This window comes from Cheilinus undulatus, linkage group 23 (genome assembly GCF_018320785.1).
Source record: "Cheilinus undulatus linkage group 23, ASM1832078v1, whole genome shotgun sequence".
In the NCBI taxonomy this organism is placed as follows: Eukaryota; Metazoa; Chordata; class Actinopteri; order Labriformes; family Labridae; genus Cheilinus; species Cheilinus undulatus.
Window position 1 is genome coordinate 23,543,899 of NC_054887.1, and position 264,678 is coordinate 23,808,576.

Below are 264,678 nucleotides of genomic sequence, written 5' to 3' on the forward strand. Positions count from 1 at the left end.
TCTACAGGAAAGGGTGGTGTGTTTATTCTCATCAAAGACAGTGTCTCAACTCTGTATTTGTCTCTTTGAGCTATCCTTACCAGAAAACGCCTGACTTTGGTACAGCGTAGTGATGGGAATTACAGTTTTTTTAGTGATCAGATCATTTCGCTCTTTCGGTTTCCAAACGGCTCTTCATTCAGGAACTAGTCTGGCTTCATCTGACCTGATAAATTGAGCAATGCTATGACAAATTATATGATATTTCTGTTGGTATTTAACTCCAACTATGCTAATTTTTTTTAAATTATATAAATATATTACTATTTTTAAAACTATACTGTCTCTGAAAAAACACCTTGCGGGTCAGATGAAATCTGCTCACTGGTTGGCCTGTAACACACCTGATATAAAACAATGTTATTCCATCAAGTATGAGTCCTTAATTCTTGGTGTGCCTGTCGAAAAGCAGAATGAAGAAAAGATCATCCCTGCTTATCAATCACATGAAACACAGACACACAAAAAAATACATAAAAATAATGAGAGTAAAAGTAATTATATAAAACGGCTTTCAAATGGGATCTGGCTCTTATTGTTGATGTAAAAGAGCCAGCTCTTTTAACTGGCCCGTTCATGAATGTGTGTGTGTGACAGAGGAGAGATTGTTGTTTTGTCCATGAGTGCAGGTCAGTCTGACAAGCATGAACGAACTTAGCTTAACATTAGCTTGTTGAATACGTGAGTGATAAATGTTTATAAGTTATCATAATATCAATAACTTTAAGAGGCTGAGGCTTACCTGAGGCTCCTCTGGGATAAAATAATTGCAAGAGGACGTAATAAAAGCAGAATCCCGCTAAAAGTCTTTCCTTCAAACCGTATCCCCAGGCTGTTGTCATTAGTATTTAAGTGTTTATGTATGTTTGAACGAAGGGAGGCAAAGTAAAAGCAAAAAAAATCATTTTAATTTAAAAAAAAAATGTTCTGAGTGTGTTTATGCTGTGGCATGTCCAAGTTATTTAATTTAACAGAACTAAAAAAATGTCATTTTCTTTTAGTTTTAAGAATATAGACATTTAAAGTAACATTATTTTGACAGCTATGGAATATCCATGTTCAAATTTTAGTTAAGGGACCCCAATGTTTTTTATTTGTAAAAGTTGTGGTAATGTTACTGTATATTATGTTAAAATTTCTGGGGTTCTCAGGGGACGGGTGGGGGGGCCTCCTTCACAGTTTCAAAAAATTCTTGAGGAAACCCTGGAAGGCCTTGCTATTTTAGCAAGACAATACTAAACCACATTCCACATCCATCACAACAGCATGGCTTCACAGTGGAAGAGTTTGGGTACTGCCTGCAGTCAAGACCTTTCACCAATTAAAAACACTTGGCACATCAGAAAACGAAGAACAAAAAAGGAGAACCAAAACTGTTGAGCAGCTAGAATCCAACACCAGAAAAGAATGGGACAACATTCCTCTCCTAAATCTCCAGCAAATGGTCTCCTCATATCCCAGATGTTCATAGGCTGTCGTTGAAAGAAGAGTGGATGCTACACAGTGGTAAATATGTTTTGATTTACATTTTACACAACGCCCCGAATTTTTGAGAATCGATGTAGTGAAATAATGCCCCAGGGTTCTCGTAATGCAATATGAGTATTGTTCAGTGTATGTTGTGTCAGATACTTTGGGACTAAAAATTCAACATTAACTCTATAGTTGCACTTCATTCACATTAGTAATCAGCTGCCTATTAATGAAGCATTGATACGAGCCTCCTTATCGTCTTGTCAGACCTCTTGAGAAACAGGCAGACGAGAAACCAGAGGAGAGGGAGGAAAAGATAGTGTGAGGATGAAACAGACAGAGAGAGAAAAGAATTCTGCTTAATGAATTCACTCTCACTCGTGCGGCACTTTAATGAAAATCAATAGTGTAATTTTCTACTTAGATAACCCAATCCCTCCAAACCGATTCTTTCATTTCCTCCCGGAGCATCATCGATTATTCAATCAGGGATCTGACCCCAGCAGCCCCGCGGTACGGAGATTATAGTTTTAAAGTCAGTCTGCTCCAACCCCTGGGGTCAATCTTCCACAGAGTTCACTGTGAAACGTTCAAATTCATGGCCTGTTTGTTGTTCTCTCCCTCTCATGAAGACATACTGCTTATTTATGACTTCATCAATGGAGGCCCTCAGACCTGCGGGGCCGATCGATATGATTACAGGGCTGTTAAAAATCTGTTAAGACTTGCCGGGTTCCAGTTCAATTGTGCTGATCGGGCAGCTGGAGAAGGCTGTCAGTCATCAAGCTTTCACTCTCTAAATGTTCAAGGATTTTGCAGGAAGCTAATCAGGGTGAACTTGTCGTGTTTGTGCAAGTTTAACCCCAATCGCTAAATTTATTGAGCCTGACTCCTCACTCCAAGTGTGCTTCTGTTTTCCCCCTGAGACATTTAAAGACCTTTAGCTCTTAGCAACGCTGGAGCTAAGGAGCACTCTGTGTGTTACATTCCTATTGTCACATTGTTAAAGTGTGTAGATTTAGGTGGGCCTGGTTGTTTGGGGGAGTTTTCATTGAGTTGGCATTTCAGCTCTCATTTCCTGCCAGGAAAGTGCTGATGCTGGTTGTAATGGAAGGTGCTGCAACAGTTTTAAATGAGTCTAGACATGTAAACCATAAAGATAAGCTGTGGAAAAAGAGTAAAATCTGACCTGATTCAGATTACCAAAGAGAACCAAAGAGCACACTTTGTCAATTTTTGTCCACAAGTAGAGGGCACCAAAAGGGTGAATTTTGTAATATTTTGTCCACATGTAGAGGGCACCTATGAGGGCACTTTGTCAAATTTTGTCCAAAAGGAAAGGGGAATCAAAGAGCGCACTTTGTCATTTTTTTGGTCCACATGCAGAGGGCCCAAAAAGGCTACTACTAATTTTGCCAGGTAAAAGGCAACGAAAGGGCAATTTGCCAAAACCTTTAAGAGGGCACCAAAAAGGGACCTTTATTTAATTTGTCAACAAAGACGGCACTTTGTAAAATTTTGTCCAAAAGGAGAGGGCATCAAAGAGGGCACTTTGTCATATTTTGTCCACACATAGAGGCCATCAAAGAAGGCACTTTGTCATATTTTGTCCAAAAGGAGAGGGCATCAAAGAGGGAACTCTGTCATATTTTGTCCACTCAAAGAGGGCACCAAAGATCACACTTTGTCATATTTTGTCCATTCAAAGAGGGCATCAAAGAGGGCACTTTGTCATATTTTGTCCACACATAGAGGGAACCAAAAAAGGTTCTTTGTCAATTTTGGTCACACATAGAGGGCGAGAAAGAGGGAACTTTGGCAATTTTGTTCACACATGGAGGGCCCAAAAGAGGGCAATTTGCCAAATATCGCCCTTAAAGCAGGCACCAAAAAGGGCACTTCATTTTATTTGTCCACATGGAGAACACAAAAAAGGCACAGTAAAATTTTGTCTGCATATAGGGCTCCAAAGAGGGCACTTTGTTATATTTTGCTTACTAAAATGGCATTCTATCAAATTTATTCATACTGATCTAGAAGGAACTTCATCACGTTTACTTTCAAAAGGGGGCGTCCAAGAGAGCATTTTGGCCTGGGTACCTGGTCCCCGCTGAGTCCACCACTGAATTCAAGCATGAAAAAGACAGATAATTAATAGATTTTAAAGGGTTTATTTTGGTTTTGAGGCCAACCCTGATGTGCATTTCACATTGTGTACCTGCCAGCATCTATAAATCTGCCTTTACCATGTGCTGGAACTTCATAAATCTCAAACGTACATGAAAGAGAGGCCTCTGCTGACGTTGTGCCAAAAGCGATTTGGATTCTCATGAGAAGGAATCGGCATCCAGATGCAGTAATCGGTGCTGCATCTCTGTTTTGTATTTAATCTACTCTGATCAGAGGGCTGAGGTAAGCGTGAGCTGATCGCCACCAACAGCTGGTATGTGCTTATTTCTATTGTCCGGGTCTTCTTTCAGTGCGGTATGAAAAGGTGGACATGTAGTGAAGGGAGTTTAAAACTGAGAATGTATGGAAAGAAATGAGAGAGAGGGCAAGTGTGAAACAAAAAGAGACAGGCCGGGCCTCACGGTACCTGATCAAACATCTTGACAGCGTGTCAACACGCATCTGGAGCAGATATACCGCCTCCTCCTCCTCCACCACCTTCTCTTCACACATAAAGATCCTATTAAAACAAGAAAACACATATGATATCAGCTCAGTCAGTCTTCATTACCATAAATACAGATCAAGAAGACAGAGTCAAACTAATTACATAAGACTTTTCCAGAGACTCCTCCAGTCTGCATACCACTCCTTCATTCTCTTGTTTGCTCTTGGCCACCTCCTTTTGTTTTTATGAACCGGCCCTTTAATTCTCTCTGACCACAATTGATGCAAACAACACAGGGCAATGGCGTGTACACGAGGCGATTGCACAAACATTTCCTAACATTTACAGTCGTGATAGAAATCAAGGCCTCGGAGAATCAGGATGGGAGTTATTTCCCAAGGGTAGACAGAGGGAATGAATGCAGAGTGACCATGTGTGATGGGAGGCATGTTCCAGGCATTATTGTTGGCGAGTGGACACATCACATCTGTTATTACTTCTGCACTGTGATAATAAACTTCTTCATCTCTTTGGAGAGGATGGATGGAGTGCTTTTTTCCCAAAATTACTCCAGATTCTGAAGCTTCTCTCTTGTTTGCAAAGGTATAATACGTAGCTTTTAGAGAAGAGAGATGGTGGGCTTTAGTATCAGTCTGCTGACCCTCAGCCCCCATCCTCTTTATCAATGTTTCATCAGAGTGCAGCCACTTTTTGGACTGATTTCCATTCAGGTTTGCAGCACAACAATGTCTCAGAAAAGTTGGGATGCTGGTTAAAATGTAAAAAAACAGATTGTAATGATTTGCGTATCTCACAAACCCATATTTTATTCACAACAGAACGTAAACAACAAATCAGATGTTGGTAGAGGACTGCTGTCCCATTCTTGTCTGATGTAGGATTCTTGCTCAACATTAGTGTCGAATAAACAAATCATGAAGTAATGAGCGCACTTCTGATAACTTTAGTAGTTGATAAAACCCTGGTTATGGAGTTCTTAAACTATGTATGATACATATATTACATGTGAACATAAAGATTTAAGCTGATCCAACATTTTCTGGGGGCTCAGCTTTAATAGTTGGTGTAACTACTTTAGCTTAGCTACTTGAAATATATATTTCTATTGAAAAAAATTCTGCCAACTTGACATTTTTAGCTATAAGTTTGTCATGCAGACTAAATAGCAACATCATGATAAAGTTGGGCCACTCAACTCAGAAAAGCTGGGAAACTTGCTACCTAACTATTTTGGACTCTCATTTTTGTTTTTACAGTGTAGAGCCTTTCCAAATGTGTAAGCTGCCCACGCCATAGGCACTAGTACAACCCCATACCATCAGAGATGCAGGCTTTTGAACTGATAAAAAACTGGATGGTCCCTCTCCTTTTTAGTCCACAAAACATAGCATCCATGGTTTCCAAAAAGAATTTCATATTGGCCACAGAACAGTTTTCCTTTTTGCCTCTGTCCATCTTCTCCATTTTTCTTTTTCTTAGCATGATACATCTTTAACTTGCATTTGTAGATGGCACGGCCAACTGTGTTGAAGGATGATCTCTGGTAGTGTTCCTGAGCTCATGCAGTGATTTCCAGTACAGACTATACTGTTTTTAATGCATCCAATATTGACCTTTGGACTTGTCTCTTGCATACAGAGATTTCTTCAGATGCTCTGAATCTTTTGATGATATTGTGTGCTGTAGATCAGTGGTACCCAACCTTTTTTCCCCAACCCCTATCTCAGGAAAGCTGAGCCCCCCAGGACCCCTTGGTAAAAATTAAACATCAGTTTGAATTGTTTTCATTTACAAAATCTCAACATAATAGGCCTGCATACACATTTTATTGCTAAAAGATCTACGTATAAACTATCCACTATTATGATGTATAAGGGCCACTCTAACAAATGAGGATCTGTTGTTTTGAGAGAAAAACTGTCAATAGATTTTTGAGTTGAAGAGGTCTTTAAAGAGATTATAGAATTAAAAATAGCCAACTGCATGGAAGAAAATAATCTCAAACCTTTTGAATGTCTTTGTCAAAAATTTAAGATTATAAGATTCTTTTTCTTTTGTATCTTCTAGGTGGCCCTAATACGCGGACATACATTATGTTTCTGATCATGGTATAAAAGAATATTTGTACATTGAATTTTGACATGGTCAGAGCATAAAGGGCCTCACACCGCCAGAGATATTTGGCGTATTTGATATTTGAGTGTATTAAATCACATATTAATCCTTATTTCATTATGCTTTATGCCACTTCCTGTCTTTGGTTCACAAGTTAGTCACTTTGCTTTCACACCTCAAACAAACCGCACCAGGATTTGTTTGGAATCAGACCAAGACTCCTTGTTTTCAAGCGGACTCTGGTCCACTTGATTGGTCCGCACCAGAGTTCGTGTGAGCTTTCACACCACTCCAAACAAACCAGACTATCCGGGAAAATGGACCAGAGTTCGTTTAAAGCAGACCAAACAGCTCTGGTGTGAATGCGCCCTTAGTCTTTTTTACTTTTCAACACTTCAGAGCATCGCCATCCTCCACTTTGTACCACTCCTGCTCATAAGTGCATTCTTCCTCCTCTCTGGACAGCATTATAGTCTGTTACCATCATTTTGTGGTCTTCAGGTCTAAAAAGGGGAATCAGGCTCTGTGTTTATTTGCATATGAAGCTAGAAGTTGGGGGATTGGTACATGTTGAATAAATTGTTAGTCACAAATGTTTGAAGGAGTAGGAAAAATAAATGATTGGAATGAGTCATGAAGAGGAAAATAAGTCATAGAGGATGAGTAAATATAGTTCGCACACATGGCGTGAAGATTCACAAAAACACACACAAACAAGCCTTCCACGGAGTCTATGACATAACCATGTGTGTGATCATTAAGTGACTGTGGCAGGTTGTTTTTGCCCGCGCTGCCCTCTTTGCATCTGTTCCCCATACGGCCTCATTAGGTGGGATTCCTCTGGGAGCTGATGTTCAGGTCAGGAAGAGGGTCCCAGACCTCAGCCGTCTGTGGATCTGACAGAGCTGATAACGCTGAGGTCTGGACGGGACAGGAAGAAAGAAGGAGGAGGGAAGTTGTGATCTGGGACCCCTGACCTGGCTGCCCCCATGATCTGATGAGACAGGGAAGCTGAGGATCCCAGCATGAAACTTCAGCTCTACACTGTGGTTTTTATGGCCACAGGATATTAGGCCACAGTTAATGTCAGATTTTTATGTGTCCTTGATTTTATGTACACACACCAAGACTCTCAGAAACGTGCGTACAAAAGAAAACTGAGTGTACTGTCACTTCCAGGCATAGGTCGGCATTTATCAATGTGGGCATGAGGCAGGACACTCTTAAATCCCACTCCAGGTGTCAGCTCATGTACACCAGTGATCTAAACCTTCCTGCTCTTTTGGGTGCAGCAGAACGCTCAGAGATGTAGATTTCAAACATGAGCCGATAAAACCAAAACTACATGGGTAATTTGTGTGAACTGGCCATATCACCTCTATTATCTCATATTTATCCTTTCCTCTGCTTCCTTACTTCCTCTTACCTCGCTGCTTATTTCAACAAATCATTCCTGTTGAATCGTATTCCTCTCTCTGCCTTGTTCTCTGTCAGCAGCTCACGATTCCTTGATAGCGTTTGTGTAATCATTGTGAGTCACAGATAAATATCAGTAAACAGTGAGTGACGTCTCCCAGCTGGTCTTGATTTTTCTGCTGTCTTAGCGGGTCAGTCAGTGTCTTACACCGGATCATGAAGCCAGAATGTGATACCTCGCAAATCCCAGCAGAGCACTGGGGTTTGACCACTGATGCCTCTGAATTATACACTTTTATGAGACACATACACATATATTGGCAGTGAAGCGCCTGAGGAACAATCGACGCTCTTTTCTGAGAGGCGGCGTCCGTGAACGAACCCACGAAAGTGTTACGAGACATGACAGGTGTCAGCACGTATTCTTCTCCATGTTAGAGGGATTTTCACCTTAAGTCAATACCTCTGTTTGAAGTCAATGGGAGTTACATTCTTCAGCTCTCCGGTCCGAGAGTGAGAGGAAGTTCACAAGCCATCGATGCAAATGAACAGCTTTCAGGAGTAATTTAACTCCAAGGCTGAGTGTGCGCCAGCTGAGTAGCACACAGGCTTCTGTGGGACTCGGAGTAACTTGGCAACAACATTAGTTTGACCCACTGGGAGCATGAAATAACTCCATAATAAGATAATTCCTGATAAATGTGACAGAGAATCAAGCCTTGTGTAAAACCTCACTCAGTCTGTTACATCATGTTGGAGAAACGTGATTTATTTTGTGAGGCTGATGAAAACTAGACTTTAAAATACAGATGTTTGTTCTCCACTGTCACAGACATTCCAATCCAGTCAGAACTTAGGTCAAATCTAATACATCCAGAGTACTGTTAAAGCCAAATAAATGCTCTCTGTACTGATACCTGCCACTTTTTTTCATAAAATAAAGGTAGAAAGAATCCAAAGTCAAAAGCCTATCATATAACAGAGAGTGGGCCTCAAAAAAAACAACAACAAAAAAAGAAAACAAACAAACAAAAACAAAACCCACTCACAATGTCATGACAGTAGATACTGTAGTGCAGTGCAGAGTAAGACGTGTTTAGTCTCTTTATTAAATGCCAACATCAAATCGACTAAATTCCCCGTGATCGACCAAATTCTTAATGACCAATTAATCGATCATCGATTAATTGTTCTCATCCCTATTTAGTATTGTGATAATGACAGAAGGAACAACAAATACATAGCTGGGCATACATCTGTTCTTCTCATAATTGTCTACTATCAGTGTTTGTTCAAGTATTTTTTCAGCGTGGTCGTTCACGAGAATAACATTTGTCAAAACTGTTACCCTCCTGGTTTCTGTTATTTGTTCCTCCATAATTAAATTGACTCGTCTCATGTTTGATTCTCATCATGGAGGGAACAGAAAGAAAGTCCGAGGATGTTGAAACTGCTCACCACCATGTGGTGCCACTATGCCACTGACTTGCATTGCAGGAGTTTTTTGTACTGGGTTTACCCAGAGTCCATTTCTCTACCTGAGAAAGAAACCATGCTCTCAGGATGGATCTCAGACAACCTGAGCAGAAGCATATGGCCTCCTGTACTTCAGAGACCTTATTGAAAAACCAGCCAAAATGCCCACCTCTGCCCTGGGCGCTTTTATTGTGAAATGCTGCTTGACCTACTTAAAGTTATGCACTTCTGGAGTTCTGCTGGAGTGAAAACAGTGATTTATCAAAAAAAAAAAAAAAAAAAGTCTTTCATTTGTATATTTCAATGCCGACTAATTCCAGAGTCTGCAAGGCTTTTTAACGGTCTCTTAGATCTCAAATCTAAGACAAATTAAGTCTATTGACACTTAAAAAAATCTGACGTTTTAGTTTTCTTCTTTTGTTCATACTAGTTAATGCTAACTGATTAACTGTTCTCAAAGTTAGTTCCTTTCTCAGAGGATTAACAGTTAATGAGGTAAAGCGTCTGATTAACTGTACCCACCTCTGTATGAAAAACAAATCCAAAGAGAGCATATCAACTGCAACTCATTGTTTTAAGTACTGTATATACTTATAATTGAAATCAATAATTGGCTGCAGATGCTACGTTTCTGGCTGCCATTGTCACAGACAGTTCATCTGAGATGCTGTTCATCTCAGAAAGGAAGTGCCGTCTGTTGCCAGTACAGCATATTTCCAGTTTTAGATTCTTTTCTTTTTCAAATTTAACATTGTTCATAAAAGCTTCTTACTACATAGGTTCATGTAGCTAAGTTAGCTTTATCGAATGAATCTAAGCAAATGTAGCTAAAGCTAACATAGCTACGGAGATAACTTCTTTGATACAGAGATAACTTATTAGCCTCTTAGCTTAGCTTTAGCTACATTTGTTGCGCATCTACATTATTTGCATTTGCTACAAAGCTCTGTTATCTACAACTAAGTTAGCTTTAGCAATTTGAGCTTTAGCAAACATAACTGAAGCTAATTTAGTTACTAAGATATCATAGATGCATAGCTTACATAGCTGCTTTGTGAGGTTAGCTTTAGCTATGTAACTTACACAGCTAACGGAACTACAAAAGCTACGTTAGCTTGATTAGAGTGTTTTTATGGAGGACAAGCTTTTTTTCCTGTAAGCAGACTGATTATTTGGCTTTATTTAACGTTTTGCGATCAGGTTTTGCAGGTCAGGTTTTTAACTTTGAACATTTGGTATCTTAACCGTTGCCCTAACCCTAAACGAAAGTTTAGTCTGAAAATTTGAGATATACGCCTTCTCAGATGAACGGTCTGCAGACAGAATGTTTTGCATGTTGTTGCTTTTGTCAGTGAGATTTATTCTCACAGCTTTTTGTTGAATTTTTCTGGTCATAATAACTAATTGCAGTAAAGTTATCAAAAGAAACTTTACCAAAGATTTAAATGACATTAATATTATTACGTAAACCCTAATTTATGTCTGTCCTATCTTCTATCTATCCATTATCTACACTGGGGTTGCAGGGAGCTGGGGCCAAACCCAGCTTACATTAGCTGAGAAGTAACGTACAAAATATTACCAGTTTTAGGTATTTTTTAAAATCAATTTTATTCATAAAGTCTGGCAGTTACACTCGTGAAATAACCACATGATGAAGATTATGGTCCCTTTTTATAAGAAGTGAGATGAACTACAGCTAACTAAAGCTAACTTAACTACATGGGTAATCTAGCTATGTGGCTGACATAGCTAAAGCTAAAGCAAGCATAGCATAGGCTAACATAGCTTTGTCAGCTTTAAATTTACCTATGTTAGCTAAGTTGCTACATTATCTTAGCAGCTCATTTAGCCATCAAAGCTTTGTCAGCCTTAGCCTTAGCTACGTTAGGGTTCTTTAACCTACCTTTTATGCTGCTCTGATTTATTTTGGGAGTTTTAGCATGTATTTCAGCACTAAGTAAAGGTCTGCACGAGAGGGCGTCTGATGGCTGTGGTCTACAGCCACACTGTCTTGGACATTAGAGGGAACCAAACTGACTATCACATCTGTGGGCAATTTAGCATCATCAGTCAGCCTAATAAGCATGTCTTTGTTTTGTGGGAGGAAGCTGGAGTACCTGGAGAGAAACCGATGCATACACAGAAAGACCCTGTCCAATCCGGATTTGAACCAGGAATCTTCTTGCTGTGGGGGAACAGTGCTAACCACGATGTAACCTTGTAGCCCTGACAAAAATGCCACTTTACTTGAAAACTGACAGAGCATTTTAAATGTGTTAAAGTTTAAAATTGAGCATGTCCATGTTAATTTATTTGTATTTAAGTTCCATTAATAGCACTTTTGTTTAGATTCCTGCTCAGGCCAAATATAACATTTTATGAGGAACTGTGATCCAAGCCTCAACTTACCTCTAACTTGGTTATGAATGGAGTGTTTCATATTTTAATGGTGAATACATTTCCCATTTTTGAGCCCATTTCTCTTCCAACTATTGATACAATGTGAAGCTAACAGTGTAATAGTCTGAAATTGGCCTTGACAAGTGCCAAGCTTCACCACGGACCTTACACTGCTTTTATTGTAGGTAAGCCCCGGTCTAGTCAAACATATATTCATACATTCACTGCCATATTTTGCTTGTGACATGTGTTGCTCTAGTTTGCTCCATTGCATCATTTACAGAGCGTAGTTAAGTATTGGCAGGTACTTGCAAAATCTTCTTGGATTTAATGAAATGTGACGGCTCATTTTAAACAGGCCCAACATATGAAACTGTGCTGCATCCGCCTAATCCCACAAGGTTACGAATATCCATATAAATATGCCACATTTGTCTAAATCCACACATTTGACAGCCTGCAGTATGAGCAATCGTTTAAGGCTGACAGACACCATAGTCTGCTGAAACAATAAATAAATACATAAAATAAAAAAGCAGCCTCGTTTTACAATTCCATCTTCCTTTCCATTTTTGTTATATTAAAATCTCCCAGCTTCCCTCTGCCTGAAGGGTTTCAGTAGGGTTTTCAGCTTCAGCTTAAAGGGGAATTGCATCCAGATGTGGCCTGAGCCGGGCTCTCGGTCAGTCAGGGCTGGAGGCAGAGGATAGGAGAAAGGAGACCAGGAGGGAGCACGTGTTTTTGGGCACACTCTGAAAATCACTGAACAAACAGGACCCCGCTGTGACCTCTGGCGTCGCCCTCAAGGGGGTCCTGCAGGTCCATTAAACCTGTTCAGATGCCTCTGCCCTATTTCAAACTCAATCAGTGTCCCAAAGGAGGCGCGGTATAGTGCTGCTAGCCCACGCCACGACAACAAAGGCCTCTGTTGCCGGAGCCTGTATACCTACAGGAAAGACTCTGGCCCCGCTGAAGCAAAACAATTCAAGCACAAAATTGAGTTTTGATTCTTTTTGCTAACAATATCCAGCTCACACACAATGAAGGGTCCCAAAGGAGAACACATACGCCATCTGAAAAGGTTGTTTCTCATCAATGCTTCACAGAGCCGTGTCTAAAATCAGCCTCTCCTCTCCGGTGATGGATTCCTGCGGCTGCTCTTGGCCGTCATGCTCAGGTTGGCTGGTTGCATCATGAAAATACTGCAAGCAATCAGACCAGTTTTCTCTGTCCGTCATTTGTAAAAGAAAACAGATACGTGGCGTCGACCACTGATCGTGAAATAGCCAATGAGTGTATTCGCTTATACCACCCATGGTTGGCTACACATGAGGGGAGATTTGATGACTAAGGCCACATTGCTCACAGATAAATCACCTCTTCTTGAGAAAGGAGGGTGGTCTGAAAAGATGGTGCCAATTTTGCACTTAAAAATAAGTCTTTATTAGCCAAAAGGAGAAGAAACCAGCATTACAGTCCTTTATCTGATATCCTGATACAAAGAAAAACATACCAACACAGTGCATTCAGAAAGTATTCAGACCCACCTTCACTAATCCAGTTTCATGTTGCAGCCTGATACTGCAACTGAAATATCACATGGACATAAATATTCAGACACTGACGGTTCCCAAGAGCATTGGCCTACATAATTCTCAAGACCTGGGTGCCCTTTCCAAACTGAGAAACCATTGGAGATGAGCCTTAGTAAGAGAGGTGACCAAGAACCTGATGGTCACTCTGACTGAGCTCCACAGATCCTGTGTGGAGATGGGACAAGGTCCCAGAAGGACTACCATCACTGCAGCCCTCCACTGATCTGGGTTTGAGTGGCTAGACAGAAGCCTTTCAGTGCAAAACATGTGAAAGCCCATGTGGAGTTTGAAAAAAAGCACCCGAAGGACTCTCAGACTGTGAGAAGCAAGAGTCTCTGATTCTGATGAAACCAAGATTGAACTTTTTAGCCACAATTTTGCCCAGTACTATCCCAACAGTGAAGCATGGTGATGGCAGCATCATGCCGTGGGGGTGCTTCTCAGCAGCAGGCCCTGGTAGACATGTCAGGGTTGAGGAAAAGCTGAATGGAGCAAAGTACAGAGATCTCCTCAATGAAAACCTGTTCTGTAGCACTCAGGACCTGAGACTGGGCTGAAGGTTCCCATTTGTACATGACTATGACCCAAAGCATACAGCCAAGACAACACAAATGGTTTAAGGACAAATCTGTGAATGTGCTACAGACTTAAACCCTATGAAACATTGCTAGAGAGACTTGAAAATGGCTTTCCACTGACAGTCCCCATCCAACCTGACTGAGCTTGAGAAGAATGGCTGAAAATTCCCCTATCCATGTGTGCAAGCTTGTTGCACCACATTAAAAGACTTGAGGCCATAACTTCTGCCAAGTAAGTATGGCGTAAAGGCTCTGAATACTTATGTCAAAGTAATATTTCAGTTTTTTCTTTTCCAGTAAATTTTCTAAACATTTCTAAAATTCTCTTTTCACTTTGTCATGATGGTGAACTGAGTGGATTAATGACAGAAAAAATGGATTTAAACAATTGCAAAATTTATAACATTGAAGGAGGTCTGAATGCTTTCTGAATGCACTGTGAATCCAAATCATTAAAAAGAAAGTGAAATTAACTGGAACAATGACTTTTCTTCCCTCACTAATGTGGAAGATTACAGTATTGTCACCTCAGCAGACCCTGCTCACTATTCCAATCTGTAACCTACTTTCATTTCACAGCTTGCAGTGACTCTGCAAGCGATATCAGCCCCTCTTAACACCAGCAATCACGGCACAAGAAGCAGCGCCTCAGGCTCTTATTTTCACGTGCTGTAGAGTAATTATGGAGCGTAATTTTCTATTCATGCATGGCATTCCTTGTAAAAGTGTATTGATTCCAGCTGTGAGGTGGGCTCCCCCTCTGATCGGTGCGATGAACCAGCAAAAGACAACAGCAGGTTTTTAGATTTGATTAACCACATTATCATTATCCATTTAACTCAGAAATATGAATTTGTGCTGCTCTGAGGGCTTATCTGAAATCATTTTCTGATGTATTATTGTATTAAACAAAAACAAGCTATTCTAAAGAAAAGTGCATCGGCTTTATTTTCTTTTGTGTATTTTAAGAAAACCAAAAAAAGAGGAAGTGTTACAAATTCAATTTTCTTTTTTTTTCTTTTAAATACTAAAGAAGAAGTGACAAACTGGCCATCTAGAGTTTGGGTAAATGCCATTATGGTCATCCAAGTATGGGTCATTTAGGTCCAACAGATTGGCTCTTTATTCCTCTTTGAAAAAATGTTCGTAACACTTACATGATGAGGACAAAAGTATTAGAGCAGAGGTGTCAACTCAAGGACCGGGGGCCAAATCCGGTCTGGGGTACAGTTTTACCCGGCCTTCAAGGTCAGATCATATTCTTATTATAACTGTCCTACTGGTACGAGGACTGCAGATTTATTCCAAAAATAAAAATGTAAATTTAGCCTTGATGATATAAAATATCATTGTTAAGTCATTAAAAAGGGTAAAAGTGAAGTGTAAAAACAATTAAATAAAATATCAGGAATGTGGGAGGATAAATAAATTTATGTTTTTATTTCATATTTTAAATTTTGCATCTCACAATTTCGACTTAAACTTAGGATTCTGACTTTTTAACTCACATTTTGACCTTTCAGATTTTGTGAATTCAATCTCATATTTTGACTTTTTAACTCAAATTTTGAAATTTTAAGTTTTAATATTTTAATATTTTCACTTTTTGAACTTGTGATTTTGACTATTGATCTCATTTTTGACATTTTACACTCACAATTAGGGAATTTAATTTCAAATTTTACCTTTTTAACTCAATTTGAAATTTTAAGTCATATTTTCACCTTTTGAACTCTTGATTTTGACTGTTGATCTCATATTTTGACTTTTTAACTCACATTTGGAAATTTTAAGTCATATTTTCATTTTTTAACCCATGATTTTGACTGTTGATCTCATATTTTGACATTTTAAGCTCACAATTTGAAATTTTAAGTCACATTTTGACATTTTTTTTTACTATTTTTTTATTTTAGCTCATGTTCTGACTCTTTCAGATCCTAACTTTGACTTTAAGTCTCTTATTTTTATCTTTTAGACTCATGATTTCAATTTTCTAGCTCATGTATTTGCCTTTTAAGCACTTTGTTTTGACTTTTAATTTTGTGTTTTGACTTTTTGAACTAATTAGTTTGACTTTTTATCCCTGATTTTGAGTCTTTAAACTTAGAATTTTGGCATTTTTACATCTCAATATCATTTATTAACAGTGCTAAGTTTTCCCCCTATATTTTATCACTGGTGAAAATGAGGTTGACAGTTTGTGATTAAATGTTGGCCTTGTTAGGCTCTCAGGTTAGACCTGATTCAGAATCTGGCCCCTGCTGTGACTGAGTCTGACACCCCTATATTAGAGCCATGACCTCAGCCCCATCAAGCACTTTTGGGATGAACTGGAAATGAGATAGCGAGCCAGGCCTTCTTGCTCAACATCAGTGCCTGACCTCATCAATGCTCTACAGAATTAATGGCTACAAATTCACACAGAAACACTCCAAGATCTTGTAGAAAAGCCTTTCAGGAAGACTGGAGGCTGTTAGCTGTAAAAGCTTTGATGATGCAAGCTCTTTTTTTCTTTTAAGCCAGCCGATAATTCATCAGTTTTAACAGCTGGATGAATAAAAACCTATTTTACTGTTCAGATACCGAAACAGCCTGACTGTATTAGACTTACTTTTGATCTTGAGTTAATGAATCACATTGCTGCTTTACGTCTGATTAAACACACTCTGAAAAGAAGAATCTGTTTAAAGGTTTTGCTTTTATAAGTTACTTTGTCTTAATAGAAAAGAGTGTTTACTTTTCCCATAGTCCATCACTGTCTGTGTTTGTTAAATCACACCAGGAGTTTGAAATCAACCGTCTTCTGCTTCAACATACCAGATTTTACAGAGCCGAGAAGTTATTCTGAGGCTGCCACAAGATTATTTGGATGCTTGTCAAGGCTTTAAATAAAAAACCACAAGAATCCAAAGTACTTAACCCAAACCTTCGACTGATCAGACTGGAGGCTTTAAGCAGGCTGAGTGGTTTTCTCACAGGTACACAATGAACCTCCCAGAGTGGGTTTGACTCATTCACAAGTAGAAAATCAAGTCATCAGCCAAGCAGTCACATGTTTCCCATACTGCTATCAATTAAGTCATTTTTCTTATTATGGATGTGTTGAAAGTTTAAGCTGACCACTCTGTTTGCTATGTTGAGAGTGTGATAAAAAGAAATGTCTGGAGTTTCAAGAGCAGCTCTGCCCACACATAAAAGCCCCCACAAAAATGTTATGAGGTGACACACTGGGATATCACAATAGTCCAGAAATAAATGTCTGACCATGAATAAGAACGTATTTTCATCTCTGGTGTTGCATCTAAACACGGTCCAAACAAGCAACGAACAGAAATGCTTTTAAAGAAAAGCAATGTGAGTGGAGTCCAGACCTGCAAGATCACAAAGACTCAATTATTGTAGATTTTAGGAAGGAAGCGTACAACACCAATTCCAATAAAGTTGGGGCACTGTGTAAAATTTAAATTAATACAGAATGCAAATTTCATAAACCCATATTTTATTCACAAAGGTATATGAACAACAAATCAGATATTGAAACTGAGACATCTCATCATTTCATTAAAATATAATGGCAGCAGCACATCTCCCTTGCTGGATTTTTCCTTTTATGATGCTCCAAATGTTTTCTAGTTGTGAAAGGTCTGGACTGTAGGCAGGCCAGCTCAACACCGAGACTCTTCTATTGTGAAGCCATGCTGTTGTGATGGATATGGAATGTAGTTTAGTATTGTCTTGCTGAAATGTGCAAGACCATCCCTGTAAGAGGTGTTGTCTGGATGGGAGGATATGTTAATCAAAACCTCTTGTATTTTTCAGCATTGATAGTTCCTTTCCAGATGTGTAAGCTGTCCACGCCATAGGCACTAATGCAACCCCATACCATCAGAGATGCAGGCTTCTGAACTGTGTGCTGGTAACAAGCTTCATGGTCCCTCTCCTCTTTAGTCCACAGAACATGGCATCTCCATTTCCAAAAAGAATTTCAGATTTTGATTCATCTGACCACAGAACAGTTTTCCATTTTGCCTCAGTCCATTTAAATAGAACTGTGGCCCAGAGGAGATGGCATTGTTTCTGGATTGTGTTCACATATGGCTTCTTCTTTGCAGGTTTAACTTGCATTTGTGCATGGCACAGTGAACTGTGTTGACTGACAAGTATGCCTGTTTAAAAAGCATGACAGCCGCAGACATTCACCAATCTGTAAAAAACTTTGTCTAAAAGTTGTGGAAAAATTTTTTTAAAAAGTCCCTCCGTGTAAAATTGCGAATACTTTGAATATTCCAGCATTTACAGTCGATAATATCAAAAGATTCGGAGAATCTGGAAACATCTCTGTGCATAACAGAAGGTCATGATCTTCAAACCTTAAGGCAGCACTGCTTTAAAACAGCCATGATTCCGTACTAGAAATCACTGCATTGGCTGAAGAAAACTTCCAGAAATCATTTGTTGTCACCACAGGTCACCATGACATCAACAAATGCAAAGAAGAAGCTTTGTCTGAACACAATGCAGAAACGCCTCCATCTCCTCTGGGTCGGAGCTCATTTAAAATGGATTGAGGCAAAATGGAAGACTGTTCTGTGGTCAGAAGAATCAAATTTTGAACATCTTTATGGAAACCACAGACTTCATGTTAAGCAGACTAAAGAGGATCTTCCTAGCTTGTTATCTGGGCACAGCATCTCTGATGGTATGATGTTGCATAAGAGCCAATGGCATGGACAGCTTACACATCTGTCCTGAAAAGTATACAGTGGTTTTAGAGCATCATATGCTCTCACCCACGTCTCTTTCATATTTCAGCAAGACAATGCTTAACCACAGCATACCTTTTAGCAATCATAAAATGAAAAATCAAGCAAGGATTACCCAAGACTGTTCAGCACCTACATGCCTATATAAGACAAGAATGGGACAACATTCCTCTCTTAAACTCCAACAAATGTTGTTAAAAGAAGAGAAGGTGCTACACAATGGTAAACATAACCTTGTCCCTACTTTTTTGAGATGTGTTGCTGCCACTAATTTCAAAATGAGCTAATATTTTCCTGAAATGTCTCTGTTTCAATCTGATATGTTGTTTATTTTCTATAGTGAATAAAACATGGATTTATGACATTTGTAAACCACTGCGCTCTTTTTTGTTTACACTTTACACAGTGCCCCAACTTTTTTGGAATTGTGGCTGTAAAAGTGGGGCCTCTGACAGGGTGATTGTTTGAGTTCTCTATCTGAACAGGGATCACTCTGGACCCTCCAGACACAGTGAGTCTCTGTATGGAGTATAATAAAAATAAGCTTAAATCACATTTGAAAGGAATCTTTATGTTACTCTAGTATATGCTGAAACATGAAGCACATAATTGTGCCCCGTTAACTAACACCGAGCCCCTGCCCCATCAGCCAAAGCCACTAATTGGACAACCACAGGCGCTCTTGCCAACCACGTCCAAACTAGCAATGATCTGAACCCTGGAGAGCAATTCTGCCAAACAAGGACAACAGCCAACAATGTGTAGCTGCTGTCAGAGGTCATTGAAATTATCTGTCTACAAATTACTTTGTGGGCTCATGGTAATGTGAGGCCTTGAGCTGATGGGGGATTGGGGAGCGACAAATTCAAGTCTCCTGGATAATGTAGTGTTGGTCCGAGCCCAGGAAAGCATCATCGGTGTTCAGATGATCTCCCCGCGATCCTAACCGCTGACATAGAGGAAAGACGCATCACTGCAGAACACCGGATACGTGGCGGCAGCTCTCATATCAGATTCTTCACATAGTTTGTGTTATTGAAACACGGCCAGATGGAAGTGATACAGCTGCTCTTTTGTCATGTTGTGATTTAGGACGGATTTACACAGAAGTTGTGATTTATTTTCAGGCGGTGAACATCCAGCCAGCACTGACGTTAGCATTTAATAGTCCTTCTTCTGACAGTATTTGCTCCTTCTGGGTTCATCAAACTGTCACAACTGTTCCAATCCAAAGGTTTATATAGAAATCTGCACAATGTGACGTGTTTCTTGACATGTCAGCACCTGTGTCATCAGCAAGTAAACAGGTGTTCCCCCCCTTCTTAGCAGTTTTTCTCCCAGCAAAGACAGCGACCTACAGTGAAAGTTCAGCCATCCTTCGCCCTCAAGGCCGTAAAGGTCGTTCAAGTAGGGCACAAGTGGCAAAGCAATCATTATAAAGTAAGAACAGAGTCGGGGGAAGAGCTGGTCCCTCCTTAGACAAACAGGGTCATTAGCACTTTCAGAAGGAGTCCCAGCAAGGGGAGAGCATCTGAAGCCGTGAAACGCGGGGGCAAGCCATAGGGAAGGGGCGCACAAATGGTAGAGCGATCACAGGGCGATGCTTTAAAAGGGGTCAGATGGCTTTTTCATCTCTTGGTGCACAAAGGACAGGCGCTGGGCTGATTGACAGGCACTAGAGGTTGGGGTTAATGCTATTCTGCAAGTCCTGTAAAGCCTAGACAAAAGGACAATGAAGCAGAAAGATCGAGAGGGAAAGTAGAGCAGTCGGGCAGGTCTCAAGGATGAGAAATTGGAGATATTAAGTGATGGATGCTAAGCTGTCAGTTCTAATAGGAGGGATTGCAGAGGCACTGTGCTGCTGCTTCAGGAATCCAGGAGAGAACAGTCCAATGATCAACACAAGGGAGCCAATTAAAAACCAGACTTTGGCAGACAACTACACCACCCCGACCCTCATGTGACGCTGGAAATGCATCAGAATCCACGGAGAGGCCCTTTTTTATATCCTGCAAAAACCAGCCGAGCCGCAGCGCTACGGGCTCTCATCGATCCGTGGTCCCTTGTTAAATCACTGCACTTTAATTATTTCTAACTGCAGGAGAATCTCTCTCACCTCCTTGTTATGGCAAAAAAAGGGACGAGTGCTGACATCATCCCCTCCTCTGATAAGACGGAGAGCCAAATGACAAGGTCACTGAGGTGGACGAGGTGAGGCCGCGCTCATTCTAAAGATAACAGCAGAGCTTTCTTTAAACCGGTGCCTGCCGAGATCAAACACAGAGGCTGCTTTTTTTTCATGAGTTGGGTTGTTTTTCTCGCGCTAATTGGAGAGAAGACTCACAGGCGGATGGAGGAGATAGCTGGAACTGTGGAAGGTCACTGATATGAAGTTCCTTTTCTTGGTTATAGTGCTTTGAAATGGCTTCAAAAGCCATGTGTTTAAAAATAAATCCCATGAGACAGCAAGGCGTTATCGGACTGGGGAGGAATCTGCCAGGTGACCATTCGTAAGCAGCAACCGTGTTGGCAAAAGAGCCGTATTCTAAATACAGCTTGAGTTATTTCTGTATGGGAACTTCGACACTGAAAGAGTAATTATGCTGGAAGCAGCTAATTACATGGCGAGCAATCAATCTGCAGCAAATCAAAGAAGCAACAGCAAACAAACAGCTTTTTAACTCTTCTGATGACTATTCTCCTTCACAGCAGAAGCAGTTAATGAGATTCCTGCACTTTTATTAATTTTTGAAAGGATGCCACACATGGAAAACACATCAGAGATAATCCAGAACACATGGATGAGCTTTGAACCCAGGCAGAAATGTTTATCCTGTATCCTCGCTCTGAATTAATTCAGAATCTAAAAATGATTCTTGAGTGTACCTGGGCCAGACTGTAACGTCTCTGCATCCTGGGAGAAACTTTAGCAGACTTGGTGACAGAGATAGTGAGTGCAGAGTGTCAGGGATGTTTGAGGGTTGTCCATTCGACCCCTGTGTCGTAACCGCCAGGGAGGGCGAGGTTGTCCGGAAATAGCGCTTCCCAACAAACCTTTGGTGTCTCCTCCGTTTACACCCTCATGAAGGATGGATCCATCTGACTTACAGTGTTAACACACTCTGTGAAAACAAAAGCTAAGGAGGTACTGAGCAGGGTCACGGGTTGGAGGTTTTGCAGTTTTCCTCCTTGCCTTCTTGCAGCTGATTCTGCCCACTTAAGCTCAGCAGTTTTGTCAAGCAGAAAGAAATCTTTTAACAGAATTTCCTCAATGTTTAAAACAAGTTACAGAACAGCGCCCCATATTTGCCCTCATAACTTCAAAAGGTGGATTCAGTCTGTGAGATAAAACTTTCTCTTTCATGCACGCTGCAGTTCTAGAGGAACAGATAGGAGCTTAATGTTTCTGCTTTCAACATGTGGGTTGTTGAAAAGGCCGTCTTCCATCAAGTACACTGTTTGCCTCTAGTTATCAGTGAGCTATCACCTCGCAGTAGTAATCCCATCATGCAAAATCTTTAGAAGTTTAGAAACTGACATAACAGAGGACATAGCAAGAAGTGGAGGGGTCTCCTCAGAAGACCATGCAACCACGTTTATTAAACAATACGGTATGATAAAATGCGATACAATATGATACAAAATGATGGCAGTATGTTTTACGGGACATACTGAATAAACACTTATTTTGTCGCCATAAATCAGGAAGTTGGTCCTCCATTTTACCAACTCCCCTTCCCTGTAACCATTCTTCACATGCTCAATGCTGGACTATTTTGTTAGATCTTGCATACCGCAAGAGAGAAATGCATACTGACGGCTTAAAACTTCCACATGATTTGTACTCAATGGTTGTGAAATGGTTGTTTTATATACAGTATATCACATAGAAAAAGCCAAGATACACTCGATATATGCTCGTCCCTAAATTAGCTGAACTTGGCCAGCTGTTAGCTACCAGCTGGATCCTTTGAGGTAGAAATTCTGGTCCAACTCTCCTTGTCAGTTTCATTGCGGTATATTTTACAGGACATATTGAATAAAACCTTGATTTGTCACCAAAAATCAAGAAGTTGGTCCCTCATTTCACCAACTCCCCTTCCCTTCTACCATTCTTTACACATTCAGTGCCAGGTCATAGATCTGTGATACCGTCAAATACCACTAAATACCACTAAAATGCAGAACTGGGTATTGCTAATGTGCTAGTCAGTGCCATGGACCATTACCAGAACCAGTTAGTACCCCAAAATCCACTAGTATAAGGTAAACGATTTTGATGGTCAACCAAGTCATGGCAAACAGGGTAGTCTAGCTTAAAGCTTCAAAAAATGTACAAATCATTGTTGTTATTAGCAATATTTGATTATTTTTGTAGCGCTAGTGTCATAGGGGTACTCAATCTAGGTCAACACTCAAGTGTCTGAATTGGTATTCACAGGGGATATTGGTATCAGAACATTGCTAATCTCAACCCAATGGACCTTCATACCGCTGCAGTAACATCTGCCGAACACTGTGCAAATATCTTTGAGAACAGTAGTGTGTCACATCTGCAGCACTCACGATAACTGTAAGTCAAGTGTTTGAAGATCAGAATATGAAACACATGCCTGTCATTCAACCCCTCGAGGTGAGTAACAACCTGCTGCTGAGGAGTCAGAGTCCTACTTTCTGTGACCAACACAAAAATATGGCCAAAAAAAAAGGGGGTCAGTGCTCCTAAGTGTAGTGATATGGGAGAAGGAGGTCAAGGTTTAAGAGGTGAACAGGGAACAGGCCACTGTCAATTGAGACATCTGCTAGGACATATTTTCTGTGCGTATGTCTTCATCTGGAGTTTGAGTTACGAGGGGTCTCTGGTACAGTGGAAATACAAACACAGCTCACATGAAGCTTGTTGGAATGCTGACAAAGATTTAACCGGTTGTCACACCATCAAAGGGGCTCTCAATCAGCGGTCATATAAAGATCAAATATTTGGAGAGCTTGTTGTTTGGGGAACATAAACAAATGTGTCCAGCAGACCTTCTTTTTTATTGCTGACCACACTGGACTGAAATGTCAGGCAAGTCTGAAATGAGTTCCAGTCCTGTTGAATCAAAACCTGTTATGTAACCTTCTGTTTGGTGACCTCGTAGCTTTTGGTCAAAATGCTCTAAATCATGGATTTGATTAAGTGTGGCCATTGCCTGTAGGTGGTGGGAAACTTCTCAACATGCACTATTTTGGGCTTGGTGTGAGACGGTGTGCAGACGGGCTCATCTTTCCAGTTGGGGGAATGTCAGGCCGCCCGGGTGAATTCCTTTCCCCTAGATTTGGGAGTGACCCCTCGGCCCCTGGCCCAACAAATCTTCAGGCGCACAGGTCCCTCGCTGTTGGGAGTCCAAGATGGCGGTCTGTAGAGGCATCATGGTCCATTTGAAGAGACATAAAGGGGAGTCTTGATTTTTTCAGTCACGTTCATGGGCGATTCTTTAAAAAGGAACCTGATGGACGGCTAGTTTGGCATCTGCTGGTCATGGTGCCACCTGCTGTTTGAGCCTCACAAATACAATGATTTTCAAGGCTTTACACCTTTCTACTGATGAAACATGGCCAATTTTAAAACCAGCAGCAAGACTGTTTGAAAAACTGACAGTTAAATTTGCAAATATGTCTTCCTGTACTTCCCCACAGGTCATTATGGATACCAGAGACATCAAACTAGGGTTAAAACCAGGGCCATCAGCTTTAATCTACTGAGACCATGCATTTACATAGGAAAACCTTACATTTTGACTTTCTGACAAGATAGTAATAATTTTTGCTATCAGAAAATTTGAGATAACTGTCCATTATGACCATCATAGTTCAATTAATCTGCAAGACATATTGGGATAAATTGCAATGAATTTTTCCTGGAAGTTTTAGAGCATTTGTGAGGCTATTTTTGGGAATTTGCTTGGGAATTTTGCAGGTATTTTCAATTAAAAATTGGGAATATTCTTGTGTATTTTGAAGAGTATGAAGAGTAATATTTTTTGGAAGGAAAATTTTTGTTGCTGTTGTTTTGGGTTTTTTGCCTGTCATGGCAATTTGAGGAATTTTTGAGGAAATTTCTTTTGACATTTTCTGGCATTCTGTAATTCTTGGGGATATGTTTTTATATTTTGGAGAGGCTTGCTTTGATTTTTTTGTTTTTCTTTGTTTTTTGCATTTTCATGGGATTCTGGGAAATGTTTAAGGTTTTGTTTGGGGAAATGTATTTTAAAATTCTTAGCCATTTTCAGGAAAATTTGGGAAATGTACATTTAATTTTAAGGATTTATATTTTAAATTTTTGGTGGAACATGCTTCAAAATTCATAGGAATTGTCATGCGAATTTGGAAAATGTTTGTTAATGTTTGTTTGTTAATGTTAAATGTTTATTAATTCGGGAAATTTGATTAGGAATTGCAGGGAATGTTGACCTTTAAAATTTCATTAATTTTCATGGAAGTTTCAGGGAATTTCTTTGGATGTTTGGGGAAATCTTCTCTCACTTATGACATTTTGGGGAACATATGTGTTTATTCTGGGGAATTTTAAAAGAAATTCTAGCGGGAATTTGCTTTGCAATTTTGGCAAATTTGTTTGAAATTTTTTGTGAATTTTCATGGAAATTTGAGTGAATTTATTTGGTTGTCTGGGAGAATTTTCCCCAATTTTTATGAATCTTGGGAAACAAATTTTTCAAACTGTGAGAATTTTGATTTGAAAAATTTAGGGGAATGCTTGACAATTTTCAGGAAATCACATCAAGTTTTCTGGGATTTTTTATGATAAAGTTTCACTGAAACGTTTTGGGAAAATTTGAAGAAACTTTGGGGTACTTTTAATGGAATACTTTAAGAATATGTTGAATAATTTTCACAGGAATTTTCTGTAAATTTCTATACAAAATAGGGAATTGGATTTTGGAAAGGAAATTTCCATGAAATTTAGTGTTAAGTCTTTTCTTCAGTAAAGAGTTAAATTTCATATTAATGCACTAAATTGGGAAAATGTCTACACCTATGTTACATGTACACTATATAGACAAAAGTATTCAGATACCTGGCTATGACACCAACAGGGGCTGTAATGACATTGCATTCAAATACTTTAATGTGAAATTGCCCCCAACCTCCTTTTGCAGCTGTAACAGCCTCCACTCTTCTTGGAAGACTTTCCACAAGTTTCCTGAGTGTTTCTGTGGGAATTTGTGCCTATTCATTCTGTCGAGCATTTACAATGTCAGGCACTGATGTTGGATGAGAAAGCCTGGCTCACAATCTTCATTCCAGTTCATCCCCAAAGTGCTTGATGGGGTTGAGATCATGGCTCTGTGCAAGCTCTTCCACACCAAACTCATCAAACCATGTCTTTATTGCCCTTGCTCTGTGCACTGGGGCACAGTCATGTTGGACTAGAAAAGTGCCAATAGCACGCAGAAGCACCTCGCTCTGTGATTTTTTTTCATTGTCTTCCGTGCTGTGGCTGAGTTGCTGTTGTTCCTAAATGCTTCCACTTTCTAATGATATCACTAACAGTTGACTGTGGGATATCCAGCAGGGATGATATTTTACAGATTGTCTTATTGTGAAGGTGGCATCCATCACATCGTCACACTTGAAGTCACTGAGCTCTCATGAACGACCAATTTTGTATCAGAAATGTCTGCAAATGGTCTCTGCATGGCAACTAGACATTATAGGAGTATTTTATCATAGAAACAAAATATTATTTACATTTACCAGAAGTTCTACAAGCTGTTTTTGTTTCCACAAAAATTCTTTAAACAAAGGAAATTGGTAACCTTTGTGCCAGATAGGTATCAGCAGGTCAGACCTGGAAATGTTTGAAATTAGAGCTAGAAGCAGTTACAAAGAATCAGCAAAAAAAAAGTACAATCTTATTTTTAACTGATGTAGCAAAGGCAAAAGAGGGGTCACTAAATCATACAAATAATAATAAGCAGTGCCAATGCAGGCTAAATCCATCACACTAAAGATTATTTTTGTCCATAAATGAACTCTGCCTTGCTTTGTTATCTGTGTCCTCCCTCACTAATGCAGACATGTACATTTATCAAACCTGGATGTTTTCCTTAAAGCCTCTACCTCTCACTCTCCCTCTCCTGCGTTCCCTCCCACTCACTCCCACTCATTCTACCACCGTGGCCCTTCTCTTTCTCTTTCTGTCCCTCACATGAAGCTGCAGTCAAGAGGATGAAATCACTCCATCAGCAGTGCCTCTGCTGTCACTGGAATCAGACAGCTCGGGAGAGGGCCATAATTAAACAACTCAAGCTCTGTTAATTACCCTACAGTGGCCCTAATTACCCCATTCCTGGGGTGATTACAGCCTACAGGGGGAGGGGACGGCTTCATAAAGCCTCCCTGCTCTCATGGGGGTAGGTAAGATGTTTGCAGGAAAAAATAAAGACCTCTGAATTGAAAGAAATGAGCAGTTAAATTGAGCTTAAGCTACAGATAAGTATAAAGGGTAGAAGAATAGAGCTGTTGGGACCATTTGTGGTGTTGAACAAAAACAACAACATGATGGAAAGCTTTTCACGCTCATGCATTCAACACCTTGAAACTTTGCCAAGAGGTTAGAGTGTATCGCGTCCATCATACAGTGTTCAGGAGTGTATCTGACACAGATCAGCGCATCTCCTTTCTGTCTCAGCATTTTTGGAACAAGAGGGCCTGTGCTGCTCTAAGCATATCGCTCTCTCCTCTTCCCCCCCGAGGACATGCTGACTGGGGGAAGGATCGATGCTCCGCTCCGACAGACACCAGTGTGTCGATTCAGCACCTGAGCTGCAGGAACAAGGCAGTAGGGAAAGAATGAAGCGACATTTGGAGTAACTCTGAAGAACTTGTAGCATCCTTCATGAAGGTGAGTCATTTTGGCACTCAAAGGGGCCCCGGGGGGACCACCGTACTCAGGCCATGTCCTCTGTTGGAACACTGCAGTGAGGTGAGCCGGGGGAGGATAATGTGCTGCACCACTGAGACAAATGAATAAAGTACTATACAGTTTTTGGAGTGTTTTTAAAATACTATAGACCTTCTTGTAGGAGCCCTTGGAATTCTGGCCCACTCTTTTTTGCAGTTGTTTTAATTCAGCCACATTGGAGGATTTTCAATTATAAACAGCTCATGCCACAGAATCTCAAGTCCGGACTCTGACTAGGCCACTCCAAAACCTTCCAGCTTGAGGGCACAAACTGATGGCAGGACATTTCCTCAGCTTTTTCTGGTAGAGAGCAGAATTCATGGTTCCATCAATTACAGCAAGTCGTCCAGGTCCTGAAGCAGCAAAACAGCCCAAGACCATCACACTACTACCACCATGTTTGGCTGCTGGTGAGATGACAGAAAGGGGCACCACCTTCCAAAAAGTTCAACTCTTGTCTTGTCAGTCCACAGAATATTTTCCCCAAAGTCCAGGGATCATCAAGATGGTTTTTGACTAATGTAAGACCTCTGTTTGCATTTTTTATAGTCCGCAGTGGTTTTGGCCTTGGAACTCTCCCATCTATGCCCAGTTTCTTTCTTATTGTTGAGTCATGAACTCTGACCTGAACTGAGTCAGTCGAGACCTGCAGGTCTTTGTATGTCGCTGTGCGTTTTTTTGTGACCTTCTGGATGAGTCGTCAGTGCGCTCTTTGACTAATTTTGGTAGAACACCACTCCTGGGAAGGTTCACCATTGTTTCAAGTTTTCTCCATTTGTAGATAATGGCTTTCACACACACCTACAATGCAAAAAAAAAACCAAAACAAAACAAAAAAAACATATTTTTTTAATGAAACTCTCCAAGATATACTAACATATCCCCAAAATGTTCTTGAAAATACTTGAAAAATGCAAACTAAATTTCCCATAATCTACAATATACAAGCTCCCTAAAATGTCCATGACAATTTTGGAAAACTTCATAGCAATTTATCACAATTTTTCAAGCAAATTACTGAAAGTTCAATGGACATTCTGGACCAAAAATCTAAAAGCAGAAAGTGTTACTATGTTGTTGAAAAGCCAAACTGTAATGTCCTCCTGTGTACATGCAGGGTCTCAGGAGGTTAAGGTGAGTGGGCAGGAAATCTAAATGTTGTAGAGGTGACAGATTTTTGTTCACAAGCACTGCAGGATGCACGCCCAACGCCCTGCAGCCATAATGGGAATTTGTTTTGTCAAAGCAACAGAACAACGTCATTAGCATACATTTGGCATTATTTATAAGTGTGCTTGAGGATCAGACTGGGACATCTGCTATGTGTTGAGAGAGTGAGGAGGGCCATTTGAGCGAGGGTGGCGAAGACCCTGATTGATGTCGCTCACAGCGCATAGTCCCGGCGGTCCCATTAGCGGCTACGCTCTGCATTACTGTCACGCCCGTCAGTCAGTGATGGAGGACTGCCCTGCCGCCACAGCCATCCTGAACCTGTCTATGAAACACGCAGGGACAAATGAATTGAACACAGGACTTTCCCAAATGTACACCAAAGGAAACCAGAGCCCTGGGCTCTTGTGAAAGCGCTCCCATTTCCATCAGGACGCATTTGGCATTCATCAAAAACATATCACCTTTCATGGTCGCCTCTGTGGCCGCTTCTCAGCCGTAACAACTCACTTGAGATAAATAAAAGAGGAACACTGTTGAAAATATTTACATGACAACACAATATGATATTATGTAGGAGCGGTTTTGTTTTGCTACAGTGGTCCAGATGCTAGGTTTTATTACTACCCTGTTCCACTGGGTGAGTAATGATATTGGCCTTATTTGCAGGTGCAACACAGATACGATATGAATCACCTCACAAGGTCACTCTTACATATATATCCCCTCCTTACAAGAGTCTGCTACCCCTGACAACGAAAAGTTCACGATACGTCAATGCATTCCAAATTGGCAATTCCCATGGCCTCTGGCTTGTATAAATTACCCACAAAGCCCTGTGGACCATGCCATATGTCATACTAGTACTTTTAAACTCCAATCAAATGTCCCCGACTGTTTAAGCGGCTCTGTTTTTGACTCCCTGAGACAACGCAGTCAAACAAAAGGCTTCTTGTACCCCTAAGTAGTTCGTCCCTTGCCCCCAAAACAATTAGCTTCAGACATGACAACAGCGCTCTGATGTGTTTGTAGAAAAATAATTTACCCTCTCCATCTAATTACTCTGATCCCTCTTGCCCCAACAGGCTTCTAACTCACAATGGAGCTGTTTGTAGAGAGCTGAGCAGGGATTTATGCTGACATAATTATGATGAATATGTAACTCAAGCAAGACAAACAAGTAGGGATATTTGGAATTCCACTGTAATTGAATTAAAACATGACAAGATGTATCTTGTTTTCTGGCAGATGCTGCAGTTATTGAGATTCAGCAACTGTGAGCACATATGTGTCGTCTGCATGTTGACATCTGCAGGCTATACACTACATGATATGTGATGCACTTGGTGCTTCTGCATTAACACTAATGTACATGCGTGCATGCATGCATGTGTTCATCATAGGCTCTCTCTGTGACACAGATGAATACATGAAATTCATTTAAAACAGAGTTTAATCAGTTGAACTCTGCTCTCCTACTTCAAAGAAGAGGCAGGAATGTTTGTTATAGAACGGCTGATGATAATCTGAACTCCACAGGACTTCACCATGGAAGCACAAAAGGCCACTGAAGTCGATCCATTCATGCTGCTCGCATGTTTTTGATGGAATTGCATGCCTTGTCGACAAGGAAAATAATTACTACTTTTATTAAAGCACCACATCATAAGTTTTTAGTAATGTTAACAGTGTGGATGGACACATTCATCTAAACTATGTGGAAAGTTACGTCAGATTTCAAAGCTAAGCCATAATGCGCACAAACATAAGGTTGGCAGAAAATAAAGTAGAAGAACCTTAGACAACTATAAGAAAAAATATGAAAGCTACAAAAAAGGGCAAAAGTTGGTTAAAATGGCAGAAACAGGCCGAAAAAGAGGTAAAAATGGGTTGAAAGTGTCTCTGAATGGATTAAAGATGTAAAAAGGGGAATAAATTGGTTAAAAAAAAAAAAAAAAGAGGCAAAAATGGCCAGGAAAAGCGGTTTAAAAGTAGCAAAAATTTGTTACAAGAGGCAAATATGTGCAGAAAAAGGTGGTGAAAAGGGGTTAAAAAGTAAGAAAAATGGGCGAAAATTTGCCAAATTTGGTTCAAATTGCCAAAAAAGGGATTAATAAAAAGGGAGAGAGGAAAAATGGCTTGGAGAAATGACGAAAATGGTTCACAGAGTGGCAAAAATGGTGTGAAAGTGGCAAATGTGGGTAGAAAAAGTTTTGAAATGGGGTGGAAAGGGGACAAAATGAGCTAAAAGTGCCCATACAGTGGCAGAAATGGCTGGTAAACTGGAAAACAAGGCTTAAAATGGTTCAAAATCAGTTAAAAAGTGATGAGAAGGGCTCAAAAAGTGGTTAAAAATGGTCAAAAGTGGCAAATATGGGCAGAAAATTTAGTGAAAAGGGTTTAAAAAATATTCAAAGGGGATTAAAAAAACTAGTAAAAAAAATGGGTTAAAAGAGGTTAAAAGGGTTAATTAAGGCAAAGATTAATTTAAAGCTCCAAAATTGATTTAAAGAGGCAAAAATAGGCTGAATATGCCCTGAAATTGGTCAAATTGGTGATAAATGGTAAAATGGGTAAAAAAAAAAAAAGAAATGAAAATCGGTCGAAAGAGGCAATATATGGGATAAAGACGTAAAAATGGGTGTAAATTGGTTAAAAAAAAACAGGGCTTAAGTAAGGCAAAGATTAATTTATACGGGCAAAATGGGTTTAAAGAGACAAAAATGGGCTAAAAGTGCCCTTAAGCTGGTAGAATTGGCCAGTAAAGTGTTAAAAAAATTAGTTTAAAAAGTAGTGAAAATGAGTTGAAAGTGGAAATATAATGGTTAAAAAGGGGGTAGAGAGGTAGAAGTGGGTGGAAACTGGTAAAAGTTGGTTAAAAGCTGCAAAAAAGGGGTTAAAAGTAGCAAATATGTTTAGAATTGGCAAAAACAGCTTGGAAAGGTGGGGAAAATGGGTTAAAAAGTGGCAGCAAATGGGTTAATAGTGTCAAATATGGGCAGAAAAAATTGTGAAAATCGTTAAAAATTGATGGAAAGGGGTCAAAAAGTGTCAAAAATTAGTCAAAAGTGCTAGAAATGGACTGAGAAAGTGGTGAAAGGGGTTAAAAAGTGATGACAAGGGACCAAAAAGTAAAGATAATTGGTTTAAGTGGCCATAAATTAGTTTGAAGAAGTCAAAGTGGGTGCAAATTGGTAAAAATAAATAAATAAAAGTTAAAATTGACCAAAAAAGGGCTAGGAAAAGTGGTGAAAAGGGGTAAAAAAGTGATCAAAATTGTTCAAAAGTGGCAAATATGGGCAGAAAAGTGGTGAAGAGGGGTCTAAGGGAGTCAACAAAGGGTCAAGAGGTCAAAAGGGGCTGAAAATAAGGCAGAAATGTATTTACATTTTCCAATGAAGTAGTTAAAAAGTGGTGGAACTGGGTTTAAATATAGCATGGATAAATATTTTCAACATTAGAAGTTGATAAAAGTTTGACACACTTTTCAACTCCAAAATGAGATAACTGTTAGAAAAGATGCAATCACTGCTACTGATTCAGCACTTACACTGAAATCATCAATAAATCCAGGCCCATTTACTGAGTTTTTCTAGGGGCCCAGTGAATTCTGTGGGCAGGTCTGGTTGTCCTTTATGACTGCTCCAGTTTTCCAGCACAGCTTTAATCTAACAGAAACAAAAGGTTTGCTGCTTTGACAACATAAATTATAAGTTTGTCCTGCTGTAAGCAAAGCAAATAGTTTCTTTTTCGAAAGCAAGCTCTTGCAAAAACAACGGCAAAGGTTCCACGCTTCATCTAAAGTTCAGCCAAAGGCCGCTGGTGAAAACATCACTTCCAAGACGAGGAACATGGCAACTTTAAGCCTCCCTTCAACACTATTACAAATCCACTCTGACAATGCTTTTGACAGCCTCCCTCTCTCTCTCTCTGCCGCTGGCGGCCTACATGGAGAAAGCGGCGGCAGCAGCATTGGCGGCGGTGTCAGTAATGAGAATGGATAGCAGCTTGGCTACACAGCCTCGGCCTCATTGATCACACGGCTGTGAAGAGTGATGGAGTTGGGTTTATGGAGAGAGCTGTGCATGTTCTAATACTCCTAGGATCCATTCTCATTTGGCCTCATATTGATAACTTCTCCCCTAGAAGCCTTTGTTGCGTTGTGTTGTGCATGTTGGAGGGCGGTATTCATCACTCTGTGGAGGGCGGACACAATGAGAGACATTCATGGATACCACTGTGACTGTTTAGTGTTCATGTGTGTATATTCAGCAGCAGTGATCGTTTCTAACTGAAGGCTACATCGATGTGTGTATTAATGGTTACTCTGGAAGCATAGCTGAGAACTGAATTCTTTGATTGAGTTACTTTAACACTCGGCTGGCCAGGAATTGGTCGCCATCGATCTCGATGACGATCACATGGAAATGAATGATACTGAAAAACACTATATGGACAAAAGTATTCAGACACTTGGCTATTTCGCCAGCAGGGACTGTAATGGCATGTATTTAAACATATTTACTTTAATATGGAGTTGGTCCCTCTATTGCAGCTATAACAGCTGCCACTCTTCTTGGAAGGCTTCTCATAAGATTCTGGCGTGTGTTTGGGAATTTCTCACAGTCTGAGAATCCTTCAGGAGCTTTTGTGCGAACTCTGAACTCCACCCAGCCACTCTGCCCAGATTGGTGGAGGCTGCAGTAATTTTTGTCCTTCTAGAAATTTGTCCCACCTTCACACAGGATGACTGGAGCTCAGAGTGGCTATCTACAATCAGTCTGGCCAGGCGACAAGCTCTTGGAAGAGACCTGGTTGCACCAAAATCCATCAGTTGTAGCATCAGGCTGCAACATGACAAAACTGCAAAAATTGAAGGGGGTTTGAATAGTTTTTGAATGCACTGTATGCAAATTGCATTTTGTTGGTGTAAATAAGTTAAAAGTGGCAAAAATTGGTTAAAATTAGGTAAAAATGACCAGGAAAAGTGAGGAAAAGGGGGTTCAAAATGGCAAAAAGGATTAAAAAGAGCGAAACAAGCATAAATGGCTAGAAAAAGTAGTGACAATGGGTTAAAATGTTTCCAAAATGGGTTTAAAAGTATATATAAAGGAAGAAAAGGTGGTGAGAAGGGGTGAGAGGGGTTAAAGTGATGTCAATGGGAGAAAGGGTTGTGAAAATGGGTTGAAATTGGCAATAAATGGGTTACATGAGGTAATAATGGAGTAAATAGAAAAAAATGGTTAAAGTAGAAAAAAATGAATAAAGAGACAAAAATGGCAAGTAAAAGTTGCAATGAATGGATTAAAAAAGGTAAAAATGGTTAAAAATTGGTCAAATTTGGTTAAAAATTGTGATGATGGGGTTCTAAAAAAAGAACAGAGAAAAATTGGCTAAAAATGTGGTTAAATTAGGTTAAAATGTGTTAAATAATGAAAAAAATGTATCTATAGTGGCAAAATGGGATAAAGAGGCAAAAAGGTGGCTAAAAGTGCAAAATTGGCCAGTAAAGTCATGACAAGGGGTTAAAAGTGGCAAAATATGGTTTTAGAGGTGATAATGGGTGTAAATTGGGAAAGAAAAACTGGTTAAAAGAGGCATCCACAACAGTGGGTTGAAGATAGTCAAAACTGCCAGGAAAAGTTGTGAAAATGGTTTCAAAAGTTTCAAAATGGGTTTAAAGATGCAAATATATGGCAAAAAGTGGTGAAAAGGGTCAAAATAGTTAAAAAATGAAGTGGCAGAAATTGGCTTAAGAAAGTGGTTAAAAGGGTTAAAAACTGGTATCTATGAGGCAAAAACAGGTGAAAAGGGGTGAAAATGACAATAAATTGGTTACAAGAGGTAATAATGGTTTAAATTGGAAAAAAGTTGGTTAAAAGCAGAAAAAGGGAAAAGAGAGAGGCAAAAATCGCAAGGAAAACAGGTTTAAAAAGTGGCAATTATTAGATTAAAAGTGGTGAATACAGGCAGATTAAGAGGTGAAAAGAGATGACAAAGTGTTGAAGGGTGGTCAAAATGGGGCAAAAGAGGTTAAAATTGGTTAAATAATGTAACATTTTTTATTTAAAGTGGCAAAATGGAATAAAGAGGCAAAAAGTGTCTAAAAGTGCCAAATTTGCCGATCAAGTGGTGAAAGGTGTTTAGGAGGTACTGAAAATGGGTTGAAAGTGGCAATAGATGGATTTTAGAGGTAAAAGTGGTTGTAAATTGATTTTTTTTTTTAAAAGAGTTAAAAGTGGCACGAAGGGGTTAAAGATAGGCACAATGGCCAGGAAAAGCAGTGGAATGAGGTAAAAAGTGGCAATAAATTGGTTAAAGAGGTAAAAAAAAAAAGGTTAAAATTTTGTTAAAGTTGGCAAAAAGGAGTCAAAAGAGGGAAAACTGCACAACTGAAGAATTAAGCACCTCTTATCTTTCACAAATCTATCTCCTGCTTGGTTGCCAGTCTGTTTAACCTGGCTCTTTTCATTTGTATTTATTGAATCGCTCCTTTAGGCAATGATGCCAGAACTGTCAGTCATCTCTGTCAGACCCAAAGGTCTGGAGCCAGAGAAGGTGACTTCATCTTGGCTGAAGACTCATTTTGAAGCATAGATGTGACCGTTTTCTCCATCCCATAAACACACTGTAGCGCCTACTTTCTCTCTGAAGTGGTAGCATGTGTCAGCGGAGGATTACATTTGATCCAAAACAATCACCCCTCACCATTTCCCCTTTTTCTGTCCTCTCCTCCAGTCCATGCCTCATAAATGTCATCCCAGTCTGTCTCAGCATTAATCTCCACGAGGCTGGGGCCCAGTGACTCTCCAAAACAAACCCGTCTTGTTGAACTGCTCCCCTGCTGAACAGCAGAAGCTTGGCAGAGCTGGAGGAAACAGGGAAGTATGGGTCGGGAGGGAGAGAAGGGGTGTCTCTGTCTATTTTTTTAATGGATGCTGCAGCAGCGGCAACAGCAACAGTGGGGTCTCCAGTGGGAAAAATATCAGCAGCATTATGGTGTGGGGTTGAGCCTGCCATCATTATCAATGAGAGGAAGAGGGCTGTCAGAGCACACAAAGGGGAGAAAGACACAATCCTAGACAAAGAGTAACGGTAGGGATGGAGGGAAGAAGAGAGATGTGAGGAGAGGACAAAGAGAGGGATTAAAAAGCATTCCAATTAGAAATGGAGGGAAAGAGCTAAAGAGAGCACTGATGAGACTTAGATAAACCACTGTGGCAAATTGAAAGAGATGGAGAGGAGATAGTGAGCAAGAGAGGGAAAGACAATGAGAGAAAGACAAAGAATGTGCAAGAGTGAGCAAAAAACAAAGAGAAATTAATTAATGACTTCACAGAGTAGGAATGCAAAGGAACTATTGGGAAAAACAGACAATATGAGACAAATTTAGATGAAAGGGAGAAAAGCGTCCCATCACAGTGGCACATCAGAGCCCGCATGTGGCACCACTTGATAAGACGTGTCTTTGCCACCTTCCATGCTGGCACCCGAGTCCACCCCTCCTCTCCCCAGCCGTCCCCAACCATCTGTGCCACACAAACACACCAAGCTGTCCATCAGCGCCTCGAGCTCACGACCGAGCCAGTTTGGTGACATCAGCCCGGAGTCCGGCTCCCCCATGACAGACCGGTGACGCCGTCGAGCCGCAAGTGAAAGGTGCCAAACATTTAAAGGGGGATTTGAGTCATGTGAGGTGAGGAGTCCGACCGCAGCGGCCTGACGAGAAGATTTTAGAGGAGCTGATTCACCTCACAAATCTCAAGTTCCGCTCTCCCTCCGTCTTTTCCATCTCATACAACTGCGAACAGCTGTGGGTATTCGAGTCGAGCTTACACACCGCCCAGCAGGGGGGCACCCGCTGGCTGGGAATGACTGACATATGACAAGGGAGGAGAAAGGCGTGGAACACAGCGTGGAAAAGTTCAGCACAAGGATGAATGACAAGAAGAAGTCTGCCCACTGGGAAAAGAAACATTGCCTCAAAGGAAATGTTTAAAGTTGTGGGAAAGCTCAGGGTTGTGTAGAAGTCATTCAAAATAAAGGAGTCACATACTTCATTCTGAAATCATCTATTTTTTTGGCCATAAAGAGGATGGAACTAGAAAATTTGGGGCTTTTGAAGTTGTTTATGCTTTGTTACCATAGAAATGCATGTGGTGAGTTTTATGTCTTTTCTTCAGTTCTTATCAGTAACTCACTACACAGTCAAATTGGTTATGGCTTTCACCGGTGTCCTGGTTTCTAAAAGTTTTCCTTTATCCCAACGTGCAGACTGACGACAGCTTCACACCTCTGCCCAAACACGGACACCCATAAAATGACAGAAAAAAAAAAAGATAATACAGAGAGGAGAATCCATGCATGCACTTCTTCTGATTTATTCATGATAATCATAACAAACACAAAATTTTAGGGGGTGGGGCCACTTTCATAAACCTCACCTTTATGATATCAAACTTAGTCAATCCAGTCCAATTTAGATAAAGACTGGACATGCTTAAATGGCTGGTAAATGGCCGACAAAGCAAATGGCCAGTCATTTTTTTCGCACATTAAAAAAGAAAATCGAGCTCATGTTGTTCTAATCATGTTTGCACACTGACACCAAAATTTTCATCTGTCATATTTTTTTCGGAATAGGTTTGATTTTATGCAAAATTTCGCATCAGTCCAAGTCATTTAAATGGTTGATTAATGAACCAAAACAGTGCCTGTTGCTTCCTCCTCACTTGCTCACCCCCAACCGACGCCCCCTCTCTCTCTCCCTCCCTCTCTCTCTCACCAAACCTCACTTTAAACACCAAATTTTACTCATAGTGTGGATATCAACCATGGAAATACAACAGATAGATGGGTGATGATGATTCAGATCAGTGCCTGTTGCTTTATTCTCTCTTGCTCACTCACCCCCGCCCAACCCCTCCCTCTCTCTCCCTCTCTCACACCGACACCTCACTGCAAACACCGTAGTTTGCTGGTGTATTATGTGGATATCAGATATGGAAATGTAACAGATAAAGGCAGAAGTTTGTAGCCTACTCACAGGTCATAACAGAGGCTGAATTAAAAAGTTGCTCTTCATCTCTTCAACTTGGCTCAGCGCTATGACGCATGAGCAAGTGTTGTATGAAGCCCTCTGCCAGGATAGATCCAGCAGGATTTTAAAGCAGTGACAGAGACACAGGCTACCAAACAATTTGCCACATTCTACAAATTTTCACAGTGGAGGCAAATAAAAATGCATCGGACCCAGTGTGCAAGGTTCGAGTGTGTGAAGTTTTTCAGATGATGGATCCGAAAATAACGGACCCAGTGTGTGAAGACCTTTAGGGTAGTAGCACTGCCTAGTGCTGAGACTAAATCATACACTAATCCAAATAAATCCATACCATCTACACAACTGATACATTGACAGACGAGTATTGTTTTTTGTTACCTTCCCAGACGAGCACAAGGTAACACAAATCTGTACTCATCTGTCGATAAGAAAACAGATAAAATATATAGTCAAGCATAAGCTTCATGTTCTAATGTTGTCCATTTTTCATTTATGTTGTAGAATTTGCTGTGGGCCAATTAAAATGATTCCTTAATAATTGCTTGAGATTTAAATAAAGGTTGAATGAATGAATATACTTTTCAGCATTGTTAGGGCCTTCCCACGTGTGTAAGCTGCCCACACCAATGCAACCCCATACCCTCAGAGATACAGGCTGTTGAACTGTGCACTGATAACAGGCCCGGGGTATTCAAGAAGAATTTAAAATTTTGATTCATGTGACCACAGAACAATTTTCCATTTTGCATTAGTCCATTTAAACTGAGCTTTGGCTCAGAGAAGACAACATTTCTGGATTGTGTTTACATATGGCTTCCTCTTTGCATGATTCAACTTTAATTTACATTTGTGGATGGCACGGTGAACTGTGTTGACAGAGAATTATTTCTGGAAGGTTTTTTGAGCCGATGCAGTGATTTCCAGCACAGAGTCATGGCTGTTTTTAATGCAGTGCTTCTCACAAGCATCCAATATTGACCTACAGCACTGCTCTTGCACACAGAGATTTCTCCAGATTCTCTGACTCTTTCGATATTATGTACGATAGACATGGAATATTCAAAGTATTTGCAATTCCTCAATTTTCAGATGCAATTTTTCACAGATTGGTGAACCTCTGCTGATGTTTACTAATGAGAGACTCTGTAAGCTGCTAAATGCTCCTCCGGCTGTTTTTCATTTGTACCACTTGCTTTTCCAGCCCTCTGTTGCCCTGTCCCTACTTTTTTGAGATGTGTTGCTGTCATCAAATCAAAATGAGCTAATACTTTTCATGAAATGGTAAAATGTCTCAGCTTCAACATCTGATATGTTTTTAATGTTCTACTGCGGAAAAAAAATGTTGTTTCTTAAAGATGTAAATATCATTGCATTCTGTTTTCTTTTTTATATATTTTACACAGCGCCCCAACTTTTTTGGAATTGGGGTTGTTTCATCAAGAGAATTTCTGCTGTCAAGAAAACTCTCAACAATATTAGCTAACTGCAAGCAGCCAAACACAGATGATGATATCATTTGGGTTATTTGGGCCTTTCTCAGCAGGCTAAAGAAGAAGAACAGGAGGAGAGTAAATCCTCTAACATCCATCAGGTTACATTGCTGCCATAAATGTGAGTTTGCACACAGAGTGTTTTCATGTGACTCTGATCTTTGGACAAAAAGAATACTGAAAATATGAGAAGGAAGTACAATATTCATGGCAACAAATCAACTATCCTTGAAGAAGTGTGACAAGTGATGGAAAAAAGATTAAGTGTCCACAAGATATTTTAAATTGGTCAAATCAAAAAACACAGGGCCACACTCTATCTTCCTTTACACACATATTGCAGGACCTATCACGATCTCTATATCCGGTGAGGTGGAAAAAGTTCCTGTGCTGCCCAGCACTATATATGAGAAGCTATAACAGTTCTTCCTCAGCTGGGCAGGTATCCAAACAGCCTCTGCAGGCTTTGATGAAGTGTCCTGTCATGATGTCAGCCTCCATTGCTCTCCAGCTCACCTGGGACCTCCCTCACTCCTAACAACTCCTGGCTGAGAGAAAGGAATAGAAAAGGAGGACATAACAGGCCTCTTTATCTCCAGCCTTCTGCTTCTGCCTCTCTCCTCTCTGCACATCCTTCCCTTAGTTTGCACTTTAGCCAAAAGATAACAGTAATGACTTGAAGTATGGATTTGTTCATCTCATATCTCTCCCTCCTCCTCCTTCTTCTTGCTGGCTGTCAGCAGGTTAAAAAATGGCTCAGTACAAGCGAGGGAGAAACAATTACTCATGGTGCAGGCTGTATAGACATTAAAAGCTCTGTACTACTCTGCGATCTCAGGGCCATGTGTTTCTAATTAAACGGTGCACTGGAGGAATTATCAAAGCTTAGGATTGCATAATGAGCACTGGCAGAAATCTGCAGCAGGCTGTGACACTCTTTGTCTCGAGAGGCACACAGTGGTTATATATTGAATCAAAGAGAAAGCGTGTCAATAAATGTTGTTGAGAGGAGATTTTAACACTCAGACTTTATTTAAAATGGGACAAAAAGACTTTGTTGGCATGGGTGTGCATGGTTCAAGACAAGTTCCCCAAAGAGAGAAAACTGTGTCGTATAGTATTGGACTTTTCAGTATCATGTGTTATTATGTGGTCCTATTGTATCATATTGAATCGCATAGTCTTGTATCATATGTATTGTATTGTATCCTGTTGTGTTGTATTGTATTGTATCACATTGGTTTTTATTGTTTTGTATCATACCGTACCATATAGAATTGTATCATATGCACTGTATCGTATCGTAACGTGTAGTATGGTGTTGTATCCATAGATTGCAGAAAGAATGACACAAACCCCGTGTGACGTCAGTCGTCTGCTTACAATAGGTGGAGTAAAATGGCTTTTGAAGCCAATCCGTGGATGCTTCCATAGTGAAATTGTGGTCTCAACCGAACTTTGGATCAACCTAACGGCTCACCCCCTAAGCGCGACTTCCTGTCAGCCTGCTAGCTAGCATTACGGTTGACAGGAACGGAGCCTCTGCCTGCCGAGCTATCTGTCAATCAAATGAGACGTGCCAATCACCGTGAAGTGAGGTTTATCCTAAATATAATCCAAATGATTGTAGTACAAAAAAATTCATCCTCCATACAGTGGGAGCACAATAAGACACTAGCTAATGAGACACGTTTGGTGTTTTGAACCAGGCTGTAAACCAGTTTATTTTGTGTAACAAAACCGGCTGTTTAACATGTGTGCAGAAGGAACTTCTGGTTTTCCTGCAGCCAGCCTCAAGTGGACAGTCGCGGTATAGCAATTTTTTGCACTTCTGCATTTGCTTCATTTTTTAGGACCAGAGGTTGCTGCTTGGTTGTATCACATGTGTTCTATCATATCATATCGTACCGTATAGAATAGTATTGTATTACAAGTATTCTATCTTATCGTATCGTAACGTATAGAATAGTGTTGCATCACATGTATTCCATCGTATCGTATCGTACAGTATAATGTAGTATAGTATTGTATCATATGTATTGTATTGTATCTTGTATTTTATCTTATTGTTGTATCACATTGTATTGATCATATATTTTGAGATTGTAAATGTATTTTATTGTATCCAATTTTTTGTACTGAATTGTATTGTATCATACGTATTTTACTGTATCCTATTGTATCGTATCGTTTTGTATCGCTATGTATTGTATGATATTTCTCATAACGTTTCATGTTGTTTTGTATTGTATTGTATTCTACTGTATTTTATCGTATCATATTCAAATTGTGTCTAGTCATGCCGTATCATATTGTTCCGTATTGTATTGTATCATATCATATCGATTGCATTGGATCTTGTCATCACATATTGTTGGTCTTACCCCACTGTATTTAAACATACTGTACAAAATAATACAATAACACACTGTATCACTTTATATCATATACTATTGTTTTGCATCACACTGTATTATCCTACATCAAAGCATTATATTGTTTCACATCCTATTCATAAAGGTGTGTTGTATTGTACTGCACTGTTTTCTTCTGCTTTAATCTGTAACTTGTCTTGATTGAGGCAACAGCAGAGAAACCAATCACAGAGTGTTAGGATATGGTAAAAGAGGCATCTGGCTCGCTTCATTACCCCGGGTTATACAGGTGAAGCTCAAAGCGAGATATAACTCTTCACATTTTCATATCTGTAGTTTACTCATTGTGATGTCTAGTGTAGATACACCATATTGTCAAAATTATTCAGCTGCTTGAACATTAACTCAACAGGGACTGTATAAGCATTGAATTCAAATACATGTACTTTAATATGGACTTGTTCCCCTTTTGCAGATATAACAGCCTTCATTCTTCCTGAAAGACTTTCCTCAAGATTTTGTAGTGTTTTGTGGGAATTAGTGCCCATTCAGTCTGTAGAGCATCAATGATGTCAGGCATTGATGTTGAACGAAAAGACCTGGCTCATAATCTACATTTCAGTTCATCCCAAAAGTGCGAGAGGGGTTTGAGGTCAGAGTTCCGTGCAGGCCAGTCAAGTTCTTCCTCACCATGTCTTTATAGGACTTGATTTGTGCTCTGGGGCAGAGTGATGTTTGAAAAGAAAAGGGTCTTCCCCAAACTGTTGTCACAAAGTTGGAAGCATAGCAATGTCCAAAATATCTTTGTATGTTAAATTATTAAGATTTTCCTTCACTGGGTATCAGGGGCCTAGCACAAACCCTGAAAAACAGCACCATACGATTATTCCTCCTCCACCAAACTTCACAGTTGGTGCAGCGCAATCAGGCAGGTAATGTTCTCCCAGCATCCACCAAGCCCAGATTCACCCCTCTGACTGCCAAAGAGAAAAGTGGGATTTGAGACTTTACAGAACATGTTTCCACCGTTCCCCAGTCCAGTGGCTGTGTGCTTTACACCACTCCATCCAACACTTGGCTTTGGACTTGATGATGCAAGGCTTTCATGCAGCTGTTCGGCCATGGAAAGCCATTCCACTAAGCTCGTGCTACACAGTTTTTGTGTTTACATTAATGCCAGTGGAAGTTCAGGACTCTTCTGCTACCCTTCAGCTGTTCCTAAATGCTTCCACTTTATAATATTATCACTCAGAGTTGACTGTTGAGCATTTCATGAACCATCTTATTGCATAGGTTGCATCCATCACAGTCCCTCCCTTGGAGACACTGAGCTCTTCAGAATGGCCTATTTTGTATCACAAATGTGTGCAGATGGAGACTGCATGGCTAGGGGCTTGATTTTATACACCTTTTGTTCATATAGTGTGTGTTTTAAGCCGTGTGCTGCCCTCCTTCCTCATAGGCCCCATGACTGTTTATCCCATCATTGTTATGTACTGTATTGTGTATTGTACTGTAATGTGTCTAAAACTGTATCATATGAAATAATATTACACTGTATAATATCCTTAAATATCGATTTTTATTCTGCATTCTATTGTGTAATTTTGATTTGTCTTGTTGCATATCACAAATAAGGATTATTTTAAACCGTTGTTAAAATCAGAAGTTAATTATGAGTTGAAGAGCAAGATGAACAGATTCATTCAAGGCTGTTTTTATTCATAAAGACAGTTCAGCCTTCAGATTCTGTGTCTGTGCTTGCATGATGTTCTCTAACACCTCCCCTTTTTTCCTCCTCGCCAGTCTTCTTCTATCACCAACAACACCAGTTGGTCAGAGAAGAGCATAGTTGGTTCAGCTCGCCAAATGAAGGCGTGCTCACCCTTTCATGGAGAGACACTTCTGTAATCGACGTCGGGTCATCTTTTGTGAGACATTACACATGAGCCGGCACACGCATGTTCTCAGCACACAAAGGACACTTAAATCCTGGTCTCCATGGTGATTGTTTTAGTGCCCATGTGAACTTCCCCCCTCCCCCTGCATCTGTTTGTTCCTTGTGTTAAAAAAAAGCATAATTACTTATTCATAACCACATGACTATTTTTGTTTTCTACACAGCGCTGTCGGAGTACAATAAAAGAGTGCAATAAATACCACGGCCAGAAAACAACAATCAGAATGAAGTGCAGGGAACAAACAGTTCTTTATTTCTTTAGAGGAATGCGGTGTTTGTTAGAGCTGAAGATTGCTGGAGACATGATTCACATGTTTACCACTGATGCACACCACCTCACAGCTAGTAACAGCCCAAGTTGTAGGTTTACACTTCTATCAAGGAGGGATGTCTGCCTGTTTAAAGCAAAACGCCTTTTAGAGCACCGAGTCCATCTGGTGGATAAAATGAGCACTGCATGAACAAATCCTTTTATTTCATACTGATCTTGTAATCTCAATGTTGAATATTGAACTTAACTATCCAAAATGTGCCAACATATCTCCCAAAATCTCAGTGAGAATACCTGAAAATTCCCTGACAAATTCCCTAAAATTTCCATGACAAGTAAAAGTACATTTCAAAAATTTGCATAAAACTTAAAGAAAAAAATTTAGAGCAAATTTTCCCTAAAAAATCCAATAAAACTATCCAAAATGTGCAAATTTATTTCACAAATTTCCATTAAAATTCTTGAAAATTTTCAGAAAAATTCCCTAGAATTTTCAGGGCAATTTTTGAACATTTCAAGAGACACACTATCCTCCAAATTCACAACAATTAACAAGTTAATTAAACTAATTTCTGTGGAAAAAAAATCAAAACAAATCTCCCAAAACAAATACAAATATAATCCAAATTTCCATGAAAATGTCGCAAACATCCATCAGATTTCCATGAAAATATCTTTAAGTCTTTAAAGTTAATTCCCTAAAATGGCTATTACATTTCACTAACTTGAAAGGAAAATGCCTGAAAACTTTATGACAAATTCCCCCAAACTTCCAAACTAATTTCTCCCCAAAAAAGCTAAAAGAAATTTGAAGTGAATTTCCTCAAGAAGTTTCGATACAACTATTCAACATACACAAACATATCTCCCAAAAGTCCATGAAAATACTTATCAAACTCTCTAAAATGCTTTGAAAATGCCTGAAAACTTTAAGACAATGTCTCCAAGTGAACCACAAAATTTCCTATAAAACACTCCAAAATATAAAGACATTTTCCTTAAAATCCATTGAAATAATTAACAATTTTCCAAACAAATTCCCTAACATTTTCATGATAGTTCCTGAAAATTTCATAGCCAATTCCCCCAATATTTCAAGCAAGTTAATAAAACTTCAGTAAGCCTTCTGGACAACTATCTCAAACATTCTAACAGCAGACATTTTCATTGTGTTGTAGGAAAACCAAAATGTACTGTCCTGACATGAACATGCAGGGTCTTAGGAGGTTAAGGTAGGAACTACTGCAGCAAACTTGATTCCCATGGAGCACATCCCTAGTGTAAACAGATAACCCAGGACACAAACACAAACATATACAACTCGCTCTGAAAAGCAAGGAAGACGCCAGGAGTAATGTGAGGCATGTGTGTCAGAGACTTAACTCCATGTTACAAGCAGCATGGATCGTATTCTGGCAGAGGAAAATAAGTGTAAGTCTATGAGGGTCTGAATGTTGGTATGTTCCTCTTAGAGTCATCCAGAGTCTCTATAACACAAACACAGAGTTGTGGTCAAAGTACTGGTGAGAGTTTCCCTGCCACACAGAAGACGCAGCCTACCAATGTCTGCTGAACTGTGGGAACTCTAAACCACACACTGAGTTCAAACCGACACTAACAAATCTTAGATTTTAGTGTAATTAACTAAAAAAAGCCCGAGAGGGAAAAGTGGAAAGAAGACTTGACTTTGAAGGTCACATTTAGGCATTTTAGGATTATCATAAACTCATCTTTTAATGTTGATTTTACTACTGGAATCACATGATTCAAAGATATAATCTAATAAATCAAAGGTTTTGTGACAAATTCACTAGATTTGTAAGAACTATTTTTGGTTTGGGTGGTGATATACAGTGCTGAAATGTAAACGTAACAACCAGAGATGCATACAAGTCTTCTTTTCAAGTCCAAGTCAAGTCTCAAGTTGTAATAAGCATTCTATGATATGCTTCTTACATCCAGTCTACTTAGACCAGTGCATCATTATACTGTATCTAAGGAATTCAAAGCCTGTCCTGTACTATCATCATCAGCATGGTGGGGTAGCCATTGTTGTTAGAGGATGTTGAGTATCACCCCTCCTCTCTATTTTCTTTAAAACATCTGTCATCATTCATGGTGAAACAGTCTTTCTATGTGTAAAATAAAGCTTTAAAATGCTTTAAATTATCTGTTAGAATAACAGATGACTGAGATTTGCTGCATCATGTTCAAAGTAGGATCAGATTTAAACATCTGTTTTTGACACTCTCTTTGTAATTTAATATCACTGGAGTAAATCAAGAAACAGAAATGTTTTCTTTATGCAGCTGAAATCTCCTGGACCCCTAAGTTACTAATCTATCAGTTACAGCCTCTTATCCATCTGTCCCTGTGTCTCACTGCCTTCAAGAACCCTATTTAATGTTTCAGTCTTTCTATCGTCTTTTATCCGTTAATTATCAATAAACAGCACATTTATTATATTACTAGTGAATATGAATGTTTTAGTAATGTTTTCTTAACAACCCATAGGCAGAGATTTTAACATTAATTTGTCCTCCATAAACATAAAATATTAAGGGAATATTAACCAAATAATATTTTGACATAGCGCACACCCCTGGCTCATGTGAGTGACACAGGGACTCACATGTGTGTCATTGTTATGCAGCGTTAAAGCCGCTGCTGATAGGGGAAAGAGTGGCAGGGGAACAGGCAGGAGATCATGATGTGACAATTAAAAACCCAAGATTGTGCACGAGTCCAAGCCAAGTCACAAGTCTTTTTCCTGTGAGTCCCAGTCAAGTATCAAGTCAGATGTGTATGACTTAAGTGCAACATGAGTCCAAGTGGTGGATTTGACCCCACCATCTCTGCTAACAACCGGTTGTGTCACTGTTGATGGTAACAACTGCAAGGATTTATTCTGGCCCACAATAAGTCTTTCACTGTGGGGGAACTTTGGCCCACTCTTCTTCAGGATTGTTTTAATACAGCCACATTGGAGAGATTTAGAGCATAAATCGCTTGTTAAAGGGCATGACGCCGCATCTCAATCAATTTTAAGTCCAGACTGTTGATCCTACAAGTGTGCTTGAGCTTGGGGTCACAAAGGGATGGCCAGACCTTCTTCTTTAGGATTTTCTGGTACACAGCAGAATTCGTGGTTCCTTTAATTACAGCAAGTGGTCCAAAGCCTGAAGCAGCAAAGCAGCCCCAGACCATCATACTACCACCACCATGTTTGACTGTTGGCATGATTTTGTTATTATGAAATGCTGTCTTCATTTTCTGCCAGATGTAACGAGGCACGACCTTCCAAAAGTTCAACTTTTGTCTCATCAGTATAGAGAATTTGTTTGTTAAAGTCTTGTCAAAAGAGACAAGCCTTTGTCTTCTTCATCAGCAGTGGTTTTCACCTTGTAACTCTCCCATGGATGCCATTTTTGCCCAGTCTCTTTCTTACTGTTGAATCATGAACACTGACCTGAACTGAGTCAAGTGATGCACACATGTCTGTAGATGCTGTTCTGGGTTCTTTTGTTGCCTCCTGGATAAGTTGTGGATGTACCCTTTGATAAACTTTGGTAGGCTGGCCATCCTCCATGGATGTCACCATGGTTTGCTGGAGTCTCAAAGCCTTAGAAATGGCTTTGTTTGCCTTTTAAAACTCATTTTAAACAGTCAAAATACATTGTGAAGGTATATTATTAGTATTTCATACATGTTGTTCACTTTTATACAGAGAAGTGGGTAAAGAATAGAAGCTTTGTCCTGGAAAACACCAGGTTTAGGTGAAATATTGAACAATGAACAATTATTCAGTTTGCCCAGACTGAAATCACTACCAGGAAAAAAATGTTATTTCAGGATCACTGCTGGAGTTTCTGCAGTGCTGATTTCAATCACATTTGCAATATTTAATAGTGCATGTAGCTCAAGGTAAGCCCCACATAGTTTCTGGTTCCAAGCTTCCAGATGGAATAAGTCACAGATCATGACTCCTTATAAAAGTTACACAATGCGGAGTATCCTTATACGGAAACACCAGGGAGTCCCATCCAGAGAGAGGGCTGCTTTATGATCCCTGAATATGAATATCTGTTTATCAATGCCTTCAGCTGGTAATCATTTCATTTGCACTCGTGTTTCACAGATGGGATGAAGCAGCAGCCAGGGCCGACAACTACAACACTCAAAGTCATGTTCGCTGGATAAATCCTGATTTATTGACACAGGTTTGATCCAGGCCTGTGCTGAAAAGGATCTCCAGATGTAGGGACAGAAAAGCTCCCACAGCTGCACACCTTAAGGCCCCACACACACCTTTCCTTCTGCAGCGAACAAAATTATAGCTGACACATCAAAAGCTATATGCACACACAGATTCACACTACCATCAAAGTGTTTACATTTGCTGACCTGCATTACAGCTCATGAAAGTCAAAATTAAACTCATATCAGATGAAGACAAAGTTCATAAGAATAGAATAAAAGATGTAAACACATAATTTCCTGGCAACCCATGGTATAAGGAAATCTATACACTATGTTTACATTCTTCTGATGGCATAGGAGGTATTCTAAGCAAAGAGATTCAAGATAATCCAAGCAGTAAAGACTAATATGAGTGATGACAGAAGCGGGAGGCACTGGGGGAAATGTTAGAAAATTGAACTATTGCAATACATAGTGATCTCAGATTTTACAATTTCAGTCATCAATCAAAACTAAGTGAGTTTGACATGGAACATGTGAAAGTTCTTGTGGCTTTACTTACAATATTTCAATTGTATATTAACAGTAAGCATTGTTTTATAAGAGATATGGGGGGCTAAATATTGTGTCATATCCTGTCATACAGTATTGTAACATAATGTGTTGTATCATATCATACCATATCATATCATACTGTATTGCAGGGGTCATCAACTACATTTGTACAAGGGGCAGTCTATGTCTTTGCAGACACTGTTGGGGCCAGACTATTCAATAATAAAACCAAATAAACATTTCTGTCTTATTAACAAATTATTAATAAAATATTTTCATTTTCTTTGAAATGTACCTTATTTTTAGCCGTTAGCAGTGGACTCAGTCCCACAAGTGGGCAACTGAAATATTCAAGCCATATGTTTCTGGGGTTTGATGTAAATATTCTGCATCCTGATTGGTGAGAAACATATGGAGGAAAGTGAACAGAGTTGATGCAGAAAACGGCAGCTTCAATCAAGGATGGACTGATGAGTGTGTGTTTGTCATGCGTCTTATTTTCTAATAATGACAGATAGGTTGATTTTTGTAGAGCGGATCAAATATTACAACAATCTTTGAAAAAAAAGAAAATGTTTCAATCTCACTTATTTTGGAGGTTACTTTAATATCTGTAGGGATAGAAGGAAAAGATACCGTAAAAGCAACAACATATTTTTTTCTCTGCACATTTTCTGAATTGTAATGTACGGTATTGTATCCTGTCACAACAGGTCGCATTATATGGTGTGGTATAGGATGGTATTGTGGAATTGTATTGTATCAGTCATATCTCATAATGTTTCAGATCATGTCATATTGTGTCGTTGCTTCATTTTGTATCGTACTCGTCAGATTGTATCACAGTGAATCCTACTGTAACATTTTGAATTATATCTATTATACTGTATAATAGTTAGGGTTTTCAAATGATTCACGCTTTTAATCGCAATTAATCTCAATATTTCTAAAGTTAATGGCAATTAATCTCCCTTCACTTAGTTTTGAAATCTCATTATTTTGCATTTAAACTGTCTTTGTGTCATTTTCAATTTTTGTTCGGGTAGATCAAAGATTATGACATTAACTTAACCACTGAAAAAATAACTTCTTATAAATTGTGGAAAAGTTTGATGTCACAACATGCAGTTGACTTTTGACTCATCCACTGTGATTAATGCGATTTTAAAAATTGATGCACTGGTTACCAACCTTCACATCATGATTAATGACATTGCATCTATCATATTGTATGATAAAGCCTTCTGGTGTATCATATTGCATCATCTTGTAGTCTATGCTGTTATATTGTATCATACTGTATCTATTCATGTTGAATTGTGTTTTATTGTATTGTAGTGTTGCATTATATCATGTATTCTATCATTATTTTGTATCCTGTTGTCATGTGTAGTATCGTGTCATACACAACCTCAATCCTTGTTGGATTTTGGTGCAACAAAGGTTTGCAGTATTTAGCCAAAGGGAATGCAGCACAAAGGCAGTTAACAAGAAATCAGACTAGAAAGAGTTTTATCCCTGTAAAAAAAAACGTTAAGTTTTAAAGTGTAATATAAAAAATGTATCTTCTTAGTGGGATTTTTTGGAAAATTGCCTCAAAGGCTGCTGCAGATTTCCTAAAACACCTTTCAACAAATGAGCTGAAACAGAATGTGCATCACAGCATGACGCCTCTGCTCATTTTGTCTAAATTCTCTGCTGAATTTTGTGCATTTTTAAACATCTTTCTCCTCCCTCTCAACCAATTTGCCATCTGCCTCCATTGCCTATCTTACCTCTCAAGGCCCTGAGCGGTAATGGCACGGCGCCTCGTGTTTAAGTGTTCACTTCCTAAAGGGCACTCGACAGCCTGATTACAAACTCTCCTCCCCACTCTCATGGCCATGTCAAGGTCGCTCCCATGCTCTCTTCCATGCCATCAATCTCTGAGGGGAGAAGCAAAACTTCCTCTCACGCTAGTTTGTTCCTGTACCCTCGCCTTCACTTTTTTCTTGTTTCAGATAAATAACCTCCAAATATGATATCCGCTTCATCCTCTTCTATTCATCATGGAGCATAAACAAACACCGGTGGACAGGCTAATCTGTTTTTATACACGCCTTATTCTTTCCAGCTCACAGCTGTGTATTTAAGCTGCTATTTGTTCCGGAGATCTATCATGTGGAGTTTTTTAGTGAGTGGATAGGTAGATATTTTTAAAACAGATGGAAACATAACAGGCAAATACAATATCAAATGTGCGGAGAGAAAGTTAGGACAAGTTTAAGGGCCCATGACTGACAGGCCCCTGAAAATGTTTGAGCATTAGTGATTTTTATTCAAGACAACAAACCTATCACTTTAAGATACTTTCTTCAGAGTGTGCTCATGATAATAACAGCTCTATTGTTTTTAAGCCTGTTGTTGCTGCCTAAAAAAAATGTTTATAGGCAGGTTTACTCTGGCTTAAGAATCGCTATCGGCTCTGTTTCCACCCAACATAATGAGACCAAGTCTCCAGTCACTGGTTTTGTTATTAGCGGGCCAGTCTTCTCCACTCTGTTGTAATCATAAACAGCGTATGCTAACCGGTGCTAATAGACCAGTGTTTGTTTGCCTATTGAGTCATATGTCCCTTGAGAGTAGCCGTAGCTGCTGAGAGCAGTTGTTTTGCTGCTCTAATCTGGTCCACAGTGCTAATAAAGCCAGAGCCGTGGCTGGAGACGTTACACCACTCTGTGTGTGTAACATTTATTATTTCTTTACTCTTTATTTTTTTATCATATAGTTTCAGTGAGACAAACCAAGAAAGTTTCACTAAACATTAACGCTAAATCAGCCAAAATATTGTAAAACATCTTGTGCACAATGCAGGAGCAATGAAACGCAACTGGAATAATGACAGCAAATACAAATTCAGATTTGTTGAATGTTAATCAATGATGCCAGTTAAGTTCTTAACTCAAGAATCTGAACAATATAAGTGCAGATGCTGCTTTAAAAAGTTCAGATATCCAACTGGTGCATTAATTTTGTAGTTAAAGTGATATTTTTGTATTTTTAAAGTTTGGTTGTATAAGATACCTGGCGGTAGTAGTGGCATTAACCTCCAATGATTTCAGAGTGCATTTGTTTGTGTAAATTTTGGTGCCCCTGTGGTCAATATATGTAATGTTTTCCTGCTTATATCTAAGTATCACTCAGTGTGGATCTTTGCCATGGAAAATGCAAACTAAATCTGTTTAGACAATGGCCTCATCAGCTGTTAAAGGCATTACAACAACTGTATAGGAACAGTCTATTTGGTAATGGTCTTGTTTGCTTTAGTAGCTCATCAACAGACATCTGTATTTATATCAGTCTGATTCCTAACAAGCTGAAAAAGCTTACAGGAGTTTTAAAGTTGTGTTGTTTTTAACATTCATTACAGTTCATTCTGTCTGGACTTTTAACATAAAAACACTACAAAGCTGAGTAGTTTTTCTTTGTGGAGCACCACAACAATCCATAGGGTGTAGAGACAGACAGCTTGTAAAAGTTTACAGACTCCAACGGTCACGTTAAAGGAAACACCACTCAGCCAGTATAAATTACATCGTAACGACACCAGAGAAGCCATGTTCAAGTCCAGCGCTCCTGACACATTTGAGGCATGAAACTCCATCGCCTTGTTGGCCCGTTTCACCACATAACAGCAACACCACATGAATCAGTACTCAACACATTCTTTCAGCCAAACAGACACTTCCCTTTGACTCACGCTGGGAAAGTGAGCACAAAAGTAATGTAAGCAAGTCTGATCCCATACCGCAAATCACAATCTATCCAGCAGAAAGGACAAACAGGCTGGTACACAGACAGAGAAGAAGTAAGCATGCTTATTTAACTGTCAGCATTTATAAAAATGGTTCCTGCTGGTTGTGAACACAACATCACTCTGACTTTTTTACCTCCTCAAAAATGTCTGTTTTAGAGCTGCCATCACTGTGGTACCTGCCCTGGAATTGTAATACATCACAACCCACCATCTGTTTGGTATCAGTCAACGGCCTCATCAACATCATCATCATTATCAGACAGCCGCCTTTGGAAACCCCGTCTTGAAACACTTTCTGAAGTTTGTTTTCATCTAAACTCATTCTCCCATGGACAAAGACTCTCCCACGCAAACTGTGATACACACAAATACACAGCCAAGAAACCACAGCTCTTTCAACTCTGGAGGTACCAGGAGGCAAAAAAGAAACACTTAGGAGGCCTTTAAGAGACCTTTAAAAGAATCAGAAAGGCTGACTACATATTTGAAGATTTTAATACCTGAACAGATTTTAAAAACATAGAAGACCACAGACACAAGGACAGTTTGGACAGGTTAGATCCCACAACCTGGGATCTGGGACCCCCTTGGGTAGGCTTTGCTTGCAAGGTTGGAAATCACAGGACCAGAAGACTCAGCGTGTCCATGGGACCACACACTTGCTGTTTTTAGTCACAACTTATAACACGCAGAAGATCACACAGAAACTTGTGGTCAAATAAGACTTTAGAAGACATACAGATGTACAGAGAAGATGTACAGTGCTGTGAGAGTATTTGCCCGATTGCTGCATTCTTGTCTTTTTCTTACTTTTTTTTTGGCATATTCGGATGTTTCAAATCATGAAATAAATTTTGATGACAGACAAAAATTATACTTGAAAATACAAAATGCAGTTTTTAGAAGATGATTTCATTTATTAAGGGAAAATGTTATCCAAACCTACCTGGCCCCAATTACTGTGAACAAGCAATTGCACCCCTTGTTCAATCATTAACTGTGATTAATAACCTTTTTTGGAAAGTTGAGATCATTTCATTAGCCTCACCCAGGCCTGGTTACTGCCAGACCTGTTAAATCAATAAACCCCTTAAATAGAACCAGTCTGGCAAAGTGAAGTAGACCAAAGGAACTCAAAAAGCAACATATCATGCCTAACCTGACACTCCAGATAGACTGTTTCAAATACCTATTTCATGGATATATTTCTTATTCATCAGGGGAAAACTTCCATAATGAATATTTTTGGAAGGGCAGGACTTAAAAAAAAAAGAAAGAAAGAAAAAGAAAAAGAAAAAACCTTGTCACAATCACAACAGGCCGATCAGGGTGACGAGACAGAATCAGGTTGTACACATGTGCAGCTCCAGAAGTAACATTAGCTTGACAGGAAAACTCTGCCATAGTGTGTAAACAGTGAAGCATGATGTGGATAAAACCTATGCTGAGGCTGGTTGGTAGGAAAGCGAAAACATCTTCGCCAAGAAAAGCTTATAGTGCAGGTCTGCTTTTGTCTCCATTCTGATAAAATAGCCCTTTTTTCTACTGCTAATCCCTTCAGCTGTAGCAGCTAGATATACATACAGTTTATCTCAACTTCCCCCGTAACAATTGGAGGAAGCACGAAAAAAATGTTTTCCATCTTGAAAAGCTTTCAGTGTGGTTTAATGCTCTTTATTTTATGGAGAAATGTGGTAAAATTCGGATAAAACTGCTGCTACATCCGAGTTGATCACTCCACTGGCAGCCATAACTCACACTACATTTCTGTTGGTGATTCACCAACTGAAATGGACCCAGAGATTTCTACATTTTTTAAACAAAAGTGAATTAAAAAAAAATTTTCAAGCTTGGGACCTAGCAGTGTCTTTATTCTGCAGTCCTAAGACACTTATTTCTCATCATTTCTAAGATGTATCACTCTCCCAAGGTTTGGGGACCAATGTTTTAGGACCTTAAGTCCCAACAAAACCAACACAGGAAGAAATAAACCAGCCAAATTAATAACTGTTGTAAATAAGATTTTCTAACTTAGTATTTCCATTGAGGATTTACTGCATTATTAGCATCTTGAAACCTCCACAACCACAAGCAACTTCACACGTACTGCATATGAATGAATGGTTTGAGAATTTATTAATCCCACATGGAAATTACACTGTTAGAAGGGCCAAGTCAAACAGAAGGATCACAAAATACCATGAATAGTATTAAAGAGGCCGGTCTGAAATAAGTCATTAAATATGAATAAAAAGAAACATAAATTCCTGGAAATACTGTTTATCTATATTGGATGCTACACTCATTTATCAATGCCAAATAAAAGTATTCTTTACTTAATAAGTGACAGATATAAGGTTTAGATTACAGCTGGCGTGCTGAGCTCCTAAGCCTTGACGTCCAGGGCTGAAGTTATCTAGACACGCCATCTCCTTCCCTACGCCTTTGTTCCTTGTAGAAATCTGTCAAACACATTTATGGCCACAGCTAATGTGTTGCAGGCCAGAAGTAAAGTTGCTGAGGGTATAAAGGTAGCATGGATTTAGAAACCAGATCTAATAAAGTGCTGAATCTGCCCTGAAACAAACAGATCATGACTTGAATTGATACATTTGGAATAATTCACCACTGATGCTGATATGCAATGGGCAACAAGACAGTCACTTAATGCTGACAACGCTGGGCATGTACTCTGTTTCATGGTGTTTGTGTGAAGGCTATTACAGTGAAAAGATCAAACAAAGATAACCTGAGTAAATAAAAAAATGCAGTTTTTTTAAATGGTTTCATTTTTCAAGACCCTATGTGAAAAAGTAACTGGCCCCCATGGTATATCTTGCATTAACTGCGATAAACCTTGTTTGTTAGTTAGCTGAGTTCAATTAAATCAGCCACACAGAGGCGTGATTACAGCCAGACCTGATGAATCAAGAAATCACTGAAATAGAACCTGTCTGACACAGTGAGAGCCATTGCCCACAAATGGAGAAAACTTGAAAACAGTGGTGAACCTTCCTAGGAGTGGCTGGCCCCCCACAATTACCCAAAGAGCGCATCCACGACTCATCCAGGAGGTCACAAAAGAACCCAGAACAGCATCTACAGACCTGCATGCATCACTTGACTCAGTTCAGGTCAGTGTTCATGATTAAACAATAAGAAAGAGACCGGGCAAAAATGGGAGAGATACAAGGCCTGAACCACTGCTGACCAAAAACAACACAAAAGCTCAACTCGTATTTGCCTGACAAACATCTTGATGATCCTGAAGACTTTTGGGAAAATATTCCATGGACTGACAACACAAAAGTTGAATTCTTGAAAGGTGCTGTCTTGTTACATCTAATGTAGAACTAACACAGCATTTCATAAAAAGAACACCATACCAACAGTCAAACATGGTGGTGGTTGTGGGCCGCTTTGCTGCTTTAGGACCTGGACCACTTGCCTTAAATGATGGAACCATAAATTCTGCATTTTACTGGTGTCATATTTGTATAATATTAAAATTAGTTTGATGACCTGAAACATTTAAGTGTGCCAAATATGCAAAAACTAAATCAGTAAAATAAATCAATGCATCAATATTTGTAGGGGTGTAACATGTAGAAGCTGAAACAAAACACATCTGTCCATCACAAAGAATGCTACTTTTTTTTTGCTTATATTTTATCTAGCATTTGCGTGGAAAAAAAGTCTATCAGGTGATTCTATCAGGTGTAGTTAAAGGAATGGCCACCAGGAGATTTTCCTTTTTCTGTGGCTGTGGAGAGGACTGAGCAAACTTCATCTGCCCTCTTAAGTAATATGAATCTGTAACCGACAAATGACCTGTGCAATAAAATTCAACAGATATGGGAGAGAGGGCTCAGAGAAGCAAAAAAAAAAAAAAAGGATTCAATCAGATTTCTCCTGCTGAGCCCGCATTTTAACCTTGGACAGATAAGACATGTTTGGAGTTTCCAAAAAGCGGGGGCACAGCTTCTGGAAAGCATATTGTGGTGGCATAGGATTGTTTTCTTTTTTTAAGATTTAATTTACCTTTATTGATAGAGATAGGGCAGTGGAGAGAGTCGGAAACAGGGATGAGATAGGGGAAAATGTCATGTGGGAAAGGGGCCTCGGGCCTGACTTGAACCCGCGTGCCCACGCACACGGGGCACGACCTAATCGCTAGGCCATCTGCGCCCCATACAATGTATCCCTACGATCATGAACTACTTCAGTGATTACATGATAAACAACTGCCATTCTTGTATATTCCCGCTCTCCTGAGCACATCAGCATTAGACGCAGTCTTGCCAACAATACCGATAGCCTCACTAGAGTATAGTAAGACCAGAAGGACCAAGGACCGAAAGACTCTCGTCCACATGCTTAGATACTGTGAAACACCACACTGTCTTGCTCAGCGACCCCACGCTTTGGTTACAGCACTTTTCCCTTGCCCTCAGGAGCCTCGGGAGGCAGATGCATACCCACGCCCTTAATACATATTGCAAGGTTACAATTAAGAATTAAAGATCAACACAGGGGTAGTACTCCTGAAACTTCTGCCATTAGACGAGCTGAATGTCACATGAGGCAATGGCTTTGGGACCCTTGCTGTCGGATGAAGGGAAAATAAGACCATCCAGATGTTATCAAAGCTAAGTTCAAAAGTCAGCCTCAGTGATGGTGTGGGTGTACTAGTGCCCATAGCCTGGGTAACTTGCTCTTATGTGTAGGCATTATTAATACCGAGAGGTACCTAAAAGTTTCAGAGAAACAGATGCTTTCAGAGAATGTCTTTTACAGGGATCTCCCTGCTTATTTCAGCGAGACAATGGCAAGCCACAAATTAATTCGTTACAACAGCATGGCTTCACAAAACGTCTTTAGACTTGGGGTGTGCAATTTTCGAAAACACATTTCCTTTTCTGAGCCTGGTTTAGAGGTTTTATGGTGCTTTGAAGTGAACTCCCAAGCCCCTTTAACAGCTCACAAAGCCTAACTGATTTTCAACCTAACCACTCTCAATCATCACAACTTGCACTATTAAAAGTGCCTTTCCAAAAGGGTTTACTTTATCTTTCTGTATTCCTTGCATGGCTTTGGGTAGGTTTAATCACAGCCAGAGGCCCAACAATGACAACACTGATGTAATTCTAGTTTTAGATAAGGAAAAGACACCTTAAGTCTGTCTGATCTTAATGCTGGTATACAGGCAATCCGCACTAAGAGCTAAGCTAACTCATTACACCACATTTAGGGTTGTTACATTGAGCACAAAATGTGTTACACAAGCCCTTTCCCACGCAGCTATTATACTAAAGGCTCTGCTATTGGATCTGAGGCCCTTTCAGTTCCTGCATATATTAAACACAGGTGCACACACTGAGGCAATAGCTTGTGTTATGCCAGAATACGCCTTTATGAGAATTTAACAGAACGCCCTATAGACAGAAAAACCTGCATAATTACATACTGACATGCAAGCGGACATGCACAGAACTGCAGAATTGAATGCAGTTGTTTAATGTTTAGATACGGCATCAGTTTATTCTTTTTTCATTGGTTCCTGGAATCTTTTGCGTAACCTTTTTTTAATAAATCTGCAGGTATTAAACTTTATCTCTGCACATGCAAACACACTGGACAGATAAATGATATTGCAGCATGTGTTCGCTGGTAACTTCTGGAGCTGTCCCACTGAAATATCGCCCCTACGGCTACATTGTGATGAGGTTGGAGGGCGTAAGTAGAGGACTCCGCACATGGGAGCGGTGAATCTCCAGCTGCTCCTAATTCTGTCCTCATGGGTTTCTTCTGGCAAAGGGTGCAAACTGCATGCTAATGTGTGCAACCTCAGAGTATTGTGTATGTGAGTGTTTCTATCTTGTCAGAATCAGCGTGCCCTTTTTCTGTCGTCTTGTGTGTGACATCTGCAGGAAATGAGAGCAATCTGCCCATAGCTGATGAAGACAAAGGGACTGACAGACTCTATAGGCTCACTGTAGCCAAAATGCTAGAGAACATCCAGACTCCTTTGGAACTTTGTGCCCTTTTTCATAAATAGGCGACGATGATAAATTGCTGTGAACTGACTGTATCTTGTAAGAAGTTTGGGAAACAAAGAAAAAGGAAGAGTAGTGCTTTATAGGCAAATAGTTTAGTCATATGGCAACAATAAAGCACAAACAACAGAGCACAATCTATGTGCATGGCATGGTATTTGATGTATGGAGAATTGGCCTTGCTGAGACCCTAAAACCACAAATACTGCACAAGCACTGCATTATGAATTTATGCAGTTTGAGCTATAAAAGGGAGACCCCACACGTTGCTAATTTTTTCATATTACCATTTACCGATCAGTACTACATTTTGATGTAACTAATTTGACCCTGAGAAACACATGATCTTATAGGAGGTATGTGAACCAAGTTCTTTAAAGGATGAAAAAAAAACCACAGATGTCAAAGACATAGATGAGACCATGGCAGTAACACTGAGAATAGTTCCATTGAAGAACAAAAGCAAACATTTCAGAGTTTTTAAATGCCGTTTTGATTATCAGTTGGGTCCAAACCTGGGGCAGCTTCAGTGTGTTGGGGGTATATAACACAAAGAACTGTCAAACAAGCAAGTGGAAAACATTTGTCTCCCTCTAGTGGTGCCCTCCATCTGACAGAGCACTCAATAATAAGATCAGTGCACTTAAATGATTATTCTTCTGTTCTGCAGTCAGAATTGAGAACATAGACATAACTATACATACAAAGATAGTAAATGTATGTCTTTAATGTTCTTTTAAAATGCTGTTTGTAGATGAGCACGGTCAGTTTCTTTTTAAGGATTTAGGGCACAGAAATAACACATATCCTGATCATTAGGAGGCTAACAGGGAAAAGCACACTGTGCTCACAAACCATACGAATACAACTACTCCATCTTCATAAGGGTGAAAGCATTAGGGGTTGACAGATTATTTGCCTGACCAATTAATGAGGTCAATTATCGGTATCAGTATTAATAATATCTTTATTACCAACAAAGAGCGTCATCCCCCTGGTTCTATCTTCACTTTCCTCAGTCTCAACAAATGTCCTTTATACAACACAATCTCATTTGCTTGATGTCACATGTGTATTATATGCAACACTTAAGCCTGGGCACCACTGACACAGTGAACATATGCTGTTTTCCTGCCTCTGTTTTCTTTGCTTTGAGCCATTTCGTATCCTGCTAGAATTAGGACTAACTTGTTTATTTTCCCTCATTTTTTAATCATGCAATTTATCTTTCCCAAATGATGTACATTTCTACAACATTATAAATACACATCGGTTCCAAGTACTGATAGTCAGTCTCATGAACTACTGACAATCATTATTGGTATTGGCCCTGAAAAACCAGTATAGGTTGACGCCTACTAGTGTGACCTGACTAAATAAATTTAGATAATACCAACTTTTTGCACAAGGAAAACATGAAAAATTGGTTTGAAAATGATACAATTGGGCAATGAAAATAACTATTTCCATACTTTTGGCTCTTACATGACCTCACTTTTACATTGTTCAAGATAAAAACGATGTGTAGAAAAGTATGAAAACCAGCCAGTTCATTCATATAAGGTAACATAATCTTGTGTCAAAATCCATCATGTGTCATATATGTGCATCCCAAGTACCATAAATAAAAATATGTAGCCAATTCTTGATGTAGTGTCATGGGTATAGGGCACAAGAAAGGAATCTGTCATACACTGTAGTTTTGTATTCACCCAGAACAGTAGTCAAATGGTGCTGACCACTAGGTGGAGTTGTTAATCCAAGTATCAGTAGAGTAAAAAAATGACTCAATTTTTCCTTATGTGAGATTGTTATGTTAAAGTTTGTAGCTGCATATTGGACTGTCAGCTTGATTTGCAGCTAATTTTAGACCACTAAATTATAGTTTAGCATTCAGTGCTCTTGTGCAAAGAAATATACACATAACTATAAATATAAACATAGTTGTATATGTTGCTCACAGTGCATTATCAGTTCCCTTTCAAACATTTTGATCAATGAATTAATAGTTCTCAGTTAAACAGTGAAAGAGGCATACCGTGTTTGCAAAAGTTACAACAATAAATCATCTTGCTTCACAACAGTGTACACTTTGTACTAATTAAGCTTACTCTCTGCCCAAAATATAAAGATCTTATGCAAATCTGCACAACAAACACCTGATTAATCAGTCTGCACCATCATTAAATGAACAAGGTAGTTTGTTTTATGAGTGTGCATTTCCTTTTCTTTGTCTGGTTAAAAATAAAGCATGCATCTTGGCCAAAGCAGTGATGCAAAGAGAAACGCTGTAAGATGCACAGACAGGTGGAACCTGAAAAAATCAGCCTGCTGGTCAAGGACACATCTTGTTTCTGTTTAAAATAGACCTTTGTCCGCTTCGATCACATGCACAGATTTCAGTATAAAAAAAGGTTGAAGTGAAGGTGTCAGTAGCCATTGCTCCAGCCGCCTGTTGAGGGTGGTGTGTTGGAGGCTTGAACTGCTCAGTAAGGCTCCATCTTGATCCTTCTGTACAAGCAGCTGGTGAACACCATGCCACAGATCTGAAAACAGGACGTGTTAGGTCAAATAATGTTCAGTCACCATGGAAGTCAGAAGGAAGCTAGAGAGATATTGACTGTGGGGGTTATAGGTGAAGGTGGGAGGTTAGCGTGTCACTGGTTACTATGGGGATGACAGGAGTCAAGCAGTGTTCTGCAGCAATGTGTGCACAGGCTGGCAAAAGCCAGGGCAGAATGAAGCACTGGGGTTGGGTTGAAAGAAGACTTAAAATTATTGATCCTTGTAGTCTGTTATCTTCCTGTTATCATCAAAGTAAAGAATAAAAATGCAAATTGTTTTAAAGAACTAGTTTTAAAGTTGATGAAACAGACATTAAAATTCAGATTGATTAGATAGTCTACAGTTAAGCAAACAAGAGAGAAAACATTCAGAATTACACAATTTATTCCTGTTAATGGGAGCATATCTTATGCAGTAATTGTCAGAACAAGCTGTGTTTTCTTTCAGATTGCAGAGAACCACACTGCAGGTAGATGCTGTCAAATGGGTCTGCTGAAAGTGGCTAAAATTAGTAGTGTTAGCACTTTCAGCCTTCAGTCCTTGAAGGTAACAGCAACATGCCTGAGCTGAATGTGAACACATATTGCCTTGCTGGATTTGTCAGTTTAACCTGACCCCAGCCTACATAATCTTTTATCTTTATTTTCAACATTAAAGCACAGCTAACCTGCATTTCTCCTGAGACCTGAGGAAAAGAACAATTTGACAAGCCTGACAGCCCCAGCTAGTGGCAGGTGGCTGCAATACAGCTTGAACATAACACAAAACCAGCATTGAGGTCTAACAAACAGATAATTAATCATTTAACTCACTATTCTATACAATCTGGTGGTATGACACTATTCTAATACCTGTTTTTTACCCTTCATTCCTTTAATCTTACGTTTTGTCATTTTATTTTCATATATTACTGTAGTCTTTTTAAATTCTTTAATGTTACTGCATTGCCTTGCATTAACACAAGTTCAGCTGCCACTATCACACTCCTGTGAGACCTGACACATTAAAAGTGGTGGCATCACTGCTTAAAATTTACTGGAATATTTAGCAATGTAGACCAGGCAGGCAGTGACCCACTCTTCGGGTCATAATCCTGAAATAAGGTGGTCTACTGTTCAGAAAATAAACGTTCTGGATTTCTGGTTTGATTGAAAAAAAAACAAAAAAAAAAACTCTTCAGTTAAAGAAAAATCATCAGTAGAGATGGGCAGCATAACTCACAGGCTGTAGGTCCATTTTCCACAGCTGTTACTGTGACCGAAGGGTTAAGAGCTCAACTCCTATAATGGTAGTAGCAGGACTGCAAACTAAAATAGTGAAAACAGATGGTACTAAGAGCTACGCAGCTGCACAGAAACTGTACATGGTAAACGTTGCTGAATGCAATGGAAGTCTTCATAAAGGAGACAGTTTCAAAACTGGACTATAAGCATGTGTTTGTCATGTGTCAGTTCACTAAAAATGGCTGACAGGTTGGATTTCTGATCAAGTATCTAGTAATTTCTATTACAACTGTATATATATAATTTTGATCGTTTTGAGGGTTGATTTATAAGATGTAAAGATTATAAGACAAAAGATACCCTAAAAACCACCACATCTTTTGGTACTCCTCACTTTTTCTGAATTTAATATTCATCTGGGGGCTGGATGGGAAGCTTTGAAGGGCCTGAGATGGCCCTTGGTCTGCCATTTGATTTATGTGTTCAAAACCCACAGACACCTTATACTTAATCATTTTAAAGGCGTTCAACAATAGTTACAATGCATGCTCTAGTAAAAAGAGGAAAACAAAGACTGTTAATTGAAGACAAAATAGTTGAAGTAAAACACTAATGATAAGGGTGATTTTCAAGAGCTAACTGCAATTCATGGCACTATTCTTGGAAAAAAAAATTGAAAAATTTAAACCATTTTGTATGATGTAGTCCAATCATAAAACTGGCTGAGATTACCATTTAGGTGTTAAAATCCTTGGAACTTTATATACAAAACTGTTTTTTACCAGTCCTGATTATTAGATCCTGTACTCAATTTAAATTCTATCTACTACTACTACTATCTACTGTACTACTGTTATAGAATTATGTCTTAGATTGTGACCAATCTGAGCATTATAATGCATGCTCAACCTCAACAAATCCCAAGACAGCTCTGTACTGTACACTATGATAGAAAAAGGTTGAGAGATAAAGCAGGACTTGCAGAAACCGACATTGACCCGAGCTGCTAGGTCTGTCAGGTTTGATGGATAAATAGGCAAATGCCCAGATTCAATATGAGTCTCTAAAAGCCCTCAGAGAAAGCCTTATTGAGCGAGGCAGCATGGAGTATAGACTCATCACAGTCTGGCTCCAGGCAACTTTCTGAGTTTTTCCCTCTGTTCTCCACTTCTGACAGATCTGTGGTCCTACAACATTTTGGCTGAGAGAACGACATCGAAGGAGAAGTGAGAAAAATCAGTACGTCTCCTTAAACCATATTTTAGAGGCAAGTTTCAAAACAAAAAAGCAGAGCAACTGTGTAAGGTAGAGAAATGCTGGATAGCTCACAAATTTTAGTCCATCATTATTCTTTGAATCATTATTCCAGCCGAGCCTGTTTTAGATTGCATGTAGCTATGGCAACAACACTGAAGCTTTTCCCAAACATATGATGTCTGAGTGAAAAAAAACAGGAGACCAGAAAATAATTCAAGTATATTGTGCATTACTGCTGTCATTTTTAGTTATTTGAAGACTAATCTACATACCAAATAAAATAGGGTTATCTATAAACTGCAATACAATAATAGTACAGTAAAACTGCCAAAAGGGATACACCACTAAAACCTTAATATCTTAATATCTTATCATGTTCTCCTTTTCTTTTCTTGATTTTCTTGTGTGTGCAGGTTTTAGTAGAAAGAAAAAGTAATGCTGCAGCAGTCAAGTTCAGCTCAATCAAGCCGTCTGACCTTTACCACATCCTTATCAGCCAAAACAGCCAATCATCACAGCATGCAGAGCAACCATCTACAACATACAGCCAAAGCCAAGCAGCTGCATGCTTCACACTCAGCCAAAGATTATGTAAGAACATGAATTCATTTATTAGAAAACATGTAGCACGCAGATTTGGCATTCAACACAGAGCAAAGAGCCACACAAGGACAAACATGCAGATGTAAAATTTCCACAATGCCCTCAAACCTTGTCTCTCCTCTTGATTAAACACAAAGGTGCTCTAGAGATTAATCACAAAGTGCCGAAGTCCTCTTCTTCTTTATAGAGCAGATAGATAAAGCAGGCTGTCAACATTGCCCCGGCCAGCTACAGTGACACACCGCACATGGATATTAAGACAGACAATACAATGTTCCATAGACAGGTTAGTGAGGTAAACAAGGTATCATGTAGCCTGTGCCATTCATTCAAGATGAATTAGAATACATTTGAACAATATAATTTAAGTTCACAGCTGTTATACATAAAGTATCTACCAACATTAAGACATTAAGACATGCTGAATAGTTGACAAAGGAGAAACACAGAGATAACGTTTGATTGGCTTCTAAAGTGTTGAATCACACATAATAGATTACGTTTTTTTTTTTTAATTTTCAGTTTTTTTCATACTTCTTGATACCACATGTAAGGAGAAAACTATTTCTGATAATTTAATGATCAATAGTAGTGGGTGATGTGAAATAAAAAAGTAAATCAGGGTTGTTTTATAGCTGCTATTGTTTTTAGCTGTATGCATATCTAACAGATAGTAAAAATAAGGGCCATCACCATTGTTTTCATCACTTCTTTTGGTGTAATACTCCTAGCATGTTTCACGACTGGACAGATAGATAATGGTAATTGATATTTGCTCATTTCACATTATTTGGCCGATACGGATGTTTGTAAATAGTGCTGATATCAGCCGATATCAATCTTAAACCAACATGTGTATGAAAAATGATTGTGTGATGTTTGTAATAAAATATAAAGATATCAGATAAAAATGCTCTTTAGATAAAATAAATGATTACTACTCATTTAGTCTAAACACTTAGAATAGGTTATATCTTACATTCAGTGAGCATTTGAGAGTTAGTGGTTCGTGTTGTAAACAATCTTTTTGGCTGCATACATTTTCAGGTCGGACTACACGATTTTTTTGCTCATTCATGACTGCACCATGTCAAACTATGCCACTAAAATCTTGACCTGTCTTGGCTGATAGACTGGCCACACTATAAGTGTGATTCAGACATGCTAGTCTTGCTGATTCGTGGTCGTGGAGCATCTTGGATGCGCCGTTAACTATGTCACTCTACTAGACCATTTGTCGTTCCCTATGCTCAAAATCTGGCCCAAAGTTTGACAATGAGCTGCAATGTTGCAGTCAGGCCAAAATCTGACTAAATTTGTGTAGTCTGAGCCGGAATCTTTTTTTTTTCTATGGCACCAGTTCATTCGACCAATCGAAGAATAATAACATTATCATAAATTGGCATAAAATCCATCAATATAAAACTGTACCTTACATACTGTTTAAACTGACATTGATATTTCTTAGTCTATGTATTGCCCAACCCTGATCAATACAATCAAAAAGAGCAGAGGCATAGAAGAACTTAAGTCATATTTTAACCCAACTGTGAAGTACATTTGCAACATTTTTGTACAAAAGGATTGCCAAAGTATTAGTGCAATTTAATCTAGTAACTCTTGGTTTTTAAAAAAGAAAAAAAAATTACCCATTTTGGGTGCCTAGAACTTCTATTTTTGTTGACGAGATATCAAAACAAATATTGAAATCATTTGATTAGAATTATCAGATCTAAGTTTTAAATTCTGGTATCGTGACAACCTTACAACAGGCTTGAATTACACTGTGTATTTCATGTCAGACCAGGAATATATGATCTTTGGCTTTTACAAGCCTTGTAGACAATTTCTGGCCTTTTCCCTCCTTTCTCTGGATTTATTTTGAAATTAAAGATTACTTGTTTTCAGTTCCTTGTTGCCTGATAAAAGCTCTTGATCCTGAACAGCATATACAGTGTTGGGTATTAAAAGAGCCTATCAGTCTTACGTATGCCATAGGAAATAATCAATGGTTTGGTCTCAGGTTTCTCCTAAGGTCATCTACAAGGATGTGAAGTAAGGCTAAGAAAGGACAGCAAGCACCTTCCTTGTCTCTGTGAGGCTTAAAAGCTCAAGGCACTCTCAGACTGGGACAAATCAAATAACAGGGATGAACAAAATTGAATAGCAATGATTTAGAGACCACGATGAGATGAAAAGAGATGTCCATTTAGAGGCTGCTGACCTGCAGTAGAACATTTTGAGTAAATGGAATACAAAAAAACATCTGTTCTGCTTTTGTAAGGTTTCATTCAACCAAGGGCAGCATTTCACTCCCAAAGGTGAAAGCTGTTTTTAAAATATATGGGATTATATAAAGCACATTTAGAATACTATTCTACTGCTTCATTAACACAATATACTAAATATTTATTTGGCCTACCTGTAGACATGCCACACCTATCCCCACAGCACCAATGATCAACAGATGATCAGCCAGAAACTTCTCCAACTTGGTGATGCAGCCACCCTGTAGATTGGAACACAGTTAATAGGCAGCACAAATCACGATACAATTCAGCTTATATTCACTACAGTAAATATCTGAATTGTTGCAGAAAATGAGAACAAATTGTGTAAGGAACTAGGGTTGTCACAATACCAGATTTTCAACTTTGGTATGATGTAGTTTTGATGTCTGTTGATAACATGGCAACATGAATAGAGATCCATGGCATCCAAAATTGGGTAATTTCTTATCAGAAATTGTATGCATAATCTTGCAGTGTACAAATAATACAAACACATTGGCAGAGTTTGGTAGTGCCTTATTGCCAGTGTTTTTGTGCATTTTATACACGTGTAAGGGTTTGTTTGCTGTTTCTTGATGGATTTATTCCTACCTAGGCAGCTTTTTATGAACAGATGTTAAGTTAAATGTTTCTGATACTACCGGACATTCAAAAAAACAGAGACCATACAGTTATAACATAAGCATATCAAAAGGTTTCAGAAATTTTGACAGCCTTACACAGGACATGCAGATCTGTTAAAGCTGTTATGCTTCAGATAATACTGGCAAACATTTATGGTTCAAACAAATGATTTAATCTTCCTCCAGAACAATCAATTAGCTCTTTGTGGATATTAGCATCTTTTACGGCCAATGAGAATAACAACAACAATACACTCTACATACATTCAATAACACCTACAAGAAATAAAACACAACTGGGAAGAAATTTAAAAACGCTTATCTATAAAAAAAAAAAAAGGATATATTTTTTGTAGCTTTTAAAAAGAAACTACAGATTCGGCATATATGATGTTATAGGGAAGACCATTACAAGTTAAGGGGCTGCCACTGCAAATGTACGATCATCTAGGGATTTAAATTTGGAATGAGGAACTGCAGAAGGCCCTGACCAGATGATCAGAGACAGCAACTGCTAGAATAAGGGCGCAGTAATTCAGTAATTCAGTTATGTATGTAGGGGCCAGGCCGTGTAGGGACTTGTATGTAATTAATACAATTTTGAAATTGATCCTTATAGTAACTGGAAGCCAATAAAAAGATGATGCATGCTTTGTTTATATTCTGAAAATATGTTTATGTTGCAGCAGATGCAGCCAGAGCACTGACAGCAGTAAGTGGAAACTGAAGTGTTAGACACCTGAAGGTTGAAAAGTTCACTGCTTAGCATTCAAAAACTCATGTTTTATTCATTTCAAGCATTTTATCAGGAAAAGTTTCAAACTACATTTTTTGCTGTTTCTGTTACTTTTCAGTTCCTGAGGGGAAAAATCAGGACAACTCTAAAAATACTCCTAAAATGTTTTTCGCAGAAATGCTACCTAAACAGAGTTGTTCATTTTACACAAATGCATTGTCCAGAGATGTGCAGTCCACTAACCTCCACCTTGTAGATGTTTGAGGGGTGGTCTCTCTTTCCACACTGATAGGTGATGGTTTTACAGCAGCTGTCAGGTACAACTCTGCCCTCTGCTGGCTTTGATAAAATGTAAACACTCATCGACCAATCATGGGAACTGTTGCTGCCACAGCACTTGAACTAGAGAGGAACAAACAGGAAAGCTCAGGGATTTTTTGGGGATGTCACACACATTTCATAAACACAGCTTATTCTCTAGTAACTAAGGTTAAAGCCAGGCTGATGAATTTGGCACAAACCACTTCCATAAATCAATTTTCAGTAAAGTCTGAAATTCTTTAACAACCGGAGGAATGGCATTACTTCCTCTTTGTGACCTTAACTATGCTCTCTTTTCAGAGAACTAAAAGGATAAATGGCAAATTCTTCTACTTAATTTGACCATTTTAAAATCAGATTTCTTCAGACTGAGTTATGAAAAATGTCTTTATAAAAAACATGCCTCTCTTTGACCACATTAGTAGGAGAAAAAATGTTGCATGTAATCTCTTTACAATCAATCAAAATACTGTAAGTTTTTGCAAATATAATCCATACATCCTGTTGTAGATTGTCCACTGCTAATGTGATGGCCACCTTCCCTGGCTGGGCATAGTTCTCCGTCATAGTCTGGTTGAGATGCTGCTTCAGCTCTTCACTGAGCTGCAAACAGGCAATTAAGAGAGAGAGACAGAGAGACAGCAAAGCACACAGTCAGTAAGCAACTTTAAAGGTGAGAGAGTTAAAAGGATAAGCTTGGCAGAAGTGAAAAAGTGGAAGGATTAGGGCAAGATACACAGGTAGCAACTCCCACGCACCTGTGACAGACAGATGAACGGCATACAGCGAAAAATAGACTTAAGATTTAGTCTTTGTTGTGTGTGTGTGTATGCCGGTGTACACTCACAAAGAATAGAGAGGGAGGATAAGGGCCCTTATCTTTAAAGGGATCCTATCCTTGCTGAACCCTTTTCAATTTCAATAAACCTCAGCTTGCCTACAGATAGCTCGTTGCTCTTTGCAGTCCTAGCTGACTGACAGGAAGATCTTTGAGTGATAACAGGATCCAAGAACTCTGTATTAGATCTACTCCACAAAGTGAACATAACGCTCAGTTCAGGTGGCAAAAATTGACAACCTGAGCTCTCATATAAAAGAAATAACAACAACAAAAAAACAAATCTAAAGCTCCACTGCAGAATCTCCTGTGACTCATCAGTATCTGTAAGGTATAAAGACCACTGGAAAAGCCTTTGCACACAGGAGAGAAAAAGAAGGAAACTGTGAAAAAGAATCAAAATTTTAAAATCCCTGAGGGGCCACACATGCCAATACTGCATTGCAAACACCTGTATCCAAGTAGACCCATGAGTAGGCAAACAGCATTGATACATCCTCATAATGATGCCCCTGAGTTGTATGTCCCTGCAAAGCACCTGCACAGTTTCAGAACACAATCTGTAAGTCATTTTCTCAGCCAAATACTCTCACTGTTTAACTGTGTCAATTCTATCTTCTACTATAATTTCAAATAAGGGTTTTTTAGGTGGGGGTTAAACTACATAACTCTTAACTGACCCTTAAATCAGATCTGTCACAGCCAGTAGCCCATTCACTGATCATGCCTTGACGCCTTTCATCTAATTCTAGCCCCCTGACGTGCACCAAAAATACCTACAGCACAAAATACACCAAATACTGCTGAAAACAAAGTTTTCTTTATGGATGCTGCCATTTTGTTGAATTGTGTCACAAAAGTGGCTACAAATGTATGGAAGCAAGGGGTGTGACGAGATCTCATGTCAAGAGCGGCAAGATTGAAACATCACAAGATTTCTTGTCAAGGTGAAAACTGTAAACAATATGCCACAGATACAAAGAGAACCAGTTGCCATGACAGACTAAAGTACTAAACTGGAAATTACCAAGACTTTAAAAGTGCTCTCGACACTTTAAGAACTTTTCAGTGTAATAGCAATGAGTGCAGAATATAGTAAAAATTTGATTTGAAGTGCTGTTAAAATGCAAGTCAGAGTTAGACAAGACATAAACTAAACATAAGCATATACAGGAGGATTAGCTAAAAGATTTCTGAATAGACCTGCATTGCTTTGCTTTTGTAACTTTAAGTTGTATAAAAGACAAATTTTCCTAACCCTAACCCTAATTTTGCTTATTTGGTTGCCAAAATAAAAAAAACAACATCTAGTGGACCCAAATCTTATCTCATTGCACCCCTTATATAAACCTACAAAAGAGAAAGCCTTTGCAGCTGCAAAATGCTATGGGAAGCAAATAAGATTTGGATTAATTTTCAACATGCCATGGAGGTGAGGATGACCTATCATGCATGCTACAACAGGCTGCAAAAGAAAAATCAACAAGGAAGTTAAAAGGGGTCCCAAATTAAGACCGGAATAATTTATTTCCACTCTCGCAAATGAATCAAGAGCCTGTTATGTCTAGCCCTGCAACCACTAATAAAGTAAACAATACTAAGTTACTCACCCTTTGGTAATAAACGTAAGCCAGAACTCCAGCAACAAGTTCAATCAAGAAGATCAGCAACAGAAAGAGAAAATACTGTGGAAAAGAAAAAAGACAGGGAACCTGTGAGAGAACGGTTTAGCTAACTTGTTTGAGAAAGTTGCTCAATCTCCTGACAACTAGATAAAAACTTCAATCAACTGTCATTGTGCTGCATCTGCCATGTCAAACGCAGATGGCAGTTCTGCACAAAAGGAGACAAACAAAAATTGTTTTGTCTCGCTGTGAAATCCTATTCCTCAGGGCATGTCAAACACAAAAGAAAGAAAGAAAAAGAAAGAACAGCTCTACTTGCAGGAGGAAATACTTTCTATTATGTGAAGTAATTTACTTCACAACACCTTTCAAAAAGGAACTAAATGAAAGTAATTAAAATATTTTGTATGTTAAAGAAGAGTAAACAATAGTGGCTCTAATTACAAGCTTCATCTATAATAAGAAGCACTACTGTATGTGCTTTAAATGCAGTTATGTAAACTTTGTAACAAACACATCGCCCACACATTTAGAGTGCTAAGGCAGCCAGTTAGGGAATCAGCAAGATTAAAACTGCAGTTTTCCCAGGCTAAAAAATAACACAAGGCTGAAACACCTCAATAAGCTGTACTAAGTAACACAAACACAGCAGGAAACTACAGCTGTGTGGCTGCAACAGTGCTACTTCACTGAGGATCATTAAAGTGAGACTGCTGCTTCTGAAGATGTTAAAAATGCTGCACAACATTGGTAACAAACTAATGGCAAACCTCTGGTCAAAAAATAATAATCACTGCAGGGGAAACAAACTTCACCGTCACCTTACGTACAGTATATATGTGTGAAGCAAATGTTCTCCGTTGTTCTGTAGCAATTACACTAATTGAGTCTTAACTAAACCTCTGCCTTCTCTTTTTCTCTTTGTTACAAGATTTTTAAAAGCACTGCAGTCCCTGTGTACTAAGTGCCCACACAATATTCTGACTTCACAATACTTAAAAAAGGAACTCACACTTGCATGCCAGCATCAGTTGTTAATCTCATAAAACTGATTCATAAATAGCACATGTCCAGTTGATAATCAAGCAAAATGCACCAGATCAAATCCTGTACAAATCTACCTAGTCATCTCTACAAGGCCATTACTCTCTCCTATTGCTGCATCCATCAACCTAGGAAAGATGGACCTAAAAATAGCTCTGTGCCATTGAACGTTCACCTCCTACCTGCTCTTCTCCAACTGGGCCTTGTCTCTGTAAAATAATGAGGACACTGAGGGTCCTGTCACAGCCCTTTGTCTGCATCAGATGACAGACCCAGACAAGACTGGAGGGGTACCATGTTGTTCTGTTGAACAGTTGTGCAGGGAAAGTATAACTTTGCACACATGTGGGCGAGGAGCTAGCTTGTGAGTGCAGACATGACAATCTAGGACCAACAAGTAGCCGTGACCATGAGCCCTGCAGAACCACAGAATCATTTAAAATATCCAACTGAAGTTTATGTGAAATACTTATGATAGTTTGCACAGTCTTTTGAGGATTATATGCGAAAAAAAGAGGAAAGCAGATTTTTAAAAGATGCAAAATAAAAAAGCAACACAGAAATGAATAGTCTAATATCTCATTTGTATGATAAAACTGATACAACATAATGATGAAAATAAAATGTGTATTTTAGAGCCTTTTTGAGGTGTCATATTCATGATTTATGTGGTGTCCTGTGATGCATATTAAAGGTTATTTGAAGATATGCAGAGGTAGAGAACACTTTTTAATGTATGTATTACTCATGCAAAAGTATCACCCATGTTCTCAGTGAAGGACCGCTCATGGACAGCTCATGTAAAAACAGGTTGAGACATTCAAATGGAGTTTAAATCAACACTTGTAGCTGTTGTTCTCTACTAATGCATATCTGCATGAGTCCTTTAAAAGTCCCCAACCCTCTCTGATTTTATATCCAGAGGCTTTTTAAAGACGGCACGGAGAAGTTTGTGAGAGGAAGGAGAGGCAGGCGGGTCTGGCCGCTCCTCTGCTAATGCACCTGTATTTAACTGTTCTTTTTTGTGTGTTTTGATTTACCTGCTTCTTGAGAGAGAGACTGTCATCTATAATTGCCGTTTTTCTCCATTCATACTAGGGCTGGGCGATATGGCCTAAAATGTACAGTGCTTAACAAATTTATTAGACTACCTGTCTCAGAGACCATCCAGCATCATGAAGTGCTTTAATGCGGACTCTTTCATTTTCAGTGAGCTCTCCACGTTTTACTATTTTGAACAGGAATGAGGAATTTCAAACTGAATTCACTTTTTTATACCCAAATTTGAGCCGGCTTACTGGGCTTCTCTGAGAAGTCAGAAATCAATCAAGCATAACATTCAACCACTAAAACTCATTTTTCTGTTCAGGAATGCAAGTAAATAACTATAATTTGACATATTAATCAAGAATCAATAATGTGCTTTACTACTTTTTCAGTTTTTTTGTAAATCAGTAAATTTGAAAATTCATGGATAACAATAATAATTATATTTTAGCATTAAAAATATCATTTCAGTTAAAGAGCTTCTACATATTGGTGTATTAACCATTGCAGAAACATAAAAAATGATTTTGGTTTCACCAATTTTTACCAATGCTGTTAATTTAGGGCAGCTGTGGTATAAACCTTACTTTGGGTGGTGGTCTAATAAATTCGTTAAGCACTGTATATCTTGATATATATTTTCCTACATCCCAGTACATAATATATATTGCGATATTTTTAAATTTCCTCAAAGTAGCTGTATAATTTTTAATTCAGCCCTAAATGACACTAGTTTGGTGATTAAAATACACTGTTCTGTTGGATTTTTGATTAAATAGTCGCTGAAAATCAATATAAAGTCAAATTTAGCACACTGTTCAATTTAAAAAGGACTTCATCAATCTTTTACTAATATCAAAAATACATAAATCGTAAAATACTCAGTCTTTTAGAGTGTATGGAAAGTTCTGAAATGCTTTCTGTGTGTTCTGTGTTTACTATTGCTGATTATAAAATGATTACTTTTCTCATTAAGGGTGAAGCAAACCTACACAAAACTCACCAATCCTCAATGCAGCCAAAGGCCAAAACCCTGTTATCCCCGTTATCTATGCCGATGAACACTGGACCCATTTCTGACAAGTTCATGACATGAGAGAGTCTTTAGACCTTATTCAAGAATAAGGCTGCTGGGCCACCTTCTCTCTGACATGTACGACCCTGGCAGGGAGTTTTCAGCAAAATGTTCACGCCCAGACAAATCATGTATTCTTGGTGGAGATTTTTAAATCCTGGCTTTTCAACAACACTGGGGTCATGTTTAATGACATGTCATGTTACTGCTGCCATTATCTCTGCATCATCATTCGGCATATTTTAACGGTTGCCGCGTTTAGTTCAGCCTCTTCCTTTTCAAAGCTGAACCACTGCCAGATGACAGATCCAGCGCTGTGTCTTGTTGTCCGTCTCCGAACGCAGCTAACTCACTTCTAACTCGCCTCGCTGCTCTGTTTACTTCCTTTACTCCCCATGCTTCTCTCCACCGCTGATACAAAAACGCTCATGTGTGGACGAGAGTTGGAGTTGCACATTGACGGTGCAAAACTTCCACATAATGTATATCGAGTATGCTCAATATGTCGCCCAGCCCTAGTTCAGACCATAGGCTGTACAAAGAATTCAGATGTATTTATTGTGTGACTATGTGCACCGGATCGACGAATGCATACACTGTTACACCCCTACTTTAAAGTCATGTCTGACTAAAGACATTCTGCAATCCCTAGTTTTTAGACTTGGGAAAATGCTTTTAACGCACTGATGGAACAAAATTGTTAAATGTCACTATTTTATGTTATGTGTGGGGTCTTTTACATTTCCAACATTTGTGAAGATACTAAACATCTTTTACTGTGGACCAGGCTTTATTCATTGTATTTCCGAGGTGAAATGTAAATATGTCAGCAAATAAAACCTTTAATTTCTGTGAAGGTGTCTGAAAAGGAGGCAATTCTTTAAAGACACTCTTGCAAAGTCCCATGTATTAGTCACATCTCTACACCCACATGTTTACAACTACAAACACAAAAGTCTTCACAGGCTTACTGCGGACAGGCAGCTCTTCTGCTCCCGGATCACTGCACAACAGCCAAGGAAGCCCGTAACTACCACCAGGCTTCCAGCCAGTATGAGGATGTACGCTGAAACAGCAAAAGTGCTGGATGCCAGCAGACTCAAGTAGTCACTCTTCTCCACCAGCGTCCAGACTCCAACACCCAGGACAGCTGCTCCACCCAACTAGAAGAGAAGGGGAGGGGAGGGCGTTACAAAGTAATGGGAGTATAAAGATCGAGAAGGAAATACTGTGACACTGATATGCGTAGAGTGAAAGGTTTGAAAGAGGAGAGGATCTGAAAAGCTGAGTTAAAAGAAGTATGAGCTTGAAAGGATTAAGTCATAAAAAACTAAAAAAATGTTTGAATAAGCAAAAAAAAATAAAAAAAATTGAGAGTGTCATGTCAATTCAGTCTCACAGAGAAAAAAACTGTCAAAGTTAAAAATTTACAGGATAGGATGTGACAAATAGGATCCAAGTTCAATGCTTTTAGATGAGTCATAAAAACGCAACATGAGAGGAAGGTGGGCACAAGAAAGGGTTTAAAGTGAAGAGGGAAAATAGAAACAGAGACTGAGCTAGAACAGGCACAGGAGACCTCAGAGGTGAGGTCGAGGCATAATGACCATTTCCTTACAAACAATCAGGGATAAAAGAGGGTGGCATTCTGATCTGTTCCTCTGATCAGCTACAGAGGCGTACGGATAGGAAATGCCGCACAGAGTGTCTCCTTTATCCTCCCATTACATTTCCGTCAAAAGCAAGATCCACATAGTCAACAACCTGTGCCAAGCAAGGAGGCAACATTTTGATGAACAGGGCCCATAAAGTAATGCTTCTAACATCTGGAAATCCCTTTTTTTAGTTGCTTTTTGGAATGCATCAACATGCTGGATCTGTTTCATAATGGCAAGATCTGATAATTAAGTAGAAATGCTTTGCTGTGTCATTATGATGCAGTGGTGCTCATAAGAGAACTGATGTGAAATACTGAGGGAAATCTGCAGCCTGAGGGGTCTGACACAAAGCTTTTCTGAGTTTTAGGTGGTGACAGATGAATAACCCAAGCCTGCTGATTACGTTTGATCCCTTTTTTTCTCTTGAACCCCTCCCACTCAAAGACCTGTACTTCTCTCTCTCTCGCTCACTCTTCACACGTACTATTTCCTCTTTGCCTGAGATTTTGAAAATCTTCCAAAGTGACCCCAGACAATTTGCACAGGAGTTTAAATGGCACACACTTTAGGCTGTAAACTGCTGTATCATAAAGTGTGCAGCCATCTTCAGCTGTCAAGCCCCAGATAATCTACGACTCACTTTGGGCCGAGTCCACAGCTGAGCCATTTCAAGATCAAAACTCTCTCTCTCTCTCTCAGATTCTGCTTGTCTCTCTGTCCACTAGTGTCTCTCTGCCTGCATGGAACATTAATCATTACTATGATGTTTTTATCAAAGAATTACAATGTCCCATTCACTACAATATTTAGTGGTGTAACAATATGCTACCAAAAAGACTTAAACCAAAGCTTATTTAATACTGTATCCAGTCCATTGTATCCTTTGTAGTGGTCTTTTCTGTAAGCTTTTATGAGTGTTAGTTAAGTTGGGGTGATTTAGCAGCTCTTGCTTACCCAGAAGAGAAAGTTGAAAATAAAGAGCAGGTACTTGAGACACACGGTCTGCCAGTCCCCCTGGTCATCTTTCTGAACTGCTGACATCTTCCTTCCTCCGATTCAATTCTGAAAATAAACAAGTGAGAAGAGGATGATGGAAATGTCGGGATACACACTTAAGAAGCTTTCCCATCAACAAAACTTGTATGTGACTTCATAGCTTTGTAAAGAAATAAATAGCTTTTATGGAAAGATACTGTTCCAGGAGACCAAAAGTGACAAATACTCTAAGTATAAAGTATATTGCATATGTGACATCATAAATAAATTTAGAGTATAGCAGAATTAGTTTTTTTCTGCTAACACTGAAGTTTACCTTCTAAAATCCGAATTCAAGTCTTTATCACGAGGGAAAAGAACTGAAATGGAATAAAAGGATGTCAAACAGTAACACTGACACTGACAGGTGACTGAACCGGGTCCAAATTAGTGAGACGACATAAACCCTCTCATATCAATGCTTAGCTTATTGTCAGCTGACAGCTCTGCCTGAAATGTGTGTCACAGCAAGTGTGGGTAATCAGAGTGATGATGTTTGCAAAAGGGATACAGCTGCCAATCAAAATGTCACAACAGAAGACACATCGCAGCAGCAACATTGCGTTGCCCTTTTCAGCATTTTGCATGCAAGTCAATTATGGTTTAAAATAGAATGACTCAAATATTGCTCTCAACATTGCACTTCTCCTGACAGCACATAACTCCCTGCTGAGAAGTATCAAGTGACAATCCCAGAAGGCCTGAAAGTAAGACAGGAAAAACCTTGAAACTGACACTGAAGCAGCATGCAACAGTACAATAACATAGCTCTTGTAATACCCATCAACCACATCTTTAAATTATTCATACCACCTGAACAGACCGTAAACTTTTGAATCTTTAATTGAGCACAGTTCCAGGTCTGTAAATAAAAGGCCACGAGCGGAGAAGCACTTAGAGCCATAAATTGATCTGTAGAGTTTTCTTCAGTGGGTAGCAACAATGGAAAATGTGATGGTTTGGTGTTAGTCCGCATGGGAGTCGTATAGGAGTCTGAAATTGGCAAGGTACAAAGAATTTGTCATTTTTTCCCCACATTATATTGAACCCGATTTCAATGTACCACACTAACAACTCAGTGGTGCAGGTTCTGTGCATCTAAAATCAAAAGAAACTAGTTGTTAACACTAGTGGCATCTTTATAAAACTGGCTTGATGCAGAATGTAAGAAAAGCTACAAAATATAGTATCAACAGCCAGATTAACTTGAGGCATCTGGCTTGGGATGCACCTATACCATTTTTTTACATACAAAGTACCTCAATTTGGGTACTCACTTACTCAATACTTAAAACTAATAAAGCTTAAAACTATTCTAAGGTTAAGTTTTATTTTCATCAGATGCTGCTGGCAGTGCATATTTTGCTGTCTGCTCTTCTTTTGTCATCCTCGCTTATGTTGAAATACCATAAAACTTTACACAAGACTTCAACTTTATCCTTCTATTCACATAATGAGAGGCTTAGATCATGCTGTAAAATGTCTGTAATATTCTACGAGTATGAGTACTTAGGCTTGGTGGATGTAATCCACCCAGATGTTTTTTATTCAGGTACAACAAAAGTGAAAAGAGTTTCAGCATGATGAGGAAAAAACCTTGTCCTCAGATAACATTTACCCTTTCTTTGGATAATCCAGACTTTGGAGTGTCAACTGTTTTCACATGAATTACTTGTACCATAAACACTAATTTAATTTAATTTTTGTCTTCTGTTGATTATAAGAGTTTTTAGGAGAAACTTTTCTATTGATGTTTTCAGTTTTTTGAGGGTAGAAACTTAAAGACTCAGTCACTATGCTATACACTAGTACAGTAATAGCTTTTATGCAACAGGCGAAGAGCCCACCGTGTATTAGGGATACATAATATTGGATTTTTGCCAACCTCCAATAAGCCAGTATTTACAAATTAAATTCAGTGGATATCAATGCCAATTTTAAAATGTAGTGCAGACCTTAAACTTCAGTCCTAAAACACTGTTTAAAGTGTGAGGACTGATGATCAATAAAGAAAATAACTTTAACGGAAGTAGGTCTGTTGGTCTAGCCTAAAACTCAACTAACTTATTTGGTCACAGGGCCAGTATTTACAGCTGATGTTTGCAGATTTTTTCAGCCAAAATATCAGTTGTAAAGGGAAATGTCCATATCTGAAAATACCAATAAACCAAATCTTTGAGCTAACATCTACCAATATCAATATCATGCAAATAATATCATCCATCCCTACTGTTTGTACAGGCTTAACTATTACTTTGATACCAGTGTTTCCCACAGAATGACACCATACTTTAGTGGGAGGGTTGCTGCTGACCACATTTTATAGGCTTAGCTATATGTTCTGTGTTCTTTGCTCTTTTGACCTTATTCCTCAGCAGTATGTTGTACAAATGCATCCAAATAAATCCCTTGCCTTTTGAAATGTTTCACTTAATATTCCTTAACCGTAGCAGGTGAGCTGCATCTGTGAACACATTTTGTTGATGGGATAGCATACTGTGACTATCATCCTAGATTTCAGGAATAATGGATAAAATCAGCAGCAAACATCTGCAGAGAAAACGGTCAAATGATGGTATTAAAAGCTTAATTTGAAACATGAGATGTTGTTCCTCAGATAGCAGATTTTCAGGATAGTTGTGTAAGTGATACCTTTCTATTGTGCATGGATGGTATTCATATTTAGATTTTAAAAAAATAAAGCCTGGTATTTTTTAATGCAGGATAGAGAAGTCCTATGGCCAGCCATGATCAGCTTATTTCAATTATCGCCTCCCAGCTTCCACAGCCAATCACATCGCATTCTCTCAACACAGTGGTCCATTTAAATACTATGTATTTCTCAGTATTCCTGCTTGCACTGATGCTGATACACCACACTGCTGCTGATAAAGCTTAACTCCCTCCACCCCAGCCTCCTCCTTTATAGCATCAAGCTTGTTGCACCCTCATATTCGGATTCATGCTACTATCAATTAACTGCTTTTGAACTAATTTTATTGTATTCAATACCCATTGTAATAAATGTATCCATAGGGGGCTTTTAACTTTGCGCTTGCTGGAAAGTCAAAGCATGCCGCTCGACCAACACAGCAAGCATCTTTCGAGCAGAGCCTTCTCTGACAAATAAAACTGTATATCCATTTTGCAACAAAATGTTTAAATGTGTAACTATGTTTTCATTTTCTGTATGTTGATTATATGTTCCTTTAATTTTGTAATATCATTACAATACTTATGTGGAGACTTCAAATAAGCTCTCTAAGTTTAGTGCCCCTTCCTGTCTTGTAGGTGTTATTATCTCTTTGTTATGTGTTGTTTTTTTTTTTTTTTTTATTGCATCAAACCTAAACTTTAAAAAATTAAATGTACTCTTTTTCCTGATACATGCTACCAGAACATGGCAGATAAAGGGAGGCCATTCACAAACAGAAGTAAAGGAAATATTTTCCTTTTATTGTTTCAGTCTGAAGGAGCTTTATAAGTGTAATGCTACAAGAGCCTGAAACCAAGCAGGTTTAAGTGCCAAACTTAGATGATATTTCAGCTCAGGTTGATGTTGAAGGTAGGACAAAATACCTGTTTTATATTGTACTTTGTAGAAACACATAAACCAGTTTTAAATAGAACATATCACAGCAGTAGTTTACAAGTTCCCTCCATGTCCTGGAACAGAGGCCGCAGGTGCATTAATTAGACTAATCAACTCCCCTGTGACTTAAACTAGCAAACTTCTTGTTGCGCACAACGTGAGGCACCACTTAACGTTTTGATTTGAAATAACAATATACGTATTATTTATTTATTTTTCCAAATAGCCTATTTTGTGCAGTGTCATTAACTTTTAAAATGTTACAGTGTTGAAACTGGTACGTTTAGTAGCCTTAATATAGTAAACATTATTAGCTTTATAAGCTAACGGTCACTCGACCGTTGACGTTTAACGTCAGTTAACGTTACCTGCTACAACGGTTTCTCCTCGGGATAAAAACGCCCTACCTCGAAGATTTTGGACTTTGACCACTAAAGGTGTCTTTCAACGAACAAGGAGGACAATGAGCAATCCTTCAGTGGCGGTTGACAAACTTTCGGGTTCTCCTTTTCCAGGACGGGGTGCAGAGAAAAGCTCTCGAGCATCCTAACGTAACAAAAACACCACTCCACCTGCGTCGTTGATGCGCAGGAAAGTTTATCCGAAATATCTTGCCTGTACGTCGACAAACAAACGTTTGTCTTTTAAAGCTGAGGAAATACTTACTGGAATGACGTAAAGAGCAGAGAGACAATCTCGTTTTGTTGTTATGTCCGTCAAATTCAAAGAGCACAGCACTGCAGCAGTGGGCGTTTTGTCCAGTCAAGCTTGTTGCTTCCAGAGTGTCCGACAGCAGCGCTGTGTCTATGCTGCGTTCAGGTGATACTCGTATTTTTTAGCCTCGCAGAACATAAAACATAATTTCTTTATAATAACAGAACGAAATAAAAATGCGGTTCAACAAATGCTCAGATTTCATTCTGTGTACAGTGTTTAAGTAAGATACAAGATTATACATTGTAGTATAACAAATTGTTTGCTCACTTTACCTCTTTTCCAACTTTCCATGAAGGCAGCACAGTGTGAACTTGAGGAAAGGGTCAGAGTGAAGGAGCGACAGAGAAGGAAGTAGAGCTGCAACAAAATAGACCGAATACCGTCGTGCCACTAACAGCATTACCTTGGTTACAATGTAACCACATACCCCTTAAAGAATTTCACAATGGGGTGCACATGAATAAACTGAGATAAAGAGGAACAAAAAGTCCAGACTACTAACATTAGCTTACATCAAATTTAGTGTGGCAGCTTCATTTGCAAGGCCAATTTATACATAAATTAAAAGCACTTGTGTTGGCGTATTTTTTTTACCTGTGCAAGAAAATCAGCACTTTTTGCATGGATGTTAAGCCTTTTTTGCCTGCATACATCACATCCCCACGTTTCATCAGTGGCTATTTGATTATATATAATGTATGCTCCTTTAGATTTTTTTTTATTTTTGACAACTAGCCAAAAAAGAGTAGGATACATATTGACGTGAATTCCAGTCAAAGCAGTAACACTTACAATTTGAAATGGCTTGTCTGTTACAAATCATAGGCCCTCAGGGAGGTGATTATAGTGCATTCGTAAGAAGTGAATGGATCCGTGTTCATGTGATTGTCGCTGTTTATATGCTAACTCCAGATTTAGAAATAGAAGCTGAGACAGCATTCTATTGAATTCAATTCTTGTGGTATCTGAACTTATCCATTTTCAATATCCTGGGGACAGACTCCACCTTTTTAATTCAATAAGCTTGGCAGCCATTAGGAGCAGATGATGTCTGCAGAAGGAGGAAATCTGCAGTAGCCTACCAAAACAGCATTAACTTAGTTGCTGATTTCATCCATCAGGTTGAGAATTCCCCACTGGAAGCATAATATACAACTAATCATTAATTTGAATTTGGAGTAAGCATGTTTTCCTTATGCAGTTGGGACAAATTGTAAACAAACAGAGATGTTTCTCCCTCCCAGACCAATTTATTTTTGTCTAACCAGCGCCTCTGTGTCCCCACTCAGCCCACTGTTGTTAGTTTATCACCTCTTGTGCTTTGTAGTCCACTAAGCCCTCTGATGCTTTCTCCCATAAGAGGGTCGGAGCAGGGCATGACTGAGCATGCACATAAAACACACTGGTTAAAGAGAAAGCAAACATGGTGTGCAATGGTGTGTGTAAGTGTGACAGTTTGAGAGAAAAGAAAGCATGTGTGTAAAAAAGAGCCTCACAGAGTGACTTTCACGATTGCATACTTGCTTCTGCAGGGTTGTCATTGTAATAACGCATTATAGTTGCCAAGTTACAATATCTGCTAGTTTGGATGTCTGCCTGTCTTATTAGTGAGACAGCTGGGTGAGTGTAACATGGTGTAACTGCACAGAGAAGATGAGATTTGGTTAAAATGTGTGAAAGTCATAGCTGAATACAAAATAGAAAACATATAAGAAATAAAATAGTGTGGCTTGAGAGACTCTTTAATTGGTAGTGTGGATTTAACAAGGCCTGGGGGGGGGGTTAGAAGCACTACATCTTTAAACCTTTATTTAAAGTGTATTTTTCATACAGGAGTGCCATTTATAAGTGCAAGTGGACAAAGTTTGAGCCACTCAGCTCCTTGGCGTGCCTGACCCCTTGTGGTCAAACTCACCTGGAAGCCAGAAACTCCAAACAGGCCTCAGTCAAGATTTGTAAGTTTCCTGAGACCTGAGCTTTTGTTTAGAAAGCATTGTAAGTTTCTAAAACTATTTTGGGGTTAGTAGGACGTGATAAGTACAAAAGCTCAGCCTTGTCTTTCAACGGGAATCATTTTTGACCAGAAATGATGAACTTAAATCTCCTGAAGGTCCTGTTTCTGCAGATAATACAGCCCTGGATCGGTTTTAGAGCAGATGTTTTGGCTGAGTGACAGTTGTATTGTTGGTCTTCATTCTTTAAGAAATGGTGTCAGTCATTGAGAGGAGTATAAGTGTCATTTTGATAATGGACCACAAGGACCTGTAGGGCCAAGCATTAACAAAATTTCCACTTCAAGTTCTGAATTTTTTGCACCCCCCCCCAAAAAAAAAAAATCCATGTAAATTGCTAGAAAAAAATCAAGTAAATACTCAATAATTCCAAACCAAATTCTGCCAAAATTTCTTATCATGTTAAAAAAGAAAGGAAAAAAGCAAAAAATACATTCCCAAAAATTCCATTAAAGAGAACTATTTCCCCCCCAAAATCCACAAAATTTCCATGAAAAATTCAAAGGACATTCCCTTCCAAATTCCCCAAAAAGTACAAATAAATGATCCACAGTTTCCATGAATATGCCTGAAACTTTACAAACAAATTTGCACAAATGTCCAAACAAATTACCCAAATTCCCATGAAAATGCCAAAATTTTCAAAGCAAGGCCCCCTTAAAACATCCAGGAAAACTTTTCAAAAATACAAACATATCCCCAAAATTCCAATTAAAATGTTCAAAAGAAATTCCAAGAACTTTCCCCAAAATATACAAATTCCCTTTAACATCCATGAAAATTCCTCTAACATTTTGGAAAATTCCTTTAAAATTTCTTATTGACTTCCAAAAAGAAAAATTACAAATACATTCCCAAAAAATCCATGAATTTAAACAAAAATCCAAACAAATTCCTTAAAATTCCCCACCCACATTCCCTCAAAAATACGGGTAAATTTGCCAAATTTTCATGAAAATATCTAAATCTAAAACTGTACATACAAAATTTAAATCAAATTCTACATATTTTTCCATAAGAATGGCTTAAAAATATCTCAAACAAGTTCTCAAATTGTTTTTGACACATTTACTAAAATAGGGCAAATTAATATCTAGAGCCCCTTACACTATTCGTTACAAGAATATCTATGAAATTACTTTTTACCTCATAATTTCGATTTTTTTTTAATCTAATAATTATGGCTAATCATCTCATAATTTCTGTATTGATCGTGGCAAAAGTACAACGTCGTAAAATAGTCTTCTACATTGAGGTGAAAGGGTTAAATCTTTTATCAGGAAGTGGATGCGTAAAGAGAAAGGGAGGTGACGTAAACGTCGACGCGCTAAAACGAAACTTAAGGAACGCTACCGGAAGTTTTCAAACTGTGAGCTCTGAAGCATTTTTTTGACTGTGTTGTTAACTTCGTTGACTTTACAGGTAAGAAATGTAATTTTCTTGACATGTTCTGTTCTCTATTTGAGTTCCATGTCGAACTTAGGATGAAATACGCTGTTGTTGAGGTATTTTAGGCCACTAAGTTGTTTTGTTGCTTTATTATATCTTGCTCAGATATGGCCGCTTCCAGCTGTCTGCTGACAGAGGAAAGGTTCCAGTGTTCCATCTGTCTGGACGTGTTCACAGACCCAGTGACAACGCCATGTGGACACAACTTTTGCAGCACATGTATCCACAAGTATTGGGACAGCAATAACTCATGCCAGTGCCCATTTTGCAAAGAGGTATTTTCTCCTGGAACTCACCTTAAAGTCAACACTATGGTGTCTGAGTTAGTTAGTGCGTTGAAGACATCAGTTCAAGTGAAAGCCACGACCACAGAGCCTGGGCTTAATGAAACAACAGACGTTCTTTGTGATATCTGCTCTGAGAAAAGGGAAAAGGCTGTGAAATCATGCCTGATGTGCATGGCCTCTTTTTGTGAAGCCCACCTGGAGCCACACTTGAGAGTTGCTCGCATGAAGAGCCACACATTACTAAACCCAGTGAAGGATCTTGATGACAGAATGTGCAAGGAGCACAGCAAGATGACAGAACTGTACTGTAGGACCGACAAGGCCTGTATTTGTGCCCTGTGCATCAAAACCAACCACAAAGGTCATGAAGTTGTTCCACTGGAGGAAGAATACGAAGCAGTGATGGCTAAAAAAGATGTGACCACAGCAGGCATTGAAATAACTAAACAATCACTGTTAGAGAAGATAGCAGCAATTGAAGACTCAGTCACTGAGTGCCAAAAAGAAGCTGAAAAGGAGAAAGAAGCCAGCATGCAGGCATTTGATGACTTGATCTGCTCTATCCAGAGCAGCCGAGCAGAGATTCTTGAGGCGATTGAGGAGAGGTGCAGAGCAACCAAGCAGAAGGCTGAAGACTTCATCACACTACTAAGGAGGGAAGTTGCTGACCTTGACAGTAGGAGCAGTCAGCTGGAGAAGCTGTGGCAGAGTGAGGATCACCATCTTTTACTCCAGAGTTTCCAAACATTTTCATCAACTTTAAACAAAAACTGGGCAGATGTTAACGTGCACAGCGATATGTCTTTTGATGCTGCAAGAGGTTCTATTTCTCTGCTGAAACAGAGAGTTGGTGACATAATGGAGAATCTTCCTGAGATCAAAATGAAAAGGATGAGGGAACATGCAGTGGACTTGAACTTTGATCCAGAAACAGCATATTGTTCACTTGTCATAAGCCAGGGTGGAAAAAAAGTCACTGAAGGAGGAAGAAGACCTAAACTTCCCCCACATCCAAAAAGATTTGAAATGTTTTCTGAGGTTTTGGCAGAGGAGGGGTTTACAACCGGAAAGTTTTACTATGAGGTCCAAATCAAAGATAAAACTGACTGGATTATTGGAGTTGTCAAAGAGTCTATTGACAGAAAGACAGACGCACCTCTGTCAGAAGAAGATGGTGCTTGGACCATTGGGCTTGATGATGGTATTTATCAAGTATATAATAAAGATGGAAAAATCTCAGTAAAGGAAAAGCTCCAGAAAGTAGGCGTCTTTGTGGACTACAACAAGGGTGTGGTCTCCTTCTATGATGCTGATTCTAAATCACATCTCTATTCTTACACTGGATGTTTCTTTACTGAGAAACTGTATCCATACTTTAACCTTCAGGGGCTTCAAAACGGAGCAAACACAGCTCCTATTGTTATTACCCCTGTGCCTAAAACACACTGAGTTTGTTCCTCCGGTCTTTAATTGATGATAGCAGAAATCCATCAGTGCTAAAATCTTACTAGGTCTACTGAAAGTCTGAACAAGTTTACAAGCCCCAACTCCAAAACAGTTTTGACGTTTTGATAATGTGACTGAAAACTGAACACAGTGATATGCAAATCCTTTTCAACGTATAATCAATTGAATATAGCACAAAAAAGTGGAAGAGTGTACAGTCCATATATCATTGTTTTTGGAAATGATGGCCATCCAGACTAAAAAGGAAAAGGATCGTTCAAATTAGTACCGGCCAAGGGTATCGATAGTCATCCATGTTTGTTATTCTTCTGAAGTCATGATGGTCTGTGTCATCTAGTGTGTGTTCAGATGATTACAAAATGAAAGTTATTTTAAATAATCACCCATATTTTTAAAGTCTTCTAAAACCTAAAAATCATCTAGTTGATGACCAGACTAAATTTAAAAAGCAGCATCTGTGATGGTGTGGGGTGTATGAGTGAACATAGCATGGGTAACTTACACAACTGTGAAGGCACCATTAATACTGAGAGGTTCATACAGATCGTATGATTCCATACAGACACATCACTATTCCCATGACGGGGGACATACAATGCAAACCCTGCCGTGCTGAGCAGCTTAAGATGTACATGAAGCAAGAATGCAAAGAAATTCCACTTTCAATACTTCAGCAATGGTTGTGCATGTCGTGCCGTGCGTGTTTTTATGTGTGTGCGTGCGTGTCTGCAAGAGAGTTAAACTCTCGGAGACCAATAAAGACGGCAAATTTGGTTGTTTTTGGCGTTGGCTACGGCCCACAGTAACCTGCACTGAATTAGCTAAAGCTTATACAAAGCTGGAAAACGTCCTGTTGTACAGGAAGAGTGGGGGTCCTGATAAAGTAAACAAAAAGTCGAACGCTGCAGTTTTATACATTATAGCTAGCAAAACATTCCGGTGAGAGGAGTTCTGAATTAGCCTCATGTTATTGAACTGCAGACCCAGCCGCCACATATGCTGATGTAGACAGCTGTTAGGATCAGATGTTTCTGTGCTCTTCATCAATGTTAAAGGAGCAGCCCCCAGCATCTAAAGGTGAGCTAATACAGTCATGTCTGTCTCCTGTAAATTATAATAATTGTGATAAGTGTATTTATCTCTCTGAAAGTGGAGTGTGTGTTTAACCCTAACCAGTTACTGTATTGATGATATGAAATATACAGATTAATTCTGTTGTGTTGTTGAGCTTCATAAGATCTGCCATTTTTTGGAGGAATAGAGATGCAGGTGGTGGTCATGCACCTGAAATCAGTATGTTGTGATGGTCGACTTTGTTGCTTGTCATTATAGGAGTTATTTTTGGTGTACTTAAGCTGTCACTGGACTTTTATGGAGTTTTGTTTGTTCATCGAAAGAAAAGCACTAAATATTGATTATTGGGCTGTTTTGTGCACTCTGGCGGTTTTTGGACAAGTTTTGGGCTGGAAACTATCAGCTGTATCTGGCAACACTGATTGCGCAGTGAGCTGTGTATGGAGAGGCTTGGCTGGTTAGCATATACCTGCATATACCGGCCTGTCATACATAAGTGTGGTCTGAGGCTTGTCATTGTCAGGGTCTGTACTTGATGATAATATTGACAGGCCATTTGCACATCTGAGCGACTACATTAAAGTTGTGCTGTTGCGCATTTCATGAGAGAAGTTGTCAGTCTCATTTTTTATAAAGCATAATGTGACCATGTATAGATAGATACTTCATTATACATTCATACTGTCTTGTAATTCTGCTTGATTTTTCTCTCAAAATGCACCAGATTGACGCTTTTAAATATGAAATATTCAAAATTTTCTTACGGGGGAGAATTCCCCCGGACCCCCCTAGAGGGGTCGTATCCTTCTCACCTTTTTCACCCCTCACCCGTTTTCATGCCTGCTACAGAAAGCCCCACCCAGTCTCTAGTTCTGCATGCTGGTTTGAGGTGGTTTGATGATGATAATAATAATAGTAATGATAATAATAATCACAGTAATTTTTACAAAACTGTTACTCTCATCCATTCCCACTGCTTTCAGCAGCTCATAAAGAGCTTCATGTGCGTTTCTGCATCCATTTTCTACAAACTCAAACTGATCATGACAGCGAAGCATGAAACACAATTTTGCCATTGGACTTAAAGTTTCCTTCAGTTCTGCGCGATGCATCCATTTTTCAGAGCTTTTAAAAGTGCTGCTCCTGCCTGTACCAGTAGCAGTGATGCTGCTGGTACCTCACAGACAACAACAACAAAAAATATGCTGGAGCATGATGTGTATGCATGCTGCCCCCTTCACATTTCTGCCTGCCCCCTCATGTATGCATGCCTAGAACCGGCCCTGTAAGTAATTGAGCTTGCCTAAGTTCTGTTTTTGTAATCCATGCATAGATATGTGTAAGAACCAGTCATTTGTCATGGCTTTATGCTGTTTATATTTTGCCCCTACTATATTTTGCATCTTTTGACTGTTTATGTACATATGCAAAGCCACATTATTGGGTTCATATTTGAACATCTCTTGAGTGTGAAATATGGATGTATCACATAGAAATGTAAAATAATATGAGAATAATAGCGTTAAAATAGTTAATTGCCATCTTTTTCATTGCTGTAACAAGCGTTGATTGCACAATTGTTGTTGTTGACTGTTATTGGCTGTAAAAATGTCCCTGACTCATCTCAGTTCATTCTAGCCAATAAAGTTTATAATTGAAAAGAAACACCTCTCTGGTCTTTGTCATGTAACCTGCTCTGTGCAACCTGTAAGTCAATCAATAGTGGTCAGCCCACTTCTTTCACTCATGACTCCTGCTTATGTGCTCCAGCCCCCACACTGATTTCTGTGCGTGTGTGTGCGTGATGGAGTGAATGCACACATTATCCACCAGTGTGATGCGTGGGCCGATGTTCTTAAGCACCACTGATGGAGCTCATCCATAACCGTGACTAAAACCTGGGTGTTTCGTTGTATTAGGGGTTTTCATTAATGGGACACAAGCCCATTTTTTTCCGTTAGCAGCAAATGAAATGCATTTTTCAGAGGTAACCACTGGATCCTTTAATGCTGCATGAAACGAGTAAGTAGTGGGAGAGGTACAGAGGCATAAACACTACACTAGAGTATGAAGAAACTGCATCCTTATGAGGATATATTTAGAAATATCTTTCGCATAAAAAAGCAGCTATTTACAGATCTCTCTTTACCTGATAGATAATGATCAACTGTAAAATCAGGCAAGAATTAACATAGCCATTTCAGCCCTACAAGAGGTTAATATCATGTAATGAATGGGCTCACCAAGGACAGAGAGTATTGTAAAAACTGGGATATTTGCCAGACACAGTGCTCTCAATGGATTCACAGTGCAGGCTTGTTGTACAACAAAATCAGTGATGACATAGTAGGCGTGTTGCCTTGAGCATCCACTGAAAAACAACTTGGGGAACATGCCTTCCCTTCAACTGCAAATAAATAAATGTGAATAGCATCCTTTCATAATATTACTTAAGGTTATTGTTGCATCATTATGTAATCTGTTGGATAAAGTTCTGTACTTGGCTGTGGCGTAGTTATTTTTCTTCATGTATTTTTTGATAAACTTATTTTAATAAAAATTGCACTGTTTGGCTTAGGATGAAGTTTTCAAAGAAAAAAAGTCATGTGTTTTCAAGTGCTGAAAACAAATGTCAGCTTTAGCATCTCCCCATTATGGCCTTATGTAGCGTATATTTTTATATCGAGGGTGCTGTAAAGTAGGCACCAGTACCTCTGGAGGACTCAAAAAATGCCACAACAGTGCTCTCTTAGATGCCCTGTGGCAATTAAACCAGGTCCCTCCCAGTAAATAACGTGTGACAAAGTGCCCTCTAGGATGCCCCCAAGTGGACAAAACGTGAAGGGCACCCTTTTTGCAAACATTGGAAAAATCACAAAGTAACAATAAAAAAAGGAAAAGTTCAGAGGACTAATCCAAGATTGAATTATGTGCACTGTCTTAGAAGTAGTCACACAAACAGTGGAATGCTTTAGCTTCATTAACTTTAGCTAAAGCTAACATAGCCTGTTCTTGCTAATATTACTACATAAGCCAATGTAGGTAAGTTAGCTTTAGCAAAATGAACTTTATCAAACAGTACAGCTGATGTAGCTACGTAGATAGCATACATACATAGCTTACATAGCTGCTTTGTGAGCTTAGCTCGTAGCTAAGCTCACAAATATAGCTCACAGCCTTATAGCTTATAACAATAGCTACATTACCTACACTAGCTGTGTAGCCCATTTTCTATAGCTAAGTAAGCTTTGGCAATGTGAGCTTTCGTAAACTTAGCTAAAGCTAACTAAGCTATGAAGGTGACATAGATATGTAGCTTATGTAGCTGCTTTGTGAGCTTAGCTTTAGCTACATTTGCTATGTAGCTCTGTCATCTAGTTAACGGAGCTACCTGAGCTACACTGGCTGCGTTCTGTTTTCATTGTGGATGAGCTTTTATCCTGAAAGCAGACTGTTTACCCGGCTTTATTAAAAGTTTTGTGATTAGGTTTTGCAGGTCAGGTTTTTGATTTTTAACTTTTGATATCCCAACCATTACTTTAATCATCAACGGAAGTTTAACCCAATTTTTCCCCAAGTTTTTGCATGTATTACTGTTCCAAGCTATATGTCTTTAAGAGTGGTTCTCAGAGATGACCGGTCTGCAGCCAGACTATTTTGACTTCAGGAACCACTGGGGTGCCATGCAAAAAATGCAATGTAAGGCAATAAGCTCACTGGTACTCACTGACATCCCCACTTTTTTATTTTTGTGAAACAAAAGAATTTATGGTTGACAATTTCATGTCAGTTTTTTTACAGAAGTTATGAGGTATAACCACATGATAAGATTTCATTTTAAAGGTTTCTAACTTACTGTCTTTAAATTAATGGAAAATTTTGTGCACAGGTGACCCATCGCATATGGTACCCTTTGTTTTTGTATTTTCGCCCCTGCACATCAAACATCCTGAGTCCGCCACTGAATTATACAGTACAATCCTTTCTTTATTTTTCATCTAGTTTCTATTATTCAGAGGTAGTGCTGCTTCTTAATAATTAAATATCAGAAGAAACAGACAACCTTAGCTCCTTGGAAGGACCCATGAAGTAGGATAATAAAAGCTCATTGATTGGTTGCAAGATAATTGTAGAACACAAGGTGCTGGATTTTTATTGGCTGAGCCGAAACGGAACGTTACTAACAAGCTAGCTTAAACTGCATACCTATGACCACCGGTATGGTAGCTTTGTTTTTAGTTATGTGTCAGGAAGTAAGAGTTAAATGCCGTTGGAAACTGTAAATGTCATGGCGGAAACTTTTAAAGTAAAAATCTGACGACTAATGACGAGTAATTCTTTGGCCTATCATTATCAGTTATTTTTCACCAAAAGAGATAAAACACCTATGTTATATAAGCGAGAGTCTGAGGAGCTCATTGGTTGATTTCGGTTGCCGTAGAGCTGGGTTTCTGCTTCTGTGGAAGAAAGTCTGATATGAGGAGGTATCTCTCTATGGGAAGCGCAGATTTATTCCCTTTTGTGCTGACTCTTATTTCAATACTTTTGTCACGACTCATTTCTCAAACCCGAAGTGCGCTAGTCGAAGAGGAGTGGATGATTTGAACTTTCTCTCCTTGGGAATCACGCAGAGGACTCTGAGCAGCTCCCTTCAGGCATAAAGCCGGTGCGACTTCATTAGCGTTTGCAAGAAAAGTGATGAAAATATGCTTCTCCTGGCGTGGAGTTTGGTTTCTAGTGCCTCTTTTTGCAGCCGAGGGTGACGTTTTCTCGGATATTCCTCTTCAAAAATTTGAAATGAGCGAGCAGGTATGGCTTCACTAACTTGCACGAGGACACCTAAAAGGGGCACGCGGGTGTTGATAGACCCAGTAACACCTGCTGGGATCAAACCTGGACCCTTTCAGAGTCTTTTCCACCTCTAAAACAACCGTTTTCACCCGCACAGTATGGATTTCTGTACGTTTTCTCAACAACTTTTCTCTTGGAAGGAATTTAATTTGGGTTAAACTCTGACATATTCTCGCTTCTAACCATGACTTTCGTCTTTTCACGTACACCAGCCGTGTATTCGGTGGCTTGGTGTTATTTTTGACAGCTTTCTGGTGAGAATTTGGACCCTCCGTACACTTGAAAGAGTTGTAGCCTAAATCTCGTCGGCTCTCATGGGACTGAGGCATTCGTCGCGTTGTTTGCTGCTACGGCGGAAGATGGCGGAGGCGGACAGCTCGGAGGTAGGGACCTTGTGGTGTCCTGAACCCGGTAATACCCTCTTCGGGACACTCTTGTGACGGGTATTTTTTATGGTGATAGCACATTTGACGTAGATATATGAATGCATCCTTGGTTTTTGATATGAATAGAGCAAAACTAGAATGAATGCAGTGGTATTGTAGCGTGCAAGACTCAAGTGTCTACCAGCATCCTGCAGATGTTACGGTTAATCTACACTGTAAATGTAACAGTAGTGTAAATGCATGCAGAAGATTTGCACTTTAATTATTTAGCGTGGATGCATAGACGTATTGGACGCGGCTATATCCGCTGTCCTTGGTGCTGAAACGGAACCAGCATCCTCAGCCGGCTCTTCACTCACTCTCCTGTCTGCTGAAGACTGTGTTTACATGATTTTCCCTCTTATTTCCCTCTGTCAGATCTGTATTGACTTGTATGCAAGTCCAGAGCTATGAATGCCTTAAGTACATCCCTCAAAAAAACCCTTGTGAATCATTCTCATCTGTAATTTATAGATCCTGAATCAACTCCCCCACTTTTCTCTCTCATTCCTCCTTGACAGCGGCAACAGCCTGTCACATCCACCCTCTCACAGTCTGCCCAGCCCTCCCCACTGCCTAAACCAGTGCCTACTACCCACCATGTGCCCTGCATCCCCCATACGCCTCATGTAGCAGGCCTGGCCACCTGTCCTGGTCGAGGCAAGATAGCAAAGTTCATCAGCCCGGAGGAAATGACATCACGGGACTACTACTTTGACTCATATGCCCATTTTGGCATCCATGAGGTAGGCAAGCCAAGCTGGAAAACACATGGAAAATAAAATGATGGCATATGCTTCCTGTTCTGTGCAACCTGACACTTCTTAATAAGAGTTTCAACCCTTTTATTCTAGCTATGAGCTTTTATATGTCAAAAAGCTGAGTTTTTCATGGACAGGATCCAGTAACATTCTGCTTTGTTGATTAAGCCATAATTACACTCCTATTGCAATTAGATTTCTACCTGGATCGAGGAAGAAATCTATAGCAAATGCAACAAAAGTCAAATTTTATGCAGAAAATCTGCTAAGATAAACAAAAGAAAGATGTAGGCTAAGCAGTTAAAAGAATTTATGATATAAAATGCTCCCAAAAGTTGTGTTTGGGTTGCAAATCTAATTGCTTTAGAAAAGACAATTAGCTAAGAATAATTCTACTAGGACTTCTCAATTGATAAGCAACTGGAAACATAATAGACTGAAAATGTGAATGAGAAACGTGATATATCAGGTTACACATGACACTAAGTGATTTATCAGCCATCATACGTTAACAGGTAATGATTGTACTCAACCAGTTACGAGCTAACATAAAATACATACTAGGATACGCAAAATAATTTGCAGATATTAGTGTCAAAAGCTACTTATCGTATCGGCAGATAACAAAATCAGACATTGTTAGGATTTATCATGGGGCATGGAGAGTTTAAAAAGTGGTTATTCTCTGTATTCCTGCATATCCTCCTTAGACCCGAGCTTTTGCTTGGAATTCAATTTTAGTCTCTCCCATTTATTTGGGAAAGGTAGGACCTGATAAAAACCAATGTCCTGTCTTTGAACAGGAAGTCATTTTTACTAAAAACATATGGTGTGTATAGGGACTTATACATAGGATATCAAATATAAAATATTGACAATTTATACCTATTTGTCAAAAATACACATTGCAAGTGCTCTTGTAGGTTTGTCTCGTCAATGAAGAGATGTGGTGTGCATAATTGGAGGAAGCAAGTGAATATTTTGGTGTCAGAGAAATTAAATTAAAGATTTATATCTTCTCAAAATTGGCTTCAATCATCTTTATAAAAGCAAGAATATTACAAAAATTAAAATGTGATGAATATTTAAACGTGAACTCACTATTGTGATATATCTTTTCATGAGTAGAGTGTATCATAACATCCGTTCTGTATGTCTTATATTCAGCTATATGACTTTCCTCTTTGCAAGTAGTCACACCTTTTCTTTAGGTTTCTACATTAACAGCAGGTTATATTAGTTAGGAAGTGATAGATTGGGTAGTTAGCTAATGAGTAATAATATGACCAGATGTCTTTCCAGATTTTCTCTGCCCTTTGTACTTTAATTTGCTGCTTGATAGAAATAGTAATATTATGTTTTAATTGTTTGCAAACCTGAACTGCATCTTTAGGAATGCACAGCCACATTTAAGCCTCCCACTGCTACTGTAAATCTGCCTTTTACAGTCTTCCTGAGTCAACTTCGAACCAAGCTTGTAGCGCTATCACCAGCTGATGACCTTGACCTGCAAAATTAGTGTCGTTGAAGAAGTTTGGGGACATATAGACCTCTTTAAATAGTGCCCATATTTAGCATGTGGGTCAGGTTTTTGTGTGCTTGCAGACAAAGAGAGTGTCCTGATTAGAGGAGTGCAAAGAAAGACCAATAGAAAGTGGGATGTGAATGGGCTCAGGGAGATGGTTACCAAGCGCTCCCCAAAGGCTTTGTGTTGTACTCCTGTCTATTTCAAGAAGCACCAAGGCTTTTGTCCTAAATACTGCCTTATCTGCCTAGTTATATATGAAAAATATATGCGCACGCCAAGAAAATTGGCCTGCTTTTAACATATGCATGTTTGTATGTTCATTGAAAGCAGTCTGGCATAGAAGCTGTACTAGCTCCTTGTTGTTGAAAATATTCTGAAGCCACTAATTGTGAGTTTTATCTTCACTTATGAAGGAGATGCTAAAAGACGAGGTGCGGACGCTGACCTACAGAAACGCCATGTACCACAACAAACATGTTTTCAAAGACAAAATCGTCCTGGATGTTGGTAGCGGCACAGGGATCCTCTCCATGTTTGCTGCTAATGCTGGCGCCAAACACGTGTATGGGGTGAGACTTTCGAGACACTGTATGTCCTGTAAACACTCAACAGTCTTGAATAATACCTTTATAAGAAACAAAAGGCACACCGTTATTCAGCGTCTAAATTAATACCATGCCTGAGTCCGCTGTCACATTATCTCTTTCCCTGAATCATACTTTCACATACTGCACCATTTCTTTTTACAAATTCTCCTTAAGAGCCAGTTTCTTGTGTTCTTGCCAAAAATTGTTAGCCTCTCTTACACAGTCTCACACACAGAGGCAATAAAGGACACCTGGCTCCCTGAATGTCACAGGTTATGCATTACCGGCAGCGTCTCCCACAGTTATGTATGATTCATTTACTGTATTACACTTATAGATTGGAGAGCAAAATGATGTATGTGTTTTTATGGTGCACAGGGTCTGAGATGAGCCATTAGGGACATTACTGTGTGGATGGATTAGCAGGGTTTGATTAAATTTGTCCTTGCAACATTACCCCAAAGGTTAAAACTTCAATATATGAGGAGGGGGAAAATGGTTGCTAACAACAATCCTGTCCACCCTGTATGGAAAAAGTGATCTAATATAGAGATTAACACCTGTAAACCTATAAAGAGCATGGATATTGTGACAAATGTGTGTGTCTTGTTATTGTTTCTGCAGATTGAATGTTCAAGTATATCCGAATATTCAGAGAAGATCATCAAGTCCAATCACCTACACAATGGTAAGCTGATGTGGTTTTATATCACTGGTATCTTGTAAATGTGGCTTCTGTTTTAATACAAAACGGTGGGATGACATCTGGATTAGAAGTGGCGTGACAAATCAGCATATCTCCATCATTACAGTCTCACCCTGACAATAATTGTCACAGCTCTGACAGTTAACCGGCAGCTTCTCTCTCTTGATGTCAAGTAGCAGTGATCTCTGCCATCACTCACAACTCCCTAACTCATGCTGATTGTAAAATGCCACCCTGAACTTCACAGATGGAGCAGTGGCAACAGATGGAGGGTTTCACAGCCTGCATAATTATGTTTATTTGGCTACATCTTTTATATTTATATTCCAGCTGTTTAAAACGGATGATTTAATTAAGTAATAACTAAAGATTAAGTGACCAAAGTGGATTTTTTTTACAGCAGTGCAATGCATTTTCAATGCTTGTACATAATCATCCCATAATTATTCAATCAACTTAGACACTGGTTGTTATTTAGGAAAAACAAATACAGATATCACTAGTAAAAGTATTAACTTAGTGCAAGTAGTAAAACAAAAGCATGATTTGAGTTATTTCACCATGTTTACACAATGGCCAGGATACTACTGCAATTGGGTTTAGTGACAAGGAACTAACAAATCATAATCATTTCATTGCTTTTCCGTTGATGTGCAACTAAAAACAGCCTTTACCTTTTCGATAATTTTATAAATCAGTCATGTGCAATACAATTTTGCTTTTGTGACAGTAAAACCTCTTAAATGTCAAAGTGAAAACAGATTTCTACAAGTTATTGTCAGTTTAAAAAAACATGTAAGGTAAAATAAGTGGCTGCATTAATATTCAGCCCCTTCAAGTCAGTATTTAGAAGCTGCTGTGTAGCTTTCACTGTATCTATCGGTTTATTTTCTTGCTGGAAAATAATTTTTCTCCCAAGCAGTAGCTCCCTTACAGACTGGATAAGATTGTCTTCCAGGATTTTCCTATATTATGCCACATTCATTTTACCCTCTACCTTTACAAGCTTTCAAGGCCAGCTGCTAAGAAGCATCCCCACAGCATGATGCTGCTACCACTGTGCTTCACAGTGGGGATGGTGTGTTGGTGGTGATGTGCAGTTTTTGGTGTCCGTCTTGTCTGATGGCCAAAAAACACACCAAAGACCTTTGTTCCACTAGACCATTGAGTCTCCCACATGCCTTTTGGCAGACTGTAGACAAGATTTAATCTGAGTTTTCTTCTGCAGTGGCTTTCTCTTTTCCACTCTCCCATAAAGCTTTGACTGGGCAACTGCCGTTGCATGCAGAGTCTCTCTGATCTCAGCTGCTGAAGTCATAGGTGTCTTGGTGGCCTCTCTCACTTGTCTTCGTTTTGTACGGTCACTCAGTTTGTGAGGACGGCCTGATCTAGGCAGATTTACACATGTGCCATATTCCTTCCATTCCCTGATGATGGATTTAACTGAACTCTGGGGGATGTCAGTGACTTGGAACTTCTCTTTATATCCATGTGCTGACTTTCAATTTTCAGTAACCTTTTCTCTGAGTTGTGAGAGGGTTCTTTTGTCTTCGTGGTGTAATGGTAGCCAGGAATACCGACTGGACCTTCCAGGCACTTTTGTCTTTGTAGTATAATCACTTGAGACACATTCACTGCACTCAGGTGATCTCCATTCACTAATTGTGAGACTACTGGCAATGATTGGCTGGACCTCTGTTGAATTAGGTCAGTCACTTTAAAGGGGGTGAATATTTATGCAGTTGACATTACTTTGTAGAAATCTGTTTCTACTTTGAAATTAGAGTTTTTTTATTTTTTATTTTTTTTGTCAAAAAGCCAGATTATATTGACCATGATTAACTTATGAATTAAATGAAAGTGTGAAATATCTAGGGGGTGAATACTTTTTATAGGCACTGTATATAGAGGGTATGCACATGACGTCACATTGTGAATGGCTTTATTTCAGCCAAAAGTGCAGCCTTTTATACACCTATATCCTGATAAGGGTTAACACACACAGTTTATTTCCTCAGCTCATTAAATACGTTTACAGAAATGTTTACATTAATAAAGAATCAAGACAAAGTAGTGCTATTACTGTAGCCACTGACTACTGTGTGCCTCATGTCACAGAGCTAAGAAGCATTCAGTTAGTGATGAAAATAATCTGAAACCCGCTCCATTCTCCCTCAGATCAGTCATACACAAATTAAACAATATCGTAGGTGTTTAGGCATCTAAGAACAGCGAATTCTGTTTGTATAGCTATGTGTGTAAGATCATGATATCTGGGTAATACAGCTGGTTTTAAAGGGACTTCTATCTGGTCAAATTCATATTTGTTTTTTTCTGTATTTTTACATGATGTGAGGGTATTTGGCCAAATTACAGCTTAAACAAAATAATATTAAAGCTGAGAGCTTTTCTGTATTGTCACATTAAGAATGAACATGACGACAATTTAACCAGTGGTAACATGTAAGCCTAAGAAAGAAAGCCTGTCTGTGATGATCTCATTTGGATACGGCCCAAATTTTTACCAACAGAAAAACCACAGAGCGATCCTTTAACAAATAAGCTTGAGGAAAAGAAAAAATGAAATGGATAACAGAAATATGGAGGAACTGATCTTAAACTTTTTAGTAACCGAAAACTTCAACATTAAGTCAGTGTCACATCCATCACTGATTAAACCAGGCTGATGTGTGCCTTCAGGTTCTACTTTGAGTGCTTGAAATCAGACGCATATAAATACCAGGAAACTTGATTTATGGCCATATATCAATGTCAATGGTCCACTGTGCCTTTAGTTAACAGAATAGATCTCTGTCGAGCCAAAATATTCCCGATTTAAGTGGATACAAGCCTGCTTTCTTCTGATTTTTGCCCTTTCGCAGCTGTGAGCAGACTGCTGTGTTTTAGAATGTTTTGCCACCCAGTCAGGCTGAGCCGACATATTGTACTGAAAGTGACTTCATATACCCTTGGTAGTGCCAATAACATATTTTATCCCATACTTTTCGTTTTTTTTCTGTAAAAAAAAATGTTTAAACTTACCTGGAATCAAAAATGGATCTCAACAGCAAAGTAGTCCAACATTTAGCGGCACTTCTTTAAAAGGAACCCTGCATGATCAGACAAATTAACCTTACTGGATAGATATTTGTAATTCTCATGTATATTGAACTAAAAACCCAGTAGATATCTGCATTTTAAGTAAATTTGAAATGATAAACTCAGCAGGAGGCCGCTATGTTTTGGTCCGCACTGGTAGTGTGACGTCACTTTGCCCGAGCGCTCCGCGTCGTTCCTATGCCTTAACTGTTTCAGACTGGCAGCCAGTGTTAGGACTGCATTTCACACGCTGTAGAGATGCTGCACAATTCACGTATGGAGACTTTTGAGATTTGAGGTCTCCTCTATTATTTTCTGCACACCACGAGTGGTTATTGCTCAAAATAGACAGGGAAATGATAAATACAGAGCTAAATATTTACCTTGTTGTGGAAAATTTCTGAAATTTGTTTCTTGATGAACCTGATGAAGGCCACAAGCTAAAATGCGCCTGTTTAATGAAGTTGTCCTCCAAATTTCTGGTATTTATGAAGCTTTCTGTAGTCACATAGTTAAAATGTTGCAGGGAAAGATAAACACAGTATGAAAACACTTTAGGTTCGTGCTTTACAAAGTAAAAGCCCGCTTTAGCATTTCTTTGGAGAAACTCCTTTCATTCGTACATAATACTTTCATTTTAAAAAAGCTCCCAGAACGGTTCCATTATACACTCAAGTGTATAGCCACTTATTGAGAGGTTTACTGAGGTAAAACCAACACACAGCAAACTTGTGTCTGGTATGAAAGCCGTTGTGGGGCATGTGGTAGGAGCACGTGCAGCAGATTCAAGAAGGAAAACATGCTGCCAGTCTGAAACAGTGGTTACTGCATAGGAACAGCAAGGAGCGCTCTGGCCAAGAGATGTTAAACTACCAGTGCGGACCACAACATGGTGGCCTTCTGGTGAGTGTATAAGCCCAGATTTATTCAAAATGCAGCTATCTATTTTTTCATTCAATATACATGTGACAGATACAAGTATCCATCTAAGTAGGTGAACTTGTCTGATCATGGCAGGTTCCTTTTAAACTCTTTTTGTGATGCTAGCTATAGACAGCAAGTTGTTAAATGCTCTGCCATATACTAGCCAGGCACTGAATGAAAAGGTGGCAAAAATGGGTTTAAGAAGCAAAAAGGGGGATTAAGTTTCAAAAGTGGGCTAAGACTGGCAAAAATGGCCAGATAAAGTAGTGAATAGAGGTTAAAGAGTGGCAAAAAATTGGTAAGAAGTGGCCAAAAATGTTGCAAAACAGCCAGATCAATCAGTGGAAAGGGGTTAGCCCAGAAATATTAGAGTTCCCAACTTTCCAAGTGAATGCTGTAAAAAATACACAGCCCAAGTCTTAGTGTAAAATGTGACTGAATGCTAAATTTAGCTGTTATCCTGTCAAATATATTGTATTTAAATGGTCTAATATTTTGATTTTCCTATTAGCACTGTCTCAGCTGCTGAACCATCAGGGAGTTGTACTAGGATCATTACATGTTTGATTACCACTGTTTGCAAATCCTTAACACAAAGATACAGTTTTATATCAGCATTTTAGCTTCCCACCAGAGCAAATGCCCTGATTATGGTTAATAGTTACTCTACAAAGAAGCATCTGTTCACGGTGCAGCTATCTTATCTGAAAGTATTAAACCAATGTTTTAATTTTCTTGTTTCTTTGTTATTTCATACCACGGGTCAAAGAGGCCAGCTGGGAAAACTGAAAACAAAGCAAGCCAATGTTTTGCAGAAAACCAGGGCGGCATGCAATGAGAGCAATTATTAAGATGCATTTATTTGCAGACTCCCAAGGCATAAAACCCTCATCTGAGAAAAGAGCCATTGTCCAATTTGCATTAATGATGATGAAAATGCTGTGAAGTAATTTGTCGCCTGCTGTTCTGTGGCTTTGCAGTTATTACCATCTTCAAGGGCAAGGTGGAGGAGGTGGAGCTGCCTGTAGAGAAGGTGGACATCATCATCTCTGAGTGGATGGGCTATTGCCTCTTCTACGAGTCCATGCTCAACACCGTCATCTTCGCCAGGGACAAGTGGCTGGTATGATGTTGCTGCTGGAAGCTTTAGGGAGTGCTGGACATAGTTTTTTAAAGCTGCCTAGACAAATAAGACTTTTCTACACACCAGGCAGTGATAAAGTGGAGGATTTATTGTACGCTTGCGTGTGTCTGCTGCTCATATGCTGAGGTCATCCCTGAGTGATTTGGTTTCTAACCTCAGTAGCTGCCTAGAGGCTTTAAATTCAGCACATGTGATCTTATATTACATGCCAGGTGTGTGAACAATAAAGATGATGGATGGCTTTGGAGCGCTTGTGCAATGGAGCTTTTCTTGTTTTCAGAAACCTGGGGGCCTGATGTTCCCTGACAGAGCAGCTCTTTATGTGGTGGCCATCGAGGATAGGCAGTACAAGGACTTCAAGATTCATTGTGAGTATTTATGGCTGATTAGTTTGCTTTTTCTTGCACGTTTTTGCTCAGTCATTCCTGGCTTCCCTGTCTTTTCTGTCTTGTTCTCTGCTCAGTTTTGCATTATTAATAACAACTGTGCAGCTGGAGAAAAACAAGTCAGTTATGAAAAAGCATGGTTGCACTTTGTAGTCATGAAGTCATTTTAAAAGCTGGAGCTAAAAGATTAATCAGTCCTAACAGGATTTTAATCCTGCATTAATCAGTACCGCTGACTAATTCCAGTGTCTTGTTGATGCAGTGAGAAGTTACACTTAAAAGAGAGGGTAAAATAAGAGTTTTTTTTTTTTTTATAAAGTGGTGTTTCTACCTATCAGTTGAATATAGTCTAGTATTTATCCTCCTTTTAGCTCTGTTTTTATGCTAGCACTAGCTAGCTGCTTAGTGATCTACTAACTAATCACTAACTGTCTGTGCCTTAAGGACCTCTCGCTAAAACAGCTGCATGTATTTAATTTGAACAACGAAATAATTCATTGAAGGTGCTATGCTTTGGGGCTAAAAATGCTTAAAGTTTTAAGACAAGTTTTGCTGGCTCATTTTGCTAAAGTGACCATTTTATACAATGTAGTTCTATACATTTTCACTGTAGATAAACTACCTACAAAATGAAATTCACCCATAAGATAGGCACTAAGTACATAGATAGTTTGCTATTTGTGCCAGCTAGGTAGCCTTCAGGGGGATAAGCATAGCATCCTGCCAAGAACACTAGCTTACTTTTGATAGGAAAGACCAGAAATGTTGAAAGAATGAAATTTAACAATTTAACCTAGATTTAATAGGTTGATTTTCCCCGGGACAGTCCTGAAAAATCTAAATGCCAGTATGCCCGTTTATGAACAACCCCGTCCCGATTTTAGCCACAATGAAAATAGGAAAATACCAAAACACTGCAACATGCACCATGCCTGCAACACTCTCTGTATTTGTCTGTATGTTATTGTCAATGCTGACACAGCTGCTGTGTCTGCATGTGTCAGTCAGTCTTGGAGAACTGACTGGACATGCTGCATAACATCAGGTAAACCAGCTGTCATAATACATGGAATGTCAGTTTAGAGCTCCAGGAGAGGAAAAAGTTTCCTCAGGTAATAAAAACGCTGCATTTTGTACACACTTTAAGTGTATAATTTCAGTATATTCCAACATACAACAACATTAACTAGCCAGCACAAATGATGGTTACAAGCTGTAAATAGCAGTTACAACCCACTTAAGTAAGGCAAACGCCACAGAAATAGCTTACACAGGCTGCGTAGGAGGGCATCTTTTCAAAGAACTTCAGGCTTTATACAGTAGGGACAGATTAACCCTTGTTCAAAAGTGTTTTCCTTTTGTTTGTTTGAAGACCACACATTTTTTGTTCTTATGTATAAGTTTGATTTTATTTTTATTATTATTATTGTTGTTGTTGTTGTTGTTTAGCGGATGGATTTGCCAGACTCCATCTCTTTCATTAGGCAAATCCATCTTGGAAAGCTCCGGTCCACTATGTTCGGAGCTTGACAGCTCGGATGTAACTGTAGGAAAGCGACAGTTTTATCTGAACTGGACCACATGTCTTTTGAAAACAAGAGCAAAGAGCCACCCCAAAGGTTGTCTTTGCAGGAATGATATTTTGCACACCTTATGACCGGCCTTGAGATCAGTTTTATTCACAGAGAAGCTCCGCCATTAACAATCTACAGCAGCGGTAGCCTGATGTGTACAACGCCATTTTGTCTTGTCGCTGATTGGCCTGACATGAATGTGACTGACAGAACATTTGTCCAATCAACTTCTGAGAATTTTTTGAAAAGCAATATATTGTCATTTTTAAAAAGAAATTGCAATATGCAGAAATTGTGAAAAAATACCAGTGCCTGTCCCGTACAGCATGGTCCACTGTCTCCTATGTGCAACACTAATTTTTATATCAACTTAAAATGATCATATTTCTTGTTTTACTTGGTCTGTTGATGCCAAACAAAAACTGAATTAAAGCTTAAAGATCATGCTTTCCTGACAAAGTGATTGCAATGCAGCAAAATGTGGCTTCATTTTAATGCTGTCATGTGACAAAAGTAGCGTGATTGTTGACCCCTAAGGGCTACATAATATAAATGTATTTTAAGTTTTGGTTGATCTTCGAAGATGCTATTTCATTTGCTGTGGCACTTTATGAGCTCATACATGTTAGTTTGGGATAAAATTGAACTAGTTCCTATTTGGAGGAGTGAAAATATGGTCCTTCTACCTAAAACACACTGTAGTTTGTCAACTTTCAATGAAATATACAAGCTTGAGCAACTCCAATGTCGTTACTGACAAGTAAAATCCAATAATAAGGACAACATTTGGGTTGCCAGGTTTTGAGAAATCTGTTTAGTGTGACGAATCAGTGAAGACTGAGAAATGAGTAAGTTGGTAATAGAAAGGTCATTAGTTTGTCACCATTTTCATGAGCCATCAGGTCTAAATCATAAAAAGTCTCTCCAACTGTGTAACCAGTCATTCTGTAGAACTGGTCACACTGTAAATAAGTTAGCTGAGTTAACATTAGGTGAAAAGAAAAGCGAGTTATGCAGGGGTTAACAACAAAAAAAATATTTTTTGCAGGCTTTAAACAGTTTTTTATGATAAACCACTGATTACTAAAATAAAAAGTAATTAAATAGGCTTTAAACTAGGGATGAATTACAGTTTTTAGATCTGATTAAGATTTGAGCATGAACTGGACTAAAGGATGGAGCTACTGGGGTCAAAGAGGACCCTGAAAGTAGAGCATGCTCTCTGTTGGTAGAAAATAATAAAATTGCAAGGTATTGTTCATTCCTATTATGATTCATTTAAGAAACAACATAGAACCATGTGTTGGCTGCCATACCGTGATTCTCTCTACACTCACTGTTGTGAACTTCAAATATCTGTCACAGCAGGATGCTGAGCTTAACATTAAGATCGAGATAAAAGTGCTAATATTAAAGCCGCCATTCTCACTGGTACTCAAGCTTTAAATCTGGGGTAATACCTCCTGCTGAGTTTGGTTTTGCTGCACAGGTGGCTTTCTTTGTTCCTCCACATCTCGATATGCACATGTTCGCAAATAAGTCCCAAAAGAATTCAGTCTACCCAAACCCTCCTGCTCTTATTTTTAGTCTCTCTCTGCGTTGGTGGCATTTTCCACCTTCTCTTCGTTCAGATTTAGCGTTTGGCCCTCTGACAAGGCAAGGTGGAATGGAGGGACAGAGGGAATGGAGGTGGGAAAGCCTGCTAGGTTTGGCGTGCTCTTCAGCCCAAATTATAATAATAAAAGCTTGCCAGACATGGCGGAGGAGGAGGTGGAGGAGGCCGGAGTCTATTTTCAAGAGGGCTTGTCTTTCTCCACATAGGGGCTGAATAGACAGACAGGGCTTTTATTCCTGCCAGGGTTAAGTGCTTTGTTTTAGTTTCGCTGCTAACTTTTTTTGTGCTCATAGTTTGGCAGGAACAGAGCTTGGCAGGTGTATGAACACTCAGCAAATTAAAATCCAGACATCACCAGCTGTGTACATGTGTATTTTTATGTTTTTCTTTTTTTTTTTTAAATGTATGTGCTCACAGGGTGGGAGAACGTGTACGGATTTGACATGAGCTGCATTCGTAATGTGGCCATCAAAGAGCCTCTGGTGGATGTGGTAGATCCAAAGCAGGTGGTGACTAACGCCTGCCTCCTAAAGGTTAGTATGCATCTTTGTGTACAAGCACATGTACACACAGTAAAAAGAGTAGGAGTAGTTGCCGGTTTGAGTCTGAATGTGAGTCTGTTTTTAATCTAACTGAATGAATTCCTCAAAAAGAATCAGAGGCAGCTATCAATCTCTGAGCCTCTTAACATCCCCAGACTATTTTCTGCTACATAATAGAGGTTTCTGTAGAACTGTGATAGTCTGCAGCTCTGTTTCTCTGCTTGAAGATACAGCAGCGGATTTTCCTTTATCGCACAAATAAAGAGGATAAGACCATTCAGGAAGGGGATAGCTTTCTTTGTTCGTCCCTTTCACCTTAACCTCACTTTCATTGGGTTTTCCTCTTTGTTTTGTACCATTTTTTTATTCTCTGATTAGAACAATGTCAGCCTGCTTCATTTTAAGAATAAAGGAGGCTTCTGTGTCTCGAAAATGTCACACAAGAACAGATATTGAGTCACCAGTGGAAATGAAATGGGCTTTCCATCATTTTAAGAGGCAGCAGCCTTCCTTTTGTGCTCAAAGAGGTGATTTATGTGCTAGAATACTAGTTAGTTAATGTCACACTGGTCTGAAAATTAATTCTCACTGTCTGTATCTCTTTCACATGCACATATTCAAAGCTTTTTTACCCCCTCTCCCAGCTGACACAGACTTCACCCCGTCTTAATTCAAACTGCCACTCATTCGCCGCACGCTCAAATTACAAAGTCGCTCCTGGGGATCTTTTCTTGTTCCTTTTCCCACCTACAATTTTCTGTATATGACACCAGCTTTGTATCATTGAAAAGGACAGAGGTGTTAAATCACAATCTGTCATGCTGAAGCCACACGGCCGGGTAAGAGGAACATGTTGACGTCTTCAAAATATCATCATCAACACGCAAAGCACAGACGCACCTGCTCCACACTCATCCTGAGCCCCATGTTAAGCCTGCCATGTCACAAAAATGGGAAATTTGCGGACATATTCATCAGGCAGTGCTCAATATAGACACCAAGTAACACACAGACACTGTGTTCGCTCGCACTCACTCAGCCTGCCTCCCTTTCAGACTTGAGGGAGGACACCCACACAGCATGTGTAGTGCGAGCAGGCTTCGCTTTGCCAGCCGTGATTCAACCTGTGGGATTTCACACACTCACATACACTCACATAGACTCACACATGCACAATAATCATGTTGAATTATCAAGAAAGGGCTGACATATCCATGAACTGTGTGGGATCATGAATGGGGATGACAACCTGTGAGAAAGCTCGCAGATAGGGGTGTGTGGTTTTCCTGTTACAGTACAATTCATGAATCAAAAAAACAATAAGATGTCTCAGATGTAGTCTTTACTGAAAGAAGTGAAAAAAGCAGAAGAAAATGTTGAAATACTAAAACTGCAGTTCCTGGAGTGTCCACTTGAGGGTGGCTGTGAAAAACCAAGTAATCTCTGTTAGGTCCCGTGCTAAAACAGCCATTAGCAGAAGTAAATGTGTTTAATGCCTTTTACAAAAACCACTTTTGGTCTCTGTAGCTCATGTTTTTCTTCATTAATCAGTGTTTTCTTTTTTTTAAATATATCATCAGTTTTGAGTTTATAGAGTCTTAGATTTACACATTACATAATGATGGGCATTACTGAGAGACATGGAGCTGAGGCCAGACTTGAGCCTCCAAGCAGACAGATACAAGGTACCAACCTGTCTCTTAATTAACTATGACCCAAGTTATGCACAACTCTTAGAGACAGTCTGGCTGCAGACTGCGGATCTGTCTTCCAGATGACGATGGTGAGACGCCACATCTGCCAGGACACACATACACGCTAAAACTTTACACAACCTCATAAGAAAACGTTTAATAAAGCTGAGTAAACAGTCTTCTTACTGGGGAAAAAAAAAAGCTTTTCCTCTCTGAAACACTCTAACATATCTACATAGCTAAAGCTAATGAAGCTAGCTATGTAGATAACATGGCTAAATCTAAAACTAACAAAGCTACAGCTATTAGCTGTGTGGGTTACATAGCTGCGACCCCCATCGGTAGACCAGAGTATCACCTCAGAAACCAAATGTTTACCTCACTCAGACTACATGAGAGGTTTTTTTTTTTTTACTGCTTATTTAGTTCAGTCTCCTTTTTCCAGGAAGTGGACATCTACACTGTGAAGCCAGAGGACCTGTCCTTCACCTCAGCCTTCTGCTTGCAGATTCAACGCAACGATTATGTCCATGCCTTGGTCACATACTTCAACATCGAGTTCACAAAGTGTCACAAAAAGACTGGCTTCTCCACTGGTGAGGAATTAAACTCTCGTGCCAAAACGTATTGTAGTACAAACCTTAAATTCTAATGCCCATATTCTTATAATGGCACACAAGCACATTTGAGGAATCTGGCTATAAGATTCATGCTGCAAGATGATGGCTATATAAAGCAGAAAAGTTAGACTTTTATTCTGTCTCTTTACACTCTGATTATCAAGACATTGTTACATCATCTGTTACAAAAAAAAACAGTTATTCATTGAGTGATATTAGGTATGTAAACAGGAAGTAAAGTAAACCTTTTATAACCAGCAGGTTTTTCAGCTTTTCTACTTTTTTGTGCATTCATTAACTAAAGTTCATACCAAAAAGGACAATAGTGCATGATGATGAGTTTTTATACCCATGCCTCAAAAATATGAAAGCTGTTTCACAAGACAGGATAAGCGTCCTCACTAGAGGACATCTAAAAACTGCCCAAATTTGAAAATATCACAAAAACAAAGCACCACTGCATTCCCTTTTCCCTCCCTGCAGGGAAAAATCCAGCAAATATTCCAATTTTCTCTCTAAATCTCTGACCTCAGGCGTGTTTGAGCTGTAAATAAATCCATGTCCGTTTGAAGGAGCCCCTGCTCCTCAGCGTCTCAGCTCTTGGCTACACTCTGCTGGTGAGCCGACTCGCTCTTTACGGCAACAGAACCTCCAAACACTTCTGGTTCTTGGTGTTGAGGACACCTATTATAGAGAGGCTGTTATGTAAGCTTATGTTAATGCATTCATGCATCCAGTGCTTACATAATATTGTGTAGAGGAGGTTCTATGTTTGGCTGAGTCTGTTGGACCTGAGGCTGAGCATCACTGAGGGACGTCTATCCGCCGCTGTATTTCTCCCACTGGGTGAGTTCGCTGTAAAGTCTCCTCCGTGTTAACAAGCCTGAGGCAGAAGAGTGCCCACTGGAACCAGTGTGTTTTGTAAATTTAATGATTCCCCAAATCCTCCTTAACCTCTCTTTACTGTCTTTCCTTTTCCACATGCCCTCTTCTGCTTCACCTCTTACATCTTATATATACTGACTGTTTATCCGCTTTCCTCTGTGTATGCTGAGCTTTTCATGATGCCTTCCTTTTACTCCCTTTCTTCCCTGCATATAGCTCCAGATGCTCCCAGCACACACTGGAAACAGACAGTGTTTTACTTAGAGGACTACTTAACGGTCAAGAAGGGAGAGGAAATCTTTGGTAGTATTGCTGTCCGGCCCAATGAAAAGAACGTGGTAAGACTCATAAAATTAAGCTCAAATGTCTGTCTAATTTTTCAGATTTTAAGAAATGTTGCATAGACTGTAAAAACATGGATGTAGTCGATGTGATGCAGCGACTACCTTTATTCCATGAGACAAAGACTTGCCAAAAATAGATCTCTGGTGATAAAAACCCTGGAAAAAATTTAAGTTTAGTTTTCATCAAATGGACTAAAACAGGACTAAAGTGTTAGTGCTGGACTGTTGATCATTCAAAGTCAATAATAGTTCTCCAAGTGCATATAACTTGCAAAGAAACAATCAGCATTGAGCTTAGAGGATTATCTTTTTTTCATTTTGCATATTTGTCACACTCAAATGTTTCAGATCATTAAACAATTATTAAAATAAGACAAAGATTTTTTTTGTTTTTGGAAAGAAATTCAAGAACAGATGAGAACATTGACATCTATCCGTCTTGAAAGGGTTACAAAGCAATTTCTAAGGCTTTGGGACTCCATTGACCAAGGTGAGAGCCATTGTCCACAAAAGGGGAAAACTTGGAACACTGGTGAACATTCCCAGGAGTGGCCAGCCTATCAAAATGACTCCAAGAGCACTTCCACGCTTCATCCAGGAGGTCACAAAAGAACCCAGAATATCTAAAGACCTCAGTTAAAGTCAGAGTTCATGATTTTGACTAGACTCAAGCCATTCAGAGGTGGAATTGCTGTTGTGTTTTGGATCATTGTGCTGCTGCATTACCCAAGTGCGCTTGAGCTTGAGGTCACAAACCAATGGCCGGACATTCTCCTTCAGGATTTTCTGCTAGAGAGTAGAATTCATTGTTCCATCAATTACGGCAAGTGGTCCAGGTCCTGCAGCTCCAGACCATCACACTACCAACCCCATGTTTGACTGTTGCTATGATGTTCTTTTGTTGAAATGCTGTGTTGGTTGTAACTTCTGTCTCATCAGTCCACAGAATATTCCCCAGAGAAAATAGACAAGCCTTTGTGTTCTGTTTGGTCAGTAGTGGATTTGGCCTTGGAGCTTTCCCATGGATACCCAGTCTCTTTCTTATTGTTGAATCCTGAACAGTGACCTTAACTGAGTCAAGTGAGACCTGGGTTCTTTTTTGACCTCCTGGATGAGTTGTCGATGCACTTTTGGAATCATTTGGGTAGGACGACCACTCCCGGAGGGTTCACCACTGATTTAAGTTTTCTCTGTTTGTGGATAATGGCTCTCACTGTGGTTTCTGGAGTCCCAAAACCTTAACAATGGCTTTGTAACCATCTCCATACTGATAGATTTCAGTGACTTTAAATTATTTACATAGCAACATGATGTGTTGCTTTTTAAGCCTACTTCTCTTTGTCAGACCGGTTCTATTTGAAAAATTTTCAGATTCAGTAGGTCAGGTAGTAATCAGGCCTGGGTTAGGCTGGTGAAATTAAACCCAACTTTGCAAAATAATGTGGTTTATCAAATTTAATACATGATTTAACAAGTGGAGGGCAGTTACTAGATTTCAATGGCTTTTTCCATAATGTCTGAAATCATTTTAAAACTGCATTTTGTATTTACTCAGGTTCTCTTTGTCTAATATTAAAAATTCTTTCACATTATCAATTTGCTCTTTTCTCCTCGTTTTATGTTAGCGTGACTTGGAGTTCACCCTGGAGCTGGACTTTAAAGGACAGCTATGTGAGGCGGCCATTTCCCACGACTATAAAATGCGTTAGGAAACACCAGCCAACCAACCAGCTACCCTCAGACCTCTGGTTCCTGCCTGGAGAAGAAGGGGAAGGCACAAGCTCTCCTCAAGCACTCCAACTGGTGGGCGAGGGTCACAGAATGCATCTGATTGGATGCCATCATGCCAGCACCTTTGTGATGTCATCAAAAGAGGAACGTTTGTGTCAGCAATAGTGCCATCTCCTGCACCAACCTGATCAGCTCGGGCACATCACTGAATGTAACATCCTAAATGGACTTGATATTTCTATGTCTCACTGGTTTCTGAGAGTTTCATTATTTTGAGTATTAAATCAAAAGTGTTAACAGTGAAGCAAGTTGGAAAAGGTTCACAACAAAGTGAGTTTTCCCATGATTGTTTTCAAAATTATGTACAGTTTGAACAATTGTGTTTTATTTCATTTCCATTTTGCATGTTTTTTTCTGTATTGATTTTTGGAAAAAAATGAAATGTAGTTTATTTATTTATTTAATTGAAAAATAATCATGACTTTGGTGCCAGAGTAACACAGAACAATGCCTCAGAACAGAAACGAACACAGATGCAATATGTCATGTACCACGTTTGCTTTTGGACATCTTGAGAAGAGTATGAAAAAGGATGACATTGAATAAAATATCAAAGAATCAAATGTGATCTTTTTTCCACATCTTTCCTTGAAAATGTTTTTAATGGATTCCAAAATAATTTATTTATTTCAATTAACATATTCAGTATATTTAGAGAAATCAACAACAAGAAGCTATCATTCAGTTATGAAAAAACAACAGTATATTTATGATTATTCTCTTGGTGTAAGGTTCAATGAAATAAATTATGATACATGATATATATTTGTTTTAAATCTTATAAACAGCACTACAGTGATTGGGTGATCTTATTTACAGGAAATGACAAACATGCTTTTCTTCTGAGCATCATTTGAGTAGGGAGACATTCCCTCACTCCTCATTTCTGGTTTAAATAAAGACAGCTCATTATTTCATTCTGATATGGCCCAGTAAGGGGTTCATTTTTTGTTTTCCAGTACGGCACATCCATTGTCCAAAATTGCACTGATTGCACACATCACTTGCAGCAGGCTCTCCTCTTTATTGGCTGGTTACTGAGGATGACTGTTTTCTCTCTCACTCTGTCCTCCTGCTGGATTAGCACTCTAAAACACAGAGAGGAAGCAGACACAAGATAGTAAGTACAAAAAAGTATGGTAAAAGTTATGAGTATAAAGTTTTCAGACCCCCTCTTCACTTTATTGATTTTGTTATGTTGCAGCCCAATGCAACAGTCGAAAAAAAAAAAATATTCTCATTATTCCACACTCAGAACCCCATCCATAGCAATCGGGGTAGAAGGGCCTTAGTTAAGAGGGGTGACCAAGAATCTGATGGTCACTCTGAGCTTTAGAGATCCCCTGTGGAGATGGGACAGAGTTCCAGAAGGACAACCATCACTGCAGCTCTCCACCAATCTGGGCTTTATGGCTGAGTGGCTAGACGGCGGCTTCTCCACAGAGGAAAACACATGAAATCCCACTTGGAGTTAGCAAAAAAACATCCATGTGAAAGCCAAGTGGGCTTTCAAGTATTTTGCACCTCTCTTACAAATGCCCTTCTCCACTGTTGAACAGTGGATTCATGTTGGGTGAGTTGAAGCTACAAAAGTACAGTCTGCACCTGCAATGAGGTAACATTTGTTAGGATTAATTGATCTTACCTGGCAAGGTGTGTCAGGGACTCGTTCACGTTCTTGCCCGTGTAGGCGCTGACCTCAAAGAAGATCACTCTGTTTTCCTGCACACAGTATTTACATAAAAATCTAAGCACATTCAAGGATATTTTCTTTTACTAAGTTGTTCTTCTTATGATAGTGGAAAAGAAAAGCTCCGAATAACACTCACAAAAGCCAGCTGCTCAGCTACTCGGAATGAAACCTGCCTTTGGCCATCCATGTCCATTTTGTTGCCCAAAAGGAGGATTGGGACCCCTTCTCCTGCTGCCTCCTGAAAAACAGTAGCCCGTCTATTAAGCATAGAACTTTTCATAACATTTAGTTACATGTTGTCCTTAAAGACTCCACAAATTAAGACAATGATGGCAGCAGAGGAAGCATCAAAGGTCAGACCTGGACATTGTTGAGCCATGGCTGCACAGCCCAGAAGCTGTCCTCAAGTGTGATGTCATACATGACCACAACTCCATCTGCCTTGCGAAAGAACTGCTTGGTTATGCTGCGGAACCTGTTGCAAAGACAAGGCTTAACCAGCACCAATGAAGAATAGGGACTTCCTGTATAATGTATATGAAAGGCAAATGAATTCCTCTATTATTAAAGAACAGTGTGATAGTATCAACAGGATACTAGAATATGGTTGTTTAAGTGACAAGATACAAAGCCAGTTTATAATAGCGGGCAACAACTAACTGTTTTTTAAGCTTAGCTTTAGGTATGTTACTATAATAGCTATGTTATCTCCATTATCTATTGCTCAGTTAGCTTTAGCAACGTGAGCATTAGCAAACATAGCTAAAGCCAATTTAGCTAGGTAGATAACCTAGATACTAGCATATCTAGCTGCTTCGTTAGCATAGCTTTAACTACGTTTGCTACTCTAGATACATATCGCATTATCCATAGCTTAGTTAGCCTTAGCAGCATGAGCTTCAGCAAATATAGCTAGAGCCAGCTTAGTTATGCAGATAACCTGGATATGTGGCTTGTGAGCTTAGCTTTTTCTACCTTCGCTATGTTAAATACTCTGGTTACATAGCGCTGTTATCTATAGTTTGGTTAGCTTTGGCAGCATGGGATTTAGCAAATGTAGCTAAAGCCAACTTAGCTATGTAGATAACCTAGATGCATAGCTTATGTAGCTGCTTTGCAGGCATAGCTTTATCTATGTTAGCAACACTAGCTACATAGCTATGTTATCTATTGTTTAGTTAGCTTAAGCAACATGAGCATTAGCAAACATAGTTTAAGCCATCTTAGCTAGGTAGGTGACCTAGATACCAGCTTACTTAGCTGCTTCGTGAGCATATCTTTAGCTACATTAACTACTCAAGCTACATAGTGTCATTATCTATAACTTAATTAGCTTTAGCAGCATGGGATTTAGAAAATGTAGCTAAAGCCAACTTAGCTATGTACATAACCTAGATACATAGCTTTTGTAGCTGCTTTGCAAGCATAGCTTTAGCTATGTTAGCTACACAAGCTACGTAGCTCTGCCCTCTACAGCTTAGTTGGCTTTAGCAACATAAGCAAATGTAGAAAATGTATTTAAAGCCAACTAAGCTTCATAGATAACTTAGATATCTAGCTGATGTAGCTGCTTTGTGAGTTTAGCTTTAGCTACATAGCTTACACCAGTAATGGAGCTCTGTTAGCTATGTCCGCTGCATTAGAATTGTTTCATGGAGGTCGAGCTTTTTCCAGAGAGCAGACTGTTTACTCTGCTTTATTAAACGTTTTGTAATCAGGTTTTGGAGGTCAGGCTTTTATCTTACAACTTTTGGTATCCCAACCGTTACCTTAAACCTAAACGGAAGTTTAATCAGATTTTATTTAGAAAGTTTTAGCAGGTATTTTTTTTCTGAGATATATGGCATCTCAGGTGAACGGTCTGTGAGAGTGGCCATCAGAGATGGATAATCTGCAGCCAGACGGTCGTTTTAATGAGTGGTAGGCAACTAGCGGCCCAGGGGCCACATACGGCCCTCTTCCTGCTCAATGCGGTCCATAAGACAACTTTAAATATCAAGGAGTTGAGATAACAAAGAAACATGATAGAATCTGCCTTGAAGACATAAATTGAAACATTTCTTTAAGTATATTTGATTATGCTAGCAAGACATTGGAGATTTAATTGGCCGTACTTGTTGCTGTAAATTTACACCTAAACTCACCTCTCTTGACCTGCTGTGTCCCAAAGCTGTATGGCCACCTGTGTGTTGTCCAGGGTTAGTGTCTTCACACTGTAGTCAATTCCTGTTCAAGACAAGGAAAAACGATTCACATCATATACAACCTCAATTCCTAAAAAGTTTGGGCACCGTGTAAAATGGAAAGTAAGCAATGTTTGCAAATTTCATAGGCCTATATTTATTCACACTAGAACATAAACAACACCAGATGTTGAAAATCAAACATTTTACCATTTAATGAAAAATATTAGCCCATTTTGAATGCTGGTTCACTTCCCAGTCAGGGCCTTTTTGTGTGGAGTTTGCATGTTCTCCCCATGCACGCGTGGGTTCTCTCCGGGTACTCCGGCTTCCTCCCACCACCAAAAACATGCTCATTAGGTTAACTGGTGACTCTAAATTGGCCGTAGGTGTGAGTGTGCCTGGTTGTCTGTCTCTATATGTCAGCCCTGCGATTGACCGGTGACCAGTCCAGGGTGTACCCCGCCTCTGGATATTAGCCCATCTTTAACTGACAGGAGAAAAACATCTCAAAAAAGTAGGGACAGGGCAACAAAAGTAGAAAAAGTAAGTGGAGTTGATGAAAAACAGCTGGGGGAGAATTCTGCAACTTGTTAGGTTAACTGGCAACAGGTCAGTAACATGACTGGGTGTAAAAAGAGCAGAGTCTCTCAGAAGATGGGCAGAGGTTATGATAAACTGAGTCTAAAAAAAGGTTGAATAATTTCAAAAAAATGTTCCTCAGCACAAAATTGCAAAGAATTTGAAAATCCCAACATCTACAGCACATGTCATCAAAAGATTCAGATAATCTGGAAAAATCTCTGCACAAAGAGCAATGAGAAAGGTTAATGTTGGATGCTTGTCATCTTTGGGTGCCCTTTGGAGGGGGGGGGGGCTGCATTAAAACCAGTCATGATTCTGTACTAGAAATCATTGCATGGGCTCAGAAACACTTCCAGAAATTATTGTCTTTCAATACTAATTACTGAGCCATCCATAAATGCAAGTTAAAACTGTATCATGCAAAGAAGAGTCCATATGTTACGATACAGAAATGCCTCCGTCTCCTCTGGGCCAAAGCTCATTTAAAATGGACTGAGGCAAAATGGAAAATTGTTCTGTGGTCAGATGAAGAAGACCCTTTGCTGCCATCAAATTCAAAATGAGCTAATATTTATATGACATCTGACATGTTATGTTCTACTGTGAGTAAAATATGGGTTTATGAGATTTTCAAATCATTGCATTCTGTTTGTTTTGACATTTTCTACAGTGCCCCAACTTTTTTGGAATTTGTGTAGTATAATAAGAAAATACACAGACATTTTTAACGGCTTGGACGTGGAATTATGTCATTATGAGTTTAAATTTGATTGTATTTATTGTTCTATTATGATGGCAAAAAATAACAACAAAACAGCCACCAGGGGGATCAGCATGCTCGGTACAGACTGTGCCTCATTTCAGGAAAAGTGGAGAACAAAGTAGAGATAATAAGGCTCAAGCGAGGGGTTTTGGGAAAAAAAAGATGAAAGTGAGGAGGGAAAAAAGTCATCAGAAGTGACATAATCTGCAGTACAATGTGTGCCAGGGAGCTAAGACAGGCAGTGTGACTTCACAAGCCCTTTCATGTGATGCTAAGTCACCCTCCGATCCTCTGTGTTAGCATCCACAAAAACAAGCCTCTGACACTTTGGTACACGCATACTCGAACACAATAACATGAATATTTCTCTTCTCACCCACAGTAGCAGTTGTGGAGGAATGGAAACGGCCCTCACAGAAGGAGCGGAGCAGGGACGTCTTGCCCACACTTGAGTTTCCAACTAGGACCACTTTAAAGAGACGGTCAGGGATAAAAAGCTCTCCTTCTTTTGCTTTCTGAATAAAATAAAACAGAGAATGGAAAGAAATTATGGGGGTCTTATAATAGTATGTTTTTTTTTATTTAAAGCTCTAAAAGTGGGGACATACTTGCTGCGTTTCTTTCCCTACAGGCTGTCCTCTAGGAGACATCGGCGTCCTCTTCGTGCAGTTAAAGCTGAATTTTCTTGTCAGTGAATTTTCCTCCAATGCCGGAAGCGAAGCCTGACTCGAGGACAGGTTGGCATTGGGGTCACCTGTGACGACTACGCTTGTCTCCAAGTCGCTCTGAGCGTCCTCTTCCTCCTCCTCCTCGTCTACTTCATCGTCCTCCTCGCTGAGCTGGTGCAGAAGAGGCTGAGGCCCACCTTGGAGGAGGTGCGGCAGGTGGTCCTCCTCAATGGAGATAACTCTTCGTAATGGCCACCCGCCTGGAGGGGAGTCCAAAACCTCCTCCTCCACACCTGTTGTCTTCTCAATCTCTGTTCTTCTTGGTCTCTCTCTGACTCTCCCTGTCGTCCTCTTAAGAGCAGGAATCTTTGATGGTGCTATTTTAGCCTTTGCTTTTACATCGTTGGCTTTCGTCGGAGCGTGGTTGGTGTAGCCGTTAGTTAAGTTTTTCTTCGCTGCAGGCCATTGCTGGCACACTGGAGCACTAACAGTGCTAGCGTAGGACTGGGTGATGGCTGTTGTGTCATCCTCGCTGCTGGAGGAGGAAGCAACAAACACGATTTGAAGGTGCTCTATAGGCAAGGCCTCCAAAGACTGGTAGGACCCGTCCACCAACAGTGGGGCTCTTTGAAAAACAGAGGAGAAACAGAGGATATGCTGGGTCAATTCACATCTTTTAGATGCTAATCTGGAGCCTGAAGCACTCAATTTGTCTTATTTTAGTCTAATTTAACCGTTCTAATCAGATATCCTCTGTTTTTCCTTCTTTCACATGATTTTTTTGCTCCTTTGTCACTCAGTCGTCACTAACAGAGATGAATTTGTTGAAAAGTACCTTTTTGGTGTCTGGCTAGGGTCATCAAACAAGTCACCAAGGCCCGTTCTCTGCTTCTGCTTCTTTCTGAGCGAGCTGCGAGGCTAGTTTCAAATAAAAAGCAGTTTCTGTTATATTTTTAAATCAGTCAATACAAGGATAGAAGCAGCTGCAAGGCAGATGGATAAAACATATACTTACTACACCACAGCATATGTCTCGCTCATCTTTTAAATGCTTGTTCATCTCTCTGGAAGAATAAAATAAGGGTAAAAAGCAATAAGCAATCAAAAGGCAACAAGATTTCTGCCAATTAGGAGTGAATTAGAAGCCAAAGATTCAAACTAAAAGCCAAACAGTTTTAAATTTGCACATGGGATGCCTTAATTGTTACCTGAGGAGATCAAGCTGCTTCATGAGACTTTGCTTCTCTCTCTGCAGCCCCTCTGTTACTCTGTACATTTCCCTGAAACAAAAGTGACATATTTTTAAACTTAAACCTCCTATGAGGAGTTTTTGGCTAGTGATGGAACAAAATTAAACTGATATTGATGCCACTATATCAGTAGTTTTCAAATGGTGTGGTGAAGGCACGCTGGTATGCCTTAAAGCAAGATTAGGCTTGGCGTGGGAAACTGTTAAACCACGTCAATTCAACGACTACAACTACACACTGAAAATATCTTCTATATTGCCTATAATTATCTGCCTTTATCAGCTGTAAATAAATGCTATATATGCTGTAAATATTGGCCTACATCAGCCGTATTAAACGGCCATATCTGCTGTAAATATTTGCCCATATCAGACATAAGTATTAGCCTATATCTCCTGTTAATATCTTTAATTATCTGGCTTAATCAACTGTAAATATTGGCCTATTTTTGCCTTAAAATAGCCCATATCAGATGTAAGTACTGGTTTATATCTCCTGTTAATATCTGCAACATCAGCTGTAAATATCGATCTATACTGACTATAAATACGGGCCTACATAGGCTCTATCAACTGAAAATATCAGCCTATATCAAATGTACATATCAGCCTACAGCGGCTGTACATATTACTGTGTTGGCTGTAAATATTGCCTTACATCTGCAGTAAATATCGGCCTATTTCTGCTGGGCAAATTGGCTTAAAGGGATGAAATAATAACATATAATAATGTAACATTACAACACATGAAGGAAATACTCTGAACTATTTCTTGAGTAAACCACTGGGTGGAGTGACACAGTGCAGCAGCCATGTCTGAAGTGTAGTTCCAGCTTTGCATTTACCTTTAAAACATCTCCGTCTAGTAATGTTCCATGATTATTTCATAGCGTGGTGAATGTACAGGTTACAACTTGTCCACGAGAGTGTTTTGGGGTTGTTGGATTGTGTATTTGATGAGTTTGATGAGGACAAGCCAGAATACCGTCTGCTACAATAGTGTTTGGGGTGCAGCTGGTTTAACGGGCCCCCCAGATCTAGAAACAGCTTGCACCGACAACTAACGGAAATGAACCTATTACTAAGACTACAGGAATTATGGCAATGGGCGAATTTGCCAAAATGTTGAAATATCCCTTTAAATCAGCTGTAAATGTCAGACTACACCTGCCCGACATATCTCCCTATATTAGCGGTAAATATGAGCCTTTATCTGCTTTAAGTATCAGCCTATATCTGCTAGAAGGCCTATATCGCATGTAAATATTTGCCTTTATCTGTTGGAAATATTGGCCCACATCTGCTGTAAATATCGGCCTATATTGGTGGTAAATATTGCCTATATGTGTTGGAAATAGCTCCCTATATTGGCTGTAAATATCCGCCTATATGTGCTGAAATATTGCCCTATATCGGCTGTAAATATCCGCCTATCTGTTGGATATATCTGCCTATATCGGCTGTAGATATTGCCTATAACTGTTGGAAATATCAGCCTATAAAAACTGTAAATATCTGCCTAAAAACCTGTAAGTATCCGCTGACATCTGCTGTAGATATCAGGACCTGTAGACCTTCATTAACCGATGCTGTTTTTGGTCATCATCATGCCTTTAGTGTGTTATAGGGACTGAAGTTTTACCTCAGAACTACATATTTTAATATCAGTATTGACTTAAATGAATCTGTAATAAATTGCCATGTCAGATATTTCCAATAATCCAATGTTGCGTATCCCTGTAAAAATACAGTAACATGTTGAGGCAGCTGTTTTGCATGGATATGGATATGGTGTGCCTTGAATTTTTGGCATGGTTTTAGGTGTACTTTGGGAAAAAAAGTTAAAAAAAAATAAACATTGCTCTATATGATCTAGTAAAGCAAAAGAGACAACAAAGATGATACTTAATATTAATAATTATTCATTTTATATACCAGGTAACCTGGTAGGTGTCACACGATGAGATGAAAGCAAGCTGAAGGAAAAGCCTTTTTCATTTATCTCTACACAAAAAAATTAATTGTGAGTTGCATGTTAGACATTTGAAATAAAGCAGGCTGAGATTTTTAGTCCAGAAGTAAAGGAGTCTTCAGCAGACACATGTTCATACACTTCATTTGCTCAGTTCTCCTATTGATAATGACTAAATTTCTCTTGTTTTAACAGATTTATCCTGTTATCTTGGGGGGAAAACAGAAGTTTATCCATTATGAAAAGTCATACTCTCAAGATACCAAGAAAAAGACTGGAATAAACTTAATATCACTGGAAAACAACTGTTTTATCATAAGATGGTAGATTAAAAAAACAACTAAAACTCAGAAAAATTAAGCAAACAAAATGTACGGATTCATACTCTTTCCGTAAGAAACACCATCTAAACATATGCAAAGCAAAATCAGGTAAGAGATAAGGTTTCCTGCTTTGTCCACAGGGGGCGCCAAAACAGACAGAAGCTGAGAGTTGCTCAGAGAAGCTTTAAGCAGATGAGATAACAATATCTTTGACACAGACCGGAATCAAGAAAATACTCTCAAATCATTCACAGTAATAATCAACTGTAAGCAACAAAACATGTACCCACATTTCTTTCTCCTGCTGCAGCCGCGCCGCCTGCTCCTGCAGCATGGCCAGCTGCTCCTGTGCCAGCACCAGCTCCTGGCTGGTGCTCTCCAGCGCACGGGACAGCTCGTCGTTGGTCATCTTCAGCTTGACGTTCTCCACTTGGCTCTCCTGCTTCTCGCTGTTCAGCTCCAGACACTGATTCTCTAACTATGGGGAGAGGGATGGAGGGGAATATTAAAGGGAATGAAGGGTGCTTATGCTGGTGCAGTGCACTTAAAGTGTATTTACAGTGGGACTGCATGACTGCTTTTTAAATCCCTCCCTAATATGCTGGTAATCTAGAGGGAATGACTAATACCGTCCATGCTTGGGTTCCTTTCTTTAAACTTTGATCTATCAAACATTCCTTCTTTTTCAATATATATTTAGTCTCTAACATGCTGAGTCTCAGTGCTGCTTTGACACAGTTGACCACACTATATCACCTGACTGACGGGATACTTGGTGGAACTTTCTGCCACAGCATAAACTAAAGAAAAGGGACTTCTTTGCATCTACAGCAAAGAATGACAGGTGGAGTTCCCCAAGGCTTTGTGATGTGGCCTGTTATTTTAACATTTACTGCTTCCACTTGCTCAGATCATTCAAAATAACAAGATAAGTTACCAACACTATGCAGATGACATACAGATCTTCACTTCATAATTACAAGGCGACCATGGCTCATACAAGCACTGGGTAAATACAGTTAGCAAATCAGCAAGGAGAGGTGCCATCGCTTTCTTCAAGAAAACAGATTTCATTGCTTTTGGAGCCAAGGAGGAGTGAATACAGGTCAACAAATAACGAAAGTTGAAAACAACTGACCAAGCCCATAGGTGGTTTTACCATTAGCAAAAGGTAGGCCTCACGCTCAAAGGCCCTCAAGATATAGTCAGGTGCATCGCATTTAAGTTACGTCATGTCTTGGATCTATTCCAGCAATTAAGACGTGCATTTAAATTATAAATAAGGTGATAAAAAAGCATCAGAATTGATTTTGGTCACCAAAAAGTCCCTGGATATCCCAGTTAGGTATAGACATATTGGAACAACAGATAACAGGTATGTATGATTTGAAGCAGAAGAGGAGATATTGCACCAAAAGTTAGCATACTTTAAAAAAGCAAACCAAGACTGGAAATATGTTGAGTCTGAGTGATGATGCTAGTCAAAGAGGAGATTTTCTTTGGCTTTGTTATCAGAAAAATGATACCTCATAATATTGTGTTTTCTAGCTATGATCGCCTACAGCCAAATGGGGAAGGGTCACTTAGCCTAAGGGTTCCAAATGACCAAAAAAGCCCCTGACAAAGCCAGATATCTGGGTGTAGTCATGGTCCCAGGACATGGATTTTGAATAACATATAAAGAAATAAAGTTGGCCTAAAATCAGCTGATAAATATTTCTAGGATTGAAGGACCAATTCTTCAGCAGGACTTGGAAAAGCAAGTCCATGCATCTATATTGAGCTGACTTGTTTACTGTAGCAGGAGAAAGAGGTCCAAAGGACAAAAAGTCGCTCCATTCTTCACTAAGACCATGAAAGAGGATCGCTGAGAATGTTTAATACCATTGTGTTAAATTAACTTGAATCATGAGACTCACTCTCTTCTGCTTCTGGAAAAGAAGTTCCAGCTCCTTCTCTTTTGCAGACAGTTGGTCCTCCAGTTCCTGACTGCGCACCTGAAGACGCTCTGAGTCCTGCATGGCCAAAAGCACAGAGGTTGATGGTTTAAGGAAGTAAGTACATACATGATACAGGTTAAAGACACCACCAGAGATGCTTTAAGGCATGAAAAATACTTTTTCCTTGATGTAAAATGCTAAAAATTCTTTATGCCTTCACCTACATCCAGCAAACACTGCCAATTTCAGAATTTAAAGCTCTGTGAGGAAAATGTTGCATGTATCAATTTTGGCACCCTCATGTGGACAGAGTTACACCTTTTATCTCTGATGATGTTTTCCTGTGCCAGGTCCCATTTGCTTCTTAATGCCATGGAGAGGCAAAAACGTATACCTAACAAAATTAACACCCCTCAAGGGAGCTTTAAATACAGTGCCTATGATAAGTATTCACACCCTTGGATGTTTTACCCTTTTACTGATTTTATGAATAAATCATTGCCAATATATAATGTGGCTTATTGACAAAAGAAATTTTAAAATATATTTATTGTTAAAATGAAAACAAATTTCTACAAAATTATGTAAATTAAATTAAAAATGTTATGTAAAATGATTAATTTCATAAATATCATTCCCTTTAAAGTGACTGACCTAATTAAACATAGATCCAGCCATTTGGTGGTAGTAGTCTCACAATAAGTGAAATAGGGATCATCTGAGTGCAGTGAACGTGTCTCAAATGATTGTAGTATAAAGATACATGTGTCTGGAAGGTCCAGTCCCTGGTTAATAAATGTTCCTGGCTACCATTATACCATGGAGACAAAAAGACACTCAAAGCAACTCAGAGAAAAGGTAAGTGAAAAGTATAAATCAGGGGATGGTTACGAAACATTCCCATTTCCAAGGCACTGAACACCCTTGAGAGTTCAGTTAAATTCATCATCAATAAATGGAAGCAATATGACACCAGAGTAAACTGTCTAGATCAAGGAGACAAGTGAGAGAGGCCACCAAGTCACCCATGACTCCTCTGAAGGAGTTAAAAGCTTCAGCAGCTGAGATGGGATAGACTCTGCATACAACAGCTGGTTCCTGGGTTCTTCACCAGTCAAAGTTTTATAGAAGAGTGGCAAAGAGAAAACCACTGTTGAAGAACTCATTAAATCTGGTTTGCCAAAAGTCATGTGGGAGACTCCATGATCAAATGGATGAGATCTGATGAGACTAACATGGTGCTTTTAGGCCATCAGACAAGACGCTGTATTTGGCAGACAACAAACACTGCGTATCAGCACAAACACCATCCCCACTGTGAAGCACGGTGGTGGCAGCATCATGCTGTGAGGATGCTTCTCAGCTGCTGGCCATGGAAGGCTTGTGAAGGTAGAGGGTCAAATGAATGTGGCAAAATATAGAAAATTGAAGGACAATCTTACTCAGTCTGCAAGAGAACTACAGCTTGGGAGAAGATTTATTTTCCAGCAAGACAATGACTTGAAGCATACAGAGAAAGCTACACAGTAATGGTTTAAAGACAACAAGGTGAATGTTCTGGAGAGCCAAGTCAAAGCTCAGACCTTAATCCAGTAGAGAATTTGTGGCTGGACTTGAAAAGTGCTGTTCACGTCAGATCCCAATAACAACCTCACAGAGCTTGAGCAGTTTGGCAAAGAAGAATGGAGTAAAACTGCAGTGTCCACACGTGCAAGACTGATTGAGACCCAACTTAAGGCTTCTGCAGAAAACAGAAATTCTAACAACATCCTGGCTTTCAGATTCTGTTATGTTCTACCAAAAAATGCTACATTTTCTCTCTTAGATCATATTTATTTATGCTTTTTAGGGGCAAAAGTTAGGCTTTTGGGTGAGTTTGATTTCTTTCACCTTTAGAAGCAGTCTGTCTTTCTCATTTTTGATCTGCGCCTCCATCTCTTCGTACAGATTGCGGATTTCACTATCGTGTGTTGCAGCCCTCCTGTAAAGACAGAGACAGTACTTCATATTAAAGACAATCGTGATGGTTAATCACTGAAAGCCTGTATGTTTGACATAATGACCTATCCTGAACAGAACAGCCTTGTTGTCTACACTGAGCTTAAGGTCGTATTAAACCCTCTGTACCTGTAACATGTCAACACAGGCACACGCATGCATTCATTCAGCTTGATTTTCAAAAGAATTCTGACTGGTATTTACATCCCCTCTGACAATTGTTAAGACTCAAACAGCCAATTAGTGAAGTCCAGTGGAAAAATAATCTGTACCATGTAGTACCATGGGAGAACTATAATATTTATGTTCTAGAGAAGCCTGAAACCCTCTGACACTGAACTTTTACATTATCTTTAAACGTGCAACTCCCAATCTCATGGGCTATAGCATATCAAATACAGTCTTTTATATTTTTTACTGCATTCATGTCCCCTTCAAAAACATGGTATGAATGGATTTGCATGCATGCAGAGGGGGTCAGCCTTGAGATTAATGGTCCTGTGACATGGATGAAGGAGTTGTTTTACAGAGAATTACAGGTAAATCCATGTAAACACTCTCAAACAGAGACCTACAATTATGTCAATGACAAAGATGGCTCTAAAGAACTTTAAGTCTGGGAAGAAATATAATCTCGAACCCACACTGCACTTTTACTATAATTTCCTTTTATTAAGAAGCAGGTATACTTTATTAATCCCTCAAGAGGAAATTCAATTTCTCCATCTATCCATTATTTATATTGCTAGTCCCTTTGGGGTCACAAGGGCTGGAGTTGATCCTGCTGTCATTTGGCAAGAAGCAGGGTACACCCTTGACTGGCTGCCAGTCCATCACAGGGTTGCCATATAGAGACTTACAACCAGGCACAGGCTAGTGAATCTAACAAGCATGTCTTTGTACTATTGGAGGAAGTACCTGCAGTAAACCAGCCAAGGGATACATAGGGAGAACATGCAAACTCTGCACAGTAAGGCTCAGTCCAACTAGGATTTGAACCAGGAGCCTTCATTCCCTGCAGCCTAAATTCAGTTCCTACACTCTGTTAACAAACATGCTATGCACAGATGAAATACATGCATATACTGTACAAAAAAATGCTCCTTTGACCAAATCTCTGTACAAGTTACTTGATTCATTGCATAACTGAACTGAGCCAGGAAAAAATCAGATTAAAAGCACTTTTTACAAACAAGTATTTTCTCAGAGGAAATGCAAAATTGAGCTTTTACTTTGAAAATCATAGACTGGAGGTACGTTCATACAGTGTTTATCTTGCCTGTGCCATATTCTACCAGTGCAGAAACAGAAAGCTCCCTCAATAGTTAAAGCTCAGAGAACAACTTGATCAGACAGGTGCATTTCAGCTTGTAACAAATGGTTGTGGATGTTTATCTGCTAAAACAAGGTAAATATCCTATCGAATAATCATTTTCCTGTCTATTTTGGCCTAGAGTGGTGCGCAACCCTTGGAAAAAATAGGCGAGCCCTCTACTCTCTAGATTCTCCAGCCGAGACATGCGTATCTGTCTAGTAAGACATGTGGCACTTGCACAGTCAGTCTAAAAGCTCTACATGAAAACAATAAAGATGCACATCTTACATGCCCAGTCTGAACTCACTCAGAAGGTGAACTAGCACCTCACCAGCTACCAGATCCATTTCCAGATTGGGTTCAAGCAGGAGTTGAACCCAACCATCCCAACCAAAGTCTTTACAGATTGAGCTACTGACATGCCCATATGCTTCTCACATCCTTTATTTTACCCATAGAAGAAGGAATATGCCCAAAAAAAGCAAATGACTCTTTACTGGCTCTCTTATTGGTCCGCTGGCCCATCAATCAGAAAACCCCTCTTATAGTGGCTAGGCTACTCCCAGTGAGACAAACTTTCACCTGGGCTGAGTCTTTTTAGTCCATCACTATGAAATTGTGGCCTAATTCATTACTTCAACATAGTTTAAAGGTGTGCTTGGAGTGTCTGGAAGAGCAACTCAATATATCCACATAATCTGGGACTATTTTATATCTAGTTTCTTACATCAGGGGTCAAGTATGAAAAAAGCCTTCTTTGGATTTGACTCTGTGGACTATGACAACACTAGCAATTTAACCCATTGAGAATCACAAGTAATACTTAAATATGCTTGAAGGTAAGCAAAAACACTTGAATTCTGACTGTTTGTAAGGTTCTGGTAATGGTAAGTGGCTATAATATTACCTAATAGCAAACTTCCTAATATAATATTGCTAGTAAAGTTGGGATAATGTCATGTAGATGTTCCTATTCTGTAACGTTAGCTAACTAGTGTTAGTAAGTTACAACTTAAGGTTGCTCCTGATCTAGTAAAGTGGATTAACATGTATAAAACATCTTGTTTATCTCTTTTTGCTAAACAATCCAGTTATTGATGTACTGAGGGAAGACAGCTGACACTAGTTAACATCACAAGCAACAGTCATCTGTAATATTTCAAACAACCTTGTCAGATCTCATCTAACCTCTGGAGGGCGCTCTCCATCTCCTTCTTCTCCTGGTGGGCTTCTTTGATCTGATGGGTCACCCTGGCCAAGAACTCTTCAAAATTGGTCAGAAGGTGAGGCTCATCTCGCCGGAGCTGGGCCCAAAGACTTCGCACCTCACCTGGACTGTAGTAAGGCAATGGCATATTTTAGCTAAAGAAACCCTTGTATTTGTGTCCCTCATTTTAAGTATGGGCAGTTGAAGACACAAGGATATCCAAAAACCTGTTTAAAAAAAAAAAAAAACACAAAAATGAGCTTCAGTTCAGATTATACTCACTCTTCAAACACATTGATGGCACCCAGGCTTTCCAGCAGCATGCAGAAGTGCCTCTCCTCTTCGTCTTCGACTCCCGACAGCTTAGATTCCCATTGGTACTGATAAAACGCCTCCTTTGCCCTAAAGACGGAGCCTGGGGCTTGAATTTGGTCATCAGCTACAGAAATCCTCCGACCATGCAGGAACTGACCTAAGATGCACCACATTAGAAAAAAGCATGGCTATGTTAAAGGGTGGCAGCAGTATAACTACCAAACACCTAACAGCATCTGGGCATTAACTTTAGCCTGAAGGTACATTTCTCAAACATAGCGTACTACTTGTCGTCCTTCTTGTTTAACACCTTGAATTGGAAGTGAAAAAGTACCTAAACAATAAAAAGTGTTCAATGTAGACCCCCCCAAAAAACTGTAGGAAATAATTGCCTTACACAATAAACAGTACGCTAACAGTCTTAGCACAAGCAATAGTTAACAGTTAAAATGAGCTCCAAAAATAAAAGGTCCTTATCTAAACCAATAAAAAGCAAGTTTTCTTCAGAAATATGCTACAGGTTGATTCAGTATGAGCTCATGAAGGATAATGCTAGCAACTTTAAATAGAGACTATATTGTGACTACATTGATTTGCTATCTAACTTTTCTGTAGTTGGTCAACAATCACAGACCTTTTTGTAATATCAAAATTGATACATTGATACATGACACATTTATTGATACAGTAAATGCATTAAGCACTTGTGAGGTAAAGAGATACCAAAGCAAGAGCGAAATGCATTTTAAAGGTAGGCTAATTTTATTCTTCAAAATGTTAAACATATCTTTGGCTGTTAGCAGTAGCTTGACAGTTAGGCAATAATTATCTAAATTTGATGGCTATATTCACTCGCTATTGAATTTATGTAACTTGTATTCTATGTTAATATTATTCACTTGAATAAAACAAACTTATTTTGCCTTAAATGCCATTTTCATGATTGAAATGTGCTGCTGTTACCAACATGTTAGCTAGCGAGCAGATGCTAACGTTAGCTTGCGCGCTAGCATGCTAACAGTACAATATCTGGTAAGTCTCTAATATGGCGCTCATTAGATGCTAAATATCCACCGTTCCATACACCTTTCTTGTATGTTTTTGAGTGTGCCTGTAGCACGCTGCGTTTGACTGTATTGGAATTTACTTTGCACACTGTTCTCAAAGTATTTAGCCTTTTGTACAGAACTATGTGATTTGGGATGCGATGAGAGCATCAATAGCATAACGTTATGTTTATGCTGATCCTGTAATGTTAGCCAATTACTGTTAATATTATAATGCTGGACTGGTAAGGCTGATCGGAATAAATAACACATCTTGTCTTTTTGTTGTATTTCTGTCCTAACAGAGGCGAGGCCCACAGTGGTGGTTTGCAAGAGGGGGTGTCTGTGAGCTGCAGTCTGCAGCTAGACTTCCTTGGGTAAACTATGTCATATTATGAAGCATGGAATAATGGAATATCATGGAATTATGGAATAATGCCAACAATCAGCTATTGCTACTAGTGTCTCACCTTGGTGTTGTATGGCAGGTCTTAGCTAATGCTAGCAAATGTTGACACTGCTAGTTAAAACTATTTTTTGATACTGCTGTTACTGACATTACTTAAAGCAGTTGGACTTTACAACTCCAATCTACTTTTACAGTGTTATGCTACATTTATCATTAATGTTTAACTTTAGCTAGTATACCCTTTATTACAGCTTTGACAGTCTTCAACTGCAAATAGCCTAACATGCTTATTATCCATAAGGGCCTCTCCAAATTGAAGCCCACTGTCACTCTGCAATGGACAGCCTGTCTTAGATTAATACAAGAATAAGAAAACAATTGAGGTTTAGACAGGAGGAAACCTACTGAATCCAGAGGAGAATGCCTCCAGCGTGAGGTAACCCTTGTGGTCTGTATCCAAAGAGTCAAACACATCCTCCAGCTCCTCTGCAGACAGAGGCAGCTCTCTGTGGAGTCTCTGCCAGGAAAACATAAACACATAGGATTTTAAAATGCAGTCACACTGATCTAAACTGGACAGGATTTATAACACCTGACAGACAATGGGTGAAACTGGAGCACGATTGGAGAGTAAATTTCAAACTATAACTTTTAACTAAATCAATAGATGTGCCAAATTGAGTGCCATATCTTGCTTTGTATTGCTATAAATCTAGCAGAATAAACTCTGGCACCTTACGGCAGTTTTATGTTTCACTGTGCGGAGCTTTTCTTGGAAACGCTCTACACAAAAAAACAGCAACAACAGGCATGATGCTCACAAGGGCTCCGTCCTAATTAACCATCACAGCTTGGACATTGTTAGCTCTTTGAGGAGGCGTATGTGTATTGCTCTTAGAGTAGATGTATTTCTGTGTGCGGGTGAGCTGAAACTATTCTCATAAACATTTCCATCAATGGTGCTTCACTGGGCTGTATGAAAATGTTGAGTGGGTGAAGAGCTTCTTTAACAAAGGGGGTGTAATGGAAAAAAATATCACAGAATCAAGCAAAAGCAACAGCTGTGACATTAAATGTTTTCTGCCTACATTCACTGCAGGACACTACATTATACTGCTGGTAAAAGAGGGTCCTATTCATCTGTTGTTTACCTTAGTGGAGGCCAATGCACTCACAGAGCATCCATGCATTTTTAAAGTGTTAAAGCACTGTATATCTAGGAAAAATAAAACCTTTTTGACTAAAAAAGCAGAGAAATAACAGCAAAATAGAAGAGATAAACATAAGTGCCATTCTGGAAATTTTATTAACTTGCTTTGTTTGGTATGAAATATGTTTAATTTAATGTTATTTCCTTTATAGCCAGTGCCACTCAAAGGTTTTAAGCATTTTAAAGGGACAGGGATCAACTCTAACTTTGAAAGTTTTTCCCAAGTTGGCAACTAACCGTTGTGTAAATATGGTCCCCAAATATCTTTGTTTGTTTGGCTGGGTTCCAGCATATTTTTCCTTTACCTGTTTTTAAATGGTAAAAATAGTTAGCCCTGTCTGCAAACAAAAGAATAAAAAAACATTGCCATTTTTCAAAATGGTAGCAGCATCTTGCATATTTAACTGCAAAGCACAGGCATTTGTTTCAGCTTAAGATATTATAATTTAAAGTTATTAGATGGCTTCTAATTTCCTACTTGTAATTTCCGTACCCTAATAACAACTGTCGGTTTAAACGGGGCAGACATAACTAATGAAAACTTAGAAATCACTTTTCAAGAATCTAACCAATATAATCCCTGCTGACTGGAAAACTTGGCCAACAATTTCGCCTTTGACGACCTGAAACAGCTGACAATGGCAACCTAGAAGTCACTGAGATCATCTACTGGTGGGAATATCCCCCTGTTAATTAAAAAAAAAAAGATTCTGAGTTTAAACTTTGGGATATTGAAAAATCTGTATCTACCCTATTGACTGCCATCTTTGCAACCAATTTCCTTTGCTTGACTGTCAACTTCCTTGCAAGCAGACAATGGCAACCTTGAAAATGTTACTTTAGACAAAATCACAGTTTAAATCAATTGATCATGTAATTAAATCTTCTTGATTATTGGTACAATTAGCCTTATCTTGACAACTTGGCAATTTCCTATGGTTGATTGGCAAATTGGCATATTTTCGCAAAAACAGCTGACAATAGCGACCAGGCAACAAAAATGTTAGAGTTAAAAATGTCTCTTTGAGGTCAACAACTAAATACATCAATTCAAAGTAGCAGATCATCTCTCAAAAATCTAACCAATATAAACACTGTTGAGGGGAAAACTTGGCCTACAGTTTTGTCTCCAATAGCCTGAAACAGCTGGCAATGGCAACCTAGAAATCATTGAGATCATCTACTGGGAATTTCCCCCGGTTAATTCAAAAATTGATTTTGAGTTTAAACTTCGGGATATAAGAAATCAGTATCTACTCTATTGACTCCCATCTTTGCAACTAATTTAACATCTGGCAATGGCAACCATTACAGTGGAGAGTAATAGCCATGAATGTGACATCCAAGAACTAGGGAACTTTTACTGAATCAACCAACCTATTCAGGAGTTCCTCTTCATAGTCATAGTTATCTTTGTTTGCCATTAAAAATACCAGTCAGCAATGGCAATAGCAGTCCTTATTCTTGGGCCCTGGGATGAATGTGTGACCGAACCATTTATCGGTTTAATGAATATTCTAGATTTACCTTGACTTCTCACTCCAACCACTCACACATACACACAAACATGTCCTTCTTCTCTAACCCTCATATCGGTGCGGGTAATGAAGCCTTTGCCCTCCACATCACAGGTCCTGAAGAACTCCTTGGTTTTCTCCAGCAGGGCGATTCGACCCCAGGTGGAGCTTTTCCTCGCTGGGCTCAGTCCATTCATCTGGTCCCTCTCCTCCTCCATGTCTGGGACTCCTTTTTAAACTTTCTGTCTTACACTCGAGCAGCTGGAAGTATACTCAGCATGTACTTTAGCAATGGTGAGGGGTGAAATCAGGCATTAGGAGACTCCTTACTGACTCTGTATCCAGTGCTCTGGGGCTTTTACAGTCACCATGATGACAGGGGATAGAAGAATGAGATTGTTGATAAGATTTTTGGGGGGCTTTTATATAAACTCAGAAGAGTTTCCAGGCTCCTGAAAGACAGAGAGATAGTTACTGAAGCATGAGGAAGGTGAATTTTAATCAAACTATCAGTTACACAAGTCTGCATAATAATGCAACAGTACCACACTTGTTACAACTACATAGTACTTCCCCTTTCTAATGAGCAAGTACAAGAAGGTATGTAAACACAGTGTAAAGGATTATCTTAATACCTAGCCATACAGAACACATGACGGTATAATGCCTGAACGACTGTATGGGAACGCTATCGCCTACGTGCCCTAAAAACAGTGCAACTTCTGTCTTCCTAATTTCAAATAAGCACCTAGTGATAGATGCAGATGTTCATTATTGAGGCCCAAGTGTATGAAAAGTTTGATTTAACTAAAAATAGATATCTCAAAAGGGAACTTCAACATAAAATATGTAAAACAGAAATTTCAAGCACATTCAAGTTATATTTTCCTCACAGGCCTCAGTTATTCTACTCTCCTCATAAGGAAGGTTAAAAGTATGATAAAGTTTTTGCCTCTGCAATACTAAAAATATTAAATATAAGTACTTCTTTCCTCTAAATGTTCCCCAAATTCAACATTGCATTGCTCTAAAACACAAATCTTTCCTTTAAAGTGATCAGAAACAAACTGAAATAGTCTTACCTTTCAAAAAAAGATGGAAGAATAAGACCCTGAAAAGCTTTTTTCCACTCTCACCATCAACAGAGCAGCAGTCTGTCCGCGCTCTCTGTTTAGGAAGTCTTGGCTCACAGATGAAAGTTTGAGAAGTCATTCTGCAACCATGTGATGTCAGGAGGAAGCAGCCTGAGGGAGGGCAGCCTGCGTCTTAGCACACATACACATAAACAGGCTGCTGCTCCTGCTCTGAGAGAGAGGAAGGGATGGTGGTCCAGAGATCTGGGCTTCTTGGAGGCTGCAGTGTTTACATCGTCTGTTACTATGACGTAAGCAGCCGCAGTAGCATGAATAATGTGGGTTTAAAGCTCCTGTGATGAGTTTTTATCTGGTTATGAAACCCACCCAAATTAGAGCTTATGAAAGGGATATTTCAGTATTGTTGAACTTGAGCTGTAGGAGGTACGTAGCAGTAGTAGTGGCATTAGCCTCCAGTGGTTCTAGTAAGCATTGCTCCCTTAAGAAGGACTCACTAGCCAGGAGGCTAGGCTATACAGAGAAACAGATGGGTACAGTTTCTCTGCAGAATTTAGTGAGCTTTTGTTATAAATGTGCCACAAAACAATGCTGGCTCCAACGTACACACTATCAAAACATTTTGAAGCATATAATTTTTTAATCCACAGAGCCTCTGTGTTTTGGTCTCTATTTTACAATGCAGGCTTTGGCTACTGTTTACGTGCTCTTGCATTGCAAAATAGTGACAAAAACTCAGAGGCTTTCTGGATGGAAAATTAAACGCTTCAGTTTTTTTTGATACTGTGCATGTTTGAGCCAACATTGTTTTGTGGCACATTATTATGAAAAACTCACTAAATATTGTAGAGAAACTGTACCCATCTGTTATGCTATATAGCTTAGCTTCCTGGCCCGTACAACCAGCTGAAATACTGAAATATCCCTTTAACCTCCTGTGACCCTGCACACATATGGCTTCCCAAAAACACATTAACAACTTCTGCCATCAGAATATTGGAAATAATTGTCCAGTATGTCCATAGAGGTCGAAGTAATTTGCTTTGAAAGTTGGGGGAATCTGCTTTAAAAATTTCAAAACAATATTTGTGGATATGTTTGTAAATTTTGGAGAGTTTGATTTGAGGTTTTTGGAGGAGGCACTTTGACATTTTTCGGGGAATTTATTTATAAATTTGGGGGGTATTTACTTTTGAAAATTTCCTTAATTTTTATGGAAATGTGATGGAATTATGGGAATTGCTTGGAAATATTCTGTAAATTTGAATGTAAACTTATATTTGTTATTTGAGGGGAATTTCATTGGAAATTTTGGACAGAATTTTCTCTGAAATTTTGTGGAATTTGCTTGAAATTTCAAGAATTTTCATTCAATTTTGGGCCTTCCTGAGATGTGTTGTGCTGTTTGTGAGCTTGTTTCAGAGCATAGAATAGAAAAAATATTTTGAGTTGTGCAGTAAGATAAGCCTAATGCCCTCATATACAGACATTATTATTAAATATCATAGTTTTAGGTCAATAATACACTCTGTACACTTTTTGTTTTCACTCAGGCTGTTATTGATTAAAAACGCCCCATTGAAACCAACTAAAATTACAATTTTTATCTTCCTGCCATCGTGGTTACATGCCAGGCTTTCATTCTGGAGCCATTGCTTAAAATATGCAGGTTTTCCTGTTCGTCACCAAATGTTTGCCATTTTCCCTTTGTTGGTACACTGGGGAAGTTGCATCCTTTTTCCTGGTTTTCTGTAGGTTTACTATTCTAACAATGAGAATCTTAAAAGCAAAAAAATTATGATACATAAACATCAAAATCATTGCTCATTTTAAACATGTTTCAGGCTGTGATAATCCTTTCAAGATAACCCAGTTTGCATGTAGTGTATGACCTGTTATATTTTTTTACATTACAAAAACAAGTGTTTTTAATACTGACATCTAAAGGGTCAAATTCCTAAAAATTAAAAATATTTGATATTTATGACTGAGGCTGATCCTGATTACAAAATTAATGCAAAACACGGATTAAAAAATAAAGTATTTTTTTTAATTGATATTTATGTATGGCGTCCATTTTTGGACACTTACAGCCCAAGTGTCACAGTTAATTAAATATTACAAGGTAAAAATGTGAACAGAAATCAAAGTTGTTGCTAATTCAGAACATATTTCAGTCTGCTATATTCCCCTTCAAGGAAATCCAATTTGCATTTAATATATGATTTTATTTTTTCTTTTACAAACTTCTGGGTTTTTGCATTTAAACTCACGTTTAAGGGTCAAATTCCCAAAAATCTATCAAAATCTTATCTTTTTAATCAGGAATGATCTTCAATTAATATTGATTTTGAAAAAGTGGATTTTTTTATGTTGAGAATTGTATTGCTATTTATATATCACTTCTATTTTTGGCCACTTACACCCTAAGTGTAACAATTTATTCAAATCTTGACATTGAATAAAAATCAAAGTTGCTGCTCATAATTACCATATATTAAGGCTGTAATGATTCTCTTCAAGGAAGCCCAAATAGCATGTAGTATATGAAAAATATCTAATTTCTTGTGTATTCTACATTATAAATCTCAGGGGTTTAGCACTAAAGCTGTCATTTAAAGGGTTAAATTCCCCCCCAAATCATCATTATATGATTTTAATGATCAGGTCTGATCTTCATTTTAAAAAAATGAACAGGCAAGAAGTTGTAAAAAACATCAAGTTTTATCAGTGTTATTGTTATTTATGTATGCTGTCATTTTTTAGTCACAAACCCCCTGAATGTAACTATTTATTTTACACCAACTGAGGGATTAGAGGAAGTTAGACCATGGGCATAGTCATACAGATTGACAATCTCTATGTCATAATTTCTGATGTGTCTTTGAGGTTAAAAAAGACACTTCGTTTGAAAACATCACTTACAAAAGCAGAGTACAAAATCAGCAGAGATAAAGGTTCCATATTGTCCATGAGAGGAGCCAAAATCATCATAAACCTCACATTATTTTTACCTTTTTTCACATAAAAGTTGATGAAAGCAATAATACTTGTTGGCTGCTAAATTCTTATTCAATAATTTTGTATTTGGTGCAATGGCAGTAAGCCTTGAACAGTTTTTTTATTGGTCATTTCAAAATAAAAGCACTTCTCAAGAAACTCATGATATCTTCATTTCCCCTCCCTTATTTTATGGCGCCCTCTTGTGGGGGAGGCTGAAAATGCACACTAGCATTAGGTGGTAGAATACAGTGAATTTTTGAATGTGAACTGACTAATCACCACCTTGATAGATTGAAAAAAGTTGATTGTTGTGTGAAAAGCACCCTCCTAAATGCCTTTTTTTAAACAATGTCTTTAACAAAGTAGTCAAACAGAGGCACGGCCCACTCTGATCCCACTGATGGTTCAGTCTCAGCACTGATGACAGTCATTTTCCAGTTCCTTGGATTTTTTGAAGCAAATACTCCATCTGGAGGTTCAGGTTAGGCTGTCCTTTCTTTGTCTTTTTGCTCAGCATCTGAAACGTCTCCTTCTTTTTCTGGTTGTATCTCTCGATGGCTTCCTCTCTCTGCTGCTTGTTCTTCAGGTACTCCTGTGATTGAACAAAAAAATGAATGCAAAGGAGGCAAAAACAGCAGCATCACACCACAGGTAATACAAAATATGAATTTTCATTTTGTGAAATTAACAATATTGAGGGAAAAAAGTGTGTCACCTCTTTCTTCTTTTTCCGTTTTTCCCTGATGGCCTCAAATTCTTCTTTTGTCTTCTGGAAGGACGTCTTCTTCAGCATTTTTTTCCTCATGCGGTTGCTGATTGGAAGACTGCAGCAGAGTAGTGTAGAAACGGTGTAAAGTTTATATATAAAACAAAACAAAAAGACTAAACTTTTTTTTTATTCAAACATTAATTCCCCTGAGGATGGAGACTGGGGTTGTTTCTAGTTCTAACTATTCTAAAGTCTGTAAGATGTGAATTAAAGTCAGATTAACAGACTAATCTGAAGGTGTAAAAACACTCAGAAAACAGTCAAAATCAAGCACCATTCATATTTAAAATCATCCACTGATTTAAAAATGTGACTAATGCTAGCTAAGTGTACTGCTGTTTGGAAAACCTCCATCAAGCCAGCAGCCACTTAAATAATGATGAGTGTCTATTCAGGTATTTACGGTACAGGTGCTTTAAGAGTCCAAAAAAGAGGAATAATGCCTGTATATAAGCAGCTGGCAATCAAAAAAGAAAAACAAAACATATTTATAAGAGACAGGCGAAAAAACATTACTTATAGTCATAACATCCCCACATTCTCCATCAAAATCTCTCGATCTTATGTGAGATTTACGTCATGCAGCAGCAACTCCACACCTCTCACCTTTCTTTCTCTGGAGCTGCCGGTACTTCTGCGTTCCCTGAGACAGAATCCGTCAGCTCTGATCCCCCTGTTGCCTCTGGATCCGGGTCACCAGCTTCCTCATTTTCACCTCTTTCTCCCTCCTCTTTCTCCAGAGCTTTCATTCTCAGTTTACTCCTGTTCATTCTATGAGTCCACGCCTCGTTCCTCAGCTTCTCTGCCTCTGCCACGTACAGATGTTTGAGGTGTTCTGGGTATTCCTCCTCGTACAGTGATTTCATCTTTGGGTTTTTTTTCTTTTCCTTCCGCAGCAGCTTGTTGTACTCATGTTTGACTTTCTGCTTCCTTTTAAAAGCAAAGCCCTGACCTAAAGACACAAAACACATGATTATCTCCACATAAAATCCTGTGGTTTTTCACACAAAAAACCTGTCAACTGTGTTGTTTTCTCTTTGATCCTCTGATCGACTGATGACCTGTGGCTTGTGATAAAGGATGAGACTTGATGTTGATACAGTGATGAGATACAGTCAGGAATTCATGCATAATGTTGTATTTTTTCAGCTGACTGGATGCTTTGCACATTTTTCCTCCAGGCTGGGTTGATCTGAATGATGTGATTGATACTTTTTTGCAGCAGCCTTTGCAAAAATAGCCCTGACGTGTATCTTGGAGCCAGATTGGAGCATGAGCAGTGGGACTTTGCAAGGTTTGTGCTTTGTGTGTGGATCACTGCATAATTGAAAATTAAGGGTAAGTGTGACATCACACTGAGGATATAGTGCGTTTCAAATACATAGCATGTGAGAAATCCCCAGAGATAAACTAGGTTTACCAGAAATTTGAAGCACAGGAAGAAGAGCACAAACAAGGTCATGCAAACACAACCCATGATGCACTGCTGCTCTCAATAGAGCTCGCCAGCCAGCCAGTGAATAGTTTACAATAAACGTACATAATTTTAAAAGTTTAAGAAACATCTCATTTTACTATGTTGCTGTTTTAAAAAAGGCTGGTTTTGGATGATGAAATCTTTTTATGGACTGAGGGTCCTGAGTGCTCATAGTGCTAACATGTTGCTAGTTAAAAACATAGCATGGACCAGACGTATGTAAACATTAATAAACACCAAAATTAAAAATATTCAGTGTAAAGTCATATTTATCGATAATAAATAGATGTGTAGTAGAAATATAAATATACAAATCCGTTCTGTTATAGTGTGTTTCCACCTATCCTTACCTTCCTTCACGCTCCCTTCGAATAATTTAGTCTCGGGGATCCATTTCCTCTTCTTCTTGACACCCTGTGTCTTGTTTTTTGAGTTCTTCCAGTTGCCATCTTCCCGTGTAAAATCCCCTTTCTTCATTTTTTGAGCTGTCGGTGCCATTTCGGTCCAATTTTCCCTGGAAAAGCTAAATGTTTACAGCGTTTATGTGGGACTTCAGCTGCATGCCTTCATTGCACGCACGCGGAGAGATGACGCATGCAGTGCAGACATGGCAATCGATTACCGAGCACCCAGACCCTCTCAACCCGGTGAGGAAAAGGATAGAGTCGATGTACAAAATTGGCAATGGGAAATGGGCTTGTCGTAAAACTAGCATATCTACACAGTATAAAAATCGAAACAACGTTTAGTGTACTAAGATATTCAGTAAAAACACAACATACACGAACGCCTCATTGACTGTTTTCACACTCCAATGCCGCGATACGTCAATGTGGCCGCCATATTGCCAGAGGCAAGGCGTCCTCATAAACATGTACGGGTATAGGAGGGATTTATGGGTCTACTGAATAAAAGGCATTCACTTTCACATAAAACGGATTTTGATTAATCGGTTTAGCACTTAATAGTCATTATACAAGTAAGTAATAATAATGAAAATCCCAAACACACAAAAATAAACGAGGTTTGTAAAATAAAAACACTGAGACTTATAGTGGGCTAAGCAGTGGGCTTAAAGAATAATATCGACCAGCTGTATTACATAATATATTATTATATTACAACTATATTAGCTTTATCAGTATTTACTTTGCCAGCATAGCTTTCATAGCTGCATTGGAGTTAGTTCATGGAGGATGTTTTTGCTTGTATTTCTGTCCTGACAGTGGTGAGGTCAGACAGCAGTAGCCTGCAGACATCTGAGAGGTGGTTTGCACACTCTGTTAAGAGAAACACCAAGTAATGTTTTGAGTGCATCTTCAGGATTAATTTTCTTTCATCATTATGTCACAAACACAGGAATAAAGGGTGCTATTTTTACATTTAGCCAAAAATATTATTGTTAGGACAATAGGGCTTCACTCTGGTGGTGGCCTCCATCTTCAGTGTTCAAGGAGCAGGAAAACAGAGTTGGTTACCTGTAATTTGAGCATTAAACAGAACATTTATCAAATGGTCTAAAATATAAATGCAAGTGTTCCCCATAAGGCATGCGCAACTCTAGAAGCAGACAGAGCAGGCCTCTGAAAATGGAAAAAAAATGCACGGTAAGAAACTTTGACACTATAAATATTTTCTATATTTTGTATAGAAAAACACCAATGTTCCATACTGGAGAATTCAAATAAATAGTCTGCATGTAGGCTGCAGTTTTGTGCAAGGTTTTCTGGGTAGTGAAGTCATATGCCTACACTGCACTGGTCATGTTGTTTCATCTGTGAGACCTTTTCAAACTTACACCCAAATGTAGTTTTAGCAAAGAGGAGTCTGATGAGAGTATATATGAAAATATGAGGGAAGAGGAACAATGGAGCTAGTTGACATTACTACCCAGAATGCATTGCACAAAATGGCAACCTGCGTGGGAAACTTTACTTCATTAACAAGGTTGCAAATGCAAACAGTGTGGCATTTAGATCTAAGTCAAACATAAAATTTAGGCACAGGTGCATGTTCAATATAATTAGGTCAAATTTCAAAATAGAAAATTAGATAATAATAAATAAGCAGTGCACACACAAAAAAAGAAAGAAAATAAAGTACTAGGGCTTTTCTTGTAGTTTGTATTCCTCTATAGTGTCCATAAGTTTCCTTACCTTCATGGGAAACTATTTTGAATTTTCTCCAATATGGAACTGAGATGTTTTTACCCCTTAATGTAGATCTGTTATACATAAGACAGAGTGTTGACTTAATAAAGGTAATAGGCATGTTTAATGTTTCCTCTGTATAATATACCCTGATATTGTATCATTGTTTTTTGTGATGTTTTTGTTTAGTAATGTATAGTGTTGTGTATTTTTGTCATTGTAAACTCCGCCGACCAGCAGGGGGCGACAAACTCCAGAGAGCGGGGACACAGCCGAGCTGAGGCGGCGTCACCAACGTCGAGGAAGTCTGAAATGTATGGCTGTCATGTGTCATGCAGTCGAGCTGGTAGTCAGCTGACATATTCAGGTCGCTTGCGATGTTTACTTTCCCTGTTTAGTGCGTTAACTTGCGTTTTTTGAATGAATGCATCGCTATGCTTCGCCCAGGAGAACCATGGTAGTCGTGAACTCGGTGCTGAAGCTGTTACAGAGGCAGACGTACACCTGTCTGTCCCACCGATATGGGCTCTACCTCTGCTTCGGGGGGCTCGTTCTCATGATAGTTTCCGCCTTTCAGTTTGGAGAGGTAGGTCACTCCGTTTCCTTTACCCCAGCCACTGTATAGCCGTTTTAACGGTTGTTTACTCAGCTTAGTGAACCGTTTACCCCAGCTGTTTTTAGTGTAGGCTCGTTTTGAATTGAGGCACTGCCGCACCAGATCCCTGTCAGATAATGGGCTGTTTAAAGTAATCTAGCTTGTAAATAAACCTGCATATCATTAGACATGTAGCTAAAACAAAATAGCAATAAATATTGTATGCTTGTTATTTCGGCATAATTAAAACATGAAGCTGTGCGTCTTTCACTTTAAAGCCTCAACGTTTCTCAAGAAATGGTCCCTTCATTCTGAGCCCCAACGTACTTGGTTTACCGGTATTTGTTTGTAACATTTTGATCCATTATTATTTCTATTTTTACTATAATTGATTGATTATTTAATGAGGTAAGAGTTGTTATAAAGGACCCCTAAAGTTGTACGACTTTGAGCTGTTTACCTGTGAAGATCCTGCTTGAACAAAGAAACTGATTTTTCTAGTATTGAGTATCTACCGATCAGATGTTCCCTTAGATTAGAGTTTCATTGGTGTTGTTTACTAAAATAACTTGAGTCAACAGACTAAGCACCAGAAGTCTCAAGCTTATTCATTTCAAATTAGTACAGCTAACATTGTTGTGAAATCAAATTACTACTCAGAACAGTGTAATAGCTCTGTTTCACTTTAATAATAAGTCAAAATAAAGTTACATATTCACATAGTGCAGTGTTTGAATTTAATCAGAATCAAAAGTCCACTTAAAGTGGTCAAATCAGCTTGACCTGAAAACATGAATTAAAAAGGGAATTCAAATAACCCAGCTTAAAAGGATAGGAATAGCGTCAAAAACAAATGAATCAGATTTAAATCAACAATCCTTGTTCAAATGTTGCCGTTTAACCTGAGATGTGAATGAAAACATCTGAATATCAAATACAAGGCACTCTTGTTATCACAGCCCAGTTTCTGAAGTACAACTGGAGCTGCTGCAGAACTTTTTCCTCACTCTTATTTCTTTAACACGGTTACCTTAAAATAAAGTAAACGTTCTTGTTTGGGAAAGCCAACATCTCTATCACCTTAGATCTGTTTTGCTTTATTTCTCACTTGAGGATATTTATCTTTCTTCTTAAAATCCAGAGTTTATAGCTTCAGTAGGGATGAGTATCGAAATCCAGTACCAACATAATACCAGTACCAACACATCTGATACCTGACAGACCGAATTACAACACAAATAGTTATACTACCTCTGCCTCCCCAGTGTGACCCCCTTCCATCCCCAAAGACAAGAAGTATGTTATGGACTTTAAGTGATTTGTGTGTCCTATGGTTGACTAGCATCTAGTGAATATATTTCTATCAATCATTTAAGATACCCAGACAGCTTTTTTTCTCCTGCTGACTTTCAACTCTTTTTAAAAATCTCAAAAGTATCAATTCAGACACCTTATAAAACATATCAGTTTAGCAGTGGTATCAGGAAAAAAACATAACATACCCAACCCTATGCTTCCTTCTCCTCTGTTGTTAAAGTGAATCACCGTATGCTGTTGCATGTTTAGATCAGAGATGTTGGATCAAATTGGTAGTATTAGTAGTGCACAGCCCTGCTGCTACTGCCTCGCTTAGCTCTCAAGTTTGAAGTATTTCCATACCGCTGACTTTTTAGCCATGGGGTGGCTAACGTTGCTACTTCTGCTCTGGCGCATTTATGGCCTGTTGCAAATTGTGCTCAGTTCACGGCAGGTGCTGTAAATGATTGGCTGAGCTGATTGGATCAGAGTGGTGGAGATCAAACCATTAAAATGCTCATATCAGCTATGATCTGATACATGTGATCAGGATCGGGACACCCCTTGTTCAATGTTTTACAATAAGACGGAGCTAATAACTTTAGCAAGAACAAAGAAGAGAGTCAACCTCATAGCAAGGCAATGCATACTGAAGAAAAATACACTCTAAGCCCCTTTTAGGAACTCCTAAAAAAAAAATCGCAGGCAAGAACTCAAATTCAGTGGATAACTTCACTCGTGGTGCAAATATGTCTCACATAAAAATAAATAAAAATAAACTGGAAATATGAGCAAAAGAGCCCCATATGGAACCGCTGTACAACAGGGAATATCCAAACACATCCTAAACAAATATTGACATCTAAACACTCTGCCCAAGGCATGGTTGTCTCTCTACGTGCTACTTTGTAGTAACAGAAGCAGAAAAGCAGATGGATATTACACTCATCTAAAAGTACAGTTATCTAGTTAAAACTGTGCCCAACCCCTGAGTATACACTACTTTCCATTATGTTGTATCATTTCCTTTCTCTTCATTTAGGTGGTGGTGGAGTGGAGTCGGGACCAGTATCATGTGCTGTTTGATTCCTATAGGGACAATGTTGGTGGAAAATCATTTCAAAGCAGGTGAGTAAAGAGAAGCTCTGTGCTTCTTATGAATGCTATTTTTAACCTATTACAAAAAAAACACGTCAGTATCACCACTGTGTCACTGTTGATGCCTATTTTTGTCGCTATCTCTCAGAATCTTCCTGAGTTGGTCTCAGAAGTCATAAATAAATATATAAAAGAGCACCCTGCAGAAGCCTATCTTAATGCCACTTAAGACTGTCTGTACCCTTCCTTTTCCTTCAGAGGAATCCCAAAGAACTAGACGAGGTGTAACCATGCATGAGCAAAATCTAAACTAAGACAAGAGGAAATTTTGCACTGGGGAATGGAAACAGGGTCAGGGCTTTGCAGTTTGAGCGCTGTCCTGAGTGATATGAGCGTTTTTATTTTTGTAGGCTCTGTCTGCCTATGCCTATTGACGTGGTGTACACATGGGTGAACGGCACAGACACGGCTCTGCTGAAGGAGCTGAAGGCGGTCAAAGAGCAACTGGAGGAGGAACAGAGAGCTCTGAGGTAGTGTGTGACTGCATTGTTTGTGCAAGAGAAGTAGAACAGTGAAACTAAGCATTTCGAAGCAAATACCCTCAAGTACTTTCAGGTTTTTTTTTTAATGAGTACAGTCAAATGAAACGTGTAGCATTGCCACTCTGACTCTTCAGACATTGCCCCAGAAGAAGAGAGACCAAAGGTTGGAATATCCCAGGGGAGAGTTATTTTGCTTGTTGATCTTTCCCTCTTTTCTCTTCAAAGTTTTGGAAAACTAAAGTACATCTTATCTTATTTTTTTAAGCGTGGTAGAAAAGGTTAGAATATTGAAGGTATACTGTTTTCTTGTAATGCAGAGGGCTGTAGCATATCATTGAAATAATCTGTTTTTATTTTTTGATTCACTCAGGGAACGTCTGGGGAAAAATTCAAGTGAGACAACTGAAGTGCCAAAAGACAGGTGAGTCTGGAGATATTCTAGTAAATTTTGTAAAATCAAAACTAAATAGATTAATAGAACAGTTGTTATATCATGAATTATCTGTGTTCTGGAAAGCTGAGTTCAATTTCACTAGCCAAACCCAGCCCTGATTGCTGCCAGAATCAAGAAATCCCTTAACTAGAGCCTGTCTGACAAAGTGAGGTAGGCTGAAAGATCTTATAAAAACAACACATCATGCTGCAATCAAAAGAAATTCAAGAATAGATGAGAAACAAAGGCACTGTCATTTAACAGTCTGGAGGGACTTACAAAGCCATTTCTAAGGCTTTTGGACTCCAGTGAACCGTGCTGAGAGCCATTTCCCACAAATGGAGAAAACTTGTACCTGTAGTGAACCTTCCCAGGAGTGGCCGGCCGACCAAAATTACTCCAAAAGTGAATTGTCAACTCAAATAGGAGGTCACAAAGGAACCCTAAACAACATCTAAAGACCTGCTGGTCATGGTGTGAGCTATTATCCACAAATGGAGAAAACTTGTACCAGCGGCAAATCTTCCCGTGAGTAGCAGTCCTACCAAAATTACTCCAAGAGAGTGCATTGACGACTCATCCTGGAGGTCCCAAAACAACATCTAAAGACCTTTTGGGAATGGTGAGAGCCATTATCCAAAAATGGGAAAAATTTGGAACTGTAATGAACTTTCCCAGCAATGGCCCTCCTACCAAAATTACTCCAAGAGGGCATTGATGGCTCATCCGGGAAGTCTTAAAAGAGCCCAAAACAACATCTAAAGACCTGCTGGTCATGGTTCGAGCCATTGTCCACAAATGGAGAAAACTTGGAACAGGTATGGACCTTCCCAGGACTGGCCGTCCTACCAGAATTACTCCAAGAGGGCACAGCATCCATGGGAGACTTGCAAGGCCGAAACCACTGCTGACCAGAAAGAACAAGAAGCCTCATTTCACATTTGCCAAAAACATCTTTATGATCATCTAAAGACCTGCTGGCCTCACTTCACTCAGCTAAGGTCAGTGTTCATGACTCAACAACAAGAAAAAGACTGGGAAAGATGACATTCATGGGAGAATTCCAAGGCCAAAACCACTGTTGAGCAAAATGAAAGCAAAGGCTTGTTTAACATTTGCAAAAAACATCTTGCTGATGCCCCAGGCTTTGGGGGAAATATTCTGTGGACTGGCGAGACAAAAGTTGAACTTTTTTGGAAGGTGTTGCCCCGTTACATCTGATGTAACTCAGCATTTCATGAAAAGAACATCACACCAACAGTCGAACATGGTGGTAATCTCATGGCTGCTTGGCATAATTGATGGAACCATGAATTCTATAACCTGACACGCCAGATGGATTTGTTTCACACGTCCATCTAGAAAACCTTTGATGTACTATGTTTGGAAAAGGGCAGAGCCTTAAAAAAACAAACTAGGAGGGTGATTGGAGGAACGTTCTGTCTATCACATCTTTACGGGCCAATCAGAGCAACTAAACACATGAAGTCATCGCCACTACCGAGGAATAAACTTCATATAGAACTGCATATTGTGAACCATGGTGACTGTAAACATGTTGGTACACGACTTTTGTCATTTTTGAAAAGAAAACAACTTAATGCTGTTCTTTGTTCTTTTATTAACAAAGAAATGTCGTCAAGTTCTGATAAAACTGGCACTTTAGCAGCATCCACACTAATGTCTTCCGCCATAATTGCACCAGCCTCCTGTTGCTGCTTGCTTACGTCATGACTCCGCCGCGCCCAAAAGTATTGCCCCTCGTTGCTGATTGGTCCTGCCACTTTCCAGCCAGGCCCAAATGGTTCAGCTGGAGCTTTGCAAGATGGATTCGCCAGTGAGAAACACGGAAATGGGCATACCCATCTGTTTTGCAAGGTTATGAATTCTGCTCTCTACCTGAAACTCCTGAGGGAGAATGTCCAGCCATTAGTTCATGACCTCAAGCTCAAACACACTTGAGTTATGCAGCAGGAAAATGATCCGAAATACACCAGGAAGTCCACCTCTGAACAGCTTAAAAAATGGCAGTTTTGGAGTGGTCTGAAACAAGCTGTTTATGCTTGAAAACCCTAAAATGTGGCTGAGTTTAAACATTTCTGCAAACAAGAGTGGGTGAACATTCCTCCACAGTAATGTGAAAGACTCATTGCCAGTTATCACCAACGCTTGCATGTAGCTGTTACCACCAAGGGCAGCACAACCAGTTATTAGGTTTAGGGATCAATTAGTTCTTCACACAGGGTCAGATAGGTTTGGATGGCTTTTTTCCCTTAAAGCTGGGTGAATGCTTTTTCACAGCACTGTGTGGGATATAGATGTTGAATTGCAGAGCTAATGTGGGTTATACCACGAGGAGATGAAATCCAAACTCTTGACAGGTGTTATGTAGGTATATACTAAGCAAGACAGGAGGTGGGCTATGCTCAACTAGGGGGAAATGAAGATGAAGCATTTTTTAAAAGATATATATTATTGAATGTCAAATGATCAGCTCTGGAGAAGACTTCAGGGTTGCAATTTCCTGTTTTGACCACCAAAGTGCCCCCCCCACACACATATACACACACACACTTCTGTGAGTCTTAACTGCTCACCCAGAAGTTCTCGTTGCAACATTCCCACAAAGGAAACTGTTTGCTGAAGGTGTTACCATGACTCATTTGACACGTTTAAAGTGCAATACCACAAGTTCGAGAAGTTTATCTGATAGCAAAGATAAATTAATTAAACATGATGTCTCTCTTCCTGTGTTTTGTTTTCAGTGTTAAACCAGAATGTCTGCTGTCTCACTGCATCCTGGCGCCCATGCTGGCTCTGGACCCTGCTCTGCCAGCCAACGTCACGCTCAAAGAGCTGCCGACACTCTCGCCTGCCTTCTCTGCCGCCAAAGAGCTGCTGCTGATGAGCAAACCCTTCCAGCCGTCCACCACCGCCTCTGTGGTCGTCTTTCATTCGCAAGCTGATGGTAAAATACTCTAAAGTAGGAAATAAGATGAGAAAATGAAGGTTTAAAGCAGCATGTAGGAAAAATGACTAAGGGTTTTGAAAGCTGAACGCAGCACAGATTATCACAAATATAGGAAAAAATTTAAGTGCAAAAAATGTTATTGGCAGTCTGATTAATGAGTAACCAGGGTGTGAGAAATCTGCAGTGTGTGGGCAAGAATTCAACATCACAGAAACAGCTGCAGCATGATGGAGGAAAATGTGAAGTTGATGATTTACAAGAAAACAGAGTTATTTATGGCATGTTTTATTTAAAAAGGCTCCCAAAAGGGCTTCAGAATATTTACAGCACAGCATAAACAGCTAAAAAATTTATTAGGAATTTAATTATTTAGGACAAAGAAACAGTAAGAGGTTTTCTTTTTGGCAAGATATGCTATCTAGACAAAAGTATTCATCCGCCTGACGATTACACCAACGGGGACTGTAATGATATTATATTCAAATACAGACTCAACCTCAGGCCCTGTCCACACTGAGACAAATTCAGGGGTATATGCAGAAGTTTTTAGTCGTTTTGGCGTTTCATCTTTGTAAGTCCCTCAAGACAGAAATGGCATTTTGGGAGGCCGTAAATGCTACTTTTTGAAACCAGGTCCCCGTCCCGTTTGTGGACAGCCATCCGCATCTTTCTTGAAATGATTACGTCACACATAGCGTAGCACACTTATGCCGCAGGCGCATGTCGAACCAAAACAGCAATGGCGGATTACAGGGTTGTGTTTGTGCAGCAGAAGCCATTGAGCTTATTATGACTTTTACATCAAAATCTGATGTTTCTTTATCACCATGGCGAACAGAATACACCAGATGTTCTTAAAGCCAATGCAGAGAACAACCAGAAGGGCAACTAGGAGAAAGTTTGTGTCAGTTTTCTGTGATCTTCTTCTCTCTTTTGGTGCATTTCCATGGCAGTGTTACAGCGCCACTTACGGGCTTGGCATAGATACTACAGCGTTTTCAGTCGTGTTCAGTTGTTCCGTGCTTACGTGGACATTTCCTGAAATAACCTCGTATGTACAGAAAACTTTTTCAAAACCAAACAGAAAGATAACGTTTTCATTTCCGCATGGACAAGGCCTCAGACTCGCCCATCTGGCTGCCATACAACTGCCATACATGTTTCCACTGCTCCACAGTTCAGTGTAAATATGCCTTACACCACTGGAGAAAATGCCTCAAAGGGTGCTCAAGATATTTTATCTTTCATCTGACAAGTCAAAAACACGATGCCTAGGGCAGTAGTTTTCAAAACGTTTTTGGCCCAAGGCACACCATATTCATGTCCTTGCAAAATAGCCTCTTAAACACATGTCCCAACTGAAAATCATTTTAGTTACATTCTTTCTATGGTATCCTGACAGCCTGTGAGCAACTGAGTTCAATGCAGCTTAATGGAACAAGGTTTTTCCCCCAACATCCTATTCTTATTTTCCTCTCTGTTGCTCATATTGAGATGGACAAGTAACAAGGAAAGAGGTTGCACAGAGGATGACAAGGCTCCAGGAGTGTCCTACCAGAAGATATTCTTAATTTTCTTCAACTTTCCTCACTCACCAAACTTGTTAGCTTGTTTTACAAAGTGGAGAGTGTGATGCATGAATAGTATCCATTTCTGAAATGTTATGGTCTGACTTGTGCTAACATAGAGAGAAAACTATGTAGCTCACAGCTGTTAAGAGCCTATTCAATACAAGGCACCATACCTGCAATTCTCCACTTTCAAAGTAAAAGCATGAGATGTCATGTTTTTACATGGGGAAAACACTCAATATACAGGGCAGAGAAATGCAGATTTAACAGATGACAGACGGACAGTGAGCATGCAATGCTGCATGACAGAATCTTTAGTTGCTGTATAGTTGTAGTAATAATGTATGGTTATACAACTTTTCAAATGCACCTAGACTTAACTCACAACATCTGAGAACCACTGGCATACACGCTGGCATAGAGGCTTAGAAAGTTTGAAAGGAGACAACTTTAAATCAGAGTTAATAAAAGTAAAAAATATTTGCAACAGTTCAATAAACAAGCCAATGAATACAAGCAATAAAGACATCAGGGACTGGACATAAGGAGAGTAAAACTGTCAACAAAGGTCAAGTCTCTCAGGCAGACAGTTATCAGGCATCAAATATCTTCATTTTTTAAATAAAATAGAAAATCAAATTACACACTTCAAATGCAGTTGTTATGACTCAGTTTAACCCAGTAAAAGCAGCAGGAACTTATCTATTTTTGTACTACGTAATTTGCTGGAATACCATGTAAAATGGGTTGTACACAGAAAGTTAAACAACAAAAGTCAAATTGCTTATACTTGCTGATAAAGCAGATGTCAGTGCTGTCTCCGTTTGGTGTTTGGCCATGTATTTTCTGTTTCCCTGGTCAGTCTGGTTTGTCTGGTTTAAGGACTTATGGGTAATTTAACCTAGCAGCAAGTAAGTAAGTAAACTGTTTTTAATACATTGATTGATTAGATCACAATGTCAGGGTTCTCAAGAAAAACAGTGAAGGAAAACACATCAGGTAAGCGCTCCTCTTCTTGCAAGAGTGGCTGCAAAAAGACAGCTCTGGTCTGTGATAGAGAAATTGATAAATACATTAGAAATGACAGGGCTTGTTTTAAGGTAATGGAAACAGAAACAAAGTAGAGTTTCAGGGGATGAAATTGAAATAGAAACGTACGTTATTTCACTTACAACACAGAGCTGAAGATAGATAAAGCTTCATATCTAATATTTTTCTAACTATGCTGCCCCTTTTAATTGTTCTTTACAGCTGATAAAGCGTATACAGATGTGTCCACAGAGGACCAGAAGTTCTCCGCTTCCAGATGTTACCTGGTGAGTCACATGAATGTTTTTTTGTATTAAAAGCTAATTAAACAGTTCAATAAAGCAACAAATCACTCTAATGTCTTTCTTGCTGTGATAGCGCAGCCTTCTTTTGTGTATATGTGACAGTTAATTGAACACCCCAATGTGTAATTATGGATAAGTCATGTGTGTATTTGTGCTGTTTGTTCTGCAGACTACCGATAAAGAGGCTCCGGGTCTGATCAAGATGCAGTCTCTGGCTTATCTGAGTGGCTTCCCGGCATCCTTTAAGGAGACGGAGCAGCTGAGAGTCAAACTGCCGTCTGTAATCAACAGCAAGATCAAACAGGTGAAGCAGACACTCTGATGTATCACTCTGTGAACGACTGAAACTCTTGTTGCACCAATGTGCTACAGAGTGGAGGCTCTCACCATTATATATGATCTTTGATAATAATTACCCATGCAGATGAAATCGGCAGGGGGTTATGTAAAGGGTTCCATATCTTTGTTTGTTTCTTTGTTTGTATGTGTACAAGATAACTCAAGAACGAAAGTCAGATCTTCACCAAACTTTCAGGGAATATTTGGGATGGTGACAGGGAAGAATCGATTAGATTTTGGTGATGATCTGCGCACCCGTTCGGTTTTTCTCAGACTTCGAAATTTTGAACACCATAGTAATCAATGGGAGCGTAAGTTCCTCGGTGGCGCTGCTTAGGCGTGGGTCTGCCGCCTCAGACGGCCATTCTAGTTGATTATGTAGTTTCAGCTGATCAGAAGTGTAGAAGTGAAATAGTAACGGCTACATAAAAGTCAGCAAAAGCCTGATTATTGTAGGGTTCTAAGGATTATACTGCCAGATTTTCCTGTGGTGTGAAGCAGAAGTGGAAGAAGTACAGGAAGACATACTCAAGTAAAAGCACAGTTACTTTGTTCAAATGTACTGTAGTAGTGGTAAAAGTACAGGTCTAGAAATCTACTCAAGTAAAGATAGACAGTAGATATTTCAAAGTGTTCTCAAAGTACTGAGTAGCTACTTTTGATACCTAAACGGCTTGTACAGTAAGATATGATTTTTCCTTAAAGACCCTGTAAAATGAAATCCAGAATTTGTGTCTTAACACACTAGATTTGCTGGAATACAGTTGCTGTAAACATGTGAAAACACTCATATCTACATGAGACTTAATTTTGGATTTAGTTGTTGGCACAAAGCTTGGATTTCCTCATTTTGGCTTTTAGTTTTAATATTGTTGCCAGTACTTTGTATTTCTTTAAATGTGATAGAGTACAATAAATAAAAGTAAAATGACTGATTTTAAAAGTATAAGTACACAAAAATGCTTCTCAATTGTAGTGGTCTGAGTAAATGTAATTAGAACCTTTCCACCCCTGGTGTGTTAAGAGAGATATTTTTCTCTCCAGTCTTCTCAGAAGAAAATCAGATCTGCTATGACTTGAAATTGAAAATAAGTTAATTTTTTACAAACAGAAATCCTGTTGTGTGGGGATGCAAGCTGACCGAAGGAGGAAGCACAACAACAGCCGTGTAAACAAGCAGAATAAAATTAGATGGATCAGAAATGGAGGCCCAACTTCTTGATTTGTGGCGACATCATGAGTGTTTACACAACGTGGCTGGTAAAACCTGCTGAATTGACAAAGGGAGGAGTTGGACTGAGATTACTATCATAATGGATGTAGCTAACAGCTAATGACATGTAGCATGTTTACTTTAAAGTCACATCTGATGCAGGTGAGTTTTTAGATCCTGGTTGCAGTCCTGTGATTGACCTGTCCAGGTTGTACCCCGCCTCTCACCCACTAAAGAAAATACCAGAATAAATGAATAGATATGAAGACATTATTGGTCAATTAGGATATTGTAGAACACCGAAAGGTGTCTGATGAGGAGGAAGTTTACCTTTGCGTCCAGCAGGTGGCGGAGTCGCACAGTAAATGAATGTAAGGTGAACACCTTTAACTTGTTGAGGTCTTTTGTTAAATGTTTTACCCACTTTAGCTAGATAAATTTCCCGTATATATCAGTGATTTTCATAGGAACCCTGCACATTAAGACATAATTACTTTATTAGATTAACAGCAGTTTATCTTATACATACGTTATACTAAGAATCCCTTATTTTCTAAGTTTAGAGAAAATTTTAACGACATATTTACAGGTAGGCTGCCATTGTTGTGCAATGCACTCTGGGTAGAGATGCTGACACATGGTTCCTTATTATTTAATTTGCCCTGAGTGAAGTTTTAGTGAAGAGAGAAAGAAGTTACTGTAATGTAGACTGAGGTGAGTGCAATCAGAAAGATGTTGGAAGAGAAAGAATGCAATCATATGCCATCACTTACCCAGAGTGCATTGCACAAGAGTTGCAGCCTACATGGGGATTTTCCACATATTTTTTTTTAAATGTAGAAACTGGCTGTGTTTCTTTGTACAACAAAGACATTGATGTTAATCTGATACAGTCAGTAGGTCTTGATAAGAAGGGTTTTCTTAAAGGAATGTGAGGAGGAAACCTGAATGTAACAGACATTGCCACCAGATGTCGCTGTCACAGCTCTTTATAACAGAGCTAAAGGATGTTGCTCTGTCATAATTACCACAGACCTCTTCTTCATACTCATGTGTGCTCAAATAAGGTTTTTGATCTTTTTATACATCCTATTAGCATCAGATCTAAAAGTTAAATCCTCCCCGGAGAGGAGAGGAGAGGAGGTTGCACTGTCCTGCTAAATACGGGCTTTTTCTATTTTAAACAGTTATGCTGTGATGTGGATAAAGGGCTTGTGTTTAGCTTGGTGGCTCGTGGCTTGTGTATCTAATAATTTTCCTTAATCAGAACTCTGCTTTATATTTTGAGATGGAGGAATGTCTCTAACGAGCGTGGATTACTCTGAAATAATCCAGGAAAACAAAGCAGAGTGGAGTGACCCTGTCTCACCAGCATGAGTCAAGCGTTTGTCTCTTCTTCCGATAACAAACTCACATGGCTGATTAGAATTGATGAGCGGCTGATTAGATAACATCTTTTGTAAGTGCCTTTGTCTGCACTAAATGCTACACAAAGGGGTTATGCATCAGCTTTACAGTCAGTGGGGGGTGAAAACTCGATATCCCCTTTTCATAGTTTATCTTAAGAGTGAGTGATTGTTGTTAAGAGTAAATAAAGTTGCCTGAATCTGATCAGTTACTAATTTAATCCATGACTACTACTCTACTCCTTATCCCCTTCTTTTTGCTTCTCTTCTACATTTTTAGCAGAGGAAATTTTGGCATGTCTCTGTTTTGGTGAAGCTTAACGAATGGTTTATACTCTAATTTTAGTTTCCTTTTTTGTATTTTTCTTAATTGAGAAATATCTTAGCACAATGCATGACATTTATGACAATTACTTGCTAAACCTCTGCTGTATTTTTATCCTAATGTAATGTAATATATATATAATATTACAGTATAAATAGAGTGACTACAGCTGCATGGCGTCCGATCCAACATTAATTTGGAGCGAGTTGTATTTCAATTAATGATTTTAATCCTGAAAGAATAGCTTTATTAAAGACAGACATTTTAAGACCTAAATTCCTCAAACAAGGGCAAAAACCAATCATTAAAAAATGAAAAAATAATATTTAAAAATGCAGTGAATCAAAAAATAAAGTTAAGTGAAAGAAATAATTTAAAATAATACTTAAAATATATATATATTTTTGTCCTTTGTAGGTTTTTTGTTATAAAGTAAGGGGGCATGGTACTGGATTTTTGCCAATATTTGATATGTCATTATTTTAGCCGATACTTAAACCAACACTAAACTGTCTTTATTGTTAAAAACACCAGGAGTCTCCTGTGCAAAGAGAGTCTGAGTCGAGTAAAGCTGGGAAGGATGCCCTGGAGTAGATGGTCTGGTAGTTTTTTTTTTTTTTAATTTGGGGCATCGTTCAAAATTTTCAGGGCATTTGAATGTTGGTTGGGTTCTTTTGTGACCTCCTGGATGAGCCGTTGATGCACTCTTGGGGTAATTTTGGCAGGCCAGCCACTCCTGGGGTTTGCCATGGTTCAAAATTTTCTCCATTTGTGGATTATGGCTCTCACTGTGACCAGCAGGTCTAGATGTTGTTTTGGGCTCTTTTAAGACTTTCCAGATGAGTCATCAATGCCCACCTGGAGTAGTTTGGCAGGACGGCCCTTTCTGGGGATGTTCATCACAGTTCCAAGTTTTCCCAACTGTGGATAATGGCTCTCACTGTGACCTACAGGCTTTTAGATGTTGTTCTGGGTTCTTTTGTGACCTCCTGCATGTTGTGTTTGCTTTAATACGTCCAGATCTTTAAGCCATGGATTATATACAGTCCTACTAAGAAGTTTGATTTTGTTGTCATTAAAATATTGAATTTATTCTGATAGCATTAGAAAGCATGGTTGCTATGGTCTGAAAGTTCATTGATATTATTGTTTACATGATGAACTTGTATCTAAAGCCCTTTAGCACTACTAAGTGATGTAGCAGCTTCAGCTCGGTCAAACTCTCTGTAACTGTAGGTGTCGACATGTAGGTTAACAGTGTTTAACCTACATATCATCATCAGACCCAGTCGTCCCATCATCCCCTGCGTCTGTCTCCAGGTCATGTGATAATAACCGGCGGCATTTGGGCTGTAACCTTAGCTGGCGGTGTGGGGGTTAACATTAGAACAACTGTTTGGAGTGGCGTGGCGCCAGCCAGCACACTGAAAGGTCACAAGGATTTGACTGACCTTCCCTGCACTCTTGGACACACCCTCCTGCCATCACTTACATGTTTGTTTATGCCTCACTTTACCTGCTGGAGTCCATAGTTTGGTTTATATCAGAGCTACAAAAGAGTGTTAAAATAGAAGGTATGAGGTAGAGAGGACTCAGGGACGCATGAGTCCAGGAAAAAGTGATGGAAAATGTTTTTGGCTGGAGTGGTTTCTTGGTAGACGGGACGCCACACAATGCATGGTTTGGATTTCAAGGTGTTTCCTGGTGTCGCTGAGCGGATTCTATGAAAGAGGGATGATGTGCATAGTGTGGAGGGAGAGGTTCAGCAGTGAGAGACGGTCGGTATTTATAGCCGGTGTTAGAGCCAGCGCCATGGTGATGAAAGCTGCCCCACAACCTCGATCATCTGCCGAGTCCTGCTGTCTGTGTTTGGGTACAAGTCTGCTGATGTGTTTGTGTCAGCGGGTATTGTTTATATGTGGGCTCTGCGGTCCACCACAAGGTGTCTCATCTTCACTACGAAGCAAAGTTTTTAATTTGTCATACAGTGTGGGCTTTAGATCGCTAGAGAGATAGATAGATGCTTTAATAATCCTGAGGGTGATTCAGCTGTTGAGACTGTGGTTTAAGAGCTACTGACTCTACAGAGAGAGAGGGATAAGAGCAATAATAGCATGATGAATCTGACCTGTAGTGGGGTTCCCAAACTTTGGCATACCAAGGATCTCTTGAAGTCTTACAGAGACAATAAGGTTCACACTAGACAGCTCCCTTTAATACAGTGTCACTCAACCCTGCTCAGTTAGAGCAGAATTATTGAAAAATACCTTTGCAAGAGCAACGATCTAAGTGGCAGTAAAAATAAGTTAAAAATGGCAAAAAAGTGAAAAGTGGCATAATCGGCATAAATTGGAAAAAACTGGGTGAAAAGTGGCTAAATGGGTGAGAAGTGACAAAACAATGAGTTAAAGGTGGCAGAAATGGGCAAACAGCAGCAAAAAGGTGGGAAAATGGACAAAACGCAGCAGGGTGGAAAGATGGGGAAAAAATGGGCGTAAAGTGGCAAAAAAGGGGAAAAAATTGAAAATGGCGAAAAGCAGGATAAAAGTGGCCAAAACTGATGATAAAGAGCAAAAAATTTGAAAAAAGTGGCAAAAAAGGGCTATAACTAGCAAAAGGTGGGGAAAATGAGCAATAAGTAACAGAGTGGAAAAAATGGCAAAAAATGGCATAAAAGGGGAAAAACAACAAAAAGCAGGACAAAGTGGCTAAAACTGGTGATGAAAAGCAAAAACAGGATTGAAGTGGCAAAATAGGCTAAAAGCAGCAAAAGTTTGGAAAAATGGGCGAAAAAGGGGAAAAAATTGAAAATTGCAAAAAGTAGGCTTTAGTTAACCTTTCACGTCAGATGGATGTGTTTCACACATCCATCTGGGAAAGCTTCAATAGGAAATGTTTTGGAAAAGGCAGAGGCTTTGAAAAAAAGTTGGAGTGTGATTGGACGTTCTGTCTGTCACATCTCTATGGGCCAATAAGAGTAACAAAACACGTGACGTAGCCGCTATCGAGCTGCGCGTGCGCAGCTACCGAGGACTTACGCGAAACATGGCAACTATAGACATGTAAGTACACGACTTTTGTCGTTTTTGAAATGAAAAATGGCAAAAAATGGCATAAAAGGGGAAAAACAACAAAAAATGTCCAAAAAATGGGCAAAAATGGGAGAAAAAGGTTTAAAACAGTGGCAAAAATAAGTTAAAAGCAGTGAAAGTCGGGAAAAATGGGCATTTGGGGAAAAAGGGCAAAAAATTCCAGATAGCAAAAAGAAGGATAAGTCGGCAAAAACTGGTGATGAAGAGCAAAAACAGGACAAAAGTGGCTAAAATTGGCTAAAAGCAGAAAAAAAATATTAAAAAATGGCAAAGAGATGGGAAATTGGGCAAAAAATTGCAAATATGGGCAATGGAAATAAACAGACAAAAAATAAAGGTTGACAATTAAATCCTGCTAAAGAAGTGTGGGAAACAAACTGGTTACCTTGACTTACAATAGATAATTTCTGAGGTCAAAGTTTCCCTTTTTTGAGGTTTTCAGGGTGAATAATTCTCTAAATTGACACATAAAAGAGCCAAAAATCATCACAAAAAGCCACATGTGGCTCAAGAGCCACGCGTTGAGTATCACTGCTTTAGTAGTTTTATTTAGTGACATTCTGATATATGGAAAATTTAACTGTCTGAGGTAAATCATGGGAAAAATGAACATTTACATGATAACTTATGTAAGTTGCTGTCTTTACATACAAAATACTATTTAACATTTCACTCTTTATTTATCTATATTTAAAGATTTATTTTTGGGCTTTTGCCTTTATTTTGATAGGACAGGGGGTGGAGTAGGACATCAGGACAGTAGGTAATGATATGCTGGAAAGGAGCTGCAGGATGGTCTTGATAACCGGCCGCCTGCTTGGCGGCCTGTTCGACCTTTGTGGGGCTACAGGATCAGTATCAGTTTATAGTCCAAATGCAGTATGGGGCACATACAAGGTCTTATAGTTTGGTTTTACATCACTGAATATGCAAACAGACAAGCACATACCACATTCAAAACAAGAACAAGTTAGACCAAAGTAACAACAAACTGGTGAACAAATAAGCTTAAAAAAGCCAAAGGACATTCTGATTGTCAGACTGACCTGTTGGCCCGATGGCAGGATGCAGGAAGCGTCAGCTGCACCACAAAACATCTCTATCCATCTGTTAAAAATATCACTCACCGCAGAATTAATTGGTTTACCCAGAGTATCAACTCAATCATTTCCACACTGATTATAATTTCTGTTGTCTCTGGAGTCACACACAAGCCTCAGTGCCCACAGACTTTACAGTAAAACTCACACGGGACATGTTAATGTGGTGAGGAATAACTGCTGCCCACTGGGCTTCTCTCTTCTTGACCTCATGCCTCAAATACTGTCGTATTTGTGTGCTGCCTGAAATTGTGGTCATACAAAACTGAAACGGTCATGTTGACCCGTTTTCTTTAGGCTTTCTTTTTAGTTTGCTGAAGCGTATTGCAAGCGTTCAGCTCTGCATGCTGCAAAACGGTAAATCACTGTGTTGACTAGTACATTCATGCTTAAAAGGTCACGTGAACATTTTGGGACTCTGCTTGTTGAAAAAGTTGCTGTAGTTTTGGATTTAAAGAAGAGGGATTATAAAGTTATCAAACTGATGCAGTAATGATAGTTTCAGAGCATAAGTAACATTGGTAGCATTAACTAAAATTTGTACCAAGGTTGGTCTCCTCTTGCAAGAGCAGGTGGGAACTCTAACTCAGTGGATAGCTTCACCCAGGATGCAAATGTGTCTAACAATACAACAATACCCAAACACATATAAATATATCTAAAAAACTTCTAATATATATCTCAACAATCTACCCAAGGGCATGATGGGGGACTCTGGTCACACATACCCCAGATTTGAAACTGTATTGAAGTAGTCCGGCCTGTCAATTTCAATTTCAATGTGCTTTATTGGCATGAACAGATCAGTTACTGACAAAGCAGTGTAAAAAATAAAAATGCATTAAATATTTACACATACTATAAACTTGAATGTAAAATATTTCCACAAATTTCCACAAAAAATCTGATTATAACAGAAAACAATAAGACTAAAAAATAATAGAAATCAAAATAATTTTTTAAATAAAAAAACAATAATAATAATTAAAAGTAAAATAAATAAAATTCAGTGTGTTTGTTGGGAAGAGACTGATTGGTTGTCCCTCAGGTAATGGCAGGATTTAATGCATTTAGCAGCATCTATACAGACAATTCTGTGTTCTCCTAACATGTCAGTTGTTTCCTGTCAATCTCACAAGACATTTTTCAATAAAACAAGAAATCTTGTGACATTTTAGTCATGCTAGATCTTGAACTATCGTTCAAAACTATAGTGTATAGTACAGAACTATAATGAAAAAAGATGCCATCCTTATGCAATATTAGTGCATATACAGTTGTTTACTCTTGGGAGCGGTCAGGCACGTGCCGTTGAGGGGCCACCTCACACCTCTGCTTTGTGTGCATGTGTTCGAGCATTATCAGCACTATAAAGAGAGCTATAACAAAGATGAGCAATGTGATCCCTGGCTCGCTGTCTCCTGGCTGCTCCCCGCCGGGTTTATAAGACACAGCTAATCCTCCTCACCTAAAAACAGAAGCCGAGAAAACCGAGCGAGTCGAGGCGCAGCACGAGTTCAGGCGGGATGTTTGGGTTCATTTTTTGGAGGAGGTGGGGTGAGACGGGGTGAGTCTTTTCCTGGCAGGCTTACAGTTTAAAAGATGAGAGAGGCAGGGGCAGATGGTTTGAATGGGCAAGGCCAAGGGGTTCTGTCTCACATGCATCACACTCAAACAAACATGACCACAGAGAGTCCACCAGTGCCTCGCATAGCTGCCCGGAGTTCCGACTGGGAGCCACACTTCCGTGGAGAAAATGACATCAGTGAATTTTCCAAACTCTCACCTCAGCTCACACAAACAAACACCCAGAAACTTCTGTGCTTCGACAGCCACTGAGCACATCTACACGGACATCATAGGTGTGTTGATCTGACCTTTTTAGCTGCAGGTTCAAAAGGTTAGATCCTCTTGTCTCTATGATGGACTGAAGGTCTCTGTCACAAGCTTGGCACTGTGGCTAGACCACGTCCCTGGTCATGTGACTTTAAGTCTGAGAAGCTGCTGTTCAGGAAGTTCCCACAGTATATTGAATGATTTCTGCTTTTTACATGAAAGGGCGCTCCGCAGATTTAGTGATTTACAGAGAGGAAGCTATACAGAGAGACAAGACAGTATTGGCTTGTTTTTTACTTGAATTTTTAGTTTAGTCTCTGGGTCATACTTCAGATTTAAAGGACTTTAAGCTCCTGAGATCTTTTGTTTAGAATGCATTTGTAGTTTCTCCCACTTATTTGGAATCAGTAGGACCGGATAAGTTGAACAGGAAGTAGCTTTGACCAAAAATTATGTCCAAAACCTCCTGAATGTCCTGTCCTCTACAGAAAATACCACACTGGTTAGGTTTTAGAGCAGGTATTTTGACTTTGTGTCAGCCAGTCTGTTAGTTATTGGAGGTCTTTAGTAAGTAAGAAATTACCTTATTTTGACCATGGAGCAACAAAATTTACACTTAAAGTTCTGAATTTCTTGGAAATTTTAAATTCCATAATCCACACAAATGCTCCAAAATAAAAAAAGAATTATTGAAAATTTCTGTGAAAATTCTTTAACATATTTTTAAAGTAAAGTCAGTAAAGTATTCTTAAAGAACCCAAAAATTTCTTCAAATATTCCCCAACCAGGGTATCTGCGGGGTCTTGAAAAGTATTAAAAGGTGATAAATTAATTTTGGGAAAATTAAGACCCTTAAAAATTATTAAAAAGTCTTATCACGACTTTATAAAGTCTTAAATTTTGAAAGTATTTTTCAAATCCAAGAGTTTGAGTCCCAAAAACATCATAAATATGTGTGAATTTATTCATTTTATTAAAAAACAAAGATGAACAGGTACATAAAAAACTAGGCTATTGTGGGTGCGTTCGTAAATTGTCTCTGAGAGCGCCAGAGCGAGCGGGCGGGTGGAAATTCAGAAGCACGAAGATTTACTATCCCAGCCTATTTGAATTTTGTTGTATCATGGTGGTCTATAGTCTTTAAGTTAAAAATATCACTGATGTAAATGGTTACAGCTTGAAGTGGCGGTGAGGTATTAAAAAATATTGAGAAGGTCTTGAAAAAGTCTTAAAAAGGTATTGAAATTAACTTCAAGATTCCTGCATATACCCTGCCAACTGTTTCAGTGACTCTTACATTCTAATAAAAATTCCCCCAAAATTTCCATGTGAACTCCAGAAGTTTGTGAAGCAAAATCCTCAAAATTTCAAAGCAAAGTTCCCCTAAATTTTCTCATAAAATTCCCCAAAATCTACAATTAAATTTTGTAGAATCCCATGAAAATGACAGAAAATTCCCCGACATCCAAATTCCCTGAATTTCCATGACGTTTTTGAAAAAATTTGAAGGACCTCATCCCCCATCCCAAAAAAACCCAGTCTAACTCCCAAAAGTTTGTTGATAAATTTCTAAGATTTTATGAAAATTTCTTTAAATATCTAAAATTTCTTATAAAATTCCTTGAATTTATAAAGGTATTCACACAAATGTAATAAAAATTGCAGAAACTCCCCAGAGCATCCAAACATGTTCCCTGACATTTCAATGAAAATTGTTTAAAATTTTAAAAGGCCAAATTTCCAATCAAATTCCCCAAATTTACTTGTATATTTTCCCCCTTTTCTGTGAAAATACCTAAAAATTTCAAAGCAAATTCCCTTAAAAACTTACAATTGAATTCCCAAATTTACACGAAAAAGCCCAAAATTTCAAAACAAATTCCGCCAAACAAATTTCTCAAATTCATATTAAAATACCTTAAGAATTCAAAGCAAATTTCTCCCAAAACTTCAAATGAAACATACAATCACATCCTCAAAATTTCCACGAATTCCACTGGTTTGTTATCATAATTATTTATTTTAATGAACTTGAATTATAACCTAATTTTCTTTCATTTCACTTAATGTATGACAACGTTGTGCAATGACGGTGTTAACAAATAAACCCATCACCTTGACTGACTGGTGCCAAAACATTAATTAAAAACTACCAATCTATGTGCCCAGAATTTATATTTAAGTTGTAGTGGTGTCAGTGTTATTTAATTTTAACAAGAGTCAGATTGAAGTTCAGATTCTGGGGTTGTGACAACCCTACACAGGGTTCATTGTCTCTAAGTCCACATTACTACTGTCCTGTGTCAAGTAATGAAGATTTCCTGTTTTCTTCTTATCTTCCTCTCAGTTTGAGTTGTACTCTGAAGCCAGCATCGCCCTGCTCCACCTCAAAACCCCGCAGGATTTCACCGACCTGACCCAGCAGGCTAAGAAGAACCTGACCCTGGATGGGAAAGAGTTAACTATCAGTCCTGCGTACTTGTTCTGGGACCTCACTGCCATCTCACAGGTAGACCTCATTCCCATTATACTAGTTAACGACTGTTGAAATGTTAAATGTGATTTTTCAGCACAACACAGTTAATACAAATAGTTGTGTTGATATTTAAGGCTGAATTATGATATATTCTGCCAATATATATACTGGCAGAAATAATTATTCTCTTGACAAATTGTGTCTTCTACATGACCATATATCAATGTTTCACACTTAAGTAGCTTGTGGTAAATCTGCTTTAATGGTTATGGCATTATGGCAGATGTTGTGGCTGATAAGGGACAGAAGGAAGGAGGGAGTGGACATGTCTTATCCTCCCTTCCTCCTAGATCTGATATGACATTTTAAAGGCATTTTTAAAACCCAATGGTTGCTAAACCAACAGAACATCTAAACAGAACATACGCTAAATGGACAAAAGTATTCGGACACCTGACCATTACACCAGCAGAGACTGTAATGACATTATATTCAAATACATGTACTTTATTATGGAGTTGGCCCCTTTTTGCAGCTATAACATCCTCCACTCTTTTTGGAAGGCTTTCCCTAACATTATGGAAGGTTTCTGTGGGAATTTGAGTCCACTCTTTCTGTAGAGCATTTATGAGGTCAGGTGCTGATGCTGATGAAGGCCTCGCTTGCTATCTCCGTTCCAGGTCATCCTAATGGTGCTTGATGAAGCCAGTCAAGTTCTTCCACACAGAACCCATTAAATCATGTCTTTATAGTCCTTGCTTTGAGCACTGTGGCACAGCCATGTTAGAAAAGGGACTTCTGCAAACTGTTGCCACAAAGTTGGAAGCATAGTATTGTCCAAAATATGTTGATATGTTGAAGCATTGAGGTTACCCTTCACTGGAAAACAGCCCCATACCATTATCTGTCCTCCACCAAACTGATTGAAACACCTTAAATCAATAATATGTGTTATTAAAACAAGGAAGTGTGCCAGTAATTGTTATTTTAACCCCTTTTTTCCCCCTCCTCAGTCCAAACAAGATGAAGACGTGTCCGCCAGCAGATTTGAGGACAATGAAGAGCTCCGCTACTCTCTGCGCTCCGTGGAAAGACACGCTCCATGGGTTCGGCATATCTTCATAGTCACCAATGGGCAGATTCCCTCATGGCTCAACCTGGATAACCCCAGAGTGACGGTCGTCACGCACAAGGTAATCTGACGGTTACTTCAGTCATTTCTCAGATTTAGTATCACACACTCCCAGCATTTGTCATGGTTTTGATCGAACTGCAAACAGACCCAAACAGTTATTTAACTTTTTCATAGTTATTCTGAGCTGTAAGACTTTTATTTCAATTTGTAATTTAATTTAATGTTTTCCGTGTTTTGGTATACATCCAGGATATCTTCCAGAACCACAGTCATCTTCCCACTTTCAGCTCCCCTGCCATAGAGACACACATCCATCGAATCCCAGGACTCTCTCAGAAGTTCATTTACCTCAACGATGATGTGATGTTTGGTAAAGAAGTCTGGCCGGACGACTTCTACAGCCACTCCAAAGGGCAGAAGGTAAGAGTATTAAATCCCTTACGAAGAGGTCTTTGGAATCAACCTTTTACCACTGCTTTCCTCATGTCCCTGCAGGTGTATCTTACCTGGCCTGTCCCCAACTGTGCAGAGGGCTGCCCAGGATCCTGGATCAAAGATGGCTACTGTGACAAAGCCTGCAACAACTCTGCCTGTGACTGGGACGGAGGAGACTGCCTTGGTGAAGAGAGCATCACCGCCTTTGTATAAAGAGGCTGGTTTACTTCACTCGATGCTAATATGTCCCATTTTTCTCAAACAGGTACAGCAGGGAACAGTCGGTTTGCAGCTGGGGTTGGTGGCGGTGTGCCTGGAGGAGCTGGTGGGCAGGTGTGGCAGTTTGCAGGAGGACTAGGAGGTCTCGGGGGGACGTCGTACTGCAATCAAGGCTGCGCTAACTCCTGGTTGGCAGACAAGTTCTGTGACCAGGCCTGCAACGTGCTCACTTGTGGTTTTGATGTGGGAGACTGTGGCACAGGTGAGTAAAATTACACTTGTTAGTGCTTTTTTATGAACTTTTAAATCAGTCATCAGCCATGGTTTTTAAAATGTTTTTTTGTTGTTGTTGTTGTTGTAGAGCACTTTGGAGAGCTTTACCGTGTGACCCTCCTGAGGAATCAAAGTCTTTATACCCTCCCTGTGGGTGAAACCCGGCCGTATTTCAGCTTCGGCAAGCTGGCTCGACGAGTTTCAGAGGCTCACGTCAGCGACAACAACGCCGTTCGCCACACCTCTGTCGCCAACAAATGGAAGACCATCCACCTGCTACTACACTCCGGCCAAAACGCCACTCAAATCCAGTACAACCTCACCTTCCAGAGGGACGATGACACAGAGTTCACGATGGGCTTCACTGTAGCTGTTGACACCCGTGTGGTTCCTCAGGCTAACCTTTCCCGTGCAGCGAGCAAAGACGGGGCCAAAGAACCAACACCGACCCCTACTCCAGAGCCGGTCTTCCCTTTCTCGGATATTCCTGAGGACAAACGCGCTCCAAAGATCCAGAAGAAGCAGCCTGGTGATTCTGAAGTTGTCATAGAAGTTCCGTCCCTGAACGTCTCGCTGCTTCCTGCTGCTTTGCGCAGCGAGCTGCAAAAACTGGAGGAAAAGCTCCTCATTGGGGACATAACCATGAAGGGTTATAACCTCACAAAGGCTGAAATACTGAAAGCTTATAAAGTAGAGCAGAAGACTAAAGAGTCACATCCTGACAATGAAGGTGCAGCTAAAGTCAAGGGAAAACCTTCCAAAGGCCTAGAAGGAGAGAAGATTGAAGGAGAAGAACCTGTAAAAGCAAAATCTGTAAATATCAACCAAAAAAGTCAGAGGGTAAAGGAAGAAATACCCAAGGAAGACACAGCTGTGCAGAAGAAACCAGTCACTCCTCTTATTACAGTTCAGATTGATGATCAGCAGACGAAGGAACCCATGACCCCCAAACAATATAAGCTAAACGCTGGAATCGAAAAGCCGATGATTTCCAAACTGTTAGGAAGCATTGCCAAAGGCAAGAGCACAGAAAATCAGGGAGAACCAGGGGACGCCGCAGGAGGAGGTGCGGTGAGGAGGAGACTCCAGCACTTCACGTCATCAGACAGAGGCTTCCTGCCCTGGGAGAGGAAGAAATACTTCCAAGGACTGCTCGAGGTAACTTCCACTGTTATGCCAGTTTAGCATTCTGATTCTTTAATTTAATCTTATTTGAAACTACTACCTATAATATGTATAAAAAAGATAAATTTACTAACCAAACTAAACCAACCAAAGGAGAAAGCACAGCAAACACAGCCATTGCAATGATGGTAAGCATAACGCCAGATGGATGTCAGAAATGTTGGATCAGCTTGTTTATTTTGGCAACAACATGAGATTTTATATGATTTTCCACAAACTGACATGGAGAGAAGCTGGACTGAAATTGCTGTAATGGGTGTAGCAGGTTCCTAACAGCTAATCACATTTATGTCTTTTATTCAAAAGTCACAATTGAAAAGACTTAACAGTAATCTCTGGTGACTGGCTAGTGTTTAAACTTTTCATCATCTCTAATTTCTAATACATATATTTTTTGTGATGACTCTCTAGGAGGAGGAGCGTCTACAAAGAGAGTTGTCATATGAGACTGATGGCGCCGCTACCGGTCGAAAGCTGAAGGACACTTTCGCTGACTCGTTGCGCTACGTCAACAAGCTGCTCAACAGCCAGTTCGGATTCACGTCCCGCAAAGTCCCAGCACACATGCCGCACATGATCGACCGTCTCATCATGCAGGAGCTGCAGGACACGTACGCTTGATCCAGATTCTTTGTTCAGATCTTTAGTTATTTATGACGATGCGTTATGTTAACTGCTCCTCTTTTTACTTAGATTCCCAGAGGAGTTCGACAAGACATCAGCACACCGTGTTCGCCACTCAGAAGACATGCAGTTCGCCTTTTCATACTTCTACTTCCTGATGAGCGCTCAGCAGCAGCTCAACGTGTCTGAGGTGTTTGATGAGATTGATACAGATCACTCAGGCGTCCTTTCTGACCGAGAGATTCGAACTCTCGCTACGAGAATTCATGAACTGCCGCTAAGCCTGCAGGTCGGTCAAAGATTTCACACTGTTTGCATTTAAACCCTTTAATAATAATATACAGATTCCAGTTCTTATGTGTAATTTTTTATCCGTCTTGTGTATTATTTAGGATCTGACTGGCCTGGAGCAGATGTTGATAAACTGCTCAAAGTCTCTACCGACTAACCTGACCCAGCTCCACCTGGTGAGCCCAACACAGGAGGCATATTATGACCCCAGCATGGTGAGTTAGAAAACTGACAGCTCTAAACTGCTGTTTTGTAGCAATATCTCCACGTAATTCATCATATATTATATATCAGCTTTAAAACTAATGAAACACTATAGAAGTTAAATTATCTGGCTGATATTCTGTCCTTCTACAGCCTCCTGTAACAAAAGGCCTCATCCTGCACTGTAAGCCCATCACAGAGCGCATCCACAAAGCCTTTAGAGACCAGAATAAGTACAAGTAAGATCCATGTGCCATCATTGCATTTGACAGTTGCATACCTTTGGCAGAGTTTCCCTTGTTAAGCTTCTCTGATGTACAGGTTCGAGATCATGGGGGAGGAGGAGATAGCGTTCAAAATGGTGCGAACAAATGTGTCCCATGTGGTCGGACAGTTAGATGACATCAGGAAGAATCCAAGGTAAGAAGCACTCTGGATTTTTTGTGTTTTTTCTGTGATTCAACCATTTATTTGATAATAATCTCCTAAGACCCTGCATGTACATTTGAGGACATTACAGTTAGGCTTCCCTGCAACATAATAATAACAATTTCTGCTGTTAGAATTTTTGTACATTATTGTCCAAAGTGTCAATTTAATTCAAGTAATATGCATGAAATGTTGGGGAATTTGCTTTGAAATTGTCAGGAATTTTAAGGAATTTGATATCTTTTTAGATATTTGGGGGAATTTGCTTGAAAATACTCTACTTTCCCTGGAAATTTGGGGGATATATTTGTTTATTTTGGAGGGTTTTAATGAAAGTTAAGGGGCATGGCATTTTTATGAAAAGTATAGGAAATTTATTTATATTTTTGGGGAATTTTGTATCAAATTTAAGGTTCAATTTTCTTGAAGTTTTTTTTTTTTGGGGGGGGGGCATTTTCATGGGAATTTGGGACGATTTGTTGGATAATTGGGGGAATTAGCAGGAAAATGCTCTAGTATTTCCATGGAAATTTTGAGGATATATTTGTTTATTTTGGAGAGTTTTATTGGAAGTTTAGGGGGACAGTTGGCTTGAACTTTTTTACATTTTCATGGGAATTCTAGATTTTAAAAAATATATATTTTGGGAATTTGCTTGGAAATGCTCTAGTATTTCATGGAAAATTTGGGGGTTATATGTGTTTATTTGGAGCATTTTATTGGAAGTTGGGGAGGAAATTTGCTTGGAACTTTTTGGGCGTTTTCAAGGGAACTTGGGAAATATGTCTGGATGATTTGGGGAATTTGTTTGGAAATTTCATGGATATTTAGTAAATGTTTTTCTAAAATGTAGGACTTTTATATGAGTTTTCCAGAGGAATTCAGTTTTAATGTTTTTTTAGGTATTCTGGGCATTTGGGAAATTTATTTGTATGTTTTTGGGAATTTGATCAGAATTTTGGGCAGGGAATTTTTGAGCAGTTCTGGAGATTTGTTTGGTCATTTGGGGAAATTATCCATTATTTTCATGGATTTTAGGGAATGCATTTGTGATTTGATGAAAGCTTTTAGGGAAGATTTGCTTTGAAATGTTTAGAAATTTGCCTGAAAATTTTCCAGAATTTTGGGGGTATTATTTATTGAATATTTAGGCTTTATGATTAAGTTTAACTGTAACATTTTGGGAATATTTGAAGAGATTTTGGGGTACTTTTCATGGGATACTTTAAAATATGTTTAAGAATTTTCACATTTTTTTAAGGTAACTCCTTTAATTTTAGAAATTTGTGTGGATTTCGGAAAGGAAATTTTCCAGTAAATTCAGAGCTATTTGGTGGAGATTTTGAAGCAGAACTATTGAAAGTTTATTGGCTCTAGTGTCAGTGATTGTTGCTTTTTCTTGCTGATACAACTCTATGCCGCTGATCTGGTGAACACAGCACCACAAGAGCTGTATTTGGCAACAGAGCTTTCAATCATTGCTATTCACTTCTTTTTATTGTGAGAAATGACAAACTAAAAAGAAACTTTGCCAAAAATATGCATTTGTTCATAAATCAGCATGGTTAAAATTAGCTCTAACAACAGAAAGCAGGTCTGATGCATTTTTAATCACAAAGTTTGCCCCCTGCCCCATCTGTTAACATGGAGGCAGTTGGTATTACCTAAATAGCAGCCAGTCAGTAGAGGGAGCTATAAATTAATTGGCTTTACTTTTAAGAGGCGTTGTGTTGTCCATCTTCTTCATGACAACTTGTGAGTTCATCTAAAATGATTTTTTTCTGGCCTGTCTCTACGTCTTTATTTTCCATCAGGAAGTTCATCTGTCTGAATGATAACATCGACCACAGCCATAAAGACGCTGCCACAGTGAAAGCAGTGCTCAGAGACTTCTATGAGTCCATGTTCCCTCTGCCTTCACAGTTTGAACTGCCCAGAGAGTATCGCAACAGGTTCCTGCATATGGAAGAGCTCCAGGAATGGTAGGAGGAAAACTTTTACATTCAAAACACTTTTGATCTGTTATGACTACATTAAGGTCAAGAGTTCTGCATATTTTGGCATTTTTGTCACACTTAAATCTTTCAGATCATCAAACAAATGATCTGAAAACAGATATGCAAATATGCAAAAAAGAAAGAAAGAAATCAGGAAGGGGTCAGAAACGTTTTGTCAGTAGTGTACCTTCTATACAGATGCCTTTGTATGAACCATAACTATTAAACACAAAATATCATCACTGCACCAGAGTCCTTGCTGCACATGAGCAGGTATTTTATCCTGCCCTCTTTTTCCCAAACAGCCTAAATTAAGAATCTGTATCTGTCCCCACATTGCACAGAGGGTTGCCAGGTTAGAGCGGTGGGAATCCCTCAGGGGGGCTTTAGAGGGCTTTTGTCAGAGGTCTTGCTCCTGTATTCAAGGGGCTTCAGCTTAAGAATGCCCGCCTCACATGGAGGCTTTAAAATTAGACCAAGCTGCTTCAGATCAGTCGCTAGCTGTAAGACACTTAGAAGATCCTCACATAGCTGCGCCTCCTCCACTTCATCTACACCTCCACACCCCCCTCTTCAGCCAGGGTCAGTGAAGTAGCTGGCACATGGTGTTGGGTGATGTCACCTTGTTGCCCTGCTGCCCTCTGCATACTGCACGCTTCCTTCTTGTTACATAAATGAACAGCTACCTCTGACATTAATCAGTCAAAAAAAAGGCATGTGTTTAAGATTTTCTATATTTTAAGTTAGAGAGGTTCGTTTTCAAAAAGAATAGGTGTAAGACAACATTGATCTTATTAAGATAATGCTCAGTAAAAAGATTGTTTACAGTAAGAACCACTAACAGTAATGTGTTTGACCACAAGATTATCTTTTTGAATTGTAAAGACTAATTGGAAACTAGATTTTTTTAATTTAAGTAGATTTAAGGAGCATTTGTATTATTTAGAATCAAATAATGATACCTTATAGAAAGAATGAAGGCAAACTCCTTTAAAAACACCCACAAATCTTCAGCATTATCTTTATCAGAAAACACTGGCTAAATTGCATATATAATACTCTGCAGAACTTTAAGGCATATTTGAGCCAAAAATTGAGGCTGAAGTAAGGCGTAGATGTGGGGAACAGCCACCTGAAGGAGGATTGACACAACCCAGGTCATGCTCTGGAACCAGGGGCTTTGGAAATAATCTGTTGGAAAAAATAAAAAAGTCCACACCTTTAGGGTGCATTAAGGAGTGGATATGGTGAGTAAGTACAGCCAAGCATGGAGTAGGGTCGCCACAATCCCCTGGTCCTACTGTGGATGTCCCAAGGACCCAAAAACCACCAGCGTATAATCAGGGATGAAAAGGCCAGAGCAGAAAAGATGCCGTCGAGCTTGATTTTGGCTGCATTTGGAAAAGAGGATGGAACTGGTAAGAATGAGTTTACCTCACTACTTGCTAGTTCCACCCAATTTTCAGTAAGTGAACCTGTCTCAGAGGGCCTGAGCAGTTCGAAGGGACTAAAAGATCAGATGGGTATTTTGGAGCTCAACACGTGTTTGTTGCTTGGCAGCCAAAGTCAAGCTCAGCGGCATCTCTTTTGTCCTGGGTCTTTACACCCCTTGTCATATGCCAGGAGACTGCCAGCAGTTTTCAGTGATAGCCACAGCATGACCACTGGCTTGTGGCAACCCTCCTCTCCACCTGGACTGTACTGTAGGTCATGCTTACTCCCCACATCCACCCTTTACTCTACCCTAAAGATGTGGGCTTTTATTTTTTCAACAGGCTATTTTCCCATGCCCCTGGTAATATGCAAAGGCATCCAGAGAACCACCAGAGTGCTCACCATTATGCACATTACCTTAGCCTCAATTTTTGGCCCAAACATGCCTAAAAGTTCTGCAAAGCACTTTAACCGTCTGAAATTTCAGTCCATCTTCGATAAAGCTTCTCAGTTAGTGTAATGGACTGCAGTTATATGATGACACTGGGGTATACTGTTGTATGTCATCTGCATAGAAATTAGATGTTATGATACTCTAGAATCTGAGTTAGTGGTAGCATGTAGATAGTAAACAGAAAAAGAAGAATTGAGCCTTGGGGAACACCACAAATCATGTTGAATTACTCTCAGATTCATTGTTACCAAGTGACACAAGAAGTAATTGTCTTTTAAGTATGTTTTAAAGAAGAATCCACTTCCCCCTTTGTTTCTGTGCTTTCTGATACCACCAATCATTAAATAATGGAGATTTTCTGATTTAAAACACATGGTGTTAAAGAATACAAAAAGTGTTGACAACCATATGATACCAGTGTTTTTGCGCCATATAGACAGCAAGTAGGAGTTAGCTAAAACTGAGAAATTGCCCAATATTGCATGTCTAGGACTTGAAATCAGTTTCAATTCTGTTTGACTTTTCTAGAGTCAAATCTACAGAAAAACATAGATATACTATATATTTTTGTGTATTGCTATTCAGCTTAGAGATTTGCGCGGTTAAACAGTTAAACTTGTTAGCGCAAGATTTCTGATTTGGTCAAACTAATTACCGATCATTTTTTATAAAAAGGGGCTTGAACTCCTGAACTATGATGCTTTTTTTAACTGTAATGAACCTCCCACACTAGAGGTCACTGTAGCTTTAGTTAATGACTGCTGCCTTTCAGCATGAGCTTTCTCCCGGCACTTCCCCGGACGTAAACACAAGAAGCTTAGCAGTAGCTTAGCAGTAAGGTTGTAGGAAGCCCGGTATGAGAGTTTTTAAGTGGTTAATGGAAATAAAGTAGTATATAGATATAAAGACTTGGATTTAGGTCCATATCTCCCAGCCCTGATGTGTTTTACTTTTGCACGTCTATGTGTTGGGATGATCTACGCCAAATAACTAAAAATGTGTCTTTTCCTAGGCGAGTGTACCGGGACAAACTGAAGTTCTGGACCCACTGTGTCCTTGTGACACTCGTCATTTTCACTGTCATGTCATTCTTCGCCGAACAGGTCAGTGTTCCCACTTCTTGCCACACACATTTTATTTACACATTCAGATAAAGACACGCTGGATATTTGCACACACATCTCTCTGTTTCCATGATTCACACTTGAGCTATGATACAGGCGCTTCCTCACTGATATTTTAACTGGAGATGCATCCGTATCAAATGTTCTGGTGTATTCTGCTGAGCCAGGGACTGACTTTACAGAAGTGAAAAACCACCAGCAGAGAAAAGGAAGACCTGTCTGTCTTTGTTAACTCTGATCTGCAGTACTTTGGTTAGATATTTTTTGTTTAGGAGATTTTAAGCTGGAGAAAAGGGAAAAGGATGCTCAAGCCAAGAATTTAAAAGCAGGATTGTTCTGCAGAAGTCAAACAGAAATGCCGGTCATTGCGTACTCGACCTTGGCTAGGCATTGAGCTGTTGTATGCCACATCTCTAATCCAAAGGTTTCCAGTTTCTCCTCCATGAATCTAAACAAAGGTTAATAGTTGCAGTGACCTTTGGAGAATTTCCTCCTCAACCACCCGTGGGACCTCTGGTACCAGTTAGGCATGTGTCACACTGGTCCAGTGTCTCTGTTGCCACCACGAAACAGACTTTTGAAGTCCTCTTGGCACCGCAAGAGCCTTGCTGTGCTGCTGCCCAAGTTATTAAGATAGAGAAACAGGAGTGAGCTTTGTACAGTTTAGATTAGAGAGATCAAAAGTCAATCCTAAGGGATCCGCTGTCCTACTTCTAAGATTATCTCTGCTTCCTGGGTTACCAGTTGCCTGAGATATCAGAGTCCATTTGAGCACCAAAGTCTTCATTATCTGACTCTGAAAAATCAGTACTTTTGGAGCATTTGTTCTCTAGTTGATCTCACTGAACACACCAGTATACTTTGAAAATGGCTGTTTTTAACGTTTCAGGCCTGACTCTGTCTTAATGATAACTGTTTGCTTTTGGATCAGCACTTTCTATCTTGTGTATTTGTTTAAAAAAAAGGTTTAAAAGCCTGGAAACACATGCAAGGGTTCTGTTTAATAATGCTACCATTTGAGATTTGCTTGTAACATGCACAGAGCACTAAATGACTCAACTTTGCTGATGCAATCATTCCTTTCTTCTTTTTTGATGGGTATAGGTTAGCGGATAGAGTAGGAAATCAGGGTAAGAGAGGGGGGAATCACATGATGGAGCCACAGGTCATACTTTAACCCAGGTCATCTGCTTGGAGGATTGCAGTCTCTGTACACGAGGCACAAGGTCACCAGCACATGAATTTTTGAATTAAGGTTTTGTAATAGAGCATCAAAACATGCGCTCCATCGATTATGGATCAAGTGCACCCAAAACTTTCTCCTGTCCTTCTGGTTGCACTCCACGGTGGATCTGTGCTGTTCTCTATGATAATTTGTTGCTCACAGTGGTAGTAGAGGAGCAGAAGATTTTGCTTTCTGAGCCAAAATAAGCACAGTTGCTTCTGCTGCACAAACAAAAATGTAATCTGTCATTATTGTTGTTGGTGGCAGGGTTAAGGAGACTATGATATGATCTTTTCAGGAAAGATGCACTTGGTGGTAGACAGGGAGACGCAAGGGTGGCCTATACATACATGTTCACTCTGAGACCAGCTGTCAAAAAGTAGCGTTTCACGCTTCGAAAACGCCGGTTCCATGTGGGTGAATACACCAATACGATTTTGCATATGCTCAACTCGTCCCTGTATAGACGGCCCCGTTATCTCATTAAGTTAAAGCGTCCCCTCTTATTTTACAACCATCTTTAAACATCTTGGAAGTGAGGAGTTGCTGGAGTTTTGGGAAAGGAATGTTGTCCCATTCTTGTCTGATGTTGGATTCTTCCTGCTCTAAGGTCCCGGTTCTTCTTCACTGTTTATTTTTGCTTTATGATGTCTCAATTATTTTCTATTAGAGACAGGTATTCACGGTTTCCAAAAAGAATTTCATATTTTGATTCATCTGACCACAGAACAGTTTTCGATGTTGTCTCAGTCCATTTTAAATGGGCTTTGGTCCAGCGAAGACAGTGGTATTTCTGGATTGTGTTTTTCATGGCTTCTTCTTTGCTTTAATTTGCATTTGTGGATGGCATGGTGAACTGTGTTGACAGACGATGATTTCTGCAGTGATTTATAGTTCAGAATCATGCCTGTTTTCAGTGCAGTGCCTAATGAGGGCCCCGAAGATCCCCAGCATCCAATACTGACCTTTGGCCTTGCCCCTTGTGTACAGAGATTTCTCCAGATTCTCTGAATCTTCTGATGATATTATGGACTGTAGATGATATTCCACAATTTAAGACACAGTTTTTTGCAGATAGATTAACCTCTGCTCACCTTAACTTCATTAGTATCACTTACTTTTCCAGCCATTTGTTGCCCCTTCTCTACTTTTTTGAGACCTTTTGCAGCCATCAAATTCAGAAATGAAATGATAAAATGTCTCAGTTTCAAATTCTGATATGTTGTTTATGTTGTATTGTGAATAAAATACAGTGGGATTTTTTTAAATCGGTGCTGTATATCTCTTGCTAAGGGGCATCTCAGGGATTTTTTGTCTTCCTTTAGCTGCCTGCAGTTTGTAATTCCGCCTTTTCCTCTCCCTCTTTAGCTGATTCTGCTAAAGCGAAAGCTGTTCCCCAGACGCAGAGTGAACAGGGACAGCAACTCCGAGCGGGTCTGAAGGAGGAAGACTCCCCTCTCCTCTCCTCACTACACTCCCACCTCTCCAACCTCTCTCCTGCTCAGTAGGGACTGGGAGAGGATTCAGACCAGGGGAACTGGGTGGAAACGGGAATCTGAAGTCCCCCCCAGTGCTTGTGTTGCATCAGCACAGCCGGAGAATACAGCAGACTCATGAGAGATGGTGATGAAACATTTTTCCAGAAGATGATGGATGGGGCTGGCGGCCATAAGGAATGGAAGCCAGTAAGAAGAAGGCTGTAAATCTTCTTCTCCTCCGCTGCAGGGGGACTTTTGTACAACCGTCACTCTTAACACACAGGAAAACAAACACTCCCTCACACCGCACCCCTCGCCTCGTGTCCTGCCCTCACCAGGCCTCTGATTGATGTGCTGTTAAAGTGTGAAACATCTGATAGCAGGAGGTCAGGACTCATAATGTATGTGGGTTTGTTGGTGTCTGCGTGTTCATCAAGCCTCAAGATCAACAAAACTTTTGTGTTAAAAACTCAAAAGATTTACAGATTAATCAGTTTGAGGAGTGAGAGAAAAACCTGGTACTAAACTAATAATCAGCCTGTTTGAGGTTACTCTTAAAGGAAAAAAGCCAAACTTTAGCTGGTACCTACGGAGGCCCTGAGTGGACATGTATCTTATATTTTATCTCTCACCACCAAAGTTGCCCCCAGTGACAACAGGACATGCCATATCACTGTGACCCATCTAGAAAGTTATCACACTACCCCCAAAATCTAGTTTTATTATTCAGTGATAATAAATTAAACCATCATAGTGGGATAATCTCTTATTTTTAGTTATTTTCTTGAAATGTGGGTGTGGCTTCCAGTGCTTTCTTTCATACTAGGACTTTGTATTGTAACGAAATACAGATCCTGATTATTAGAGCGATTTGGAGATTAAACATGTAGACGTCACCTGTTACACCTGAAATGGGATGATGTTATTCCTCAACCTTCTACTCCAAAGAAAAAATGAAGACATTTCCCCTGATAAGGTACTCTAGTATTTTTAGCTAACTTTAAAAGCTTTATATCAGTATTTGCAGAGTAATAAGGATGATCGCATTTATCAAAGGAGTTAGGACATGACCATATATTCTTCACTGAAGCTCAGTCAGAGCTTTAACATTTCTCTCTTTAGTTTTTTGGATTTGCTGAAATTCTTATTTCACTAACTAGTCCCTCTTTAAATGTGTGAGTTATATGAATATTCATGATTTACTTGGGCCACTCTTCAGTCTGGTAAATCTCAAATTACATATTAATAGGGATGCAACAGTATTAAAATCTAATGCTACGATAATACCTCAGCTGCCATGGCATAGTATTTATTGAACTATCAAAAAATAATCCCAAAATAACAAATAAAGACTTGGGAAAAGTGGCGCTGGCATTAAATTGGACTTTAAATATTACAACATGTGCAAAACAGTCCTGTAGGCTTACATTAGGCTTAGAAATATATACTTTGTCGTTGACTCCAGTGTGTTATTACCCCTGGGCCATAGTTTGGACACCCCTGATCTAGGCGATAGAATCATTGATACACCTTGTGATCTGTTGAGCCCTCATGCTGTCGATAAGAAGTGGAATTGTTGTAGGATCTTTTAGTCTGGCTCTTCACATCTTCATGAATCCTTCCAGGGCGATGGTTTGCCAAGTGCTTCTACAAGTCAGATTTAAAAGTTGCTGGAGCCTCCATAATCTTGACAACCTGGCACACAGTTCTCCCTTGCCACTAGCGTCCACTGTTTTTGCACTTTTAGGTCTTGATTAGGTAGGTTGGTATGGTAAAGGATGATGGCTAAATGACTAAAATGTGACAAAACCTAAAAGACATTTAATCTGAAGACTAACGCTGAGACTAAAATTAAAAATAGGTGTCAGAATTAACTATGCTACATTCGTAGTGACAGTAGATCCCCAGGAATAAGGTGGATAGTTCACATGTGCATGTAAGATCAGTATTTAAGATGCTGTCTTTTTTGGTAAAAAAAACAAATACTCCATCTTCCTACATAAATGTTTCTGTTCCTTTCCGCAAAGTCCACAACATTCAGTTTCTTCACAGCTGTCTGGTTCTTTCAGTTACTTCTGTTTTTGCCATGTGGGTTTAGTAATCCCACTAGCTTCCGGTAAGGTTGTCAAGCTCTAATCCTATGGTGATAGTTGTGAAGTACAGACACACTTCCACAGGCCACTTGTCTTTTCAAACAAACCATCACTTTTTTTTTTTTTTTTTTTTTTTAAGATTTATCTTTTAGGGGTTTTTTGTCTTTTTTGGGGGGAGATCAGACAGTGGATAAAGCTGAAAAACAAGATTGAGAGAGTGGGGAACAACATGTGGCGTAAACAGTGACAAGAAGAAGGGTTGAACAGCTCAAGCCCCTTTTCCACTTGAGTCCAAAGTTAGTTAAAAAGGGCCACGGCCAGACTTTTGCATGTATCCCAGCATGCTTTGCACAGTAAAGCAGATGCTTGCAACACACATGAAATGGGGCTTAACTTGCAATCACATCCAGTCTCGTGCAGTAACGATGCCATCATTACCCAAGGAAGAATGCACCCAACTTGAAAAAGAGAGGTTTTATAAAATTATCTTGAGGCTTTTCATGGCCTAGTTGATAGTTTGTGTGCAGCATGTTTGTTCCTACCTTTCTGTCTAATTAAAGTATAATAAGCCCCAAAATACAAATTAAAAAAAAATCAAGTGCGTATTATTCATTGGATTTTACAGTTAGTTGAGATCTTGAGGAAAATGGAGAGCATTAAAAAGTAGATTCATGTCCACTCAGGACCTAGGTACCATCTCCTTTGTTGAAGTTTTTTCACTTTTTCTTTGTTAGATAATTAAAAGGTAATGAATTTTGGTTAGCATTGCCTTTGGTTCTGGGAAACTGTTATGGGAATATTTTCACAGTTTCACCATGCCTGATAGTGAAATAAATTGGTACTTGTAGCCCTGATGTTTTAAACTTTCACTGCACTGGCTTTATTTTAAGGAAAAAGAGGACAAATATATATAGGAAGAATCAGAATACTGTCAGGTGTTGTACTTTTCTCTGTGAAACCATGAAAACTTGAAGTGCCTTCGTGTTCATTCCTGCTTGTTTGAACGTTTTTGTGTTGTTGTTTTTTTTTAAATATCTGCCTCATCCCTTTGTAATCTGGCGATCAAAAATAAGAATGAACGGGAAATAGGATTATGTGATTATCACTCTAAATGTGGTTCAGATGTAAATGATTGTTTTTGCTTCATTTAAGTGATGAGTGTCCACAGCCACCTGTTAGTGTGTCCCTGTGGGACTCGACAGGCTCGCTGCTGTCTGAAATTCAGACCTCCTCAGCATGTTGTGTAACTTATTTTGATTGTATTATTGTGAAGGTGAACATAGTGACTGATGCATCTGAATATCAACGCTCCAGAATGTAAACACAGCCTCAGATAACACTTGTTCCAGTTTTACCCTCCCTGTATCTGTTTTACAAAGTTCTTTAATATAAAGACAAAATAGAAGTGACTGCAGAAGACTGTCAGTATTTGGTGTAATAATAATGAACACAATGATATTAGCCAGAGACACAGTAAGCAGCATATCTTGTAATCTCTTGGATTGCATCAGTTGAGCGGCTCCTCAGACTGAAATAAAATGTGATTTGGTTCAGTCAACTCTGTGTTTTTGTCATTTTGGGGGTAAGAGTGAGTAATCAAAGTTTTATGGGAGAGGAAACTCATTAAATCTCCGCTATAGTTCACCAAAAAAGCATGTGGGGGAGGCCATGGTCAAGTGGAAGAAGGTTTTTTGGTCTGATGAGATCAAAATGGTGCTTTTTTGACAAGACGGTATATTTGGCACACTGTGAAACACGGTGGTGGCAGCATCATGCTGTGGGGATGCTTCTCAGCAGCCAGCCCTTGCAAGCCCAGCCAGCTTGTAAAAGTAGAGGGTAAAATGAATGCGGCAAAATAGCGGCAGATCCTGAAGGATAATGACTCGGAAGCAAAAGCTGCACAGAAATGGTTTGAAGCAGTGGTTCTCAGCTGATGGGTCGGGATCCAAAAGCAGGTCATGAATGTATGCCAGGGAAAAAAATGTGGCAAAAACTCTAACTATGGAAGCCCTAAGAGAAAATACAATAATTTCTCAACATTTCTACCCATTTCTCTCCCTTTTGTTGGGAAATGTAGCTGGGTTACCCAAGATAACAAGGAAATTCTTGGAGAAATGACCAAATTTCCATGTAATCTCGGAAAAATTGAGTAAAATAGGATGCATGCAAATCCTTAAGTAATGATGTGCTTTTGTTGACATGTTTGTTTTGTCCCATTCCTTTGTTCAATAATTTGTTTTACTTAGAGTCCGAACATGAACATTTTTTGGAATGTTCTTATGTCTTGATGGTGTAACGGTAGCCAGGAATACTGACTAACCAGTGACGACAAAATCTATGGAATAAATGAAGATTTTTTTTTTCTAAATATTAGGTTGTGATTTCTATTAAGGAGGAGGTGGATCCTGATGCCTGACCAGTTGAGAACCAGTGCTCTAAAGACAACATTGTGAATGTTCTTGAGTTAAAGAGTCAAAGCCCAGACCCCAGCCCAACAGAGAATTTGCGGCTGGACTTGAAAAGGGCTGTTAACAGCCAATCCCTGTGCAAACTCACAGAGCTTGAGCAGTTTTGCAAAAAGGAATGGTGTAAAATTGCAGTGTCCAGATGTGCAAGCAAGACCAGTGGTTTTCAAACTTTCTCTGCCCAAGGCACACCTAAGGTTAAAGCCAAAATCTCTAGGCACACCATATCCATATCAATACAAAATAGACTTTTTAAACAATATAGCAGTCAAGGTGGCCCATAAGGGGGAATAATGGGGAGAGGTTTCTGGGCTCCAGCCAACTGGGGGTGGCAAAAGTGGTCAAAAGGTGGCAAAAATTGGTTAACATGATAAAAAAAACTGGACAAAAAGTGGTAAGACAAAGTCAAAAATGGTTAACAATTGGCATAAGGGGCCAAAAAATGGGTTGAAAGGTGGCAAAAAGGTGGCAAAAATGGTTTACAAGTGGCCAAAAGGGTTAAATGTTGTAAAAAGGTAGTAAAAAAGGGTTAAAAGTGATTAAAAAAAAATGGGCAAAATTGGACAAAAAGGTGGCCAGACAAAGGCAAAGTGAGTGAAAATAAACAAAGGGGGTGGCAAAAATGGGTTGAACCCGTCAAATAATAATGAAATAAATTAAAAGTGGCAAAAAGGGTTAAAGTTGTCAAAATAAGTGGCAAAATGGGTAAAAAAAATTGTTTAAAAAATTGTTTAAAAGTAGCATGAATTAATAAGTTTAACACCAATTTCAACTCAATAATAGCTTGCCAACTGAGGTAACTGTTAGCCAGGATTTTAGCACCAATGCTACTGATCCAACACACATATACTGATGTCATCAATAAATCATGACTGGGAGGGCCCATTCTCTGGGGTTTTTTAAGTGGCCCAGCCAGATCCCCAAGGCACACTTTGACCTGCCTCAAGGCACACTAGTGTGCCTTGCCACACCATTGAGAACTACTGATTTAGACCTATCAGTTTTCTCAATTTGTGGGTAATGACTCTCACTGTTGTTCACTGGAGTCCTAAAGCCTTGCCTTTGACTGCTTGTAGAGATAAGGATTCAGCTCTTTCAGTCACGACCCGTATCATGACCATATGTACGGGTTGGAAGGGACCAGCAATGAGGTATTTTACAGGCTGTATTTTGACTTCTTAAGCAAATACTTTGATTACTTCTATCAAAAAACACTGACACTGTTTTGCATGAAAAATATCTTCTTTATTACAATCTTTTCCACTCTTATCTGTTAGTAGAAAGGTGTTTTTCTGTCTTATAGTACAGTGCAATATGGTGTTGAAATCAAAAGTTCTTACTCAATGCATAGTTTCAAAAGTCCATCATAAATTATGAAAAATCATCTTCTATGTCTGTCATCCTGCATGAGCAGAATCTGAGAAAAGATCACTTTATTTTTAAAATATAACATTTTTACCCTTACATGAATTACCGGCACTAAAGTCATTTCCCTTTTTATCCCACTAAACCTGAACGTGTATGTCAGATTACTCTAGTCACTGATAATAAATCATTACAAAATGATTGATAATCCAACAAATCTTTGAAGTTTTCCAGTCATCTATACATTTTGTATTTCTGTATGGGTAAAGATATGGGTGAACAGTTAAAAAAATGTCCTGTGGTAGTGTATTTTTATGATTGCTGCGTGTGGTACGATACTTCCGTGGAAAAACAAAACGTACAAAGCGGTTTTAAATATTCACAAGTTTAACAGTAATTACAACAAAAATATTAAGGCGTCTTCAGTTGAACTGTACAATCACAAAAAATTAACATTTAGCCCTTCAGGGAGAAGAACAGAGAAAGCAGAACAAGCCACGTGTTAATGCTTCATCAGTCGACGGCGCTCCAAAGGCCAGAGTTTTCTTTTTTTCCAGGATTGTGGAATGAGATGAGTGACAAAGAAACAAACAACATAAAGATGTATGCAAGAGAAGCCTTGTAGAAAACGTGTCGTCGTTTTCAGCACTAACACCGACTGTCACCCCTGCACAAAGCCATAACACCCTGCCAACCCACATTGCAAACGTCATTAGAAATTATGAGGTTTTAAAGGTCATTTTAAAATCCGATTTTAAGCCCTGATCATTTCAGATTTAGACACATTCATTAATAAATACGAACAAAAGATTACGAAAACTTAACAGGCTATACATTCAGTTTGGGCAATCATCAAAGAGATTTAGCTTTTTTATGTCAGCATATTTTGGTGCATTTCCACCAAGCAGTCTGGTTTGGGAGCAACCTTTCAAAGCATAGGGACTGGCCAGATTCCATGTCTGTCATCAGGCAGATCCGTCTTAGAAAGCTTTGAGCTGACATGCTTGTTTCTGTTCAGACCAAAACCAAGGCATGGATAAGTTGAACTGCAAGCCTGTAAACAATGGTAGCAAGTGAAAAGAAGCTATGAATGGGTATGCTTTCAAAAGAAGATGGTGGTAAAGATGTTTTTGTTTGTCTCCCAACCGGGTTACCACGTCCTGTTTTGGGACTCGGACTGAATGGTTGTCCAATTGCTCTCCGGGTTTATTCTGATAGGTTCTCCCCTTCACAAACACTCTGTCGCCAAGGTGAGTTTGGCATGGTTTGGCACAGTAAACCCTGATTTTGCTTGTGTTTCCACAACCAATGTCTATCCAGCTTCACTCATAGTGAAGGGAATTATGGCTTTTATGGGATCTGGATCTTCTTAGCTCAGTTCTTCAGTTCTAGAGCCAGGCTTTCAAACCTCAAACAGCTCTTTATTTTGTGACATTTTGGCTTTTTTTATGTTTACCAAGCAAAAACAAAGATGTTTGCAAATGACACATCACTATGATGTCTCTTTATGTCTTGAACTGAGCTATTTCTATCCTACCATTACTTCACAAGGTCAAAATGAGGGAAAAAGCAGTTAAAAAGTAGGAGCTAACCTCCTAATGCATGCCGTTTTTGTGATTGTCAATTATTACTGCTGTCGCACAGGAAATGATGGTTATTTTGACCAATCACTGGACTGCAGTGAGCCCAGTTCCACTTTTTAGAGCCACATCCATCTTGTGTGGTCTTTGGATGTTTTTTTTTTTTTTTATCTATCAGTTTTTTCTCCCTTGCCCCTGATGATATGCAAAAGCATCCAAAGCACAACCAGGGCTGTGTCAATCCTCCTTCCAGCCTGACTGGTGGTGGCTTACTCGACACATCTATGCCTTACTTCAGGCTCAATTTTTGGCCCTAAAAAGTACCTAAAAGTTCTGCACAGTACTGTATATTGAAAAATAGGAAAGGGACAAAAACCCCCTCAGTGTCCCAACTAATTTGCAAATGACATATCACTACACTTGCCACTTGTCGTCTTGAATAAATTCGATATATCAATCCAAGCAGTACTTTACAAGGTCTGTTTGCTAAACAGTACATCACCGTAGCCTGTGAAAGTATGTTAATGACAAACTGGAGAAAAGCAGTTAAAAAGTAGTAGCCAAACTCTAATCTCTAAACATGGTGGTTTGTGGCTGGCCATTACTACTGGTGTCACACAGGAAGTGACGGTTCCCTCGACCAATGATGGGACTAGTTCCACTCTTTAGGGTTGGATAGGTAACCTTGGGGCCCAAACAGAGAGGTTCCAAAAAAGTAAGACAGTACAGGTCGTTTTTGCATTTGGAACATCACCATTTCCTTAACAAACATGTTTATGACAAGATGAGGGAGAAAAGCAGTTCAAAAGGCGTAGCTAGCTAGCCTCTTAAGGCAATACTAAAGATGGCGTTTTTGTCTTTGTCCATGTTACCACTGTCCCATGGAAAATTATGGTCCTTCTGACCAATCAATGGACTGCAGTGAGTCTAGTTCCACTCTTTAGCACCATAACAGAAGGGTGCTAAAAAGTAGGACAGTACAGGATCAGGTGTTTTGGTGACGTCCTAAACTTTTGACCAGGAAACGCAAATAATGATACCAAACCAAGCTGGGCTGGACTGCTTGGTGGATGCACAGCTTTTGTCTCAAATAAAGAACAATCTACAGGTTTGATGCATATCCTAAAGCAGATGGGAATTCTTTGATACTTGCCCAAGCTGTAAAGCACCTGTAAGATTCATTTTTTGGTATTTTAGTTGAAAAAGCATGACAATGTAAAAATCTTCCTTATTTTCTGACAAAATGCACCAAAGTTTAAATTAAGAACTTATCGACTCCAACAGCCAATGTGGAATTCAGCTTGCTAACTCAAATAGATCCATGCTTTTCAAAGCCTTTTAGAAGTCTTTGTTATTTTTTGGTTTGTTTTTTTGTTCTACATAGGGTGGGTGAGGCAGTTTCACTCCGAAGTGGTCACTTTGTCGAGGCTCGGGGTCGAGGGTCTCCCCTCGCTGTCATCTGCTTTCAGGAGCGGGGAGAGATCTGCGTCTCCCCCCGCCTCCTCCCGCCGGGCAAGCCGTCAGTCTCGGTGGGCTTGGCTTGGCGGTGTGATGCTAAAGACTCGGATGCGAAGGTGGGAGGCGATCTGGAGGCACACGCCCGTGCAGTAGCGGGCTAGATCCAGGAAGGAGAAGACCTGAGGAGAGAGGGAGAGGAGTCAAGAGAGTCCATTAAAGGCACTGTGGAGCTCATAAATATTAAAGATGGAAACAGCATAGGACAATGAAAAATGCTGGTCAAAACAAATAAACATCAGTAAAAAACCTACAAAGGTGCCAGAAACTACTACAAATTTATATTTTTATTATCTAAAAGCTGATATTTTATAAGATTAAATTCTTTCTTTTGGCTTAAGTGGAACTTAAAGCCTTTGAACAAGAAAATATTTTTCCAATAGTACATTTTATATAAAGCTGCACAGCAGACTGTTCTACTAAGCTGGTTATGTCAGACTCAGAATGGACGATCAATAAACATCCCAAAACAGTTTGAAAGTAGACCTGCACACCCCACCACACAGCCACTGAGCTCTCATTACTTTCTAGGGGAGGAAGGGGAGTCAGAGAAGGAAGAACAGACGTCTGCCAACACAAGTAAGGAAGCTGAATGATGCACAATTTGAGGTTGTACAGAGTCGCTGTTATTGGCCACTTATGTGCAGACCCTGACTGGTAAGTTAGATATACAAAGATAGAAAATCTTATAAATAAGATTATTGATAAGATGTAATAATGTCGCCTACTTGTCTTTAACCGACAGACCCTTTATGGACACATGAGGAAATCCTGGCTTTCCTACAATGTAGAAATATTTTCTGCTGAAAACTTTTGAGAATATTGTCAGGAATGCCCATTGAAGTTTAACGTCATTTGCTTGAAATGTTGAGAGAATTTGCTTTGAAATTTTTGAGAATTTTTATGGACATGATAGGGATTTTTTTTTTTAATATATATATTTGTGGAAAATTTGCTTCGCTATTTTTATGTACTGTCATGGAAAATTTGGTGATATGTTTGAATATTTTGTTTAGTTTCATTGGAATTTTTGGAGGAAATTTGGTTTGAAGGTTTTTGGCATTTCATGGCAATTTTAGACCTTTTTGTGGTGTATTGGGGAATTTGATTTAAATTTCTTGGGGGAATTTGCTTTGAAATTTGGGGTATTATCGTTGAAGTTATTTGAAAATTTTGGGAGTTTGATTTAGAAATTGGGGGATGTGTTCTTTGAAATTTTCATGGAAATTTCAGGAAATCTGGAAGTTTGCGGGATGTATTTGTTGAAATTGGGGTGAATGGCTTTGAAAGTTTTTGGGATTGTCATGGCAATTTGAGAAATTTGTTTGGATGCTTTGGGCATTTTATTTATTTATTTATTTTTTGAAATTCTGAGGTATTTCACAGAAATTTGTAAATAATTTTTGGAAATCTGATTTGAAATTCTTGGGGTAATATACTCTGAATTTTCCTTTTTTTGGGGGGGGGGGTTTCACGGAAATTTGAGAATATTGTTTGTAAATTTTGGGACTTGATTGGGAAATGGGAGTTGGGGTGTTCTTACAAATTTTAATGGACTTTATAGGGAATTTAGAAATTTGGGGGGAACTGGCTTGGAAATTTTTAAGTATTTTCATGGAAAATCTTGGAATGTGTCTGTTTTTTTTTTGATAGTTTCACTGGAAGTTCTGAAAGAATTTTGATTTGAAAATTTTTGGCTTTTTCAAGACAATTCAGGAATTTTTTTTGGATGTTTTGGGGGAATTTCTTTCGAGATTTTCAAGCTCTATGGAAATTTCTACATAATTAGGGGGAAACAGATTTGAATTTGTTCTTGGGAAAACTTTGAAATTTTGGGGTTTTCATGGAAATATGACAAAGTTAATTGTAAATTTTGATTGGGAACTGGGGGTGTCCTTTTTTTAATTTTCATGGAAATTTCAGAAAATTTTGAAGTTCGGGGGAATTCATTTGTGAATTTCATGGGACTTGGCAAGAGTTTTAGGGGGAATCTGCTTTAAAATTTTGGGAAAACTCTTTAAATTTTCCATGAATGTACATGGAATTTGAAGGGAAATTGTTATTGGAATTTTTAGGCTTTACAATAAAGTTTCGATTAAAAATTTGGGTTGATCTGAAGAAATTTTTGAGTACATACTATGGAGTACTTCAACAAATTATGTTCAAGAATTTTCACAGAAATTTCAGGTAATTTCTTTGAAATTTTAGGGAATTCATGTGATAATTTCTGAACTTCTAGTGTAAATTTTGGCCATGCTTGGCTTATGGTCCATCACCGAAATTAGTCCACCGTACCTCTCTCAATCACCGAAACCATTTTTTACTGACTGAGGACCCCATCAAACTGACTGACACAGACAAAAAAAAAAAAAAAAAAAAAAAAAAAATTATACAAAACCGATCTGGTGCCGTATTTTCTGCAGAAACAGGACCTTCAGGGGATCTGTGGATTTCATTTTTGGTCAAAACAAAACTCTGCTAAAAGACAAGTCTGAGCCACCATCTGGTGATAGAACTGCACTCCAACCTGGCACCAGTGAAAGTAATGGAAAAAAAATGGTCTTAAATTAAGGTAAAGTCATTTTAAATCTCAGTTGTTTTTTTTAATTCTAAATGAATGTATAATTATTTTACAACTATTGCTCCCCTTGGTTTTTTATCAGTCATGTTAAAACAAAGTGGAATTTATGGCTGATTTTCAGATAGAATTTGAAGGTGGTGTAAATTTGAAAGAACACCCATCTTTGTTGATTCATATAAAAAGAAAATAAGTAAGAAACCCTGTTTTTAAAGCAAGATAACAAGTGTCAAAGATTACACAGCAGGTTTTACCTCCAGTCAATTCAACATGAACTGTGAACTGAACTATGCACTACACAAGCAATTAGCGCCTGATTAGATGGGAGAAGTGAAAACCAGCTGATTCCAGAGACTCAGATTGAAATCCTTCCACTCTACATGTGTAAACAATCGACAATTTTTCCTGTGAGTCATCAAAGCTAACCTGTCCTGCAGGTTTTTGCAGCATCTCTCCACACCCTTTTTCACGATGTTGTCATAGAACATAAAGCTCTGATAGGTGCGGCCAGTAAATAATAAACAGCATTAGTTATGAAATGTTTTTCTGGTTCAGCAGCAATACTGTCTTTATCCTTCAACGGCCTCTGAAGGTTAAGTTCCATTTTTAGGTTGAGTCATGGGCTTCATGGATAATCGATGGACGGTTTATGTAACACTCCAGTATCCAAAAAAACCTAAAATATCCCACATCGTAGTCCGTCTGCAAAATTGTCCAACATTTGTCTCTCTTGACTTCTAAAACTTTTAGAAATTTTATAAAAAGGAACCAATCAGGCCACTACAAATGCGTCGCTCACTTACCATAGCCACCCAGAGGACTATGTGTTCATCAATGAAGCTGTTGAAGTACTGGTTGAGGAAGAGGAGGCCTGGGCCTATGAAGGCTGTGTCAGGGAGGTAAAGTTCGCTCTTCGTCATGTGTGCGATCTACAGAGAAGCACACAAGAGAGAAAAACTTAAAGATTAAACAAAAGAACAAAAGCTAAAAGCTGGCTTATATGAGATGCAAAAGCTAAAGCATTATTCAATAAAGTTTGTTTAAAAAATGCATTTCAGTGGCATAGGCACAGGCTCTTTAGATACTATATATATGTATATGAATTATACATTATAATATACACTAGATGGACAAAAGTATTTGGCCACATGATTGAATTTAATTATTGAATTCAGGTGTTTCAATCAGACCTGTAACCTCAGGTGTATAAAATCAATCACCTAGCCATGCAGCCTTCATTTGCAAACATTTATGATACAAAATGTGTCGTTCTGAAGAGCTCAGTGACTTGAAGCGTGGCACTATGATGGATGCTATCTTTACAATAAGACAGTTTGTAAAATTTCGTTCCTGCTGGATATTCCACAGTCAACTGTAAGTGATATTATCATAAAGTGGAAGCGTTTAGGAACAACAGCTACGAAGCTGGAAAGTCTTTCAAGAAGAGTGGAGGCTGTAATAGCTGCAAATGGGTTCCAACTCCATATTAAAGTTTTTATTTTCTTCGTTGCAAAAGCATACTTGGCCAGTAAAGCTGATTCTATTTTTGACATATTCAAGTTAAGAGCAGACACCTAGACTCAACCTAAATTGCACAAATACCTTTGTTACATTCAAGTACATAAACGCTATCAATGCATTTGTGCAATTTAGACAATGTGCATGAATTTGCTTGCAATTTTTGCCAAGTGAAGACATCAGGTCCCAAAATTGGGATTTCAGGCTTTGTCAAAGTGGCATCAAAACAGGTATCCATATTGTGTGATTTGTTCTACAATTATTCTGTAGTTCCCATTAGTAACAGCCATAGCTCAGGTATCAATAAAGAGATAATAAACATACCACCAGTTTGTTGGAGATCTTGGAGATGACCATGCCAAAGGCGAGGAGGTACAAACAAGGATGATGCTCAAACAACTGGGTGGAGGACTTCTTAAAAATGATGAAGGCCAAGGTGAGGATGAGGCTGATATGCAAACCAGGACTCAGCACACTGGTGTCCTGTACAAAAGGGATGACATAAAGTGTACATCGTTTATTTCTTTGCAAACTGACTTAACAAATCTTTTTTATGTAATGTGTGAACTTACAGCCACCGTGGAGCCATTTTTGCCGACACCTCCGTTCAAAATAACATGAAAGTAGTTGTAGCACGAGTAGAGGGCCCCTCCTATGATGCCCATGATGGGGAACATGTACAGCTGCAGTCCAATGACAGGCAACTACGGAAACACGTAGAGGTCAAATCGGAGTCCAGAAACAAAGCATTCCTCTTATAGAAAGGTTGATTACATAAAAGCTGCAGGCATGCTGAGCATGATGGGAGGGCAAAGCATAAAAAAAGTGCGTGACATCAGCTGTTTTGAGCCAGATCATGTCCAATAGATGACCTGATACCATGGCGTTAGCTATCCATATTTACCTTCTCACTTCTGTCATGTGATGTTAAGTGAAGCCTCCAAAGGCAGCACAGAGTAAAAGTAAAACACAAAGTCTATTTTAAGACTACAAGGATGACTAAAAAGTAGGAACTAATAGGTGTTAATTGAAAACAAAAAAGGGGGACTAAACACTCAAGGTGAAATGAGTTTTTCTGAGTTTGTTAGGTATTAAAAAAAAAAAAAGAAAATTCTCAGTTACCGTTGTTTGCCAGAGGCTGACGCCCCCGAAAGCTGACATTAAATACATGATTATGATGGCAAACTGCACCTCTGTGACATCAATCCTGAGAGGAAATAACAGGAAAGAGAAAGAGCTCTTAAAAATAATGAACACCAGCATCATCTGCATTGATATGGAATAATTAAATAAGACCTACAGGCCAAAGCGGAGTGTTCCTGACACATAGGTCTGCCAGTGAGCGCAGAAGAACAAAAACATCCCGATGAACCCACAGAAAAACATCCAGTTTGAGTATCTTCCTATTCCACATGAGATGCACGTTCCCACAGCGACGAAGACTGAAGAGAGACGAGGACATAGTCATGAATCAGAACAATCATTAAAAACAGAATAGGGTTCAGCTGTTCTCTGTGCTGTAAAGCCACCTGTAGAGACGGCATCGCAGCCGTGATCAAAGAGCTCCCCGAGCGGCGAGCTGCTGTTTGTCCTCCTAGCCTGCTTCCCGTCGATGGCGTCCAGAGACTGGTAGATGAAGAGGCCCATAGCGCTCATGAGAAACGCCCATGATGGAGCCTGCAGGATAAGGAGGAAAGATAGACTTTGTTTAGTGATTCAATCTCATAAGGAGACCATGGTATCCTACTTTATGAAACAAAACGTATGAAAGCTGAAACAAATAGTGGGAAAATAAACATTATAATGGAAAGAGAAGTACAGTTTGAGTCATTTTACAAGTACAATAGGTCAGAAAATCCTTGGTTAGGCTTCTTTATGAAAATATTGCAAATATGCAAAAATGCAATATTGCATATTGAGAATATTTTGCCAACACCAACATCAAGCTGACACATTGGTGCATCCCTAATCCTTCCCAAGTGCTGAAGTAGGTCTGTTGGTTCTTTTTAAAACTCCATAAACTTAGCACTGTACATTCATGCCAATATGTAAGGCCGAATATTTCTTCAGAACTCTTCATACTTGTCAAAAGTTATAATGAACTTTTTAAGCTGTCATCTGTTGATAGTAATATTATGCTTAAAATATTGTGCATCACTAAACGAAAATTAAACATAGAAAGATATGAAGATGAGCTGTGTTTCTATTCTCAGGATGAAGCAGTTAATACAAACAAGCTGTAACATGCCCAGCATGTAAACCCACTGTGCCAGTTTTACAGGCTTTCACCTCATTTTACCTCTTATTTTATGTTCTCACGATTCTTTGGTTTCTCCAGAACTTATTTGATCTTTTGGCGTGTACAACCCCAGTTCCAAAAAAGTTGGGACATTGTATTGAATGTAAATCAAAACAAAAAGCAATGATTTGTAAAACTCATAAACCCTGATTTTATTTACAACAGAACATAAACATAACAGATGTTGAAACTGAGACATTTTATCATTTCATGAAAATATTAGCTCAATTTTTAATTTAACGGCAGCAACACATCTCAAAAAAGTAGGGACAGTATCATGTTTACCATTATGCAGCATCACCTTAACCTGACATGCCAGATGGATTTGTTTCACACATCCATCCAGAAAACCACTCATAGACAGTGTTTGGGAAAGAGCAGAAGCTTTGAAAAAAAAAGGAGGGTGATTAGATGAACGTTCTGTCTGTTACATCTTTACGGGCCAATAAGAGCAACAAAACACGTGATGTAGCCGCCAATTCAGATCTGTTCTTTGTTCTTCTTTAAACGAAGAAATGTCGTCAAGTTCTGATAAAACTGGTGCTTTAGCAGCATCCACGCTAATCTCTTGTGCCATAATTGCACTGGCCTCTTGTTGCTGCTTGCGTACATCACAAGTCCTCCGCACCCAAAAGTACTGCCCCTCGACGCTGATTGGTCCTGTCACTTTCTTACCGGGCCCAAACGGTTCAGACGGGAGCTCTGCAAGATGGATTTGCCAGTGAGAAACACGGAAACGGGCATTTCCATCTGCTTTGCAAGGTTAGCATCCCCTTGCCATTTGACAACAGTTTGTAAACGTCTGGGCAGTGAGGAGACTAGTCGCTTGAGTTTTGGGAGAGGAGTGTTGTCCCATTCTTGTCTGATGTAGGTGTCTAGCTACTCAACAGTCCTTTTATTCTATGATGCACCAAATGTTTTGACTACGTCCATGGTTTTCAAAAATAATTATAAATTTTGATTCATCTGACCACAGAACAGTTTTCCATTTTGCCTCAGGACGTTTTAAATGAGCTCTGGCCCTGTGAAGGCTGTGTGGATCGTGTTCTTATGTTGCTTCATCTTTGCATGATACACCTTTAACTTGCATTTGTGGGTGGCACAGCGGAGTGTGTTGACAGACAGTTTTGGATGATCTCTTTGTTTTGAAGGCACGTGACTGATGAACTGCATCTTAATTCATTAGAGTGCATGCTGGAAGGCAGATGGAATCATAATATCTTGGTCTTAGCCTCTTTAGCCTCCACCAACAAAAGGCTGGAACGGAAAGTGGTACTTATGAAAAACAGCTAGAGGAGCACTTTAAATTTTTTGGAATTGAAAATACTTTGAATATCCCACCATCTACAGCATAATATATCATCAAAAGATTCAGAGAACAGAGAAGTCTCTGTGTGCAAGGGACAAGGCTGAACATCAATATTGGATGCTTATGATCTTCCCTTGGGCCCTTGGGCCTTTGGGCCCTTGGGCGGCACTGCATTAAAAACAGGCATGATTCTGTACTGGAAATCAAGGCTCAGAAACCCTTCCAGAAATCAATGCCTGTCAACACAGGTCACTATGCTTTCCATAAATGCAAGTTAAAGCTGTATCATGCAAAGATGAAGCCATAAAAGATCCTAATCAAGAAATGCCTTCTCTGGGCCAAAGCTCATTTAAAATGGACAGAGGCAAAAAGGAAAACTGTTCTGCGGTCAGATTAAACAAAATTTGAAATTGTTTTTGGAAACCAAGGACCGTGTCAAAACATTTGCTGCATCATAGAATTAAAAATCTGGCAAAGAAGACCCAGGACTGTTCAGCAGCTGAAACCTTACATTAAAAAAGAATGGGACCATATTCCTCTCCCCAAACTAATTCTTTCACGAAATAGTAAAATGTCTCAGTTTCATCTAATGCGTTATGTTCTATTGCGAATAAAAATATGGGTAATGAGATTTGAAAATCATTGCAATCACGTTATTTTTACATTTTACCCAGCGCCCCAACTTTTTCGAAATTGGGGCTGTATTTTTAAACATATATATTCTGATACAAATGTTACCGTTTAAAAGTAAAAAAATATTTGTAGTTTGTCACAATAGGACGCATAAATCCTTTGTGTATGTGCGTGCAGACTGTGCAGTCCAAGAAGAAGAAGAAGAGATTCCTGCTGACTGGAGTGACTCAGTTCCTCTTACTAGGGTGGAGGTTATAGACCATCTGGACACTCAGGCTCGCCAACTTGGTGCTTGAACCATTACATTGTGTGTTGTTTGTGTGCTTGTCCTTGTCAGACAAAGATGGTCTTGTGTTTGCAAAGTTTGAAGAATCCCACGCTGTGCTACATGTTCAGTGACCCTGCTGTTTTCTTCAGAAATCTGTGTCCTAAATGCCTCATGGACTGGTGGGGACAGAGTTTGCTTGTTTAGGGTTATCAGGGGTCAAACTCTGGAGAAAAAAACCTTTAAAATGTGTTTACCTGCAAAGGCATGAGACTGTTATAAATTTACAGCCAATGGGAATACGTGGACTAGGGCCAGCTTTCCCTTATTAATGCTAAATAATTAATCAAGGAAACTGAAAGGCCTTTGCACTTGTGGAATTTGACAGTAACAGCATGAATGCTTCGACTGTGGACTTAGTCACAATGCTCTGATAGTCAAGTTGGACAAAGGTGTAAATCTGATAAATGCACACCTTTGCATTCCCTGCTGGATCAACAGTCAACATGCTGACAAAAATTAAGTGCACCAAGGGTCAAATAATGGTTTCAGGATGTATTAGAGTACTGTAGTGATAGATTAAAGCTGGGGTTTAAAGTAAACTCCTCAATGGTTTTACTTCATATACAAAGAATTCCTTTCTAGAGACGTAGACTTTCTCAAAATTATGATGCATTGTAGTGGAATATTAGACCGAGTGTTGCCAGTTAATCAAACAGCAGTTAAACCATGACACCGGTTTTGTCAATCAGACAAAAATGATCAAAAGTTGACACAACAGTCAAATCTTCTGGCTGTGTTTATTTGATTCTGGGACTTGAACCCATTTCTTTATTTGACCAAATACGGTCACCTCAGCAGACTTCCTTCATGATCTGAAGGAAGGAATGATTTTTCTCAGCCAATCAGTGGAGGTCACTCAACATCACAGAAAATGACATCACAGCATCTGACCAATAAGAAGTTGCCCAGAGAGTCTCAAACTTCCTGTTTCTTTCAGAACTCGCAAAATGCAGTTTTACATCAGTTTTAGTCCAAAACACACTGTCCTAACACCGTAACGAACCATGATAAGGTGATGAATCTCACATGTGAGAAGGGTGACTAGTAGTGCTAAATGGCATGATTAGTTTTGTTAGAAATTACTCAAATTTTAGCCTGAAAAACTGAGGGACCATATGAGAACATACACCCATTTAGGGGTGTAAAATGATGTCTATATTAGACATGTGGCCAATTCATCCAGCAACCATACTAGGGGTATTTTATGCACAACAACTCATTATATATGGGATAACAGTACTTAGTAGTGTAGTTAGATGTTGCTTCAGATTTGTGGAAAAATGAAAGAGTGATCCAGTGGTAATTTTTACTAATTTATAGAAATTTCAAAGGTCTTATTATTGAAATAGGAGGGACTTTTGGTCAATTAATAACACTAAAATAGGTTTGTGTGGTTTATATCAGTTTTTGTTTCACTTTGAGACTTATTTTTTCTTAAGTTCATTTAGACATTCAAAATATGTGATTTCTCTAATGGAATCAAAAGGAAAATAAATGGTATATAAGTGAAATATATCTGATTTATGTCTGTTTTACACCAGAATAACAGTTTTATTATACTTAAATTACATAAATCAGTTTTCATTTTTAATGCACATCTCATCGCTGTCAAATTCACCTGGTAATTGAATATTTTGTATTATTATATCATAATGATATTATAAGATAAAACTGGTGGTACCACCATATTTTAAAATGTTTAAGTAAATACTTGTTTAACCTTCTATGTTTTTTTCCATAAATGGCCTTTTTATACATATATACACTCTATGGAAACTTTTTTTTTTTTTTACCATAAATGGACACTTCATTGACCTTGCTTGTCACCATAATAATTCAGAAACATGTAGAAAAGTGACAAAAGTTTTAAAAAGTCATGGGATTTCCACCAATGATATTCTATGGCTTAAATTTTGAGGTTTAAAGTATTTAAATGAGTGGTTAAAACAATTTTTAAAATCCCTTTTGTGGATTTTATTTAGTGTAAATGACCTCAAGGGCCCACACTTTGGAAAGCACTGAATTAAGCAAATGATAGACTACAATTTAGCTTAATCTGAGGTCATTTCTAAAAATAAGGCCGAACATTTTTGGCTTCAAATTGTTTTATTACTTGTTACCTACTTGTTTTATAACTTTCTATAAACACGCGCAGAAGGGTACAGATGGGCGGAGGAGTCTTGTCTCATGTAGTCCTATTAAAAATCTGACAATTTAGCGTGTTATCTTATATACAAGCCATGTAAACACTGTAGCATACTAGTTGACATATGCACCGAATCCTAAAGTAAAGGGCACCAATTCGGCATGCCTTTTTGGTCAAAATCAGAGGAAAACTTGAGTAAAATCCCCCCTTTTAGGAGTGGTTGGTTTGTTATTGTCTGAGCCATGTCCCAAAATACCTCGCTGCAGAAATAAGCGAGATACATGACCTCAACAATGGAAACCCACCGTATTTAAAGTATAATAAGCTGTCAAATATACACACAGGCCTAAAAAAAACAAGTAGATTCTGATCTTTCAAGCAGTGTACACCATCGTGGCTTTTGACGATGTGAAGTTGGCACAGTAGGCTACGCAACTTTAACTTACGCAATTTATGAATGGAGGTTTCGCGTTCCTCCCATACCAGAAAAGGGCACGTAATTAAGGCTAGCCAGCGAGTAGAAACTTTGGCCAAGGTCGCTTTACTCACCTCCTCTGTTGCCGTGGGACAATAATACACAAGCACCACCGTGGTGATGATGTTGACCAACAGTCCAACTATGGTCAGGGTGTTTGGTGCGATCCATGTCGGTGTTTGTTGGATGAGCCAGTTCCAGTAGATCTGACACGGAGGCTCAAACAAGGACCGACCAGAGGCGCTGTATTTATGCTCCTCTAACCGCTTAAGTTGAGCGGGTGACAGCGGCTCTGGCCACAGGAAATGTGGCATTGTGTTTCTGCCAAGTCACTCCTCAAATACCTCTCACAAACCTCCCAATGCTGTCGGGTAGTGGTTAAAACTAGGCTATCTTCTCTCCGCCGACTCTAAAATATAGCTGCTCATTTGGCATTTATAGCTAGATGACTAGCTGCCATTTTCACAGCGGAACCATGAGTTGTCGATAGTCTGTACGTTTCTGATCGAGTTGCGTCTCGGCAGGAAGCGACAGGCCGGAAGGGAATAATAAAGCGAAGGACCGGGAAGTTTAAACGAAAAATGTCAACATTAGACCACTTTTAGGATAATTTGTTGAAAATAAGCTGTATTTAAGAGTACGAAATACCATATTTACACCAAGGAAAGTATAGCCGTGTCGTTACCGTAATGTCAGATATTTAACGTCAAATTTTTGCCGTTGGCGCGAATACAACTGAAAAAGGAAAGTACCAGCTAGTAAAGACGATATGAAGAGCTAATGTGTATCCCAGCAAAGAATTAAACTGCGTTTAAATGACCGTAAGTACAAGGTTATAAAAATAGACAAACAAATTGTTATTTTATTCTATGCATAAAGTGTAGGGGATGATTTCCAGGGGCGTGACAAGAAATATGGTGGGCATTGGTCCACCTGTCCCCCCAGAATTCCCCCCCTCAAAAAAAAGATATGAATATGCAATATGTGTCGGCAAGGATTTCTACTGAGTTTAAATGACCGTAAGTACATGGTTATAAAAATTAAAAATAAATATTTTAGGCATGGAGGATGATCTCCAGGGTTGTAACAAGAAGTATTGTGGGCATGGGTCCACAAGTCCACCCAGAATCCCACCTTTCAAAAAAAAGAAAGAGTGAAGACCAAATATGTGTCCCAGCGAAGAATTCTTTTGAGTTTAAATAGCAGTAACAAGAAGGTTAAAATACTTAATACACAAATTACTTTTACTTATTTTGTGCATTGACTGTAAGTTGATGATCTCCAGGGGCATAACAAGAAATACAATGTGCATGGGTGCATGTGTCCCCCAGAAATCCCCCCCTTCACAAAAAAAGATTGCCCTCGCAAACCATTGATTTAAAAAATTCTTAATTCATATTATTAACTGCTTGCATTTTTTAAGAAGTTTAAATGGATTTTTATTAACCCTCTGAGACTGATGCTGTCTTTTACAACAAGAAGTAACACAGGTTCTAAAATTTTAAAACTTTTGAAAGTTCAGTAAATGGTTAAAAATAGCTAAGTGCTTAAAATTCTCTTTTTACTAATTTAACCTAAAATTAGACTTTTTTTGATGGATTAGGAAGGAGACATAAATATATGTTTTATTATAAATACATTATAAATATTATTTATTTATTATGTTGGGTTTTTTAATGTGTGTTATGAATGATTTGTTTATTACAAAATAAAAATGCAAGTCATAAAAAATAGACTAACAGGGTACGCAGGTGGTCGAGTGGTTTAAGGCCCTCCCCACGTACACAACGGCCCAGGTTTGAATCTGGCCTGTGGCCCTTTACTGCATGTGTCTCCCCACTTTCTTCCCTGTTCCTGAGTCTATCCACTGTCCTTCCTCTATCAAATAAAGGCATGAAAAGGCCCAAAATAAATCTTAAAAAAAAAAAAAAAGTAAAACTAACGCTAAAATTACCAAGAATGTGAGTACTTCACAGTTAAAATATAGCTTAATCCTTCATTTTTTTTAAATAGCTGAATATTGGGCCTTATCTTATAACTTGCAAAACTATATGTAGAACAGCCAGAGGCCCACTGATCAAGCTGAAGATAAAGAGTACGTATCAACCCAACATATTGGCAAAGGACATATTTTTTTTTACCAATTAACTAAAAAGAGAAGTCAAAACAAAAAACACATTGTTTTTACATTAATTTTTATTGTCATTCATGGGTGATAATTAAAAAGGCATGCGCATGACTGGGCATTAATGAAACTTCAAGTCCAACATGAATCCAAAAAGCTTAATTTGTCATGCAGAATATGGGCTGGTGAAACCTCTACATCCTTCCCTTGTAACCTACACAGAAAAAAGGTGAAATGACCAGTTATTATTAGATTTATCTTTTGAGGCGTTTCACATTCATGAATCCAACATGTATTTGCGCTTGTTTCATTTTTCTTGCCATTTATAAGTCCTGACACACCTTACAAACATCAAACTTTAGGTTTCTACGTTCCATTTTCTCTTCTTTATAAACCAGAAATCACTTTCAACAGACACTCCCAATAACAATCAACATATTAATACTGTATGTTTATGTCACTGTTTTATATATTGTTTTTACATACTGCATGAACTCAATAAAGAGAGAACCAAAACACTGCGGACATGCTTCTGAGCTGAAACAGAGTCTTGAAAACACAGGTGGGTGAGAAAAATGTGAGTATTTTCTATGGTAACTAGCTCCAAAACTGCACACAGCATGCCACACGATGGGACAGTTCACCCCTCCCCCCCATCCCTCCAATCAGTCGGTGAGAGAAAAGGGTCACTTGTGGCAGCAGACGTCTGCAAAACTAAAGTGTCTCATTGTGTTCTGTCCATTTTATTTTTACTTCTCCTGCTCGACAATCTTGTGCTCGTTCATGTACTTGTCAATCAGATGCAGGGGCACTCCGCGTTGCATGAGTTCGTAAAAGGTGAAGCCTCCTGAGGAGCAAGAGAAAATAAAGCCTGTCATAATATTGTGGGGGGAAGTAGATGCAGATGTGGAGAGAGGAAGAAGAGCAGGGGGGAAGAGGAGCTAGAGGCCGATCAGGATGAACAAACAGAATGTAAATAGAGGAGGCTAATAGGAGAGAAAGAAGGTGAAAACAGCTCAAGGCACATTCAGAGTGTAACTTTGCACAAGCTTGCAGAAGCAAAGTTGATTTCACTGAGTACAGTGCAAGTGCAGCATATTTGACCTATGTCAGATTAATGAAACAGATGCTACCTTTAGTAATCTTTCATATGCTAACACTGGAGGAATAAGTATTAAGATACTTATTTAAGGCAACTGTATCGACACTTTAATGCATATTGATGCTGAGTGAGAGAACAGTGATAACCATGCACTCAAAATTTAACTTGTGCTGGTTGCACACTGCCCTATCCCCATGAAGTCTGACAGAGCTTGCAAAGAGGAATGGTGTAAAATTGCAGTGTGCAATTTTATCCAGATGTGCAAGCTTGATTGAGACCTATCCACACAGAGTCAAGGCTATGATTGCAGCTACTAAATACTGACTTTTTTGTTCTAAAAAACGCTGAATCATATTGACCATGATTAATTTATTAGAGCAATAAAGAGGTAAAACATCAATGGGGATGCATACTTTTCATAGGCCCTGTAGCTGTACAAGATCAGCAGAGCAATGTAAAATAGTATTGCCTTTATAAAGCTGAAACACAGTCTGCTAAGGAGGAAACATTATTAATATAAATTACTCTGTAAAATGAAATAAGACCAAGAACTGATCCTTTTGGGATCCCTTTTGTCTCAGTGAGAAGACCATGATCAACCATATCAAATGCATTGGATAAATCAATAAAAACAGCAGCAAATGCCTCGTCTTAACCATATTGCAAATAATATCAACAACCACAGTGGCAGCAGAGATGGTGATGCACTTTGCTCTAAACAGCTGATTCAAAGAAGATTTTTAGCCGCCTTTTGGACAAACTGATCCTTTTCATGGTCAAACATGAGAGAAAATACTGGCATAGTGGAAGTTCTACAACAAAAGAAGTAATGAAAAGCATTGGTATCAGCATCAGCTTAAAATGTTTCTTAAAACATCAGTATTGGCTCTGATTTTCACAATCGTTGCATCTTTAATTATTATGATTTGTCATACACTAGGGTAACAATGTATAATGTGAAACTGTATCTGATATTGTTGAAGTTTCTGGGGGAAAAAAACTTGTAATTTCTCTCAAACTTTGGTGAAACCTTTATATTTCATGATTAAATGACTCATCTAACAAACTCTACCTTTTCATGATAGTGAAGTATGAAGTATTCCCTCTCGCCACTGTTCAGTGATTAATATAGAACAGGGGTGTCCAAACTTTTTCCACCGACGGCCACATACAGAAATATAAATGGATATTGGGGCCACTTTGATATCCACTAGGCAGTGTTTCCGTCAGAAGCAGAATAAAGGAGGAGCTTGGGTGGAGGAGGGTTGCAAGAGCAGCTCTCTGGCCAGGCAAAAACAGTGTGAATAAGGCAGCATGAGAGCATTGGCCAATAGCATGCTTAAGGAAAATCAGCTGACCATCAGCTGATGAGGTCTTGCATTAGATCAGCTGATCAGGGCTTGACCCCGTAGCCTGCTTTTACTAACACTAAAAGCTCAATTTAATGGCTAAAAAATCATTTCCAGGTTTTTGGGGATTCCAATCAGATTTCAAGGGGCCCTGTTTGGCCCTTGCTGCCACGAGCTCAGCCCCTGAAATATTGTTGGTACTGATACTTGCTGCCAAAACTCATCAGGGTGTTAGAAAACAAGATGTTATTATTCTGATTGCCCATAGTTTTACTTTGTACAGTCTTGTCTTTAGTTTAGTCACAAAAAACATCATTAAATTCTGCTTGTTGAGATGTTTATTTACAGAATTAGCATGTTAGGGCCGTCTTATGCTGAAACTAGGAAGTGCAATACAGCCGAGCACAAGCTCCACGCTCAAATTTGGGCCATATTTCATTTTTATTTCTAAAATTTGCTGCGGGCCAATCAGAATTAGACCGAGGGACGCATTTGTCCCCTGGGCCACAGTTTGGACACCCCTGATATAGAGAAACTGAACTCTCTCTTTTGTACATTCACACGACATCACTCAGCTCCAAAAACAATATTCAGTGTTAGTAAGCTTTGCTTAGCGTTCATACATTTTCTGATAACAGCATAAAGAAGGCCTTGTCCATGGCATCAACATAGCATTAAACTCAGTCCCAGGTTCCAAAAAAGCTTTTCTGGAATGGTTAGCGATTTTGGAAATGGTTTACTCACCTTATCTGTGGCACAAAATACATGAGGTAGTCTTTGAATTCACACCAAAGATATGGCAGTCAAATACAACATTCAAACGGGGTTATTTAATTCAGCCAGCTGAGCAGAACTGAGGAGTAACTTGGGCAGAAGCTGTCATGCCAGCCTTGATTCATTAATGCCAGATTTTTTTCTCTGGGTCTAAGGAAGGAAAGCCAACTTTGGACTGAGAAAGCGAGGGTACAAGCTGGCTGAAAAATGCATAATGAATGACATAAGCTTCATATGCCAAAACCATATGAAAGCTTACCTTATATGAGAACATACATTCACAATTCTTGAGTTTGGACTGGGGGAGAGAGAAGAGAAGAGGGGTTAACAAAATGTTTACATGGAGTTATATGTGTGTACCAGGGAATACTGTTTAGATATTACTGAACTCTTATATGAGGAGTTAACCGTGTGGCATAAGAGGACGCTGGAGTCTGGAAAATAGTCTCAGACAACACAAACACCACAACCTTGTATGTTAAGACTGTGTGTTGAGGTGGCGTGTTGTGATGATGAACATGATGGCTGAAACATGGGGGGATAAACCTTTACATGTGGTGGAAATTAGAAATTGTCATCAGATATTATGTGCACAACACACAAATGAACAGATTATTATCATGTCATTATTCTTATTTATCTGTTTTTAAATGGTCTGAGGGGCGGTTGCACCTGCTGTTCATAGGTTTAAATAGATAGGTGTAACGTTTTAACTTAAGTGGGAAACATTGCATTACATAAATGAAACAGATGTACCTCACATGCAGTTTAACTGCATCTGTTTTCCTCTCCTTTATAGCAGTATACGTCTCACAGAGAGTAGGAGATTATAATGAAAAAAATTGTCTACTTTCGCGCACTTTGCGCAACTTATTTCATGTTAACAATATTTGCTTCAATAAAACAAACGTATTTTGCCTTAAATGCCTTTTTCTTGAACAAAACGTGTTGCTGTTGCTAATAGCATGTTAGCTAGCAAGGGTGCTAGCATGCTAACTTTACAACATCCACCAAGTCCCCAATATGGCGTTCAACTGACCTTTTTTTTTAAACCAGCAATTAGCTAAGTCATTGGGAGGTATCATCTGTATTTATAAGGATATATGGACATCAATCATATACATAGGCTAAATGGAAACAAGGCGTTAAGAGTGAATGCTGGTAGATTAGAGAACAGCAGTGATAACGCAATCAAAAACTATTTTGTTGTGTTTGGTGCCTTCAACAATTAAAAGCACCAATTTAAGGCATGTTTTTATTGTGAAATAATAAAACTGTGTCAGAAGACCTCTGTGTCTTTGGGCTGAAACTAGCGAAATGTAAAGTGGTTAAAACCAGTGCTGTATTCTCAATGACTTTAAGCTAGCAATTGCACTTTGACAACTGGAGCTGTAGTCTGCCTTCCTTTTAGCTGCTTCTTCACACATCCAAAATTTGTTAGCCACATTTAAGATCCAACACACATTTTGATGGAAAGTTTTCACCCAGAGATGGGGAGAGCTGGTATTGTTTGGGCAAAACACCCAGATGGGTTGCTCTTATTAGTAGCCCCCAGTTGTAGGTAAACAGATGGAAAAAGTTAGCTTCCTATTATTTTATCTTTTCCTGTAAAAAGGAAAGAAATAAAGAATGCTCATATCTAAAAACCTACTTCTTGCATACTTGTTATATGTAGACATTAGTCCATATAAAATCCTTACAACTAATAACTGCCACTTTTTACTACTAGTTTGCTGGGCTAAGTGAGCTAAGTGCCAAAGTTAACATTAGCTAGTTAATATATGAACTTATGAAACAAAAGAAAATGTCTGAAATGGCTACACCTCACCTACTTTTTCTTTGGGAAAGATAACTTTATAGATAGTTGCCGTGCTTTACTGAAAAGTGAGCTAACTTACAAAGTTTATGGTAGCAATCTAGTATATCACTTTCCATGATGAAAACATACAGACATTTTGAAAAAGGCTACACTTCTTTAAACAAAGATATTCGATTTCACAGAACTCACACATCCAGTAGCTACTAGTTTTTACTGCTAATTAGCCAAATAAGCTAATTGACTAATCTAACTTCTCTTTAAATAAAGAATTCGTTTTTTAGTTTCTTCACCCAGCAGCTACTACTTTTTTACTGCTAATTAGCCAAATAAGCTAACTGACTAATCTACCTTCAATTCTTGTAAAACAAAGAAATTAGTTTTAACAAAGTCTCTATACCTGGCAGCTACTGGTTTTTAATGCTGATTAGCCAGGTAAGCTAATTAACTAAGCTGACTTCCCTCCCCCACAGCAAAAAGATTAGTTTTCACAGAATTGCCAAACCAGGCAGCTACAAGTTTTTACTACTGATTAGTTAAGAAAGCTAACTGTCAAAGCTAACATTAACAAGATAAACTATCATTCACCTTGAAGGAGGAAATACAAGGAACAGAAAATGACTGAGAGAAAGAACTAGGACCCTGGTTTTAAAAACATGTATGGTCAATTTAAAGTTAGAAATTGTTTTGCGAACATGATTGATTATTTATTTATTATTAATTATTGATTAACATTATTGATTATATCTGCCTCAGTGACCCTACACTAGGTAACAATCTGATAAATGTCTCTCCCAGTCCATAGAAAACTGCCACTAATTCTAACACCCATTTTTATTGTGTAGTCAGAGTTATAAGAAATTTAAATCTAAATTTCCTAATGTCTGGTGGTTAACTATAATTTATCACCAAGGTGTTGTTTAAATCACCTTTGAGTTTGGATGCTATAGTTACTTCCTGTTTCATAATCAATTGCTTGTATGTGGAAAGAGCTACAAAACTGTCCTTTCGGTAAGACATATTTAAGTTTTAATGTAACAACTTTGAATAGCTATAAGAAATATTAAATATATGAATAGCTGGTGCAACCATTTCATAATACTTACATGTCCACTTCCTATGTGGTCAGCCCTTCGGTAGACTGCTAGCACAGTTCATTCACAACAATTACCCATTAACGTTGGTTTTCAAAAGTTGATTTTCCACTGACCTTTGACCTCTAGCTTGCAGTCCACTTGGGCCTCTCCCAGGTCGTTGATGGCCTTGCAGGTGTACATGCCGCCATCGTAGGGGCTGGGCTTCCTGATCTCAAGAGTACATACTCCCTGGTTGCTGAACATGCGGTAGCGTGGGTCGTCAAGGATGGCTATCTTGTTCTTCATCCAGATCACTTTGGGCTGCAGTCAGACAACAGAAACATCAACGGCATGATGTTACCTCAGTAGATTATCTTTATGTTGGATGCCACGCCTTATCAGCATAATTAAAATCCAGTTTAACTTGGATCAAAATTCATGGATTTGACTTTTGAGAACTCACCATAGTTGCTGAGATCTGGAAATAGTGAAAATCTCTAGTAAAGGCCTACACCAATAATTATGTCATTTGTTAGAGTTAATCAATACTGAAACAAACCTTGGTGGGTAAACTATGATGGATATTTGAAATGCATTGTGTTAATCACAATAAGTTCAGTTATTTATCTAATCAGTCTGATGCTAGCCAAAAAAACCTGCAAAACCATGTTAATTGCATTTTATTTGGCGATGTTCTCAAAGCCCATTTTAGTGTAGTATTATTTGCAATATTAATTGAAGATATGGATTCAAAAAAGATTAATAATAAAAGAAAAGTCTCATCTTTGATATATTACTTTCATAAACAAAAATCTTTGGCAATACATAAACAGATTTAGTGCTTAAACACATCATCTTTCTTATTTTTTTGCAGTTGTATCACTTTAATGTTTCAGATCATCAAACAAATTTTAATATTAGGCAAAGATAACCCAAGTGAATACAAAGTGCAGTTTTTAAATAATATTTTTATCTACTGGGGGAAAAAAGCCACTTAACCTAACTGACCTTAGGTGAAAGTCATGAAATTCAAGAACAGATGAGAATTCATTTACATCTATTAGTCTGAAAAGGGGTACACAGCCATTTCTGAGCCTTTGGGGCTCCAGTGAACCATTAAAGAGCCATTACCCACAAATGGCGAGAACTTTAAAGAGTGGCAAATCCCAGGATGGCCAACCAGCTAAGTTTACTCTTACAGTGCATCATGACTCATCCAGGAGGTCACAAAAGAACCCAGAACAACATCTAAAGATCTGCAGACCTCACTTGACTCAGTTAAGGTCAGTGTTTATGATTCAAAAAATAAGGAGACTGGGCAAAAATGGCATCTATAGGAGAGTACAAAGGCCAGAACCACTGCTGGACAAACAGAACACAGAGGCTTGTCACATGCCGAAAAACATCTTGATGATCACCAAGACTTTTGGGAAAATATTTGGTAGAAGTGATGGGACTAAAGTTGAACCTTTTGGATGGTAGTGTCCTCTTACATCTGGCATAAAACTACTAACACAGCATTTCAGAAAAACAACATCATCATCATGGTGGTAGTATGATGGTCTGGAGCTACTTTGCTTTTGACTTGCTGTAACTTATGGAACCATGAATTCTGCTCTTTACCAGGAAATCCTGAAGGAGAATGTACGGTCATCAGTTTTTGACCTCAAGCTCAAGCACACCTGGGACAATGCTCTGAAAAAACACACTAGCAACTCCACCTCTGAATGGCTTAAAAAACAGAAGGTTTTGGAGTGGACTGCTTAGTCTGGACTTAAATCGAGTTGATGGGATGGCCGTAAACAGGCTCATGCTCGAAAACCCTTGAATGTAACTGAATTAAAACAATTCTGCAAAGACAAGTGGGTCAAAATTCCTCCACTACAATATGGAAGACTCAATGCCATTCAAACATCTTCCGCTTATCCGAGGGTTGGTCACTGTGGCAGCAGATTAAGTAAGTCAACCCAGTTGACCCTCACCCCAGCAATGATTTCGGGTTCCTCGTGAGGTATTCGGAGGAGGTGAGAGAGGAAATATAATCCTTCAAGCAAGTTCTGGGTCTGCCCTGGGGTCTCCTCCCAGGAGGCATCCTGATAAAATGTTCAAACCACCTCAAGTGGCTCAACCACTCAATGCTTGCAGGTGCTGCCTAGGGTGGCACAATCAGTTATTAGGTTTAGGGTGCAACTACTATTTCACATAGGGCCAGATAGGTTTGGATGTCTTTCTTCCTTAATAATCGAAATCACCATTTAAAAACTGGACTGAACAGGACTGTACACATATAGCTGACCGTATCTCATAATGCACAATCTTTACTTTTACCTGTGGTTCTCCCACCTACCCTTGGATTGGCACGGACGCTACAATTAAGAGTAGCGTTGTAACCAGCGATGGCAAAAGTGTTGATCAGTGGCTGTGTGAACTTTGGCGCCTCCTTGAAGTCGTGGTCATTGTACTCGTGCGTTTTCACCTGCATGCCTGTGGGGGGAATGGTAAAGGAATGGGGTTGTGCATGATACTGGTGCTGAGCGGTATCATGTGGGGAAATCCCTATGTGATGAGGGAAAGACAATGTATTTTGGTTTATAAACGACTGAGTATACGACACCACAGTTCAAGGGCCTGTCAGTCATAGCCCGACCCTTGTAAGCTTTCAAAGTGAGCTGTAAAAGCAGGCTCACTTTAGGGTGGAAAACATCACTGACAGTACCTTTCAGGTAACACCTGTGGAAGACATGGTAGGACAGTAAAACATCAACTTTATGAATATTTTAAACTTTAATCTGTGTGATTTGTTCCAAAGCTTTCACTTTGGAAACATTTTCCCTCATCAGAAATAATATTGAGTCATTATGGGCCAGTCAGTGTTACCTTCTTTGACAATTAGGGCGCTCTTTTTGGTTTGGGTGGCAGCTTCACTTAAGCCGCACATGTTCTCTGAGAAGATCCTGAAGAAGTACTCGTTCCCAACCACCAGCTCTGTGATGGTGATGCAAGTGCGATGGTAGTGTTCGATGCATGTGTACCATTCCTATAAAACAAATTGAGTTGTGTTAGTTTAAATATTGAAATTCAACTGTTTTTGTAAAAACTGATCTGGTACCATTGTCTTTTTGTCTGCTTTTTGAATGGTGTATCCTGTGATTGGAGCGTTGCCGTTGTCTCTCGGAGGAGTCCAGACCAGAGCCACATTACCTCCCCAAACGTCTTCAATGGTTACACACTGAGGAGGTCCAGGTAGGTCTAACAAGTAGAAAATATCAGGATCATTACCCTACAGGTTGAAAAATGATTGTTTCAAGACTTAGAAGCAGCAATAAGGGAAGTACAAAGGACAAGTTAAATATCAAGGGTATGCCCCTGTATGTTTTGTTAGTAGTTTGATAAACATGTCCAAAGATGACAAAGACCCAACCTAAAGGTCTAACCCTATGTTTTACATATTCATGTCTAGACGTTGGGTGTCCAAATTTTTGTTGAATGGAAGGGTTGGCTGAAGTGGTGGGGGTACATGGCCTTTTAAACTGAGATTTCCCAGACCCATACTCCAAGTGTCATGCCTCATGCCTTATCAGCATGAGCTGCTCGAGTGATGAAAGAAGTTTGCAAACATCAATGTTTCTGCCCATTTGTGCCACATTTTTTCCACTTTCAACCCATTTTCCCCCTTTCTTGCCTTTCAAAACCAATTAACACTTTTAACCAGCTTTTGCTACTCTTTAACTGCTTTTCACCACTTTTTTCCACCAACCTTAACCTCTTTTAACCCAATTTTGCCACTTTAACCCATTCATGCCATTCTTAAACAGCTTTCCACCACTTTTTTTCCACCAACCATAACCTCTTTTAACCCATTCTTGCCACTTTAACCAATTTATGCCCCTTTTAACCTATTCTTGACATCTTTTGACCACTTTTCACAGCATTTCTACCTATTTTTGCCCATTTCTTGCCTTTCTATCATTTTTCTTTCTATAAAAGCCCAAACAAGGGACATTTCCATATGACTACATGATAGCACATTGGAAATGTGGTCACGACTGTTAACATAGTTTTCCATCAACCACTGCTAATGACGTATCAGAGTCTTAGACGGTTGTCCTATTTGATAGGGGAAGATTTCACCCCTTCCCCCGTTACTCTGCTTAGGGGAAAGAGGCACTTAAAAATGAAGGGTAGGATTTGGAATGAGCCAAAATAGTAATAGTAGAAAAGTAGAAAATCAGGACAGTCACCCTGAAAAAGCAGGATCCATGCACTCACCTACAATCTGAATGTCAATAATGGCTGTGTCCACATGGTTTTCAACTTGAACAGTCATCTCATACTTTCCAGAGTGGCTGCGCTCGGCTTTACGAATAAAGATGATGCTGTCACAGTCTGTGTTTCGGATGCTGACGTGTGCAGGGTCTATTGGCTTGCCTTCTTTCACCCAGGTAACCTTTGGCCTTGGTTTGCCCTGCAACCATCACACAGAGATTAATCCTCTAGTCATGGATATATGTACATGGATGGATTTGGCGACTCAGTTACCATAAATGGCACAACAAGGTTGACTGCTTCACCAACTCTTCGAGTGTACGTCTGCTTCAAGTGTCGTGGGACACGGATCTTGGGCGGTTCTGAAGAGAAAACAGACCACTGATTGTATAAGAGATAGTTGATTATAGAAATTTTACAGTTAATATCTTTCTTGATAATCTCCAACTCAAAAACATTCAAATGTAGTCAGCAAAGTAAGAAAAGTAATCCTAAGAGTAGTTTCCTGAGCTCACCAATAACTTCTTTGACCAAGATGGAGTGCTGAAGGGTCCGTGGAGCGCTGGCACCAGCAGCATTGATGGCTCGAACTCGAACTAAGATTTTAGACCCTGGAGTCAGCCCAGTGATGGTGTACTTAGTCTTCTCCGTCAGCTCTGAGTTGGATACTATCCAATCATCAGCTGTAGAATAAACAGAAGTCAATCAATTTTTGTGTACTCTAATTAAAATGGATATTTCCGGTCCAAATTAAGATTTAGTTGACTATGACTTACAGGTTTACTATTGTATTTTATAGTGACTGAAAAGGGTCAACAACATCTTGGTAATATTCTATTTTAAGAGGTAAGGAAGTGCCAGTATCTAAGCATAGTAATTTCATTTGTGTCAGTGTAAACATGTAAGCATTGACGTGTCATCAAGTTGCAGAAACAAAATGTAAAAGTGTCCCATATATATAACTATATATATATATATATATATATATATATATATATATATATATATATATATATATATATATAATTGATTGGAATGTGCCCTAAATGTGCACATTTTCAAATTTCCCAAAAATCTCTAAAATGTAATCTCAAAATCCCCAAAATTTACACAAAAAAAAACTTCCCAAAATGACAGAAAATTTTCTCTAACAAACAAAATAAATTCCCTGAAATTTCCATTAAATTCTTGAAAATTCTTCAAAGGACAACCCTGCCCACAAAGATCCCAATCAAATAATCAAAAATTTACCATGAGATTTCCAAAATTACCAAAAATTCTTCAAGCAAATTCCTTCAAAAAAATTCAAATGAAATTTCCAAAAATTACAAATACATTTTCCAAATTTCCACAAAAATGCCAAACATGTCCAAATACCCCAAACATCCAAATGAATTTCCCCAATTCCTGTGAAAATACTAAAAAAAAAAACAAAACATTCAAATCAAAGTCCTCCCAAAACATCTACTAAAAATCTTCCAAACATACAAACATATCCCTAAAGTTTCATGACAATATTCATAAAATTTCAAGCAGATTTCTCAAAATACACAAAGTAAGTCCCTTATATGTCTGTGATAATTCATGAAGATACAGCAAATAACTTAAAACAAATTTCCCAGAACATCCAGATTATTCCTTGAAATTTCCTTTAGAATTCTTGAAAATTTCAAATATTTCCCTGCATAAAGTTCCCAATCAAAATTTTCCATGATACCAAAAATTATTGGAAATATTTCCCCCAAAAGCCTACATTGACACACTTCAAAATTTGCTCCTTGGAGCAAATTTACCAAAATATCCTAATTAAATCCCTAAACTTTCTGGAAATTCTTGAAAAATTCAAAAGCACACAGCCTATGAAGTTCCCATTCAAATTTACAAAAGAATTTCAAGAATTTTCCCAAATTAGAAAAAAATAAATCTCAGAACAAATTCATCAAAAAAATAAAATAAAATAATAATAATAATACATTTCCCCAAAATAAAATACATTTACCGAATTTCCATGAAAAAACTTTGCATGAAAATTCCTGAAAATGTATAGCAAATTCTCCCAACATTTCAAGCAACTTACTTTCCCAAAAAATTCCCAAATGTCCAAATAAATTCCCTCAAATTTTCATGAAAATCTTTGAAAATGTCAACAGATTACTTAAGGTTATCTATGTTGTAGGAAAGCCAAAGTGTAATGTCCTCATATGTACACATAAGGTGCTAGGAGGTTAAAGATAATATTGTGTGTAGAGGCTTGCCAAGGTGAAATTCTCTCCCAAGTACCATATATTCTAGGGATTGTTTCTAATACTACTGTATGATAGCTACCTTTCCATCTTGGCTTCAAGTTGGCAATATGTAACTGTGATTAATAATTTTGCCATCAGGCATGTTTGAACCACAAGTGGTACAACCCTGTTCCTTTCAAGCAAGATTTTCACACATTTCAGGAATGACGTTGGGTTGCAAAAGCTCTTAATTTTCTGTTGTCGTGAACATTATGAAAGGCCATTACGTCAAAGTGAAAACCCAATGATTTTTCAGTTTTTCACTCAACCATCACCAATGTTCTTGGATCCTGTGGATTATTTCTCACCGCCTTCTATGCAGTACTCCACCAAGTATCCGTCCAGGCCGGCAGCTCCAATGGTTTCTGGAGGACGCCATTTTACGGTCACTGTGGAGTCGGTGACATCGTCCACAACCAACATGGTGGGCTCACTGGTCACAGCTGAGTGGGGATGACAGTTTCAAAGATCAGAAGAGCCATTCATCAATTGTTCTCCAACAATGGCTATGAACCAGATCGGAAAGCATCCATTTTGGCAAGTCAGGAACATGGAAGCAAGGCGCCTCATTCTCTAGCTGGTACGCTATCAATCTCCATTTCAGATCTCATTAGTCCCCAGTTCCTGCCTTCTATTCTTGTATTCTGAATCATATCTTACTCCTATTGAACCCTCTGACAGACCTGATCTCCTAAACCTCTAATCCTCAGATGATTTGGCAGCCATTATAAAGACATATTTAATATCTTCTAAAGCTCTTGCGTGTCTGGTGGAGGTCACAGTCAGAATGCTTGGGATGGTGGGGTCTAGGGAGGAACAGCTGTTTCGCCAGGGTACCAAGGGCAGATCATACAACACTATCAGAGGCCCACTCTTTGAAATATCCCCCATTACTGTTGATGTTAGATAAACTGAAGCCTTGTAGAGGATTTCCTGGACACTAACGATAACAGTTCAAAGGACAGTTTCAACAGTGGCTATCTATGGAGACGTTGGGGCGACTCACCAAGGGGAGTAAAGGCCTTTGATGGTTCGCTTGGCTTGGACACGCCAATGGCATTGACTGCAAAGACCCGCACTTCATAGGGAACTCCTTCAATCATCTTCTTGGGTTCGAATGTTGTTTCTTTGATCAAGTCAAAGTTCAGCCTCATCCATCTGGAGCTCTGTTTCTTCTTCCTCTCAATAAAGTAGCCTTTAGAGAGAAGTCAGACACCTGATGTCTCACTCTAACACACATTTAACCTACTTTAACAAAGCAGATACATTGTTTACCTAATATTGGTGAACCTCCATCGTATTTAGGTGGTTCCCATGTCATGGAGCACCAATCTCCACCCACTTCTGGGACCAAGGGAGCCTCTGGAGGGTCAGGGATGTCTGTAGATAACAACACAGCCATGTAAAGGACCTGACAAGCACTTTTTCAGTTTGCTCTTCTGTTATATTTTGGATAGCTTACCTACAACCTTGACTTTGACACTGGCCGTGGCTTCACCAGCTTCATTCTGCAGGACTATCTTATAGTTACCGGTGTCCTCCCGCTCTGTGATGTCAATTGTCAGGCTTGTCTGGTCGCCGTATGTTTCAGCTCGGACACGATGGCCGGACTCGAGAATTACCTAAGACAGAGAAGATGGAAATAAACAATCTCAGAGGGAAGAGGACAGGTACCAGGCTCAAAATTTTAAGCCATGTCTAAGAATAGAACTTAAAAACTTGGACACTTAGGGTGGTTACACATTAGGGAACTGGTCCTGGATCCAAGTATACTTGACCCCAAAGTCCTGCTCATTTGATCAATATGAACATATATGCACTGTACTTGGGCACCAATAGTGGACTTAGGATGTCTGAAGGGCAGGGGCAGAATTCATAAAGAGGGCGCCTTCTGCATGCTGTGAAGCTCCAGTCCAGCGCACAAGTTTTGTCAACTTTTGCCCTCTAAGGTCACTGTCAAATTTTGGCTGTTAAAAAAGTATTCTATCAATTTTTTTCCCTATTTAGGGCACCAAAGTGGGCACTTTCTCAAATTTTCCCAACTAAGAAAGCTCCAAAGAGGCTACCTTGCTAAATTTTCTCCACTAAAAAGGCATTTTGCCCATTTTTGTCTATATTTAGGGCTTTCTAAATGACACTTTATCACCTTAACCTTCCAGGTAAACTTTCACAGTTTTTTTTCCAACTTTAAAGTCCTAGGGGGGCAATCAGCCTCCTGCCCCCCCTTTGAGTCCACCAGTGTCTTGTGCTGTGCCTCACTCCACTTGAAGAGGTGGACTTGGACATAATTTATGTAAACTGAGGCATGCAAAAGATATGAATGCAACTGTGAGTACAGTGAAGTTGCAAGTGGAGTTGTACAGGAAAGTCTTTATCTCTTTTGTCTCTTTAAAAAGGATTGTATCAGTGCAGGGGGAACACATTTTATCCTCTGTACTGCATGGTAGATGTGGAAGGAAGAGGGTCGTGGTTTTTTTTCAGGGTTTGGGCGAGGAACTTTATATCCAGTGAAGGACAATCTTAATGTTTCAGCATACCAAGACATTCTGGACAATGCTATGCTTCTAACTTTGTGGCAATAGTTTGGGGAAGGCCCCTTCTATTCCAACATGGCTGTGCCCCAGTGCACAAAGCAAAACTATGAAGACATTGTTTGATGGGTCCGGTCTGGAATAAGCCAGACATTTTTGCCCAACATCAGTGCCTGACCTCGTACATGCTTTACAGAATGGGCAATAATTTCCACAAAATTCACACCAAAAGGGTTTGGAAAGCCTTCAAGAGGGCAGGGGGTCAACAAAATAATTGTGACTTTTCTGAAAATTCATGCTCACCCTTTCTCCCTTCATCCACACCACCCTGGGTGCTGGTTCTCCACTGATGGGAATCTCCAGGCGGAGTTTGTTTCCTGCCACTATTGTCACTGTGTTGTCTGGGAAGTTCAAGCTGTCCAAGTGCACTCTTGGTGGGTCTGCAGAAAGTTAAAACACATTAGAGTTTAACAAAACCCACATTTTTGTAACACCCCCCCCCCACACACACACAAATACAGCATTGATAGTTTACCAATGATGTGAATTTTGGCTGTCAGGCTCTGTGAATATCCCTCGGGTACGAAAGTGTAATCTCCGGCATCGTGAAGGGAGCTAGCTTCAGTTTCAAGACGATGGACCCTGGGGAAAAAAGTTATTTTCGTTAGTACATCAAGTTATAAATGAACAAAGCTTGAGAGAGATTACATACTTGTTTCTATGTATAATGGTGATGCGGTCACTGGGCTGGATCAGCTGCCCATTCCTGTACCAACGACCTGGGACATTGCCTGGGTAAATCTCACAGTGCAGCTTGAGGGGTTGGCCAAGCAGCACTGTGATATCCTGTAGGTCCTGGTATATTTTCAGTGGTTTCACTGATTCAAAGTAAAAGAATTGTGTGAAGCAACACAGATAAATTAATGCTGTTTTATCTTAAAAGCATGTAAATTAGAAGAAATGAAAAATGACTGGAATGCTACATACAGTCAACCTGTACGTGAGCCTCAGATGTGCCACCAGTGGCCATGATGGAGTATGTCCCAGTGTCCTCCCTGGAGGCATCATCAATTACCAAGTAGTGCTTTGTTCCTTCACTCTTTACTCTGTATCTGGAGCGAACCCCTGTTGGGACTTCAACACCGTTCTTCATCCTAAAGGAGTAAAAAGCATTTAGAATACAAACATACTTTGTATATTATGTGACAAAGCTAGCAAAAAGCTAAACATACACTTGAGTATTCCATTGTTGTTTTATGAGCGTTTTATCAAAAAAATTCATTGGTAAACACTGATAATTTTCTTACGTGTGGACTGAGAAAGTATCCTCTTTTGTATTTTATAAAGAGCATTATATGGTTCATAATGTAATCTTGTCTTTGAGTATATTATCCTTCATAACATATTGGCTGTATGGCACAGTGTCACCTATATCGCATCATATTGAATCACAATATTTTTTATTGTATGGCATCTTTTTTGTGCTTTGGAATGTTCACAAATGTTGTTCATGAGGATTAGGGTATCATATCATATTTTATTGGTGCATCTTATTGTGTTGTATCCTATCATGTTGTGACGTGTCATACCATATCATATTGTATTGTGTCGTGTTGTGACGTATCATGCCATGTCTTGTCGTATTGTTTTGTATTGTTTTGTGTTGTAACGTATGGTATTGCAAAGTATCGTAATTCGGTAGTTCTCAAACTAGGGTCTGGGGACCCCTAGGGGTCCACGAGCCACAGCTTGGGGGTCTGCAAAATAATTTAAAATAAATTATTAAAGTAAAGCCATGTCATTCAAAATCAAATAAATACATACAGGGAATCTGTGGTTTTCAAAAAGGATTTCCAATTTTGATTCATCTGACCACAGAACAGTTTTCCATTTTGCATCAGTCCATTTTAAATGAGACAACAATGTTTTCTTCTGGGCATGATACAACAACATTTTTTACACTTCTGAGATGCAGTTTTTGGCAGATTGGTGAACCTCTGCCCATCTTTATTTCTGAGAGACTCTTCCTCTCTAAAATGCTCTTTTTATACCTAGTCCTGTTTCTGGCCCGTTACCATTAACTAAACTTATTAGTTGCAAAATGCTCCTCTAGCTGTTTTTTCATTTTTACCACTTACTTTTCCAGTCTTTTGTTGCATCGTCCCTACTTTTTTGAGATGCACTGCTGCCATCAAATTCAAAATGAGCAAGTATTTTCCATGAAATGTTAAAACGTCTCAGTGTCAACGCCTGATATGGTGTTTATGTTCTACTGTGAATAAAATATGGGCTTATCAGATTTGCAAACCATTGGATTACATTTTTATCAACATTTAGCAAAGCAGCCAAACTTTTTTGTAATTGAGGTTGTATTTACAGCAATATTTAACATTAGCATTGGCTTTATTTCATTTTAACAAACCAGCTTCTTTATTCTGCCGTAAAGGAAGGCAGTTCAATCAACCTTAAACATCTGAGATGTGAGATGAGATGTTGTGGAAAATATGTGGTGAATGTTCAAATACATACTTTCATATAGTCTTACCATTTGACTTGAGCGCCCTCCTCTGACACTTCACACTCCAGCTCAATCCTCTCATTCACAGTGGTCTTCACAGGCTCAAGCTCCTTAACGATCTTAACTGGCAGCTCTTTAGGGGAGAAAGACATAAGAAACTGAAGTAGAATGGCAAAACAGTTGTATATTTTGTGGTTTGTAGTTCTTTATAAGCTCAATGAAGATTTCCACTTCATCTAGATACCTTTGACAAACAGCTCTGTTGAACATTTCTCATCTCCTGCAGCTACAGAATAAGCTGCATCATCACTCAGGGTGCAGTTGTTGATGACCATAATCCTCTGTGTGCCTTTATGCTCAAAAATGTACCTAAACAGGAAGTCCATTAATCACATAATTGTGCTCCAAAGTTACACCATATGAGTCAAAATGCAGTTGTCCTAAGATAGGGATGTGCAAAAAAACAGAAAGAAAAAAGGAAAAAAGAAAACAAAACCTCACAAATTATCTCTGATTTTAATTGACCATGGGAGTAATTGACCCTTTGTTGGCTGACCCACCAACCAGAAGCCCCTCTTTATTTGTCCTTATCTTTCACTGAGGCAAAGTTAAGAAAAAATGTATTATATAAATTATAATCAAAAGTCAGTCACATCACAGGGTCAATTCTCATGGGTCAATTCTCATGAATGCAGCATCCTTATTTACCAAGCATGCATCACATCCACTTCACAAACCCAGTGTTCAGGCTAGAAAATGAGGAAGGATCACACCAAAACTCTGGCGTGGAGAATGGATGGATGAACTTACTTCCTTTGACTAAAGGTCAGCAGAGGAGCCAGAATGGGGCCGGAGCACAGGGAGTACACAGGAAGTGATTATGGCAGACAGGAGGTAGACAAACACACAAAGACAGAGAGAGATCATGCCAAGAGGGGAATATGTAGTCGACAGTAGTGTCAAAAGAGAGAGAGAGAGAGAGTGGAGTCTTCGGAACAGGGAGCCTCGGAGACCAAGACCAGAAAACAGCAATAACCTCCCAGATGGCTTTAACTTTGCATGGCTTTGAACAGAAGTTATGTTTAGACTATATCTTCATCCAGTTTGCAACAATTTTAAGTTTGTAATCCATGTATCTTTGCAGCTTGTTTTGGGGGTCTTTACATGCTAAATATCTCACCCCATAGAAATACTTATCTGATAGTTGTTTTGTGCAAGTCGTGCACGTGGTTTCGCCAATTTTCACATTTTAACATTCTTGCACAAGGAATTTCATTGGATTGACTCCAGATTCATTCTAGACTACCTGGAAATAAGGCAGTGACCAGGGGCCAGAGTTTAAATGATGATTTCATATAACTTTTCAGTGCTTTTAACTATCATCGCCAAACATCACAGGGATGATCCCACATTTAACTTGAATATATTCGTGCCCTTGATCCCACTTTCTATCACAGTGCCCCCATGTGGCAACGAGAAAAACAAAGCCTCTTTTTTGTGCATATTCACTAAATCCCATCGTGACTTTGGGATAAATTATTCTGTGTTCTTCCAAATTTTATGGCAAAGCAGCAGTTTCACAATGAAAATGCCTACATGCAGACATCTCATGAAAGTGCCCCCAACTGGCAACAGGAAGTCACACACTTAGGTCTTTTCTGTATAACCCTTATTGTACTTAACGACTTGAAAATACTTAAAGATTTTCAAAGAAGGGCTTCAAATTTTCTCCACAACACTGACATATTTCATTAAAGGGGATTATAGGCATTACTATATCTCGCCATTTAGCAGGAAGTTGAAGTGTCATATAAACATCTGATTTGCTTCAAATGTACAAATTTTCAAATGTACAAATTTCTGGTTGTGCTATAGTGCTACCTATTGGGAGGAGCCAATAACATCTCTAACATAAAACATCCAATCTTGTTTGAATTTTACCTAAAAATAAATACCTGTCCTGTCACTTCGACAAATTAGCATCTGGCTTTGTCATACTGCCACCTACTGTTGACAACCAGTACTACCTCACATACAAAGTGCAATATGCTCATTATTTCTAACTCAAAGACAGTCCTGGGAGGATCTACATGGTTTCTCTGCTGTACTGCAGCACACTGCACGGGTTGCTACACACCCACGATTGCAAAATACCCCAACATGCACTGGGGTGGAGGGCCCTTCAGTGCTGCTTGCAGCCCTAGATAATTTTCTTATTTGAAATCTATTTAGTCGGTTCCAAAGCCAAACTTAGTTAAAGACCTTTGAAGGAGGTACCACCTTTTTCCTGTGCGGAGGACATATAAAGCAGTTAATGGCAAATAAAGACAACAATCTACATCAGACACCGCATTTACACCCAAATGTAGCTCTGGGAACTTATATACAGTACTGTGCATGTACTTACATGTATGTGAGACTGTATGGAGCTGATAAGAGCCACATTAGAGCCGAGAAAAACGTTATTTTTTCATTGGTAATGGTTCACAGTAGAGTAGACTGGACTCATAAAGTAAACTGTGAGAGTGATGTAAGCATACGCTGAGGTATTGTCTTTCTAAGCTATTTTCTACTGGCTAATTTGTGTAAATATTTCTTTGTTGTATGTTTTTTAGCTTTACCATGTGAACCATTGTGTTTTTCATTGGTGACAAAATGAAAACACAATCTACCAAACAATCAGTAAAGAATCCCACAAATGAAACGCATTTTCAGAACTAAAACGGTTTTCATTTGTGCAGTGTTGAAGGGGAGAGGACACAGAAGATAGACAGAAGAAACAGAAGTCACATACTTGGGAGATGGTCTGATTTCCTGCCCGTTCTTGTACCACTTCAGATCAACCGTGGGGTCGGCCAGATCAACCACCAAGCGAATCTTTCCACCTTTATCCACCTGGTACGCAGGCTCCAGTTTCTTTGCAAATGCTTTTTAAAGAAAGGATAAAAACCAAGGTCCAGATTTTGCTTTTGACCAAAGTTCACCGCCCATTTTTGCATGAACAGTTTGGCTCACCTTCGCTTTTCTTCTCCTCTTTTGGGATCTTCTTCATCCTCCTCAGCAGACCCCTCAGGTCTGTGATGCCATACATAAAGGCGATCTTCTCATACTCATCTGGTTTTGCGTTCCTCAGGATTTCCCACACGTCGATCTCAGGAGTATCGTCCTGCTGTTTCGGCTCCCTAATGGTGCCAGGTATGATGGACAAGTGTAAGGGTAGGAGTCATAGGCAGGTGTTTGCAACTTGTCTTGAGGAACTAAGGTTCACCATTATGCAATTGGATTACTTTTTAATACCTAGCTTTCATTGCTTTTGGAAATTTGATTTTCTTGTCATGATTCTTTGCAAACCGTTCCTCAGGACATGTCACACAAAGGGATGGGCGTGTTGTGTTTGTGTTGGAATTAGCTTCAGGGGGTGTTATTGTAATTTTAAAGGAGTGAAAGCACAGGTAAGTTAGGAATAGAAGTGTTCCTGTATTTGCTTAGAAAGTTAACCATGCAGGGTCAAGGACATGTCAACAGGATTCTATTTTAAAGTGATCACTAAAGAAGTAAAATGGATCGTAAAAAGTCTAAATTAAATATCAACAAATTCATTTTCTCTCTTTTATCAGGAGTCAGGTTGTGGAGGCAGCAGGCAAAGCAAGTCAACCCTGTCTTCCCTCCCTCATCAGTGTTTTCAGCACCTCCTGGGGGATTCTGAGGCATTCACCAGGCTACGTAATCCCTCCAGTGAGTTTTAGATCTTCCCCAGGAGGCATCCTGATCAGATATTCCAAGCTCCCTGCCTTATCTCTAGGACTAACAGACACTTATTCTGACTGCTTGAATCCATGATCCCTAACCCTTTTGGTCATTACCCAAGTTTCATTACCATAGGTCTTTTTGTTGTGGCAAAAATATTAGTCACTGATGCTGACCTTTGTGCTGGTGTAGCACCTGCCTCTGCTGACAGAAGCACACATTTAGTTTAGTGATAAATCCCTCAGGTTGGTACAGTCCAAAGCAAAGATTAGACTGGACCTAAAAAAATCCAGCTCAACCCTACTAAAGCCATTTCAAGTTCTCTCTCTGTCCTGGTCCAGTCCAGGCCAAGCCTACTTTGAATGCAAAACTTTTCAGTGAGTTGGCTGCTATAGATAAAGTTTTAAACTACAATTTTGAGCACAGAACAACAGCATGTATTACAGACATGGCCTGTTACTGTTTATGATAAACAGAGCAGTGAGGATGACAAGCAGACGCACACACATCAATGAGCTCTGAACACACAGAGATTTTTGTAGAGCATCAGTCCATTAATAGCCCAGCCAGTACATCCATGTGAGCCCCATACGGGTTATATGCAGGATGCATGTGAGCTTGTCCATGGTTTCCATGGTAGCCCACCTGTGATCGCCCATGTGAACTTCAAGTGGGATCTAGCTGGGACCTCTAGAGATGGGGCCTATATGGAGTTCACATGGGCAATGGTTGGGCCACTGACAAGCATGGAACCCATATTGCAGCCTGCATATGACCCATGCAGGGCCCACATGGACATGCTGGCTGGGAGACTGCAGTCTGCAATGCTGTTCCCTGAGTTGCTCTCTCTCTCTTGCTAGTTCCCCACTGCGCCAATCAGGTGAATCTGGCTGGCAGCGCCACTTCTGAACAGCTTTTCTTGCTAATTATATTAATGATTAATTAAACAGTTATGTTATTTTTAGTAAATAAGCTGTTTGACTGGAAGTTTTATCAAAAGACTTCTCTTACTTCCTTTGACCCAGCCTGGGCCTGAGGGGAGGGGGTATTCTGGCCTGACCAAGCTCTGGGCTGGGCCAGGTCGCACTGGGCCAGTCTCAGGCTTTGTCAGCTAATCTAACCTCTAGTCCACCGTAGGATTGGGGTTATGTTTAGCCTAACCCTAACTCTGTTGATTTCATCACATTTCCTCTTGTCTGTCCTCCTCTATTCTCCCTATCTGTTTTACAAAGCCATAGAACTGAAGTTGTTACTAGAGCTTTCAATCTTCACATCCAATTCACTCTTTTTAATACTGAAACAAAAATACCTTAAAAAATGAACACTGGGGCATTAATCAGAATAATAAGAACTAACTATAGCAACTGAATCCAGTTTTGACAGAAATTTGTTTGATGTGTCTTTTAACTGTAAAGTTAGACCCATGTCCCATCTGTTAATATGGACTTTATGGGGTTTATGACCTATGCTGCAGCCATCCAGCAGGGGGAGCTCTTAATATCTTGGCTTCACTCCCAGATGGCTGTTGCTTTGTCCATCTAAATATACAGTCGTTACTGAGGTCTGATTGTTATGATAATATTTAGGGTAACTCCTGATTAATCATAATTATTATAGGTTTCTGGTATGCATTGATACATGAAGGAGAACATTAAAGGGGAGCTAAATAAAGGAGAAGATATCTTTCTTTTTTTCAAATAAAAGCATGGGGTTGATTAGTAGTGTATGGCTCAATAGCAGACAAATGCAGGGACATAAAAAAACAACTTTTTTAACTTAAGAGAAAAATAATTTCATCTAAAACACTGTAAAAATAAACCTGCCCATGCTTATAAGCAGCATGCAAGGACTTAGAGGTAACCTGCAACACAAAAATTGATTAATAAGCAATTATTTCATGTCTTTTTTTATTACTCATCTGAACTGGCCCATCCCTTTGTTTGTTGTTGGTTTAAGTTATCACTTCAGAGATGCTCCAACATGGTCAGATGATGAAAAGGTCTCCCGGACATGTTAGATTAGTGAGATGTCAGTTAGAAACACATCGCCCTTGACATGAATGTATCCATCACTGTGTATAAAGAACATTCAGTCAGCCCTTTCCTTTTAAGACATTTTCCCAAATGTCAGAAAGGTTGGACGTAAATAGCATCAAATCTGACTTCATTCTATGTCTTTATTTCTTTGTGTTTATTTCCAGGCAATTACAAAGAAAGCTGAATTAAACATGGTTGTATTTGCCTTGTATTTCCAGGCTGAAACAAAATGACAATGTAGCGATAACACTATTTTACAGCCTCATTTCCTTATGGCCCAAAAGCCAACATTAATGATTCAAAATGGTGCTTTGAAACGGTGGTGTTTTACTTCACCAAAAGTGAAGAAATAACACCAAATCATTTACAGTTCAAGGCCCATTTCAATCGTTAATGTTTGCTGAGGGAGCGGTTAGGAATGCTGCCTTCAAATGAAGTGTTACCGTACTACAGTAGGCCAACACTCTTGCTCGTCCAATTCCTAGAGCTACACGTCATGCTGGGGATTCTACAGGATTACTCACCCGCAGTAAGGTCTAATCGTTTAAAAACCTATTGGTTTCTCTCTACTAACCTTTGATTTCTGAATATGTAGGGGAGAGAAGAGACAAGCCCACAATAAATGGGTAATTTAACTGGTGAACACTGGTGTCACTGCCTAGGACTATTTGTGCTCTGTTAAATGCTCCGTGGTGTCTTAGGCATGTATGATGGTGTTGACTGAGCCACCCAGGTAGCTTTGGTATAGCACAGAGGTTTTCAAACTGCACAGAGTTGAAAAGTGCATGAGGCAATGGTGTCACAACTTTGCCACAACTCGCGTCAAAATTTGCCCAACCTTCTCATAGTCTACTCAAACTTTTAGATTCAGAGTTAGAAACTCTAATGTCCTAATCAGACAAAAATCAAAGAAGAAATTATGGACAAGTAGTTCCTCTAATTACTCAAACTACCATAGAAACAGGATGTTGTTTTTTAAAGATTTGTTTTGGGGCATTTTATGTGTCTTTATTGAATAGAGGAGGATAGTGGATGGACTCAGAAACAGGGATAAGAGTGGGGAGAGACATGCGGCAAAGGGCCTCAGGCTGGATTAGCACCCGGGCTGTCCGCTTACGTGGTGCGCGCCTTAACCACTCGACTACCAGCGCACCCCAGAAACAGGATGTTTTATCCGTTCATCTTTAACCCTGCTTACATTTTGCATTAACAGTCTGCTTTGGGCACTCAGATACCAAGAGGACATGCAATTAGACGTCATTTTCCCACCTCTTCCGCAAATCAGTCCCGATACATCATTTTTAAAGTTCTCAGGCTTACTGTTGCTGTCTCTCTGTGCATTCTGAGTGCAGTAATGCCACTGTTAAGACAAATAAATCAGGACATATTAGCCTGAATTTAGAAAAGTAATGCAAAAAGGGTGATTTTTTTCAAATGTAAATTACTTTTAGCAAATTAGGGTTAAGTGTCTTGCACAAAGACACATCGACAAGTGCCTGCAGGAGCTGGGGATTGAACCCATAACATTCCGATTGCAGGACGACCAATTCTACCTACTGAGGAACAGTCACTCCAACACTTCTTACCTACTTCTTGCTTACTGGTGGACTACTGCAGATCACATTAGTTACTAGGGCGATCTTTGATGCATGCCAGTACCTGCAGTATCTGCCATACCAATCTGAATGAAGGCATTATAGACCACCTTCCTATGGAGCCTTAGCTATGGGATAGCAAATCGTCCACAGTACTCACTATAGTTGTACTTTGGATTACCACTTGGTATCTGAATGTTCAAAAGCAAACTAAATAGTGAACAGGAAATGCTAATGGATAATTTAGGTGTCTTTAATGGTGCCATTTGACCATATATAGAAAAATATAGCCTGTTAAACACAAATGTACTGTAGCCAACAAACTGACCCCACAAATATGCATCCTGCAAAATCCATTAAAATTGACTTATTGCTACACTATGAATTTCTTTATTTCAGGTTCAAATGTGGCACAGTTTTGCTCTGTTGTTTGAGTGGAAGCCAGACTTTGAAAACCTCTGTTGGTGTATGTTAAATCTATAAATATGTGGTTGCCACTTTAACACTAACCTAAAGTACAAAGTTGAAAATATTTGGAAAAAATGAGAAAAGAAGCACATCCAAAAACAGGGGCTTGAAATGCTGAAAAGGACAAAAATCCACTCAGGGGTGGGGATGTGGTTCTCACCTATGTTTAAGGAGACCACTAAAGTCAAGCTCTCCTGCATCCTCTTGTCCTTCACTGCTGTTGTTAACAAGGAGAGATTAATAAAGATTTAATCAGACTTAAAACAGTTGCACTATAAAACAATGCTAATACAGCAACGCAAAGCAAAAGCTCAGAAGCCAATCAATCCATTAGCTTTAGGCTAACACATGATTGGTGCTTACACAAAGTCCCTGTCCTTTTTTATGTCTATGCAGATAAAAACTTGACACAAGGCATTTTGTGTAAGATGCTTCATGAGCAGTCCCAGGCAACATTGTCATAGTAATGTTGAAGCAACATTACTGAGCAGCAACATTGGGACACTGGGATGCTTTGCATTGCTTTGCAGACACATTGTTTGGAGGGAGATTTTAAAGGCAAGAGTTGGCCTTTGGTTACACATTGAGCTGACTGGTTGAATTGTAATTACCTTTAATAAAAGGTGAATGACATTATCACAACCATCATGTCACACTTAGAGTACTACAGCAAAAGATGAAATGTGCATTGCACTTTCTATTTCTCTACTTATTTTTTTATTAGTACTAAATTGTCAGAGATCCTATTCTTTGGAGTTAAAACTTAGCTGAATACTGTTATCATACTGTTGACTCCTTGGTAATAACATATCTGCAGCACACAATCCTTATTTTACCTTCTTTTGAAAGCTGATCGAATATCAATATTCTGTGAGCCTTGTTCAGCCTCTGTAAGACAGTAAAAACACATATGCTCTGTCTGTATTCTGTGGCTATGTTGGGATGAATTGAAAGCACTTTTGATGCTCTAACAAACCTTTAACTTCCAAGTCAAAGGAGCAGCTGTCAAACTTGTCCTTGTAGGTGACTTCACACCTGTAGTTTCCGGCATAGTTTTCTTTGGCTTTGATGATATGCATCTCAAATGTGTGGATCTGCCAGTATAGATATGAAACCACCATTAGCATGGAACTGGGAGTTGTTGCTTTGACAGAGGGCTGGAAAAGGTTGGTGTTTAGCTGTACAATACCTTGGTCTGGCGATCAAATGTCTCTTTCAGCTGTAAGTGCTTCCCCGTCTTGCTGGCCAGGTCCATCCATTTTCCTTTGAACCACTTGACTGTTGGTTTGCGGAGAAGATCTTTGGCCTCCACCTTGGCAATAAAGGTTATGTCTCCACCTTTCAATCAAACAGTACATAAGTCCAATCAATAAATAATAAACAATAAACAACAGCAGGTTTACACCTGGAATTAGTACCCTAAAAGAAATGAGACATATACGTTTCCAAGGCTCAATTGTTGTTGACAGAGGTGGTAACGTAATCCTAACCCTTCTTCATTTTGATGGGTGAAGTGGCATTGACAAGCACTAACACTAACCCGACTCACAATCACCAAAGAGCGCTTTGAGAGAAAACTAAAAAAATATATATATTTTTTTTTTTACTCAGGACGCTTAGTTCTGAAAACTAACCTAATCTAATTTAAGCCTACCCTAAATGTGACAAAAACCCAACCTAAGCCTTTCCTTAACCTAACCTGACCTAAACTAAACTAACCTTACCAAAGCCAAGTCTAAGGCTAACATTACCTAAACCTTACCTCAATCCAACCTAACCTTATTCAAACCTTACCGAAACCTAATCCAAACTAAACTAAACTAACCTATTTTAAGTCTTACCTTAACCTTACTTATGCTAACCAAACCTTGCCTGATTTAAGTCTTTCATAAGCCTAACCTAAACCTAAAATTGCCTGAGCTTACACTAAGTCTTACCTACCATAACCAAAGACTAACCTGACCTAACCCTGATCTAAGCCTAACCCCACCTAACCTTACCCTAACCTAACCTGGCCTTAGCCTAACCTTACCTGCCCTGCCAAACCTAACCCAACATAGCCTATGCCTTACCTAACTGAACCTAACCTAAGGCTAACATTTCCTTAGCCTAACCTAAGCCTTACTTATCCTAACCTCACCCCAACTTGAACTAACCTTACCAAGCCAAACCTAACCTAAACTAAGCCTTATATTACCTAAACCTAACCTAAGCCTACCCTACCCTAACCTGACCCAAGCCTAACCTACCAGATTTCACTTAACCAAACTGAACCACACCTAACTGAAGTCTTGCCTTACTGAACTTTACATAACCAAAGCCAAACAGAACCTAAGCCTAGCCTAACCTAACCTTACCTAAGCCAAAGCTAACCCAGTTCAAGTGATGATTAACATCTGCAAACAAGATTCTGATATCACTAGAAGTGACAATATGCATCTCCTGTTTGATTATCTGTCTTTTTAGGCCTATGAAATATTTCCTTCAGTTTGACATGTGTTATTTCTCCTTTAGTAGCACTCTTGCAATGAGACACAAATATATGAAACATTTATGAGCTGCTGAATGACACATAAACAAGCTGAATGTGTGGGATCTCTGCCCCAACAGCGTGAAAACAGAGCTGAGAAAGACAAACCAAAAGGAAAAGTGACTTTACTTTCTTTTTGGGAAGTTATTACTTACCAATATTTTTCCATAGGGAGTGTTTTTTTTAACATTCACATTAACAATCAGGACACTGGGGACTTTTGGCAGGCATTGATGATCTAGCAATAGCCAACAGCACTGAATGGAAGAATACCCAACTATGTGACATTTAGTGTAACATTTTAATTTCCCAAGCACTCGCTTACTCCTGAAAAGCATCTATGACTCTGCCTTCATGATGTCTAGTTATGCATTTACTCACCCACAGTCACAGAGGCACTTTGGGGACTCTCTATCAGCAGGGTGGACCGTGGTGGAGTGTCAATCGGCTTTTCCAGTTCCTCAGGAGGCTGGCCCTCTCCCAGTGACCACACTGGTCAGTTAGGAGAAACACATTCATGACACAGTGGCCATTATGCAAGAAAATATATAGCAATACAGTTGAAGAATTCACACACCCACCTTTCACTTTTGATCTGACAGTCTTAGCCTTACTTTACCAGTGGAGAATAAGACGCACACAGTCTTTCACTTTCAGCCATCACAACTCATTCAGCATTAGAATTTAAGCATTTTGCAACATGGAAAGCATGAAACAGACAACATAAAACACAAGAAAGACGTGTGAGTTCCGTTTCCAGCAACTTGTTCTTGTTTTTCCAGAGCTCCAGTCTTCTTTTCAAAGGGAAGTCTGAATATAAAGTATGAAAAGTTAGCCTTTAAAGTTGTTAGAAGTTGTTTGGGCCAGCTGACTGCTGGAAGCTATCCATCAAGTACTACCTGAAAATGTTCTAATCCTTTAAATTGCCCAAATGTCCATGAATGCAGTCAGGAACCCCAAGAAATTGGGGCTATGTCAAGAAAACACACCTCCTTGTTGAATAGTCATTGGAAAAATGAACCGGGGTTATGCTAACAAAATGCTAGCATGGCTCAACATGACCAGCAATGACAGGAAACTGGAGGAGCCATATTCTGGATACCGGTCGACTGTATGAAAAAATGAGCATAGTTACCACATAAGTCTTGTTTTAAGGCCACTATTTTATTACCTGAGTCTTTTCTCCCCATTTCTGGCAAAGGGACGCTATCATCTAAACAAAGACAGAGAGAAATTTACAGCATATTGTAAGAAATAGTACTGTAAAGTCCACTGAAGCAAGCACACACTCAGAGAAAGTCAAAGCAACAAGCAATAACAGATAGACAAGCAACGTTTCAAGGAATTCTGAATCAGAGGTCTGATATATTAAAACTCTTATGCATTGGTTTGACTGTTAAGATGAACAGATGAATGAACAGAATTCCAGATGTAATCACATAAATGATCAATTTATGTGTACTGAAAACAAAGAGCATGATCACATAACCCAGTGAAAGTCTAACAAGCATAATGATGTATGATATGATGTATCCTAATATGTTAGCATGGATAAACCTTTGTTTTCTTCTTTTAAAAGAAGCTAGATTCTAAACACACAAAAATATCTAGAAATAAACATGTCATCACCATGTTTTCTACGTTCAGACTGGCCTTAACTCTAAATTTGAGTGAACTAAAATCTAAAATGGTGGTAAGATTTAACAGAGGGATCTTACTAGGCAGCTCAATTGAGAGTTTCTTGAGTGTACTGGCCTCTTCTGTGAAAAAAAGCACAATTTTCATTGAGATTAATCAGATTTAACAGCTACTTTCCATGGTCTAGTCTCTAAGAGTCAAAAAGGTCACATGACTTTTAGTGAACTAAAAATGTCACTGAAATAACACTACTCTTCCAAATTTTTTGGTAAATTCACTAATTTGCTGCTTTAGGGCTCATTTATGTTCCTTTTACGTATGTAGTGAGATTCGTACATAACGACCCAACCGTCAATACCCACATACTTACATTTTTTAGCTCAAACAGTTCTACTCTCTACTAGTTCTACTAGTCAGCTCAAAAACATGTGTACTAGTAGTAACAGTGGGTATTTCTGCGCTTACTGGTAGCAATAGTAAAGACTTTTCACTCTATGAGTTCTTCTAGTAAACTCGAAAGCAGTCTGCTAGTAGAAGTAGATATTTTTAATTTTACAAGAAGTACTAGTAGTAACACTTTGCTTTAATAGTGAGGCCTAGCCGCATACTAGTGGGCCAAAAATGAGTACTAGTACTAAAAAAATGAGTAATAGTAGAGCTAAACAACAGTCGATAGTACCGATATCAAACATATGTTTAAATGGCTTTCCATACTGCCCCAACAGTTCACAATGGAACTGCTATGTTTGGTCCATTCGTTAGCTTCAAGAAAATTAACAAAAAACCTGATAGAAAATACAGAACACGGATTGAAGGCTCCTAAATATCCGTGTGAGTATTAGAAACATGAATGAGCCTTCACTAAGACTTAAATTAGTAGAAGAAATTTGTTTTTAATACAGTGGTAGCACAGTGTTTAGCATAGCCTAGCATGAAGGCAAAATGCAGAGGGGAAAGTTAGCTTAGCTCCTCAGCCTTTACTCAGCTACAAGCTGTCTTGCTTTGATGCAATTTAGTGTTTATCATGCATGTATTTAGTATAAATGTTTGCTTCAACTGCCACTATTCACACAAACAAAGAGATATTTAGGTATTTCAGAAGTTGGAGTGAAGAGATCCTTGGCAATAGTGCCATTAGCCTCCAGTTACCTCAGTGAGTGTTGCCTCTTCAAACAGGATGCGCTTGGGAAAGCTAGGCTATATAGCACTACCAGTATAGCTGCTCTGTCCAACTTACCAAGTTTTAGGTAAAAATTAGCTAGCTGGTTAGGTCTGCAGGCTTTGTCACAGGAAACAAGAAGTGACTAAGCTAAAACAAAACTGAAATGAGCGATTTTGACTAGAGCCATTTAATGAGGATATCCAGGGGATACTTTTATGACCTGAAGTACACGGAGGAACATCTACAGATGGAGAAAGAAAGACAGGGGCTGTGTCCAAAATCACTCCCTATTCACTATATAGGGCACTATATCGTGAATACGCCATTTTATAGTGGTGTCCGAATTCTGAGTAAGCATTGTTATTCAGTATATAGCGCACTCATACCACAATGCATTTTGAAAAGTAGTGAACAACTGATTCCCACTAGCCCAGCAATATTTACCATCATGCATAGCGGTTGCTGCTCCCTAACATGACGGACGAATGAGAGGGGCACAGGAACACATATAAAAACTTAATTTAATACTTTTTTGTGTGTTGGTTTTAACTAAATCTGTAAGAAAATGCTAAGCATTTAAAACTGAGTAACTCTGAGGATTAAAAGACATGAGATCATAATCTTTATGCAAAAATAAGTTACATTATACACAAAAATACACCCTATTTGCCACTGAAAACACAAGCTTTTCTATCTTTTAGTATTTTTATTTTGGGGGGAAAATACATTACATTCAGTATCAGTTTTCAGTGAAATTATACCGTTAATTTCGATCCTCAGTAGTTGTTATCGAAATCTACAAGCCGTTGTTGCGAAACGTTTTAATTGTGAGAGGGCAATGACGTCATTTCCCGCAGCCAGAGTAGTGTCCGAAATCATTTTTGTGCTTTGTAGTGGAGTCCACTCTGTAGTCCACTATACTGCTCACTATATAGTGGATAGGGAGTAGGGAATGAGTGAGTGGTTTCAAACACAGCCAGGGAGAGAAACTTTAGTGGAGACTGGTTAGCTAACCTAGTGGTGTAGGTTTGGAAACTGAGCCCATGCCCCAACTTCACTTCAGGTAAGTTTATAACTATTGCTTCATTATTCTAATGGCTAATAATTACAAAAGTTACGGTCAGCATGCTGTGTTTACCTTCTTAAAACATTTTGTCAGCTGAGCTGAAAAATTAGTTTGAGCTTAATTTGGTGTTTGTCTCTCTAACAAAGCCCAGAGATGGTAACAGCTCAGATACACTGAGGCTAAAGAGCATGTAGCCAAAAGTTATAGTGCCAAACACATAGGCTTTCTAGATTAAAAATAAAATGCTTCAAATGTTCAATATAGCATACAGTTGGGCCAACATTGTTTTATGGCCAATTTTTATCTAAAACTTGCTAAATTACATGGAGCAGCAATACCTGTCTGTAGTGCTGCATAGCCTAGCTTCCCCAAGCACATCCTGTTTGAAGGGGCAACGCTCACTGAAATCACTGGAGGCTAATTGTACTACAATGCCAAGTACCTCACACAACCCAAATTTAAAAAATACTAAAATAACCCTGTAAGATACCAAAATGTAGCTGAGACCAGCAGTCAGCAAACATGACCGTGCAGTTTACTGAAGATAATAAAAAAAACAGCTAGCTCTTGGGTAAATTTGGCTAAGGGCTAATTGCATTTTTAAATCACTGAAAGATATTTAGTTTTATTCAACACTTTCCCACCTTTTGCTTCCAGTTGTTAAGCTAGGCTAAATACCTATGCTCTCACTCAAACAGCTAGCTTGGTACTGAGAAAAGCATTGATAAGACAGCAAATGAGTGAATTTCCAAATATTTGAGTTCTTTTTTATTGAAGTTAATGACAATAAAGTAAATGTATCAACACAAAAAGGAATGCCAATTTCCAGAAAATTTAGAAGTGCTACATTAGCAATTTGTTAACATGATTGTTTCTTTAAAGAAAAAAAGGATTTTTTTCTTTAAAGAAACAAGGCTTGTTTTAGGAATATGAACTCAATTTTATATATACTGTCAAACTATATTGAAAAAATATAATCAAAAAACTGTTATGTTGGAGCATAACAATTATTACTATGAAACTGTCCAAGGACATAAAAACAACATTTTTGTTAGCTAACCTTTAGCAGCATTCCCTTTTTTGTAGAAAGACAAGACTTTAAACAATACAGTTTACAATAATAAGCACATACAGAGCCTCGAAGTCACAAAAAGGGTAAAACTATAAATTTTGCGTACGAGTTTTAAACTTGTGCACACAATAAAAATATCTTGTGCACACAAGATGATTACTTCTACACACAAAAATAATCTTGTGGACAAAATATCATAGTTTTCAAATTTTGGGACTCCAGGGCCTCAATATGCACATGTTTATTTAAGTACACAAAAAGCAACCATGTATTTATATTGTATATATACATGTGAAATAGCATTTCACATCTAAACCTTTATTTGAGTTGACTTAATAAAGGACGATGTGCTTGTAAGAATTTTGAATGTAAAAATCACAGATTAAATACATGTATGTCAGTGCAACAGTTAGAAATGTATACAGATTGCAATAGAGATAGTGTTTCAACTTAGGAGTAGTTTTAAGCCTTTCTAGACTAGAATACAAACCAGGTCATGTAACACTCAGATCTACATTACAAACCAAAAAGCCAAACTAATGAACCAATGAAAGGTTAGATTTTGCTTCTCTTGTATCCCTAAATAATCAACACACTGTACCTGACCAGCTATCGCCTCTCCACACTGTTAGCTAAGAATACTTTAGCAATCTTCAGAGAGACTAAGTAGGCCATAGGAGTCCTTTTTAGACCAGAGCTGTCCTCACTGAGTGAGGTAAAGTTGAATGAATTTTGGAAGTTGTGAGGGTTGTTATGGGTACCAACCTGGTCGGGGTGTTGGGGATGGGGTAGTGGCTGCAGCATCATCATCATCTGCAATAAAGGTGTCATTGACAAATACACCCACCTATCAAAATGCTCCACTGGCAGGCCAACAAGACACAAGACTGGCAGGCCGACAAGGCCTTGAAGACATGCGAGACAAGACTTAAATGAATGGAACATGGCATGCAGCTCTTGGACAAGAAAAATGAGACTGAAATCTCATGGATTACTTTGACTTGAGCTCTGTAAGACCCTAAGTGCTGTTTGTCTGTAAAATGTATGGTGTTGTGAAAGCTTCTTCTGAAGCTGCAGTGACAAAAGCACAAGCTGCACAAGGTGTAACATTAAAATCAGTCTTTATTGTAGAAGATGCTCATGAGCAAGCCAACAAAGCTGGGGATTTGGTGTAACTTCAAAGAATCTTTGGAAAATCAAGGAAACCTGGACATTTGTTGTTTTTGTGTCTTTTGGCTTTTAATTTCATGGTTCTAGGTTATATTCAAAGGAATTTGGTTTGACCACTCACCGTGCGAACACTTTGCATCACCTTCAGTTTGCCATTTCAGAATTTGATGAGTACTTCATCTATTAGTCCTTATTTATTAGTCTATTATTTCTAAGACTTCTTGAAACCATGAAGCCCTGAAGTGCAACTATTTCTTTGAAGTCTGCATGCAAGTGAAGCCACAAAAGCACAAAATAAAATAAAAAGTCAGTGCATGGCTTTGACACGTAAGTGGAGTCCATAGCATTATCAACACAGAAGTTAAGGCAATCCTTTAGCATCCAATTGGAGGTAAGTCTACGTTTGGGATCAAATAAAGAGTTTGCCATGCTGCTCAGCTATGTATTGTGCTACTGGAATTACTAGTACCGCTAACAGGGCTTGTTGCAGTAGCACCTAAAAAAGTCAAGGGGTAAGCATGCATTTCAGAGAGACATGGGACTGATTAACATGTAAGAGATATACTTACCAGGAGGTGGGGGAGAGCAAGAGCCTTCTCCCTTGTCAGTGGTGTTAGCGGACTTTGCTTGCTCTTTTACCCCAACCTCGACCGGCTTTGGTTGGTCTGAGCAGTTCTTGGCAGGACTGGGCTCTGGAGCCACCACAACCTGAACTGGCTCAGGCTCTACAACAGACTCTGGTTGGTCTAAACCATTCACTGCTTCGGGACTAGGCTCCGGAGCCACGACCACAGCCTGAACTGGCTCAGGCTCTACAACAGGCTCTATAACAGGCTCTACGACAGGCTCTACAACAGGCTCTGGTTGGTCTGAGCCGTTCACAGCTTCGGGACTCGGCTCCGGAGCCACAACCACAGCTTGAACTGGCTCAGGCTCTGCAGGCTCTAGTTGGTTTGAGCTGTTCTCAGGTTTGGGACTCGGCTCCGGAGCCACCACAGCCTGAACTGGCTCAGGCTCTGCGGGCTCTGGCTGCTTCCCATCAGTCTCTACTGGCTCTTGCCCCTCTGCTACTGCCTCTGTACAGCAGACAAAGCGCCAGGCTGAAGCAGCAAGCATCAAGCACAACAGCCCAGCAAGACAACGCTTGCTCAAACAGTACATGTATGAATATCAAATAACCAGATCGCCACAACACTAAGTTTCCAAGTGTACCATCCAGGCAGGCCTGCCCTCAGGATTGCCTGGGTCCACTAAAAACTCAGTGAATGGGCCTTCCTTGGTTGTGATTTATTAATGATATCAGTGCATATGTGTTTTATTAATAGCATTGGTGCTAGCATTCTGGCTAACCCAGAATCTGGAGGTTTCAATTCTCTTGGCAAATGAAAATTTTGTGTGAATTATCAGGAAAATAGATCCAATGTTTATAACTCCTTTCTGGACTAAATTGATGGATAGTCTCATGTTTTACTTGCATCCAATATTCAGCATTTATCTGGTCATTTTATACTCATACAATGAAGGGATCAAGGAAGCAGGGATGTACCGACTCAACCACTATACGAAATGAACTGCTTGCTTGTACCATTAAAAGTTGACAGATAGCCAATGGAGTCAGTAAAACCCAACTTCCCTCATACCTCTTTGGCTTCCTGTATGATGATTCAATAGGTCATACAGTTAAAATACAAAGACAGCCACAGCAGAAGTTAGTAACAGCACCTAGTGCTAAGGCAAATGCATTCAAACAATGCAGGCATGTGGACATGTGCTCTGCAGTGAGGTGGATGCCTACCAGCTAACTATGTGTGAACATACAGCGTGATCTGAAGTCATATGTATGCAAAAATGCAGTTTCAGGCCTCACAGGGTGAATTAAGAAGAAATAAAACTGTGTCGGCACACACCAATCCAACACGTGATGTGAGTGTGATGTGCAAACATTCTGACCCAAGTGGAAGGGGGCATCAGGGATACCCACCTGGGGGTGGAGAAACCTCCAGGGAAATCTCAGGAAGGGGCAGGACACCATTACTGTCTGGGGCAACACTTTCTGAGCATGTGACAAATATAGTTGTGGATGACACAGCTGCTTTCAAAAGCACAAAGCTTCTGCATCTGCAATGCCTCTCTCAACCTCGCACTCAGATCAGCATCCATAAAACAGTCAGACAAGTCAGGAGTCACACAAAACAGACTCACCCACCTCCCTGGGAATTCAAAACTCATGACATTTTCTCAGGAGACAGTCTAATTTAATACAGCAAAGATATACTGTCCTGTTCTATGCTACCACATGGTGCTATTAACTGTTTAGAGTGTGCTGTTAATACGCCAAGATTAAGGTCATTAAGGTTGAAATACACACAAATTTAAAATAGTATCAAGGCCAGATTCCACCTCGTACTTTTTACTTCCATCAAGGCGTTGTGGTGTTTGTACGATGGGTACTTATCATGCAGGCGTCAAGGGGTAGGATTTATATGTTGATTGTTATATTAACACCGCAACACTTGCTGAAAGTGTCGTGCATTGTCAGTCATTGTTTTGCAGTCGTTTCTTACCTAAAGTATTAATGTTTCTGCGAGCAACGGTAAGAAGAATTGCACTTAAAATGGCTTAACCAGGATGTGTAATGCAAGTTCCTTAAGAAACTACCTTTAAGTATTTGGATTTAATCGGAGTACTGAAGCTTCCAATTTCAAGACAGTCTGGCTACAGATAGCAATTCCAGACACCCCCTCTTACAGACCACTACTGTGAGATGTCACCTCTGTAAGGACGGAAATACATGCTAAAACTTTAAAAATAAGACTGGATCAACACTTCAAGCCCTGAGCTATTTTTTAACCATTTTGTCTTGCCTGAACTTATTGCCTTAAAAAGCCTGTAAATATCAACCCTTTTTATGTGGGTTAGCTAAGTTGGCTACATAGCTACATATGCTACATAGCTAACGCTAACAGAGTTAGCTTCAGTAGGTTTATGCTACTTCAGCATAGGTAGTGTTTGCTTAACTGAGATCATTTGTAGAAGTAGTTATGCGAATGATGGCATGCTTTAGCTTTGTTAGCTTTAGCTTTATTGGCTTACATTGTAACCTTATCCACATAGCTAGCATAGCTATGCTATAATTAGCTAAAGCTAATAAAACAAAGTGATTACCTGTTTTAAGAAAACAGCTTATAGTAGATGAGCTTGTCCGCCAGGAAAACATTATAATGCAGCTAACATAGCTAAGGCTAAAGATAACAAAGCTACATTAGCTACGCAAGGTATGACGCATACATAGCTAAAGCTCACAAATCTGCCTCAGCTACATAGTGTAGCTATGTAGCTAATGTTTTGTTTGCTAAAGCAAGATCTTTTTAATAGTTGTTCCCAGGTGGGGGCTTGCTATAGCTTTGTTAGCTTAAGCTACAGTGAGCCGTAACTACCTCACTAATGGGTCTATATAATAATGTATTACATAATTCAATCCCAGATTAGATCTCTGATCTTTTTCTCTGTTTTATTTATGTAAAGTTTGTGAGCCTGCAACGGTTGTAATGTGGTTATTTCTTGAATGTAACTGCCACACTTTGTTTATGAATAAAGTTAAAGCTAAATCTAAAACAGGAAATATGTTTACTGGCAAATTATGTCACTTCTGTTCTGACAGGGGAGGTGTCTCACAGTAATGCTCTGCAAGAAAGAATGTTAGAAATCTGCGGTCTGCAGCCTGATTCCTCTCTCCAAATTGAGAAATTGGTCAAATAGTGCCCAGATGTTTTAGCTGGCAAAAGTGTATCGGTGAGTTTTTACATTTTTAACTTACCTGCCTAATAATGCGGATGGAATCATGAATCAGTGCACTACTGTCTTATACAACTAAAATCTTCGATCGTTCTCCAGGCTATAATTTACTATTAGGGTGTTTTTAGTCGAACCCTATAAAAGCTGACATCCTCCCTGGCCATGATGGAGCCCCAAGATGCTGCAGCTCCAAGGTCAAACCCCAGCGCCGGCAAAAAGCCAATTGCATGCCAGCACCTTGCTCACATTGGGCAGCCAGGGCGGCTGAGGCGTCAGCTGAATCAACAGAGGGGGATCAGCTGGCTGGCGAGAGGAATGTCAGAGATGCTGACAGCTCGGTCTTCGCTACAGATCGCTTTAGAGCATGGCATCATGTCCATACTGCCGACTATTGGCTCCACATTTACACTACTATGCCACTGTGTTTGCACATTCACGCCGAGTTCAGAGTTGTAATCGTCATGTTACATGTGTAGACATGCTCAGCTTTAACCTGTGAACCTTAGTGCAAACATGATGAGCACACTTCGACAGAGGAATTCCCTTCCATGTTGGTTTCTCCTCAAATACTACACTACCCTACTATACAACATGTTTCTGCTCTTATGCATACATTAAGCAGCTCTAATCTGTCAGACAGGTGGAGATTAGAGCTGCAACGTCATTCACTCACCTTCTGGCTGGCTGTTTGGTGTCTCATCTAGAGAAAAGGAAAAAAAAAACACTGTTAAACATGATGAGATTGTACATGTCTTCAATGTAATCAGCATAACAAAGTACGTAAACCTCTGTCTGTTTGTGCTCATTGACTTGTACATTGATATTCATTCAAAGCTAAGCCATATCATCTCTGGATGGCTCCACAGTCTCAGACAGCATGTAGTCTTAACTGATTATGATCAAGGCCCCCATGACACACCATTTGTTTGCCCTCTGCCTCGTCTAGACTTAAACTAATATAAGGGGGTGTTGGGAGAGACATCTTGATAAGACGTTCAGAACCTGTAACAGGACTCAATGCAGGACCTCAACACATCAAAGCATCCATGTGACCCTTAGCATGCAATGACAAAAGTTGAAATATTGACCTGTGATGTTATAAGTGGGTTAGTGGAGCACAAAGTCAGGGACTTTGTCTAGTATTCGTGAGCTTCAGACTAGTCATGACAGATCTGGAGTGGCTTGCCCTTTCCATGTCCCTCAGATTAGTAAGACTTTTCCAAAGTAAATGTAGTAGGAAGGTTTCAAGACAAGACTCAAGGCTGGCCTCCAGAGCTTTGCAATAATTAAAGCACAAGTCGAGTGTATAAATGCTACAGAAATACCATGATCAAGAACTTAAATATTGAGCTTAAAGTTGTCATTACAAACTTTCCTAAACTTTGGAAGGCTTTGGATCATAAAGACAAGTAAGCTGAAAAAGTACCCATCGCCTCTTAAGAAAGGTTACCCATAAAGGGCCGAGCTTTCTGAGGGCCAGCTGGATGGTCAGGAAAATCAAGATCCATTGTAAAGTCAAGCTGTCATAACAATGCATTTTTACCTAAATAATAACCACTCATATAAGAGAGAGTGAGAGTTTATACTGTAGAAAAATTTAGATTTTTAAAATTGTAATCTCCCTTTCTTAAAACAGGTCATGTTTAAAGTGGCAAATATGGGTCAAAAAGGGGAAAAAATGTACAAAGAAAAGGAAAATATGGTTAAAGAGTCATTAGTAATAGTAAAAAAAAGTAGTTAAAATTGATTTGAAAATGCCAACATAGGTGGAAATAGTGAAAAGGGGGAAAAAGGGAAAAGTGGAAATTGTGAAAAGGGAATAAAAAGTGGAAAAAAGGGTTTCAAAAAAGCAAAATTTTACAAAGCAAGTAAAAATGGTTACAAAGTGGCAAAAGTTTTTGGAATAAGTAGTGAAAATAACTCAAAAGGTGGTGAAAAGAGGTGTAACTGGTAGTAAAGAGGGGTTAAAAAGTGGCAAAAATGTACTACAAGTGGTAAAAATGTGGTCAAAGTGGAAAATGGGTTTTAAGTGGCAAAACTAGGAAGAAAAAAGTGAAGAAATTTGATTCTGAAGTTTCAAAATTGGATTAATGTCAAAAATGGGCAGAGAAAGTAGCAGAAAGTGGATAAAAACTGGCAAACATGGGTCTAAAGTAGCAAAAATGGGCACAAAGAGAAAAAATGGGTAAAACTGGTTGGACAAAATGGGAGAAAAGGGGATTAAAGTGGAAAATATGGGCAAAAAGTGGAAAAAAATGGTCTAAAGTGGCAAAAATGGGCAGAAATAGTGGCAAAAGTGGGTTTAAAATGACAAATCGTTCTGAAATGACAATGACTGGGTGGAAAAAGTGATGAAAAGTGGTAACTAATGGTTACATGAGGAAAATGGGTTCAAAGTGTCAGAAATTAATGGAAAAAGTTTTGGAAATGGGTTAAAAGTGGCAAAATGGGTTAAGAGTGGTGAAATTTGGTTAAAATGGCATAAATAATTAATTTCAACATTTAAAGCCTATAATTGCTTGACACAATTTTCAGCTCCAAAATGAGGTAACTATACAAAAAGACACCAACTAGGCGCTAATGATTGAAAACACATGCAATGATATCATCAATAAATTCCCACTGGGGAGGGCCCATTCACTTGGTTTTTCAGGGGCCCAGCAAACTCTTTGGGTTGCCTGCTTTCAAGTATAACACATCAAAAGGTGAGCAAAGCCTTTGCTCACCTTGAATGTTAAGCTGCCACCGCATAATTAATGGAAAACATAAACAAGGCAACTATTTCATAGCCTCACACTATTCGCAATTGGACTCCAGCTAACTGGATGACTGGGTGAACTACTGAACAATCCCAAGCACTTTCTGTCCAGAAGTGCTTCTTTAAAAAAAATACACACACACACACACACACATATATATATATATATATATATATATAAATAGTTTTAAAGACAAGGCCTCGGGTGACCTGGCCTAATTCCTGCCATCAATTGGATAATGCCCAAGGAATCAGGGTTTGATGTAGAGATATAAATTGAGCTGACTTGGGAATGTAATCAAGACATTCCATTTTAATGTGGCCTGTTGATGCCGTCATGAGGCTTGGAGGCAATCAGTCCATTTTTGGATGGTACTGTAAATGCTGCAGTGCTTCATGAAGCAGCAGAAGCTCAGTCCATAGGAGGGCTGGGTTGGAATCTAGGGGGATGCTGGTTCAAGTCCCAGTTTGGACATGGCTTTCTACAAGTGCCAGCTGTCATACAAGTGGCCAATTAGTCACTTAATTACAGCTGGCTACTTTTCCCTATTGTTAAGTTGATTAGATAGTGACTACCAAGTTGCAACTTGCTTTTCTTGTACATTTAGAAGTAATGATGGATTAAACTTTTTCTTTGCAACATAAACATGAAACTAATCTCCTAAACAGGTAAAATCCCTTATTATACAGTTACTGTTTGCCTGCTATGTAAGGACTGGGACCCGGGCAAGCATGCAAGCATGAAGTATCCATATCTGTAGAAATCCTTATAGGGACCAACGATTGGAAATTGGCCTGGTCACTGGAAAGGTACCAGTTCTCTTCCTGAGCATTGCTAAGTGCCCTTGAGGGAGGCATTGAATTCCTATGTGCCTGGGCTGGCCCTCTCTCTGACAACTGTCCATCAGTACCTATTGGGTTGTGATTGTGTATATTTAAAGCATGTATGGCATAATCTCAATTCCTCACTTGTCTTGGACTACCCCTGCATTTTCCACATTCATATCTAGGGCTACAGTGACCTGATTTTTGTTGTAATGGAATGGTAGGATACGTTTTAGGCCAACATGACCCTTCACAGGGAAATTTCCTGATGTTTTCCCAAGTGCTACTGGAAATCTCTCAGGCAGCAGATCTCAGACTGCAGTCTGATTCAGACCTCTACTGTGTGATGGCGCCTCTGTCAGTATGGTGCAATGTGTTGTGGTTAACTTTTTCATAAACAAAGTCTGACAGTTACAGTCATAAAATAACCACACTGCAATCATTACAGAATAATAACTGAAGTCCAATCTGAGATTAAAGTTATGTAAAGACCCGTTTTAGAAATAGTTATGCCAATGGTGGCTCACTTTAGCTTTATCTTCAGCCAAAGCTAGCATAGCTTTGCTAGCTATGTAGTTAATGTCTCTATGTAAGACAATGTAGCTGTTTGCAGCTAGCTATGTTAGCTTTAGCTATAGCTACCTAATCTGCATAACTTTGTAGCTAATATAGCTTCAATAGCTTTAAATGTAACTACATAACGTGCATAGCTAACATAGCTTTGTTCACTTTAGATTTAGCTAAAAAAGCTTTGTAGCCACCTTACCTACATAGATAACGTACCTCCTTTAGCTTTAAACTGAGCTATGTTGGATGCATTACAGTTTTTATGGACCACAAGGTTTTTTCCCCCCTGCAAGCAGACTGTTTTCTTGGCTTTATCAAACGTTTTAGTTTTATGCAGGTCAGGTTTGTGACTTTGAACTTTTGGCATCCTAACCCTTACCTTAACCCCTTGCTCCTTCCCTAACCGCAATTTAAATCTGTTTTTATTTCTAAAGTTTCAGCTTGTATTTCATTCTGGCAGATGCTGCCTCTTACCGCGGTGGTCTGCAAGTGGGGGCATCTGAGAACTGCAGTTGTAAAGCTGAGTAAACAGTCTGTTTACAGGAAAAAGCTTGTTCTCTATAAAAACATTCTAATGTAGCAAATATAGCTTACGTAGCTTTAGTTAGCTGTGTAAGCTTCGTAGATTACATCACTATGTAGCTAACAAAGCTAAAGCCAAAGCTCACAAGGGTCACGGAAATCTATACTATCAAAGCTGCGAAGCTAACATTAGCTTTGTAAGCTATGTAGCTATGCTGTCTACATAATTTATATGGGCATGTAAGCCTTAGTCACGTTTGCTAAAGATTACATGGCTTTAGCTTACTTAGCTACATTGGTTTATGAAGAGCTACATTGGCTTATGTAGTAACGCCAACTACATAGCTAGCATAGCTATGTTAGCTTTTAAAGCTAACACAGCTAAAGTAAGCCACCATTTGTTTATCTTCTCTATAAACAGGTCTATAGCTATATCATTTAAAGGAAGAAAAAAGCCTACAACCAAACCTAGGTGGGCAGGTGCCGAGCCGAAAAGGAGACTAACAGAGAACAGAAAGACGTCTCGCACACTGCAGGGCTCCAAAAAAATATATTTATTTATGGTACCAACATACACCTATACATAATTTACACCTTAGTTAGACCTCTGACCTTTTTCTCTGTTTTATTTATAAATATGTTGCTTATTCTTTAATGTTTAAAATGTAGTTACTTCATGAATGTCTGTTTATGAATAAAGTTAAATTGAACAAAAAAATCTAAACCTCGAAATATGTTGTGCTGGCAAAATTGGGCCCTTTCTTTCAGACAGCGATGTTGTCTTATAGCAATGGTCTGCAAGAGAGGATGTCTGAGATCTACAATCTTCAGTCAGACTGCCTAGGAAAAAAGCGTGTTCGGGGATCATTGCTACTTACAATAGATTACAGCTGACTGCCTTTGGAAATCCAATGACTGTCTCTGTCATTACTGTTATAAATCATATTTTCCATACAGCGTCGGCAGTTGTTGGTTTTAAAGGAAAAAGCCAATGGATTCTCAAGAATCACCTTTTGGGTTGCCTCTTATTTAAAGCCGTAATAATGTTGTGGTGTTTTGCCAGAATTTAAAGATAAATTAAATGCCAACAGCCAAGCCCAGCATCCTTGTATATTAAGTTTTCCTATTTTATTCCAAATTAGCTGAAAACATGTACAATACCAGCCTGATTGGTCTTTGAAATCCCTATACTATGAAACTACAGCTCCTTCTGTAAAGGCTACCGTTTCTCACTGCCATCTGTGTGCATCTTACCTATAAACACTGACACCTCAATCCCATGTCTGTCCTTGCCTACTTTTTGACATCCCTAGTCTCCCATTGCTCCTTACCTACAGATAAGCCTCTGTTAGTAATGATTCCCTGAGAGCGTTCCCTGTCAAATTTAGCTGTACTCCCACCTCACTTCAAAACAATGCGCCACTGGCCACCGGGCCACAATCCTGTAGTGTCACATCATGCACCCGAGAATTGCATCTCTGTCTCATCAACATGGAGATAATGAGACTGGAGAAAGGTTTTGTTTTACCTCTGAGGACTCCCAGTGCAGCTGACAGCCCTGCAGGTATTTTCAGCTGTTGCCCCCGCTGGCGTGCAGACAGAAGGGCTCATACAGACTTCAGCATGAGCCAATGTGCGGGCAGCTTCATTTTTTCCCTACATAGACCTTTATTGCTTTGATAAACTAGAGTCTACGTTGATGATACTCTTGTTGTGATTCTTTTTTTATCCGACCTCTTGTTTGTGGTTATTCTGGTCAAGCAAAAACTTTAACAGGGAGCTTCCTGAAGTCTCTAAGTATCTGATGAAAGGTGAGAGTGGCACTTGGGTGCCAATTACCTGCTGACAGGCCTTCCATCTGTCTGAGCATGGGTCCGATTTATGAGGTGGTATTGTGTAACGCGAAGCCGCAGAAGACAGAAAGTGATGGGCCTGAGTGGCAGTGAGGTGAAGACATGGTCTTGAAACCCCAAAATGAGTGGCAGCAGGGGGTACGCTAAGGCCTCTAGGCACAGGGTCATAGGTTTAACGGAGAGGTGTTTGATCCATCATGAAGAGGCAGTGGCACAGAGAGATGTCCGTTTTGGTGCAAGGAGAGGAGGAGGGGTTGGGTGGCAGGGAACAAGGGATGGGGATTAAAAGTGCACTCATTCTGAACTATTCCAGGGACAAGAATCCCGGTCCCAAGAGATCCGCAGGCGACTCAGCCAGCCCGTCATCTCTGGTTCGGACTTTTTAAAGGCTCGGGAGTGGGGTGTCTAAAACAACAGTACTGGCCTTCTTCTCTTCAGCTGTTCAGACTCATTTTAAGAACAATACTTTTCTACTGTGGTTTATCTGCTGCTCTGGGCTATGGGGCTATTTATGGGTAGTGTTTGTAGCAGGCTGGAATCTGCTGCCTCTATTTCCTCTTAGGTTTGTCTCATAGGGGATCAGGGATGTTTATGGTGCTGGATGGGGCAACTGCACTGTGGACTATCAACGGTACAAAAGGGCATAAGGATTAAGACCAAGATGAATGTTGCATGACTTCAGGAAGTATGACTGTTGCAAACTCTTTTCAACCACTGATGACCCAAAAATGATTGGGATGGCATTTGGGAAGACACAAGGAATGAGACTTGGGTTCGAAGGTCCTTCCCTTGTCACTAAAAGAGCTCCCATTAAGCAAAGATTGGAAGTTTTTGAGAGGTGCATAAAAGTAGTCCAAAGTTTGTTCCGAGGAACAAGGAATGCATCTTTTTAGACCAGGAAAACTAACCTAAAAAGCGGCAAAACCTGTCAAAGAACCCAAATAATGCAAAAAATAAGTGCAATAGCAGTTCCTCTTTCAAATAAGATGGGCAAGAAATAGACGTCTCATGTAGAGATAATTGTTTCCATGTGCAAATTATACCCAATGTGTCTGGAAGCGCCAAGACATATTATAGGCCCGCTGGAGGATAATGAGAGTATAAACAACTTGTATCAGCTCTCGCCATCAAGGCTTCCAAGATCCCAACAAAATGTTCCATTTTCTCTACATGGTCATGTCTGAGTTGACAGCAGACCCCCATAGAGCTAAACTAATGGGGAGGGTGGGAGTAATACCATATCGTAATGACAGACAAGGGCGGATTAGAAGGGAATGTTGATAGGCATGGCGGTGCATATGAGTGACGCTATGGAGTGGAGGAGAGATCCAACAGGAGGGTGGGACTGGGGATGGGTTAAGATGCTGAATGTAGTTGCACACGGAGGGTCCATCCAATCAATCATAGAGGACAAACACAATCGGGTTGTTATTTATCCCTGTACAGCTTTGTTCATCAACATCACATCATCCTTTGCAGGTCTTAACTCATGTCCAACACAGCACTCATCAACATTCCTGGTCTACGATTCATCACTGGGTCTTTCTCCAGCTGGATCACTGGGAACAATCCAGTATGCCAACCCCCCTGGCAACAATAGTATCTGCTCATAAACCCCAAATCTTCTCTTGCCCCCCGGGATGGTAGAAACGCATGCATCAGTAATACAATACCACTGTGAAAGTCACTTTGAGGATTCCTATGAACAAGCTGGCAGATGAGCTGTAAAGTGATGGAGCTTTCTACAAGTATTGACTCTGCAGGCAAGGACTAAAAACTGAACTGCTACTTTTAACAAGGCAAAACACTTTGAAATGGAATTACTCAGTTGAGAAGTCGAAGTCATGTTATTTTGGGTGTTTTATGGTTTGATCTTACTGCAAGAGGCAAAATGATAATCCATCCTCCCTGTCAACACTCCTACCTTTCTTTGTGGGCTCTGGCATCTTGAGCCGTGTCCCAAGAAAACCTTCAAGGAGTGAAAAGGTGCAGGTAGGTAGGTGCCTTCAGAGTAATGTGACCCTACAGGAGGCCAGGTAAGAAGACCAAGAGGTCCAAGAAGGGAAATGATGATAAGGCAGAAGACGAGCAAAAAATCTCCAGAACTCCTCGGACCAGAGTGATGGGAGATGAGGAGGGCACAGGGATACCGTTTGGAAAATCTCAGTGGGGGGAAGAGAGGAGGACCAGTGACAGATCCAGGGGGGACAGGCTTTCAGGCCTTATATAGAGAGGTGGCACGCTCCTCCTCTCTCTGTAGTGGACAGTACAGCTCTGTCCCAGAGGTACTGTTGCATCACTGTCCCATGCCAGTGTTCAGACTGCAATACCAAGTATGATCAGCACTTTCAAATCAGTTTATGGTCATTATATACCCTATACACAGAGGTTGTTAAACAGCCGTTAGCTGCAAGAATCTTTATCATACATTGTTTTTATTTGACAAAATACGAGTTCTGCAGCAGACCCCAATTTTAGCATAAATCCACCAAAATATCTCCATTCTAGGAGGCTTTATGCATTAGCATAAATCCACCAAAATATCTCCATTCTAGGAGGCTTTATGCATTAAACTTCATTCATAAAGTCTGACAGTCACATTCCTCTAATAACCACATTGCAAAAAATTAAACACCAAGCAACATTTCATAAATAAAACAGAGAAAAGGTCAGAGGGATTAAATCATGTATAGACCTGTTTTAGAAGTAGTTACATGAACGGTGGCTCACTTTAGCTTTGTAAACTAAATCAAAAACTAACAAAGCTTAGCTAGCTGCATACTTAAGTCATTGTGGCTACATTAGCTTTGGCTAAAGCTTATGCAGGTAAAGCATGCCACCATTTGCAAAGCCACTTCTAGCCTTAGTAAACATAGCATAATCTAACATATCTAACAGAGCTAAGTCAGCTTTACCTCTGTTAGTTATGTAGCTACTAAACCTACATAGCTAATGTTGCTTTGTTAACATTCGATTTAGCTGATTAGCGATGTTAGCTATGCAGCTTTTGTAGCTCAGTTAGCTTAACCCTAAGCTATGTTAGCTAAACTTTTAAGAGTATTTTTGTGGAGGAAAAGTTTTTTTAGAGTAAGCAGACTGTTTACTCAATATTCTTAAACTTTTGTTATCAGGTTTGGCAGGTCAGGTTTTTGACTTTTAAATTTTGGTATCCTAACTCTTACCCTAACCCTAACCAGAAGTTTAATCTGATTTTATCTTTAAAGTTTGATGTGGATTTACATCCTGGCAGATACAGTGTCTCACTGTGGCAGTTTTCACTTAAATGAAGCTCAAATTAGAGCAGTAGCTCAACATTTTTCGAATAAAATATATCTTGAATTTTCCTTAGGATTAACAACGTACCTATCTATCTATCTATCTGTCTATCTATCTATCTATCTATCTATCAGAAAGAAGCATAATACTTCAAACTTTTAGCTAGCAGCCGGTTAGCTTTGCATAGCAACAAGACAAAGCAAAGAGGAACAGGTATACTTTAGCCAAAGATTATAAAATGTACCTAACAGCACCTAAAAATGCTCAGTTTTTTATCCATCTTTTTAAGTTGAATCCCAACTAAACTAGTACAGGCTATAAATAGTTCACTACATTAACCTCTTACTACTGCATAAAGACAAAATACCAAGTCTTTCAAAGAGCTTTAGCAGAACAAGTTTAGCTGCTGCCCCCTGTCCTTGTGCTGTAGCAAGCTAAACAGTGACTTGTTTCAGCTTTGAAAGTGCCATACAAATTTGAAAACAGCATTAATGCTATAGGAGATTCAGAAATATCAATTACTTTTAGACGATTTGTTTTTATGAGAGTTGGACAAGAAGGCTGGTTAAGTAGTTAGCTTTGCTTAGCAAAAAAACTATAAGCAAGGAGGAATGGCTTGCTATGCTTTTGCCAAAAGGTTATGTAATATTGTGTTGGTTTAGTTCTTGAAAAGTTGTGTAGAAATGTTGATATCACTTAAGCTCTCTTCAATGGTATCAATTTTTGAGATTCTGTTTTTGTATGGTTTAAAAAAATGTATACAAGTTTATTAGAACTTTAGAGTTGCTCATGAGCAAAAAAGCAGTTATGGTTTAACAGAGCTATGATGTCTGCTTCTCTGACTTATTTTGCTAACCTAAGCTAACCAGATGCTTGTTTTAGCTTTAAAATAGTCATCTACCTCTGAAGTTTCAATGAAAGAGATTTAATAAAGTCAGACTATGTGTTGAAATCTTGATTTGTTATCATGTAAAGCTGAACTAGAAGTCCAACAGTACTACAATGCAATGAATTTAAAGCTATAGATAGAAGCCAGCTTAGCTTAGCTTATGGTAGAAAGACTGCTAGCATGACAGTCAGCTAGCTACGTACTAGCACCTCCAAGGCTCAGTTCCATAGCATTTTACACCTTACCTTGTTGGTTTAATCCTTCTAAAAGTAGGTAAGTGCTAACATTTCTGCTGCCTGCCCAAAGGTAGTCCATCACTTTAACTCTCCTGTTTAAAAAGAATCAATTTTGGGATTCCTTTTAAAATACAGATTTAAGAGAAAACTTCATTAGAGCGCTTTAGAGATACTGGCTGGCCAACATTTGTAATGGTGTGACAGATCTAGGCTAGCTGCTTTTATCCGTGTTCATGCAATGCTAAGCTAAGCTAACTACAGGTTTTTTTTTTTTTTTTACTTTATATTTACTGTGAAAACGATATTGGCAGTGGCAGACCCTGGATGTTTGAGGGACAAGAGAAAATAGAGGACACATTATCATTTACATTTCACTATATTTGTGCACTGTAAGGGCCTTTGCCAAGTTTTGACCACTGGAAGAGAAACTTACAAGGCCACTATATTATGTTTTATCCATCGGTAGAACATCCCAGAGGGCATTTTATCACATTTTGTACACCTAAAGACACCCAAGAGAACACTACTATGATTTGTCCACTGAAAAGGCACCTTAGAGAGCACTTTATCGAGTTTTGACCTATGGAAGAGTAACCTAGAGGGCACTTTAGCATGTTTTATACATTGGAAGACACCCTAGAGGGCACTCTACCATGTCTACTGTAAGATAGCACACAAGATGGCAAGACATCACTTTCCCACATTTTTCCCCTGGAAGAGCAGCCTTTTAAGGACATTTTGTCATATTTTGCCCACTTGAAGGGAACCCTAGAGGGCACTTCACTGTGTTTGTAGAGTAGAGGCAGCCTAGAGGGCACTTTTCCAGCATTATATTCATACCTCAAGTCACCAAGGGGGATAATTGCACCCCTTGCCCCCTGTCTTAGTACATAAGTGGATATTAGTATAGGCTACATTTGGACAACATTAGGATAGTCCAATAATGTCAAACTTAAACTTCAGCTCTAATGTTGATGGTTTTATTTGTGTTTCTAGCTCAAAGAGAAGCATTGATATCAATCTCTCTGCTTAATAACCAGCTAAACTTCGAAACAGGAGCTTCAGAATCTGATTTACCATCATCACTTCCTCTGTGTCAGCCATCAGTCATCAGTGGGGCATCGGAGGTGAGTATCCTTATTGCACCACAGAGGCAGGAGGTGAAGATGAGGGGACTGGGGTTTTAGGGGGAGACTTATTAAAGAGTGACACATGCTCATTTTCACAGGTGTGCAGCTGATGTAATACCCCAGACAATCACAGATGATACCAAACATATTGTGGATTGATCATAAAAGAAAGGTTTGGGATGACATGCAGGGACTTGATGCCAGTTGCCAGATATCAATTTAATCCAAGGGGAATGCTGTCCGAGAACAGCCGGCTTTCCAACTCGACAAATAAATAGTGGGGAGATGCTTGGGTGGTGGTTCTGTGGCCTATACTTAGAAAGCTGTTATAAACCTTGACATATGACATGTGTTTCTATCATAAAATAAGATTTTCATTGTGAAAGTGCCCACTTCAGTCCTAATGGGTCTTTTTAGGATGTCACACAGGTCATAAATCATTTTGATGTGATTGTTAGGATTTAACAGGACAACCCTTATGCTTCTTTAGATGTTCATTACCAAGCTCCAGCAGAGAATCTAAGGAACTCACTGAGCATGTAACGACCGTGACATGGAAGTACACTTAAAACATGCTCGACTAATACCTCAGACAACCCAACTAGGCAGGCAAGACAAAACATAAGGCCTATTTCAGGGGGAACGGATGCGGTCAGTGGGCAGGAATGCAGCCTTAAATTCTCGGACAGTTCTTAGTAATTCCCAGCGTCACTACAAAATCAGATCTATATACTGCTAGTTAAAGCATGTCATGCAATTTTAAAGCTTTTAGCGAAGAGTCGACTCTTTCCTCAAATGACTGATTTGCTAATTGTGTTGGAAGTATGTGGCCTTTCTTGGTAACAGACACCCATAGATCAGTTAGCCCATTTATAACCTGGAGTGGGCTCCAGCAGTAAATACTAGGCTTAGGAGGAGGTATCACGTGGGTCTGCTACAAAGAGCACAAAACCATTTGGTATTACCCTGGACGGCCGTGAGTGCACATCACAGAGGTGATTTAGCCATGAGGTCAGGCCACACAGGAAAGGAAAGGGGAAAGGAGCAGCCAGAGGCCTTGAGATGGACTACAGTGACACCCTCTGGTTCCTAAATGTCATCAAACACAAGAGCACACAGAGAAATGAATGCACTGAGACACTTTGTATAAGAAAGGAAGAGGCATATAGGGATGCCAAAGTGTTTCTTTCAGTGTCAGCATAAATTTTCCCAGCAAGGCTTCAGGACATCTAGGGACTAAAAGTGGGAATGATAAAGGGATATTTCAGTATTTTTGAAGTTTGGATGTATTTCAGCAATTGGAAGGCCCTTTTTTATTCCAACATGACTGTACCCCTGTGCACAAATTATGGACTATAAAGACATAGTTTGATGAGTTTGGTGTGGAAGCACTTTAATGGCCAGCACAGAGCCCTGACTTCAACCCTATCAAGCACCTTTAGGATAAACTGGAATGGAGACTGCGAGCCAGACCTTCTGGTCCAACATCATTGTCTGACCTCATAAATACTCTACAGAATGAATGGGCACACATTCCCATAAAAACACTCCAAAATCTTGTGATTAGCCTCCCAATAATTGAGAGAGCTGATAGGCCCCTTTAGGGTCCCTGAAGATGTGAAAATGACCTCGGCAAAGTATATAGAGTTTCTGACTGACCACTTTCTTCCATGGTACAAAAAGAAGAACCGTGCCTTCTGTCATGACAATGCGCCATCTCATGCTTCAAAGAATACCTCTGTGTCATTGGCTGCTATGAGCATAAAAGGAGAGAGACTCATGGTGTTGCCCCCTCAACCCTATTGAGAACCTTTAGAGCATCCTCAAGCTAAATATCTATGAGGGTGGGAGGCAGGTCACATCAAAACAGCAGCTCTGGGAGGCTATTCTGACAACTTGCAAAGAAATTCAAGCAAAAACTCACAAGTTCAATGGAAGGTGATATCAAAGAAGGTGTCCCATGTAAACATATAACTTGGCCTGTTAAGATGTTTTTGATTGAAGTAGCTTTTAAACCCAGAAATATGACCTCCTAATGCTGAACATTCAACAAATGGCCATTTTTCAGTTCTTTTCAACCTACAAAAATGTTTTTAAACTGTGTTGTGCATAATAACAGGATGGTACAGTACATTTTGAGTTTTTATTTTTGAAATAAAATAGTTATCGTGGGGAGGTTTTTTCAGTATGTTTTTTTTTTTTTTACTTTTTATTTATAGTTTTTAGATAGAACACAATTGCAGGTACAGTAAAAACAAAACAAAACAAAACAAAAACAGATAATCATGAGGTCTTGGATTGGTCCAAACTTAAGGGCAACAAAATTGCCTCATTCAAATGAAATGTACAAAAACTATTACCATTGTATTAACCATGCACACATACATATATGTATGTATACACATACACCCATATACATACCCATACTGACATACATGCACATGTGACAGTCATCAAAACACCAGTAAACATTATTCGGCTAAATAAATGTTCCATTTTTCCCACTGTTTCGCTCCAAAGTCTTTTTGAAGTCGTATAGAATAAGTCATCTGTTCCAAATGATGCAACTGTTTTACAATGCTAACAAAGAGACCGGCCGTTGGACAATTTTTCTGTAACCAGCCCTTTGTAATGGCTTTTTTGCTCACAACAAGTAAGACTTTTAGGAGATAGGTAACATTGCAAGTGAGACCATCTTGGAAACGTCCAAGATAGAGAGATGTAAATGTACTGATAGTAAAACCAAAAATTTTTTGAAATAATTGCTGCCACCTCCTTTCAGAAAGACTAAATGAGGGGACAAGTCCAAAACACATGACCGTGGTCAACTTCAGTCTCTCCACAATCCCTGTCATCTGCATTGACTATTTAGGAAAATCAGAGAAAAAAATATTATTTGCATAATAATTTGGAATGTGGTGTGGTGTGTGTGACATATTGAACAACATCTCAAGACATCAGCCAGGAAGTTAAAGCCTGGGCGCAAATGGGTCTTTCAAATGGACAAAGACCCTAAGCATACTGCCAAATTAGTTACAAAGTGGCTTAAGGACAACAAAGTTAATGTTATGGAGTGATCACCACAAACTGACTCAGTTACACCAGTTCTGACAGGGGAATGGGCCAAAATGCCAGCAAACTCTCGCAAGAAGGTTGACCCAATGTTTGACCCATGTCATACAGTTTAATGGCAATGCCACCAAATGCTAAAGAAATGTATGTAAACTTCAGACTTTGAAGAAAGTAATTAAAGATTCTCTCTCATTATTCTGGCATTTAGCAAATAGAAATAATTGTGGTAATCTTAACTGACCTAAAACAGGAAAAGTTTTGTCTGGTTTAATGTCTGACGGTAAGAAAACAAAGGTTAGGTGTCTTTTTATGGAGTGTATATAAACGTGTAGTTTCAGCTGTATTTCTGATGCTATTAGTGCATAATTAACTTTTCTGTTTCACTTTCAATTTGATGAGATACAGATACAAAAAATTATGAAAGAATAGCAGAGTAAAACATTTCTTTTTTATTCCTTCGTTACAAAGAAAACGTCATACAAGCTCCAACTTCAAGAAAAATGAGTTTTCAATGCTTATATGTAAATGAGAAATACAAAAATGATAGTTTAAAAAATGGGAAAGCAGAAAATACAGCATTTTATCATAAGATATGGAATAAAAAACACTATAATAATAATAATATACACAAAAGAAGTCCTTGTTAGATTCCTCCTTTATGACAGCTCTGCAGTCGTGCCAGGGTGTCTCGGCTGAACTGGTAGGTGAGCTTCTTCTTCACCTTGAAGATCTCTCCAGATCTGGCGTAGTTCCTCAGGGCGCGGGACATCTTCTGGTACGTCATCGGCCTCTTGTTGCCCTTCCTCTGCCCCCACAACGCCGCCACCTCATCCTTATTGGTGGAGGAGAAGCGAAAGACGCCGGCGGCCGCTGGCACCCAGGAGACACAGTGGGCCATGTTTGGATCCTCCAGCATCTCAAAGAGGAAGTGGAAGAGTCGCACCTTTCTACCTGTGACAGAAAATGGAATTAAGGGATTTCAAATCAAACAGTTAAAGCTGCTTGGTAAATATTTCATCATTTCCTCAAATGCAGCAATTCCCAGAAAATCTCTTCACTGTTGGGATGCGGCGAGTAGAGCAGTAAACACTGCGGTTATCTGATAGATATGTAAAAACAGCTACTCAGTGCACAGTGCCATTGTTTTACAGTAAAGGGAAGGTCTCTTATTTGCTCTCTTTGTTTTGTTGCCCTCAGGCTACAAGCAGACAAGGCTTTAACAGTATCTAGTGACCAGAAAAAGGAGAACTCACCTCTCTCTGCTGCTTTGGGCGGCTGCCGTGTTGATACAAAGTTTGGCTCAGACAATAATGCTGTTGTGTTTTGATTGAATGGTGGTGGGGCGTTGTGTGCCGGTAAAGGCTAAAGTGCAGGTTTGGTGATTAATGATGAAAGGAAGAAGAGAAAATTACAATCCTGAACGACTGTAAAGGCGTTTTAGATCAGTATTTCAGCTTTTTATGTGGAGAAAAGGACTTAAAACTTACAGGTGGCTCACTGTGCATCCAGGGTTGCTCACATGACCCTTCATTTGCCGCCCAGTTCACCTTTTCTGCTGCAAAAAAGCAAAAATTTAGAGATAAAATTCAACATTGAGTATTTTATTTAAAGTCTTGTGCTTTCTTCTTACCTATTTCTCCTGTGTTTTGTCTGTAGTACTCCTCAAGGAAGTCCAAAATCACCTCCAAGTCAGAATGAGGGTCCATGTAAAAATCCTACAAAAGAAAAGAATTCAAAATCAGAGAATTCATCATAATTTCACATCTTTAAAGATTGTCATTCTTTTCAGCTCTTTACCATCATGTTTAAGTCTCGTCTCCTTCCAGTCTGACTCCTCCAGACCCCAGACTCTTCTTATACCCATCCACCCCCCAAACAGGAGCCTGCACACTGCCATGTGTTCTCTTCTCCAGTGCTCACAGGAAAGTGACCCCCATCCCACAAAGCCTCGACACCAACAACCCATCAACAAAGCACCCCAGCACTGACCACATCCTCCCCGCTGCAGCAGATAAGAGTCGGCCTGCGGGCAGCAGCTATTCCCTCCTCAGGAAAAAACACTCTTCAACGCCATATTTTTCTCAAAGGATGTGTCTGAATGTCACTTTTTTTTCTCAGGGTTGTTGTAATATTTTACTACAATGGAGATGCTGCCAAATCTTTCAACTCTTACAACACATTTTAGTAAAAGAACATTCATGAATTAGATTTTAGATTAAAATGTCAGTATCTACCTATCTATCTATCTGTCTATCTGTCTATCTGTCTGTCTGTCTGTCTGTCTGTCTATCTATCTATCTATCTATTCTTACTCAGACTTTTATTCTAAAAAATTATGTTTTAATTTTGTTAGATCTGCACTAGGGTCCATTTTTGTTTTGGCCACTTTATGACAGAATGAACTGAGCTAAAATGGAGCCATTTTATAAATGGACCGTTTTGGCCATTGTGGAGGTCGTCAAAGGACACCCAGTCGACATACCCCAGGACAACTTCCGGTTTCTGGTTCATCAGTCTCACTGTATCTATTGATCCTCGCTCAACAGTCCCAGCCCAGAGCCTCAGCAACCAGCATCCAAGCCCATGCCTCAGCAGCCAAAGCCTCACCAGCTCATGCCTAAGCAGTCTGCCTCCCATCCCAAGCCTCAGCAGCCGGTATCCCCGCCCAGGCCTCAAGCCCCCAGTGCCCCATCCTGTTTGCAGTGCCGCAGAGCCCCATGTCACCTGTCCCGGCTGAGCACCGTCAGCCTCCTGTCCCAGCTGAGCGCCTCCTGCATCCTGCCAGGCTGAGCGAAGTCAGCCTCCAGTCCCCGCTGAGCACTGTCAGCCTCCTGTCTCAGCTTAGTGCCTCCTGCATCCTGTCCCAGCTTAGCGCCTCCTGCATCCTGTCCCAGCTGAGTGCCTCCTGCACCCTGTCCCGACTGAGTGCCTCCCACCTCCTGCACCCTGTCCACCCTGGTTCCCCTGAGTCCCCATTGGAGGTCCGGCTGACCCAAGCTCCCGTTTTCCGTCAGAGGCCATCCAGACCTCATCTCCTTGCTCCATACTGGCAGCCCTCCAGGCCCGGCCTACTCTCCTGGTGGGCTTACCAGGTGCCCTCTTGAATCCTCATGCCCATCTGGGCTGCCCCCTGCCCCCCTAACCTGAACTTTACGATATGTGTGTTTTAGTATAAATCCTGAAATTAAGAAAACATTGCTTGAGAAAAATACAGGTTAATAATGATTTGTTAACTTTAAATAATTATTAATTTTAATGTATAATTACTGCTTGATTTTTGCAAATGGTCACATGTAAAGGAGGAAATTTTGAAACATTTTACAATAACTATACACCATTAACCTTTACTAAAACACTGGTTTATCATCTGTAAATACTCAACTCCTCATTAATACAGCATTAGTTTAAAAAAAAAAAAAAGGTTTTATCCTCATTTATAATGCATAATTTGCTTATTTGTATGATGTACTAACACTGCCCATGCCATTGGCATTGATTCAACTCATGGTCAGTGGGTGAAAAATTCAAATTTTCATTCATCTTACCACAGAACAGTTTTCCATTTGCCTCTCTCCATTTTGAATGAGCTTTGGCCCGACATTGCTATAAATGCTTTATTTATGCATTGGTAAAGCATTAACTTAACATTACTAAAAGTACTGTAAGAGTAAAGGTTACTAATACTTTACAATTGAATTGATAAAGCATTTTATTTCAGTTTATGAATGACACATATGTAATGATGCTTTATAGATGACAGGTTAAATCTTCAATAATGCTTTATAATGTGCAGTCATTTCAAAGTGTTAGAAACAGATGAAAAACATTGATTCATTCAATAGTAGTTTCTTTTTTCTTTTTATTGTTTACAAGTATTTACAGTACATTTACAGTTTTTTTAAGTTACAAGTATTTAATCAGGTTACAGTGTAAAAATAAAAATACAGAAAAGACCTTAAATGTGGTAACAAAAAACATGTTTTAATGGCACTATTGTTCTAATGTGTATAATGTGAATTAGAAGGCTACACAGATCATTAGTGCTGTAAACATTGTCTAATCTCACTGGTCAATAATTTGACCAATTCAAGAAAGTAAACTATTAAATTATTATTTATTTTATTTCAAATCATTATTTTATTATTATATATTTGATTATTTTCTTTTAATTAATTCATTTTTATGTTTATTAAATATTAATTATTAAACACAATGTATGCTAGTTAGATTAGTACACACATGACAAACGGAGATAGTATAGGACTCATGTGCTTGACTGTTTCTTTTTCTTTGCATGTTCATATTTTTTTCCACATTTTTAGAATAAATTTAAAAAAAATCACTTTAGTTTAATTCAGCTCTCCAGAGTTAAAAAAGGGGGATTGTTTCTGACTAAATACTTACTCTTAACCCGACTATATAATTGAGATTCATGACCCAAATAAGCCTTTCAGGACAAAAATGTTCACTTTGAAAAATATTAATTTGAAAATGTTATAAAAGTTATATAAAAATATGTCCCCTAAAGTCTTTGATTAATTTTTTCAGCCACTTCAGTGCTGACCAAAGCTACCAAATATTGGGATATTTGGGGATATTAATGGTTTAACTGATTTTTTAATGGAAAAATTACAGAAAATTCTTTATTTTCTAAAAAAATATATATATATATTTTTTGTATAGTGTCTGATTTAAATGTTGCTCCCTCATAAGCAAAAAATTAATGTGCACTAACCAAACTGCTATAAAGATATTACAAATTTATACTTTTCACTTTTTTGGCTAAAATCTTTTAATGAACTTCAGTCCTTATCAGAACTACCAAATATTTAATTATTTCAGGATTTTTAACCCTTTTAATGCCTGTTTGAATCCATGATGCCACTGTTTTCTGTTAAAATCACACACATATAATGAGTTATTTTCTATATAATATATGACAGGGGGCTTTGGAAAATTGTAACCTTGGATGTGTCAAAGATTAACAAAAAAATTATTTTAAAGCATGATTATTTTTTGTCGTGTCGGATATAAAATTGTGCTCCCATTTACTCCCATTATAATTGCATTTTTAATCTCTCTATTATTGCAGAATAAAACAACGCATTCTGTAACGTTAGTGGTTGATTTTGAGGAACAACAGTCAAATTGATCATTTTTAGTAGTTATGCTCAGGGATATTTAAAAAAAAATCAAATTCCTAAATCCATATGTGTTGAAGTGAAAATTAACATGTGTTGTCCTACATGATGTTCTATTAAACAAAGCAGATCCATTCATGCATGTGCTGTGGATGGTGAGTGTTTGGCAGCAGCAGATGAGCAGTTTTTAGGAAGCTGTTGATCAACCCGTCCTCCAGCTTACAGCGGGGTGATGCTGTGTGAGGTGAAGCTGGAGGCCAGGTCGTAATCCTCCTGCAGCTGGAAGTGTCTGAAACAGCTGTGTCTGTGCCTCTCCATGGCTGCAGGCCCACAGAAGCTCTGCTCCGCCGTGCTCTGCTGCCACGTGCTCCCCTCCTCCTGGGTGTGGTGCCCCGGCAAGTGCATGGTCACGTGCGTGGAGCCGAGTCGGTGCAGGATGTCGGGGTTGAACTGGTAGGTGAGTTTGCGCCTCACTTTCATGATCTCACCAGTGCGGCTGTAGTTTCTCAGAGCTCTGGCCATCTTCTGGTAGGTCATGGTCTTGCGGTTGCCCTTGCGTTGGCCCCAGCACTCAGCCAGCTTCTCCTTGTTCTTGGAGATGAAGTGAAAGGTGCCGCTGCTGCTGTCTGTCCACTGGATGGTGTCACCCATGTTGGGGTCGTTCAGAGCTTCGTGGAGGTATTCATAGAGTCTGAGCTTCTTACGACCTGAAGAGAGAACAGGCTAGAATCAGGGATGCAAGAATAGAAAAACTTAAACTGATATTACTTTGGCACAATCCCAATACATCCCTTTGCCTTCCCACTTTGCCAATCAATTAGAAATTAGCTTTGCTGCTCTAAATCTCTCTCCCCAGTCTAACCAATTTTCCTACCCACAGCACAATCTGATTTGATAGATATCACATGTTTAATAGCCAATCAGCACTGAAGACCGAGTACCACTGACTGAGGCCACCCATACGAGGGATAGCTTTCAAGGGCCCAGCCAAACTGGGGGCACATAGATGTCAGCAAAATCAAAAAAGTAGCAAAAAGTGGGAAACATGGGGGGAAAGTGGCAGAAACAGGGCAAAAATTCAGCAAAATAGATGACAAAAGTGGCAGAAAGAAGTGGTGAAAAGTGATGAAAAAGTGGCAAAAAAAGGGGTCAAAGGGGCAAAAATGGGACAACAATAAGGTAAAAAAAAAAAAAAGCTGCAAGAATTGGTCAAAAACAAGTCAAAAGTGACAAAAAGCAGCGGCAAAAAGGTACAAACATGGGTTAAAAGTAGCAACAAAAAAGTGGCAGAAACGGGCAAAAGTCAAAAAAAAAAAAAAAAAAAAAAAAGAGAAAAAAGTGGCAAAATAGGGCAAATGGCAAAAAGTGACCAAGTGGGTTGAAAGTGACCAAAAGAAGTGGGATAAATAGGAGGAAAGAGGCAAAATGGCAAAAAACAAAATGGATTAACTGGCAAAACTGAGTAAAAAATGCCAGAAATGGGTTGAAAGAGACAAAAATGTATGGCACAAAGAAGCAATTATGGATTAAAAGTTGCAAAGAAAGTGAAAAAAAAAAAAAGAGGTAAAACGTGATAAAAACGAAGAGGGAAAATGAAGTGGGACTAATAGAAAATAAGAGGCAAAATGGGCAACAAATTGGTGAAATGTTCAAAGCTGAGCAAAAAGCACCAAAAATTGATTGACATAGACAAAAAGATGTAGCAGAAATGGGCAAAAAGTAGCAAAAATGGGTTAAATGTTGAAAAAAAGTGGTAAAACTGAGGGGTGGATTTGAAATGTACAAATGGGACTGAACCTGTGAGGCTATAGAATTCTACCCACCTTTGCTATTTCTCTGTGGTGGTAAAACTGAGTAAAACTGAGGGACCTCAGTCTGCATCGTGTGACCAAGGGAGACTTCAGGAATGACCTGAGGCCAAGGCTGCTGCTGGAAGAGAAAAATAATGAATAAAGAGAAAAAAAGAACTTCTCTGCATCTTTTCCCCTATGCTCTTCTCATTACACATACAACTGATACATGTGATATAAGCTGTGCTACTATAAGACTTAAAAATATCTAATTAAACATAATTTTAGGGACGTTTCACTATAAGTAACCATATTTTTTTGTTTTAAAGACATATATTTATTTGAACTGTTTTCAAAAGTAAGGATGGATTAGTTTGAATTAATTTCAAATAAACATTATCAAACATCATAATAAATGGTTTAATTTTTTCTATTTCTTAGAACTATGCCATGATGCAGTAATGACAGCACTCATTTGGTGGTGACAACAGTTTTATGGTATATTTTGGTATTGCTAAGTGTTGACTAACCGCTATTAAACCACCAACGAAGAAGAGGAAGTAGGCAACAAATCAACACACGAAGAAGAAAAGTTCGCTACTGCCTCCTGCTGCGCTTTTCTCCGTCTACTTATCTCCGCACTGTTTTCAAAAAGCCTCCGGATGTGACAGCCGACAGGGTCAAAGATTTTTACCGTTGCTGATACATTTCAAAGACTATACACGGACCGGTAGAGGTAGAAAACGCCGATGACAAACGTGTTTTTAAGCGCCCTGCTCAGTCTCTGTAGTAACGTCTTTTCCCGTGTTACCATGAGCTAGTCGGGGATACTTCACTGACATACAGGAGTCAGGATTTTTCAGGAGTGACCACTGCAACGGCTCTTTTTTTGTTTTGTTTTGTTTTGTTTAAATTAAACGGTGTTACAGCACACCTCATCAATCATAAATATCATACAATGCTCTAAAAAACACGTATAATAATTTGCATATGATGTATTTAGTTTTAAAATTATATTATTTTCATATTTTTTTAAATCTCTTTTTTTTGTCTTAAATTTAATGTATCACAGCCTATACCAACTATTATTGACAGTCCTTTAAACACAAGAAGGATCAAAGGATCCATTGATTTATTGACTTATTCAAATGTATGTTTGTTCATTTAAGACGTTTAAAAATGTTAGCAGCACTAACTTTGGAGGAATGAGGAATTTCAAACTGAATTCACCTTTTTCTCCCCAAATTTGAGCTGGCTCACTGGGCTTCTCTGAGAAGTCAGAAATTAATCAAGCATAACATTCAACCACTTAAACTAATTTTTTCTGTTCAGGAATGCAAGTAAATAACTATAATTTGACATATTAATCAAGAAGTAATAATGTGCTGTACAATGTTTGCAGTTCTTTTGTAAATCAGTAAATTTGAAAATTCATGGATAAAAATAATAATTATATTTTAGCATTAAAAATATCATTTGGGTTAAAGAGCTTCTACATATTGGTGTATTAACCATTGCAGAAACATAAAAAATGATTTTGGTAATTACCAATGCTGTTAATTTACGGCAGCAGTGGCATAAACCTTACTTTGGGTGGTGGTCTAATAAATTTTTTAAGCACTCCATATTATGGACAGCCCTCATTTGGTGGTGACAGCAGTGTTCTGGTAGAAAAAATCTCCAAAATAAATGTGTATTTTCTTATATATTAAATAGGTATTTCTAAAAAAATGCAACAGAAAATTTTGATGCAAATTGTGACAGTATTATTCTAATGAAATTTGATTTAGAGGTTTAGGATTGGAATATTCACCTCACAATTCAAAGTTCTCAATAAATGAGTATTTAATTTAAATGTGTCCTGAGTTTAAGGAGGCTGGGACATAGGAGATTAAAAGGGCAACACACATTTGTATTACAAAGTACCTCGTACAACCGAACTTCAAAAATACCGAAATATCCCTTCAAGATCACCTTATGCATATGAAATCCAGTTAAATTAGCCCATAAGTTTGTTGTAAGATAAACCAAAATAAAATCATTAAACTTAATATGTTCAAGCTGATTGTGACTTAATATCATTAATTGTGTGGAACAGTAAATATTATTTGTTCAGTCAAATATTAGTCAAATTTATGATCTGCACCTGTATCCTAAAGTGGACCCTTTCCTCGTCTTCATCTTTTCCCTGTTACTTACAGCCATGTCGTTCCACTCATACACCGGGGGAGCCACATCAGACGGGTGCGTGACGAGGCAGCAGGGACCCAGGGTCTCATAGTATGTGTATTCTGGAAGGACAAAAAGGTGATCATTACACCTACACCTACATCAATCATTCATCAAAACTGCTTTTATTACACAATAAAAGAGTGAAAAACTTTGATTGATATGATTCATTTTAATGGCTGTAGTCACCTGAGTCATAATATGAGTTATTTGAATGCTGTTGAATCACATCAATCGCATCCTGGAAGTGTTGGTTGATGTCGCTGTCCAAGGAGGTCTGGAAAACAAGAAAATCACATTAATTTACTTTAGTTTTAAACAATATTTAAATGCAAACAAAGATGATACACCTGCATATGACAGAGTCTAAGCATCCCCCAGACTCACCATGTTGCACGTCTGTCTGTTTCCCTCTGTGAAGGCCTGTCTTAGAACTGTCTCTGTCTTACTCTCATGCAGGTGTGCAGCATTTGGACAGGTATATATAGGCCTCCATGTCAGACCTCTCCACCTGTTCAGCCTTATCGACAGGTAAGAGAGGCCGGTCATTTAAATGGTTTAAAGTAACATTCACTTCTTCTTTTTCTGGAAGCACAGATACACATCTGAACATCACACTCTCCTCTCAGGGTTAAGATCACAATCTGTGGACAACAAAAACCTCCTTTATTGCACTCTCAACCCAGGAATACCATCAATTCTCTTTCTGACCTGAGAATTTGCATACCGGGCGAGATATGTATCTAACATTCAAGTTTATTATGTGTGCTGTTCAGTAATATGTTTATCTGAAAATTGAAATTTGAACCTATAGAGCTGCAGGAAATTTGTAACTGTGTTCCATTGTTTTCTAGCTAAAAAAGAGGTAAAGTAAATAAATAAATATTTGCATGAAAAGTCTGTATGATATGAGACTGTGGCTGAACAATAGCAACCACTAGCTTATAATAAATCCAATAACACTTATCTTTGGTCACTTAAAAGGTCAATTTTAAAGCAAATCTTTATCTTGAGTCATTGAAAACTAACAATAAAACCTTTATAAATTTTAGAAAACCCCTTTAAGTCTGCTGTTACATCTTAATAAGAAAAAAAGGACAATATTCAACAAACAAGAGAAGTAGGAAGCATTTACATCCCTCACATTGCAACAGTAAATAAAATATTAATAATAATCATACATATCTTAGAGATCATGGAAAGGTTTTTGCTTTTGATTTTTAAAAATGGTTGCTTAAGAATTTAAGCCTGTAAATCATGAGTGTCAAACTCAATCACAGCAGGGGCCAGATTCTGAATTTAGGTCTAACCTGAGAGCCTAACAGGGTCAACATTTAACCTCAAACTGTCAACCTCATTTTCCTCAGTAATAAATGAAAAAAAGCAATTCGACACTGATGATTAATGATTTAAAAAATTTTGTAAAACTCAAAATGATTAGTTTGAAGGCTCAAAATCTGAAATAGAAATTCAAATGTATGTGTTCAATAAGTCAAAACACCAAATTAAAAGTAAAATATATGAGATAAATTTTCAAATCATGCGTTTAAAAGGTCAAAATCTTAGATAAAAGTCAAAAGCATGAGTTTTAAGTTTAAAATATGTGATGAAATTCTAAATGATGAGTTTGAAAGATCAAAATATGAGATACAATTTTAGAACATAAGTTTTAAAGGTCCAAATAAAACATAAATTTGAAATAAGTTGAAACGGTCAAAATATTAGATCATATTTGATATCATGAGTTTTACTGGGAAAAATACGAGTTTGAATTTTAAATTGTAAGTCTAAAAGATTAAAATATGACAGAAAAGTCAAAATGTGAGTTTTAAAGGTCAAAATATAAGATAAAATCCAAAATCAGAAGTTTAAAATGCCAAGATATGAGAAACAATTTTATACTGTGTGTCTAAAAGTTAAAAATTTGAGATTAAGGTCAAAATCATGAGTTTTAAAGGTCAAAATATGAGTTGGAATTTTAAATTCTGAGTCTAAAAGTTCAAAATATAGGATTAAAAGTTAGAGTTAGGCATTGACAAGGTCAAAAAATGAGCTTACAGTTGAAATAATGAGTTTTAAAGATCAAAATATGAGTTTGAACTTTAAATTGTGCATCTAAAATTTTAAATTATGGAATTAAAAATCACAATTATAAATCAAAAAGTTCAATATATGAAAAACATAAGTTTAGAGGGATACTTCAACATTTTGGCAAATTCGCCCATTGCCATAATTTCTATTGTCTTAGTAATAGGTCCATTTTCTTTAGTTGTCGGTTCAAGCTGTTTCTAGATCTGGGGGGACCGTTCAACCAGCTGCACCGTGAACGCTATTTTAGCAGACGGAATTTTTGCTTTCCCTCATCAAACTTATCAAATACAAAATCCAACAACTCCAAAATGTTGTGACCTGTACATTCACCACGCTGGCCTGGAGATATGGGGCCTAGCCTAAACCCTGAGAAACAGCCCCATACCATTAACCCTACTAGACCAAACTTTACATTTGGCACAGTGGAGTCAGGCAGCTAACGTTCTCCCGGCATCCGCCAAACCTGGACTCCTGCCTATTTGGCAGTCCAGTGTGAGGCTGCTTTACACCACTCCATCCAATTTCTTGCATTTGACTCGGTCATGAGAGGCTTGCATGCAGTTGTTTGGCCATAGAAATCCATTCCATGAAGCTCCTGTTGAAGTTTTTATGCTTACATTAATGCCAGTGGAAATTCTGTTCTTGAGCCATGGAATCAACAAGCGTTGGCGACTATGACGCACTATGCACCCTAGCAGTCATTGAACCCACTCTGGGATTTCACATGGTCTTCGTCTCATGGCTGATTTGCTGTTGTTCCTAAACGCTTCAACTTTCTAATAACATAATTTACAGTTGACTGTGAATAATATTCCCTTCTTTTCCCAACTGCAAAACATAAATAAAAGTGTCCCATCATTCTTGTAATGTTGTATCTACTGCTTTAAAACGCCTTTAAAAAGTTTATTTCACCATCTTTAAAAGCTGCATCACTCTGCAGTTCACTCCATGGTTTTCATGCAAGTTCCTACATAAAAGAAGTCATTAAGTAAGCTCCATGCCGTGCTCTCCACAAGTGTATAAAGGCTGGTTGTGTTACCAAAACCCCATTAGAATAAAAGCTGAGATAATTTGGTTTTCCAATTGAGCAGAATGCCATAAAGAGTTTCAGATAAGTGTGCCTGTAAAGGTTAATGGTTAATATTGTGGTCATCGCTGTTGAACTCACACTCTGCTTGTTTTTTCTCAGGTCAAAGCCAACCCCCCCTCCCTGTTCAAATAAACACAAGCTTTTTTGAGAAGTTCATTTATCTCTAGCGTGCAGTTTTAAATATCAACCGACTCGCACCTGAAGTTCCCCTTTCTGCCCAGTTGTAGTGTGGCGACTGTCAGGGCTGAGCTGGAAACCTGATGGAAACAAAGAAATGGAGATGCACAGATTACAGCGATGCCATAAGGGGTGATATTACATCAGTGGAGTGACCTGATGGCTTCTTTTAAAGCCATTTAATCTGATCAGCCTCAGTATTTTCTTAACTGTTTTTCTCCCCAAAGAAAAACACCTTATCACAGTAAATTACCATTGTGTTTATTTAGTGTGTTTGTACGGGGAGGAAGGAGTGTCCGTGGGTGCGTGCATGCAAATGTCCGTGTGTGAGTGTGGGCGTGTTTCCTGCCGGTGCAGCACCCTGATAAAAAAAAAAACAAAGAACCACAAACCTCGTCCACTCACCCTCTCCACCTTTCTCTCGTTCTATTCAGGGGGGAACTTTTTTCAGATCAACACCGTAAATTTCAGACCACAACCTGTCGGCGTGCAGCTCAGGCCTCACAGATGTGTGCTGCTGTTCAGGCTTCCCGCAGTGGGGTCTGAGAAAACTTTCAACACTTCCATGTGTTATGTAGCTTGAATTAACCACAGGTCATGGTAGCTCATGATACAAGTATGGGCACAGTGTAAAATGTAAAAAAAAAAAAACAGAAAGAAAGGATTTTCAAATCTCATAAACACATATTTTAGATTTAAATATATCAGGAGCTAATAAGATTAACTGTCAACAGATCAGTAATGTGACTTGGTATTAAAGGTGCATTTTAGAGAGGCAGAGTCTCTCTGAAGGAAACATGGGCAGAGGTTCACTCATCTGTCCAAAAGTGCATCTAAAAATGTCAGAAAACTTTCAGACAAAAGTTCCCTGATGTAAAATCACTAAGATGTTGAATATCCCAACTTACAGTCCATATTATCATCAAAAAAGTCAATAAATCTGGAGATATCTATGAGCACAGGCCATGCTGATCACCTGGATGTGATGTAAAAAAAGTGCAAGAATGCTGAATAGACATGATGGAAAGTATGAAATATGCTATTATGATTTTAGATTATTAATGTTAACGAATAAAAATGTGCATATGAGTGCCTTGGAGTTTTCTTTCAGTGTTGAAGTTACAGAAAAGTAGTAAAAAAAAATCCACTACATGCACAATGGTGCCTACCTACCTACCTATCTACACTATATTGCCAAAAGTATTTGCTCTCCTGCCTTGACTCGCAATTGAACTTAAGTGACATCCCATTCTTAATCTATAGGGTTTAATATGACGTCAGTCCAACCTTTGCAGCTGTAACAGCTTCAGCCCTTCTGGGAAGGCTTTCCACAAGGTTTAGGAGTGTGTTTATGGGAATTTTTGACCATTCTTCCAGATGCACATTTGTGAGGTCACACACTGATGTTGGATGACAAGGCCTGGCTCTCAGTGTCCGCTCTAATTCATCCTAAAGGTGTTCTATCGGGTTGAGGTCACGACTCTGTGCAGGCCAGTCAAGTTCATCCACACCAGACTCTCTCATCCATGTCTTTATGGACCTTGCTTTGTGCACTGGTGGACAGTCATGTTGGAGCAGGAAGGAGCCATCCTCAAACTCTTTCCACAAAGTTGGGAGCATGGAATTGTCCAAAATCTTTTGGTATGCTGAAGCATACTGTGTCCATATGTTTATATATTTATTCAAGACTGTATCTCCTCACATGTTCACCTCAAGGTATCCTGCTTCTGATGTTATTTATTTTATTTTATTGGCCTGAAACAGTTACACACTGTCCTTGTATATTTGTATATATCTTTTTCTTTTATATTTTTTCTGCCTGCTTTCTGCACATCTACACAACAGAGCTGTTTTGCTGTTTTTGATTAGATCTTATTGTTTTTTTACTGTCCTTGTTACCTGTATAATGGAACAGCTGAAACTCGAATTTCCTTCGGGATCTATCTGTCTTTCTATCTGTCTTTCTATCTATCTATCTATCTATCTATCTATCTATCTATCATCATGTCTTTTACTTCAATATTTTACTGTTACTTGATCATTTTAATGAGTGTGTCAGTAAACGGCGGCCTATTATGTGGTTAGAAGATTATATGTGTAGAAAGGGAAGAGAGGCGTGCAGGTAAAGAGATTGATTTTTGTCTTTAAATCTGGTACAGTTTACTTTCATGCAGAGCAGACTTGCTGTAGCTTTATACCTCCAAACAAAGAAGCACTTTCCTTCCTCTTCTTTATTCAATAGCTGCGTGTTTGCTGGCACCGATGTGGGAACGGCAGGCTGACCGCAGCACAGTCAACACTATTGTTCTTCCTTATTTACTGGTACTCGATGAAAATCAAGAAGTGTCAAAGCCACTGGTGCATAATGAGTCTATATTGGGCTGCATGCTGCTGTGACCACAGAGTTATAATCTTTATCTACGAGATCATGTTCGTGTGCAGGGGGAGAGCATCAGGGGGAAAGTGATAAACAGATCTGCAACACGTCTGCATTAAAACGGTTTCATTGTTATTACAGTAAATACTATAGGATTTGTGAAAGTTTCATACACTTTTAAGCTTTATTTGAGTTTTATTCTTTAGTAGTTTTGCTACTAGCACATCATGGCAGTGTTGTCTGTTGGTTGATGTTGGTTTTGCATGGCTAAAACAACTGGAATGTGGCTCACTGACCAGCAGAGGGCAGGACAGAGCAGTAAAGTAAACATGTCATGTGCCTGCAAAAATAAAGGCCTACCCACAGAGGAGGGCTGAGTCCAAAGGGCACAATTTTAACCTGATTTCATAGAAAAATGTCCACAGGGGGAGTTAAAGAATTTATCTATGCTTAAAAAAGTACCTAATATTTACAGAATGACTGATCAAACATAAATGGAAGACAGAAAAACTTTCATGGCATAAAAACAGATCTCCTTGTTGCTTTTTGGTTTGTTTGATCAGGTGTTTTGTCAGGGTTCACACCAGTCGGCACAGAATGGTTTATTGTCCAGCTAAGGCACACATTGGCATGAAATCCATGCCATTATCTGAAAATTATCAGAACATTTTGAGCAGTGCAAATGAGCTTTATTGTTACAGATGTTTGAAGGCTTATCAGCCCATTAGGTAGGATTCTTGCTGCTGAACAGTCCTGGATCTTCTGTCTGATTTTTCATTTCACGATGCACCAAATGT

At 39.1% G+C, this 264,678-nt stretch overlaps 10 protein-coding genes across 18 annotated transcripts; 3 read left to right on the forward strand and 7 right to left on the reverse strand.

The window, feature by feature from the left end:
* Window positions 1–59,479: 59,479 nt before the first annotated feature.
* tspan11 (tetraspanin 11) lies at window positions 59,480–80,737 on the reverse strand. Of its 6 annotated transcripts, none has more exons than XM_041780717.1 (8): window positions 80,601–80,737; window positions 76,262–76,369; window positions 74,621–74,812; window positions 70,469–70,543; window positions 68,519–68,623; window positions 67,943–68,101; window positions 66,472–66,558; window positions 59,480–60,947 (listed from the first exon to the last, which is right to left on the reverse strand). In XM_041780717.1, exons 2-8 carry the CDS (start codon window positions 76,346–76,348, stop codon window positions 60,888–60,890), a joined length of 765 nt encoding a protein of 254 aa, XP_041636651.1. In that variant the 5' UTR covers window positions 76,349–76,369; window positions 80,601–80,737; the 3' UTR covers window positions 59,480–60,887. The 6 variants fall into 6 exon arrangements, with proteins under 6 accessions (XP_041636651.1, XP_041636653.1, XP_041636649.1 ...); XM_041780715.1 differs by lacking the exons at window positions 59,480–60,947; window positions 80,601–80,737 and adding exons at window positions 64,059–64,277; window positions 80,342–80,498; XM_041780716.1 differs by lacking the exons at window positions 59,480–60,947; window positions 80,601–80,737 and adding exons at window positions 64,059–64,277; window positions 80,303–80,498.
* A 3,258-nt stretch (window positions 80,738–83,995) lies between these two features.
* Window positions 83,996–88,553, forward strand: LOC121505183 (E3 ubiquitin-protein ligase TRIM38-like). Its single transcript, XM_041780278.1, has 2 exons — window positions 83,996–84,085; window positions 84,218–88,553. Exon 2 carries the CDS (start codon window positions 84,220–84,222, stop codon window positions 85,846–85,848), a length of 1,629 nt encoding a protein of 542 aa, XP_041636212.1. The 5' UTR covers window positions 83,996–84,085; window positions 84,218–84,219; the 3' UTR covers window positions 85,849–88,553.
* Window positions 88,554–91,736: 3,183 nt separating this feature from the next.
* Window positions 91,737–110,646, forward strand: LOC121505636 (protein arginine N-methyltransferase 8-B-like). Its single transcript, XM_041781104.1, has 10 exons — window positions 91,737–92,174; window positions 92,738–92,962; window positions 94,919–95,074; window positions 95,717–95,780; window positions 100,802–100,944; window positions 101,246–101,333; window positions 104,958–105,073; window positions 107,222–107,372; window positions 108,498–108,619; window positions 110,251–110,646. Exons 1-10 carry the CDS (start codon window positions 92,106–92,108, stop codon window positions 110,332–110,334), a joined length of 1,218 nt encoding a protein of 405 aa, XP_041637038.1. The 5' UTR covers window positions 91,737–92,105; the 3' UTR covers window positions 110,335–110,646.
* A 449-nt stretch (window positions 110,647–111,095) lies between these two features.
* On the reverse strand, window positions 111,096–131,027 carry LOC121505642 (EF-hand calcium-binding domain-containing protein 4B-like). 2 transcript variants are annotated; one of them, XM_041781112.1, is made up of 17 exons: window positions 130,878–131,027; window positions 128,488–128,599; window positions 126,595–126,784; window positions 126,294–126,440; window positions 123,683–123,773; window positions 121,772–121,867; window positions 120,143–120,330; window positions 117,517–117,588; window positions 117,324–117,372; window positions 117,144–117,226; window positions 116,249–116,843; window positions 116,017–116,155; window positions 114,254–114,335; window positions 112,470–112,584; window positions 112,246–112,347; window positions 112,062–112,138; window positions 111,096–111,504 (listed from the first exon to the last, which is right to left on the reverse strand). In XM_041781112.1, the coding sequence occupies exons 1-17, from the start codon at window positions 131,025–131,027 to the stop codon at window positions 111,417–111,419; spliced, it is 2,376 nt and encodes a 791-aa protein (XP_041637046.1). In that variant the 3' UTR covers window positions 111,096–111,416. The 2 variants fall into 2 exon arrangements, with proteins under 2 accessions (XP_041637046.1, XP_041637045.1); XM_041781111.1 differs by having other exon boundaries at window positions 116,249–116,933.
* A 3,578-nt stretch (window positions 131,028–134,605) lies between these two features.
* ccdc59 (coiled-coil domain containing 59) lies at window positions 134,606–137,726 on the reverse strand. The gene is made up of 4 exons (XM_041780840.1): window positions 137,500–137,726; window positions 136,279–136,624; window positions 135,619–135,727; window positions 134,606–135,495 (listed from the first exon to the last, which is right to left on the reverse strand). The coding sequence occupies exons 1-4, from the start codon at window positions 137,645–137,647 to the stop codon at window positions 135,331–135,333; spliced, it is 768 nt and encodes a 255-aa protein (XP_041636774.1). The 5' UTR covers window positions 137,648–137,726; the 3' UTR covers window positions 134,606–135,330.
* A 1,899-nt stretch (window positions 137,727–139,625) lies between these two features.
* Window positions 139,626–177,046, forward strand: gnptab (N-acetylglucosamine-1-phosphate transferase subunits alpha and beta). Of its 2 annotated transcripts, XM_041781005.1 has the most exons (21): window positions 139,626–139,885; window positions 142,233–142,318; window positions 142,699–142,818; window positions 143,201–143,251; window positions 146,029–146,231; window positions 149,057–149,121; window positions 149,309–149,443; window positions 160,798–160,959; window positions 161,940–162,119; window positions 162,311–162,481; window positions 162,557–162,680; window positions 162,762–162,977; window positions 163,077–164,146; window positions 164,585–164,784; window positions 164,867–165,086; window positions 165,190–165,303; window positions 165,446–165,531; window positions 165,614–165,712; window positions 167,536–167,703; window positions 170,619–170,709; window positions 173,324–177,046. In XM_041781005.1, the coding sequence occupies exons 1-21, from the start codon at window positions 139,724–139,726 to the stop codon at window positions 173,393–173,395; spliced, it is 3,795 nt and encodes a 1,264-aa protein (XP_041636939.1). In that variant the 5' UTR covers window positions 139,626–139,723; the 3' UTR covers window positions 173,396–177,046. The 2 variants fall into 2 exon arrangements, with proteins under 2 accessions (XP_041636939.1, XP_041636938.1); XM_041781004.1 differs by having other exon boundaries at window positions 162,311–162,680.
* A 2,175-nt stretch (window positions 177,047–179,221) lies between these two features.
* Window positions 179,222–194,241, reverse strand: chpt1 (choline phosphotransferase 1). The gene is made up of 8 exons (XM_041780992.1): window positions 193,812–194,241; window positions 188,077–188,224; window positions 187,848–187,989; window positions 187,670–187,754; window positions 187,120–187,251; window positions 186,872–187,030; window positions 185,833–185,958; window positions 179,222–182,573 (listed from the first exon to the last, which is right to left on the reverse strand). The coding sequence occupies exons 1-8, from the start codon at window positions 194,049–194,051 to the stop codon at window positions 182,457–182,459; spliced, it is 1,149 nt and encodes a 382-aa protein (XP_041636926.1). The 5' UTR covers window positions 194,052–194,241; the 3' UTR covers window positions 179,222–182,456.
* A 1,709-nt stretch (window positions 194,242–195,950) lies between these two features.
* On the reverse strand, window positions 195,951–242,413 carry mybpc1 (myosin binding protein C1). 2 transcript variants are annotated; one of them, XM_041780768.1, is made up of 35 exons: window positions 242,308–242,413; window positions 234,532–234,558; window positions 232,045–232,116; window positions 231,041–231,139; window positions 230,633–230,755; window positions 229,659–229,706; window positions 225,674–225,715; window positions 225,127–225,168; window positions 224,337–224,447; window positions 222,615–222,763; window positions 222,402–222,519; window positions 222,262–222,313; window positions 221,586–221,642; window positions 216,595–216,761; window positions 216,374–216,506; window positions 214,390–214,398; window positions 213,824–213,948; window positions 213,607–213,712; window positions 212,049–212,215; window positions 211,774–211,939; window positions 211,597–211,703; window positions 211,365–211,501; window positions 209,993–210,152; window positions 209,806–209,910; window positions 209,537–209,725; window positions 208,839–208,973; window positions 206,761–206,928; window positions 206,519–206,607; window positions 206,249–206,444; window positions 205,089–205,228; window positions 204,857–205,016; window positions 204,327–204,463; window positions 202,114–202,300; window positions 199,347–199,385; window positions 195,951–196,709 (listed from the first exon to the last, which is right to left on the reverse strand). In XM_041780768.1, exons 1-34 carry the CDS (start codon window positions 242,327–242,329, stop codon window positions 199,366–199,368), a joined length of 3,765 nt encoding a protein of 1,254 aa, XP_041636702.1. In that variant the 5' UTR covers window positions 242,330–242,413; the 3' UTR covers window positions 195,951–196,709; window positions 199,347–199,365. The 2 variants fall into 2 exon arrangements, with proteins under 2 accessions (XP_041636702.1, XP_041636701.1); XM_041780767.1 differs by lacking the exons at window positions 214,390–214,398; window positions 229,659–229,706; window positions 230,633–230,755; ... (2 more) ...; window positions 234,532–234,558; window positions 242,308–242,413 and having other exon boundaries at window positions 225,674–225,712.
* A 7,216-nt stretch (window positions 242,414–249,629) lies between these two features.
* spi2 (Spi-2 proto-oncogene) lies at window positions 249,630–250,789 on the reverse strand. The gene is made up of 4 exons (XM_041781358.1): window positions 250,784–250,789; window positions 250,617–250,701; window positions 250,485–250,541; window positions 249,630–249,937 (listed from the first exon to the last, which is right to left on the reverse strand). The coding sequence occupies exons 1-4, from the start codon at window positions 250,787–250,789 to the stop codon at window positions 249,630–249,632; spliced, it is 456 nt and encodes a 151-aa protein (XP_041637292.1).
* A 2,903-nt stretch (window positions 250,790–253,692) lies between these two features.
* spic (Spi-C transcription factor (Spi-1/PU.1 related)) lies at window positions 253,693–262,419 on the reverse strand. The gene is made up of 6 exons (XM_041781359.1): window positions 262,413–262,419; window positions 261,526–261,584; window positions 258,336–258,423; window positions 258,117–258,208; window positions 255,951–256,056; window positions 253,693–254,834 (listed from the first exon to the last, which is right to left on the reverse strand). Exons 1-6 carry the CDS (start codon window positions 262,417–262,419, stop codon window positions 254,347–254,349), a joined length of 840 nt encoding a protein of 279 aa, XP_041637293.1. The 3' UTR covers window positions 253,693–254,346.
* Between the last annotated feature and the right edge of the window lie 2,259 nt (window positions 262,420–264,678).

Coding starts and splice junctions, on each gene's coding strand:
- tspan11 (XM_041780715.1), bottom strand. CDS start 76,348: ATGTCAGCAGTTCAGAAAGATGACCAGGGGGACTGGCAGACCGTGTGT. Junction 70,544..74,620: donor AGAAGAGCTGCCTGTCCGCA/GTAAGCCTGTGA, acceptor TCTTTTCCACAG/TATTTTCTCTTTCTGTTGCT. Junction 64,278..66,471: donor TAGGTGTGGCATGTCTACAG/GTAGGCCAAATA, acceptor GTGTCACTGTAG/CTGGCCGGGGCAATGTTGAC.
- LOC121505183 (XM_041780278.1), top strand. CDS start 84,220: ATGGCCGCTTCCAGCTGTCTGCTGACAGAGGAAAGGTTCCAGTGTTCC.
- LOC121505636 (XM_041781104.1), top strand. CDS start 92,106: ATGGGACTGAGGCATTCGTCGCGTTGTTTGCTGCTACGGCGGAAGATG. Junction 92,175..92,737: donor CGGAGGCGGACAGCTCGGAG/GTAGGGACCTTG, acceptor CCTCCTTGACAG/CGGCAACAGCCTGTCACATC. Junction 108,620..110,250: donor GGCCCAATGAAAAGAACGTG/GTAAGACTCATA, acceptor GTTTTATGTTAG/CGTGACTTGGAGTTCACCCT.
- LOC121505642 (XM_041781111.1), bottom strand. CDS start 131,027: ATGGAGGAGGAGAGGGACCAGATGAATGGACTGAGCCCAGCGAGGAAA. Junction 126,785..128,487: donor GGCATTCTCCTCTGGATTCA/GTAGGTTTCCTC, acceptor GGTGCATCTTAG/GTCAGTTCCTGCATGGTCGG. Junction 117,227..117,323: donor GAGACATATGCTGTGGTGTA/GTAAGTATATGT, acceptor ATTTGAAACTAG/CCTCGCAGCTCGCTCAGAAA.
- ccdc59 (XM_041780840.1), bottom strand. CDS start 137,647: ATGGCACCGACAGCTCAAAAAATGAAGAAAGGGGATTTTACACGGGAA. Junction 136,625..137,499: donor CGAAGGGAGCGTGAAGGAAG/GTAAGGATAGGT, acceptor TTGTGTCTTTAG/GTCAGGGCTTTGCTTTTAAA. Junction 135,496..135,618: donor AACGGAAAAAGAAGAAAGAG/GTGACACACTTT, acceptor GTTCAATCACAG/GAGTACCTGAAGAACAAGCA.
- gnptab (XM_041781004.1), top strand. CDS start 139,724: ATGCATCGCTATGCTTCGCCCAGGAGAACCATGGTAGTCGTGAACTCG. Junction 149,444..160,797: donor TCAACAGCAAGATCAAACAG/GTGAAGCAGACA, acceptor TCTTCCTCTCAG/TTTGAGTTGTACTCTGAAGC. Junction 162,681..162,761: donor GGACGGAGGAGACTGCCTTG/GTGAAGAGAGCA, acceptor TTTCTCAAACAG/GTACAGCAGGGAACAGTCGG.
- chpt1 (XM_041780992.1), bottom strand. CDS start 194,051: ATGCCACATTTCCTGTGGCCAGAGCCGCTGTCACCCGCTCAACTTAAG. Junction 188,225..193,811: donor GTCCCACGGCAACAGAGGAG/GTGAGTAAAGCG, acceptor CTTATCCTGCAG/GCTCCATCATGGGCGTTTCT. Junction 187,990..188,076: donor CTGCGATGCCGTCTCTACAG/GTGGCTTTACAG, acceptor GTCTCTCTTCAG/TCTTCGTCGCTGTGGGAACG.
- mybpc1 (XM_041780768.1), bottom strand. CDS start 242,329: ATGCCAGAGCCCACAAAGAAAG. Junction 211,704..211,773: donor ACCATTATACATAGAAACAA/GTATGTAATCTC, acceptor TTTTTTCCCCAG/GGTCCATCGTCTTGAAACTG. Junction 208,974..209,536: donor AAAGGCCTTTACTCCCCTTG/GTGAGTCGCCCC, acceptor ATCCCCACTCAG/CTGTGACCAGTGAGCCCACC.
- spi2 (XM_041781358.1), bottom strand. Junction 250,542..250,616: donor ACAAAACACAGGAGAAATAG/GTAAGAAGAAAG, acceptor GCTTTTTTGCAG/CAGAAAAGGTGAACTGGGCG. Junction 249,938..250,484: donor TGAGCAACCCTGGATGCACA/GTGAGCCACCTG, acceptor TTTCTGTCACAG/GTAGAAAGGTGCGACTCTTC.
- spic (XM_041781359.1), bottom strand. Junction 258,424..261,525: donor GGCAGAAAGGGGAACTTCAG/GTGCGAGTCGGT, acceptor CTTGTTTTCCAG/ACCTCCTTGGACAGCGACAT. Junction 256,057..258,116: donor ATGAGTGGAACGACATGGCT/GTAAGTAACAGG, acceptor TTTCTCTTCCAG/CAGCAGCCTTGGCCTCAGGT.